The sequence below is a fragment of the Oncorhynchus clarkii genome, chromosome 2 (genome assembly GCF_045791955.1).
Source record: "Oncorhynchus clarkii lewisi isolate Uvic-CL-2024 chromosome 2, UVic_Ocla_1.0, whole genome shotgun sequence".
Classification (NCBI taxonomy): Eukaryota; Metazoa; Chordata; class Actinopteri; order Salmoniformes; family Salmonidae; genus Oncorhynchus; species Oncorhynchus clarkii.
In genome coordinates, this window is record NC_092148.1 from 61,677,001 (window position 1) to 61,933,312 (window position 256,312).

At 42.8% G+C, this 256,312-nt stretch overlaps 5 protein-coding genes across 9 annotated transcripts; 2 read left to right on the forward strand and 3 right to left on the reverse strand.

The window, feature by feature from the left end:
• Nucleotides 1-58,989: 58,989 nt before the first annotated feature.
• LOC139371164 (NEDD4-binding protein 1-like) lies at nucleotides 58,990-90,262 on the forward strand. The gene is made up of 7 exons (XM_071111296.1): nucleotides 58,990-59,526; nucleotides 61,224-62,749; nucleotides 84,641-84,771; nucleotides 87,752-87,848; nucleotides 88,867-88,974; nucleotides 89,102-89,203; nucleotides 89,329-90,262. The coding sequence occupies exons 1-7, from the start codon at nucleotides 59,209-59,211 to the stop codon at nucleotides 89,708-89,710; spliced, it is 2,664 nt and encodes an 887-aa protein (XP_070967397.1). The 5' UTR covers nucleotides 58,990-59,208; the 3' UTR covers nucleotides 89,711-90,262.
• Nucleotides 90,263-108,049: 17,787 nt separating this feature from the next.
• Nucleotides 108,050-158,662, forward strand: LOC139371138 (E3 ubiquitin-protein ligase Siah1). Of its 3 annotated transcripts, none has more exons than XM_071111242.1 (3): nucleotides 108,050-108,215; nucleotides 123,097-123,153; nucleotides 135,193-137,050. In XM_071111242.1, the coding sequence occupies exons 2-3, from the start codon at nucleotides 123,144-123,146 to the stop codon at nucleotides 136,041-136,043; spliced, it is 861 nt and encodes a 286-aa protein (XP_070967343.1). In that variant the 5' UTR covers nucleotides 108,050-108,215; nucleotides 123,097-123,143; the 3' UTR covers nucleotides 136,044-137,050. The 3 variants fall into 3 exon arrangements, 2 of the variants coding, with proteins under 2 accessions (XP_070967343.1, XP_070967333.1); XR_011627210.1 differs by lacking the exons at nucleotides 123,097-123,153; nucleotides 135,193-137,050 and adding exons at nucleotides 155,444-155,575; nucleotides 158,450-158,662 and having other exon boundaries at nucleotides 108,085-108,215; XM_071111232.1 differs by lacking the exon at nucleotides 108,050-108,215 and adding an exon at nucleotides 116,999-117,582.
• LOC139371126 (lon peptidase 2, peroxisomal) lies at nucleotides 140,947-164,964 on the reverse strand. 2 transcript variants are annotated; one of them, XM_071111220.1, is made up of 15 exons: nucleotides 164,610-164,964; nucleotides 162,010-162,262; nucleotides 161,403-161,534; nucleotides 161,102-161,224; nucleotides 160,258-160,421; nucleotides 159,246-159,340; nucleotides 158,455-158,713; nucleotides 155,815-155,956; nucleotides 153,784-153,934; nucleotides 153,390-153,516; nucleotides 149,461-149,609; nucleotides 147,858-147,991; nucleotides 146,477-146,684; nucleotides 146,167-146,357; nucleotides 140,947-142,633 (listed from the first exon to the last, which is right to left on the reverse strand). In XM_071111220.1, exons 1-15 carry the CDS (start codon nucleotides 164,840-164,842, stop codon nucleotides 142,403-142,405), a joined length of 2,592 nt encoding a protein of 863 aa, XP_070967321.1. In that variant the 5' UTR covers nucleotides 164,843-164,964; the 3' UTR covers nucleotides 140,947-142,402. The 2 variants fall into 2 exon arrangements, with proteins under 2 accessions (XP_070967321.1, XP_070967313.1); XM_071111212.1 differs by having other exon boundaries at nucleotides 141,527-142,633; nucleotides 149,356-149,609.
• A 2,755-nt stretch (nucleotides 164,965-167,719) lies between these two features.
• On the reverse strand, nucleotides 167,720-190,471 carry LOC139371148 (interleukin-34-like). 2 transcript variants are annotated; one of them, XM_071111260.1, is made up of 7 exons: nucleotides 190,100-190,471; nucleotides 181,368-181,503; nucleotides 179,648-179,751; nucleotides 179,384-179,461; nucleotides 173,402-173,584; nucleotides 173,144-173,306; nucleotides 167,720-169,118 (listed from the first exon to the last, which is right to left on the reverse strand). In XM_071111260.1, exons 2-7 carry the CDS (start codon nucleotides 181,405-181,407, stop codon nucleotides 169,072-169,074), a joined length of 615 nt encoding a protein of 204 aa, XP_070967361.1. In that variant the 5' UTR covers nucleotides 181,408-181,503; nucleotides 190,100-190,471; the 3' UTR covers nucleotides 167,720-169,071. The 2 variants fall into 2 exon arrangements, with proteins under 2 accessions (XP_070967361.1, XP_070967369.1); XM_071111268.1 differs by having other exon boundaries at nucleotides 167,726-169,118; nucleotides 190,220-190,458.
• Nucleotides 190,472-196,381: 5,910 nt separating this feature from the next.
• On the reverse strand, nucleotides 196,382-236,369 carry LOC139371157 (splicing factor 3B subunit 3). The gene is made up of 27 exons (XM_071111282.1): nucleotides 236,237-236,369; nucleotides 235,545-235,671; nucleotides 235,287-235,442; nucleotides 232,069-232,239; nucleotides 231,725-231,897; nucleotides 231,259-231,400; nucleotides 226,368-226,480; nucleotides 226,067-226,204; nucleotides 225,714-225,817; nucleotides 225,454-225,619; nucleotides 224,385-224,480; nucleotides 223,913-223,985; nucleotides 220,753-220,904; nucleotides 220,313-220,468; nucleotides 219,979-220,134; nucleotides 219,535-219,678; nucleotides 217,946-218,068; nucleotides 217,685-217,839; nucleotides 216,536-216,710; nucleotides 215,887-216,092; nucleotides 212,598-212,754; nucleotides 205,350-205,475; nucleotides 202,934-203,146; nucleotides 202,649-202,747; nucleotides 202,122-202,265; nucleotides 198,040-198,144; nucleotides 196,382-197,216 (listed from the first exon to the last, which is right to left on the reverse strand). Exons 2-27 carry the CDS (start codon nucleotides 235,612-235,614, stop codon nucleotides 197,076-197,078), a joined length of 3,654 nt encoding a protein of 1,217 aa, XP_070967383.1. The 5' UTR covers nucleotides 235,615-235,671; nucleotides 236,237-236,369; the 3' UTR covers nucleotides 196,382-197,075.
• Nucleotides 236,370-256,312: the final 19,943 nt, after the last annotated feature.

The window sequence follows — 256,312 nt, forward strand, 5'->3', positions numbered from 1 at the left end:
GAGCAGGGACCCTGGGTATCTTTCTTTTGGTGTATTTCAGAGTCAGTAGAAAGCAGTGGCGTGCCGTGGGCCGTGGGCCTGGGCCTGGGCCTTCAGTGAGGTCCTACACAGTCCCATCCAAATGAATCCACCTCTTATTACCATCATTATGATGCCATGGCTCTAGACACTATACATTTAGAAAGAAACGCAGTATAACCAGGTGTTGTGTCACCTTGAAATTGACATTTTTATTCAGAGAATTGCAGGGGAAGAGTACAATACAGTACAGTTCAACTAATAGGCAAGAACATAGTCGAGTGCAACAGAGTTATATTAATATTCTTCTTCTATCTATTTCTGGTCCACAAACGTTGAGCTTTAAGTCCAAAAACAAGTGTCAGCACTTTCATCGTGTCCCCTAAATGAAAGTTCCTGTTTACCCAAAAACATGGCACAATCAATGAGTCTTTTCAATATTTATTTATATATTTTTCTTCACCTTTTCATTGTGCAGCTCCATTGCCATGAGCGCTTGTTCGTTGAGCTGTAGATCCACTCGGGTGTCCCCAAAAGTTTTCAAAAGCACCATTGCTTGTAAGTGCCCAGACGTACGTACTTTGGTGTCTCGTTGCCGCCTTGGTTAGACAACTCGAGTTTGCAAAGCCAGTGTGGCTCCAAACACCAAATCAATCACTTGCAAATAATAGGCATTCCCAGCAGTACAGTTTGCAGTGCTTCTCGTAGCCTGTGAGCCATTGATAGCGCTCGTAGTTGGAATTTTGAAAGTGGCGAACAAACCCCTTTCCCGCCTGTGACAGGCTTTGTAGCGTCGGCGTCGGGCGACCTCTCCTTACAATGTCTAACTTTTCTTGAAAAGTTTGTCTTGAGAATGGCGTTATAATTATATCCTCTACCAAATCGATATCTTCTCCTCCTTCCGCCATTGTGGGTTGAAAAAACAGCTTAGTAGTACGCAAATTAATTTGTTTATCACATTCAGTTTCCTAGTTCTGAGGTTCTGCATAGACCTGCCCATAGGACCTGCCTCTCAATATTGGTAATCCAATCAAAAGACGTGCACGCACTACGCCTGCTAGCTGGCCCCTGTGTAACACTGGAGCCAGCCAGCAAGCGTACAATAGCCAACTCTAAAGCTGATTGGTTGATACTAAATTTTTATTTCCATTCACTTTAAGCTACAAGCGCCCGCACTGTTGATTCTGAAGGCCTGAGGGCAGATTTTAGACCCCTGGCAACACATGATGGCTGAATATGATTGGATTAAAGATCTAACATAAAGACCAGCCCTCCAAATCTCAACCTGGGGCTAGAAGCAGTGCAATGAAGAGTATAACTCTTACTCTGGGGAATAATTGAATACATATTTGTGGGAAAATATATATTTTTTAAAATTATATTCTGATGATGTTTAGGCCAGCAGAGAAGGCCTTGCTGGCCCTGACGGCCCACCACTGGTAGAAATGCCACTTTGGTGTCCTAAGTTTTCATAACTGTGACCTTAATTGCCTACCGTCTGTAAGCTGTTAGTGTCTTAACGACCGTTCCACAGATGCATGTTCATTAATTGTTTATGGTTCATTGAACAAGCATGGGAAACAGTGTTTAAACCCTTTGCAATGAAGATCTGTGAAGTTATTTGGATTTTTATGAATTTTATTTTTTTTAATGATTTTTATCTTTGAAAGACAGAGTCCTGAAAAAGGGATGTTTATTTTTTTGCTGAGTTTATATGGAACCTGAAAGGGTTCTCCTATGGGGACGGCCCTTTTTTCTAAGAGTTATGTTTGTGTGTATTTGGATGTATTTATTGCTATATTGTCTTTGCCTTATTTCTTTAGTTATTTTTTCAGTTTATACGTTTTTTTAAACTCTGTTTATAGGTGCTCTTTCTCTTAATGTTTTTCTTTATGTATTTGTTTGCTTTATTACGAACTTCATTCTTCTTCACCTTGTTGTCCTTACGTACTCCGAAAAAATACATTATTTTTTAAAGTGAAAGGTACAAATCCTTTGAAATGGCAACATTCAGAAGCTGAAATCATGCTCTGCTCATCTATGGAAGGTGAAACCCTCTGAACTGAGATCCAGGAGCATATCCTGACCAGGGTCAGGTACCACACACACACTGACACACACGCACACACACAGGCACACACACACACACTGACACAAGCGCACTCACATACATGCACACTCACAGACAAAAAAAACACACACACACACACACACACACACACACACGCACGCGCACGCACGCACGCACACACACACACAAAAACACACACACTGCGCTCTTGGTTGCTGTCTGGAGTGTGACCCTGGCTGACCCCTGGCTGTCCCTCCCCAGAGAGAGCAAATTTAATTTAAGTGAAATCGAATTACAGCCCAAATTAGCCCTGCATATTCAGCATCCCTCCCTGTCCTGCACCCTGGTGACTAGGGCTCTGAGGGAGAGGGGAGGATGCACGCACACATGCTCACACACACACACACACACACACACACACACACACACACACACACACACACACACACACACACACACACACACACACACACACACACACACACGTACAGACACTCATGCATATTGTAGATGTATATTGCTGTGTGTCCTACATACAGTAGAGTGTATCCTCTTAGACATGGAAACACATGCACACTATCCCTGTTTAATTTACATACTCATCTACATGTTTTTTCTCACATCCATGGACAAGCATAAAGTTTGTTAGACCCATAGATGCACTGTGTACTCACACAAACAGAAACGCTTCATAGAAATACACCAGTACAAACACGTTCACGGTGTTGGCAGGAACCCGATCGTATTCTAAACCGCCTCTCATATTTTTGATAAAACAACTAATCTAGGGTGGTGCACAGCTCCATAAATCACTGATTTCCACAGACAACCTCAGTGCTGTGTCTCAGGCAGCGTGGCTGTGCTGAGTGTAGGCTGTCTGAGTGTAGGCTGTCTGAGTGAGACTGCAGTGCTGGAATACCTCACTGTGCGGTGTTCTTATGAAAGGTTTATTGGATTTCACAGTCCCTCGAGGGGAAACGCTTTAAATGTCTCCGCAATTATACCTCTAATAATGGCGAGGCGCTCTCGGGCAAAACCTTGTCCTGACAGAGATGAGGAACTGGAAGTTACTCAGTCAATACAGGGGCTATTAATCTCTGTCACCTGGCTGTCAGGGTGGCCCGCGCACAACAACGCTGTCTCTTGACCTACGTAAGTCACCAGCCAGCAACGGGGACTTTTTTTAGTCAGCACGTCAACATTCATCAGTGTAAATCTTGTAACTGTGCGATGCGGCTGACAGGGAGAATTGTGCGGTTGGCGTTGGTGGCAGGTCCCAGAGGGAAGTTAGAGTGAAGAACACAATAATTGAGGTGATCACACTGTTCTGTTCCCTCATCTTCTGGATCAACAGGTAACTGCCAAAATAAAGGAAACATCAATATAAAGCGCCTTAATAGGCCATTGGGGCACCACGAGCTGCCAGAACAGCTTCAATGCGATAGATTCTACAAGTATCTGGACTCTATTGGAGGGATGCTACACCATTCTTCAACAGTACAGTCCATAATCTGGTGTTTTGTTGATGGTGGTGGAAACCGCTGTCTCAGGCTCCACTCCAGAGTATCCCATAAGTGTTTAATTGGATTGAGATCTGGTGACCGAGACACACACACACTTTAAACCCCTTATGCTCTATCTCCTCTTTCAAAGTCATGGAGATCTCTTCTTCTAGCCATGGTAGCCAAAATAATGGGCACCTGGGAATTTTTATACATGGCCTTAAGCATGATGGGGTGTTAATTGCTTAACTAACTCAGAAACCACATCTGTGTGAAAACACCTGCTTTCAATATACTTTGTATCCGTCAGTTACTCAAGTGTTTCCTTTATTCTGGCAGTTACCTCTATCTCTATTTTCTTCACCACTCTCATTCTCAGCCTCTGACTCACTCACTCTTCTCCTCATCTTCTAGCCACTTCATAGAATTTCTGTGTGTGTGTGTAAGCTTACAACAATCCTTCTTTATATTATTATCAAAATCTCTCAACGTCTCGTTCCCTCGCAAATTCCTTTTCACACAGATGCAGAGCCGCCTTACAGTCACCATCTATCTCTTCTCTCGTCTCTCTTCTTCTTCTTGTATCTATATATATTTATTCTCTCTCTTCCTCTCTCTCTCTCTCCCTCTCTGGTGCTTGGATCCCTGATAGGTTCATCCTGTCTTTTTGTTATTTTTCTTTCTGGATCAAGTAATCATCCTGCCCTATCCATCTTTCTCTTTTCCTGACCTTCTGCCTCACCCTCCCTCCCTCCCTCTCTGTTTGATGAGGGGAATCTGATTTGAAATTGCCACACGCTGGGATGGCTCTTTCAAATGTCTGGGTCACACTGGGAACCATCTCTAAAGGCAGTGAAGAGCTGGCTGGAGCTGCAGAGGAGAGAACAGTGAAGAGCAGCGGTGATTGTGTCTTTCTTAAAACCCCACCTCCCTTTTCCTGTCCAGCTGTTCCATGGAGGTGCTACACTAGGTTCCCCCCATGCTGTGGACGTGCTGCTGGATTCCTACAGTGATTTGTATGAATAGAGTCTCATCACCTTGAAATTGTTCACTGTGTCTGTGGTAGTTTAGAGAGGATGGCGAGTAATGGCATTACAGGATTGAGTGTGTTTTCATAATTATATAACAAGTTGTTTATTTGACCACAAATGAGGCCATGAAGAATATGAGGGCAATGTGCACAACAACATTATAAACACTCACAATGTCACGATTTCCACAGAAGGTGGCTCCCCTGCCTGTCCTGGCGGCGCTTGGCGGTCGTCGCCGCCGGTCTACTAGCTGCCACCGATCCCCTTTTCCTTTTCTGTTTGTTATGTCTTATTGGTTGTACCTGTTGTTTGTTTGAGTTTTGGTTCAGGACTATTTAAGCCTGTTAGGCCCGCCTGCTTTTGTGCGGCTTGTTTTCTGTTTTGTGTCTTTATCAGACAGAACTGTTTCGTTTTGTTCTACTTTGTTATTTTTGTTTCAGTGTTTGGGTTTAATAAATTATCATGAACACGTACCACGCTGCGCTTTGGTCCACTCCTTCCTCATCAGACGAGCGTTACACACTCATTCACAAACACACACACACGTGCGCATGCAAGAAGCTCACCTCAGCAAGTTCACCTATATTTAAATGAAAATATTGCTGCAAGGCAGGGGCACAAACTATACTGTGTCATAAATATCTTTGTTACATTCCAACAAGGCATTTGCACAGCTTGGCACTAGGCTGAGTTTCAATGTGCAGTATGTACATTTTCTTGCAGGCTGAGATCGAGAAGACCAGACATACACAGAGGCCCTGGTGAATAGATTACATGGTGTTGGTGGTGCTGACAGAGGCCCTGGTGCATAGATTACATGGTGTTGGTGGGGCTGACAGAGGCCCTGGTGAATAGATTACATGGCGTTGGTAGTGCTGACAGAGGCCCTGGTGAATAGATTACATGGTGTTAGTGGTGCTGGCAGAGGCCCTGGTGAATAGATTACATGGTGTTAGTGGTGCTGACAGAGGCCCTGGTGAATAGATTACATGGTGTTGGTGCTGACAGAGGCCCTGGTGAATAGATTACATGGTGTTGGTGGTGCTGACAGAGGCCCTGGTGAATACATTACATGGTGTTGGTGGTGCTGACAGAGGCCCTGGTGAATACATTACATGGTGTTGGTGGTGCTGACAGAGGCCCTGGTGAATACATTACATGGTGTTGGTGGTGCTGACAGAGGCCCTGGTGAATACATTACATGGTGTTGGTGCTGACAGAGGCCCTGGTGAATACATTACATGGTGTTGGTGCTGACAGACGCCCTGGTGAATAGATGACATGGTGTTGGTGCTGACAGAGGCCCTGGTGAATAGATTACATGGTGTTGGTGCTGACAGACGCCCTGGTGAATAGATGACATGGTGTTGGTGCTGACAGAGGCCCTGGTGAATAGATTACATGGTGTTGGTGCTGACAGAGGCCCTGGTGAATAGATTACATGTTGTTAGTGGTGCTGACAGAGGCCCTGGTGAATACATTACATGGTGTTGGTGCTGACAGAGGCCCTGGTGAATAGATTACATGGTGTTGGTGCTGACAGAGGCCCTGGTGAATAGATTACATGGTGGTGGTGCTGACAGAGGCCCTGGTGAATAGATTACATGGTGTTGGTGGTGTTGACAGAGGCCCTGGTGAATACAGTACATGGTGCTGGTGCTGACAGAGGCCCTGGTGAATACATTACATGGTGTTGGTGCTGACAGAGGCCCTGGTGAATAGATTACATGGTGTTGGTGCTGACAGAGACCCTGGTGAATAGATTACATGGTGTTAGTGGTGCTGACAGAGGCCCTGGTGAATACATTACATGGTGCTGGTGGTGCTGACAGTTTTGTGGCTCAGCGTAGCCGGGCCGACTCTCATTACATAATTTCAGTCTTAGAAGTTAAGGACCAAAGACTGTTTCCTCATCAACTCTAAACACCTGGGTTTGACTGGTGCTGTAAACCCACAGCATAAAGAGACTGTCTCACTTATTCCAGCACTTTCTGATCCATCACTCCAGCATCGCACCACCTTCCCCGACTCGGTAATCTGTTGCCCTTCCCTCAGCTCTGATGCCTATTATGCTATCTCCACACCTCCTTCATTATATTCTCAATATTTATTATATTTTTATGTATTGGAACCTCTACAGCCTTTTCCTCTCTGCTCTGTATTCCCATGCGGGTTTTCCTTTACTATATTCACCTCACCTCCTCTCTATTTCTCCATATTTTTTGCTCTTTACCTTCCACCACTTGACTCTCTCTCCGTTTCTCTCCCCCCTCTTCCTCCTCCTCACTGTACTTTGCAATGGGGGCACTTTATCATTTTTGGCATTGCATACTTAAAAATATGAGAATTTATGCAAATATATGGCTGAAAAATGAGCATTCACCTCCTTGCAAGGTACAGAGAAAAGTAGCAACTCATTACAATATCTTCCCTTTGTTTTGAATCTGCAGAATAATAATTAAGAATTGTTTGTGATCTGAACAAAACTGTGCATTTTTTCCAGCAGTTAAGAAAAGCATTAAGCTTCACCTAGACCCCAATTGCTATGCCACAGATGATTACGTTACGATAGTACCTCATTCATATCACATTCATAATCGGTTCTAGTGCTAATTGTTTCTACCAGTTTGGCACTTCTACAGCATTTTCCATGCGCATCGCTAGATGGATGGACGGATGGGTAGTTGGATGGAAGAGAGGGATAGATAGCTGGGTGAGTGGAGGGGTGAGAGGCCACAGGGTCATGTTTGACAGTGGACCAGCTGTCCCTTCTCCTCCCTCGTCCCCCTCAGGAGCCCTCCTCATCCTGCGGACCTGACAGTGATGACTGACACAGCACACCACCACTCTCTAGGGTCAGAGGTCACCGTAGAGCAGTCAGTCAAGGCCCTGTCTCCTGACACACACGGTGATAAACACACACACCCACACACATCCATGTGTCACCCCAGGAACTCTGGGATTGCAGCAGAATGACTGACATTGCTTACAGCTTGGGATCGACAGGTTCTACTGTAGTAGGCAAATAGTTACTACAGTCACCTACACTCTTAAACAAAGTCCACTCACTGCACTCTCATACAAGACCACAAGTTGAGCAAGCAACCTACCATCAATTATTATTCCTCAATGCTATACTTATAGCTTCATGCAGTTATCTGCTGTTGTTTGCATATTTCCTGTGGATAGTAGTGGGGGTTAGCCACACAGCAGTCTCATCTTTCCATACAGGGGTCATACTAGTTTTCAGGCCAAACCGTTCGGACACTACAGACGTTTTCGTGAAAAGACCGATTTTCGGGATGTCTCCTGGTCTGACATACAGCGGTGTAGCTCTGCCACTTTCCACCACAGATGGGAGAAGATGCGCTGGATTAAGACCCAGCCCATGATAAAAAAAGATATATCTCTAGCTTAAACTTTGATGGGGATTGTTTAATTATGTTCATTAGATTGACGCACGGGGGCGTCAATAGACTCTTAAGGTTTGAAACACGGAGACTCTAAATGTGTTCAAGCATCCTCAGAGTTAATGAGCGTCCACACAAAGAGCCACACGCCCATCATCATCTCAGTCTCTGCCTGCCATAATTAATACACAGACAGAGGGGGGACAGGGAGAAATTGAGAAATAATAGGCAATTTAGCCCAGCATTGTGATGAAAGGAAGGATGAGGAGGAGGGCAAGGTCAGTTTCCGCCTCATTTTTAAGGTAACCTTCCCCGTCATCCCGCTGCGCTGGAGAGGATAATGAGGAGACGGAGGGAGTGTAAGAAAAGGAAAAAAGAGAAATGGCATAAATAACATTAATGCAGAAGAGGATGTGAGAAGAGAGAAGGCTACCTGTCCTATCTCTTCCTGTATCCTTCTCCTTTTCCTGGCTTTACCTGTAACCCTTTTCCTTTTCTCCTTTCCTACACTGCTTCTTTCATCCAGGGTCACTGTGTCCTTGTCGTTCCCTTCTAACTTCCTCTCTCTATCCAACAGAGGATACATAACACACACAGTGGTGCTTATAACACACACACAGAGAGAGAGTAATGTAGACATAGGCCTATTATGAAAGTATTTCTAAAAGCTTCAGCCGGATTATACTATTAAAAAATAAATCAAAATAAATCAAAATTATTTTGGACCATTATGACGCTCAAAAAGAGGCAGCCCCTTATTCAAAGCTTCATTCTTTTGTGTGGAGATTGGTTGCAAGATGATAATGTTTGCTGTGCTATCCCAACTCCAACAGACAGGGTTGTGTTTGTTCTGTTCCTCAGGTGGGGTCACAGCTCTAACCTCATCTGATCAAAACCTCATCTAATCATGATGCCATGTATACAGGCTTCCATTTCTATATACTTTACTATGGTTATTGGAAAGGAAAATATGTTTGAAACATAGGAAGTGTGTGCGTGCGTGTGCGTGTGTGTGTGTGTGTGTGCGTGTGTGTGTGTGTGTGTGTGTGTGTGTGTGTGTGTGTGTGTGTGTGCGCGTGTGTGTGTGTGTCCATGCATGCGTGTGTCCATTTGTTCTTTCACTATGTGACACAGGTGAGCGAAGGCGAGGAGGATCACCAAATGTTATTTCCAGCACAGTGATTGGGCTGTCTCTTCTCTGGGTAGCAGAGGAAAAGGAAAGGGGGAAACAGTGCAATTATTTTGCCGTGTTTGGGAGCCAGCTGTGGATCCCTTCAACAGCACAGGCTAATTTATGGCTGCTCGGCGCTTTCCGGGACTGAGTCAAACCCCCATTCTCCCCTCCAGAGCCCTTTCTCTACTACCACTGCGAGTCCTGCAGCATTCTCATCTACCGCTGACACTTCTGCTGCTCTCTCCCTTCTCTATTACTGCATCCCGTCTTATTCCACAGATATTCTGTTCACTCTTTAGTCTTCTCTTCTCTGCAGTTCCAGTCACAACAGACACAGTCCACCTGATTTGCTCAAATTATTTTTGTCTATTGTTTATAAGCTCTAAAAGATATCTATTACTGATTGATTCAACAGTGAGTAACACAGAACCCTGTGTAAGTAATTGGTTTGTTCCCTACATAGTCCCATTGATTGTCTATTATGGTAGAAACACACCAGGAAATCTGACTGCCGATAGGTACTTAGCACCGTAGGAGGCCTTTGCTTATTTTGCTAGAACAAAAGACGCCCCTGCTGTGTACCGACCTGATACCAACGAACCTGACGTTTCTACTTGTAGAATCACAGTGCTTGTCAGTGGCCGAGAACTTGACTTTGAGCCAATCAGAAAGCACGAACCTCCACATGGGGGAGAAGACAGAAGTGACAAGAAAAAGGAAAAAATGCACACAACACTAAATGCTTTACCAAGCTAGCTATCTAGCAAGCTGAATAAATAATGTAACTAGCATAGCTAGTTGTAGCCATCTGGTTAGTATCAACAAGGGCTTACAACAAATTCTAGCAAGCTAGCAACAACATTAGCGCAGCTTGCTAGTTAGCATACATGAGCTACAACAGGCACAAGCCAAACAAGCTACTGCCGCCTTGTGGCCTGGAGTATTTCAACAAAGCAAATATTAGACGTAAAATTGTGTCAACTGCCGACACTCTTGGCAGAGGTGCTAAGTACCTATCGGCCGTCACATTTCTCAGTGTGTCGTACAGTATTTACAGGAGTTATTATCTACTTCACGTTCCTCATTGTTTTCTCCGTGGTTGTTAATGATACACAGTGTTTTTCTGTGCAGAACTGCTGCCTCCTGTCAGCGTTCGATATCAGGGTGACTTGCGAGATAAGAGATGAACTCACAGTTGTGCTATTCTTTTCCCCTGGTTGTACAGTCATCTCAAATAAAACTGTGAAGGACCTCGGCGTTACTCTGGACCCTGATCTCTCTTTTAAAGAACATATCAAGACCATTTCAAGGACAGCTTTTTTACATCTACGTAACATTGCAAAAATCAGAAACTTTCTGTCCAAAAATGATGCAGAAAAATGTATCCATGCTTTTGTCACTTCTAGGTTAGACTACTGCAATGCTCTACTTTCCGGCTACCCGGATAAAGCACAAAATAAAATTCAGTTAGTGTTAAATACGGCTGCTAGAATCCTAACTAGAACCAAAAAATGTGATCATATTACTCCAGTGCTAGCCTCCCTACACTGGCTTCCTGTCAAGGCAAGGGCTGATTTCAAGGTTTTATTGCTAACCTACAAAGCATTACATGGGCTTGCTCCTACCTATCTTTCTGATTTGGTCCTGCCGTACATACCTACACGTACGCTACGGTCACAAGACGCAGGCCTCCTAATTGTCCCTAGAATTTCTAAGCAAACAGCTGGAGGCAGGGCTTTCTCCTATAGAGCTCAATTTTTATGGAATGGTCTGCCTACCCATGTAAGAGACGCAAACTCGGTCTCAACCTTTAAGTCTTTACTGAAGACTCATCTCTTCAGTGGGTCATATGATTGAGTGTAGTCTGGCCCAGGAGTGGGAAGGTGAATGGAAAGGCTCTGGAGCAACAAACCGCCCTTGCTGTCTCTGCCTGGCCGGTTCCCCTCTTTCCACTGGGATTCTCTGCCTCTAACCCTATTACAGGGGCTGAGTCACTGGCTTACTGGGGATCTTTCATACCGTCCCTAGGAGGGGTGCGTCACTTGAGTGGGTTGAGTCACTGATGTGATCTTCCTGTCTGGGTTGGCGCCCCCCTTTGGGTTGTGCCGTGGCGGAGATCTTTGTGGGCTATACTCGGCCTTGTCTCAGGATGGTAAGTTGGTGGTTGAAGATATCCCTCTAGTGGCGTGGGGGCTGTGCTTTGGCAAAGTGGGTGGGGTTATATCCTTCCTGTTTGGCCCTGTCCGGGGGTGTCCTCGGATGGGGCCACAGTGTCTCCTGACCCCTCCTGTCTCAGCCTCCAGTATTTATGCTGCAGTAGTTTATGTGTCGGGGGGCTAGGGTCAGTTTGTTATATCTGGAGTACTTCTCCTGTCCTATTCGGTGTCCTGTGTGAATTTAAGTGTGCTCTCTCTAATTCTCTCTTTCTTTCTCTCTCTCGGAGGACCTGAGCCCTAGGACCATGCCTCAGGACTACCTGGCATGATGACTCCTTGCTGTCCCCAGTCCACCTGGCCGTGCTGCTGCTCCAGTTTCAACTGTTCTACCTTATTATTATTTCACCATGCTGGTCATTTATGAACATTTGATGATCTTGGCCATGTTCTGTTATAATCTCCACCCGGCACAGCCAGAAGAAGACTGGCCACCCCACATAGCCTGGTTCCTCTCTAGGTTTCTTCCTAGGTTTTGGCCTTTCTAGGGAGTTTTTCCTAGCCACCGTGCTTCTACAGCTGCATTGCTTGCTGTTTGGAGTTTTAGGCTGGGTTTCTGTACAGCACTTTGAGATATCAGCTGATGTACGAAGGGCTATATAAATACATTTGATTTGATTTGATTTGATTTGAGTTACTAATGCCATCACAGTACATCACGTTTCTACATAGAAAATTGTTCTCACACACACACACACATAAATACAAACTTACACACACACACACACAAACACGCAGGCTCACACACACACATGTTATACTACTGTAATGAATACCACTATTCTACTTATACTATTGTACAATAATACAATTGAAGTTGCATTCCATTCATGTACAACAAAGTTGTCTAAAACTTTACCTTATCTTATCGTCCTCCTCCCCTCTTACTTACTTTCTTTGTAGCATCTCTGTTGCTGTCTGCCTCCCCCCATCTGCTCTGGCCACTGCTAAATTGGTTGACATCAGACATTTACACCATGGATGGAAATATCACACCCAATAATAGCTTGACCCTCAAAGGCCCTGCTAGCCATAGAAGCCATTTTCCTTTTGTTCACTGAGACAGAGGACAATATGGAGACAGAGATTAGACGGAGGAAGGAGGGATAGAATCAGACATGGGAAAGATCATGTGTGATTTCTCTGACCACAATTGTAGTCTTCCCTCCCTGGAGCCCAGAGTGCCATTAAAAGCTCATTTTTACCTATTCATGATAGAAACCAATCCTCCGAGTGACTAATGGTCTCATCCACACACCGGTCATTAACGATCTGATCATCAAACATTAGGATAATTACTGTACGTGCCATTCTACAACTACCCTAAGCATTAATGACTTCCCTACTTTACAAGAACCAAGACAGTGTCAATCCAGTAATGTATTACATTTTAGGATGACATCGGTTGACACAAACACATTTCTGTGGTTTTGGTCACATTAACACTAAGAAACCAGTGATGTGTTAATGTGTTGAAAATCCCTAATTCTTTGCATAGTCAACTTACACACAGCTCTGACACACACACTTACCCCACCACACATGCCACCAGGGGTCTTTTCACAGTCCCCAAATCCAGAACAAAGTCAAGAAAGTGTACAATATTATATAGAGCCTTGGTGCATGGAACTCCGTTCCATCTCAAATTGCTCAAATAAACAGCAAACCTGGTTTCAAAAAACAGATAAAGCAACAACGCCTCTCCCCTATTTGACCTAGATAGTTTGTGTATGTATTGGTATTGAAATGTCGGCTACGTGTGCCTTTTATTTATTTTTGATGTAGTTCTGTCCTTGAGCTGTTGTCTATTAATGTTCTGTATTGTGTCATGTTTCATGTTTTATGTGGACCCCAGGAAGAGTAGCTGCTGTGTTTGCAACAGCTAATGGGGATCCTAATAAAATACCAAAAAATACTACTTTGGCCTATCATATTACAGAATATCCCTTGGTGAACAGGGTGCTGTGAATGACGTTGTCACATTTTGTTTTTAGTCTCACTGTTGTGATTGATTATATTGGTTTATATTGTGTCTCCCCAACAGGTGTGTATACTACCCAGCCTGTTATTAATAGTGTTCAGAGAGTATTTGTCTCCTTCCATTCAGTAGCTCAGAGGCTGATGCTGTGTCTGATGTGCACATCAGTTCCATGAGAGGAGCAGGCATCAGACTCTGTACTAGACTGTACTAGACCACAGGCAGGTCAATAACGAGGCTGATCACCGGAGAAAACCGCTTAACCACAACTCAACAAAAACTGCTCCTGTCTGCATCTCTCTCTCTCTCTCTCTCTCTCTCTCTCTCTCTCTCTCATCCTCGATCTCTCTCGTATAATGTATCTGTGGTGATTGGCTATTTGTGCCACAGAGACTGGTGAACACCCTTTTAATTCCTTGCTTGCCATCCTAAGGCAGAACACATGTTTAAGAAAGCACAGTAATATTTGGAAAGCAAGTGGAACCATAAAGAGATGTAAATTAGAACAACCATAGTTAAGGGGGAATGGAGAGAGGTCATAGTCCTTAGGCTAACAATACTGTCCACTCTACTAATTTGGTTTTATTTTATCCTGCAGTTTCAAGAGAGAAATTGAAATTTACCACACTCCAAATCCATTTTTCCCTAGAGAGAGTAAACACAACCACCACTGTGTAAACATTAAACACAAACATATAATGAATAGACTACGGACATACCCCTCAAGGCCCTCTAGTTTGAAGGACGCGAGACCCTTTGTTCTCTTACCAATCTTGTATTGTGAAACTGAGTGACATGCTCTCACAACAAAACACTTGAACACAAGTCTGTGGAAAATCAGTGAGGGTTGCGAGAGAGTGAGCAATACACATCTGAAGGATGGGGCAAAGTTCATAGGTGACAGTGTCCAGCTGTCAGCTTGTTCATGTAACCAGAAGCTGCACAGAAAACCCTTCCTCGCTCATCTCCCTCAACTGCACAATTACAGGTTATCTTCCTCGACACCTGGGCACCATAGCCAGGAGAAAGGTAGAGGGAGGGAGATGGAGGGAGAGGGAGGAAAGAGGGACAGATCAATCACATTTGTATTGTATGTTTTCTTTGTCTCTGTTTTGATGTAGATGCCAATGTGTGAAATGATTTGGCACTGCAGATCTCCTATTTGCTCTGCCAGTGATGTTATTTGACTTTGAAATTTGGATTTGGGAGAAAAGGGAAAGGCTTGAATGATGGGTGTGGGTGAAAGAGAGACGGAACACAAGAGAGGCGAGAAAGCGAGAGAGTGGAGAAAATCTGTAAAACAAACACAGAAAGTAATAACAGAGACAGAGCAAGTGAATGGAGGAGGAGGAGGAGGAGGAGGAGGAGGATGAGGTGAGAAGGATATGAAAAGAACAGTAGAGTGGGAGCGGATCAAAGCAAGCTAGGGATGAAAAATGAAATTATGAGATGAAAAGAGACGCTCTGAGGGGTTAACAAAGTCATCGGTTGGGGGAGGAGGGGCGGGTCCCTCTCTGTAGGAGTGGGTGGGGCAGCCCCACCTGTTTTACATGTTATTTTGGCATTAATTCATGTCACATATTAGTTTGCAAGCAATGTAAAAAAATAAAATAAAGCCACATACAAACATGGTCTCTTTGAAGCTGCCTTACTCAAGAAAGTGAAAGTGTTTAAGCCTAGCTCAGTAATTTGTTTTGGTGGAGGGACAGCCAGCAAAAATACAGAGCATAGGCGTTGGTAATCTTCTCTAGTTGCGCCATGATTGGCTCAGTGTTCTGTCACTCATGGGGACACTTTGTCAACATCAAATCTACAGGGAGAGCTAGGCAGTTCAAGCCCCCTTGGGTGTTGCCAGAAATATACATTAGAAGTGCCCGTCCAAGAAGGCTCAAGGTTGTTCGCCACAGATAAGATAACGTCAAATTAGGTTATTTCTACTGTAGCTTTGATTGGACTGACATCATACTTTCACAATCATAGCTAGCAAGCTAGACAAATTATGAAATACCTTGACAATCTACTGGTGAATCCTTTTCAATTCTTGTCATATGAAGAAAAATGATAGATAAAACGTACCGGTGCTCATTGACCATTGGTCATAAACATTACACAACAAGTTGGAAATCGCAAATTCAACAACGAGTGGTTTGGAAGGAATCAACGGCTAACTGCAAGTATCGCAAAGCAATCACTATTTTGCTTCCCCTGCCTGCTATTTGGTGGAGAGGGTGTGTGGTCCAATTCTGAGTTTAAGGATTTAAAACATCTGTCTGAAAGGGTCTATTTTCCAAGCTTAAAAGGATAAACATTCACACGTAACACCATGGGACAGAAAAGTTTGAATACATTGGCCATGCTGTCAATCCAGCATGACTCTGCTACGTTCAAAACAACTGGAAACTCGGAACTGGGAAATCTCAGACTTCAGTGCGTTCAAGATAACTGAGAACTCTCAAAAAAATTGCTTCGACTGGCAAAATACGTCTGAATTCTTTCAAGAGCTCCGACCTGAAAATCATTGATGTCATGGATCGACCTTGTTTTTTTCTGCGTTCCCAGTTGTTTTGAAAGCAGCATTAATCCAGAGAATGACAGACTTTGATGACAAAGTTCGCCCAAAAAGAGGACTGCTGCAAGTTCAAAAATATGTCTTGAATAGAGCTGCATAAATGATGTAATATGCCAGGGAGATATGTATACTGTAACTAAGAAAATAATACTATGTGTATAATGTGTAGTAAGCTGTTGGTAGCACATGTGTCTCACCATAAGAATTTGTTCCCTCTCCCCCTCAGAACTTAGCCAACTGTTCTGACTTGGTGGTGAACATGTAGCCTATAGCCTGTTTTGGAGAAATGTCATCATTGAATATTGTAATAGCTTTCGTTATATGCCCCCGTCATTTATCCTACGGTTCTGACTTGGTATGCAGGGAGAATACTGTAAGAACGACACATGTTCTGAATTCTGTCGCCGTATATCTCAAAAGTGCTGAACAAATAGTTATATCGACAACTCGCTCATTAATGTCTTAATTGAAATTACAGCTTGCCACTTATTTGTTCATCATTCCCTTATGCCATAGTTTGTACATCTCAATTGTTATATTGCTTGTACAGTGCCTTGCGAAAGTATTCGGCCCCCTTGAACTTTGCGACCTTTTGCCACATTTCAGGCTTCAAACATAAAGATATAAAACTGTATTTTTTTGTGAAGAATCAACAACTAGTGGGACACAATCATGAAGTGGAACGACATTTATTGGATATTTCAAACTTTTTTAACAAATCAAAAACTGAAAAATTGGGCGTGCAAAATTAATCAGCCCCCTTAAGTTAATACTTTGTAGTGCCACCTTTTGCTGCGATTACAGCTGTAAGTCGCTTGGGGTATGTCTCTATCAGTTTTGCACATCGAGAGACTGACATTTTTTCCCATTCCTCCTTGCAAAACAGCTCGAGCTCAGTGAGGTTGGATGGAGAGCATTTGTGAACAGCAGTTTTCAGTTCTTTCCACAGATTCTCGATTGGATTCAGGTCTGGACTTTGACTTGGCCATTCTAACACCTGGATATGTATATTTTTGTACCATTCCATTGTAGATTTTGCTTTATGTTTTGGATCATTGTCTTGTTGGAAGACAAATCTCTGTCCCAGTCTCAGGTCTTTTGCAGACTCCATCAGGTTTTCTTCCAGAATGGTCCTGTATTTGGCTCCATCCATCTTCCCATCAATTTTAACCATCTTCCCTGTCCCTGCTGAAGAAAAGCAGGCCCAAACCATGATGCTGCCACCACCATGTTTGACAGTGGGGATGGTGTGTTCAGCTGTGTTGCTTTTACGCCAAACATAACGTTTTGCATTGTTGCCAAAAAGTTCCATTTTGGTTTCATCTGACCAGAGCACCTTCTTCCACATGTTTGGTGTGTCTCCCAGGTGGCTTGTGGCAAACTTTAAACGACACTTTTTATGGATATCTTTAAGAAATGGCTTTCTTCTTGCCACTCTTCCATAAAGGCCAGATTTGTGCAATATACGACTGATTGTTGTCCTATGGACAGAGTCTCCCACCTCAGCTGTAGATCTCTGCAGTTCATCCAGAGTGATCATGGGCCTCTTGGCTGCATCTCTGATCAGTCTTCTTCTTGTATGAGCTGAAAGTTTAGAGGGACGGCCAGGTCTTGGTAGATTTGCAGTGGTCTGATACTCCTTCCATTTCAATATTATCGCTTGCACAGTGCTCCTTGGGATGTTTAAAGCTTGGGAAATCTTTTTGTATCCAAATCCGGCTTTAAACTTCTTCACAACAGTATCTCGGACCTGCCTGGTGTGTTCCTTGTTCTTCATGATGCTCTCTGCGCTTTTAACGGACCTCTGAGACTATCACAGTGCAGGTGCATTTATACGGAGACTTGATTACACACAGGTGGATTGTATTTATCATCATTAGTCATTTAGGTCAACATTGGATCATGCAGAGATCCTCACTGAACTTCTGGAGAGAGTTTGCTGCACTGAAAGTAAAGGGGCTGAATAATTTTGCACACCCAATTTTTCAGTTTTTGATTTGTTAAAAAAGTTTGAAATATCCAATAAATGTCGTTCCACTTCATGACTGCGTCCCACTTGTTGTTGATTCTTCACAAAAAATACAGTTTTATATCTTTATGTTTGAAGCCTGAACTGTGGCAAAAGGTCGCAAAGTTCAAGGGGGCCGAATACTTTCGCAAGGCACTGTATATTGTATGTCTATCTCATTAGTATCTTATCAATTTAGGCAATGTTGGAATTATTTAATTGTTTTGCATACTTTGTGTATTATAATTAGGTAATGTGCTTTTCTTCATGAGGAGGGGATTCTTTATAATGTTGTTGTGTCTGTAACCTTGTTTGCCAGTGACAGTCTCTTCCCATTCAAATATTTTTTTCTACAAAAAGTTCAATAATACACCCATGAAATTCCAGTTAATATTGCGAGGGTTGATTTGGTTTTTGTCTGTTCGTCGGTATATTGTCTATAAAAGTGGATCTCGTGATTGTATTTTCCTTCGTTTTTAGACCACATAGGCCTAATAAAATTTTACAATATTGTGTAGTGGTTTTGCTGGCATGCATCTAAAAAATGTTTTGGAGTTTGCCCCAAGATTTACATGCTAAAGATTTACATGCTAAAATCGCCACTGAGGAGGTCAGAGGTTGGCTCGGACTCCTGCATCTGGAGTCACTTCGCCCTGCGTTCACACTACACACACTACACACATGCATCACATACTACACACTACACACCATATCAGCCATCACACAAAAGACAACACTGTTGCTGATGCCCACCTATTTTCAGGACCTTAAGACGTATTTGCTTGGCAGATACACACACCCACCAAGTTGTGCTGTGTCCATGCTGTCCACTACTCCCAACATCCCCTAGTGGTGAGTGAATGAGTAGAACTGGCAACTTCCCTCTCTCTCTCTCTCTCTTTCTTTGTGCTATTTAGTTTCTCAATTCTGCAGTCGGTCCCAGACAGTGCTGAACTCAGCCAGACTCATTGTACAGATGTAGGAACTTCATTTCCTCTTGTAGATGAGAAGTTTCCTGCATAGCTGAAAATTTAGTGTATTCTCAAGGTTTAAAAAGGCTTCAAACATTTGTAATATCCATTAATTATAATCCACATAATAATTCACATTTCCTGTTGCTGCAGAATTATTTTCCTGCTGTAGCAAACTGGCTCAAATCAAGATCCTACATCTGTTGTCTTCCCTCTCTGCTTCCTGCTCTCAGGTTTCAGGTGTAATTGTTGTTAAAGGCTAACTTTAAAAGGGAGGGAGCACTCCACTTAGAAAAGTTATTAATGGGTCCTTTTGATCGTCCCAATATTTCAACTGCTGGGGGGGTGAGATCTGCATGTTGCCATGGTAACAGTGTCTGCCCCCCCCCCCCCCCAGATGCAAGTAAATGAGTCTGCACAGGTAAATGTGGCAGACCATCTCTATCAGGTTATTGGTTCGCCTGCTACCCCCAGGCACACACATAGACACACACACATGGACACACACATGGACACAAACACACATAGACACATACACGCAGACACACACAGACACAAACACACACAACTCTTTCATTTTTATGAGGGGTTAACACACATTGTGTGTGCATGTGTAACTTTAGTGTGAAAGCTGTGCTAATGCAATTGAGTGTGTCTTGACAAATCAGAGTGTCAGTCTGTGCATTCTGTGAGAATATGGTGACACAATAGGCTTTTTGTAGATTATCTCATACCCTTATTGCCATCTCCTTTTAGGTAAATAAACACCTTTCTTTTAGCGCAAGGCTAAACACAAAGTTTTGCAAGGAGCTACATATACAGGCACACATAATGTTTATTTCCCTCTCACTGTGCCCTGAAAGAAAAGTCGATTTGGAAAAAATATATATTTTCCCTCAGCCAATCGTGGGCCTCCACGCTTGCTAAATTGAGGAGTTGAATGTCATGAATTCTTAATGCTTAATGAGCCCATCAGCCCTTGAGTAAAGGCGCTGTGTAGTGCTTCAGCTAATTGGCTTCAGTGGCTGTGCTCTCCAGCTGTGGTGGACTGGAAGCGTAGGAGAAAGGGATGGGGGGGAGAGAGAGAGAGAGAGAGAGAGAGAGAGGTGCAGGCAGAGAGTTAGAGGTTGAGGGAGAGGAGCAGGTTTGTTTGGGGAGGTAAGGTGAGCAGCCAACAGGTCCAGTGATCCTGGTCCATAGCATTTGTTCCATTAGAGGTTTTCCTCCACTTTGGTTGTTTTATTGGACTTTTGTTTTCATATCAGTGATGTTTCATAGCAGAGCTTAGACAGAGACGGACAAACACATACTGTACACACACACACACACACACACACACACACACACACACACACACACACACACACACACACACAACAAGCCTCATTTTCCAAGCTGTTTTGGAGCCTAAAGGTAAACTATTCAATCATGTGATTTGTCCACAACATTGGCCAATGAATAGTTGCAATAATATGTTCATTCATCTTTGTGTGTATAGTTACATGGAAGTTAGTAATGTGTACAGATTACACACAGAAGAATGAACATTTTAAGCTTTATTGACAGATACACCATTCAATCCACTGCCTCCCCCTCTGTGGTCACTGACATATGTGGGTTACTACACTTACTCCTGCTTTCCTTGCTTTCTCTACATAACCACTGCAATTGGTGAAAGATGCACACAGGCACACACCAGTAGCCCCTCCTTACCCCCTCATCTCCCTCTCTAGTGTCCCCCCTCCTGTGCTCTCTGTGCCTGTCCCGACACTTGCACCAATTACTGGGAAAGCGCAGAACCATGCCTAAATCTGTGGTGGAGGTGGAGAGGCATGTCTGTCCATGCTGTCCTGTGGAGAGGAAACAGACTCACCACCAGTCTGCCGAGGCTGCAGGAGGCCTGGACAGGATCAGGCCCATGTGGCAGGGTTTCCTAAACTCAGTCCTGGGCCCCCCTGTGTCAGCGTTTAGATTTTTTTGCCCTAGCACTACACAGCTGATTCAAATAACCAACTCATCATTAAGCCTCGATTATTTGAATCAGCTGTGTAGTGCCAGGAAGGAATTTTATTTTTTATATATCATGAATTCAGTGGGTAGAGTCGTGATGATGAGGGAGAATAAGAGAGCTTTTGTGTTTTCTATCTCTTGTCCTTCTGTAAGGACTGTCGCATTTCTCTCTCAATGGTGAGATGCACTCCAGATCATCACGGTCACTGAGGAAGTAGTCTTGTTGGTATGTTGAATAGTAATAATAATAGATGTATTTTATATAGTGCTTTTCGTTACATGTTGAATCTCAAAGTCGCTTTGAAAACAAAACTAACAGAAAACAATTTAACAAAACAAATGTAGGAAGATCTGGCTGTTCTTGGGTGATGGTCTTCCACAACTTTAGATGTCAGGCAGATCAGAAAGTTAGTATCTTGAGCGTAGGGAGCGTTGATGGAACAGCCAGGAAGGGAGGTAGACACATCTGACAGACAGGCCACGGAGCTCTTCATTGGGCACCTCGTCGTCTCCGATGTTCACTATTCTTCCTCTGTAGGTAGGCTGGATTGTCCACTACTGAAATTAAGCACCCAGAGGGGGTACCACAGGTTCAAATGTGGTGTGGAAAAATTTGTATGTGGCTTTTCTGGGGCCTGGAGTTTTCCCTACTGTCATGACTTGGTCAGGTCATTGTTGTAGATAGCTTCCCTTTTCGTCTGTGCTATGGCTATAGGGCTGGGTTTTTCTTGTCGGGTCATGTGAATTGGAAACACTCCTGGCCTAAGGTGGATCAAACTTTTTCAAACCACAAATCTCATTAATATTCATTCTGAATCTGATATCAAAAGAGCCACCACATTTTTTTATGTGTAAGTCATAAAACCACTAACCTTGTGTTGTTGTCCTGGTCTCCATCTGGCCCACCAAAGGTTGGTTCCTGACGCTCACTGTAGGAACTGAATGCCTGTAAAATCCATATATTCAATCATTAAAACAACTACTTTCAACATTTTAATAAAAAAGAATATCCCCCTTTTCCTAAAGTCGATTTTATTGAATGTCACTCATTCAATAGGCTGATGAGACAGCCTACAGTGAGTAGGTGAGGGTCCTGGGAAAATGGTGCAATGAAAATAACCTCTCACTCAACATGACCGCAATGGAGAAGGTGGAAAGTTTTTAAGTTCCTCGATGTACACATCACTGATGATCTGAAATGGTCCACCCGCACAGACAGTATGGTGAAGAAAGCGCAACAGCGCCTACAATTTGTCTTGGCCCCGAAAACACTCACAAACTTTTACAGATGCACAATTGAGAGCATCCTGCCGGCCTGTATCACCGCCTGGTACGGCAACTGCACTGCTTGCAACCGCAAGGCTCTCCAGAGGGTGGGGCTGTTTGCCCACCGCATCACCGGGGTCAAAATACCTGCCCTCCAGGACACCTACAGCACCCAATGTCACAGGAATGATAATCAAGAACATCAACCACCCGAGCCACGGCTTGTTCACCCCGCTATCATCGAGAAGGCAAGGTCAGTACAGGTGCATCAAAGCTGGGACCGAGAGACTGAAAAACTGCTTCCATTTCGAGGCCATCAGACTGTTAAATAGCCATCACTAGCCGGCTTCCACCCGGTTATGCAACCCTGCACCTTAAAGGCTGCTGCCCTATATACATAGACTTGGAATCACTGGCCACTGTAATAATGGAACACTAGTCACTTTAAAAATGTTTACATACTGCTTTACTCATCTCATATGTACTGTATATACTATATTTTATTCTACCGTATTTTAGTCAATGCCACTTTGACATTGCTCAATCTAATATTTATATATTCTCAATTCCATTATTCTACATCCGTGTGTATTGTTGTGAATTGTTAGATACTGCTGCACTGTTGGAGCTAGGAATACAAGCATTTTGCTATGTACAGGGTCAGTGTGTTCATATTGTGTTCATATTGTCTGTGTAGACTGGTCTGTGGCGAAATTTCTACTTTTGAGACAGTTAAATGTGAGCCACAAACATTTTGTGACCAGCTGTGGAAATAAAATTATACGTCAACATTACTGGACAAACAAACTGGCTGACTAACCTTTTCAGGAACTTCGGTATCCCTTGGCCTTGGGAAACAACAGCAGACCGTATCATCTTCTATATCCTGTATCAAACACATTTATTCAGTGAGTTTAAATTATTAGCTTTAGCTGCTGTCTGCATGATTGCATCAACCTAGCTAGCTAATGTTAGCTAGCTAGCTGTCTAGCTAAGCAACTAAAGCTAACGTTAGTAGTTTCGTTAGCTAGCTAGCTATAGATTGGATCTATCAGGAATCAAGGTAAGACGCAAGTGCAGACTGTGTGAAGTAACAATGTTTATTGTAACAACAGGGGCAGGCAAGTGACAGGTCAAGGCAGGCAGGGGTCAGTAAACCATCGGTGCGGTAACAGTACCGTGCGGCAGGCAGCCTCGGGGTCAGGGTAAGGCAGAGGTTGGTAATCCAGAGGGGGGCAAAGGTACAGGTCGGCAGGCAGGCTCAGGGTCAGGGGCAAGCAGAGTGGTCAGGCAGGCGGGCTCGGAGTCAGGACAGGCAAGGGTCAAAACAAGGAGGGTGAGAAAAGATAAACTGGAAAAAGCAGGAGCTGAGACACAAAACACTGGTTGGCTTGAACAAACAAGACAAACTGGCCCAGACAGACAAAAAACACAGGAAAATACCCAGGGGATAAATGGGGAAGCTGGGGGACACCTGGAGGGGGTGGAAACAAGTACAAGAACAGGTGAAACAGATAAGGGCGTGACACTCACTCTAGGGACACCACCTGCCGTTCCACCTGGGCGGATACCTGGTTGACCGGGGTGCCGGCGATAAAAGTCGGCGATGATGGCCGGATCCAGGATGTCTTTAGCGGGAACCCAGCACCTCTCCTCTGGGCCATAACCCTCCCAGTCAACCTGTTACTGGAGACCTCTGCCCCGTGGTCGAACCCTCAGGAGGCGTCTCACCGTGAACGCTGGCTGGCCATCGATGGGATGGGCCTAGAAGACTCCCTAAATTTTATCAGCATATTGATTGCGCAACCAGGGGTGGAAAGACCTTGGATCATTGTTACTCTAACTTCCGCGACGCATATAAGGCCCTGCCCCGCCCCCCTTTCGGAAAAGCTGACCACGACTCCATTTTGTTGATCCCTGCCTACAGACAGAAACTAAAACAAGAGGCTCCCACGCTGAGGTCTGACTCCACACTCCAAGACTGCTTCCATCACGTGGACTGGGAGATGTTTCGTATTGCGTCAGATAACAACATTGACGAATACGCTGATTCGGTGTGCGAGTTCATTAGAACGTGCGTTGAAGATGTCGTTCCCATAGCAACGATTAAAACATTCCCTAACCAGAAACCGTGGATTGATGGCAGCATTCGTGTGAAACTGAAAGCGCGAACCACTGCTTTTAATCAGGGCAAGGTGTCTGGTAACATGACCGAATACAAACAGTGCAGCTATTCCCTCCGCAAGGCTATCAAACAAGCTAAGCGCCAGTACAGAGACAAAGTAGAATCTCAATTCAACGGCTCAGACACAAGAGGCATGTGGCAGGGTCTACAGTCAATCACGGACTACAGGAAGAAATCCAGCCCAGTCACGGACCAGAATGTCTTGCTCCCAGGCAGACTAAATAACTTTTTTGCCCGCTTTGAGGACAATACAGTGCCACTGACACGGCCTGCAACGAAAACATGCGGTCTCTCCTTCACTGCAGCCGAGGTGAGTAAGACATTTAAACGTGTTAACCCTCGCAAGGCTGCAGGCCCAGACGGCATCCCCAGCCGCGCCCTCAGAGCATGCGCAGACCAGCTGGCCGGTGTGTTTACGGACATATTCAATCAATCCCTATACCAGTCTGCTGTTCCCACATGCTTCAAGAGGGCCACCATTGTTCCTGTTCCCAAGAAAGCTAAGGTAACTGAGCTAAACGACTACCGCCCCGTAGCACTCACATCCGTCATCATGAAGTGCGAGAGACTAGTCAAGGACCATATCACCTCCACCCTACCTGACACCCTAGAACCACTCCAATTTGCTTACCGCCCAAATAGGTCCACAGACGATGCAATCTCAACCACACTGCACACTGCCCTAACCCATCTGGACAAGAGGAATACCTATGTGAGAATGCTGTTCATCGACTACAGCTCGGCATTCAACACCAAGGTACCCTCCAAGCTCGTCATCAAGCTCGAGACCCTGGGTCTCAACCCCGCCCTGTGCAACTGGGTACTGGACTTCCTGACGGGCCGCCCCCAGGTGGTGAGGGTAGGCAACAACATCTCCTCCCCGCTGATCCTCAACACTGGGGCCCCACAAGGGTGCGTTCTGAGCCCTCTCCTGTACTCCCTATTCACCCACGACTGCGTGGCCACGCACGCCTCCAACTCAATCATCAAGTTTGCGGACGACACAACAGTGGTAGGCTTTATTACCAACAACGACGAGACGGCCTACAGGGAGGAGGTGAGGGCCCTCGGAGTGTGGTGTCAGGAAAATAACCTCACACTCAACGTCAACAAAACTAAGGAGATGATTGTGGACTTCAGGAAACAGCAGAGAGAACACCCCCCTATCCACATCGATGGAACAGTAGTGGAGAGGGTAGCAAGTTTTAAGTTCCTCGGCATACACATCACAGACAAACTGAATTGGTGCAGAGACTCAGCCAACCTCAGGAGGCTGAAGAAATTCGGCTTGTCACCAAAAGCACTCACAAACTTCTACAGATGCACAATCGAGAGCATCCTGGCGGGCTGTATCACCGCCTGGTATGGCAACTGCACCTCCCTCAACCGTAAGGCTCTCCAGAGGGTAGTGAGGTCTGCACAACGTATCACCGGGGGCAAACTACCTGCCCTCCAGGACACCTACACCACCCGATGTCACAGGAAGGCCATAAAGATCATCAAGGACATCAACCACCCGAGCCACTGCCTGTTCACCCCGCTATCATCCAGAAGGCGAGGTCAGTACAGGTGCATCAAAGCTGGGACCGAGAGACTGAAAAATAGCTTCTATCTCAAGGCCATCAGACTGTTAAACAGCCACCACTAACATTGAGTGGCTGCTGCCAACACACTGACACTGACTCAACTCCAGCCACTTTAATAATGGGAATTGATGGGAAATGATGTAAATATATCACTAGCCACTTTAAACAATGCTACCTTATATAATGTTACTTACCCTACATTATTCATCTCATATGCATACGTATATACTGTACTCTATATCATCGACTGTATCCTTATGTAATACATGTATCACTAGCCACTTTAAACTATGCCACTTTGTTTACATACTCATCTCATTTGTACATACTGTACTCGATACCATCTACTGTATCTTGCCTATGCTGCTCTGTACCATCACTCATTCATATATCCTTATGTACATATTCTTTATCCCCTTACACTGTGTACAAGACAGTAGTTTTGGAATTGTTAGTTAGATTACTTGTTATTACTGCATTGTCGGAACTAGAAGCACAAGCATTTCGCTACACTCGCATTAACATCTGCTAACCATGTGTATGTGACAAATAAAATTTGATTTGATTTGATTTGATTTGAGAAACAGAAGACAAGGGGCAGTCAGAAATGGTTTTGACTCTAGACACAGAAAAAGTAGGAAAAATACGGAGGGTACAGAGCAACAGAGGACAAACAGCGGGACTAATGATCTTGGAGCGGGGGGAAAGGTCTAGGCTTCCGGGAGTGTAGCTGCGGCACTATTGCGGAGTGCCAGCACTTCAGGCCTGAGCTTCTTGTATACCGATCAGTGCTGCAGAAGCGAAGTGGCCCGGGTCTTCCTGAACCCCTCCCGGAGGTCCTGGTGCACTGCAGAGTTGGAGGAGAGGTACGGGGAAATTTCCAGGCCCCCAGGAAGACATCCAGGCAAAGCTGACTTCAGGCAATGAGTGTAGCAGGACGGGCTACAGCCCACAATGGCACAAGTAGCCCAGTCAATGGAGCGATTGTGTCGCTGGAGCCAAGATAATCCCAACACCAAAGGAACCTGCAGAGACTCAGCCAGCAGGAATTGGATTGTCTCGCTGTGGTTCCCCGACACTCGTAGGTTGATGGGGGTGGTCTGGTGGGTGACTAGGCCTATAGAGCGCCTGTCCAGCACTCTAACACCCATGGGAATGGAGAGGGGTTGAGTGGGGATGCCAGGGTAATGACCATGAGACTCATATCGACCACCGAGTTGATGAGTATCTGGAGAGACTTGGACTGGTCGCCCCACAGCAGGGTGGCATGGAGAGGGGGGCGAGTAAGGGGAGAATAACAATTATGTTTGAGACCCACCAGTGTACTCATTCCTACAAATGAGCTAGGTCTCTTGAAGGGACAGGTAGACACAAAATGGCCGGCAGTACCGCAATACAGACAACTCTGGGTCTCAAGTCTGCGTACGCGTTCAGCTGGAGACAGCCTAGCCCTGCCGAGCTGCATCAGCTCGGGAAGAGGTGAATTGGCAGTCTCCGGAGGCTCTTGGAGGGACTCGGGTAAGCTCGGATCCTCTCAGAGATGTAGATGCCGGGGACTTCCGGAGTTCATCAGATGCAGGGTGAGTGAGTGATTGGGACCCCAATCGGACCTCTTCTCCCTCCTACGTTCCCGTTGCCGACCATCGATCCGGATGGTTAAAGTGATGAGTGAGGTGAGATCCGTTGGTAGTTCTCGGGCTGCCAGCTCATCCTTTAACTCTGATAATCCGTTAATCCATGCAGGAATGTGTCAAACAGCGCTTCCGGGTTTCAGCTACCCTCCACTGCTAGCATGTAGAACTCCACCACATAGTCTGCTACACTGAGGGTGTCCTGCCGAAGCTGGAGTAACTTCCGGGCAGCCTCTCTACGGGACATCGGAGCCTCTAAAACTTTTCTCACCTTAGCCACAAATACCAGACTGAGGCAGATGGTGGATTGTTGCTCCCACACCACCGTGGTCCAGGCGAGTGCCCTCCCGGACAGTTTGAGTGCCCTCCCGGACAGTGTGATAATGTACACTATCTTTGAGCGGTCCGAGGGGAACGAAGAAGTCTGCGGCTCGAAAACAAGGGAGCACTGGCAGAGAAAGGCCCGTGAGGTTCTGGAATGTCCATCGTAGTGCTCCTGGGGAGGGTAAGCGGGGTTCCCGGGAAACCGGGGTGATGGCGCTGCTACCAGCTGGGTTACTGAGGACCTGGGAGGTTACCGTCAAGGTAGGCCGCCTAGTAGGTAACCCATGGAATTGCTTCCGCAATGCGTCCAAGGTAGATATGCGTCCATTGCGTCCGTTGTTGGCCCTTCCCAACAATGCAGAGAGAAAATATAAAAAATAATAGACAAGGAATAAATACCCAATGAGTAATGACAACTTGGCTATATACACTGGGTACCAAGTTGATGGTACGAGGTAATTGAGGTAGATATGTATAGTATGTAGGGGTAAAGTGACTAGGAAACAGGATAGATAATAAGCAGTAGCAGCAGTGTATATGATGAGTCAAAAAAGTTGGTGCAAAAGGGTTCAATGCAGATAGTCCAGAAAGCAATTTGGTTAACTATTTAGCAGTCTTTTGGCTTGGGGGTAGGCGTTGTTCAGGGTCCTGTTGGTTTCAGACACTTGCCGTGTGGTAGCAGGGAGAACAGTCTATGACTTGGGTGGCTGGATGCCTTCCTCTGACACCGTCTGGTCTAGAGGTCCTGGATGGCAGGCGGCTCAGCCCCATTGATGTACTGGGCTGTATACACAACTCTCTGCAGCGCTTTTTGATCTGATGCCAAGCAGTTGCCATGCCAAGCGGTGATGCAGCTGTATAACTTTTTGAAGATCTGAGGGCCCATGCAAAATCTTTTCAGACTCCTTTAATTCAGTCACGTAATCAATCAAACGTTAGGTAATCGATTTGATAAAATAGCTTGTCATCACATTAAAGAAGTCAGAGACACGACAGAGTGCTACGGGGCGATATCCATTTAGACAGGTTACTTTGGCGTTCTTGGGCAGAGGGACTAGGGTGGTCTGCTTGAAACCTATAGGCATTACAGACTGGGTCAGGGAAAGGTTTAAAATGTCAGTGAAGACACTTGCCAGCTGGTCAGCTTATGTTCTGAATACACGTCCTGGTAATCCGTCTGGCCCTGCGGCGTTGTGCATGTTAGACAGGTTACTTTGGCATTCTTGGGCAGAGGGACTAGGGTGGTCTGCTTGAAACCTATAGGCATTACAGACTGGGTCAGGGAAAGGTTTCAAATGTCAGTGAAGACACTTGCCAGCTGGTCAGCTTATGTTCTGAATACACGTCCTGGTAATCCATCTGGCCCTGCGGCGTTGTGAATGTTAACCTGTTTAAAGGGGGATCATCATGTCGGAGGCATTTCCAGGACAGTGAGATGTGTTGCCCAGGAGGAAGGCAGGTATGGCTTTTAAGGGTGGTCTAAAAATAAATGAAGTCCTGCTTTGCTTCGTTTGGCAAAGGCTCTATGTTATACTGATCACACTATACATTTTTGTGCATGTAGATATTGATGTCCTTGTTCGATAGAGCCATTGGACGTCTTTCAGCGATGTTCCTATCAGCAGATTCATTGCTAAATATAAAAGCGTGAAAAACATGTCCAGTCACTGAAAGACTACAACTTGTGTTGGGCAGTGTTTCGTGCTCTGACCCCCGTCCCTCCCCCAAGGCAGGCTTTTTAAAAATTGAGGTGGACACTAACAACACAATCCTTTGGGCAAAACTGAAAGAACTGATCAGATGCAATGGCTTCAAGTGATTCCTCTCATCAACAGGAATTCAACCATGGACATTTTTTTATGTTCTATTAGCTACATGGTGACATTCAACCATACATGTTTCAACCGGAATATAGCTAAGAGGATTCAAAACATAGAGTTGGATTTAACTAACATTAGAAGCTAAGCTACAGCCGATGCCAGCACCAAGAGGACAGATGCTTGTCACGTCTACTCCCGCTCCCCCTCTCCGGAGTTCAACGTTGCCGGTCTACCAACCATCGGTCCTGGCAACCCATCATTACACACACCTGCGCCACATCATGAGGCACAACTGGACTCCATCACTATCCTGATTACTCCCCCTTTATCTAGCATTCCCTAGCATCACTCTTCAGGCAGTATTGGTTCAGTTTCCAGGTCCAGACGCTTCTCTTGTTTTGTAACTCTCCATGTTTGTTATTATTAAACTCACCATCTGCACCTGCTTCCTGACTCCCTGCGTCTACGTTGCAGAATACTTACTCAGAAATTAGGAAGCATGATTACACCATCTTCCTGATGGTTGAGGAACAGGGTCATCTACTCCACCAGCTGGCTCTATTGGCTACGACTTTGAAGAAGGTCCTCCACGTTCTAAACTGACTCGACATCACCAGCGAGGTTCTCCATACCTCTGACGGAGGGCCTCCTACCACAGGTCATCACAGTGAGCCAGTCCCCCAGCCTACCCATCCGTCCACCCAGGTCAGCGATGCCTGACTTTCCCTTCCGGAGAAGTATGACGGTACTCCATCGAAATGCCATGGCTTCCTACTCCAGTGCTACTCTATTTTGCCTATCAGACTGGAGCCCCCACCACCGAGAGGTCCAAGGTTGCCACAGTCATTTCCCTGCTGGATGAGTTGGGTGTCTATGAGAGGTTCATGGGTCTGTTCAGGGCAGACTTTGACCATCCTCCAGAGGGCAGAGAGGGAGGTGAGCAACTTTTCAACTCCAGCAGGGTGCCTAGACTGCTGCGGAGTACGCCCTCACCTTTCGGACTGTGGCAGACTCCAGTGGGCGGAATGAGCTGGTGCTCCCCACTCTATTCCGCAGTGGACTGCGCAAGGAGGTCCAGACGGAGTTGGCATGTCGAGATGACAACCTATCCTTGGACGCTCTCATCTTGATGGCCCATCCGTCTGAATAACCTTCTTCAGGAGCGTCGGTGTCCACCTCGCCACTGGCCTCACTCCTAAGGCTGTCCTGAGGCAGAGCCTGAACCCATGGTGATGGGGGCACTGCGTTACTGGAGACACCTGGGGCTCTGTCCTGATTGTGGCCAGGAGGGACACCAGCTACAGTGGTGCCTGGTGTGTCAGTGATACACACCAGGCACCACTGTTTGCATGCCACGCCACATCCGATGAGCATCAGAGCCGGCATAGTAGGATTCAATCTTAGTCCTGTATTGACGCTTTGTGGGATTTTGCGGGATTTTTTTACAAGAGTCCGGATTAGTGTCCCGCTTCTTGAAAGCGGCAGCTCTAGCCTTTAACTCAGTGTGGATGTTGCCTCTAATCCATGGCTTCTGATTGGTATATGTACGTACGGTTAACGCACTTATTAATGAAGCCATTGACTGATGTGTTAAACTCCTCAATGTTATGGTAAGAATCCCGGAACATATTCCAGTCTGTGCTAGCAAAACAGTCCTGTAGCTTAGCATCCGCTTTATCGGACCACTTCTGTGAGCGTGTCAGTGGTACTTCCAGTTTGAGTTTTTGCTTTTAAGCAGGAATCAGGAGGATAACGTTTTGGTCAGATTTACGAAAGTGTGGGCGAGGGAGAGCCTTGTATGCATTTCTGTGTGTCAAGTAAAAGTGATCAAGAGTTTTGTCGCCTCTAGTTGCACAGGTGACATGCTGTTAAAAATTAGGTTAAACGGATTTCAGTTCAAGTGCAGTTTCCCTGCATTGAAATCACCGGCCACAAGAAGAGCTGACTCTGGATGTGTATTTTATTGTTTGCATATGGCACTATGCAGCTCATTGAGTGTGCTCTTAGTGCCAGCATCGGTATGTCGTGGTAAATATACAAATTTGAAAAATATAGATGAAAATCATCTTGGTAAATTGTATGGTCTGCAGTTTATTGTGCGGTATCTTAACTCAGGTGAGGAAAACATTTAAACCGTTACAGCAGGCATGGGGGTTACCGTATGAAATCCCAGCGACAGGGTGGTTTTCACTAGACAAAACAGAGGCAAACGGGCTGAAATTGGGTGAGGTACTATGTCAACTTGTCCAATAGGGAAAATAATAGTGGCGGCTGGTAGCCTAGTGGTTAGAGTGTTGGGCCAGTAACCAAAAGGATGCTAGATTGAATCCCGAGCTGACAAGGTAAACATATGTTGTTCTGCCCCTGAACAAGGCAGTTAACCCACTGTTCCTAGGCCGTCATTGCAAATAAACATTCGTTCTTAAATGAATTGCCTAGTTCAATTAAGAAAAGTATGCTTTATTTTCCATTGCAACATGTTTTTATGCATATTTCTATGATGGAAATGTAGGAATATGTCTGGTAAACGCATTCGATGCTGCTGCTTTGAAAGCCCCAGATTGAAAAGTATTGGGGCTTTAAATGCTGTCTCGCCACATGTTTTCCGGCAGCTCTGCACCTGGGTGAGGATGTAAAAGTGTTTAGTTGGAAAGTGAAATTATAGCAAAAAGTATACACAGCAAAAAAAGAAACGTCCTTTCACTGTCAACTGCGTTTATGTTCAGCAGACTTAACATGTGTAAATATTTGTAGTATGACCATAACAAGATTCAAAAACTTAGACATAAACTGAACAGACATCTGACTAACAGAAATTGAATAATGTGTCCCTGAACAAAGGGGGGGGGGGGTTAAAATCAAAAGTAACAGTCAGTATATGGTGTGGCCACCAGCTGCATTAAGTACTGCAGTGCATTTCCTCCTCATGGATTGCACCAGATTTGCCAGATCTTGCTGTGAGATGTTACCCCACTCTTCCACCAAGGCACCTGCAAGTTCCCAGACATTTCTGGGGGGAATGGCCCTAGCCCTCACCCTCCGATCCAACAGGTCCCAGACGTGCTCAATGGGATTGAGATCCGGGCTCTTCGCTGGCCATGGCAGAACACTGACATTCCTGTCTTGCAGGAAATCATGCACAGAATGAGCAGTATGGCTGGTGGCATTGTTATGCTGGAGGGTCATGTCAGGATGAGCCTGCAGGAAGGGTACCACATGAGGGAGGAGGATGTCTTCCCTGTAACACACAGCGTTGAGATTGCCTGCAATGGGCCTCCCGGGTGGCGCAGTGGTTAAGGGCGGTTAACCCACTGTTCCTAGGCCGTCACCCTGGGCATCTTTCTTTTGGTGTTTTTCAGAGTCAGTAGAAAGGCCTCTTTAGTGTCCTAACTTTTCATAACTGTGACCTTAATTGTCTACTGTCTGTAAGCTGTTAGTGTCTTAACAACCGTTCCACAGGTGCATGGTCATTCATTGTTTATGGTTCATTGAACAAGCATGGAAACAGTGTTTAAACCCTTTACAATGAAGATCTGTGAACTTATTTAGATTTTTACGAATTATCTTTGAAAGACAGGGTCCTGAAAAAGGGAAGTTTATTTTTTTGCTGAGTTTAGATCTTACATATCATAATACAACCACAATGTCCCCAATGTTCCGGGAATTTGTGACTCACTGACCCTTTAATGGCATGATCTGACATATCACCCCTACAAACCCAGTGACACCTGGGCTCTGACGCACGCTCACCACATAAACATTCAAACTGTGTGTGTGTGTGTGTGTGTGTGTGTGTTCGAGTGTGTGTGTGTTCAAGTGTGTGTGTGTGTGTGTGTGTTCAAGTGTGTGTGTTCAAGTGTGTGTGTGCATACGTGCATGCTTAACTTTGTAAATGTTCTCATGTGGTCCGAGGCAAAGCCACGGCAGGTCCAGGCCGGGCAGAGGCCCTGCCAAATTGAACACCGGCCCACCCAATCAAGATGGCTTAAAATATATATTTTAATTAAATAAATACATTTGATTTGTTGTTTGTACTGCCTCCTGACTAATCCGAAATGTTTAAAAATGCTGTAGGAGGTATCTAATTGGTTATATCACAATCATATAGAACCACTACCCCCCTCCACCTCCCCAACACACGTACCTACTAGCTAGCTAACTGTGGGCAAATTGTTTTGACCCTCTGCAATTCTTTGCTAATGAGAACTAGCGCTAGCTAGTCACAAGTTATGGCAAAACAAAGTTCACTCATGTGCTTTAAAAAAACACAGATGAAGGATGAAGACACAACACCTGCCCCATTACGTCTATCGGCAGAACCTAATCTGTCAGAATCAGCATCAGCCCATGAGGAGGCTAGCATGTCAGCCTATAAGGAGGTTAGCATGGCTACTGCTTCGACTTCCACAGCCCAGCTAGCTCCCCATCGCCTAGTACCATTTCTTCACGAGTCCACCTGCAGATTTGTCTGCAGTTGCGAACCACCCACACAACCAAATATGTGAGTGTTCCCCACTACAGTGACCAATGTAAAATGTAGGTGTTTCTCATGGAAAAGGTATCGACCATTTTTATCGGCTGGAATACAGTTTGACAAAGGACGCTGTTTTCTGTAAAATGTGTAGATGTTTCCCTGAGGCCACTATGGTAGGCTCATTTGTTAATTAAAGACAGATATAAGGACTGGAAGCACCTTCGCAAGGCATTCTTCAAGCACCAGGCTATCAAACCCCGCTCTTTTTGCACTGGATCAATGTGAAGGCTACAGTGTAAGCCATCACAATCAAAGCTGTGGTAGTGTTTTAAATCAACTTAAAGTCCAGGTAGCAGATAATGGACCATATCAGATATGTATGTATGTAGTTTATGTTGTATATTACTTAAAATACATGGGTCGTAACTTAATTGTACAATTTATGCTCCCCACAAACCATGACGACTGCCAGAAAGCCCAGAAAGCAAAATCGTAATTTTCTATGACTCACACGGTGGAGGAAAATAATGCCTGTAGTCCACTGTACATGGTAAGCTGGCGCACACTAAGTGGCACTTCACCTTTTAGTATGGTAAACGTCTGTGAGGATTTTTCTACAATACCATTACAATCTTTATAGAATACAAATACAATTTAATCAATTACATGTGGAAAAACATATTTGAGTGAACATTAGCAAGCCAGCAGCAGGTGAAATAGAAAGTGAATCTTCTCCTCCCTCTCTCCCCGGTTTTAGCTTGCGGCTATCACTGTCTAACTGGCTAGGTTTAGGATATTTACTAGCCCATACCAGTGACAGACTGGTATGTTATCGACATATGACAGGACACAAACAAAAATCTAACTCTCTTATTTTGCCAACTAGAAAGAAATGGCCAAAAATGAATTCATAAATGGAGGACTTAATTAGCTAGCAAGTTAACATTAGCCTCTTCAACAAGAAGCAACTGTGACCAGTAGCATGTATTCATGGATGCCAAGGAAAGCCAGGCTTCCCCACAAAAATGTACAATATTATTATTTTATTTTTTTCCTCTCTCTGTGTTTCATAATTTTCCTTCAATTCACAAGAATTGTACCTCACTGGAGAAAGCATCCAAGCGAGCAAAACAGGACCCCTCTGTCTCTGTATGTGTAGCCCATCTATCTGATGCTGTCCGGTCAAAAATAGTATGATATTGTTGACACAGGTAGCATTGAATGCAAGGGAAGCCAGTGGGCATTTAACCGCCCTTGATATATAATCTTTTATAAAATAATAGCCAATCAGCGTTGAGCAAAACTGAGTGAGCTCAACTGTGAATGGTTCTGGTGCACCCAAAAAAAGTGTCAAGGGAAGCCAGTTTGGATTTGACTTCACACCAATTATATCACATCAAAAGCCAAGTCATTGACAGAAAAAGTTGCATTCATTGTGTTGTTGTCATCTGGTGACTAGCTAGCTAGCTAAAATTGTCCTTCTCCTAAATTAGCCATGGATGTATAGAGATTTGGACTTGTGATTTTACTTAACTATCCGTACTGGCCAATGATTATAATGGCGATTCTGATCCAACCATAAATTCATACATTGTGCCCCTGGCCTGAGAGGGTGGAAGTTCAATATGTACCTAGATGAAGTAGGCTAACGTTAACTGAGCAAAAATTGAGAAAAACTAAACTTCTGGAGGACCTATCATCCTTTCACTCCCTCCTCTCTACCTTCTCTTCTACTGTATCAGCTGCTAAAAGCCCCTTCTACCTGCGACTGGTGAGGTCTGCCCGCCAGACAACCTGCTCGCTCCCTCGATCCTATCCCCTCCTCTCTTGTTTTTACCATCTCTGGAGACCTTCTCCCATTCCTCACTTCCCTCATCAACTCATCCCTGATCATTGGTTTAATTTCCAAACCACTAGAGCGTGCTCTCTCTGATCAACTTTCTCGTTATCTCTCTAAGAACAATCTTCTTGACCCTAACCAGTCAGGCTTCAAGACGGGTCACTCAACCAAGACTGCTCTTCTCTGTGTCACAGACACTCCACACTGCCAAAGCTGACTCTCTCTCCTCTGTTCTCATCCTCCTAGATCTTTGCGCTGCCTTTGACACCATGAACCATCAGATCCTCCTCTCCACCCACTCAGGGCTGGGCGTCTCAGGCTCTGGACACTCTTGGATTGCATCCTACCTGGCAGGCCTCTCCTACCAGGTGACGTGGAGAGGATCTGTGTCTGCACCACATACTCTCATTACTGATGTCCCCCAGTGCTCTGTTCTAGATTCTCTCCTCTTATCTCTATACACCAAGTCACTCGGCTCCATCATATCCTCACATGGTCTCTCCTATCATTGCTATGTGGATGACACTCAACTACTTTTCTCCTTCCCCCCTTCTTACACACAGATGGCCACACACATCTCTGCGTGCCTGGCAGATATGTCAACTTGGATGTCGACCCACCATCTCAAGCTCAACCTCGACAAGACAGAACTGCTCTTCCTCCCGGGGAAGGCCTGCCCGCTCAAAGACCTCTCCATCACTTTTGGCAACTTCATAATGTTACCCTCTCAGAGTTCAAAGAACCTTGGCATGACCCTGGACAACATCCTGTCGTTCTTTGTAAACATCAAAGCAGTGCCCTGCTCCTGCAGGTTCATACTCTACAACATCTGTAGAGTACCACCCTACCTCACACAGGAAGCGGCGCAGGTCCTACTCCAGGCACTTGTCCACTCCCGTCTGGACTACTGCAACTCTCTGTTGGCTGGGCTCCCGTCCACTCCCTACCTCCCGTCCCCTCCCTAAGGGAGGGCAGCTCCCGCTCAGCCAAGTTCAAGCTCCTCTCTGTCCTGGCACCCCAATGGTGGAGTCAGCTTCCCCCTGAAGCTAAGAGTCCCTGCCCATCTTCCGAAAATATCTGAAACCCTACATCTTCAAACAGTATATTAAATAATCCTCCTCCTCACCTAGACTCCCATCCCCTTCACGCTCTGATTCTACTGATAGCTACGTTATTGAGGAAAAATGTACTTTCTATGCTTGTGATGTGGTTGTTCCACCTAGCTATCTGGAGATGAATGATGTGGTTGTTCCACCTAGCTATCTGGAGATGAATTATGTGGTTGTTCCTCCTAGCTATCTGGAGATGAATGATGTGGTTGTCCCTCCTAGCTATCTGGAGATGAATTATGTGGTTGTTCCTCCTAGCTATCTGGAGATGAATGCACTAACTCTAAGTCTCTCTGGATAAGAGCGTCTGCTAAATGACTCAAATGTAAATGTAACTAGCTGGCTCATTGTTGCCCATGAAAGTAAGTTAGACGAGCGAGCAAGCATTTTAGCCAGGTAGCCTAGGATAACAAAACATCAAAGCATGTACTGTATGAAAGAGTCATAGACCATTTTGTCAAAATAAATGAGAAGAGGATGGCATTGGCGTTTCTCTACATGTAGGGTGAGTCAACATGTTTTTTAAATTGATTTGCAAGCACGCACACACACATTGAATTCAGTACCGTGGACAGCCACATCCTATTTAGCTTATAATGATTGGAATAAATTGGGTTTTGGTATATTTTAGTTGTCACTGTATTAGACTAAGCAAAGGTGATTTGATGATGTTAAAATTTTAAAGTTGAAATGGTGCTAGAATAGTGGGGACTGTCACGCCCTGGCAATAGAGAGGCTATTATTCTCTATTTTCGCTAGACCAGGGTGTGACTAGGGTGGGCATTCTAGTTTCTTTATTTCTGTTTTCTGTTTCTATGTTTTGGCCGTGTATGGTTCTCAATCATACTTAGGCAGCCTTTTTTCCTTTGTATTTTGTGGGTAGTTATCTTTGTTAGTGGCACTATAGCCCTATTAAGCTTCACGGTCGTATCCTTTGTTTCGTTTGCGACATTTACATAAATAAAGGAAAATGTACACTCACTACGCTGCACATTGGTCCGGTCATTTCCACAACGACGTCCGTGACAGGGAAAGCTCCTGCTTTCCTAACCCATCGAGGTTCTAAATCAGTGGTTGTTAAGTAGTCTGAAAATGTCGGAAACATGAACTTGCTTGAAGTCCATGTTTTGTGGACTTCACCATACAGATGTTGCTCTCCGGTTTTGTGATAAAACAAAGGTGTTTTTGAATTTATTCTGCCACTGTCTTCTTATTGTCTCGGCCTTAGGCCTATATACAGTGAGGGAAAAAAGTATTTGATTTTGTACGTTTGCCCACTAACAAAAAAATGATCCGTCTATAATTTTAATGTTAGGTTTATTTGAACAGTGAGAGACAGAATAACAACAAAAAACAGAAAAATGCATGTCAAAAATGTTATAAATTGATTTGCATTTTAATGAGGGAAATAAGTATTTGACCCCCTCTCAATCAGAAAGATTTCTGGCTCCCAGCTGTCTTTTATACAGGTAACGAGCTGAGATTAGGAGCACACTCTTAAAGGGAGTGCTCCTAATCTCAGTTTGTTACCTGTATAAAAGACACCTGTCCACAGACGCAATCAATCAGATTCCAAACTCTCCACCATGGCCAAGACCAAAGAGCTCTCCAAGGATGTCAGGGACAAGATTGTAGACCTACACAAGGCTGGAATGGGCTACAAGACCATCGCCAAGCAGCTTGGTGAGAAGGTGACAACAGTTGGTGCGATTATTCGCAAATGGAAGAAACACAAAAGAACTGTCAATCTCCCTCGGCCTGGGGCTCCATGCAAGATCTCACCTCGCGGAGTTGCAATGATCATGAGAACAGGGAGGAATCAGCCCAGAACTACACGGGAGGATCTTGTCAATGATCTCAAGGCAGCTGGGACCATAGTCACCAAGAAAACAATTGGTAACACACTACGCCGTGAAGGACTGAAATCCTGCAGCGCCCGCAATGTCCCCCTGCTCAAGAAAGCACATATTCATGCCCGTCTGAAGTTTGCCAATGAACATCTGAATGATTCAGAGGACAACTGGGTGAAAGTGTTGTGGTCAGATGAGACCAAAATGGAGCTCTTTGGCATCAACTCAACTCGCCGTGTTTGGAGGAGGAGGAATGCTGCCTATTACCCCAAGAACACCATCCCCACCGTCAAACATGTAGGTGGAAACATTATGCTTTGGGGATGTTTTTCTGCTAAGGGGACACGACAACTTCACCGCATCAAAGGGACGATAGACGAGGCCATGTACTGTCAAATCTTGGGTGAGAACCTCCTTCCCTCAGCCAGGAGTGGCTCAAGAAGAAGCACATTAAGGTCCTGGAGTGACCTAGACAGTCTCCAGACCTTAATCCCATTGAACATCTGTGGAGGGAGCTGAAGGTTCGAGTTGCCAAACGTCAGCCTCGAATCCTTAATGACGTGGAGAAGATCTGCAAAGTGGAGTATGACAAAATCCCTCCTGAGATGTGTGCAAACCTGGTGGCCAACTACAAGAAACGGCTGACATCTGTGATTGCCAACAAGGGTTTTGCCACCAAGTACTAAGTCATGTTTTGCAGAGGGGTCAAATACTTATTTCCCACATTAAAATGCAAGGAAATTTATAACATTTTTGACATGCGTTTTTCTGGATTTTTGTTGTTGTTTTCTGTCTCTCGCTGTTCAAATAAAACCACCATTAAAAATTATAGATGGATCATTTCTTTGTCAGTGGGCAAACATACAAAATCAGCAGGGGATCAAATACTTTTTCCCTCACTGTATCACCGTGGCAAGGCATATTACTAACAGGTTATAGAGCAAACACCGCAATTATCACAACACATAGGTTGTAATATGGCTATTTTTACTTGGCTTGGCTTCCCCAGTGAGTTTACCAACACACCGCTACTGACTGTAACCACATTGATCCTAAGATCAAAAAATAAACTTTCCCATGGACCAAAGTCCACAATCTACGCCTCCAAAGAAAGCATACCTCAGGGGCTTCTCCAAATACCCCCTGATCTGTAATCAGCATTTGAGTTTAGCCCGCACCCTGCAGTCCTATGTGGTACGTATAGAAAAAAGAGCTATAGAATGACCGAATTACCGCCCTCCTTCCGAAGCCCTCCTTCCATTGTTGATAGCTTTGGAAGTGCTCAGGGATTAAATGTCCCCCGCAGATTGATGAATATTTTTCACAAATGTATCCCACTTTTTTAGAAGTATTCCTACCCACCCTGATATTAGGCTATGTATGATGATTTCATGTTTTCATGCCTGCCTCGATAGGCCAGGTTTACGTTTGCTGATTCAAGTGAAATATTGTATTCATACCCACCGTGGTATTATGTATAATGATTTCCTGTTTTCATGCCTGAATGCCTATACAGTAGAGTTTGCTTATTCAAAGTGAGCTATTCATAACCTGCTGTACAGTTCAAGATATAGGCCTAAAGTGTTTGTATTGTATTGTGTGTGGCTCTTTTGATATAGTAAAAAGTGTGCAATTCTGGGCTTAATGAAAACACTTTCAGGGATGTGTCCAGCCGATGCGCTGACCATGGTCCTGAATGCATATTTTGTGTTTGTACTGTAGATCGCTCCTTTGAGCGGGAGTAGTCGATATTTAGGTGATATACTGTACATGTTGTGTATTTCATGTTTGTTTATTGTCAGCGGGGTTGTTGTGTGACATATTTGGCAATATGGGTTTGAAGAGTGTGAAACCATAGCATAGGCCTACATTATTCAGCACCACCGGCAGGTATTGCGGCTTGGCTGGAGCCAGCCAATGTCAGATCAAAGATCTCAGCAGCGGACAGCTCCGCACTCCGCTCTATTCTCTGACTCCTAATGTTTGCATTCACAACAATAATTGCACATTTATTCACGTCTCGTGAGTTCTACAGTTAGCCTATCCCCTTTATTTTGCTTCTCGACAAAATAGCTTTAGGCCAGGGCCCTGACTCGATCAGGTAGCGATCACCATTTCCCCGATAGACCAAATAGCCTAGGCCTACAGAATTCATGTGGCAAAGACTATAGCCTAGAAAAGGTATTCAATGATAGTAATATTAGGGTGGAAAGCATGGTGTATGGATTTTTTTGTAACCCATAAATCTCCTCTAGTAAAACGCACAATACACAGATTAGTCAGCAGTGACTAGCATCCAAGCCTTAAATTGCAGTGAAGTGTAGGAACTCATCGAGTATCCCGTTCTCATGTAATGTGCCACCACAGAAATATGTTCCCTTTCTTAACTCTGCGCTTATCTGGTCCCTTAGCCCAACATATAAGGCATAAAGGCTAGGCCTATTATTTCATTCTGGATATAATGGTGGATGTATTTTGCATTGCCATGATTTTAGGTCATTCAGAGTAGCCTACATCTGTTTCTCAGAGTTTTTCACACAGGGCGGCCTTTCATTCGCCAGGCAGGCCATTTTGAAAGAAATTGAGTATGCACCACGACAACACCACGGAGTTCTGAGTAGTTTTGCTGAATTTTTTGGGCCCAGTCCCTTTTACTCATGTCCAGCCACATAGCAATTTCTGCCTACGTCACTGCATGTAGTATCTGCCAGTGTGCTTGAAACTTTGATAGATCCTTCAATAACCCACTGTAATAATCTAAGTGCTGAATCCTGAGAGACTGATCGTTGTCTGATGTGCTGTGGCCACCGGAAAAGCCCAATTTGTCTCCTCTCCCTGATCTTACACAAAATAACATTTGCATTCAGCCAGCTGCCTGTAATAAAGCCTGGCAGTTATGGGGTCTGCTCAGACGCTTCACCATTAATCACAATTAAAGAGAGCTCAGCGCTTGTCACATGAATATTTACAGCGTGGTCGGGCCATCACACACTGTAAATTCATAAATCATCAGGCCAGATTATGGAATTTATGACCGTTTTATTATTCATGATCTGCCTTTTATCTGGTTTTATATTTATTTCCAGCACCAAATGACCTGCTATAGGGAGGGGGTGGGGCTGTCTCTTACCCAAGCTGTCCAGTTACATATGTAAACATGTGTGTATGTGACACTCACACGTGTTAACAGAGAAGTAAGCAAGGCCTCCCATCTGCACCTCAAGCCAAGGACTCCTCCCACATCTCACTTGTCTCCTCTCTGCTCCTGCACTCAGCCAGGATATGATATGTCACCCATCCGTTATGTGATGTGTCATTCTTTTTTTAGCACTCAATTATGGTATTAGATTTCATGTGACAGATACATTCTGCATATCCTCCCTCCTCTTAAGGAAACCAACCAATCCAGCATCATGTTCCACAGTACCCAAACTTGTCAGAATTGTTCCTGACTGCTGTAGTGATGGATGCTCAGAGAGACTCATAATAATAATTCATAATTGATTGGATTTATATCAAACTTTTAGAGGGCCTGGTTGTATAAAACAAATGGTCAATGCGCTTAAATAGAAACTCAACTCATCCACCACCAGTGATTGGCAACTACTTGGGTTGTGCCAGAACACTCACCACACATCAGCTTACATGGTAGAGTGGTGAGGACTCAAAGTTAATATATGCAAATTACTGAGTGGTGTGGAGATTCTCACAAACACCTTTTCACTTAACTACTATCAAGCTTGGTTTTCTTTACACCATTTCAATTTAGTAGAGACAAGCCGATGGCTTAAATTAGTATTTGTGTATACAAGTGTGAGTGTGAGGAATATGTGTGTACAGTACGTGCATGCTCTGATGTCTCCCAGTTCTCCACATCATCATGCTACAATGGCTCCTGGTGTCCAGTCATCCCAGCTGTGGCTGAACAGTGAACAACCAAATGGAACTAAAGTGGAGCATGTGTCACAGGTCAGTGCTGCTCTCCACCTCACAGCTGTCCACTGCCCATTGAAACAGGCCCAATGGCTGGCCGTAGACACAGCATTACACTTCCGGACTACAGAGCAGGGCAGAGCAGGCTCACTGACAGCTCCATTTATTAAGACCACTTAACCCAAGGAGTCTTCAGTGATCCAAAACAAGAGTTTGATTATATTGAATGTTTATATTGTTGTAGAAATTGGCTCTCATTCTGTTGTGCTCCTTCCTATCACTTCACACACGTGTCCCTACAACTCAGACAACATCAGCTTAGAGTGGAAATATTGAGTGATATGTACAGCTATATTTCTCCAGACATTTAGAATGTGTGATTTCATGTGCATCGCTATGGTTCAACCGTGTCATATAAATTAAAAGGGGTAGCATTTCCTCTTCATTGTCAAATGAGGAGAATATAGAGTAATCACTGATTGACATATTGATTAACTATTCCCAATGGACTGTGGTGTGTGTATGTGTGTGTGAGAGAAAGAGAGAGAGAGAGAGAGTTGAGTGGATGAGATGGGGAGACTAGTTGATTGGCAGGCAGTAGTAATCACAAAATGAGGAGAAAATGAGCTGATCAAGGTGTGGCTGTGTTGTGGTTGTAGTCCAACAACAGTGGGTGTCAGTTTGTGACTGTAGGCTTGATGCACTATGAGGCTGCCAGAGACAAAGGCGCAGGCAGGATGCCTCTGCTGATATTACTGTCATCTGGACGCTGATGGTTCACGGCACGTTCTCCTCCCTTGTTTAACACTTCTCCTCAATGAACTTTAATAAAGACTATATTCCCCTGCTCTGTGCGTCTGAACTTCAAATAATGAAAAATATTGATCTGAGACATTTTTTTGGTCAATATTACTCTCTGCCATGGGGAGGGGAGAGAGTCTGGTTTAGAGGTTGTTTGGTGTCTAGAAGATGAGAGCACCATCTAGTGGACAGAGGATAAATAAAAGTTGTCAGTCATCTGTTGCCTTCACACCACACCCTCCACAATACAATACAATTTCACTGGTACATATATGAATAATATTCTAAATTACTTTTATCACCAGCACAATTGCTAGCTTCATAATGCTATGGTGATCACATTAACCTTCTAGTAACAGGCATGTAGCAATTATTCTATCATCTGTGAACTGACTGCATGGGGCTGTCTTATGTCTGAGAATGTGAGCGTGAGAGCATGCATGTGTGCTTGTGACAGTGCTTCTGTCTATCTCACTATGTGTATCTTTATGAGTATCTATTGAAGGCCCAATCAATGTTCCTGATGGACAGAGAGAATACTTTGCCATTGCCATCAGTGTGGGTGATGCGTTGTATTTATGTTGCTGCCACTGTGCTTTGTGTTTCCCTCCATCTCAAGGCCTCGGCGCCTGACAACAGCCTTGCCTTTTGTTCCCACCTCTCTCTCCATTCCCTCTGATCATCTAGTGCCCACACAACTCCCTTTGTCTTTCACTTCATGCTTCACTCCATGAAAAGCACAAGCATGAAAATAACACATCTCTTTCACATACAGAAACAAATAATAAAACAAGTCACATCACTTCATCAAATGCTAAGTGTCCCAGTCTGTATAGCTTGAATGTGCAAGGAGAATTTGGATTGCATGCAAAAAATGTGTATGCAAACCTGACCTAATGAAAATACCTTGCATAGTAAACAATTGCACTTATTTTTCCTATTAGCACTGACTTTGCTGATAAGTGATAACTACTTTGACGAAAAATGTACTTACTATGACTGTGAAATGTGGTTGTCCCACCTAGCTATCTTAAGATGAATGCACTAACTGTAAGTCACTCTGGATAAGAGCATCTGCTTAATGACTGAAATGTAAATATATTGGTCTCTTGAAATTAAACTGACACAAATGTTAGTTCCTTGCACGTTAGCAGATACACTCTAGTTAGAGGAGTGAAAGTAGTATTGAAAAATTATGCTCAGCTTTACCGAAACTTATTAGGCAAATGCATTACACTCAGAGCCATGTATTTAGATATGTGGTTCTGATTACACTGTACCAACTACAATAGTCAAATTACCTTTCAGCACAGTTATGTAGCTAGGCAAAACACATCTATCAAGTTTATGTTATGTAGCTTCATCACTAGTAGGTGGTGCAACTTTAGATTAGCTATGAGTCGATGAATCAGCTGCCATAATATGGTTTCCGGTGTTTCACAAATATGCTTTGAATAATCTACACTGATCAGAAATATAAACCCAAAAGTGCTGGTCCCATGTTTCATGAGCTGGAATAAAATATTTTTTTATTTTAATTCCAGGCACAAAAAAATGTTTTCTCTTAAATGTTGTGCACAAATTAGTTTACATCCCTGTTAGTGAGGATTTCTCCTTTGCCAAGATAATCCATCAACCTGACAGGTGTGGCATATGAAGAAGCTGATTAAACAGCATGATCATGACACAGGTGCACCTTGTGCTGTAGACAATAAAAGGCCACTCTAAAATGTGCAGTTTCGTCACACAACACAAGGACACAGATGTCTCAAGTTTTGAGGGAGCGTGCAATTGGCATGCTGACTGCAGGAATGTCTACCCGAGCTGTTGCCAGATAATTTAATGTTAATTTCTCTACCATAAGCCGCCTCCAATGTCCTATTAATAATTTGGCAGTACGTCCAACCGGCTTCACAACTGCAGGCCACGTATATGGCGTTACGTGGGCGAGCGGTTTGCTGATGTCGATGTTGTGAACAGCGGCAGTGGGGTTATTGTATGGGCAGGCATAAGCTACAGGCAACGAACACTATTGCATTTTATCAATGGCAATTTGAATGCACAGAAATACCGTGACGAGATCCTGAAGCCCATTATCGTGCCACTCATTCACTGCCATTACCTCATGTTTCAGCATGATAATGCACAGCCCCATGTCACAAGGATCTGTTCACAATTCCTGGAAGCTAAAAATGTCCCAGTTCCCATTGAGCATGTTTGGTATGCTCTGGATTGACGTGTACGACAGTGTTGAAAAATAGGGGTAGGGTTGTAGAAAATCAAAGGACCATGAATATAATAAGAAACCTTAGGTACTGGCTTAAGGCCAGTAGCAACCACTACAAAATGTCCAGTCAGAACAAGGATGAGGCGGATGTCCAGTTTAAGGGGAGTTTAATTGAACAAGATCTCCAAATTCACACATCTGACCACTCATGGTTCAGATAACTGAGAATCATGTTCAGTGATAACTGACATTAACTATGTGGTTGTTTAGATGCACTCACAATTAAAACATCAGACATACTGGGATTCAGTCCACAGGAGGAAAAGTTCAGCAGGAGAAGTGGAAGTGCTCATCAGGATGGGGAAAGCACGTTTCTGACCACACAGCGTGCTGGGGTCATAGACCAGCTGAAACTGAAGTCCTGGGAATCAAGGCTGCTGATAGGCTGAACGAGATGTGGGGATAAGTATTTGGCTTGACCTTGACCATTAAGACACTAAAGAAAGTGGGGGTCCTCTGAACAGGAGACTAAGCTGCCGACTAGAACTAACCATAAAATATGGCTAGAATCAGCTGACTGAAGCTGGACGTTTTAACAAGTGTGTTCCAATTCCCGTCAATATCCAGCAACTTTGCACAGCCATTGAAGAGGAGTGGGACAACTTTCCACAGGCCACAATCAACAGCCTGATCAACTCTATGCGAAGGAGATGTGTCGCGCTGCTTAATGCAAATGGTGGTCACACCAGATAACGACAGGTTTTCTGATCCACGCCACTACCTTTTTTAAAGATATCTGTGACTAACAGATCCATATCTGTATTCCCAGTCATGTGACATCCATAGATTAGGACCAAATGAACTTATTTAAATTGATTGTTTTCCTTATATGAACTGTAACTAAGTAAATCATTTGAAATTGTTGCATGTTGCGTTTATATTTTTGTTCAGTATTTTATAAAATTATTTGTTTATAATTTTATTTATTTAACTAGGCAAGTCAGTTAAGAACAAAATATAATTTTCAATGACAGCCTAGGAACAGTGCCTGTTCAGGGGCAGATTTGTACCTTGTCAGCTCAGGGGTTTGAACTTGCAACCTTCCAGTTACTAGTCCAATGCTCTAACCACTAGGCTACCCTGCCTAATCCATATTTAACATTTAGATGATAGGCATATGTCTCACTAACTTCCCTTGTGACCATATACAGTGGGGCAAAAAAGTATTTAGTCAGCCACCAATTGTGCAAGTTCTCCCACTTAAAAAGATGAGAAAGGCCTGTCATTTTCATCATAGGTACACTTCAACTATGACAGACAAAATGAGGAAAGAAATTCCAGAAAATCACATTGTAGGATATTTTATGAATTTATTTGCAAATTATGGTGGAAAATAAATATTTGGTCACCTACAAACAAGCAAGATTTCTGGCTCTCACAGACCTGTAACTTCTTCTTTAATAAGAGGCTCCTCTGTCCTCCACTCGTTACCTGTATTAATGGCACCTGTTTGAGCTTGTTATCAGTATAAAAGACACCTGTCCACAACCTCAAACAGTCACACTCCAAACTCCACTATGGCCAAGACCAAAGAGCTGTCAAAGGACACCAGAAACAAAATTGTAGACCTGCACCAGACTGGGAAGACTGAATCTGCAATAGGTAAGCAGCTTGGTTTGAAGAAATCAACTGTGGGAGCAATTATTAGGAAATGGAAGAAACACAAAATAACTATCAATCTCCCTCAGCCTGGGGCTCCATGCAAGATCTCACCTCGTGGAGTTGCAATGATCATGAGAACTGTGAGGAATCAGCCCAGAACTACACGGGAGGATCTTGTCAATGATCTGGGACCATAGTCAGCTTGGACCATAGTCACCAAGAAAACAATTGGTAACACAATACGCCGTGAAGGACTGAAATCCTGCAGTGCCCGCAAGGTCCCCCTGCTCAAGAGAGCACATAGACATGCCTGTCTGACATTTGCCAATGAACATCTGAATGATTCAGAGGACAACTGGGTGAAAGTGTTGTGGTCAGATGAGACCAAAATGGAGCTCTTTGGCATCAACTCAACTCGCTGTGTTTGGAGGAGGGGGAATGCTGCCTATTACCCCAAGAACACCATCCCCACCTTCAATCATGGAGGTGGAAACATTATGCTTCGGTGGTGTTTTTCTGCTAAGGGGACAGGACAACTTCACCGCATCAAAGCGACAATGGACGGGGCCATGTACCGTCAAATCTTGGTTGAGAACCTCCTTCCCTCAGCCAGGAGTGGCTCAAGAAGAAGCACATTAAGGTCCTGGAGTGGCCTAGCCAGTCTCCAGTCCTTAATCCCATAGAAAATCTGTGAAGGGAGCTGAAGGTTAGAGTTGCCAAACATCAGCCTCAAAGCCTTAATGACTTGGAGAAGATCTGCAAAGAGGAGTGGGACAAAATCCCTCCTGAGATGTGTGCAAACCTGGTGGTCAACTACAAGAAACGTCTGACCTCTGTGATTGCCAACAAGGGTTTTGCCACCAAGTACTAAGTCATGTTTTGCAGAGAGGTCAAATACTTATTTCCCTCATTAAAATGCAAGTAAATTTATAACATTTTTGACATGCGTTTTTCTGTTTTTTTTTTTGTTATTCTGTTCAAATAAACCTACCATTAACATTATAGACGGATCATTTCTATGTCAGTGGGCAAACGTACAAAATCAGCAGGGGATCAAAAACCTTTTTCCCTCGCTGTAGATATCAATAATAAGGGATATCCGTATCGCCCTAGAACACACCACTGCTGTCATGCTTACACGGAACCCAAACCGGCTGCGCGAGTGCACCTTCGTGCATAAATGTATTTTGTTCCCCCACACCAAACACGATCACGACATGCAGGTTAAAATATCAAAACAAACTCTGAACCAATTACATTAATTTGGGGACAGATCGAAAAGCATTAAACATGTATGGCAATTTAGCTAGCTAGCTTGCTAGCTCATTTGTCCTATTTAGCTAGCTTGCTGTTGCTAGCTAATTTGTCTTGGGATATAAACATTGAGTTGTTCTTTTACCTGAAATGCACAAGGTCCTCTACTCTGACAATTAATCCACACATAAAACGGTCAACTGAATCTTTTCTAGTCATCTCTCCTCCTTCCAGGCTTTTTCATCCCTGAACTTATATGGTGATTGGGATCTAAACTTTCATAGTATTACCACGACGACTGGCAAAACAGTCTTTCAATCACCCACGTGGGTAAAACCAATGAGGAGATGGCACTTGGGTACCTGCTTCTATAAACCAATGAGGAGATGGGAAAGGCAGGACTTGCAGCGCGATCTGCGTCAGAAATAGGAATGACTTCTATTTTAGCCTTTGGCAACGCAAACACTCGTTGGCGCGTTCGAGCAGGGTGGGTGCAATAATTGAATAACATGGATTTCTAAATTTATTTTGCAACGCTCGCGCATGCGACGTGTCCGGTCTGGTCAGCATGTTACGTTTATTCAAGTTGGGTAATCTTTGGATACCGACAGCAGTCGCACCATTGGAAGACATACCTTGCACTGTAGCCTACAAAAGCCTATTCCTGCGCTTTTCCCGCGATCCATCAAACACATTTGGTTTGTCATCATAGTGGTCTCTGACTTGTGGTCAGACTCGCACCAGTGGAACAAATTTAAACTTGTGCCTTTTTTTTATTCTGATTTGAAAGTCATTAAGAAATCAGAGAAGTATCAAATATTTTTTTTTGCAAACATCCTTTCTGAATTTAAAAGTAAACCTCTAGTCATCGTTTTTCAAAAGTATCTGTAATCTGATTACAATATTTTTGATGGTAATGTAACGAATTAGTTACAGTATTTTTTGTAATCCATTACTCCCCAACCCTGTCAACATCATATACAATACAACAATAAAATACATGTTAAAAAAAACATCCCACTCCTTCGGTCATAGTCCAAATCACAATCCTACAAAGGCTCAGGGGCTTGTGAGGACAGAACATTCGTTGACAGGATTCCTTGTAATGGCTCTGCTGTAAAATCCTTGAGTCCCAAAAAACATTCAGCCCATAACGAATCCTATTTTCTCAGATTTCCTATGTTTATACTGTGCTGTTCCTAACCAATGCAATAAACTATACAAAGTCCACCTTTTTAAGATGCAACATGACACATTCCAATATGATATATTTTTCAATTGCAAAGCACACTCCTTAGCCCAAGATATTCTACCAAATCTCTATCAACATGTTAAATGTGCAACCAGAGGGAAAATAATTCTAGATCACCTGTACTCCACACACAGAGACGCGTACAAAGCTCTCCCTCGCCCTCCATTTGGTAAATCCGACCACAACTCTATTCTGCTGATTCCTGCTTACAAGCAAAAATTAAAGCAGGAAGCACCAGTGACTCGGTCTATAAAGAAAAAGGTCAGATGAAGCAGATGCTAAACTACAGGACTGCTTTGCTATCACAGACTGGAACATGTTCCGGGATTCTTCCGAAGACATTGAGGAATACACCACATCAGTCACTGGCTTTATCAATAAGTGCATTGAGGACGTCGTCCCCACATTGACTGTATGTACATACCCCGACCAGAAGCCATGAATTACAGGCAACATTCGCACTGAGCTAAAGGGTAGAGCTGCCGCTTTCAAGGTGCGGGACTCTAACCCGGAAGCTTACAAGAAATCCCGCTGTGCCCTGCGACGAACCATCAAACAAGCAAAGTGTCAATACAGGGCTAAGATTGAATCATACTACACTGGCTCCGACGCTCGTCGCATGTGGCAGGGCTTGCAAACTATTACAGACTACAAAGGGAAGCACAGCCACGAGCTGCCCAGTGACACAAGCCTACCAGACGAGCTAAACCACTTCTATGCTCGCTTCGAGGCAAGCAACACTGAGGCATGCATGAAAGCATCAGCTATTCCGGCCGACTGTGTGATCAGGCTCTCCGTAACCGACGTGAGTAAGAACCTTAAAACAGGTCAACATACACAAGGCTGCGGGGCCAGACGGATTACCAGGATTTGTGCTCCGGGCATGTGCTGACCAACTGGCAGGTGTCTTCACTGACATTTTCAACATGTCCCTGATTGAGTCTGTAATACCAACATGCTTCAAGCAGACCACCATAGTCCATGTGCCCAAGAACACAAAGGCAACCTTCCTAAATGACTACAGACCCGTAGCACTCACGTCCGTAGCCATGAAGTGCTTTGAAAGGCTGGTAATGGCTCACATCAACATCATTATCCCAGAAACCTTAGACCCACTCCAATTTGCATACCGCCCAAACAGATCCACAGATGAAGCAATCTCTATTGCACTCCACACTGCCCTTTCCCAAGGAACACCTATGTGAGAATGCTGTTCATTGACTACAGCTCAGCGTTCAACACCATAGTACCCTCAAAGCTCATCACTAAGCTAAGGATCCTGGGACTAAACACCTCCCTCTACAACTGGATCCTGGACTTCCTGACAGGCCGCCCCCAGGTGGTGAGGGTAGGTAGCAACACATCTGCCACGCTGATCCTCAACACTGGAGCTCCTCAGGGGTGCGTGCTCAGTCCCCTCCTGTACTCCCTGTTCACCCACGACCGCATGGCCAGGCACGACCCCAACGCCATCATTAAGTTAGCTGACGACACAACAGTGGTAGTAGGCCTGATCACCGACAACGACGAGACAGCCTATAGGGAGGAGGTCAAAGACCTGGCCGGGTGGTGCCAGAATAACAACCTATCCCTCAATGTAACCAAGACTAATGAGATGATTGTGGACTACAGGAAAGGAGCACCGAGCACGTCCCCATTCTCATCGACGGGGCTGTAGTGGAGCAGGTTGAGAGCTTCAAATTCCTTGGTGTCCACATCAACAACAAACTACATTGGTCCAAACACACCAAGGTCGTGAAGAGGGCACGACAAAGCCTATTCCCCCTCAGGAAACTAAAAAGATTTGGCATGGGTCCTGAGATCCTCAAAAGGTTCTACAGCTGCAACATTGAGAGCATTGGTTGCATCACTGCCTGGTACAGCAATTGCTCGGCCTCCGTCCGCAAGGCACTTCAGAGGGTAGTGCGTACGGCCCAGTACATCACTGGGGCAAAGCTGCCTGCCATCCAGGACCTCTACAGAGGAAGTGTTACGGCTGATTTCCTCCTCTTCCTCTGAAGAGGTGAAACAAGGATCGGACCAATATGCGGCGTAGTAAGTGTCCATGGTATTTAATATGAAAACTCAACATGAACACAAATACAAAACAACAAAGTGAACTGGCAACGAAACAGTCCTGTGTGTCACAAAGACTGACACAGGAAACAATCTCCCACAAAATACCCAAAGAACATGGCTGCCTAAATATGGTTCCCAATCAGAGACAACGATAAACACCTGCCTCTAATTGAGAACCAATCTAGGCAACCATAGACTTACACCTAGACTAGAAAACACCCCATAAACATACAAAACCCCTGGACCAGACAAAACACATAAATCCCCCATGTCACACCCTGACCTAACCAAAATAATAATGAAAACAAAGATAACTAAGGCCATGGCGTGACAGGAAGGCCCTAAAAATTGTCAAAGACCCCAGCCACCCCAGTCATAGACTGTTCTCTCTACAACCGCATGGCAAGCGGTACCGGAGTGCCAAGTCTAGGACAAAAAGGATTCTCAACAGTTTTTACCCCCAAGCCATAAGACTCCTCAACAGGTTGGTTACCCGGACTATTTGCATTGTGTCACACCACCCGCCAATCCCTCTTTTTACGCTTCTGCTACTCTCTGTTCATCATATATGCACAGTCACTTTAATGATACCTACATGTACATACTACCTCAATAAGCCTGACTAACAGGTGTCTCTATATAGCCTTGCTACTCTTTTTTCAAATGTCTTTCTGCTGTTATTTCTTTAATTACCTACACACACACACACACACACACACACACATACCTTTTTTTGGCACCATTGGTTAGAGCCTGTAAGTAAGCATTTCACTGTAAGGTTTACACCTGTTGTATTCGGCGCACGTGACAAATAAACTTTGATTTGATTTGATTCTCTGAAGGGGCCTACCATTACTCCTTAAGGTCTAAGGACCTTATCTGTTATTTTCAGAGGTAGACTGGCAGCCAAAACAGTCAAATACTCCATCTAAACAAGAATCAACTCTCACTTACGATACAGTTCTATAAACATAAAGCCCTTTACTTTAATGTCACATAAAAAATAAGTTCACAAATGCAAAATACACAATGTTTACTGTTATAACCAGCTTTATTACAGTAGCAGCCAACAGTATTTTTCAGTGACACGTTTCTGGCGGCCTCCTTTATTCGTTTTTTCTATTTTCTACATTGTAGAAACCATGAAATAACACATGGAATCATGTAGTACCCAAAAAAAGTGTTAAACAAATCACAAAATATTTTATCTTTGAGATTCTTCAAAGTAGCCACCCTTTGCCTTGACGACAGCTTTGCACAATTTGGGGATTTTTTTTGTTCCATAACCTTTTTGGCAGGATCCGGTACCTCAAATTAAGCCATGAAAACTACACTGTACACACCTTTTCCATTCATACAGTGCATTCGGAAAGTATTCAGACCCCTTGACTTTTTCCACATTGTGTTAAGTTACAGCCTTATTCTAAAATGGATTAAATAGTTTTTTGATATATCACACACCATGAGAAACAAGATTCTTTGGTCTGATGAAACCAAGATTGAACTCTTTGGCCTGAATGCCAAGCATCACGTCTAGAGGAAACATGGTAGCATCCCTACTGTGAATCATGGTGGTAGCAGTATCGTGCTGTGGGAATGTTTTTCAGCGGCAGGGACTGGGAAACTAGTCAGGATCGAGGGAAAGATGAACGGCGCAAAGTACAGAGAGATCCTTGACAAAAACCTGCTCCAGAGTGCTTAGAACCTCAGACTGGGGCGAGGGTTCACATTCCAACAGGACAATGACCCTAAGCACACAGCCAAGACAACGCAGGAGTGGCTTCAGGACAAGTCTCTGAATGTCCTTGAGTGGCCCAGCCAGAGCCTGGACTGGAACCCGATCGAACATCTCTGGAGAGACTTGAAAATAGCTGTGCAGTGACGCTCCCCATCCTACCTGACAGATTTTGAAAGGATCTGCAGAGAAGAATGGGAGAAACTCCCTAAATACAGGTGTACCAAGCTTGTAGTGTCATACCCAAGACTCAAGACTGTAATCGCTGCCAAAGGTGCTTCAACAAAGTACTGATTAAATGGTCTAAATACTTATGTAAATGTGATATTTCAGTTTTATTTTTATACATATACCAACATTTCTAAAAACGTGTTTTTGCTTTGTCATTATGGGGTATTGTGTGTAGATTGATGAGGGTAAAAAACGATTTCATTCATTATAAATAAGGCTGTAACGTAACAAAATGTGGAAAAAGTCAAGGGGTCTGAATACTTTCCGAATGCACTGTATACACTATATATACAAAAGTATGTGAATACCCATTCAAATTAGTGGATTCTGCTATTTCAGCCACACCCGATGCTGACAGATGTGTAAAATTGAGCACACAGACATGTGATCTCCATAGACAAACATTAGCAGTAGAATGGCCGTACTGAAAAGCTCAGTAACTTTCAACGTGGCACCGTCATAGGATGCCACCTTTCCAACAAGTATATTTGTCAAATGCCCCAATGCATAGTGCACACTGTAACGTTTGGTGGAGGAGGAATAATGGTCTGGGGCTGTTTTTCATAGTTCAGGCTCCATAGTTCTAGTGAAGGGAAATCTTAACTCGACAACAAACAATGACATTCTAGATGATTCTGTGCTTCCAACTTTGTGGTAACAGTTAGGGGAAGGCCCTTTCCTTTTTTTCTCTCTTTTTTTTTATTAACAACAAATCAATACAGGGAGTACATGTGGGAACACAAGTATATATGAATAATATACAATGGACAATTGGGCTAGGGGGTACAATATCACATTACACAAGGGCCTTAAGGGAAATACATACACTTATAATTCTAACAGCTTTTTTGTTAGTAGAGTATTTAATTGTCTTAAAATATAGTTCAATATAGTTCAATTATTTTTGTAAGGTAAGAAAATGTGTTTTTTGTTTGTAAATGTACATTTGGTACATTTGTGAATATGAAATTTGGCCAAAAGAATAATGAAATGAATTACATAAAAATGTTTCAGCTTATTTCTATCATAGGTAAAGAATCCAAGCAGTACATCTCTCCACAATAGTATAAGATCTTCATAAATGTGTTCAATTATAAATCTACTGATGTCTTGCCACATTTTTCTTACATTAATACAATTCCAAAAAAGGTGCAACACTGTTTCTGGGTGGTCATTACAAAAGGAGCCATTTGAGTTGATGTTTTCCTTAAACTTATTCATATAGTGGTTGGCAGGATAATATTTATGAATAATTTTAAAGGAAACTTCCTTCATTTTGTTAACAAGTAGGTATGTGTGTGGCAACATCCAAACTTTTTTCCAACAGATATTATCAATACATTCATTCCAATAAGGCATGACATAAGGTGACATAACCCTCTGCATTTACCCGTTGGCTCACCAATAGGATATTATTTCAGACCCAATATTCTAAAAACAAAGAAGTATTTTTACACAATATATCCCGATAATTCCATATATAATATCTTTGTGGATAAAAATTATGCTTATAAATTAAGGACCATGACAAGAAAACCTGCTGATGAAAAGCAGAAAGTTTCACTGGAACTTTTCCAATATTATAATTGCAAACCAACATGAAGTTAAGGCCACCAAAAGTAGAGAAGTCATGATGAGGAATAAAATTCCACATAGAAGTGGGTCTTCTTAGAAATTGATTTATCCAATTGATCTTAAAAGTATTATTTAAGGTAGTAAAGTCCAGAAAATTCAGCCCACCATTCTCATAAGTTTTCATTACAACAGTTTTTCTAATACAGTATAATGGGTACGGTTTCTCCACAGAAAGTTGAAAAGCATCTGGTCTATCTCCTTGCTTATTTTACTGTCAAGATATAAAGATAGAGCTCCATATGTTAGTCTAGAGAAACCTTCAGCCTTGGTTATTAGGACTCTTCCTTTTAAAGATAAGTCCCTCTGTAGCCATTGATTTAACTTCTTCTGTTTTTTTTTTAAATAAGAGGGTTAAAATGTAGTAAGCGTCTACACTTGCCATATTTCAATTTGATAGAGCTGTTACCATTTGTATAGAGAGTCTTAATAGCCTTACAGAAAAAAATCCCCAAAGCCAAGTCTCTCAAGGGAGCGGAAGAGGAACTGATGCTCTACTGTGTCAAATGCTTTATAAAAATCAAAAAAATAATATGAAGCTATCCTCGGTTATTAGGTCTGAGTAGTCAAGTACGTCTAATACTAGTCTGACATTGTTAGAAATATGTCTGTTCCTCATAAAGCCAAACTGTCAATGATTGCATCCAGGACTTCTTTAATTATTTTTGCAAGTAGTAAGGCAAGTAGTAATATCTTATAGACATTATTAAGAAGACAAATTGGACGCCAGTTATCGATGAGCAGCACTTTTTTTTAGGCTTTAGGTATCAGTGTTATTTACCCCTGACTCATTGTAGGAGGGAGAACAGTGTTTTATTACTCTCTAAAAAATACTTCAAATAGGAAGTATGTTCAGAAAATAATTTGTAAAATTCTATTGTAATTCCATCAACACCTGCCGATTTATTGTTCTTTAGATGTTTGATAGACTCTATAATCTCTTAAATTTTGATAGGTTCATCACACTGTTTAGATTCTATATCACTGATAGAGTGAACATTATTCAGTGAGTTAAAAAACATATATGTGGATTCCTGACAGTACGTAGATGTCACGTTCTGTCTGACCTTAGTTCCTTTGTTATGTCTTTGTTTTAGTATGGTCAGGGCGTGAATTGGGTGGGTTGTCTATGTTCGTTTTTCTATAATTTGGGATTTCTGTGTTCGGCCTAGTATGGTTCTCAATCAGAGGCAGCTGTCAATCGTTGTCCCTGATTGAGAATCATACTTAGGTAGCCTGGTTTCACTTTTGAGTTGTGGGTGTTTATCTTCCGTATCAGTGTTTGTTGCCACACGGGACTGTTTTGTTCCTTCACGTTTATTGGTTTGTTCCAGTGTTCTGTTGTGTTTGATTTAACATTATGGACACTTACGACGCTACGCATTGGTCCTCCGATCCTTCTCACTACTCCTCCTCAGAAGAGGACGAGATCCGTTACAGAAGAGCTATACAATTTTCTGAATAAATTGCTACAGTATTTAGCGATTCATTTTTGGTCATCTGTAATAACACCATCAATGTTTAATTTATGGATAGTGTTATTTTTAGAGTGAGATTTCTCAAGTCTAAAGAAATAGGATGAAATCTGTTCTCCCTCAATCAATTTTTTCCTATATCTAATAAAGGCTTCTTCTGCTTTTAATCTATATATATTATCCAGTTTATTTTGTAACTCAATTAGTGCCATCTTCTCCTCCCCCGAGAGGCCGGCTGGGGACCTCTGAGAAAGGGACGTTATCTTAATGATCACCTTTTCCTCTTCAGCTCTTCTGGTCTTAGCAAGATTACTATCATATTTTCTAAAGTATTTGGACACCTCAAATTTAAAGAGCTCCCGGTTCTTGCAATAAGATATTTCTTCACAAGCCCTTTCCAAAAAGTGTGAAAGCAGATCTTTAACCTCAAACTTAACTATATCATTATTTAATAATGAGCTATTTAGCTTCCAGTAGGATGCTCTACCAAGGTTAGTATCAGGGCTAAATATTTTGATATCAATGTAAATGGCTTCCTATGGTCTGTGAGGGGAGTAGTACAAATATTTGTAGTAACACACTCACTATTAATACATTTGGATATAAGACAAAAATCTATTCTGGATTTTCTGGAACCTGTTTTGTTACTCCAGGTGAATGATCTGTCGGCTGGAAACCTCTCTCTCCATATATCAGTAAGATCAAACTTTTCCATAAAAAGTATTAAACCCAAATTCTGATTGATTAATGCATTTGTGGCTGAATGGAAGCAAATCCCTGCAACAATATTCCAACATCTAGTGGAAAGTCTTCCCAGAAGAGTGGAGGCTGTTATAGCAAAGTGGGGGACCTACTCCATATTAATGCCCATGATTATGGCATGAGATGTTCGACAAGCAGATGTCCACATACCTTTGGTCATGTAGTGTATATTTATATTTCATATTCTGACATTGTTCATTCTAATATTTCTTAATTCATTTATTTTTATTTGGAGGATTTGCATGTATTGTCTTGTATTGCTCTGTTGGAGTTAGGAACATAAGCATTTCAGCTCCGCCCATAATAACATCTGCAAAATTATTGTACCAACCAATGAAATGTGATTTGTCTTCAGCCGGTCTTCTGCAAAAAGTGCTGTAACCTGGAGATATGGCGTGTTGGAACATTACCATAAAAAAGATGTGTTTCAATTCAACATTTTGGAATTATTATTTCTCGCTGATATGACAGAAAAGCAGCTCCTCGTGCTTCCTAAACCGTACCGTAAGCGATGCATGTTTGTTCAGACTGAGCGTCCGGGGCTCTTAGCAAAACTCCCCAGTACAGAATTTGCCTTAATTGCAATTAATGTTATGTGTAATGGAACTGAGTCATGATCAAGGGCTAGCTCCTTCTGCTCCTCGGATACAAAAAAACTAAATAAGTCCACTTCTTGTTATCCTCACTGACGCAACCTTATCCAGATAACGCCACCCTCGCTCCAACTAAAAAAAGAGTCAGAGCAAGGCTTGGCTTTACATATTCCAAAACCACTTCTCTTATTTCCCCTTTTGTTCGCCACTGCAGTCCATTCCTTTTCACTCTTAACAGTCTACTCCACTCGACGCGCCATCAGTTTCAAACAAAACATCCGCCTCCGCCATCTTCATTTCCGTACGTTCCGTTACACATTGTCTTCTTTTGATGACATCATCACTGGGACTTTCCGGATGCGTTGGGATTGTCGTGTAAAAAGTTGTTTTAAAATAGGATTACTCTAGGTAATATAGCACCGCAGGGAAGAGGAATATAGATCACAGGAAACCATGAATGAGGGTAAAGATCGACATGACACCGAATGGTTAAAATATTAAAACTCCCCGTTGTCAATAGGGACAGATATTCATGAACAGAATGTCAACAACGCGGCCCCTCCTTGCTATGAAGCGAGTCACCGAGGTAACCTGTTCGGAACCGCCCGAAAACAGGCTATCGCCAGTAGCGAGCAAACAACAGCAAGAGGTCCTGACAGTGGACGAATTTGCGGTCCTTGAAAACAAGCAAGAAGAACTGAATTGCGCTAAACGCAAAGTAGAACAGGTTTTCCAGGTAGCTTTCACAATTATCGGCCTTTTGGACCACACTGGAGCCCACTGTAGTACAGCATCAAGGCAGATATGGCTTAAACTCAAGGGAAAGAGAGACGACGTGTCGAAGGCAAAGGTAAACATTGACTGTGATTAATGAAATTACTGTGATTAATGAAAGGCCCATTCTTCAAGTGTTTATTTATTTTTGTCAGTTATGCAGTTCAATAGCAAAGACCTTTCGTTGGTAGAGCAAAGGTCCATCCTTAAATGTTATGTGGTGGTAATAAAATAAGAGGTACCTGATTGGAATAGGCATGATTTGACCAATGTAAAAATGCTGATATGAAAAGTTGTTTGAGTTTCATATAATATAAGGCTTTGTGTAATCTTCTTTCTAGCTAACTGTACAGATTATATTAGTAAATATTATAAAACTAGTCCATCTGGGTGCCAGGTTTACAGCATCATTACATAAGATCCCGACTGCAGGAAGGGTGTCAATGACACTTTTGTGTTCAAGTTCGGTACTGATTTCCCGTTTATTCTACAACTCTAAAAACAGCAGTCATAACATATTTTACACTTCAGTATCTTGAGTTTCCCTTTGCCAACATTGTGCAGTGGGCAGATTAAGTTCAATGTACAGGTCACCGGATTGGGTAATATTGTATTACTATTGGTGCCAGTAAACTTGGAATCCCCTTCAACCCGATTGAGAACACAGAAAACGGAAGCCCCAACATATTTATACCTTGCCACGTCATTTTTCTCCCTGGTGTACATAGTCATCAGGAAACCATGTGCACTCTATGGAGAGGAGACACACTGTATGTATTGTGACAGCCAGGGCATCTCAAACTTGAGGCTGATTCATCAAATATTTCAGGAAACTGTTGAGATGTTGAGATTTCCTAATTGGGTTTCAGTTGATTTCTTACAACTTCCCATCTTCCACTTTTCAATCTTACCAATTTACAGTCAATGTGATGATGACCGAGTTGTCATTGAAGATGATGAGTGATGTTTTCTTGGGCAGGCGGACAGGGGGTATCCCTGAGCATCCTATTATCAGTTTCAAAAAGCTTTAATCATGGACCTTCTCATGTGAAATTATTTAATCAAATCAAATTTATTTATATAGCCTTTCGTACATCAGCTGATATTTCAAAGTGCTGTACAGAAACCCAGCCTAAAGCCCCAAACAGCAAGCAATGCAGGTGTAAAAGCACGGTGGCTAGGAAAAACTCCCTAGAAAGGCCAAAACCTAGGAAGAAACCTAGAGAGGAACCAGGCTATGTGGGGTGGCCAGTCCTCTTCTGGCTGTGCCGGGTGGAGATTATAACAGAACATGGCCAAGATGTTCAAATGTTCATAAATGGCCAGCATGGTCAAATAATAATAATCACAGGCAGAACAGTTGAAACTGGAGCAGCAGCACAGCCAGGTGGACTGGGGACAGCAAGGAGTCATCATGTCAGGTAGTCCTGAGGCATGGTCCTAGGGCTCAGGTCCTCCGAGAGAGAGAAAGAAAGAGAGAATAAGAGAGAGCATACTTAAATTCACACAGGACACCGGATTGGACAGGAGAAGTACTCCAGATATAACAAACTGACCCTAGCCCCCCTGACACAAACTACTGCAGCATAAATACTGGAGGCTGAGACAGGAGGGGTCAGGAGACACTGACACTGATGTAGTCTAGATCCCCATCCATGGTACTTTATGAACTAGGTGTGTTGCCTACACCTGTGTAAGTTGATGTTGGACAAATAATTTTATGTTGTTGGCATGTCTACTTCTCTAACTGGTGTTGACTCTGTGTTGTTGCAGGAGTACCTGAAAGGTCTCTGTGACCCAGAGCTGCAGCAGGTGGAGCGCTACCCTGTGGACATCCACTGCATCTTTGCCGGTGCCCGGGGTTTGTTCCTGGATCGGCTGCTGCGGGACACCAGCGCTGAGGTTGTGGTGCTGGAGCCGGGACGATTGCGCCTGCTGGGCTGCGTTGAGTCTGTCGTCATGGCACAGAGCCGCGTGCAGCAGTTTGTTGCTCTCTTCCAAGAGAAGCGCAGCCTGCCCGGAGACAGGGAGCAGACCGTCAAACGCACCTTCAAGGCGTTTGTGGAGGAGCGAGACGATAAGTACGCCATGGAGCTGCTCTTGCTACCCAGTGCCCTTAAGGAGGAGCTGCTAGGTCTTGCCCAGAGCCCCACTCAGCCTGGTGGGGTTATAGACGTGGACCAGGATCGCTCCCAAAGCAGCACCCCTGTCACTGACCTTTCCAACCGCATCGTGGACACCAGCTTTGAGGAGAAGGCGGCTGGGGCTCCAGCCGGGGCCGAAGCGGGGTTGCTGAATGGCATCCGACCCTCCCACAAGCGGCGGTCGTCAGAGAGCGAGCTGAGGGACACCAAGAGGCAGTTCTCCCTAGAGAGGAGGGGTCAGTCGATTGAGAAAGAGCGCCACACTGTAACCAGTGACAGCCGAGCTAAGACTCCCTCCAAGGCCAACATGGGGCTTATGGTGCTGGACTCCACTGATAGTGCGGATGACCGGGAAGCTGTGGCCCCTGAGACCAACCTGCGGTGCCTGGTGAACTTCTTCAGGACCATGGGCTACCAGCAGGAGGTGGTGGAGAGGGTGGTGAGGGAGACGGGCCAGACAGAGGACACCTTCCTGCTGCTGGAGCGCATTGTGGAGGAGAGCCAGAGAACAGAGGGGCAGCGAGGTGGGGCGTCCTCAACCCACAACCCTGAGTCTTCATCTTCCTCCTCCACTACTTTCTCCAGGGATAAGGACAGAGGGCCAGATAGAATACCAAACAGAGCCCTGGATGTAAAGTCCAAGGAGAACATTAAGCCACTCAGCAGCAATGCTGTGGGACAGAGGGGACAGTGTAGCAGCATGCTGCAGACAGTGATGCTAAAGAGGAGCAGCACTGGTCAGGGGGGTGCTTACAATATCATCACCATTGATGATGACGAGGACAGTTCCGACACTATGACTGGCGTTAAGGCCAGGACGGCAGAGCAGCTGGATCCTCCATCGGGGTCCAGGATGGACTACTTTTCCCGGGGAGGGGCTCAGACCATGGGGCCGGTACATGTGGAGAGTGTGACGGCACTGCGGAGCACACCACAGTGTCCGACCCAGCCAGCAGGTACAAGGCCAGGCTGCTCCTACCAGACCCTGTCAGCCAGGGTCCCTCCACCCCGCACAGAGCCCCCTCCACCACCCCTGACTGCCACAACCCGCTTCAATGAGTCCCTAAGAACCCCCTACACCCTGACCCTACAGAACAAGCCTGGACACCCTGACCTCCGCCACATCATCATCGACGGCAGCAACGTGGCCATGGCGTGAGTAATCCCCCCTCTTACTGTACCCACACACATTTTGTCATCATCAGATAAGACTTTGTCTGACCCACCTGTGTGTAGGCCTATGTGAGCTCTGGTGTGTGAGTGAAAGCAAGAGTGTAACCCTCAGTCAGGACTTTCTCATGGGTAACATTATAAATGCTCATAGCTGAGAGCTCTTCCAGTAACCCACTGTAAATGTATGTGTGTGTATATATATATATATATATATATATATATATATATATATATATATATATATATATATATATATATGAGTAGATAGGCCTAGCACATGGCTGCAGTGGGGGGCGTCTAAGTGGCTTTCCAGATGGGAAAATCTTTCTCTGACTATGAAATAAGTAATAGTAATGGGCAATTCCACGGTAACGGAATTGCGCTGAGACTCAAATGTTTCACTTAAAATATATGCAAAAACCATTGGTTTCAAAGTTTAACCAACCATACAACTCTCTGCACAATGACTACTTTGAACAATTTACACTGAACATTTTACAAAAACACATTTATTTAATGAGCTCTGCCCCTAAATAAGACCAAATTTGGTTGGTCCAGACCAAATCTGAACAAATCAAAACATCTATGTTTCACAACTTTGGACATCAAAGTACAGCTCAGTAGAGTACCGTACAGAACAGTACAGTGGAGTATATACAATAATGTAGATTACAGTACAATACAGTAATTACAGTGTACGCAACTCTAGTGTGCTTTACTGTGTACTGAACTATACTCTACTTTTCTTTACTGACTGATCTCTACAGTACTGTACTGAACAATACGCTGATATTATTTTACTGTGCTGTACTGTACTTAAGCAATAATACATGAGGCCATGTGCTATGACATTTTTATCATGGCTGTGACGTGGCCATATCCTAGAGGTCGACCGATTATGATTTTTCAATACAAATTATTGGAGGACCAAAAAAAAAAACGTTGACGATTAATCGGGCGATTTAAAAAAAATAAAAATATTTTTTTTTCATGTATTTGTAATAGTGACAATTACAACAATACTGAATGAACACTTATTTTAACTTAATATAATACATCAATAAAAATCAATTTAGCCTCAAATAAATAATGAAACATGTCAATTTGGTTTAAATAATGCAAAAAAAAAGTTTTGGAGAAGTAAAAGTGAAATATGTGCCATGTAAAAAAGCTAACGTTTGAGTTCCTTGCTCAGAACATGAGAACATATGAAAGTTGATTGTTCCTTTTAACATGAGACTTCAATATTCCAAGGTAAGAGGTTAGATTGTAGTTAATATAGTATTATAGGACTATTTCTCTCTATACCATTTGTATTTCATATACCTTTGACTATTGGATGTTCTTATACAGTGCCTTGCGAAAGTATTCGGCCCCCTTGAACTTTGCGACCTTTTGCCACATTTCAGGCTTCAAACATAAAGATATAAAACTGTATTTTTTTGTGAAGAATCAACAACAAGTGGGACACAATCATGAAGTGGAACGACATTTATTGGATATTTCAAACTTTTTGAACAAATCAAAAACTGAAAATTGGGCGTGCAAAATTATTCAGCCCCCTTAAGTTAATACTTTGTAGCGCCACCTTTTGCTGTGATTACAGCTGTAAGTCGCTTGGGGTATGTCTCTATCAGTTTTGCACATCGAGAGACTGAAATCTTTTCCCATTCCTCCTTGCAAAACAGCTCGAGCTCAGTGAGGTTGGATGGAGAGCATTTGTGAACAGCATTTTTCAGTTCTTTCCACAGATTCTCGATTGGATTCAGGTCTGGACTTTGACTTGGCCATTCTAACACCTGGATATGTTTATTTTTGAACCATTCCATTGTAGATTTTGTTTTATGTTTTGGATCATTGTCTTGTTGGAAGACAAATCTCTGTCCCAGTCTCAGGTCTTTTGCAGACTCCATCAGGTTTTCTTCCAGAATGGTCCTGTATTTGGCTCCATCCATCTTCCCATCAATTTTAACCATCTTCCCTGTCCCTGCTGAAGAAAAGCAGGCCCAAACCATGATGCTGCCACCACCATGTTTGACAGTGGGGATGGTGTGTTCAGGGTGATGAGCTGTGTTGCTTTTACGCCAAACATAACGTTTTGCATTGTTGCCAAAAAGTTCCATTTTGGTTTCATCTGACCAGAGCACCTTCTTCCACATGTTTGGTGTGTCTCCCAGGTGGCTTGTGGCAAACTTTAAACAACACTTTTTATGGATATCTTTAAGAAATGGCTTTCTTCTTGCCACTCTTTCATAAAGACCAGATTTGTGCAATATACGACTGATTGTTGTCCTATGGACAGAGTCTCCCACCTCAGCTGTAGATCTCTGCAGTTCATCCAGAGTGATCATGGGCCTCTTGGCTGCATCTCTGATCAGTCTTCTCCTTGTATGAGCTGAAAGTTTAGAGGGATGGCCAGGTCTTGGTAGATTTGCAGTGGTCTGATACTCCTTCCATTTCAATATTATTGCTTGCACAGTGCTCCTTGGGATGTTTAAAGCTTGGGAAATCGTTTTGTATCCAAATCCGGCTTTAAACTTCTTCACAACAGTATCTCGGACCTGCCTGGTGTGTTTCTTGTTCTTCATGATGCTCTGTGCGCTTTTAACGGACCTCTGAGACTATCACAGTGCAGGTGCATTTATACGGAGACTTGATTACACACAGGTGGATTGTATTTATCATCATTAGTCATTTAGGTCAACATTGGATCATTCAGAGATCCTCACTGAACTTCTGGAGAGAGTTTGCTGCACTGAAAGTAATAAGTAATAATTTTGCACGCCCAATTTTTCAGTTTTTGATTTGTTAAAAAAGTTTGAAATATCCAATAAATGTCGTTCCACTTCATGATTGTGTCCCACTTGTTGTTGATTCTTCACAAAAAAATACAGTTTTATATCTTTATGTTTGAAGCCTGAAATGTGGCAAAAGGTCGCAAAGTTCAAGGGGGCCGAATACTTTCGCAAGGCACTGTATAGTATTGCCAGTGTAACAGTATAGCTTCCATCCCTCTCCTTGCCCCTACCTGGGCTCGAATCAGGAACACATCGACAACAGCCACACTCGAAGCAGCGTTACCCATCGCTCCACAAAAGCCGCAGCCTTTGCAGAGCAAGGGGAAAAACTACTCCAAGTCTCAGAGCGAGTGACGTTTGAAAAGCTATTAGCGCGTACCCAGCTAACTAGCTAGCCATTTCACATCGGTTACACCAGCCATTAGGCTGATAGGCTTGAAGTCATAAACAGCGCTGTGCTTGCGAAGAGCCTCTGGCAAAATGCACAAAGTGCTGTTTGAATGAATGCTTACGAGCCTGCTGCTGCCTACCATCGCTCAGTCAGACTGCTCTATCAAATCATAGACTTAATTATAACATAATAACACACAGAAATACGAGCCTTTGGTCATTAATATGGTAGATTCCGGAAACGATCATTTCGAAAACAAAACGTTTATTATTCCAGTGAAATACAGAACCGTTCTGTATTTTATCTAACGGGTAGCATCCCTAAGTATAAATATTCTTGTTACATTGCACAACCTTCAATGTATGTCATAATTACGTAAAATTCTGGCAAATTAGTTCGCAATGAGCCAGGAAGCCCAAACTTGCATATACCCTGACTCTGCGTGCAATGAACGCAAGAGAAATGACACAATTTCACCTGGTTAATATTGCCTGCTAACCTGGATTTATTTTTAGCTAAATATGCAGATTTAAAAATATATACTTCTGTGTATTGATTTTAAGAAAGGCATTAGTGTTTATGGTTAGGTACAGTCGTCCAACAATTGCTTTTTTCGCAATTTCGATTATATGCAACGAAGGATACGCTAGATAAACTAGTAATATCATCAACCATGTGTTATAACTAGTGATTATGATTGATTGATTGTTTTTTATAAGATAAGTTTAATGCAAGCTAGCAACTTACCTTGGCTTCTACTGCATTAGCGTAACAAGCAGGCTCCTCGTGGAGTGCAATGAGAGGCAGGTGGTTATAGCGTTGGATTAGTTAACTGTAAGGTTGCAAGATTGGATCCCCCGAGCTGACAAGGGGAAAATCTGTCGTTCTGCCCCTGAACAAGGCAGTTAACCCACCGTTCCTAGGCAGCATTGAAAATAAGAATGTGTTCCTAACTGACTTGCCTAGTTAAATAAAGGTATAAAAAATAAATCGGCGCCCAAAAATAACGATTACCGATTGTTATGAAAACTTGAAATCGGCCCTAATTAATCGGCCATTCCGATTAATCGGTCGACCTCTAATCCTAACCCTGGTTGTCAAGTGCAATTTTAGACGTTCTCTAGTCGTTATTTCTATTCGTATTGACTGCCATGTAAAGCAAAACTACCCAAGCACTGGTTGCAGGTTCCTATGGCAAAAAAAAGTTGCTATGGAGGCCCCCCCTACCCCTTGCCTAGGAACATACAGAGAACTCAAATGTGTATTTTTATTTATTTATTTTACCTTTATTTTACTAGGCAAGTCAGTTAAGAACAAATTCTTATTTTCAATGACGGCCTAGGAACAGTGGGTTAACTGCCTGTTCAGGGGCAGAACGACAGATGTGTACCTTGTCAGCTCGGGGATTTAGGGCTGGATTGGGAAGGTGTGAAACGTATCACAGAGAGAAAGAAGCCAATCAATCTTATCGTACAAGTTCTCAACATTTTATGAGCTATCACTCAGAGAAAATTACACCAGCATTAAACTGATTCATTGATTGATTGAAACTATATCAATGCATTTGAATCATGAAGGTCATATGATGGAAAAGACAAAACAATTCCGATTCAGATTCACGTTTGTTCTACAAGAGGAAATCTTAGCACTTCTCACACATCACATAGGCCTCAACAAAACATAGAAAACCTAGCAGATACCCTCCCATCTGACCCCACCCCATACCTGCCCATATGGGGAGTTGTTCATAATAGAACCCCACAGTGGACATGTCATAATACCCATAAAACCTTGCGGTCAAACAGGGAAATATTTCCAACCGTTTTTTCCACCATTCCTTTTTCCCATAGGGGATTTTAAAAACACTTAAAATAAGGGCTGTGTTTTGTGTAGGCTTACCCTGGCGTGATGTTTTGATAACTGTGTAAATCTCGGACAAGGTGACTTTTAATTGGGCTCTATTTATTCTCAGATTTGAAAATGCTAATTAGAAATTAAAGTAGATGATCAGCTAATTAGCATTTTATTTTGGGGGGTAAGTACAGGCAAATATATTGATAAAAGTCACCTTGTCAAGGCCTCCTGAGTGGCGCAGTGGTCTAAGGCACAGCATCGCAGTGCTTGAGGCGTCACTTCAATTGGCCCAGTGTTGTCCGGGTATACGGTCTGATATACCACCTCTGTCAGCCAATCAGCATTCAGGGCTCAAACCACCCAGTTTATAATGAACTATACTCTACTTATTTACTGTACTGTAGTTGTGAAACCAACTGTGGTTTGTGACTACTTTGATTTCCCATTGTAGCCAATTGAATTGCTGAAAATCTGTTAAGGATTTGGTAACAGAATTCTGAGTTCTAATCACTTGCATAAACAAAATTATACCCGTAAAACAACAAACTAATTGATAGGCCTACCTTGTTACTTATGTGAACTTTTATTATCCTGTCTCGTCATGAGGGAGAGAAATGTGAAAATATCTTAAAGATATGTGGGGTTTTGGTAATGGAATTTCAAATCGCAAGGCAATGTTTCTTAAATTTACAGAAGGCAGACATTTTTCTCAAACTAAGTATGTGTTGATATTAGTTGGCAGGGGTCTTTACATCAACATGATTGTGTTTTGATATATTTCTAATCATTTTTAAGACTTTTTCTGGTAGACCCCTTTCCCATCTGTTTGACCAGAAATCAAAGCCTTAGCTTATTCCTAATTTTTAGGATGCAAGATGGTTGAAAAATGTATCTATGCTGAAATTTCTCAGAAATATAGACTCTTAGCTTTTATTTGACACCCAATTGGATATGCTCCTATGAACGTCACATTGGTGCTCATGGGTCCTTTTACATGGAAATGACCAAATATAAACTCTCTCTTTTCACTTCAGTCAGTTTTCCTGTTTCTTCCTTCTTGCCCTAAGCAATTTTATTCTGTCTACTGAGGTCATTACTGGAAGTATGAACAAGTATGGGGGTTTTATTTAAGAAAACTACAAGGGGGAATTTTTGTTTTGTTTTTTTGTTCATATTTCAAGGTGATTTTACTATCCACGTCAATGGTACTGGGGTTAGTTGCACATCCTGTTTGAACTCACTTTCTCTTTAAGAGGGAACTTCCCAGTGACTGCAATGTGCCATTGCCTCACAAAAATTGAGATTTGTGTGTTTTGAGCTTTTGTGTGTATGTGTTCGTCATGCTTTCTGGTTACTACTTAAAACGATCTCTGGCCATATTGTTCAGCACTCTCACTATTTTTACTTGGACTCCAAGTAATATAAACTAACCCTATGTCAATCTTATTTTTAGATAAACATTGCATTCAGAAGGTATTCAAACCCCTTGACCTTTTCCACATTTTGTTACTTTACAGCCTTTTCTAAAATTGATTTAACTTGTTTTTCCCCCCTATCAATCTACACACAATACCCCAAAATGCAAAAGCAAAAACTGATTTTTGCACAAAACTGAAATATCACATTAAAACCGGCATGGTGGCTTGTTAGACAAAAGGGGAAGTGGGGGTCAACTACAGTGCCTTGCGAAAGTATTCGGCCCCCTTGAACTTTGCGACCTTTTGCCACATTTCAGGCTTCAAACATAAAGATATAAAACTGTATTTTTTTGTGAAGAATCAACAACAAGTGGGACACAATCATGAAGTGGAACGACATTTATTGGATATTTCAAACTTTTTTAACAAATCAAAAACTGAAAAATTGGCCGTGCAAAATTATTCAGCCCCTTTACTTTCAGTGCAGCAAACTCTCTCCAGAAGTTCAGTGAGGATCTCTGAATGATCCAATGTTGACCTAAATGACTAATGATGATAAATACAATCCACCTGTGTGTAATCAAGTCTCCGTATAAATGCACCTGCACTGTGATAGTCTCAGAGGTCCGTTAAAAGCGCACAGAGCATCATGAAGAACAAGGAACACACCAGGCAGGTCCGAGATATTGTTGTGAAGAAGTTTAAAGCCAGATTTGGATACAAAAAGATTTCCCAAGCTTTAAACATCCCAAGGAGCACTGTGCAAGCGATAATATTGAAATGGAAGGAGTATCAGACCACTGCAAATCTACCAAGACCTGGCCGTCCCTCTAAACTTTCAGCTCATACAAGGAGAAGACTGATCAGAGATGCAGCCAAGAGGCCCATGTACACTCTGGATGAACTGCAGAGATCTACAGCTGAGGTGGGAGACTCTGTCCATAGGACAACAATCAGTCGTATATTGCACAAATCTGGCCTTTATGGAAGAGTGGCAAGAAGAAAGCCATTTCTTAAAGATATCCATAAAAAGTGTTGTTTAAAGTTTGCCACAAGCCACCTGGGAGACACACCAAACATGTGGAAGAAGGTGCTCTGGTCAGATGAAACCAAAATTGAACTTTTTGGCAACAATGCAAAACGTTATGTTTGGCGTAAAAGCAACACAGCTGAACACACCATCCCCACTGTCAAACATGGTGGTGGCAGCATCATGGCTTGGGCCTGCTTTTCTTCAGCAGGGACAGGGAAGATAGTTAAAATTGATGGGAAGATGGATGGAGCCAAATACAGGACTATTCTGGAAGAAAACCTGATGGAGTCTGCAAAAGACCTGAGACTGGGACGGAGATTTGTCTTCCAACAAGACAATGATCCAAAACATAAAGCAAAATCTACAATGGAATGGTTAAAAAATAAACATATCCAGGTGTTAGAATGGCCAAGTCAAAGTCCAGACCTGAATCCAATTGAGAATCTGTGGAAAGAACTGAAAACTGCTGTTCACAAATGCTCTCCATCCAACCTCACTGAGCTCGAGCTGTTTTGCAAGGAGGAATAGGAAAACATTTCAGTCTCTCGATGTGCAAAACTGATAGAGACATACCCCAAGCGACTTACAGCTGTAATCGCAGCAAAAGGTGGCGCTACAAAGTATTAACTTAAGGGGGCTGAATAATTTTGCACGCCCAATTTTTCAGTTTTTGATTTGTTAAAAAAGTTTGAAATATCCAATAAATGTCGTTCCACTTCATGATTGTGTCCCACTTGTTGTTGATTCTTCACAAAAAAATACAGTTTTGTATCTTTATGTTTGAAGCCTGAAATGTGGTAAAAGGTCGCAAAGTTCAAGGGGGCCGAATACTTTCGCAAGGCACTGTAAGAAGTCACTACAGAGTGATAATTATAACAATTGAAATGCTAATCCTTTGCACATGAACACTCACTCATTCGGAAACAATTGCAATCAATATATATATTTACGCTCAGTGTGTCGTCTTGATCGCTGGTGAAAAGTTTGTTTCTGTTGGAGAGTTTCGTCCTCGCTCTCTCTCTCTCTCTCTCTCTCTCTCTCTGTCTTGGTTAGAAGGGATAGTTCAGAGTGACATTCATTCAGTTGTTATAGAATGGATGTTTTGGCGGTTGTCGTTCTTCGCGTTCAATGATACCAAATTCCTAGCTGCAGACTAGTAATTGATATCAAAGACTTGTTTTTATTCTGTCGGTATCGATGGTCTAAGAGTTTAACCACGTGGTATGGTTAAAAGATTCAGCAATTGTCTACAACCTTTCTCCCCTCCTAATGGAGAAAAACATGGTCTGGTGATAATTTCTCAATGTTGGTGATAATTTCTCAAAGTTGGGTCTTATTCGGAATTGCAGAAAGGGGCTGTCCCAGGACGCCTGACCCTAACTGGGCGTCAGGGGCGGTCCTCTGATTTAGTTAACTCCAATTTCCTTTTTGAGTTTTCCTTCATTAAACAGTCCAAAATCACATTGTAAAATTGTGTAAACAGTATTATACTCACTCATTCATCTTATACCACAATTAGATGTAAACCTCATATCTGAGGCTATTATATAAACAGCGTCATGGTAATGTGGCCACACCGTCTCCCATGATCTTCCCCAAGTTGTAACAAACGGACCAGTTTGTAGCTGGATTCTTCACCGATCTTTTATACTTTCTCTGGAACATGAAATTTGTTCGTACCTCAAGTTCTGTGAGGTGGAAGGAATTCCTTTGTTCTCTATGAAAATGTACTCTCTCTATACTGTGTGTCCATGAGGAGATCCTCAGGAATTTACGACATCTCTCAAAAACCATCAAGTGCTATGATGAAACTGCCAAAGGAAAGGAAGACCCAGAGTTACCTCTGCTGTAGAGGATAAGTTCATTAAAGTTACCAGCCTCAGAAATCACAGCCCAAATAAATGCTTCAGAGTTCAAGTAACAGACACGTCTGAACAGTTGATGTTGAGAGGAGACTGAGTGAATCAGGCCTTCATGGTCGAATGGACATTAGACCGGTGGAAATCTATCCTTTGGTCTGATGAGTCCAAATTTGAGATTTTTGGTTCCAACCACTGTGTCTTTGTGAGACGCAGATTAGGTGAACAGATGATCTCCGCATGTGTGGTTCCCACCGTAAAGCATAGAGGAGGTGTGATGGTGTGCTTTGTTGGTGACACTGTCTGTGATTTATTTAGTATTCAAGGCACACTTAACCAGCATTCTGCAGCGATGCGCCATCCCATCTGGTTTGCGCTTAGTGGGACTATCACTTGTTTTTCAACAGGACAATGACCCAACACACCTCCATGATTACATAATGTACCTTCGTTATATAGGTATGCATGTCAGCTGTGACATCGGTTTTGCACAACGGGCGTTAAACTAGACATTGGCCAATACCGATGTTGGCATTTTTAGCTAATATCGTCCGATTCCGATATGTTCACTGATTATATCGCACATCCCTAGTAATTAGATTAATGTATTGTGAAGGATCAACAACTCGGGGTAGAATTTGATGTATAATTGTACAACTTTCAGAAAGTGACATTTCGGACCTGAATGCCAAAACATTCAAGAGATACGGGTGCTCAATGTTGACCATTTTGCATACCCCACCATACCATGAGACAGCCACATCTTCATCACTGGAAAAGAAAACCAGTTGAGATTGATTTTATTTAAAAGCTGACAAACAGGGTTGTCATTTAAAAAAAAAAAAATCTGGAAAAAGTTTTGCATAATTTTTTTTTTTTTTTTTTTACCATTTAATGTCAATGATCTAGCTTTTTTCATATTCACATATGTTGTAGCTTAGACTCTATTTTACATAATCTAAGGCAGGAATTGGCAACTGGCGACCCCCTTTTGTAGGCCCCGCGGCCAGCTATCTAAACTTGTAGTAAGCATGGTCGAATTACCCACCGGGGAGGGGCCCATTGATCATCCGTTAACTGCAAACATTTGCCTCCACCCTCTGGCAAATGTCTAGAATTGCATGAAATTAGTTTTAAAGTTGCCCATCCCTGATATAAGGTTTTTGTGTTATGCCCGCCATCGGTTCAGACAGAGCATGCTCTTGAATACAGGGTGGATGTCATGCTTTGGTTGATAAATGTACTAAAATGGGAATACAATTTTCAACATTCAAATGGTACCACAAAGATGGTTGGAGGTCCACTTATTCTGAAATAGTTTCTGTAGTTAGTAACATATACAACTAGCTTTCCTGAAAATATTTTGTTAAAATATCATTTGATCTCTGAGAAATTAAGCTAATTGATTGCACCTAAATTGGCAATTTCTTATTTATAGGATTCACAAAATATTCAATAAATATAGTACCCAACATCCGATTTGGACCAAACTTGTTTTCCGACCAATGAGTAAGACATGAGGAATCCCGGGAGAAAAACAACAGCCATTCACAAACCCCCCACATCCCATGCCAATCCCTCCCCAACAACCAGTATACAGTATCAATTCTCTATGTTTGACAAGTAGTATGAAGCTGTTTCTTGGAGTATTGCTTTTCCATACTATGTAATGTATTCCCTGTGAATCTGTTGATGGGTTTCTTCCCCTGTTAAAAAAATAGACAGCAGATTTAACTACAGAAAAAATTTCAGAACAGACTGAAATGGTGGGTGTCATGGCTTTCTGAAATGTCATGGAATGATTCAGTTGACTTGAATAGGAATATCTGTTGTTTTATATCATACTGTCAGTCCTCCATAGGAAACATATTGATAGGTTGTAGCTAGAAATATACATAATAGAATAGACATTACCATTTAAGTGGACATTCGATCGTGGGTGGGTTTGTGTTAGTAATTATACTGAACATTAAATATAAATGCAACATATAAAGTGTTGTTCCCATGTTTCATGAGCTGAAATAAAAGATCCCAGAAAGGTTCCATGCACACAAAAAGCGTATTTCTCTGAAATATGCTGCAAAAATTTGTTTACATGCCTGTTGGTGAGAATTTCTCCATTGCCAAGATAATCCATCCACCTGACAGGTGTGGCATATAAAGAAGCCGATTAAACAGCATGATAATTACACAGGTGCACCTTGTGCTGAGGACAATAAATGGCCACTCTAAAATGTGCACTTTTGTCACACAACACAATGCCACAGATGTCTCAAGTTTTGAGGGAGCATGCAATTGGCATGCTGACTACAGAAATGAACAACAGAGCTGTTGTCAGAGAATTGAATGTTAACTTCTCTACCATAAGCTGCCTCCAATGTCGTTTTAGAGAATTTGGCAGTACGTCCAACCGGCCTCTCAACCGCAGACCACATGAAACCGCGCCAACCCAGGACCTCCACATCCGGTTTCTTCACCTGTGGGGTCATCTGAGACCAGCCACCTGGACAGTCCTCAACTGGCAGCTGCCAGTTGAGGACTTGTGAGTCGTCTGTTTCTCAAACTAGACACTCTAATGTACTTGTCCTCTTGCTCAGTTGTGCACCGGGGCCTCACACTCCTCTTTCTATTCTGGTTAGAGCCAATTTGCACTGTCCTGTGAAGGGAGTGGTACAATTTCTAACATGGAATAGCCTTCATTTCTCAGAACAAGAATAGACTGACGAGTTTCAGAAGAAAGTAATTTTTTTTATGGCCATTTTTAGCCTGTAATCGGCATCCACAAATGCTGATGCTCCAGATACTCAACTAGTCTGAAGAAGGCCAGTTTTATTGCTTCTTTAATCAGCATAAACATTTTCATCTGTGCTAAAATAATTGCAAAAGGGTTTTCTAATGATCAATTAGCCTTTTACAATGATAAACTTGGATTAGCTAACATAACATGCCAAATTCTGTTTCTATATAGAAATGCTAGAAAAACAATGTGTTGAAACTTGTTACAAATGATGGAATCACGCATGATTCACGAATGATATTTTGAAAGAGGAAGTAAAGTACTTTAAGGATGTTTTCGTTTCAGTCTCTTCCATCTCCACTAACTGAAACTAATTGCATGGATTTTTTCCATTAACATCTGTACAGAAAGACTCATGTGAAGGCCAAATTACAGAGGAGGAACTTCTTGATGCAATTAAAGCCTTTAAGGCTGGGAAAACTCCAGGGCTGGGTGGCATACCAGTGGAAGTATACAAAACCTTATTTGATATACTCAGAGGACCATTATTAGCATGTTTTAACCAGTCCTATATAAATGGTAGATTATCAGACACACAACAAGAAGGTCTGATATCATTATTACTGGAACAGGACCCAAGTGGTAAATATAAAGATCCAGTCCATTTAAAACATGTGAGACCTCTTACACTTCAGTGTTGTGATGCAAAATGCCTCGTGCATTGAATTTAAAAAGTATTGTCAGATAATATTCATCCTAATCACACAGGTTTTTTACATGGACGATACATTGGAGATAATATAAGACAAGTACTGGAAACAATAGAATACTATGAAATATTGGAGACACCAGGCCTTGTTTTCATAGCTGTTTTTGAAAAGGCTTTTGATAAAGTATGACTGGAGTTTATAAATAAATGCCTAGAATATTTCAATTTTGGGAAATCTCTTATAAAATGGATTAAAGTTATGTCTAGTAACCCTAGGTGTAAAATAATAAATAATGGCTACATCTCAGAAAGTTTTAAACTATCTAGAGTAAAACAAGGTTGTCCACTATCGGCATATTATTGCCTTCGAAATGTTAGCTGTTAAAATTAGATCAAACAATGGTATTAAGGGGTTAGAAATCCGTAGCTTAAAAACGAAGGTGCTATTGTACGCTGATGATTCATGTTTTCTTTTAAAACCACAATTAGAATCTCTCCACGGACTCAGAGGATCTAGATACTTTTTCTATCCTCTCTGCATGAAAAATGCTAATTTTACATTACTGTGTAGTTTACCAATTAAATAGTCTGACGGAGATGTGGACATACTCGTTATACAAATCCCAAAAGAAAGAAATGATCTCATTCCAATACATTTTTATGGAAAGTTAGCAAAAATAGATAAGCTCTTGCTACCATTGAAAGGTAAATACCTGTCTATTTGTGGAAAAATCACCCTGATTAACTCTTCAGTTGACCTATTTTCTTATGGTTTTGCCTACACCTAGTGACCTGCTTTTTAAATTATATGAACAAAAAATATTCAATTTTATTTGGAATAACAAGCCGATATATATCGGCTATAACGAATATGAATTTGGAGGGCAGAAATGATTAAATTGTACTAAGTTATTCTTAAATCCAAACTGGTTCTCTAGTAAATTGGTAGGAATGTCTCATCCTATGTTCAAGAATGACCTTTTATTCAGATTACACCTGCTCACTTTTGGTTGTTTGAAAGGAAATAATCTCCACGATATCGTTTTTTTTTTTTAAACAAGCCCTAGGAAGTTGGTTGCAATTTCAGTTTAATCCACCTGAAAAGCCAGAACAAATAATACAACAAATAGTGGTTAAACTCAAATATACTAATTTATATATATGTTTTAATGTATTTTTCGAAGAAATGTTTAAAAAATGTATTTTTTTGTGAATGATATCATAAATAAGACTGGTGGAGTTATGTCACACATGCAGCTAACACAGACATATGGAAATGTCTGCTCTACCCAAAATTACAACCAACTAATTGCAGCATTACCACAAAAATGGAAGAGGCAAGTAGAAGGGGAAAAAAGTAAGAACTTGTATGTCAGCCCTGTATTAAAGAAGATAAATGATTAAAGAAAAGTGTAATAAATAAATAAAATATACCAATTTCATTTAAGGACCAAAAAACTGACAGCTGTGCCATATAAATGGCAAAATAATTGGGAAGAGCTTTTCCATGTACCCATTCCATGACACATGGTCTATGAATTGATACGCAAAACAACGCTGGATTCAAAACTTCTAATTTTTCAATTTAAATTACTAAACAAAATTCTTGCAACCAATAGAATGTTATACAGTGCCTTGTGAAAGTATTCGGCCCCCTTGAACTTTGCGACCTTTTGCCACATTTCAGGCTTCAAACATAAAGATATAAAACTGTATTTTTTTGTGAAGAATCAACAACAAGTGGGACACAATCATGAAGTGGAACGACATTTATTGGATATTTCAAACTTTTTGAACAAATCAAAAACTGAAAAATTGGGCGTGCAAAATTATTCAGCCCCCTTAAGTTAATATTTTGTAGCGCCACCTTTTGCTGCGATTACAGCTGTAAGTCGCTTGGGGTATGTCTCTATCAGTTTTGCACATTGAGAGACTGACATTTTTTCCCATTCCTCCTTGCAAAACAGCTCGAGCTCAGTGAGGTTGGATGGAGAGCATTTGTGAACAGCAGTTTTCAGTTCTTTCCACAGATTCTCGATTGGATTCAGGTCTGGACTTTGACTTGGCCATTCTAACACCTGGATATGTTTATTATTGAACCATTCCATTGTAGATTTTGCTTTATGTTTTGGATCATTGTCTTGTTGGAAGACAAATCTCCGTCCCAGTCTCAGGTCTTTTGCAGACTCCATCAGGTTTTCTTCCAGAATGGTCCTGTATTTGGCTCCATCCATCTTAACATCAATTTTAACCATCTTCCCTGTCCCTGCTGAAGAAAAGCAGGCCCAAACCATGATGCTGCGACCACCATGTTTGACAGTGGAGATGGTGTGTTCAGGGTGATGAGCTGTGTTGCTTTTACGCCAAACATAACGTTTTGCATTGTTGCCAAAAAGTTCAATTTTGGTTTCATCTGACCAGAGCACCTTCTTCCACATGTTTGGTGTGTCTCCCAGGTGGCTTGTGGCAAACTTTAAACAACACTTTTTATGGATATCTTTAAGAAATGGCTTTCTTCTTGCCACTCTTCCATAAAGGCCAGATTTGTGCAATATACGACTGATTGTTGTCCTATGGACAGAGTCTCCCACCTCAGCTGTAGATCTCTGCAGTTCATCCAGAGTGATCATGGGCCTCTTGGCTGCATCTCTGATCAGTCTTCTCCTTGTATGAGCTGAAAGTTTAGAGGGACGGCCAGGTCTTGGTAGATTTGCAGTGGTCTGATACTCCTTCCATTTCAATATTATCGCTTGCACAGTGCTCCTTGGGATGTTTAAAGCTTGGGAAATCTTTTTGTATCCAAATCTGGCTTTAAACTTCTTCACAACAATATCTCGGACCTGCCTGGTGTGTTCCTTGTTCTTCATGATGCTCTGTGCGCTTTTAACGGACCTCTGAGACTATCACAGTGCAGGTGCATTTATACGGAGACTTGATTACACACAGGTGGATTGTATTTATCATCATTAGTCATTTAGGTCAACATTGGATCATTCAGAGATCCTCACTGAACTTCTGGAGAGAGTTTGCTGCACTGAAAGTAAAGGGGCTGAATAATTTTGCACTGCCAATTTTTCAGTTTTTGATTTGTTAAAAAAGTTTGAAATATCCAATAAATGTCGTTCCACTTCATGATTGTGTCCCACTTGTTGTTGATTCTTCACAAAAAAATACAGTTTTATATCTTTATGTTTGAAGCCTGAAATGTGGCAAAAGGTCGCAAAGTTCAAGGGGGCCGAATACTTTCGCAAGGTACTGTATATATATACGGGGGGGATACAATCTTCCCAGCTCTGCAGATTTTGCTGTGAGGAGGCAGAGTCATTAGATCATTTATTTTGGTATTGTCCATATGTAGCTCGTTTTTGGTCACAGGTCCAGGAATGGCTGAAGAATTGCAACATTTGCCTAGAACTAACGCTGCAGACAGCAATACTGGGTGATTTGAAAAGCCATAGTCAATCAATCTATAATAGAATAATTATTTTAGAAAAAAATATTTTTAATTTACAATCCGTAAAAGCTATGAGAATAGAAAGGTTCAGTACTTTTGTCAAGCATCACAGCACAGTTGAAAAATATATGGCAAATGGAAATCCAAAATGGATGGTGTTGAGAGTTAGATGGGAGGGGTTGAATGGAGCTGAAGGGTGGGACTAATAACAAGATAACCAATGTAAAACATACAGGGTCTGTAAAATGTATATAGGTTCAGAAATTTTCTGAAATAGCACAGTTACAAATAGAAATCAAACTGGATGGATATCAGAAATAGAGGAAGGACTAAAAACAAACAAAATATAATTATTGTATAATAGATTGTGACTGTAAAATGTGTATAAGATGTATATACTGAAGGTAGAAGCCTAAGTCTTATTGTTTATTAGTTTACTCCAATTGGGGGAAGGGTGGTAGGGTTTGTGGGAATAATAAAGGTATATTAAAAAAAAAAGATCTATGTCTATATAGGTATATGTATGTATATAGGGTGGGGAGAACAAGTATTTGATAACCTGCAAAATCGGCAGTGTTTCCTACTTACAAAGCATGTAGAGGTCTGTAATTTTTATCATAGGTACACTTCTACTGTGAGAGACAGAATCTAAAACAAAAATACAGAAAATCACATTGTATGATTTTTAAGTAATTCATTTACATTTTATTGCATGAGATAAGTATTTGATACATCAGAAAAGCAGAACTTAATATTTGGTACAGAAACCTTTGTTTGCAATTACAGAGATCATACGTTTCCTGTAGTTCTTGACCAGGTTTGCACACACTGCAGCACGGATTTTGGCCCACTCCTCCATGCAGACCTTCTCCAGATCCTTCAGGTTTCGGGGCTGTCGCTGGGCAATACAGACTTTCAGCTCCCTCCAAAGATTTTCTATTGGGTTCAGGTCTGGAGACTGGCTAGGACACCCCAGGATCTTGAGATGCTTCTTATGGAGCCACTCCTTAGTTGCCCTGGCTGTGTGTTTCGGGTCGTTGTCATGCTGGAAGACCCAGCCACGACCCATCTTCAATGCTCTTACTGAGGGAAGGAGGTTGTTGGCCAAGATCTCACGATACATGGCCCCATCCATCATCCCCTCAATACGGTGCAGTCGTCCTGTCCCCTTTGCAGAAAAGCATCCCCAGAGAATGATGTTTCCACCTCCATGCTTCACGGTTGGGATGGTGTTCTTGGGGTTGCACTCATCCTTCTTCCTCCAAACACAGCGAGTGGAGTTTAGACCAAAAAGGTCTCATCAGACCATATGACCTTCTCCCATTCCTTCTCTGGATCATCCAGATTGTCGTTGGCAAACTTCAGACGGGCCTGGACATTCGCTGGCTTGAGCAGGGGGGACCTTGCATGCGCTGCAGGATTTTAATCCATGACGGCGTAGTGTGTTACTAATGGTTTTCTTTGAGACTGTGGTCCCAGCTCTCTTCAGGTCATTGACCAGGTCCTGCCGTGTAGTTCTGGGCTGATCCCTCACCTTCCTCATGATCATTGATGCCCCACGAGGTGAGATCTTGCATGGAGCCCCAGACCGAGGGTGATTGCCCGTCATCTTGAACTTCTTCCATTTTCTAATAATTGCGCCAACAGTTGTTGTCTTCTCACCAGGCTGCTTGCCTATTGTCCTGTAGCCCATCCCAGCCTTGTGCAGGTCTACAATTTTATCCCTGATGTCCTTACACAGCTATGTAGATATTCCTTTAAAAATCAGCCGTTTCCAGCTACAATAGTAATTTACAACGTTAACCGTGTCTACACTGTATTTCTGATCAATTTGACGTTATTTTAATGGACATAACATGTGCTTTAATTTCAAAAACAAGGACATTTCTAAGTGACCCCAAACCTTTAAACCAGGGGTGTCAAAGTCAAATGGACGGAGGGCCAAATAAAAAAATCAGCTACAAGACGAGGGCCGGACTGTTCGAATGTTCATTGAAAAATTTTTAAATGACGCATATAGTCTAGTGAACCTAATTGAACCTACTGAAAACCTAACAAATATATTACAATATGATCAGATAAATAAAGCAATATTTTCTTATGGCTCTGTCAGTAATCTTTAATTTTCAACAGACACAAAAGACAAATTTCCTTTATATAAATATCCCCATAACATGAACATTAAATGAAAGAAACCGGTATTCAAGGCACCATCAGTAGACTATATTTTCTATTTTAGCAAAAGTGGGCTAAATTTACTTCAAAGAAAAAACAATAATAGCAATTTTCTATCATCCACTCAACTGAAATATTTTTAAAATATAATTGGATTGAAATACAAAAAAATAAAGTGCAAAAATCTATTAATCAAAAACAACACTTTGTTTAAGGAGAAGTAACATGCAGTGAAAACAAATATTAAATTTTAACTTTTAAACTTGAACTGAGTAAAAACTCTAAATATGTGATTGCACAGTAATGTTCACTTGTTTGAGGTTGAGGGTGATACTTGGTGGTGTCCCATCTTTTCCACAAGTTCATCAATGTTCGGGGTAAGGCTCTGAGCTGAAGAAATCCTCAGAATTGAGTGGAGGTGTTCAGCAGTAAGTCGACTTCTGTGTGATGTTTTGTTCAGGTTCATCAAAGAAAACAGTTGTTCACACAGGTATGTGCTGCCAAACATAGACAACGTTTGAGCAGCCTGGATGCGCAGCTGGGGCATTGTGCCGGGGAGGAAACGGGCGAACTCCGCAGCACCCACTGCCGCATATTTTGCCCTCAGTGCATCATTGCATTGGAGGTCAATCAACTCCATTTGGAGGTTTGGTGGTGAGCTTTCCACGTCAACAGCAAATGGGTTACCGAGCAGTTCCAACCTGCTTTTTTGTGCTTCAAAGTCAGCAAATCGGCGTCGAAAGTCAGCGGCAAGCATACCTATTTTATCAGCCAACTGTGTGCTCGGGAACGCACTGGTAGAGAGCTTCTCTTTCATGGTCTGGCAGCTGGGAAAGTGGCTCAAATTTTCTTTCCGCATCTGCGTCTCCCACAGAGTCAGTTTGGTTTTAAATGCCTTCACTGTACTGTACATATCAGAGATGACACGATCCCGACCCTGCAGCTGCAAGTTTATTGCATTCAGATGACTCGTAATGTCACACAGAAAAGCCATTTCACACAGAAACATTTCGTCTCGGAGTTGTGTTGTGTCTTTCCCTTTGCTGTCCAAGAACAGACAAATCTCCTCACGAAGCTCGAAACATCTTTGAAGCACCTTTCCCTGGCTTAGCCATCGCACCTCTGTGTGATAAGGCAAATCACCATGCTCCGTTTCTAACTCCGTCAGAAATGCCTTGAACTGGCGGTGATTCAAACCTTTGGCTCTGATAAAGTTAACTGTGCGCGTGATGATGCTCATTACATGCTCCATTTTCAAGGCTTTACCGCACAACGCTTCCTGGTGTATGATACAATGATAAGCTGTCAGCTCACCTGTCGCGTTTTCCTCTTGCATCTTTTCCCGTATCTTCGCCACCAGTCCGCTCCTGTGTCCACACATCGCAGGTGCTCCGTCGGTTGTCAAACCCACGAGTTTTTCCCAAGGCAGCTCCATCTCATTTACACATCTTGACACCTCTTCATACAAATCATGCCCCGTAGTTGTGCCATGCATAGGACGTAAAGCCAAAAACTCCTCTGTCACGCTTAGGTTGGAGTCCACTCCGCGGATGAAAATTGACAACTGGGCAATGTCAGAAATGTCGGTGCTCTCATCCACAGCCAAGGAATATGCAATAAAATCTTTTCCCTTTTTCACAAGCTGCTCTTTTAGATTGATGGACAACTGGTCTACTCTCTCGGCAATGGTGTTTCTGCTCAGACTCACATTTAAAAAGAGTTGCCTTTTTTCTGGGCAAACTTCGTCACAAACTTTAATCATGCAGTTTTTGATGAAATCCCCCTCCGTAAATGGCCGGGCTGATTTAGCGATCTCTTCTGCCAAAATAAAACTGGCCTTGACAGTTGCGTCCGCGTGTGTGTCCGCGTGTTTCGTTTCATAATGTCGTCTCAGATTATACTCTTTCAGTACCGCCACACTTTCTCCACACAGAAGACACACAGGTTTTCCAGCTACCTTCGTGAACATATACTCCGACTCCCACCTTGTTTGAAACCCCCGGTTCTCAGTATCCACCTTCCGTTTTGCCATTTTTGATGGGTATCTGAAAGTTAATTTTACTGTGATGCTGACGACTGCTGTGCCAATAAATATTGAAATGAAGCAGCCTACTGCTCGGTGCGTCACCTTTGCATTGTGGGAAATGTAGTATTGGTGCGTGTAAAAGATCTGCGGGCTGCCGGCTTGCTGCGGGCCGGTTCTAATAATAAATCAAGATCATCCCAGGGGCCGTAAAAAACCTTCTTGCGGGCCGGATGTGGCCCGCGGGCCTTGACTCTGACATATGTGCTTTAAACGGTAGTGTACGCAAAAAAGAAGAAAATCTGAGTTTACGCATTTTTAGATCATTGATGTTAATGGTTTAAAAATGACAATTTATGTGTTTTCTTCTCAAGAAATAAACAAGTAATTTGACAACACTGTTTGTACGCTTTTAAATGATACACTCAACCGTTTATCTTTCCTAGTGATGAAGACATGCATGTCTCATGGTATGGTGGGGTATGACAAATGGGTCAACTTTGAGCAGCTTTATCTCCTGAATGTTTTGGCATTCAGGTCCAAAATGTCACTTTCTGACCAATTGTTCCATGGGCAAACGTGTATTGAAAGTTTGTTTAAATTAAAAGGGATGCTGTCAAAAAGTGATTCAAATGGATTTACCTCATACACTACATGCTTGTCTCAAATCTCATTCCAAAATCATGGGCATTAATATGGTGTTGATCCCCCCTTTCCTACTATAACAGCCTCCACTCTTCTGGGAAGGTTTTCCACCAGATGCTAGAACATTGCTGCAGGGACTTGCTTCCATTCAGCCACTAGAGCATTAGTGAGGTCGGCACTGATGTTGGAGTGAATAGGCCTGGCTCGCAGTCGGCGTTCCAATTCCAATTCCAAAGGTGTTTGATGGGATGACGTCAGGGCTCTGTGCAGGCCAGTCAAGTTCTTCCACACCGATCTCGACAAACCATATCTGTATAGACCTTGCTTTGTACACAGGGAAATTGTCTTGCCTTCCCCAAACTCTTGCCACAAAGTTGGAAGCACAGAATCGTCTAGAATGTCATTGTACGCTGTAGTGTTAAGATTTATCTTCATTGGAACTAAGGAGCCTAGCCTGACCCATGAACAGCCCCGGGCCATTATTCCTCCTCCTGGCATCCACCAAACCCAGATTTGTCCGTTGGACTGCCAGATGGTGAAGCGTGATTCATCACTCCAGAGAACTCGTTTCCACTGCTCCAGCCCTGGAGTACAATGGCAGTGAGCTTTACACCACTCCAGCCGACGCTTGGCATTTGTGACATATCGTTTGAAGGCAGTCATCAATTTGGCAATCTGAAATACAACAATCACTTGATGTATTAGTTATAAGGCCGTCCTAAACCTAATCACTGCTAAATAACCCTTCCTCCCTGTCTTCCTCCTGCTCCTCTTTAGGCACGGTCTCCACCGTTTCTTCTCCTGCCGGGGGATAGCCATTGCTGTTGAGGCCTTTTGGAGTCGGGGCCACCGGGAGATCACCGTCTTTGTGCCTCAGTGGAGGCAGAAGAGAGACCGCTATACCACAGGTCAGAACAGACACGCCACAGCACAGGCCACCTCAACCTGTGCTAAATCTCATCCTTCTGGTTTTGGGTGGTAAAAAATGTACATGAAATGTACCCGTAGGAAAGCCATCCAAGGCTTTGGTCAGTTGAAAGACGATTGGAAAATAGTTGGGAGGATTCATGTTTGAATAGTTATAATGTGCTCTGTTAAGGATATGTTTAAATGCAGTGGTGATTTTAGCATGTAAATCTTGGTGGGGTAAACTCCCAAAAATGTTTTTAATGCATGCCAGCAAAGATACAACACTAAACAATACATTAATTTCACCATAACGGTGACAAAAGGTGCCCACAAACTGTTAGGTCCTATATAGAGCTGTCGCAACAGCAGAGCTTTCTTTTCAGCACCATGGAGTGAATCCTTACCACTGCTACACCTGGCTTTCAGCGGAGCCTTGTCTGACAGCGAAAGTTAATTCAGCCTCATTTACAGCCTTTTTTTAAACAGCTGATATGGCTGACTTGCTTGACCAAATGTGGCTTCTACTGACAATTGAGATGTACAAACTATGGCATAAGGGGACAACAAGCAGATAAGAAGCAATCTGTCATTTTGATTTAAGACATTAATGAGTGAGGTAGGACAGACGTACAGTACCAGTCAAAAGTTTGGAGACACCTACTCATTCAAGGGTTTTTATTTATTTTTAATATTTTCTACATAAACTATGAAATAACACATGAATCATGTAGTAACCAAAAAAGTGTTAAACAAATCTAAATATATTTTAGATTCTTCAAATTAGTCTTGATGACAGCTTTGCACACTCTTGGCATTCTCTCAACCATCTTCACCTGGAATGTTTTTCCAGCAGTCTTGAAGAAATTCCCACATATGCTGAGCACTTGTTGGCTGCTTTTCCTTCACTCTGTGGTCCAACTCATCCCAAACCATCTCAATTGGGTTGAGGTCGGTTGTGTGGAGGCCAGGTCATCTGATGCAGCACTCCATCACTGTCCTTCTTGGTCAAATAGCCCTTACACAGCCTGGAGGTGTGTTGGGTCATTGTCCTGTTAAAAAAGAAATGATAGTCCCACTAAGTGCAAACCAGATGGGATGGTGTATCTCTGCAGAATACTGTGATAGCCTTGCTGGTTAAGTGTGCCTTGAATTCCAAATAAATCACAGACGGTGTCACCAGCAAAGCACCATCACACCTCCTACTCCATGCTTCACAGTGGGAACCACACATGCGGAGATCATCCGTTCACCTATTCTGTGTCTCACAAAGACACGGCGGTTGGAACCAAAAATCTTACATTTGAACTCATGAGACCAAAGGACAGATTTCCACTGGTCTAATGTCCATCGCTGTAGATATTCCATAAAAAATTGCCGTTGCCAGCTACAATAGTCATTTACAACATTAACAATGTCTACACTGTATTTCTGATCAATTTGTGTTATTTTAACATCTCTAGGGTATGTGGGACGCTAGCCCACCTGGCCAACATCCAGTGAGATTGCAGAGCGCCAAATCCAAATACCGAAATACTCATTATAAAAATTCAGAATAGATACAACTATTTTACATAGGTTTAAAGATTAACTTCTTGTGAATCCAACCACGGTGTCAGATTTAAAAATGCTTTACGGCAAAAGCATACCGTACAATTATTTGAGAACATAGCCCAGCAGACAAATCATTACAAACCGTAACCAGCCAAGTAGAAGAGTTGCACAAGTCAGAAATAGAGATAAAATTAATCACTTACCTTTGATGATCTTCAAATGTTTGCACTCAGAAGACATTCATTTATTCAATAAAGTCTCTTTATATCCGAAAACCTCCGTTTTGTTTGCGCTTTTTCTTCAGTAATCCACAGGCTCAAACGCAGTCCCAACAGGCAGACAAAAAAATCCAAATTGTATCCGTAAAGTTCATAGAAACATGTCAAACGATGTTTATATTCAATCCTCAGGTTGTTTTTAGCCTAAATAATCAATAAAATTTAAACCGGAGATTAACGTCAGCAGCATACCACCCTGCATACCACTGCTGGCTTGCTTCTGAAGCTAAGCAGAGTTGGTCCTGGCCAGTCCCTGGTTGGGAGACCAGATGCTGCTGGAAGTGGTGTTGGAGGGCCAGTAGGAGGCACTCTTTCCTCTGGTCTAAAAAATATCCCAATGCCCCAGGCCAGTGATTGGGGACACTGCCCTGTGTAGGGTGCCGTCTTTCGGATGGGACGTTAAACGGGTGTCCTGACTCTCTGCGGTCATTAAAGTTCCCATAGCACTTATCGTAAGAGTAGGGGTGTTAACCCCGGTGTCCTGGCTAAATTCCCAATCTGGCCATCAAACCATCACGGCCACCTAACAGTCCCCAGTTTACAATTGGCTCATTCATCCCCCTCCTCTCCTCTGTAACTATTCCCCAGGTCGTTGCTGCAAATGAGAATGTGTTCTCAGTCAACTTACCTGGTAAAATAACGGATAAATAAAAACGTTGTCAATATAAAAGGTAAACAAGAAATGCACACTCTCGGTCGTGCGCATGAAAAAGCTCTGTGACACGGCAGGGTCTACTCATTCAGACTGCTCTTACTCCCACATTTTTCAGAATACAAGCCTGAAACCATTTCTAAAGACTGTTGACATCTAGTGGAAGGCATAGGAACTGCCTAAGTCAATGGAGTCCTAAGTCAATGGATACTGTAATGGCATTGAATAGAAAACTACAAACAAACAAAAAATCCATCTTCTGGGCCTGAGTAGAAGGCAGTTTAATTTGGACATGCTTTTCATCCAAAATTCCAAATGCTGCCCCCTACCCTAGAGAGGTTAATGGACAAAACATGTTTTTCTTTAAAAAACATGGGCATTTCTAAGTGACCCCAAACTTTTGAACGGTAGTGTATATTTTTTTTTTGTGCCCCACCTGCCCTGAATGACGGGTCATCACGGTGTAAATGTGTGTATTTCCTCCACGTGTCTCAACAGAACAACATTACCTGAATCAACTGGAAGACCTGCGTCTGCTCTCCTTCACTCCTTCCAGAGAGGTCTGTGGAAAGTGGATTTCCTCACATGATGACAGGTACTGCTAAGTCACGCATCTCACCTCGTCATACAGCCTGCCCACCCTCTGTATATTCAACCCGGTGTCCTCACCCCCCCCCCCCCCCCCCCCCCCTCCCCCTTAATGTACAAAACATTAAGAATACCTTCTAGGCTCGGGCAGTATCCATATACTGGGGTATTTGGAGAAGAAAAAAAACTATTTTTTGTTAAGTTTAATATTTGTAGCCTGTTTAAGTAAATGCTTGCAGTCAACTTATGCAATATGTTTGGCGATAAAGAACATTGCGTCACATTATTGTCACATTATTATGAAGTTTATTTTAGTCCCCAGTCACATGTCATGTGGACGACAAGGTGTCAAAAGCGTTCCACAGGGATGCTGGCCCATATTGACTCCAATGCTTCCCACAGTTGTGTTAAGTTGGCTGGATGTCCTTTGGGTGTTGGATCATTCTTGATACACACAAGAAACTGTTGAGTGTGAAAACCCCAGCAGTGTTGTAGTTCTTGACACAAACCGGTGCGCCATACCCATACTCAAAGGTACTTAAATCTTTTGTCTTGCCCATTCACCCTCTGAAGCGCTCACATACACAATCCATGTGTCAATTGTCTCGAGGCTTAAAAATCCTTCTTTAACCTGCCTCCTCTCCTTCATCTACACTGATTGAAGTGTAAATGTTTTTTTTGATAACATGATGGTGGTCCTTGCTCACCTTTTATTTAGATTTTTTTATTGAACCTTTTATTTAACTAGGCAAGTCAGAACAAATTCTTATTTACAATGACGACCTACCCTGGCCAAACCCGGACGATGCTGGGCCAATTGTGCGCCGCCCTATGGGACTCCCTATCACGACCGGATGTGATACAGCCTTCATTCGAACCAGGGACTGTAGTGATGCCTCTTGCACTGAGATGCAATGCCTTAGACCGCTCTGCCACTCGGGAGCCTTGCCCACATTCTCTACTACCACCACATCCATACTGACTCACTGTCAGGTGACTCAGTCCTTTCACTCTCTCCCCTGCAGGTTTCTGCTCCATCTGGCAGAGAAGACAGAAGGGGTTATCGTCACCAATGACAACCTGCGGGACTTTGTAAATACATCACAGGCATGGTTGAAGATCATCCAAGAGAGGTGAAGGCCTTTTAACCAATCATCAGACATGCACTAATTTCTCCACAGACATTTATATATATATCATCCATGGACACATTATGTTAAGAAGCCTTCTCCCCTAACACTGATTGTCCCCTTTTTCAAGGCTTTTGCAGTTTACCTTTGTGGAGGACCACTTTATGATCCCAGATGACCCCCTGGGGAAACATGGCCCCCACCTGGATGTTTTCTTACGGAAGGACAACAGGTGTGTGTGAAAGAAAGGAGATGATAGTATTGTTCATACACTATGTCCTGACTTTAATGTGTGCGTACATGCATGCACACGCGGCATGTATGTGTGAATATTGACCAAACATGTGTCTCTCACAGACGGAGCCCAGTTGCACCTCTTCTGAGGCCGGACCCCCAAGCCACCCCGCAGCATGTCCACGCTATGCAGTCTGCTCCCTGCCCCTCAGCTACCCCCCATCCCTCAGCTACCCCCTTGATGAGGCCACCCTCCCAATGGCCGCACTCTGGGCCCCCTGGGTGGCACCGCCCTTGCCCTACACCCTCACCCCCTCTCCAGCGGTCACACCCCCCTCCCCCAACACCGTCCCCCCCTCCACAGCGGTCACCCTCGGAAACCATAGAGCTCAAAAGTAAGATGTACGATATCTTCCCCGGCCAGAATCAGCGCATTGACCGTATCCTGTGTGACAACCCCTACATGAGGGACCTGAACGCACTGTCAGGCCTTCTGCTGGGATGAAACCAAGCTCACATACAGTACTCAGCCACTCACACACAGATACACTTAAAAGTCTGTCTGTCGAATGATGGCGCCAAGAGTAGGCCTATGTACGGAAAACTGAGATGTTTTTTATTAAAGACGATGATCAACTGCACTGCTATTGGGGATGGCTATTTGTTTGGAAGGCATCAGTCTCCATTTTCTCCACATTTTGTTTAAGTTCAACAGTGTCCATGGAACATATCCACTAGCACAAATGCACTTCTATGACATTTCTAAATAGTTTGCTTTCTAGTGAAACCATGGAATGTGGGGAGAAACTGTCCAGCTGGCATATGATGTGCACATATTTGTTCTGAGTACTTAGGTCTTTAAAGTGTGAAACCAAAATTGTGTTGAAATTGCTGTTGCTGTTATAACTGCTGAAGGAAAAGTTATTTTGTTCATGTTGTAATATAATTACAGTTTATTATTTGATTGAGCAAATATGAAAATTGTGACATGTGTAGATATGGTTTTATGTGAACATCTACGAAAAATACAGCAGCCTATAAAGACGTTTTTATTTTATTTTTTACTTCAATCTGCCTAATTGCTCCAGTGAATCACAAAACAGTGCTTTAGTACCAGGTTGGCAGGGTCTGGAGGACCCAGTGCCCTGTCCTAGCACACTCCTGTGCTGAGGTTAATGATATCTTATATTAATATTTTATCTAAAATATGAGTAAATTATATTTCTTACCTACTACACGTCAGTCTGGCTGCCTCTCATCTTCCAGTACTGAATGTCCACTACACTCACTGAGGACATAACCATTGTATCTTCGGGAGAGTCCCAGACTGACTCGGATGCCAGAAGAGACAATTTACCCATGTTACTCAATGATCTGGCACACCCTGGCCATTCTCTTTTGCAAGTCACTACCTTGTAATGGTAACACATAGCAAACCTGGAGTTCATGGTTGGTCAATAGGATAAGACCCCAGTCACCAGCTATGGCCACCAGAGGTCACTGTACACTAAGCTGTCAGGGGCTAGTTGCTACTGAATCACTTCCTCATTACCACAAACAGAAGAGTGTCTATTATGAATAAATTAATTTGCTTCAGTTGTATATAACTTCGGTTTTGTATAACAGTAGTGATGGGGGGGAAATCGATACAGTTACAGATTGGGATATTATATTTCACGATATATTGTATCGGTTTGACAATATCGCAATATTATTTTTGCTCTAGTTGGCTAAAACTGCACCAAAACTCAAGTGTTTTTCCTTAATAGCTTATTTTCCATCTTTTTAAATAGGGAGACAATTTGTTTTCAGCACTTTTATATTACTGATCAAAACTTGTTTTCTCATGCTCTCTCATCTCTCTGCAGCAGCCATATGGTGAGCAATGTTTGAACCATGGAATCGCAATAAAATCACAGTATTGAATTGCAATACACATAGAATTGCAAGACATATTGTATCAGCATCATATCGTGAGGACCCTGGCAATTCCCACCCCTGTATAATAGTAATATTCAACTATTTTTGGATATGTTTGTCAGTGTATTCTACCAGTGAGGTAAAACTTTGGTCTATGTCTCCAAGTCCCCATTTGTTTACTCTCAACAAAATGCAATGGATGTCAGTCACTGATGTTTGGTTTAAAAAGAAAAAAATTAAAAAACATTTTCAGTCAGTCAGTCCGGTACAGACATTTTGTGGGTATCTCACAGTTACTTGAAAGACAGGGTGTGTATATGATCTCCACAGGCTGGTAAGGCTGGTAAAGTTTAAAAGGCTGTTGTTTTTGTCATAAACAATACTTAATTTTCTTATTCTGTATGTTGCCGTCTTTGTTCTTACCATACATTTATGAGCTGTTTTGTTGGGGTGTGTAGACATGGACTGAAAACTAAAAATAGCCATATACATTATAAGAGAAAGAGTGAATGCAGAAGGGTAAAGCTGTGAGGCATTTGCTCAAATAAATGTATTCAGGCTGAGTAACTTACCAAATGTCTGAAGGGAGAGAACTGGCCAGCCTGGTCTCATAGACTAGACATGAGGGTTGAAGGGCGGGAACCCGGTTACCGAGATTTACAGCCAAAAACCACTCCCTTTTCCCGAGATGCTACAGTAATATAAAGACCAAATGCACGTCAAATTTACCCATATCCATCGGATTTTCCGGGGGGTCAATTGCAGTTTTAAAACAGTCTATCACTCAAATATCATTGCTTTAAATCAGTGCATGCGCCAGCACTCTCGCAATCTTTTTCTCTCTCCATCAACTCCATTCAAATTGCATCCAAAATAGATCATCCTGTTCTAGATTGATATACAGTTGAAGTCGGAAGTTTACATACACTTAGGTTGGACTCATTAAAACTCGTTTCACAAATTGCTTGTTAACAAACAATAGTTTTGGCAAGTCGGTTAGAACATCTACCTTTGTGCATGACACAAGTAATTTTTCCAACAATTGTTTATAGACAGATTATTTACCTTATAATTCACTGTATCACAATTCCAGTGGGTCAGAAGTTCACATACACTAAGTTGACTGCCTTTAAACAGCTTGGAAAATTCCAGAAAATGGTGTCATGTCTTTAGTAGCTTCTGATAGGCTAGTTGACATCATTTGAGTCAATTGGAGGTGTGCCTGTGGATGTATTTCAAGGCCTACCTTCAAACTCAGTGCCTATTTGCTTGGCATCATGGGAAAATCAAAAGAAATCAGCCAAGACCCCAGAAACAAAATTGTAGACCTCCACAAGTCTGGTTCATCCTTGGAAGCAATTTCCAAACCCTTGAAGGTACCACATTCATCTGTACAAACAATAGTACACAAGTATAAACAGCATGGAACCATGCAGCCGTCATACCGTTCAGGAAGGAGACGCGTTCTGTCTCCTAGAGATCAATGTACTTTGTTGTGAAAAGTGCAAATCAATCCCACAATTACAGCAAAGGACCTTGTGAAGATGCTGGAGGAAACACGTACAAAAGTATCTTTATCCACAGTAAAATGAGTCCGATATCGACATAACCTGAAAGGCCGCTCAGCAAGGAAGAAGCCACTGCTCCAAAACAGCCATAAAAAAGCTAGACTACGGTTTGCAACTGCACATGGGGACAAAGATTGTACTTTTTGGAGAAATGTCCTCTGGTCTGATGAAGCAAAAATAGAACTGTTTGGCCATAATGACCATCGTTATGTTTGGAGGAAAAGGGGGGTCGCTTGCAAGACGAAGAACACCATTCCAACCGTGAAGCACGGGGGTGGCAACGTCATGTTGTGGGGGTGCTTTGGTGCAGGAGGGACTGGTGCACTTCACAAAATAGATGGCATCATGAGGAAAGACATTTATGTGGATATAGTGAAGCAACATCTCAATACATCAGTCAGGAAGTTAAAGCTTGGTCGCAAATGGGTCTTCCAAATAGACATTGACCCCAAGCATACTTCCAAAGTTGTGGCAAAATGGCTTAAAGACAACAAAGTCAAGGTATGGGAGTGGCCATCACAAAGCCCTGACCTCAATCCTATAGCCCTGACCTATAGCCCTGACCTCAATCCTTTAACTTGTTTGACCCAAGTTAAACAAATTTAAAGGCAATGCTACCAAATAGTAATTGAGTGTACGTAAACTTCTGACCCACTGGGAATGTGATGAAAGAAATAAAAGCTGAAATAAATCAATCATTCTCTCTACTATTATTCTGTTATTTCAAATTCTTAAAATAAAGTGGTGATCCTAACTGACCTAAGACAGAGAATTGTTACTAGGATTAAATGTCAGGACTTGTGAAAAACTGAGTTTAAATGTATTTGGCAAAGGTGTATGTAAACTTCCGACTTCAACTGTATCGCCCTCCCTGTTTAAATAAAGGTTACATTTAAAAATATATATATAGATGTCCTAACCTAGCCTACCTCTTTCAGGTAATAAATTAAATGCAATATTAGCCTTATATTTAGCTAATTAATTTTGGCTTATGCATAATAAGGTTGTAACTTTTAGCTTCTGTCTCTTGCACAATATGCAAGCACCTGTGCTCTGCTGGCGCCTCTCCTTAAAAAACGCTCCATAGCTCTTGGAGTCCCATGCAGAAAAAGCTAAACTAGAATAGCTTTCTGGACATTTTTTTTGTATTTCTTAAACCAACAGACTATTTGAAGAGGGATGCAAGCTCTTGTTTGCTGAATGTTAACTACAGCAGCCAATAGAACTGGTGGTTTGAAAGAATAGCGAACACACGTGATAGCAGTTATTTATTCAGACCCATAACCATTCAATCTTCATGATGAGAAGTGAAATCCTTCTGAATCTAATTATAGTCCTAAATTATTCAGGGATGTTATTAGAATGATGAAGATAAGGACAACTAAACGTATTTCATTTCACTGTTGAAAGCGTGGGAAGGGATGAAGCAACAACAGAGAAAGAGGTAAGCTAATAACATGAGAGGAAATATTATGAAAGGTACATATGTGTCAGCCTACTATTTATAAAAATAGGCCCAAATCCGCTACCATATACTTGTAACGTTGTTGGCCGCATGTGCTGCACCAGAATCGCCTGTTCTCTCCATGCTTTATCATGGTTTGAACAATGTGCATAACAGATTATGGTTAAATCCTTTGCTCAAAGGTAAATCGACAGATTTTTCACCTAGTTGGCTGAGAGATTTGAACCAGCGACTTTTTGGTTACCGGCACAACGTTGCCTGGAGCCTAATTTCATTTATTTACCCAAGAGAGAATATAGCTAGTTTACATCTATTGCATTTGATGTTTTTTCTGTTGTGCATAATGTGCAGTAGCACATAGTGTATTCGGAAAGTATTTAGACCCCTTGACTTTTTCAAGGGTTACAGCCTTATTATGAAATGTATTATCGTTTTTTTCCCTCATCAAATCTACACACAATACCCCATAATGATGAAGCAAAAACGGGTTATCAGAAATGTGTGCTAATAAAATATAATTAACTGAAATATCACATTTACATACAGTACCAGTCAAAAGTTTGGACAAACCTACTCATTCCAGAGTTTCTCTATTTGTATTATTTTCTGCATTGTAGAATAATAGTGAAGACATCAAAACTATTAAATAACACACATGGAATCATCTAGTAACCAAAAAAGTGTTAAAGAAATCAAAATGTATTTTATTTTTAAGATTCTTCAAAGTAGCCACCTGTCACAACTTCCACCGAAGGTGGCTCCCCTGCCTGTTCGGGCGGCGCTCGGCGGTCGTCGTCGCCGGTCTACTAGCTGCCACCGATCCCCTTTTCCTTATCTGTTTGTTATGTCTTATTGGTTGCAACTGTCTCTTATTTTGTTTTGATTCAGGACTATTTAAGCCTGTTAGGCCTGCCTGTTTTTGTGCGGGCTTGTTTTCTGTCAATCGAGGTTGTTGTGTGTAGTGTTCCTGTCTGTTTGTGCCCTGTGTTGGGTTGGACAATTTTTGATTATTCGCCTGTTGTCTTGGGCGTTAATTTTGGAGGCCGAAATAAAGTCCAGTTTCCCCATTCTCCTCTGCTCTCTGCGCTTGACTCCGCACCCACCACTCCAGGCTTTGTGACACCACCCTTTACCTTGATGACAGCTTTGCACACTCTTGGCATTCTCTCAACCAGCTTCATGAGGTAGTCAACTGGAATGCATTTCAATTAACAGGTGTGCCTTGTTAAAAGTATAGTTGTGGAATGTCTTTCCTTAATGCGTTTGAGCCAATCAGTTGTGTTGTGACAAGTTAGGGGTGGTATATATTTGGTAAAAGAGTCTATATTATGGCAAGAACAGCTCAAATAAGCAAAGAGAAACGACAGTCCATCATTACTTTAATGTTATGCACGTGAGTGAGGACCCAAAAGCGGTTTAACAAAAACAGAGTCCTTTAATGTCAAAACACAGGGAAGACATAGATCCTCTTCAGATGTATATAATGGCAAAATAGACAACCCGCAGAGAGGGCGACAAATGAATCATAAAGTCCTTCTGATAATCACAGAAGAGTCCCCCTTCTTAGCAGCAGAGGAGAATAGCTGGGTTAGAGTCCCCTTCTTAGCAGCAGAGGAGAATAGCTGGGTTAGCGGCGACAGACTGCTGGTCTCTCTGGGTAGGCGCGGGTCGTAGAGGACAGAGGTACCTGATCACACGTAGCATCAGATGAACAGGCAGATTCCGACAGGACAGGACAAGGGTGAAGCAAACGAGACGATAGTTTGGTTCTGGCATGAGAAACTCAAACGAGAATCTGACAAAGACAGAAGCAGGAACAGAGAGAGAAATAGAGACCTAATCAGAGGGAAAAAGGGAACAGGTGGGAAAAGGGTGAACGAGGTAGTTAGAGAAGATGAGGAACAGCTGGGGGAAGGAGAGGAAGAGAAGGTAACCTAATACGACCAGCAGAGGGAGACGGAGTGAAGAGAAAGAACAGGAACAAGACATAATATGACAATACATGACAGTACCCCCCCACTCGCCGAGCGCCTCCTGGCGCACTCGAGGAGGAAACCTGGTGGCAACGGAGGAAATCATCGATCAGCGAACGGTCCAGCACGTCCCGAGAGGGAACCCAACTCCTTTCCTCAGGACCGTACCCCTCCCAATCCACTAGGTACTGATGACCACGGCCCCGAGGACGCATGTCCAAAATCTTACGGACCCTGTAGATAGGTGCGCCCTCGACAAGGATGGGGGGGGGGGAAGACGAGCGGGGGCGCGAAGAACGGGCTTAACACAGGAGACATGGAAGACCGGGTGGACGCAACGAAGATATCGCGGAAGAAGAAGTCGCACTGCGACAGGATTAATGATCTGAGAAATACGGAACGGACCAATGAACCGCGGGGTCAACTTGCGAGAAGCTGTCTTAAGGGGAAGGTTCTGAGTGGAGAGCCAAACTCTCTGACCGCGACAATATCTAGGACTCTTAGTTCTACGCTTATTAGCGGCTCTCACAGTCTGCGCCCTATAACGGCAAAGTGCAGACCTGACCCTCTTCCAGGTGCGCTCGCAACGTTGGACAAAAGCCTGAGCGGAGGGGACGCTGGACTCGGCGAACTGAGACGAGAACAGCGGAGGCTGGTACCCGAGGCTACTCTGAAAAGGAGATAGCCCGGTCGCAGACGAAGGAAGCGAGTTGTGGGCGTATTCTGCCCAGGGGAGCTGTTCTGACCAAGACGCAGGGTTACGAAAAGAAAGACTGCGTAAGATGCGACCAATAGTCTGATTGGCCCGTTATGCTTGACCGTTAGACTGGGGGTGAAAGCCGGAAGAGAGACTGACGGAAGCCCCAATCAAACGGCAAAACTCCCTCCAAAATTGAGACGTGAATTGCGGACCCCTGTCCGAAACGACGTCTGACGGAAGGCCATGAATTCTGAAAACATTCTCGATGATGATTTGTGCCGTTTCTTTAGCAGAAGGGAGCTTAGCGAGGGGAATAAAATGAGCCGCCTTAGAGAACCTATTGACAACCGTAAGAATAACAGTCTTCCCCGCTGACGAAGGCAGTCCGGTGATAAAATCTAAGGCGATGTGAGACCACGGTCGAGAGGGAATGGGAAGCGGTCTGAGACTGCCGGCAGGAGGGGAGTTACCGGACTTAGTCTGCACGCAGACCGAACAAGCAGCCACGAAACGACGCGTGTCATGCTCCCGAGTGGGCCACCAAAAACGCTGGCGAATGGAAGCAAGCGTACCCCGAACGCCGGGGTGGCCGGCTAACTTGGCAGAGTGAGCCCACTGAAGAACGGCCAGACGAGTAGGAACGGGAACGAAAAGAAGGTTCCTAGGACAAGCGCGCGGCGACGGAGTGTGAGTGAGTGCTTGCTTTACCTGCCTCTCAATTCCCCAGACAGTCAACCCGACAACACGCTCCTCAGGGAGAATCCCCTCGGGGTCAGTGGAGGCTACTGAAGAACTGAAGAGACGAGATAAAGCATCAGGCTTGGTGTTCTTAGAGCCCGGACGATAAGAAATTATGAACTCGAAACGAGCGAAAAACAGCGCCCAACGAGCCTGACGCGCATTAAGTCGTTTGGCAGAACGGATGTACTCAAGGTTCCTATGGTCAGTCCAAACGACAAAAGGAACGGTCGCCCCCTCCAACCACTGTCGCCATTCGCCTAGGGCTAAGCGGATGGCGAGCAGTTCGCGGTTTCCCACATCCTAGTTACGTTCCGACGGCGACAGGCGATGAGAAAAATACGCGCAAGGGTGGACCTTGTCGTCAGAGAGGGAGCGCTGAGAAAGAATGGCTCCCACGCCCACCTCTGACGCGTCAACCTCAACAACAAACTGTCTAGAGACGTCAGGTGTAACAAGGATAGGTGCGGATGTAAAACGATTCTTGATGAGATCAAAAGCTCCCTGGGCGGAAACGGACCACTTAAAGCACGTCTTGACAGAAGTAAGGGCTGTGAGAGGAGCTGCCACCTGACCGAAATTACGGATGAAACGATGATAGAAATTCGCGAAGCCGAGAAAGCGCTGCAGCTCGACGCGTGACTTAGGAACGGGCCAATCAATGACAGCATGGACCTTAGCGGGATCCATCTTAATGCCTTCAGCGGAAATAACAGAACCGAGAAATGTGACGGAGGAGGCATGAAAGGTGCACTTCTCAGCCTTCACAAAAAGACAATTCTCTAAAAGGCGCTGGAGGACACGTCGAACGTGCTGAACATGAATCTGGAGTGACGGTGAAAAAATCAGGATATCGTCAAGGTAAACGAAAACAAAGATGTTCAGCATGTCTCTCAGGACGTCATTGACTAATGCCTGAAAGACAGCTGGGGCGTTAGCGAGGCCGAAAGGAAGAACCCGGTATTCAAAGTGCCCTAACGGAGTGTTAAACGCCGTTTTCCACTCGTCCCCCTCCCTGATGCGCACGAGATGGTAAGCGTTACGAAGGTCCAACTTAGTGAAAAACCTGGCTCCCTGCAGGATCTCGAAGGCTGAAGACATAAGAGGGAGCGGATAACGATTCTTCACTGTTATGTCATTCAGCCCTCGATAATCTATGCAGGGGCGCAGGGACCCGTCCTTCTTCTTAACAAAAAAAAACCCCGCTCCGGCGGGAGAGGAGGAGGGGACTATGGTACCGGCGTCAAGAGCTACAGACAAATAATCTTCGAGAGCCTTACGTTCGGGAGCCGACAGAGAGTATAGTCTACCCCGGGGGGGAGTGGTTCCCGGAAGGAGATCAATACTACAATCATACGACCGGTGCGGAGGAAGAGAGGTGGCCCTGGACCGACTGAACACAGAGGAAACAGGAGGGATAGCAGACATTAAACATTTCACATGACAAGAGACGTTCCAGGAGAGGATAGAATTACTAGACCAATTAATAGAAGGATTATGACAAACTAGCCAGGGATGGCCCAAAACAACAGGTGTAAAAGGTGAACGAAAAATTTAAAAAGAAAGGGTTTCGCTATGATTACCAGAGACAGTGAGGGTTAAAGGTAGCGTCTCACGCTGAATCCTGGGGAGAGAACTACCATCCAAAGCGAACAAGGCCGTGGGCTCCCTTAACTGTCTGAGAGGAATGTCATGTTCCCGAGCCCAGGTCTCGTCCATAAAACAGCCCTCCGCCCCAGAGTCTATCAAGGCACTGCAGGAAGCTGACGAACCGGTCCAGCGTAGATGGACCGACAAGGTAGTGCAGGATCTTGAAGGAGAGACCAGAGTAGTAGCGCTCACCAGTAGCCCTCCGCTTACTGATGAGCTCTGGCTTTTACTGGACATGAAGTGACAAAATGACCAGCGGAACCGCAATAGAGACAGAGGCGGTTGGTGATTCTCCGTTCCCTCTCCTTAGTCGAGATGCGGATACCCCCCAGCTGCATAGGCTCAGCACCCGAGCCGGCGGAGGAAGATGGTAGTGATGCGGAGAGGGGGGCAACGGAGAACGCGAGCTCCTTTCCACGAGCTCGGTGACGAAGATCAACCCGTCGCTCTATGCGAATAGCGAGTTCAATCAAGGAATCCACGCTGGAAGGAACCTCCCGGGAGAGAATCTCATCCTTTACCTCCGCGCGGAGACCCTCCAGAAAACGAGCGAGCAAAGCCGGCTCGTTCCAGTCACTGGAGGCAGCAAGAGTGCGAAACTCAATAGAGTAATCTGTTATGGATCGATTACCTTGACATAGGGAAGACAGGACCCTGGAAGCTTCCTCCCCAAAAACAGAACGATCAAAAACCCGTATCATCTCCTCCTTAAAGTCCTGATATTGGTTAGTACACTCAGCCCTCGCCTCCCAGATTGCCGTGCCCCACTCACGAGCCCGTCCAGTAAGGAGAGATATGACGTAGGCGATACGAGCTGTGCTCCTGGAGTAAGTGTTGGGCTGGAGAGAAAACACAATATCACACTGGGTGAGGAACGAGCGGCATTCAGTGGGCTCCCCAGAGTAACACGGCGGGTTATTGATTCTGGGCTCCGGCGATTCGAAAGCCCTGGAAGTGGTCGGTGGATCGAGGCGGAGATGGTGAATCTGTTCTGTGAGGTCGGAGACTTGGGCGGCCAGGGTCTCAACGGCATGTCGAGCAGCAGACAATTACTGATCGTGTCTGCCTAGCATCGCTCCCTGGATCTCGACGGCTGAGTGGAGAGGATCCGAAGTCGCTGGGTCCATTCTTGGTCAGATTCTTCTGTTATGCACGTGAGTGAGGACCCAAAAGCGGTTTAACAAAAACAGAGTCCTTTAATGTCAAAACACAGGGAAGACATAGATCCTCTTCAGATGTATATAATGGCAAAATAGACAACCCGCAGAGAGGGCGACAAATGAATCATAAAGTCCTTCTGATAATCACAGAAGAGTCCCCCTTCTTAGCAGCAGAGGAGAATAGCTGGGTTAGAGTCCCCTTCTTAGCAGCAGAGGAGAATAGCTGGGTTAGCGGCGACAGACTGCTGGTCTCTCTGGGTAGGCGCGGGTCGTAGAGGACAGAGGTACCTGATCACACGTAGCATCAGATGAACAGGCAGATTCCGACAGGACAGGACAAGGGTGAAGCAAACAAGACGATAGTTTGGTTCTGGCATGAGAAACTCAAACGAGAATCTGACAAAGACAGAAGCAGGAACAGAGAGAGAAATAGAGACCTAATCAGAGGGAAAAAGGGAACAGGTGGGAAAAGGGTGAACGAGGTAGTTAGAGAAGATGAGGAACAGCTGGGGGAAGGAGAGGAAGAGAAGGTAATCTAATACGACCAGCAGAGGGAGACGGAGTGAAGAGAAAGAACAGGAACAAGACATAATATGACAATACATGACATTTAAGACATGAAGGTCAGTCAATACGGAAAATGGCAAGAACTTTGAACGTTTCTTCAAGTGCAGTAGCAAAAACCATCAAGCGCTATGATGAAATTGGTTCTCATGAGGACCGCCACAGGAAAGGAAGACCCAGAGTTACCTCTTCTGGAGAGGATAAGTTCATTAGACTAAACTGCACCTCAGATTGCAGCACAAATAAATGCTTCACAAAGTTCAAGTAACAGACACATCTCAACATCAACTGTTCAGAGGAGACTGCGTGAATCAGGCCCTCATGGTCGGAATGCTGCAAAGAAACCACTACTAAAGGACACCAAGAAACACGAGCAATGGACATTAGACAGGTGGAAATCTGTCCTTTGGTCTGATGAGTCCAAATGTGAGATTTTTGGTTCCAATCGCTGTCTTTGTGAGACGCAGAGTAGGTGAACGGATGATCTCTGCACATATTGGGGTGGCAGGTAGCCTAGTGGTTAGAGTGTTGGGCCAGTAAACAAAAGGTTGCTGAATCAAATCCCAGAGCTGACAAGGTAAAAATCTGTCGTTCTGCCCTGCCCCTGTGCAAGGCAGTTAAACCACTGTTCCTCGGGCACTGTGGATGTCGATTAAGGAAGCCCCCCACACCTCTCTGAATAAATGCGGAAGACACATTTCAGTTGAGGGCATTCAGTTGTAAAACTGACTAGGTATCCCCATATGGGGTGACACTGTTGGAGATTTATTTAAAATTCAAGGAACACTTAACCAGCATGGCTACCACAGCATTCTGCAGTGATACGCCATCATCTGGTTTGGGATATGGGACTATAATTTGTTTTTCAACAGGACAATGACCCAAAACACACCTCCAGGCTGTGTAAGGGCTATTTGACCAAAGGAGAGTGATGAAGGAAAAGCAGCCAACAAGTGCTCAGCATATGTGGGAACTCCTTCAAGACTGTTGGAAAAACATTCCAGGTGAAGATGGTTGAGAGAATGCCAAGAGTGTGCAAAGCTGTCATCAAGGCTACTTTGAAGAATCTAAAATATATTTTGATTTGTTGAACACTTTTTTGTTTACTACATGATTCCATATGTGTTATTTCAACGTTGTGATGTCTTCACTATTATACAATGTAGAAAATAGTTTTAAAAAATAAAACCCCTTAAATTAGTAGGTGTCCAAACTTTTGACTGGTACTGTAAGTATTCAGACACTTTACTCAGTACTTTGTTGAAGCACCGTTGGCAATGATTACAGCCTCAAGTCTTCTTGGGTATGACGCTACAAGCTTGGCACACCTGTATTTGGGGATTTCTCCCATTCTTCGCTGCAGATCCTCTCAATCTCTGTCAGGTTGGATGGGGAGCATTGTTGCACAGCTTTTTGCAGGTCTCTCCAGAGATGTTCGATCGGGTTCCAGTCCAGGCTCTGGCTAGGCCACTCAAGGACATTCAGAGAATTGTCCCAAAGCCACTCTTGCATGGTCTTGGCTGTGTGCTTAGGGTTGTCGTCCTGTTGGAAGGTGAACCTTCGCCCCAGTCTGAGGTCCTGAGCACTCTGGAGCAGGTTTTCATCAAGGATCTCTCTGTACTTTGCTCTGTTCATCTTTGCCTCGATCCTGAATAGTCTCCCAGTCCGTGCCGCAGAAAAACATCCCACAGCATGATACTGCCACCACCATGCTTCCCAGTAGGGATGGTGCCAGGTTTCCTCCAGACGTGACGCTTGGCATTCAGGCCAAATAGTTCAATCTTGGTTTCGTCAGACCAGAGAGTCTATAGGTGCCTTTTGGCAAACTCCAAGTGGGCTGTCATGTGCCTTTTACTGAGGAGTGAATGTTTTTTTTTAAAAATCTAAAAACCTGTGTTTGCTTTGTCATGTTGAGGTATTGTGTGTAGATTGCTGAGGATTTTTAAATTCATTTTAGAATAAGGCAGCAATGTAACAAAATGTGGAAAAAGTCAAGGGCTCTGAATATTTTCCAAAGAAACTGTATATATGTATTGGATAACAGCACAATCATTTGGGATTTTTTGGGCTTGGGCTCATTAAATGTCTTTAATGTAGTGCTCATAAAATGTATTTAATGTAGGGCTCATCAGGCATCAGTAGCATCAGGCTTGAATGTTCCATCAAACCTCTAATCAAATCCAGATGTAGGCCTATTTATATGATTTATAGTGCTTTTGAATGAGACTTCTGGTTTTGGCAGGAAATACCGGGTTACCTGGGAGAAAAGTGATTTATTCTCGGGATTAATCATTTGTAAAATATCAGAAAAATATTAAACCCTACTAGACGTAACATAGTAAACATAAATCCAGCACACTCAAATGAATATGTTACATTTGGCGTGGTTACATAAGACAGAAAGTTACTTGAGGCAAAAACAAAATAAGGGTGGGTGGGTTGGCTTATAACACGAACATCTAGCAACCCAAAGGTTGTGTGTTCAAATCTCATCAAGAAAACCTTTGGCATTTTAGCTAACTGGCAACTTTGCAACTACTTACTACTTTTTTTTGCTACTTTGCAACACCTTTAGAATGTTAACTAACCTTTCTCCTAACTTTAATCCTTTAACTTAACCCTAACCTTAACCTAGCTAGCGTTAGCCACCTAGCTAACGTTAGCCACAACAAATTGGAATTCATAACATATCATGCAAATTCGTAACATATTGTAAAAACTGCAATTCGTAACATAAGCGAATTGTAATTTGTGATATCATATGAAATTAATGATCGACATCCTCAAATAAATACATACCATACGAAACGTAACATATTATACTAAATGGAGGGAGACAGATTTATATTTCTATCCCTGAGTCCAGAATCCTTTACTGACTGCTGATCAGGGAACAGTCAATGGAGTAAGAAACAATTCATTTCTACCAAACGTATCTTCACGAGAATGCTAATTCAGTCTTGGTGGTTCATCAAGCCTGGTGAATTTGAGCATCAGAGTTTGTCTAAACATCATCAGGTAGGAATTTAGTTGTCATTATAATTGGATGAGAACCATGAATGCACTGTGTTAGTGTGGATAATTGCCTCATTGTTCCCTCATGCAACAGTTTTGCTAAGATTTGGGTTGGCAAGTACTAAATTCAAAATCCCTGTTTTAAATGCCAAGAGTTGTAGTGGTTTCCTCATAGGCTAGTTCTTCAGGGATGCACTTACCCTCAAAGGTCATAGTTATGTAAGAAACATATTTTACTCAACCAATCTTTATTATGCAAACAGCAACTTAATTATGCAAACTTTTGTGGTTTCTGTTTACAAGCCGAGTTAGTGTAACTAGGCCCTACTTACAGACCTGAGGAGGAGTAAAATGTCAACATTAACACTATCAAAAGTCTATAAAAAGTTATTCAAGGTCTTGAATGGAACCACTCAATTGATGCTGCACTTTACCCTCTACTCCCCAATTCCCACCTAGCATGACCAGGGTATGAAATTAGCACCAGGCTGGAGTATGGAAAGAAATAAGACCATTATTTTACTCAATAAAACCCCTCCCCACTCCTTCCTTCCCGTTCTGCCATGACCATGGCAAGAAAAAAAGCATTGTTCTGTCCAGAGAGGAATGTTCAAATACCATCAACATTCCAGGGCCTGGTTTCCCAAATGCATCTTAAATCCAAATTAATCTAAGAACAGTAAAATATTCTAAAAGCCTATTTATGCTTGATTAAAACATTTGGTCAGAGGCTCCGTGTGAAGCAATAGCGGAACCTCGGGAGGCACGCAGAATCCAAACTGAGCTCTGTACGGCCACGCTGTGCGCTTCTCAAATTTTGTAACAATATGGAGGGCTCTGTTTCGCTCCGAATTTATATAATTGGTTGACGGTAGGTGAGGGCGGGAGGTACTGTGTAAACACAAACTCAATTCCTTGACAACTTCTCCGCGCTGCTCGGTAACGCGCAAGAAGTATGAATGCCGTGATTTCTTCATAGATCGTATCCCCGTAAATGCTGCACGACCAATGCAGACGTTAGATTGACCATGTGGTGCGGTTCTGCTATCTCCCCCGTTACCCTCCTGTTGAAGGCCCACTAAACGTTCTTTCTGCACCGTTGTTGAAATAATTTGCTTTATTTCGTATAGTATAAGCTTCTGTCTTACGCATCCTAAATAATGCCATAGATTCCGTTTTTGAAAAATAGTCAACTTGAAGGCAAAAAAGGGAAGCATGATATAAGATGCAAACCTGGTATTTAAACTGATAACAGTCTACTAAGAGACCATTTATGCTTGATCCGAAATTGTTGTTGGGGGCACGATATGGATAAATAGTGTGACGCAATTGCGGAGCATCCAGATGGCACGCAGAGTCCAAACTGAGCTCTGTACCGCATCGCTGTGCGCTTCTCAAATGTTGTAACAATATGGAGGGCTCTGTATTGCACCGCATTGATATAATTGGTTGAGGGTAGGTGGGGGCGGGATGTCCAGTATAAACACAAACTCTCTTCCTCTCTTCCATAACTTCCTTTACAATCGCTCTGATCTGCCCAGCGAAGCGCAAGAAGAATAAAAATGGCCTGACTTCTGCAGAGGCTGTATCACAGTAAATGCTATATGGCCTATGCAGACCTCGGATTGACCATGTCGCGCCTTTTATGGTAAACTGCAGCGATCATTGTTTGGCCAGAGGTTTAGTAGTAGAAATTGGAGGCAGAGGGGAACATCACAGTTCAGATTCTTTTGTTGTTGCAGACAACCAAAAGTATTTGCAGCAGCACTGTGTGCACAGAGTAAACTTGGATCGAATAAGAATATTTAGATTCTCTAAACTTGTTACGGGCCACCGTTGTCCCCAGGTCACCAGATTTGTATCTACAGTAAGCTATTCATTATCTTTGTTGTTGTGTGTCACTTCATTCAGATTAAAAGGGCTATGAACAATACATGTATTATCCTTACTTCACGACCTGGTTTTAAAGCCAAGGGAGGGGTTACAAAGCCTCAGACTATAGTCCCTCCATCTGCTGCAAAGCTGCCAACACTGATGTAATATCCTGTCAGTGGATGAGCAGGCAAATTCTTCAGCTGGAAAGTGCACAGAAATAATGTATAAAATGAGAGTGTGCAATGAATTCCAGATCCAAGAGTTCCAACTTCCATTAACTAACAGGACTTGTATTGCACTTACAGAGGCTAATGTTTTGTTTGAAGTAAACTTGTACATCATTTGCATGTCCTTGAAACCAAGTAAACAAGACAGAGAGAGGGCAATAGAGGGGGGATCAGTCCACCTGTCTTTGTTGAGCTTGGACTCTAATGTCCTTTGTGTTCTGAACATGTTGGCGAAGTCCGGTTGAGATGAGTCATAATAGGCTAACTGACAGGGTTGGGTAGGTTACTTTCTAAATGTAATCCATTAATTACTAGTTACCTGTCCAAAATTGTAATCAGTAATGTAACTTTTGAATTACCCAAACTCAATAATATAATCGGATTACTTTCAGTTACTTTTGGACTACGTTGCTCTGAAGAGGCATTAGAAGAAGACCAAAATGATCCATCAAACATATTTGGTGTGTCAGCATAGTGGTCTCTGACTTGTGGTCAGACGATCAGGTGGAACACAACCTTAACTTGTGCCTTTTTTCAATGCTTAATTGAATGTCATTGAGAAAACAGGAAGGTGTAATTTTTTCTGAATTTAAAAGAAATACAATAAGTAATCATCTAGTTTTTCAAAAGTATCTGTAATCGGATTACAATATTTTAGCTGTAATGTATTACAGATACTTTTGGAAAACTAGATGATTATTTTGGACAGGTAACTATCTCAACCCGGCACAGCCAGAAGAGGACTGGCCACCCCTCAGAGCCTGGTTCCTCTCTAGGTTTCTTCCTACGTTCTTGCCTTTCTAGGGAGTTTTTCCAAGCCAATTCTAGATTTGATTTTGGATTGGAGATGCTTAACGTGAGTCTGGAAGGAGAGAATACAGTGTATCCAGAGACCTAGGTATTTGTAGTTGTCCACATATTCTAGGTCAGAACCGTCCAGAGTAGTGATGCTAGATGGGTGGGCAGGTGCGGGCAACGATCGGTTGAAGAACATGCATTTAGTTTTTCTTGCATTTAAGAGCCACGGAAGGAGAGTTGTATGGCATTGAAGCTTGTCTGGAGGTTAGTTAACACAGAAGGGCCAGACGTATACAGAATGGTGTCATCTGCGTAGAGGTGAATCAGAGAATCACCAGCAGCAAGAGTGACATCATTGATGTATACAGAGAAAAGAGTCAGCCCGAGAATTGAACACTGTGGCACCCCCATAGAGACTGCCAGAGGTCCGGACAACTGGCCCTCCGATTTGACCCACAGAACTCTGTCTGAGAAGTAGTTGGTGAACCAGGCGAGGCAGTCATTTGAGAAACCAAGGCTGTTGAGTCTGCCGATAAGAATGCAGTGATTGACAGAGGCGAAAGCCTTGGCCAGGTCGATGAACACGGCTGCACAGTATTGTCTTTTATCGATGGAGGTTATGATATCGTTTAGGACCTTGAGCGTGGCTGGGAAACCAGATTGCATAGCGGAGAAGGTACGGTGGGATTCGAAATGATCGGTGATCTGTTTGTTAACTTGGCTTTCGAAGAACTTAGAAAGGCAGGGTAGGATAGATATAGGTCTGTAACAGTTTTTAAGGGGAAAGTAATCGGATTACATTACTGAGTTTGGGTAATCCAAAAGTTACGTTGCTTATTACAATTTTGGACAGGTAACTAGTAACTGTAACGGATTACATTTAGAAAGTAGCCTACCCAACCTTAACACAGCATAGCCATAGGCCTATTTTTTTCTTCTTCCATTTCCACTTTTCAATTTAAATTACTGTGGTTCCATTACAGGAGAATGAGTGGTTTAGTAGCCCAAGTAAATTCAGAGTGTGGTAGATTAAGCTCACAAATAAAGCAGAATACCATGTTAGCTGCTACTGTTTGGATACTGTAAAGATTTTTTCATGACGCGTACTACAACCATTAGTGAGTGCATGTAGTTAAAGCGCGTGCTCCTTTGCGCCGCTCTGGTGAGAAACTATTTCAACAACCGTGCGCGGTCACGAGACCGGTGAGTACTTGGACGACAGTCGTCTCGTCTCCAGTACAACGCGAATGTGGAAACACTGTAGGTAAAGAGTGAAGGACTGTAGAATTGGAGTGGAATCCCTTGTGGATTACGTCGCAGTAGCTAGCTACAATATAAAAAGGACATTTCATCCAAGGTAAGTAGTGCGGATGTTTTACCGGGATGTACTCGAAAAACAACACCGATGCTAACGTTGTTACATAGCCATCTTCATAATAGCATGTTCAGCTAACTGTGTTAACGTTAGATAGCTACCGTTAGCTACTTCACGTCGTAAACTAGAAATGCTGGCTAACGTTAAATTATCTGGTAAACTATCTAACTAGATATGTGGATGGTTAAGTGATAATTCCGGTCACCACATCGGAGGCTTTGTTGTACCTAGTTAGCTACTGTACTGTAGCTAGGTCAGAATACCTAACTGATGTTGGCTAGCTACATGATTCGAGTAGGCCGCGCTCTCTACTACTAAACAACTAGCTAACGTTACAGTAACTGGCTAGTAAGATTGCTGGCTCCCATGTCGTGCCAAAATTGGCTCAACTCATGCAATTTTCCGAATTTGTCAGCTAACGTTAACTTTACCTAGTTTACACAGCAAGTGAACATTTTGCGGTTTTGTGAAGCAATGTTGGATAACTAGCTGCTAGCGGACATTGATTTGTTTATGTTGTAACGTTAGCTACGCTAACCGTTAGCGCATACGTTTGCTATGGTGACGACATCGTCTCAGCAGATTTGTTCGCAGAGTCTGGGCCTCCGCAGCTAGCTAGTTGAATATACATACCTTGCAACTCTGCACTTGTTTGCTAAAGGGCTGTCTTTGAATGTCAAACATGTCTGAAGTTAGCGATGTCAGTGCTACGCTGACATGAATGGGCCTGATTTGATTGTAGACTAGTTGTGCCAATCATATGTGGCAGGTTCTGCATCACCTCTGTCAACCTTTACTTTATATTCCTAATCCCATGTTTCTCCATAAATCTTAAACTGAGAATATAGCCTGTTTTCCTTTAAAAATATAGAGGGTCGTTGTCAATAACACTAAACAATACGGTGCAGAGCAACCATTGACAACTAACTGCGTGCCGTTCAAGGGACTGTGAAATAAATGTTAACTTTGGTTTTGTATATCATCATCTCTTGAAGAGCGTAGTCAGAACTACACATTTCTGATAATCCCATGCAAAACAGTAGCGCAGATTTAGCATGATTTCAATAAGTAAATATTATGTCATTTCAGATACAGTAGGTTAGTGGAGCCTCACGATATCTCTCATGCCACCATTAATTTGATATTTGAGTGATATAAAAATCAACTATACCTGGAAAGTACGAGTGTTTTTAGGTTAATTTCCCATCCTGTCAACATTGTTTTAAAGTGTTGAATCGGTGCTGACAGACATGATAGGACACATTGATTGATGGACCACATCAGATTGGATAGCTAGCTGATAACAGATCACGTCAATATGGCTAGTTAACAAGCTCACTTTCAGGGGATAAATTAGATGGCTATATCCAAATATTGTTTGATTTGCTTGCTATTTATAGTGGTGATGGCAGTAGTCCAACTGACAACTTTGCCCAGAAGGAAGACTTGCTGAGGTCAAGTCCTTTCCAAAAGCCTAATCTCTGATGAAGAAAGCTAAATGACACCTTGTTTGCTTAGCTAGATAGGTTTCTGAAGTTACATGATCAGTTGATGTTTACTGATTGTGAAAAACATGCAGTTGCTTGCTGTATAACTCTGAGATGGTTAAATGTGGAATAATGGTTCATGTGTAGTTCTTCTTACTATGCTCTTCGAGAGGTGACGTTAAAACCAAATAGTTATAACCTTCATTTAACAATCCCTTGAATGGCACATAGTTGTCAATGGGTTTTTAGCAGTGATCGGGGGGCAAGGAGAACCCCAGCTCTGCAAAAACCATTGACAACTACAAACCAAATCTAACTCTGTATTGATAATGGCTGAGTAAAATGGATGCGATAGAGGTCGACCAAAACAATGGAAATGCGTGGGGGAAAGATCCTGAATCTCCTCATGCTCCCCCAGCACAATTAACCAACATGTAGGCTGTAGTTGAGGTTAAAATATAGTATAATGCTTGTATGACAGTCAACCCCAATACATGTTCATGTTGTCACCAATCAAGTTCATTACATTTAAAAATGACTGACTACCACCACCTGATTTCTGTATGCTAGTTATGCTACCAACTTATACTAATGGGAGTTAGCATTTATCAAGCATTTCTTCTAAATCAGAAAAGGGACAACTTCTAAATGTTATGCAGCAAAAGCAGCCAAATATCCAAATCAGACATTAGTAACCACATTTTGGGCCTGTTACAATACATCAATCATGACAGATTTGACGAATATCCACTTTGCTAGATCAGATTTGCTGAATGTGCCAATGCGGTGTCCTTCTGACGGTCTGCGTCTTACCTGGCTGCTGATTTTATTTTAAAATTAAGAATGTAACTCGGGCTACTTTATCGAGTCATACATGTCAACTAGCTACAGATTGTTACACCCGATAATGTGATATAACCAAAGATTTTTGGTATCCAATACTGGGCAATAAAGGATAGGTACTGTTTGGTTTAGCACAGAAAATGTACTACCAACCTTAACTTGGTGATACTGTCTTCGTTCTCGATTCGGCCAAACATGTACACTACATGTTTGGCCACCTGCTTGTCGAACATCCCATTCCAAAATCATGGGCATTTAAAATGGAGTTGGTCCCCCCTTTGTTATACAGGCCCCTTCCCCTTCTGGGAAGACTGCACTACATGTTGGAACATTTCTGCAAGGACAAGCATTAGTGAGGTCAGCACTACTGTTGGGCGATTAGGCCTGGTTCGCAGTCGTCCCAATTCATCCCAAAGGTGTTCGATGGGGTTGCGATCAGGGTTCTGTGCAGACCAGTCAAGTTCTTCCACACCATTCTTGACACACCATTTCTGTATGGACCTCGCTTTGTGCACTGCCAGATGAAGAGTGATTCATCACTCCAGAGAACACGTTTCTGCTTCTCCAGAGACCAATGGCGGCGAACTTTACACCACTCCAGCCAACGCTTGGCATTGCACACAGTGATCTTAGGCTTGTGTGTGGCTGTTCTGCCATGGAAACCCATTTCATGACGCTCCAGACGAACAGTTCTTGTGCTGACATTGCTTCAAGAGTCCGTTTGGAACTCTGTAGTGAGTGTTGCATCCAAGGGAAGGCATATTTGATTTTTTTTATTTAAAAAAATGCAATTCAGCACTTCGCAGTCCGGTTCTGTGAGCTTGTGTGGCCTACCACGTCGTGGCTGAGCAGTTGTTGCTCCTTGACATTTCCACAATAACAGTACTGACTGGGGCCGCTCTAGCAGGGCAGAAATGTGATGAACTGACTTGTTGGAAAGGTGGCATTCTATGATGGTGCCATGTTGAAAGTCACTGAACTCTTCAGTACAGGCTATTCTGCTGTCAATGTTTGTCTATGGAGATTGCATGGCTGTGTGCTCAATTTTATACACCTGTCAGCAACGGGGGTGGCCGAAGTAGCCAAATCCACAAATTTGAATGGGTTTACACATACACTACATGGCCAAAAGTATCTTCTAAAATCTTCATGTCCAGTTGAAGGTGGATCGTTTGTATAAAAAAAAGCCACTTTATTGAATTCTATTTTTTGCTTTGATGTAATCCCAAAGTATGCATGTCGCCATCTTGTATTTTCACGTCTTCTCTCATTGATTGAGACAGGTGGATCCACCCCAAAGTGTTGCATGTCTTGACACTGACCTATGTCGATCAGTGATAGAAGATTTTAAATCGACAAGATGGCCACGCCATGGAGAAACCTATTTTATTTTAGTAATGGCGCATTTTCTAAGTGAAAACAAACTACATGCAACGGGACACTGACATTTTAAGATACATGTTTAGCTGAATCGAACGAATATGGTATCTCCAATACCGAGGTTTTGTATAGGCCAACCTGTAACGCCCAGTTAAGGGATACCAAAATCTTTGGTTATCACATTATCAGGTGTACATTCTGTAGCTACATGTCTATGTATTTCAAGGAAACTGGTTGTTCAAAGGAGCTGTTTGCAAATTGAGCTAGTGTAGTTAGGTATGTTGTGATTTGTTGATAAACTACTTGCAGAATTGTTTCTGATTTCCTTAGGTCCTTGATTGGATGTAATTGTGCACTGCATCCATCTCATGTCCAATGTATCAACTACGACAGAGAACCGTTTCCTTCTGTAATGTTTGTGTGATTTAGTTAGCCAAAGCATAACCTTATTTTTAGGACTACTGTTTCAGGCATCTGTTGGTTGGAAACAATGCACCAAAGACTGCCAGTATTGATAGTGTCTTATGACTGGCCTGGGTTTAATAAATGAAATGGCTAACTGCCTGGTTCATGACTGTAGTAGCCTGTCCTGTTGCTCCCTGACTTGCTGGCAGCTGCACATGTATAGTGAATTGAACATAGTGACAGGCGGACAGCTGTCTCTAGCAGCAGGAGGTCCAGTTTGGTAACTCACTCACTGGCTCTCAAACAGTGAGGGAATTCTATATACTTTGAAAGTGCTCTGTCTGCCTCCTCTTTTAATTTTCTCTAAATCAGAATCCCTCTCCTGCATCATAGGTTGGCTTAATGAACATGCTACTGGATGTGTGTGTTTTGCAGAAGCGCGGGCTGGATGTTTGAAGGTGGGTGTTTCTGCCTTCAGATTCCAACCCTCAATGTAACTTTTCCATGGCAACACATGCTTCTGCTTATAATGCTCTTCTGCCCAGGGTGAGTTGGCTGCTTTGCCCAGGCTGCTCTTGTATACCAGGAAGTTGAGTGAATAAATACTCTGTTTCTGGGGTTGAGCAAACTTCTGTATATAGCAAACTATTATTACATTTTTGCGAAGGGGGTGTCACAAAGCAGGCTACTTTTTTTGCAGTCAAAATGTTAGCTTAGCGCTATCTAAAACTGTTTGTGGGCGGCATAGTTTCCTGCCCTGTCAGTAAAACAATTAGTTAATTTGTGTTCTTGCTTCTAGATGAGTTATTTTTCCCTCTTGTGAGGAGAGTTGTGTGTTGGTTTACTCTGCCATGGAAGGAGGTTTGCCTGTGCTTTCTTTGAGTAGGTGGAGTGGGTTGTCACTGCAGCTGTTTACATGGAAGGTGTGTTTCTATGGATGCATTCAAGATTGAAAATAGGCTAGTCCACTCTGTCTGATCAGACTACTGCAATGCCTTTGTCAGTGTCTTTCACTTATTGTCAAGGTGTGTTCTTTGTGGTAGACCCATGGTACATTTCCACTGGGCTACCTGTTTTGCATCCTGCTGGCTGAGAGTTCTATGCATCCTGTCCTTTTTCCGGTGTCTACAGCTTGGATGTAGCCTAAATATTATGACACATTTAAGATGGAAATGCATGTGCCACTTCCCTCCCTTTCAGTAATAAGCTTGACAAGGTTTTTAAAATTAATATTCTTTTAAACTAAGAGGTAGGCTATATCCAAATGACTGTAAATGTGGCTTTAATAGTCATTATACTGTAAGAACAACTGTAAGAGCTACCCTTTTGCCTGCTGTTTTATGTGCTCTGCCTGGCACCTGACTCTTTGAGTAACCTTTTGTTCACCAGCCTGTTAAAGGATGCCAAAGAATATGCTCCTGCTTTTAGTAGTTAGAATACCTCTGTCTGGCCTCCTGAGTGGCGCAGTGGTCTAAGGCACTGTATCGCTGTGACACTAGAGATCCTGGTTCGAGTCCAGGCTCGACCGGGAGACCCACGGGGCGGTGCGCAATTGGCCCAGCGTTGTCTGGGTTTGGCTGGCAGGGATGTTCTTGTCCCATCACACACTAGCGACTCCTGTGGCGGGCTGGGCACAATGCATGCTGACACGGTCGCCAGGTGTAGAGTGTTTCCTCTGACACATTGGTGCGGCTGGCTTCCAGGTTAAGCGGGTGTTGTGTCAAGAAGCAGTGTGGCTTGGCTGGGCCCTGTTTCGGGGGATGCCCGGCTCTCGACCTTCGCCTCTCCTGAGTCCGTACGGGAGTCGCAGCGATGGGACAAGACTGGTAGTTACAATTAGATACCACAAAATAGGGGAGAAAGGGGGGGAAATAAAAAAAGGATGTCTGTCTGTACATTTTAGCAAGCACTCTTATCCAGAGCGACTTACATTCATCTTACATGCATTCATCTTACATTGTCTCACCTAGTAATCTTATCACAATCTAGCAAGTACATTACTTTCAAATGTTACTCAGGGCAGTGAATGTGCTTTCTGCCTAGTCTATTGACAGTTTATTAGTACTGTTAGGTTGTTAATGAGGTCAGTATAGAATACATGGTAAAGTATTGTTGCTGTTCTAGAACTTAATGACATTTTACGATATACCTGTTGCTGAAACCTATTTCGACACATTTGGTCCAAGTTTGTCTGAATGATTGAGACCAATGGCCTCTATAATACCTGTACTTTAACTTCTAAGGATTGCTCTCAAAGACCGGGCATGTCTCTGAATAATTTCATTGGAAGTCTATTTGGATTAGAAAAGATACAGTAGCTATAACGGTTACATTGCCACAATCCATGACTAGGGCTGGCACAATTCCTGTAGAACTGTACCTGACAGTTATGGGTGCAGACCATCATGAGAATAAAATAACCGGCAGAACCATTTTTTGTGTGTGTGTGTTTGGAACAAACTGAAGACTGGATGCCCGGGCATTTGTGTGGTTTGAGTCTGTTTCGGCTGTAACAGACTCTATAACGTGATCAAACTTTGTTGCTCCTTGCCTGAAACAAGCAAGGTGTTGTAGCAAATTAGTCTATAGTTGCCTGGGCAACATCCCCCCTCCCTGCAGCAGTAGCACATGCATTCAGGAACAGAGGAGAAAATGGTTGGAACGGTGACTGCGGAAATGACCGATAAGTCATCCAAAATTCCATGACTGTCACTACCCTGTCCATGCTCAGAGAGAGAGAGTGTGTGTGAGGTTATGAAGTATTTTTGGTATCAACTCTGAATATTGTGCTGTGCATTTGTAATGTATACTCTGACTTGTGTTTGTGATTAGGGTGTCTACTCCACTGTGAGGCTGTGTATACTCTGACTTGTGTTTGTGATTAGGGTGTCTACTCCACTGTGAGGCTGTGTATACTCTGACTTGTGTTTGTGATTAGGGTGTCTACTCCACTGTGAGGCTGTGTATACTCTGACCTGTGTTTGTGATTAGGGTGTCTACTCCACTGAGGCTGTGTATACTCTGACCTGTGTTTGTGATTAGGGTGTCTACTCCACTGTGAGGCTGTGTATACTCTGACCTGTGTTTGTGATTAGGGTGTCTACTCCACTGTGAGGCTGTGTATACTCTGACCTGTGTTTGTGATTAGGGTGTCTACTCCACTGTGAGGCTGTGTATACTCTGACCTGTGTTTGTGATTAGGGTGTCTACTCCACTGTGAGGCTGTGTATACTCTGACCTGTGTTTGTGATTAGGGTGTCTACTCCACTGTGAGGCTGTGTATACTCTGACCTGTGTTTGTGATTAGGGTGTCTACTCCACTGTGAGGCTGTGTATACTCTGACCTGTGTTTGTGATTAGGGTGTCTACTCAACTGTGAGGCTGTGTATACTCTGACCTGTGTTTGTGATTAGGGTGTCTACTCCACTGTGAGGCTGTGTATACTCTGACCTGTGTTTGTGATTAGGGTGTCTACTCCACTGTGAGGCTGTGTATACTCTGACTTGTGTTTGTGATTAGGGTGTCTACTCCACTGTGAGGCTGTGTATACTCTGACTTGTGTTTGTGATTAGGGTGTCTACTCCACTGTGAGGCTGTGTATACTCTGACCTGTGTTTGTGATTAGGGTGTCTACTCCACTGAGGCTGTGTATACTCTGACCTGTGTTTGTGATTAGGGTGTCTACTCCACTGTGAGGCTGTGTATACTCTGACCTGTGTTTGTGATTAGGGTGTCTACTCCACTGTGAGGCTGTGTATACTCTGACCTGTGTTTGTGATTAGGGTGTCTACTCCACTGTGAGGCTGTGTATACTCTGACCTGTGTTTGTGATTAGGGTGTCTACTCCACTGTGAGGCTGTGTATACTCTGACCTGTGTTTGTGATTAGGGTGTCTACTCCACTGTGAGGCTGTGTATACTCTGACCTGTGTTTGTGATTAGGGTGTCTACTCCACTGTGAGGCTGTGTATACTCTGACCTGTGTTTGTGATTAGGGTGTCTACTCAACTGTGAGGCTGTGTATACTCTGACCTGTGTTTGTGATTAGGGTGTCTACTCCACTGTGAGGCTGTGTATACTCTGACCTGTGTTTGTGATTAGGGTGTCTACTCCACTGTGAGGCTGTGTATACTCTGACCTGTGTTTGTGATTAGGGTGTCTACTCCACTGTGAGGCTGTGTATACTCTGACCTGTGTTTGTGATTAGGGTGGCTACTCCACTGTGAGGCTGTTTTTGGGACTGAGTGTAAGTAAGGGTACTTGTGTGTTCTCCAGCTCTCAACTCTCTCCAGTTTCTTTGTCTAGTCTGCATGGTCAGAGGAAGGGAGGGAAGCAGGCAGGACGGTGTTAGCCCAGCTGGAGGTGGAGCTGCCAGAGCTGTAATCTGAGAAGGGCCCCACTCCCCAGAAAGAGGGTGGGGGAGAGCGTGAGCATGCGCTCTCCAGTCTGACATTGGACTCCTTAGCCTACAGGGAGCAGTGCAGGCATCAGGCAAGGGGGACTGCTCTATGGTGCTCAGCCAGGACTGTCTGTTTCACCCTAATACCTGCCTCTCGCTGCCTTCTCCACTGACTGACTGGATCACTCAGAAGATAGTGACCGAGCAGGGAGTGGTTACCTAGACTAGGGCTTTCAGGAGAAGAACACTGCCAGTGTTTCCTTAGCTTCCTCTTCAACGTGCTCCATTTCTCTCCCTGGCTGGGCTGCCTGCTTGCCGCGGAGCTGGATATACTTGTGTAACATTCCTGGATTACAGCTACGTGTTATTTAAAAATATATATATATATTTTTTAAATTCTCTATTTGGGCCCCTCCTACCCGTGGCTCCTCCACCCTTCCTTGTGGCCTTTTCCTGGGCTGCACTTTAAAGAGGATTAAGACTACAGCCTCCTGCCCTCTGCCGTGCTGGTGAAAGAAGTGCCTGAATCGGAGTCTCTGGCTCTGTTTGAGGCGTCCAGCCCGCCAAGGTGTCTGGCCCTGGACCCCCAGGCGCTGACTGCAGTAGTACATCTGTTTTCTGATGGGAGTTTAAGTAGAGACCTAGGGAGAGTGACGGGAAAGGATCTGCCCTCTGTTATGGGCTGTTTTTGTTCTTATGGAAAAACCGCGATGAAGAGTTCCCTCACACTCTCCCTATGTCGGGCAGAGCTAATGTTCAGCCCATGAACTCATGGAAGGGGGTGCTCAAGCTCTTCACATGCATAGCTTCTAGAACAACTGCCAACAAACCTAAAGGTAAAATGTCCTATTTGCACACTCTGGCTCATAAATACGGCTCTGCTCATTTTCTGTGAGGATGTCTGTTGGAATGTTTGCCCCCTTTCCCCCTGCGCCTCCTATACCCGAGGTGCAACTGTGGTGTCATAAATACCTACTGGTGTTCACTTCTGTCCAGTAATGGCTTTGTTTTCTGCAAGGCACTGCAGATCCTAAGAATGGCAGGGCATTTTTTGTATACTTTGTATATGCAGGGGTGTGAGAGAGACTGGACATGAGTGGAGAACAAAGACTGGCATGTTTTGTTAAGTAGAAATGCTTTTGTTTTTCTGACCCTCTGTACAAACATACCGAACAATTGTCATGGTTGCCAACTCTGTCGTTGTCTCCCTCTGTTGTGTTTTGGATGTTATGCTGCTTTGAAGTGGTGTGTGTTCCTCTCCTCTGCAGCAGTGTGGAGGGCACATGCAGACGGCGTGTTTGATAGTAAACAGCAGCCGGAGTTTACAGAAAGGGGGCAGGCAGAGACTCGCCGCCTCTACTAGGCCACGCTTACTCAAAGCCAGGCACCTACATGGAGGCAGCTGCTGATACACATGATAGTGTTTGTTTTGGGTTTAGCCCACATCTGCTAGATTCTGGTGCTCCTTACCGGCCGTCATCGTAGAGAAGTCATATTTTAACGAGGTAGTGACGTGAATTCATAGATTTACCCTACACAAAGACTACATGATTCAACAAATGTGCTAGACCGGAAGACGTTTTAAATGATAAAACAACCAATCTGACATGAGTTCTGTGCAGAGATTTGGATCCATATTAAGACTATATGCCATTTAGCAGAAGCTTTTATCCAATGTGGCTTACAGACTTGTGCATACATTATTCGTGCTTCTGTGCATTGAACCCACTAGAGGTCGACTAATTATGATTTTTATACCGATTTATTGGAGGACCAAAAAAAAGCCGATACTGATTTTGATCGAACGATTTAAAAAATATATATATATTATTTTTTGTAATAATGACCATTACAACAATACTGAATGAATACTTATTTTAACTTGATATAATACATCAATAAAATCAATTTAGCCTCAAATAAATAATGAAACCTGTTCAATTTGGTTTAAATAATGCAAAAACAAAGTGTTGGAGAAGAAAGTAAAAGTGCAATATGTGCCATGTAAAAAAGCTAACGTTTAAGTTCCTTGCTCAGAACCTGAGAACATAGGAAAGCTGGTGGTTCCTTTTAACATGAGTCTTCAATATTCCAAGGTAAGAGGTTAGGTTGTAGTTAATATAGTATTTATAGGACTATTTCTCTCTACGATTTGTATTTCATATACCTTTTGACTATTGGATGTTCTTATAGGCACTTTAGTATTGCCAGTGTAACAGTATAGCTTCCATCCCTCGCCTCGTCGCTACCTGGGCTCGAACCAGGAACACATTGACAACAGACACCATCGAAGTTACCCATGCAGAGCAAGGGGAACAACTACTCCAAGTCTCAGAGCGAGTGAGGTTTGAAAAGCTATTAGCGCGCACACCATTAACTAGCTAGCCATTTCACATCGGTTACACCAGCCTAATCTCGGGAGTTGATAGGCTTGAAGTCATAAACAGCGCAATGCTTGAAGCACAATGAAGAGTTGCTGGCAAAACGCACAAAAGTGCTGTTTGAATGAATGCTTACTAGCCTGCTGGTGCCTACCATCGCTCAGTCGGACTGCTCTATCAAATCATAGACTTAATTATAACACACAGAAATACGAGCCTTTGGTCATTAATATGGTCGAATCCGGAAACAAAACATTTATTCTTTCAGTGAAATATGGAACAGTTCTGTATTTTATCTAACGGGTAGCATCCATCAGTCTAAATATTCCAGTTACATTGCACAACATTCAATGTTATGTCATAATTACATAAAATTCTGGCAAATTAGTTCGCAATGAGCCAGGCTGCCCAAACTGTTGCATATACCCTGACTCTGCGTGCAATGAACGCAAGAGAAGTGACACAATTTCACCCGGTTAATATTGCCTGCTAAATATGCAGGTTTAAAAATATATACTTCTGTGTATTGATTTTAAGAAAAGCATTGATGTTTATGGCTAGGTACACGTTGGAGCAATGACAAGCCTTTTTCACGAATGCGCATCGCATCGATTATATGCAACGCAGAACACGCTAGATAAACTAGTAATACCATCAACCATGTGTAGTTATCACTAGCGATTATGATTGATTTGTTTTTTTATAAGATGAGTTTAATGCTAGCTAGCAACTTACCTTGGCTTCTTACTGTATTCACGTAATGAGTTTGAGTTTACATTGGCGCGTTACATTCACTAGTTCCAAAAACCAGTGATTTTTGCATAGCCACATCATTCAATAGAAATACTCATCATAAATGTAGATGATAATACAAGTTATACACATGGAATTATAGATATACCTCTCCTTAATGCAACCGCTGTGTCTGATTTCAAAAGAACTTTACGGAATAAGCCAGCCATGCAATAATCTGAGACGGCGCTCAGAACATAAACAAGAACATAAACAAATTACATGATAAAAATTCCCTTTGATCTACATCAGAAAGCACTCCAGGAATCCCGGGTCCACAATAAATGTTTGTTTTATTCAAAAATGTCCGTTATTTACAGTGCCTTGCGAAAGTATTCGGCCCCCTTGAACTTTGCGACCTTTTGCCACATTTCAGGCTTCAAACATAAAGATATAAAACTGTATTTTTTTTAATGAAGAATCAACAACAAGTGGGACACAATCATGAAGTGGAACGACATTTATTAGATATTTCAAACTTTTTTAACAAATCAAAAACTGAAAAATTGGGCGTGCAAAATTATTCAGCCCCTTTACTTTCAGTGCAGCAAACTCTCTCCAGAAGTTCATTGAGGATCTCTGAATGATCCAATGTTGACCTAAATGACTAATGATGATAAATACAATCCACCTGTGTGTAATCAAGTCTCCGTATAAATGCACCTGCACTGTAATAGTCTCAGAGGTCCGTTAAAAGCGCAGAGAGCATCATGAAGCACAAGGAACACACCAGGCAGGTCCGAGATACTGTTGTGAAGAAGTTTAAAGCCGGATTTGGATACAAAAAGATTTCCCAAGCTTTAAACATCCCAAGGAGCACTGTGCAAGCGATAATATTGAAATGGAAGGAGTATCAGACCACTGCAAATCTACCAAGACCTGGCTGTCCCTCTAAACTTTCAACCCATACAAGGAGAAGACTGATCAGAGATGCAGCCAAGAGGCCCATGATCACTCTGGATGAACTGCAGAGATCTACAGCTGAGGTGGGAGACTCTGTCCATAGGACAACAATCAGTCGTATATTGCACAAATCTGGCCTTTATGGAAGAGTGGCAAGAAGAAAGCCATTTCTTAAAGATATCCATAAAAAGTGTTGTTTAAAGTTTGCCACAAGCCACCTGGGAGACACACCAAACATGTGGAAGAAGGTGCTCTGGTCAGATGAAACCAAAATTGAACTTTTTGGCAACAATGCAAAACGTTATGTTTGGCGTAAAAGCAACACAGCTGAACACACCATCCCCACTGTCAAACATGGTGGTGGCAGCATCATGGTTTGGGCCTGCTTTTCTTCAGCAGGGACAGGGAAGATGGTTAAAATTGATGGGAAGATGGATGGAGCCAAATACAGGACCATTCTGGAAAACCTGATGGAGTCTGCAAAATACCTGAGACTGGGACGGAGATTTGTCTTCCAACAAGACAATGATCCAAAACATAAAGCAAAATCTACAATGGAATGGTTAAAAAATAAACATATCCAGGTGTTAGAATGGCCAAGTCAAAGTCCAGACCTGAATCCAATCGAGAATCTGTGGAAAGAACTGAAAACTGCTGTTCACAAATGCTCTCCGTCCAACCTCACTGAGCTCGAGCTGTTTTGCAAGGAGGAATGGGAAAAAATGTCAGTCTCTCGATGTGCAAAACTGATAGAGACATACCCCAAGCGACTTACAGCTGTAATCGCAGCAAAAGGTGGCGCTACAAAGTATTAACTTAAGGGGGCTGAATAATTTTGCACGCCCAATTTTTCAGTTTTTGATTTGTTAAAAAAGTTTGAAATATCCAATAAATGTCGTTCCACTTCATGATTGTGTCCCACTTGTTGATTCTTCACAAAAAAATACAGTTTTATATCTTTATGTTTGAAGCCTGAAATGTGGCAAAAGGTCGCAAAGTTCAAGGGGGCCGAATACTTTCGCAAGGCACTGTATGTCCAAATAGAGGTCAGCGTTATATCGGAGAAAAACTTCAAAAAGTTATATTACCGGTCGAATAAACATTTCAAACTAAGTACAGAATTGATCATTAGGATGTTTTTAACATATAGCTTCAATAAAGTTCCAATCGGAGTACTCCTTATCTTCGTGAGCAATGGAACGCAAGTGACTGTCATGAGGAATAAGCATGATCAGAAAATGACTGACTGCCAGACACCTGACTGATTCTGCTATCATTCACTCCCACAACACCATAAAGTCAACCATCAATAGAAATTATGAGACATCTAGTGGAACCCCTAGGCAGTGCAACATCATTAATATCTCAAGGGGATTTCTTTGGGGACTCTGGTGAATACATACAAAGCTCAGATTTGACTTCCTGTTTTGATTTCAACTCAGGATTTTGCCTGCCATATGAGTTATGTTATACTCAGACATCATTCAAACAGTTTTAGAAACTTCAGAGTGTTTTCTATCCAATACTAATAATAATATGCATATATTAGCAACTGAGACTGAGGAGCAGACCGTTTACTTTAGGCACCTTATTCATCCAAGCTACTCAATACTGCCCCCCCAGCCATAAGAAGTTAATCAGTCGACCTCTAGAACCCACTGTCCTGGCATTGCAAGCGCCACACTCTACCAACTGAGCGACAGAGGACCACAATCAACTTCAATCAGTGGACTGATTTCGTCAAATATTTCCATGTTAGTGTCAGTCAGGATGTAGCCAGTTGTTGTAATGTGATAGTAGGCCTAAAGGTTGTGCTGAGAACAGACTGAAGAGGGAAATCGATGCTCCATGTAATGTACTTTGCATTAGTAGTGTTAACCCATTGCATGATGGAAGCAGTATGTTTCCAGTGGAATGTGTGAGGCCAAGAGCGCTCAGTAGTGGCACTCTAGCTAATATGGCTCTAGCCATTACATTTTTGTTTCCACAACTCACTGATTTAACACTTAATTTGTATCTGTGCTGTTTGGGGAGGTCTGAGTCAGTCCCCAACACATGTCCACCTTCATACTATAGCTAGAACTGTTGACTATGACCAGCCCTGAATGGTCACCCTGCAGAGAACAGAAGGTGGGCATATGGGCCTTTACAGAACTCTGAGACTGCAGTGGTGTTGATTGATGTGTTTCTATGGCTACCTCAGCTCCATTTGACTTAATTTTTAAGAATTGTTTTTACTCCACTAGTTAACCTCTCTTCTCTCTCCCCTTTCAGAGTTACCCATTTTTCAAGAGAAGAAGAAAGCCTTATTTGGGAATCTTATGGACGAAGGCAAGCAACATTTTCTTTCTTGTGTGTTTGTCTGTGTCCATGTTTGGGTTAACCCAGGGGAAGCAGCTTGTTTGATAAAGCAGGGGAGGTGTTTGGAGGATTGTAGAGGTCATCTAATGAAGGTTCAGTGAGTGTGATTGGTAGATGGAGGAGAGGTCATCACCCTGAGCTGGTTTAGTAATCAACTCCTCTCCATCTGGAGGGACATATTGAGCATCTCGTCCTCGTGTGCCATTCACCCCAGCTTCCCAACACACGGGTCGGGAGGAGAGAGTCCTAACACAACCTAATCCCAACCTACTGTCTGTACCTCCCTCTTGTTTGATTGTCGCACAATTTCTCACATGTGCCTGACCAGAACCTGCCCCCCCCACCCCCCCCACCCCACCCCTAAACATAGTTCCTACTACGTATGAACATAAATTAGAAATTCAAATATGGTGGAATGCTAGACCCATCTCTTGAAGTGATTCAGGTACAATCGCTTGTGTTTCCTGTGTAAAGACATGACCTCTAGAGTTTCCACTAGCACCACAAGTCAGCCCATCCTACAACAAAGAACACGGTGGACACAGACAGTTCTGACTGCGCATCTAGTCCTACCAGAGGTCTAGTAGCTAAGTCATTCTGCCCTCTTAACCATTAGCATGAGAAAAGCATGATTACGATGTCAAATGGTTCTTTAGACGTTATGTTTAATGAGGCACAAGACCTGGTTGTTTTAAGTGTTCATTGAGCCCTAAAGTCTTGGGATAATTTCCACTATTTATGGTGAACGTGCTTTGTTCTGATCTCTGCAGTGGCCTCCGCTCAGCTGCTCTTACTCTGGCCTGTACGCCCTAGTTCTAAATCATGAATGTCTATCCTCTTCCTCAGTAGGAGAAATACTCATGTAGCCGGTTCCTCCAATGGGAATCACTGCAGGCACACCAATGTGTGCACTCTCAGAGCAGTGTTGTTTATGCTCATTATGGCACCGGTCCCATGGGTGTCTGCATTAGTGTTGCACGGTATACCAAAATTAGGTTATTTTTCCGATACTAGAACATGAAATATGGTTCGCTACTAGAATTAGTTTATTTTGGTACTTCTGTCAAATGTGTCTCACGGGTCAAGCCTGTGTATCAGCGCAGCCAAATTATTGCCAACCTGCACTGGGAGTCTGGGTTAACACTTGAATAATGAATGCAACATGGCATGTAGACATTTTGAAACTGCTTTCTTATACTGTTCGCAAAACAATGTCCATACACGCTAAAACACTTTACAACGCAAGAAGATACCGGTAGCTTCCAGCTTTGTAGGCAAACTTCCTTTGCTGGCTGACGGCTAAAGCTAACCTCAGTTCATTGCCCTAGTACTTTGTGACAATGTGCAAACCATAATGTGAAATATGCTGTTTGCCACTAAAAACATTTAATTCACTTATTCGGTCTCTCTCACGTCTCTCCCGAAGGCTGCTGCATCAACCTAGTTTATGGTTGGCCACCCTTGATAGCCTGTAAAATATTGCAACATTACAATTACAGCCAAATACTTTATACACAATGATTCCCTCTAGAGATCTAAGTTAAGGTCGTCCCTAGAACAATAAAAACAATATATACGTTCAGAACAGAGACAAAATTCATACAACCACTGCACATTAAAAAAAAAGCAATGAGGCTGATGCAACTGAGCAGACCCTTTAGCTTAATGTTGATTGTTGAGATTTATAATATGAAGAAATAAAACTATGTGCTGCACATGTTCCAAAATGCAATTATTGAGAACATCAGTCTCAAAAGTCCACTGCATGCATAAGCGTTTTCATTTGACCGAGATAAAAATATCCCTTAGAAATTAAGAGAGCGGGGAGATCAAAAGATGGATCACCTAGCATGGGTTACTAATGACTGACATAATACTAGTCTTTGGCAGCTGGGCAATAAAATAACTTTTGATTTAGAAAATAAATAGATAATGAAAAAATTACTGGTTACAATGGGATAATAATTGCTTGCCAAATAATTACCTCAACAGTTCTATGGTTGTATTTTGGCTAGGCTACTTTGAAACAAGGGAAGACATGCGTCATAAAATTACAAACGTCCAAGTTTTAAACAATTAAGTATAGATAAATAAATAGCTCCAATGCTGACCGCCTCTGCTCAGATTCAAGGTGATTGATGTGTGGTGCGCAACAGGCACTGTCTTTAACTCTCCGTCTTGTGACTATTTAATCTGAATGTACCGTGCCTCGAGTAGGCTATGTTGACCGAATCCAACCTTTTTAGATGTCAATGTTAATTATCCTTCATTGTATTTGACTGGCGTAAAATAAAAAGTAATTTATATATTTTTTTTAATGATACTGAACTCAAGATGCCCAATGATTGAACAGAGTATTTTATGGGCTGGATCAAGTACCATTCTGTGACTGGCTAATATGGCTTTTTTTTGTGATACTAAACCTGGGACCAGTATCGAAGTCAAAATTCTGGTATTGTGACAACACTAGTCTGCATCCAGCCAGACACTGTGGCAGGCAGTACAGACTCTGGGATGAGGGAGTAAAATAGAGGCTGCTGATGCCAAAGCCTCCAGCCTCCTGGAGACAGACTAAAGAGCTGTCTGCATCTCCCTTTTCCCTGTTGCTCTGGAGCACATCACTGCCTTCATGCAGGCTGCAGCAACCCACACACAGGCAGATGCTGTTATCGTCACTGCAGACTATTCCTACTAAAGTGCTCACTCACTCACGCCCACACACATACTAAACCTCACACACTTATAGCCCAGACAGCAGCCACCAAGTGCAACTGTTCCATCTCAACAAGCTGCTTTCTCAGCACCCACACATAGCTCTTGTTTTAGCCCTGCTAGTCTTGGCTTTGCCCTGTTGTGTTCTGTGCTAATTTGGTCCACAGATGTTGCTTGTGTGTCCAGAGCAGCTTGCTAAGAGGCCCATCAATAGGTGGAGCTTTATCCAAGCAGATGTGGTCACAGGCAGCCTTAATGACACCTACAGTTGAAGTCTGAAGTTTACATACACCTTAGCCAAATGCATTTAAACTCAGTTTTTCACAATTCCGGACATTCAATCCTAGTAAAAAAAAATCCCTGTTTTAGGTCAGTTAGGATCACCACTTTATTTTAAGAATGTGAAATGTCAGAATAATAGTAGAGAATTATTTAGTTATTTCATCATGTTCCCAGTGGGTCAGAAGTTTACATACACTCAATGAGTATTTGGTAGCGTTGCCTTTTAATCCCACCACAGTGTCTGATTTCAAAAAGGCTTTACAGCAAAAGCAAACCAAACGATTATGTTAGGTCAGAGCCAAGTCACAGAAAAACAGCAATTTTTCCAGCCAAAGAGAGTAGTCACAAAAAGAGAGAAATTAATCCCTAACCTTTGATCTTCATCAGATGATACTCATAGGACTTCATGTTATACATGTATGTTTTGTTCGATAAAGTTCATATTTATATCAAAAGATCTGTTTACATTGGCGCGTTACGTTCAGTAGTTCCAAAACATCTGGTGATTTTGCAGAGAGCCACGTCAATTTACAGTAATACTCATTGATAAGATTGATAAAAGATGCAACTATTATGCACGGAATAATAAATAGATACATTTCTCCTTAATGCAACCACTGTTTCAGTTTTTTTTTTTTACTTTACGGAAAAAGCACACCATGCTATAATCTGAATACAGCGCTCGGAGACCAAAACAACCCAAACAGATATCCGCCATGTGTAGTCAACAGAAGTCAGAAATAGCATTATATATATTCACTTACCTTTGATCTTCATCAGAATGCACTCCCAGGAATCCCAGTTCCACAATAAATGTTTGTTTTGTTCGATAATGTCCATTTATGTCCAAATACCTCCTTTTTGTTCGCGCGTTTAGCCCAGTATTCCAAATTCATGACGCGCGATCAAGTCGAAAAGTTCCATTACAGTCCGTAGAAACATGTCAAACGATGTATAGAATCAATCTTTAGGATGTTTTTAACAAATCTTCAATAATGTTCCAACCGGAGAATTCCTTTTGTCTTCAGAAATGCAATGGAACTCAAGCTAACTCTCACGTGAACGTGCGTCACCAGCTCATGGCTCTCTGGCAGACCTCTTGACTCATTCCCTTCTCATTTGCCCCCACTTGACAATAGAAGCATCAAACAAGGTTCTAAAGACTGACATCTAGTGGAAGCCTTAAGAAGTGCAATTTGACCCCATAGACACTGTATTCGATAGGCCAAGAGTTGAAAAACTACAAACCTCAGATTTCCCACTCCCAGAAGGGATTCTTTTTCAGGTTTTTGCCTGCCATGTGAGTTCTGTTACACTCAGACATCATTCAAACAGTTTTAGAAACTTCAGTGCGTTTTCTATCCAATACTAATAATAATATGCATATATTAGCAACTGGGCCTGAGTAGCAAACGGTTTACTCTCGGCACCTTATTCATCCAAGCTACTCATTACTGCCCCCAGCCCAAAGAACTTAAATTGTTTAACTTGGGTCAAACATTTTGGGTAGCCTTCCACAAGCTTTCCACAATAAGTTGGATGAATTTTGGCCCATTCCTCCTGACAGAGCTGGTGTAACTGAGTCAGGTTTGTAGGCCTCCTTGCTCGCACATGCTTTTTTAGTTCTGCACACACATTTTCTATAGGATTGAGGTCAGGGCTTTGTGATGGCCTTGACTTTGTTGTCCTTAAGCCATTTGCCAGAACTTTGGAAGTATGCTTGGGGTCAATGTCCATTTGGAAGACCCATTTGCGACCAAACTTTAACTTCTTGACTGATCAGTCTTGATGATGCTTCAATATAGCCACATAATTTTCTTTGCTCGTGATGCCATCTATTTTGTGAAGTGCGCCAGACCCTCCTGCAGCAAAGTGCCCCCACAACATGCTGCCACCCCCGTGCTTCACGGTTTGGATGGTGTTCTCCGGCTTGCAAACTTCCCCCTTTTTTCCTCCAAACATAACGATGGTCATTATGGACAAACAGTTCTATTTTTGTTTCATCAGACCAGAGGACATTTCTCCAAAAAGTACGATCTTTGTTCCCAAGTGCAGTTGCAAACCATAGTCTGGCTTTTTTATGGCAGTTTTGGAGCAGTGGCTTCTTCCTTGCTGAACAGCCTTTCAGGTTATGTCGATATAGGACTTGTTTCACTGTGGATATAGATACTTTTGTACCCGTTTCCTCCAGCATCTTCACAAGGTCCTTTGCTGTTGTTCTGGGATTGATTTTCACTTTTCACACCAAAGTATGTTAATCTCTAGGAGACAGAACGCGTCTCATTCCTGAGCGGTATGGTGGCTGCGTCGTCCCATGGTGTTTATACTTGCGTGCTATTGTTTGTACAGATGAACATGGTACCTTCAGGGGTTTGGAAATTGCTTCCAAGGCTGAATCAGACTTGTGGAGGTCTACAATTTTGTTTCTGGGGTCTTGTCTGATTTCTTTAGATTTTCCCACGATGTCAAGCAAAGAGGCACTGAGTTTGAAGGTAGGCCTTGAAATGCATCCACAGGTACACCTACCATTGACTCAAATGATGTCAATTAGCCTAACAGAAGCTTCTAAAGCCATAACATAATTTTCTGGAATTTTCCAAGCTGTTTAAAGGCAGTCAACTTAGTGTATGTAAACTTCTGACCCACTGGAATTGTGATACAGTGAAATAATCTGTCTGTAAACAATTGTTGGGAAAAATGAATTGTAATGCACAAAGTAGATGTCCTAACCAACTTGCCAAAACTAGTTTTAACAAGAAATTTGTGGAGTGGTTGAAAAACGCGTTTTAATGACTCAAACGTAAGTGTATGTAAACTTCCGACTTCAACTTTACCTGAACAGCTCTGCTGCCCAGTCTACCCCCTCTCTCTGCTTCCCAGCAGTCATTTCCCTCCATTTCACATTTATTTTTTTGTCTGGAGCACAGTGCCTCATGGCTGTCTTCCTGCCTGTCTCTGAGCTGTGCTGTGGGTTATATAAAGCAGCAGGGCCAGGGGTGGGTCACACCCAGCTCCTGCCAGGCCCAGGGAAAATCCAGCCCTCCCTCCACTCGGCGGGCCGTCCCATCCACAAAGGCCTCAACCGCAGCCTGTTACCATGGGAACAGCTGACAGGAAGCAAACTAGTGCTCTGCTCTCGCATCCATCCTAGTCCACATTGCCGTATGGAGTCTTTTTTTAAATATTTTTTTTATGCAACCATGAATCTGTGTTGCTCTCCTGGGCCAAAAATAGCCTCCAAGCTCTGTGCTTGCCCTTCGCTGGTCAGGCTTTATAGACAGATGGGCATATCACAGAACCTCTAGGCTGACCTCGGGAGGAAGGGAAGGGCCAATCAGTGTATAGGGCTGCCTTCCTGGACGTCCCAGTCAGCCCACTGTACTGGGGCTGTGCTAAGAGAGGAACATGCCATTCTCTCTCTGGTTGTCAACAGAGAACATCTTCCTAGAGGCCGAAAGGCCCCTTGACTCTCTCCACATTTTGAGTTACGTTACAGCCTTATTCTAAAATTGATTAGAGTATGTTTTTTTTAGAAAACAGGTTTTTATAGATGTTTGCAAATGTATAAAAATAGAAATACCTTATTTACATAAGTATTCAGACCCTTTGCTATGAGACTTGAAATTGAGCCCAGGTGGATCCTGTTTCCATTGAGCATCCTTGATGTTTCTACAACTTAATTGGAGTCCACCCGTGGTAAATTAAATTGATTGGACATGATTTGGAAAGGCACACACCTGTCTATATTAGAGGTCGACCGATTGTGATTTTTCAACGCCGATACCGATTATTGGAGAACCAAAAAAGCTGATGCCGATAAATCGGCTGATTTATTTTTTTATTTGATAATTTAATATTGTAATTTTCATTAACACTTATTTTAACTTAATATAAAACATCAATAAAATCAATTTAGCCTCAAATGAATAATGAAACTTGTTCAATTTGGTTTAAATAATGCAAAAACAAAGTGTTGGAGAAGAAAGTAATGTGTGCCATGTAAAAAAGCTAACGTTTGAGTTCCTTGCTCAGAACATGAGAACATATGAAAGTTGGTGGTTCATTTTAACATGAGACTTCAATATTCCAAGCTAAGAGGTTTTAGGTTGTCGTTAATATAGTATTTATAGGACTTTCTCTCTATACCATTTGTATTTCATATACCTTTAACTATTGGATGTTCTTATAGGCACTATAGTATTGCCAGTGTAACAGTATAGCTTCCGTCTCCCCCTCGCCCCTACCTGGGCTCGAACCAGGAACACATCGACAACAGCCACACTGTAACGAAGCATCGTTACCCATCGCTCCACAAAAGCCACGGCGCTTGCAGCGCAAGGAGAATAACTACTCCAAATCTAAAAGCGAGTGACGTTTGATACAGTATTAGCGCACACCCAGCTAACTAGCTAGCCATTTCACATTGGTAACACCAGCCATTAGGCTGATAGGCTTGAAGTCATAAACAGCGCTGTGCTTGCGAAGAGCTGCTGGCAAAACCTACAAAAGTGCTGTTTGAATGAATGATTACGGGCCTGCTGCTGCTCAGTCAGACTGCTCTACCAAATCAGACTTAATTATAACACAGAACTACGAGCCTTTGGTCATTAATATGATCGAATCCGGAAACTATCATTTCGAAAACAAAACGTTTATTATTTCAGTGAAATACGGAAATATGGAACAGTTCTGTATTTTATCTAACGGGTGGCATCCCTAAGTCTAAATATTCTTGTTACATTGCACAACCTTCAATGCATGTCATAATTACGTAAAATTCTGGCAAATTAGTTCGCAATGAGCCAGGCAGCCCAAACTGTTGCATATACCCTGACTCTGCATGCAATGAACGCAGGAGAAATGACACAATTTCACCTGGTTAATATTGCCTGCTAAACTGGATCAAATCAAATCAAATTTTATTTGTCACATACACATGGTTAGCAGATGTTAATGCGAGTGTAGCGAAATGCTTGTGCTTCTAGTTCCGACAATGCAGTAATAACCGAGTAATCTAGCTAACAATTCCAAAACTACTACCTTATACACACAAGTGTAAAGGGATAAAGAATATGTACATAAAGATATATGAATGAGTGATGGTACAGAGTGGCATAGGCAAGATGCAGTAGATGGTATCGAGTACAGTATATACATATGCGATGAGTATGTAAACGAAGTGGCATAGTTTAAAGTGGCTAGTGATACATGTATTACATAAAGATGCAGTAGATGATATAGAGTACAGTATATACGTATACATATGAGATAAATAATGTAGGGTATGTAAACATTATATTAAGTAGCATTGTTTAAAGTGGCTAGTGATATATTTTACATCAATTCCCATTATTAAAGTGGCTGGAGTGGAGTCGGTGTGTTGGCAGCAGCCACTCAATGTTAGTGGTGGCTGTTTAACAGTCTGATGGCCTTGAGATAGAAGCTGTTTTTCAGTCTCTCTGTCCCAGCTTTGATGCACCTGTACTGACCTCGCCTTCTGGATGATAGTGGGGTGAATAGGCAGTGGCTCGGGTGGTTGTTGTCCTTGATGATCTTTATGGCCTTCCTGTGACATCGGGTGGTGTAGGTGTCCTGGAGGTCAGGTAGTTTGCCCCCTGTGATGCGTTGTGCAGACCTCACTACCCTCTGGAGAGCCTTACGGTTGTGGGAGGAGCAGTTGCCGTACCAGGCGGTGATACAGCCCGACAGGATGCTCTCGATTGTGCATCTGTAGAAGTTTGTGTGCTTTTGGTGACAAGCCGGATTTCTTCAGCCTCCTGAGGTTGAAGAGGCGCTGCTGCGTCTTCTTCACGATGCTGTCTGTGTGGGTGGACCAATTCAGTTTGTTTGATGTGTACGCCGAGGAACTTAACTTGCTACCCTCTCCACTACTGTTCCATCGATGTGGATAGGGGGGTGTTCCCTCTGCTGTTTCCTGAAGTCCACAATCATCTCCTTAGTTTTGTTGACGTTGAGTGTGAGGTTATTTTCCTGACACTACACTCCGAGGGCCCTCACCTCCTCCCTGTATGCCGTCTCGTCATTGTTGGTAATCAAGCCTACCACTGTTGTGTCGTCCGCAAACTTGATGATTGAGTTGGAGGTGTGCGTGGCCACGCAGTCATGGGTGAACAGGGAGTACAGTAGAGGGCTCAGAACGCACCCTTGTGGGGCCCCAGTGTTGAGGATCAGCGGGGTGTTGATGTTGTTACCTACCCTCACCACCTGAGGGCGGCCCGTCAGGAAGTCCAGTACCCAGTTGCACAGGGCGGGGTCGAGACCCAGGGTCTTGAGCTTGATGACGAGTTTGGAGGGTACTATGGTGTTAAATGCTGAGCTGTAGTCGATGAACAGCATTCTCACATAGGTATTCCTCTTGTCCAGATGGGTTAGGGCAGTGTGGTTGAGATTGCATCATCTGTGGACCTATTTGGGCGGTAAGCAAATTGGAGTGGGTCTAGGGTGTCAGGTAGGGTGGAGGTGATATGGTCCTTGACTAGTCTCTTAAAGCACTTCATGATGACGGAAGTGAGTGCTACGGGGCAGTAGTCGTTTAGCTCAGTTACCTTAGCTTTCTTGGGAACAGGAACAATGGTGGCCCTCTTGAAGCATGTGGGAACAGCAGACTGGGATAAGGATTGATTGAATATGTCCGTAAACACACCAGCCAGCTGGTCTGCGCATGCTCTGAGGGCGTGGCTGGGGATGCCGTCTGGGCCTGCAGCCTTGCGATGGTTAACACGTTTAAATGTTTTACTCACCTCGGCTGCAGTGAAGGAGAGTCCGCATGTTTTGGTTGCGGGCCGTGTCAGTGGCACTGTATTGTCCTCAAAGCGGGCAAAAAAGTTATTTAGTCTGCCTGGGAGCAAGGCATCCTGGTGCGTGACTGGGCAGGTTTTCTTTTTGTAATCCACAATTGACTGTAGACCCTGCCACATACCTGTCTGAGCCGTTGAATTGCGATTCTACTTTGTCTCTATACTGACGCTTAGCTTGTTTGATTGCCTTGCGGAGGGAATAGTTACACTTTGTATTCGGTCATGTTTCCGGTCACCTTGCCCTGATTAAAAGCAGTGGTTCACGCTTTCAGTTTCACACGAATGCTGCCATCAATCCACGGTTTCTGGTTTGGGAATGTTTTAATCGTTGCTATGGGAATGACATCTTCAACGCACGTTCTAATGAGCTCGCTCACCGAATCAGCGTATTCGTCAATGTTGTTGTTTGACGCAATACGAAACATATCCCAGTCCACGTGATGGAAGCAGTCTTGGAATCAGATTGGTCGGACCAGCGTTGAACAGACCTCAGCGTGGGAGCTTCTTGTTTTAGCTTCTGTCTGTAGGCAGGGAGCAACAAAATGGAGTCGTGGTCAGCTTTTCCGAAAGGAGGGCGGGGGAGGGCCTTATATGCATCGCGGAAGTTAGAATAGCAATGATCCAAGGTTTTACCAGCCCTGGTTGCGCAATCGATATGCCGATACAATTTAGGGAGTCTTGTTTTCAGATTGGCCTTGTTAAAATCCCCAGCTACAATGAATGCAGCCTCAGGATGTGTGGATTCCAGTTTGCAAAGAGTCAAATAAAGTTCGTTCAGAGCCATCGATGTGTCTGCTTTTTTTAAAGATAAGTTTAATGCTAGCTAGCAATTTACCTTGGCTTCTACTGAATTTGAGTAACAGGCAGGCTACTCGTGGAGTGCAATGATTAGAGCGATGATTAGAACTGTGCGGTTGCAAGATTGGATCTCCTGAGCTGACAAGGTGAAAAGCCGTCGTTCTGCACCTGAACAAGGCAGATAACCCACAGTTCCTAGGCAGTCATTGAAAATAAGAATGTGTTCTTAACTGAATTTGCCTAGTTAAATGAAAGGTGTAAAAATACATGTTTTTTAAAAAAAAATTAATAATCGGGAAACGGCACCCAAAAATACCGATTTCCGATTTATGAAAACTTGAAATCGGCGCTAATTAATCGGCCATTCCGATTAATCGGTCGACCTCTAGTCTATAATGGTCCCTACAGTTGACAGTGCATGCCAGAGTAAAAACCGCCCGGCTAAACTGAGCAATCGAGGAGAGAGGCCATGGTCAGGGAGGTGACCAAGGGCTGATGAGTTCCTCTGTGGAGATGGGAGAACCTGTTTTTCAGTACCAGAGACTGGGAGACTAGTCAGGATAAAGGGATAAATAAACTGAGCTAAGTACAGAGATCCTTGATGAAAACCTGTAATACTTTCTGAAGGTGCTTCAACAAAGTACTGAGTAAAGGGTCTGAATACTTATGTCAAATGTTTTTATTTATACATTGGCAAACATTTCTAAATCTATTTTTGCTTTGTCATTATGGGGTGTTGTGGGTAGATTGAGGGGGGGAAACGATTTACTCCATTTTAGAATAAGGCTGTAACATAACAAAATGTGGGAAAGACGAGGTCTGAATACTTTGTCTGCTGCATGTACATTATGTACTCTTCTGTTTAGACTCCTTTGCACTGAGTGTAACTATTTTTACCGTACCCGCTCTTCCTGTCCTACATGAACAGTAAACATTTTTTTTTTTTAAAAAGCATTCTTTTAGTCTTTCCAAGATACTAGACCCCTCAAATTCAAATCTGGACCTTGAAGCCAGTTCCACTGCTTAAAACCAGGGACTGATTTTTAGACCTGGCACACCAGGTGGGTGCAATTTAATTATCAGGTAGAACAGAAAAGCAGCAGTAGTCTGGACCTCGTAGGGTCAGAGTTCCTGTACTAGATCGTTGTTTTACACACAATTCCATTCCGTTTGAAATTGTTACATGATATTCTTCAGAACATTTGTAGTTTAACATATGACCTTTGTGCATGTGAATGAACCATGACTATTGTTTTAAGAATCTGTGATTGGTCAAGCCTCATGGAAACCATTACGTTTGTCCTCACTACATTCACCTATTCTCCTGTCTCCACACCAAATGTATAGTTAATTTATTATCCCGTTGTGTCTAACCCGTGTTCTCCCTGTTTCTCTACAGAAATGAGTCGCCAGACCGCCACAGCGCTGCCCACAGGAACCTCCAAGTGCGCCCCCTCCCAGCGCGTCCCCACCTTGTCGGGCACTACGGCCTCTAACAGCGACCTGGCCAGCCTGTTTGAGTGCCCTGTCTGCTTCGACTATGTGCTGCCCCCCATCCTGCAGTGCCAGAGCGGCCACCTGGTCTGCAGCAACTGCCGGCCCAAGCTCACTTGCTGCCCCACCTGCCGGGGCCCGCTGGGCTCCATCAGGAACCTGGCCATGGAGAAGGTGGCCAACTCTGTGCTGTTCCCCTGCAAGTATGCGTCGTCGGGCTGTGAGGTGACGCTGCCCCACACAGACAAGGCAGAGCACGAGGAGCTGTGTGAGTTCCGGCCATACTCCTGCCCCTGCCCAGGGGCCTCCTGTAAGTGGCAGGGCTCGTTGGACGCGGTCATGCCCCACCTCATGCACCAGCACAAATCCATCACCACGCTGCAGGGCGAGGACATCGTGTTCCTTGCCACGGACATTAACCTGCCTGGGGCAGTGGACTGGGTCATGATGCAATCCTGCTTCGGATTCCACTTCATGCTGGTCCTGGAGAAGCAGGAGAAGTACGACGGTCACCAGCAGTTCTTTGCCATTGTGCAGCTGATTGGCACGCGGAAGCAGGCAGAAAACTTTGCCTACCGCCTGGAGCTCAACGGGCACCGGCGACGGCTCACCTGGGAGGCCACGCCCCGCTCCATCCATGAGGGCATCGCCACTGCCATTATGAACAGCGACTGCCTAGTGTTTGACACTTCCATCGCGCAGCTGTTTGCTGAGAACGGAAACCTGGGCATCAACGTCACCATATCCATGTGCTGAGGACTGTCAAATGGAGACACACACACACACACACACACACACACACTTTCTCTCTCACACTCTCTCTCACACACATACTTGGACACATTTCAGACACTACAGGACACCTGAAGTTGTACCTGGGGGGTTTGGAGGGGGGCAAGATCTTTCCCAGGGAACCTGTTGTCTTCGAACAATGTGATTTAGAACATTCAGATCGGTTAGATTGATGAAAACAATGGAACTCTATCCCTGGGATTCAATTTTAAGCTTCATTACAATATTAGTTCTAAAGTAAAGGTATCCTTTTTTTACCTTAATGTTATGAGAATAATCCAGCATTGCCCCTTGAACCCAGAGCACACACTTCAACAGATGGGCTCAATTTGCAGTGGGAAGCTGGCAGAAGGGGCTCAGGGGATAGACACGGTGGGAGGAGTCAATTTGAGGGAGGATGGGGAATATAATAAAACTTATTTTTTGAAGATGTTGCGTTTTTCAGCTTAGTCAAAGTGAAACTAACTTCTTTCGGTTCATTATTGTTTTGGTTTTTAGTTCTGTTCCCCCCCCCCCCCCTCATTGGATGAGAAGAGAAGGTCCTGATATTGTGTGCACAGACATTGGCTGAGACAAAGCTAGTTTGGTCTCTCTCTGGAGCCTAACAGTTTTAGCCTAAACCACTGAATATCTGACCAGGAATGGGGACAATTTCTACAGTTATATTATTATTATTATTCAATGGAGATTTATCATTATCATTTTTTTGTAAGGACTTTTAATGAATGAAAAAGGCTGTAACCTTGTGGCTAATCTTCAGTGTTTGTAGATAAATTGTGTCGTTCTTTCGAAGACTTCAATGTATTTTATTTTGTAAGTTAGATTTTTCTCTTCGTTTTGTCAGTCTTTGTCTACATTCTGTTTGAGGAGTGGGTGACGCAAAGCCAAACATCTCTGGATACGTAAAACTATTGCTGGTCCCATCATTATTTTGTTTTATTTTGTCATTAAATAAATCTATCTTTCTCATACCTTGTGCAATTTCCCCTTTCCCTGTGATTTTTCTCTTGGCCAGGGTTTAACTATGGGTAGGGACCCAAAGTGGTCCCTGGGCATGTGGGAGGTGGGCCGTGAGTTAGGAGAAGACATCTATAGTCGCAAACTTTCCTCTTAATTTGGTTAATGGGAGGACAGTACATTTCTCATTTTAGCTCTCAAGCTGAAAAAGTTGAACACCTGCTATAGGCAACAACATCATTTCTTGGCAGGGGTTTACTCCAACCACACACTTATCCTCCCATCTTACCACGTTATCCTTGTCCAATGGCTTTACCCGTGTAAAAAAAAAGAAAATGGAGGGGGAATGGTAAGTTCAGTGTGAACTTTGACGAATACCAAATAAAGTATGTATGAAAGATAATGGATATTTTTTTCAAATAAGATCATCTTTGAGAACTAAAAACCACAAATAAAAGCTAGACAGTCATGTAGAACCTAAAAATGATGCATATTTGTCATAGCGTGGGGCCCCATTGATGGTTTTTGCTACTCACTCAGCAAAAGAACACGGCATAACCCATAGCATAAATTTGGCTTTAATACTGCACATTTTCTTTCCACCCATGACCAAATGTGTGTAATTGCAAGAAATTACCTTTTTCAAATTCTGTAGCCAAGAGTGCTTCCAAAATCGTAGGTCGGTATCTGCACAAATGGCCACGCCCACCACGATCCAGAAAAAAACTGACTACATGGCTGATCAAAGGCTTAAGGACAACTCTCACTACTAGACTGACCGTTTCTTTGTTCGTTCGCTTGTTGTCGGCGCTGTGTGTTATAGGGACCACTCGTCGTTTCTACATGTAGAATCGGTTTGCAACAGTGGAGGCTCCTTAGAGGGGAGGACCATCATCAGGGAATTTAATAAAAACAGTAACATTAAGTTATCCTTTCTAGATAAAACTTTACCAAATATATTCATATCACCAAACAATTGACAAAAACACTTATGAAATGGTCTACTATAGCCTCAACAGCACTCTGTAGGGTAGCACCATGGTGTAGCCAGAGGACAGCTAGCTTCCGTCCTCTGGGTACATTGACTTTAATACAAAACCTAGGAGGCTCATGGTTCTCACCCCCTTCCATAGACTTCCACAGTAATTATGAAAGGTTGGAGGACGTCCTCCCAAAGTTATCAGAGCTCTTGCAGCACGAACTGACATGTCCACCCAATCAAAGGATCAGATAATGAATCTAGTACTGAAAGTATAAGCTACAGCTAGCTAGCAGTGCAGTGCATAAAATGTGGTGAGTAGTTGACTCAAAGCGAGAGAAACAGTTAAACATTTTGAACAAATTTCTTCCAAATGGAGTAGCAAGAGGGAGCGAGAGCTAGCTCTCTATATATCTATATATCTCTATATATATATATATATATATATATATATACATTTTTTTTCTTTTTTTCCTCACTTAGCTAGCAAATGCAGCTAGCTAGTTTAGCCAACTCAAATAACCGGCTCAAACATGGGGATGCTATTTTAGCTAGCTACGACTATCCAACACTGGAATTCTTAGAAGGCAAAGTAAGCCTTTGGTTTTACTAATTTAATGCCGCCGGTGTAACTGCTTACTGACTGTACTGCATGATTGTAGTGGGTTCACTAATGCGTTAGCTAATAGAACTATGTTGACTAGGATGTTACTTCAGCTAATATGGTGACAACGATAAAGGCTGTGTATAGCGGTTATGATATGAAGGTTTGGCTTGGAATAGTTGTTTCGCCTAGTCAGACAGCTGTGTTGTGCATTGAAGTCCACAAGCGAAGGGCAAAGGTGAGAGAGCTCGTAGATGTGAGAAGGAATACAAGCTGTGTGTATGTGGCTATGAAAGGGAACTGTTTGCGTGTGATCAGGGGTGTATTAATTCTGTTAAAATGTTTCTTAAATGGGGATAAACATACCTGAATTTGTCCAATAGAAACTTGTTTGCAACTGTTGGACTAATGATTACACCCTAAATCAGCTTGATGCAGGCAAGAGTGTGCAAGGTGGTATTGAATGTGTCACCTTAAATCTTTCTTTCGAACCTGTGTGCACTTATGTTGTAAACTTTCATTTATTGGCTAAGTTGTAGCAACGTCATGTGTATAGGGAAAATTTGAGTATCATGTAGTAGCCTAAACCTATCAATGTTACAATGAACTGGGTGAATGGAATATGAATGACAGTCATCCAATATGTTGTAATATAAATAAGGCCATGCTCATAAAAAAATTATCGTCCTCCCTCATCTTAAACGGCACCGACCACCACTGGTTTGCAAATTACAGCCGGCACTGTTCAGAAGTGCTAAGTACTCTCGGCCAGCAATCCTACTGGTCTGTCATTGTCTTTAGGGTTGTGTGTGTGTGCTGCGAGGTGCATTTTTAAGTATGGTACGTCGTGTGTGCGCTTCCCAGTCCAATGCCGCCCCAGCTGAAGCCCTGTACTGTTTGGAGGCTCTGGGGCGTCAGTGTTCTGGCTGGTGAATGAAGGGTTAGCTCTGTAGGATCATAATTACCAGAGGCCCCCAGGAACTTTGGCACCCTGCCAGCCCACTCCACTGGGAAACACAGACCACTCCTTCTCTGACCCTGCTGCTGCTTTGTCTTCACACCACTTCCCTCAAGCATTATCTCCCTTCAGCAATGGCCCTAACAGGAACAGCTATATTCAGTCAAACTCAGCAAAAAATAAACGTCCTCTCACTGTCAACTGCGTTTATTTTCAGAAAACTTAACGTGTATATTTATATGAACATAAGATTCAACAACTGAGACAAACTGAACAAGTTCCACAGACATGGAATGTGTCCCTGAACAAAGGGGGGGTCAAAATCAACAGTCAGTATCTGGTGTGGCCACCAGCTGCATTAAGTACTGCAGTGCATCTCCTCCTCATGGACTGCACCAGATTAGCCAGTTCTTGCTGTGAGATGTTACCCCACTCTTCCACCAAGGCACCTGCAAGTTCCTGGACATTTCTGGGGGGAATGGCCCTAGCCCTCACCCTCCGATCCAACAGGTCCCAGACGTGCTCAATGGGATTGAGATCCGGGCTCTTCGCTGGCCATAGCAGAACACTGACATTCCTGTCTTGCAGGAAATCACTCACAGAATGAGCAGTATGGCTGGTGGCATTGTCATGCTGGAGGGTCATGTCAGGATGAGCCTGCAGGAAGGGTACCACATGAGAGAGGGGGATGTCTTCTCTGTAATGCTCAGTCCGATGATGCTGTGACTCACCGTCCCAGACCATGACGGAACCTCCACCTCCAAATCCCGCTCCAGAGTACAGGCCTCGGTGTAACGCTCATTCCTTCGACGATAAACGAGAATCCGACCATCACCCCTGGTGAGACTAAACCGCGACTCGTCAGTGAAGAGCACTTTTTGCCAGTCCTGTCTGGTCCAGCGACGGTGGGTTTGTGCCCATAGGCGAGGTTGTTGCCGTTGATGTCTGGTGAGGACCTGCCTTACAATAGGCCTACAAGCCCTCAGTCCAGCCTCTCGTCGACAGTCTGAGCACTGATAGAGGGATTGTGCGTTCCTGGTGTAACTTGGTCAGTTGTTGTTGCCATCCTGTACCAATCCTGTGCAGGTGTTACACGTGGTCTGCCACTGCAAGGACGTTCAGCTGTCCGTCCCGTCTCCCTGTAGCGCTGTCTTATGCGTCTCACAGTACGGGCATTGCAATTTATTGCCCTGGCCACATCTGCAGCCCTCATGCCTCCTTGCAGCTTGCCTAAGGCACATTCACACAAATGTTAATTGTTCATTGAACAAGCATGGGAAACAGTGTTTAAACCCTTTACAATGAAGAGCTGTGAAGTTATTTGGATTTTTACGAATTATCTTTGAAAGACGGTCCTGAAAAAGGGACGTTTCTTTTTTTTGCTGCTCATTCTGTTTAGGTGAATGTGCTTGTTTCCTTCCCAGTCCTCATTCAATCAAAGCAGCAATTCGATTTAGTGTACAGTGACTGTATAGTAGAGTGAACATGGTGTCCATAAGCGGTGGAACCGTCGTGGGATTTCAATGTGTTGCTGTGTGTGGTGCAAAGTGAAGTGGTTCCAGTCATGATTGACAGCACAGGGTAGTTTCCTCTCGTGATGGCGTCATAGATGAGGCCTTATTTTCCCTTCCCTGAAACGTACAATACTGTTAATATTTACAGGATGCTAGTATTGTCTGTAGTTGGTTTCTAGTCATATTTTAGTAGCTTTCTCCCGTTGGGCCCAAAGGAAGGCATATAGCCTAGATGCTGGAAGCAGCAGGCATGCTGTGGTGGAGCTTGTCTTGGCTCATCATCGTTGTAGAGCTAAGTGGGTGGTGATCAGAATGATGATCCACACCCTGCTGTTGCTAAGACGGCTGCATCGCGCTCTGCTGATTCTCAACCACATTCAACAGAGCACTTTCATTCATTTCATTTCATTCATGTCACACACGCAAATTATGCAATTTAATATTTGGATTGAAATTCTTTATTTTCATTATGCAACTGTTACAGGGCTATTTAGTGAGACTGTATCCCTTAGGGGTATGACATAGTATAGCTACTGTGCAATCACGCTCATCCTGTATCTACACATAAAATCATGTGTAAAGCCATACCAGCAGAATTATCTGGATATTGAGCAGACCTCTGATGCTGATGCCAATTATGAAGCCTCTGTAAACCTCATTCATTCAGTCATGTTAAATCTGAGGGACATGAACAGCATGGTCAAGGTCACCGGTCTTGTTATTTTTTAAATGTTCGTAGCCAGAGCTTTTACAGCAGAGCAACTGGAACAACTATCACTGACTAGTACTGTTACAATCCACATAAGCCCCACACTGTGGATTCTTCAGCCAGTTCCCAGAACAACCCAGTATGCAGCAGAGACAGTAGAACTAAGTGATTGATGGTCCTAACTCAGTCTGAACTCCACCAGGATCAGACCAGTCAGGTCATAAATGTTGAAAGTCAGATCCAAATCCGCAACACCATGAAGGAAACGCAACAGGTGTTACAAGGGAGGGCACTAAATTTCAACCTGTCCTCTGTGTGAACTTAAGGAAAGTGTTGAAGTAGATAAAGAACATGTTTGCATCACAGAAGCATCCTTACTAACAGATCAGTAACACCCACACCCTCTTTGATAACTGCCTGTTTATGCACCCACCACAAAGATAATGTGGTCAGTGTGTTTCTGCCTCATACAAATTAATATATGGAAGCGACAATGTGCTATGAGCTTTCCATATCCACCAGGAAGATGAATGGGAGTTCCTGTATGTTAGTCAGAGTGTGACATAGACCGTCTCTGAGTGGTAATATTACAGGGACCCATCTCACAGTTTGCTGACAATGTGTGGTAGAGTGAGAGGGTTGGACATTCCGGGGAACCCCCCATCGAAGGCTGCGTTCAGGACCTCGTCCAGATTGCTGGCTGTTACAAAGTCCAGCTCCTTCCGGACGTTAGCTGGGATCTCCTCCAGGTCCTTCTCATTGCGCTTTGGGATGATGACACGCTTCACCCCGGCCCTGTGAGCTGCCAGGACCTTGTCCTTGATCCCTCCCACCTGCAGACAGAATTAGGGCTGGCACAATTAGCGTATAACTGACGGTTAAGGATGAAGACAGTTATGAAAATAAAATAACCTTGGGGGTTTTTGGGGACAAACTACTGGCCGGGCATTCGTGCGGTTGAGTCAGTTTCTGAGATAACTTGGACTCTTAACGCGATGAAACTTTGTTGCCCCTTGCTGAAACAAGTAAGGTGTTGTAGCAAACAATTAATAGAATGGGCTTGGAACCTCTAACCCTGGCAATTTGACTGGTAAACTCGCAATGTCTTCCTGGTATTGTGATGCAATCATTTCCATGGTAAAGTAGAATGCTCATTCAAATGATAACTATAGGGGTGAACGACTCCAGGATTTTGAGTCGTCTTTGGCTACGCACCACATTATTGCAGAGTCCTACTAGGAACAGAAATGTTGTATTCTAAAGAGGACTGGCATGAGCATGCTGCTGCCCATTTGCTTATCAACTTATAAAAGGCCTATTTTGTTTGAATATAGAAGATGTGTAGGAAGTAGATTATTTCAGAGATAATTCAGCTGTGTGCAGCCTTGACAGATTCCCATGGGATGATATGGCGCACTCTCCACGCCGATAAGCCTATTCTTTGATGTGTTGTGTACCCCTATTCGGACGGGACTAGTATTGATAGAGACGTTAGTCATGTAATTATTATGAAAGCATGCATGTGTGTTATTCCAGAGGACAATTCACACAGGATTCATTATTTAAACATTTGTTAAAAAATATATATTCAATTGACTTATGACTGAAGCGGAGGTTTGTATTCTAGCAGTGAAGAAATGTCAACGTCATGTCTAAACGATAATAGGCTACACTGATAAGTCATGCATGGCTGCCAAATGTATAGGTCTCCCCATCATATTTACATTGAAGTGTGATCATAATCCTTATTTTAGCAATCCATGGTAGACTTCCCTCCTAATAAATATGCCCCAGATTCTGCTGATTTGAGCTACTGGACAGTATTTGCATGAGAAAGTGAACTTGCCATTTCCAAAAAGTTTAGCTCAGTGGGGAATCGGGGATGCTCTGCTTTGCGATCTATTGACTAACTAGGACATCAACAGCCAGGGTTTCATTAAAAAAGCCGTAGGCACAATACCTTTCATCGCCCATTTAGGTCTAATTAAACTGACGTTTTGGCGATGTTCAACTTCAATTCACTGGCACAATTTAGAATAGCTTCGCCCTAGGCCAACTCATTGATGTACAGTCGTGGCCAAAAGTTTTGAGAATGACACAAATATTCATTTTCACTGCTGCCTCAGTGTCTTTAGATATTTTTGTCAGATGTTACTATGGAACACTGAAGTATAATTTAAAAAAATATTTTATGGACAATTACATGAAGTTGATGCAAAGAGTCAATATTTGCAGTGTTGACCCTTCTTTTTCAAGACCTCTGCAATCCGCCCTGGCATGCTGTCAATTAACTTCTGGGCCACATCCTGACTGATGGCAGCCCATTCTTGCATAATCAATGATTGAAGTTTGTCAGAATATGTGGGTTTTTGTTTGTCCACCCACCTCTTGAGGATTGACCACAAGTTCTCAATGGGATTAAGGTCTGGGGAGTTTCCTGGCCATGGACCTAAAATATTGATGTTTTGTTCCCCGAGCCACTTAGTTGCCTTATGGCAAGGTGCTCCATCATGATGGAAAAGGCATTGTTCGTCACCAAACTGTTCCTGGATGGTTGGGAGAAGTTTCTCTTGGAGGATGTGTTGGTACCATTCGTTATTCATGGCTGTGTTCTTAGGAAAAATTGTGAGTGAGCCCACTCCCTTGGCTGAGAAGCAACACCACCCATGAATGGTCTCAGGATGCTTTACTGTTGGCATGACACAGGACTGAGGGTAGCGCTCACCTTGTCTTCTCCGGACAAGCTTTTTCCGGATGCCCCAAACAATCGGAAAGGGAATTTTACCCCAGTCCTCAGCAGTCCAATCCCTGTACCTTTTGCAGAATATCAGTCTGTCCCTGATGTTTTTCCTGGAGAGAAGTGGCTTCTTTGCTGCCCTTCTTGACACCAGGACATCCTCCAAAAGTCTTTGCCTCACTGTGCGTGCAGATGCACTCACACCTGCCTGCTGCCATTCCTGAGCAAGCTCTGTACTAGTGGTGCCCCGATCCCGCAGCTGAATCAACTTTAGGAGACGGTCCTGGAGCTTGCTGGACTTTCTTGGGCGCCCTGAAGCCTTCTTCACAACAATTGAACCGCTCTCCTTGAAGTTCTTGATGATCCGATAAATGGTTGATTTAGGTGCAATCTTACTGGCAGCAATATCCTTGCCTGTGAAGCCCTTTTTGTGCAAAGCAATGATGGCGGCATGTGTTTCCTTGCAGGCAACCATGGTTGACAGAGAAAGAACAATCATTCCAAGCACCACCCTCCTTTTGAAGCTTCCAGTCTGTTATTCGAACTCAAATCAGCATGACAGTGTGATCTGCAGCCTTGTCCTCGTCAACACGCACACCCGTGTTAACGAGAGAATCACTGACATGATGTCAGCTGGTCCTTTAGTGGCAGGGCTGAAATGCAGTGGAAATGTTTTTTTAGGATTCAGTTCATTTGCATGGCAAAGAGGGACTATGCAATTAATTGCAACTCATCTGACCACTCTTCATAACATTCTGGAGTATATGCAAATTGCCATCATACAAACTTGGGCAGCAGACTTTGAAAATGTATATTTATGTCATTCTCAAAACTTTTGGCCACGACTGTAAACTATACTTGAATATACTTTTGGTGAATTTACGAGGTATTTCAAGACAAAACATTGCGAGATACAGATTATCAAGACATAGCCTATACGCACGGTTCCGACTGTTTGCCTGCCCCTCTTGCTGGCTCGCCTGCTCTTTCTCTTCACTATGAAAGATGCCAGTGTGTGTGTTCAGTCTTCGGTCTGTTGCATGTTTGTAGCTTAGCCTACTCATTGATAGCCCCTACTTTAGTAAATATGCAAGAAATTGTGAGATACAGTTTTAGATTACCGATGCATAGCTCTGACTGCCTGGTGGCCGACCTGCCTACCTATGTCTGGCTGTGCCCTTCCCCTCGCTCTCCTTCACTAGCTCGCCCTTTCTTTGCTGTGAAAGATGCGAGTTTATGTTCTCTGAAGTAGCCTACGACAACTAGCCTAGTCAGTCTCCTCCGTTACAAAAATACTGAATCTTAGGGGTCGATTCCACTACGCATGACACCCAGAAATTGGGGTTGACGGGCAAGCAATCTATTATTTTGTAGTAGACACCCCACCACTAGTTAACTGCTCATGCAATGGAATGTATTTTGTAATGTCAGTTGAGTTGAATCAACAAATCACAGCACATATTGATGGGTACACTTCCTGCTTTGTTCATATGGGTACACTCGCAATGGCTGCCAGTTCACCCATTATGCCGTCATTGACTTGAATGGGGACGCCCATTCTTTTCATTCTATTTCTACTGCAGCACATGCAGTCCGGAGTGGAGGAAAGGATGTGTAGTTGTGTCTCACCGGCAGCACCAGGCCTCTCAGAGTGATCTCTCCAGTCATGGCCACATCGGACCGTACCAGGCGCCCACTGAACAGCGAGGCCAGGACCGTTACCATGGTGACTCCAGCCGATGGGCCGTCCTTTGTGACTGCTCCTGCTGGGAAGTGCAGATGGATGTCTGTCCCCTCAAGAGGATCTGAACCACCGACCACTACATCAGACAGACAGACACACACAGTCCTTCAGCCGTCATTGTGTATTGCTTTGATATGGACGTAAATGAGTAGCAAAGCTAAGGCAAAATGCATTTTGTTGTGTGTCTTCACTCACGGTTGGTCAGCTGGTAGGTCTTGGCATTGCTGCGCAGCCAGCTCATGGCCAGGTGGGCAGATTCCTTCATAACGTCACCCAGTTGTCCAGTCAGGGTCAGCTGGCCCTCACCCTCCATGCGGCTGGCCTCCACAAACATGATCTCCCCTCCCAGGGGGGTCCAGGCCAGGCCGACGGCCACGCCCGGCAGTGTCAGACGCTCCGACACCTGGACACGACCAGGGAGAGGAACACAGTCATCTACACTGAGTGTACAAAACAGGAACACCTGCTCTTTCCATGACCTAGACTGACCAGGTGAATCCAGGTAAAAACTATGATCCCTTATTGAGTTCACCTGTTAAATCCACTTCAAATCAGTGAAATGATGAAAGGAAGGAGACAGATTAAAGAAGTTTTTTTTTTTTTTGAGTGTGTCAAGAACTGCAATGCTGCTGAATTTTTCACACAACAGTTTCCCATGTGTATCAAGAATGGTCCACCACCCAAAGGACATCCAGACAACTTGATACAACTGTGGGAAGCATTGGAGTCAACATGGGCCAGCATCCCTGTGGAACGCTTTCGACACCTTGTAGAATCCATGCCGCAACGCATTTAGGTTGTTCTAAGGGCAAAGGGGGTGCAACTCAATATTAGGAAGGTGTTGTTAATGTTTTGTACACTCAGTATATACAGACACCTAGGTACTGGATCTGTAGTCATCTACACACCACTGCTATATTAGCCAATAACACTGAGGTGAGAGTAAGAGTATGGGGTTTACTATGTTTTAAAACTAGTTGTAGTCCTCAGTATCCTATGCTCAGTGAGGACTAGAAGAATGCTGTGGTCTGCCTTCCCTCCAAATAACCCTCCTTCTGCTCTCCCTGCTGTACACACAACACAGGCACATTCCAGTCCCCCTGTGAGAGCTCGAGAGCCCCTCACCCCAACCCACTCCACCCCCAAATCCCATGGGTATGAATGGAATGCTAAGCTACATTAGTAACATAAGTGTGTACTTTCTCCAGCACAGCTACACTGCTTTAAGCCTGCAGCAACAGCAACCTAATCACAAGTTGGCACATTTAGGTGCATCTATAGTACACTAGAGTACTGTTTTAAAGTTGCACCCTTCAAGTCTGCCAACTAGTACGGTTAGAAGTGCATGTTTATAGTTGTCTCTCACTCGCTCAAGAGGACCAATGTTATGGGTACATAAGAACACTTTGGCTTTAATTCTGCATGACAAGGCTTTTCTATACATGTGCTTCCCACAGTAGAGAATCATCCTGCTGTATTTGCTGCAATCTGCAATGTCATCATTCTCTCTCCAGTGCATCAGTCTTCTCAGTGCAGTGTGTTGGGCCAGACAGTGCCAACCCCTACCCTCTCTCACCTCCATCTCAAAGACGTGCGGCCCCAGGATGTCTTTCAACGCGATGTGGTCGATGACGATGGGCATATCTGGGGGCGCTGCCATGTCTGCCGACACCCCGTCAGGCTCCTCTGCCCTCCGCCCTCGCTTCCCCTCTGACACACACACACACACAAGGTCAGAGAGAATGAGAACATAGAAAGCAGGTGAGCAAATTATAGAGATTAATAGAAATATTAGCAACAGCAAAAGTTAATTTGAGAGGTTGGAGGAGGATGTAAAACAACAAGGTGTGTGTGTGCACATAGTGCATGTCTGAGTGGTTGTTCTTGTACACAACACAGCCTCCCCAGACCTCTTATTATGCACATGCTGATCACTGGTCATGTGACCTGACTACCAATGCAAAGTGGATGAGGAGCATGGTGTTCCCCTCAACAGAGCTAGTCCATTCAGTGGCAACAATACACTGTAGCACAACACTATTTTACAAACACTTAATGGATAGTTAAAGAGGGGGGATAACTGAGGGCAGTCTTTATGGACTGACATATCTATGTAGTGAGTGAATGTGTAATATAAATCAGCTCTGACAGTCCCTCTTTGAGCTGTCTAGTGCCATGAAAGACAAAACAAAGCGAGGGATGAAACGAAGGATACAACCAGGGGAGAGAGGTGGGCAAAGGAACAACAGCCGTGCTCCTAACTGGTCATGTGACAGCTGTCATGAGCCGCCAGTCATGGAGCAGCTGGTAGAGAAAAGAAAGACACAGACCCCCCCCCACAGCACGCACACACTCCTCCTCACAACTCTTTGTTCGGTCTGCCAATAATGTCACCGTTACCTGGCAACAGACAGCCATTTACACAAAGAGCAGAGGAAGAGTGTCATTCTCTCTTTTCATCTGCTGCTGTTTTGCAGTGGGAGTGGTTACACAGAAGCGAGGGGGCTGGGGGGGGGGGGGGGGGGCAGTCCAAATCTGTTTCAATAGGGCAACAGAGCCATAAAACCCCTCTGTTCTGCCCCCACTCCCCCCCCCCCTCTCTCGGCTCAGGCCGTGTTAACTGCCAGTGTGATTTCTCCTGTTACACAAGAGCTGCTGCACAGAGACACTGGGGGAGGGAAGGCAGGGGGCATGTGGTCGTGAGGCCGTCTGTTAGCAGGATTACCCCCCCCCATACCCTTCAGAAGGGGGATGACGTGTGTGTGTACTGTGTGTGAGCATGCGTGCCTTTATGTTTGAGAGGGCATTGTGCATTGGTCAGCAGATTTGTAGTCAGGGACTGCACAACCAACCAGCGGTGTGAAAGTGTGTGAGGTGACGGTGCTCACTGGAGGGAAGGAGGGAGCACCTGGTAGTGTACATAGTATGATATAGCCATGTCTGTTCCTAACAACTCAATTAGCTCCAGCCTCCAGGGGCAGATATTGTGATTTCACAGCTTGTCTGTGGGGAGTGCTAGTCTGTATTTATGCAGAATACAGCAGGCCACTGAGGCACTGCTGAGACTAGCTCACCACTGCAGTATGTTTGAGGGCAGGGCCTGATACTGTAGCTGTGCCAGTCAGTCAGTCCTCCCTCCTGCCCCACAGAGAGTGGCTTTCCCCTGCTGGTTTTTCTACCTCCGTGCTCAGCTCCCTGATGGGCGCTCTCAGCAGGTGCGGCCTCTGATTTGGTAACATTGTGACCCTCTGCGACCTTCACTGCCACTGCTCGACATATCGCGCCGATCTTCCTCTCCAGGGACCGGACACCGGCCTCACGAGTGTACCTGCGTGCGCACACACACACACACACACACACAGTTCCGCTATCATCAACCATGATGGTTAAAATGACAGTGTGACTGTTTGAGACATCACAATCTCCCCCCTGGCCATGCTGATAGGTGCTGGCCCCATCTGCAGCATGCTCTGATGTCCACAACACTAAGGATCTATCATGGTCCAAACACACCAACACAGTCGTAAGGAGGGCACGACAATGCCTCTTCCCCTCAGGAGACTGAAAATATTTGGCATGGGCCCTCAGATCCTCAAAAAGTTCCACAGCTGCACCATTGAGAGCATCTTGACTGGCTGCATCAAGATACACTACAGAGGGTAATGCATACGGCCCAGTACATCACTGGAGTCGAACTCCCTGCCATCCAGGACCTCAATACCAGGCGGTGTCAGAGAAACGCCCTAAAAATTGTCACACTCCAGCCACCCGAGTCATAGACTGTTCTCTGCCACCGCACAGCAAAACGGTACTGTAGCGCTAAGACTAGGACCAAAAAGTTCCTGAACAGCTTCTACCCCCAAACCATAAGACTGCTAAATACAATTAACAAAAATATAAAAACGCAACATGTAAAGTGTTGGTCCCATGTTTCATGAGCTGAAATAAAATAACCCAGAAATGTTTCATAAAAAGCTTATTTCTCTCAGATTTTGTGCACAAATTTGTTTACATCCCTGTTAGGGAGAATTTCTCAAGGCATATCAAGAAGCTGATTAAACAGCATGATCATTACACAGGTGCACCTTGTTCTGGGGACAATAAAATGCCACTACAATGTGCAGGTTTGTCACACAACACAATGCCACAGATGTCTCAGGTTGAGGGAGCATGGGATTGACATGCTGACTGCAGGAATGCCCATCAGAGCTGTTGCCAGATAATTTGTTCATTTCTCTACCATAAGCCACCTTCAACATCTTTTTAAAGAATTTGGCAGTACGTCCAACTGGCCTCACAACCGCAGACCACGTGTATCCACGCCAGCCCAGGACCTCCACATCCAGCTTCTTCACCTGCAGGATCGTCTGAGACCAGCCACCTGGGCAGCTGATGAAACCAAATAATTTCTGCACAAACTGTCAGAAACCATCTCAGGGAAGCTCATCTGTTTGCTCATCATCCTCACCAGGGTCATGACCTGACTGCAGTTAGGCGACATACTGTGGGCAAAGGCTAACCTTTGATGGCCACTGGCACGCTGGAGAAGTGTGCTCTTCCCTGGTTTGAATCCCGGTTTCAACTTTACCGGGCAGAAGGCAGGACCGTGTGTATGGCGTCGTGTGGGCGAGCAGTTTGCTGATGTCAACCTGGTGATCAGAGTGCCCCATGGTGGCAGTGGAGTTATGGTATGGCTACAAGCTATGGACAATGAACACAATTGCATTTAAATCGATGGCAATTTGAATGCACAGATACTGTGATGAGATCCTGAGGCCCATTGTTGTACCATTCATCCGCCGCCGTCATCTCATGTTTCAGTATGATGAGGCACGGCCCCATGTCGCAAGGATCTGTACACAATTCCTAGAAGCTGAAAAGGTCGCAGTTCTTCCACGGCTTGCATGTCACCCATTGAGCATGTTAGGGATGCTCTGGATCGACGTGTACAATATACTGCATTTCAGTTCCTGCCAGTACCCAACAACTTCACACAGCCATTGAAGAGTGGGACAACATTCCACAATCAACAGCCTGATTAACTCTATGTGAAGGAGATGTGTTGTGCTGCATGAGGCAAATGGTGGTTACACCAGATTCTGACTGGTTTTCTGATCCACGCCCCTACCTTTCTTTTTATAAGGTATCTGTGACCAACAGATGCATATCTGTATTCCTAGTCATGTGAAATCCACAGATAAGGGCCTAATACATTAATTTCCATTGATCGATTTCCTTATATAAACTGTAATTGGTGCATGTTGCGTTTATATTTTTGTTCAGTACAGTTAACCAAATAGCTACTCGGACTCTCCTTTTGACCACACGCACACGCTGCTGCTGCTACTGTCTATTATCTGCCTTGTTGGCTTGTCACTTTACCCCTACCTATATGAATATACACTATATATACACAAAAGTATGGACACGTCTTCAAATGAGTGGATTCAGCTATTTCAACCACACCCATTGCTGACAGGTGTATACAATTGAGCACACAGCCATGCAATCTCCATAGACAAACATTAGCAGTAGAATGGCCTTACTGAAGAGCTCAGTGACTTTGAACGTGGCACCGTCATAGGATGTCCTCTTGCAACACTCACTACAGAGTTCCAAACTGCTTCTGGAAGCAACGTCAGCACAATAACTGTTCGTCGGGAGCTTCATGAAATGTGTTTCCATGGCCGAGCAGCCGCACATAAGCCTAAGATCAACATGCGCAATGCCAAGCGTCAGCTGGAGTGGTGTAAAGCTTGCCGCCATTGGCTCTGGATCAGTGGAAACGTGTTCTCTTGAGTGGTGATCATGCTTCACCATCTGGCAGTCCGATGGACGAATCCGGGTTTGGCGGATGCCAGGAGAACGCTACCTGCCCCAATGCTGTGCCAACTGTAAAGTTTGGTGGAGGAAAAATAATGGTCTGGGATGTTTTTATTTTATTTTTATTTTTTAAATTTGACCCCTTTTTTCTCCCCACTTTCGTGGTATCCAATTGTTGTAGTAGCTACTATCTTGTCTCATTGCTACAACTCCTGTACGGGCTCGGGAGAGACGAAAGCTGAAAGTCATGCGTCCTCCGATACACAACCCAACCAGCCGTACTGCTTCTTAACACAGCGCGCATCCAACCCGGAAGCCAGCCGCACCAATGTGTCGGAGGCTACACCGTGCACCTGGCAACCTTGGCTAGCGCGCACTGCGCCCGGCCCGCCACAGGAGTCGCTGGTGCGCGATGAGACAAGGAGATCCCTACCGACCAATCCCTCCCTAACCCGGACGACGCTAGGCCAATTGTGCGTCGCCCCACGGACCTCCCGGTCGCGGCCGGTTACGGCAGAGCCTGGGCGCGAACCCAGGGACTCTGATGGGATGTTTTTCATGGTTCGGGCTAGGCCCCTTAGTTCCAGCGAAGGGAAATCTTAATGCTACAACATACAATGACATTCTACACGATTCTGTGCTTCCAACTTTGTGGCAAGTTTGGGGAAGGCCCTTTCCTGTTTCACCATGACAGAACCCTGACCTCAACCCCATTGGAACGCTCAACATCAGTGCCCACCCTCACTAATGCTTGTGGCTGAATGGAAGCAAGTCCCTGCAGCAATGTTCCAACATCTAGTGGAAAGCCTTCCCAGAAGAGTGGAGGCTGTTATCGAAGCAAAGGAGGGACCGACTTAATGACCATGATTTTGGAATGAGACATTCGACGAGCAGGTGTCTATATACTTTTAGTCATGTCGTGTATCTACCTCAATTTCCTCGTACACCTGCACATCGACCCGGTACTGGTACCCCATGTAATACAGCAAAGTTACCATTGCTCATTTGTAATTTTCTATACAAAAAAAATATTTATATTGCATTGTTTGCAAGGGCCTGTAAGTAAGCATTTCACTGTTTATCTACACCTGTTGTTTACAAAGCATGTGACAATAAAAATGTACCCGTGGGTGCCCTCTGCGACCCGTCTTAACCTGTCTGGCTCTGGTAATCTCCCCCTTCTGTCCTGCTAGAACGATAGTCACTCCCCTCCTCTCTCTGACCTGCCACACTCCTAGCGTGTGTCAAGCACCCCAGGTGTATGTGTGAGTGTTTGTGTTCGTACTTGCTAATGATGTCCTGGGTGGTGTCCTGAGGTATCTGGAGCTGTTGGGGGGTGAGTCCATGCTGTTCTAGCTGATGGGGAATCAGGTGACGATGAGCTATCTCCACCTTCTCCTCCTGAGTGTACCCTGAGAGGACATCAGATACAGATCCAGAGAATGTAATAAACACCTCTTCCTGACAGGCCATTACCATATTTGTCCAGGCTAACACCACATCAATCTCGGAGGGGAACTGCCCACTGTGTCTTGGGGCTACACCATGATGTGTGCTATTAATGTGTTAATAACCAGTTACATTGATTCTACATAAATCAATGGCCAAGACAGGTACTCAATGCCCCTTCAGCTGACCCCTCTGCCCAACAAGATGACCCTTGACCTCTGGCCTCTGACCTTGCACCTGGAGGACCTCCATCCTGTCCAACAGGGCCGGAGGGATGGTGGCCGTGGAGTTGGCTGTAGCGATGAACAGGACCTGGGAGAGGTCGAAGGCCACGTTGAGGTAGTGGTCTGTGAAGCTGTGATTCTGCTCTGGGTCCAGGACCTGGTGGGAGTCAGGCGGACACAGAAGAGACTCAGTATTAAGAGCACAGCTAACACACAGGAATGCATATTTCATTATACTCAACTGGTTAGCGACCATTACTAATGAGCTGCATGTCTACCAGCTGCAGATGTAGAAACATTTACACTGTGTGTGTCTGTGAATTGTTGGTTCAGACTTCACACTGCCAGAGGCAATAAACAAATCATTCTGCTTTGCTTCCTCCCCCACATCCCTTCTCCTCCTCCCTGCTCTGCCTCTCTCTATCCCTCTGGGCACCCAAGCAGAGAGAGAGGAAGAAAAATAGAGAGAGTGAGAGGGAAAGTGGGAGTAAGAAGGTGGAATGTTGAACAGTGGACCTGATGGGTAATTCTGTGACTGAGCCTGAAGTTTTGGTTTGGCTGTGATGTGTTCTGCAAACACTGGCTCACACAAAGCAGGACTACATTGCCGCGCAGGACTACATTACCGCGCATGTCTACCTTACAGCGCGGGACTACATTACCGCGCATGTCTACATTACCTTGCATGTCTACATTACCGTGCAGAACTACCTTACCGCTCAGGAATACCTTACCTCGCAGGACTACATTACCGCGCAGGACTACCTTACCACACAGGACTACATTACCACACAGCACTACATTACCACACAGGACTACATTACCACACAGGACTACATTGCCACACAGGACTACATTACCACACAGGACTATATTACCACACAGGACTACATTACCACACAGGACTACATTACCACGCCAGTAGATAAAAGGATTCAAGCAAACAAAGGGACAGAGGGAGCATGTGGAAGCATGTAAGACGGCTTTTGAACTAGGAGTGTGTGAAAGTGTGTGTAACAGAGAGAGACAGTGTGTGTGGCATGTCTGAGTAGTGCGCACCATTCCTACTTGGGGGTCAAGCTTGGACTTGAGGCTAGTGGGGCTCTTATCGGAGCTAGCTGTAATGCATTCCCAGAGATGAATCTTCTCCTGGTATCAGCAAGGCTATCACACTGCTGCAGATAGGTAGGTATCCCGCTCACCTAAACATAGCGACTCGCGTCTTCAGGCCATTACACTAATTGAATTTAAGACTCCTCACATACATTCAGTGGTGAGTGAGTAGGAATGGTGCGCACTACTCAGACATGCCACACTCACTGTCTCTCTGTTACACACACTTTCACACACTCCTAGTTCAAAAGCTGTCTTACATGCTTCCACATGCTCCCTCTGTCCCTTTGCTTGCTTGAATCCTTTTATCTACTGGCGTGGTAATGTAGTCCTGTGTGGTAATGTAGTCCTGTGTGGTAATGTAGTCCTGTGTGGTAATGGAGTCCTGTGTGGTAATGGAGTCCTGTGTGGTAATGGAGTCCTGTGTGGTAATGGAGTCCTGTGTGGTAATGGAGTGAGTGAGTGAGTGAGTGTGGACACTACAGTGCTCATTTGTCTCTGTCCATCACTGTGATGGGGATTCTTAATCCCTCCTCTCCCATTGTGTTTCCAGGAGGTGAAGTGGGACGGTGATGCACCATAGGAGCTGATAACTCCAGCAGGAAGTGGAGCAGGGCCAGGTGAACCAGCCGAGGTCATAGACCTACCTCCAGGGGACTACTGGGTCTTTCTAGAGATCAGACAGGTGTTGACTTCATACATGCAGACTTATTTGATACGACTTGTTTCCTCCATCCTCCTCTATATATAATCTACGTAGAATCTTATCCCTCTCTCTGCCTGGCTGTCTGGATGAGTCTCTGTCCATCTCCCTGTATCACTCAATCCCTCACTCCTTTCCTACCTCTTCCCCTTTGTACTCCATATTGTTTGTATCAGAGACCATGAAGCTGCCCCCTGGTCTGGAGTTCCCAGGTTTCTCACCTCCAACAGGGCAGAGGCAGGGTCTCCCTGCAGACTCTTGCCTAGCTTGTCCACCTCGTCCAGCAGGAAGACAGGGTTGTTGACTCCCACCGTCTTCAGCCCGTTGATGATGCGGCCAGGCATGCTGCCCACGTAGGTCCTCCTGGAGACAGGGAGCGAAAGGGCATCATGTCAGACAGAGAGACCAGTACATAGAGGACAGAAAATGGGGTGCAGAAAGGAAATTAAAGCAAAACAAGACAGGTGTGCAGTGAGATAATGATAGGACGGAGAGAGAATCAATGGAAGGAGAAAGACTAAAAACAAGGAAGCCAAAACAGGATGCTTAAACAACGTGCTGGACCATGTATATATATACAAACATCCTTGATCACATCTCTCTGTTCCTACTCCCAGCCTACAAGCAGCAACTCAAGAGGGAGCCACCAGCACAGATAGTGAGGCACTGGACCGAGGGGGCTGCCTCAACACTGCAGGACTGTTTTGAAAATACTAATTGGAATATTTTCAAAGATTCATCCACCCAGGACTCATCCATCAACATTGTGGAATATACACTACATGGCCAAGAGTACATGACCGCTCGTCGAATATTTCATTCCAAAATCACAGGCATTAATATGGAGTTGCTCCCCCATTTGTTGCTATAACAGCCTCCACTCTTATAGGAAGGCTTTCCACTAGGTGTTGGAACTTTGCTGTGGGGGACTTGCTTCCATTCAGCCACAAGAACATTGGTGAGGTCAGACACTGACATAGGGTGATTAGGCCTGGCTCATAGTCAGCGTTCCAATTCATCCCAAAGGTGTTCGATGGGGTTGAGGTCAGGCCTCTGTGCAGGCCAGTCAAGTTCTTCTACACCGATCTTGTCAAACCATTTCTGTACGAACCTCGCTTTGTGCACAGGGGAAATGTCACGCTGAAACAGGAAAGGGCCTTCCCCAAACTGTTGCCACAAAGTTTGAAGCACAGAATCGTCTAGAATGTCATTGCATGCTGTAGCGTTCGGATTTCCCTTCACTGGAACTAAGGGGCCAAGTCCGAACCATGAAAAACAGCCCCAGAACACTATTCTTCCGCCACCAAACTTCACAGTTGGGACAGGTAGCGTTCTCCTGGCATCCGCCAAACCCAGATTCGTCCGTGGGACTGCCAGATGTTGAAGCGTCACAGAGGAAGGCATTTCCACCGCTCCAGAGTCCAATGGCGGCGAGCTTTACACCACTCCAGCCGACGCTTGGCATTGCGCATGTCGATCTTAGGCTTGTATGCGGCTGATTGGCCATGGATACCCATTTCATGAAGCTACCGACTAACAGTTATTGTGCTGAAGTTGCTTCCAGAGGCAGTTTGGAGCTCAGTAGTGAGTGTTGCAACCAAGGACAGACGATTTTTACACATCGACTCTGCACCGGTACTCCTTGAGATTGTTATTAATTGTGTTACTATTTTTATTTGCACATTCTTACTTTAACTCTGCATTGTTGGGAAAGGGCTCGTAAGTAAGGATTTCACAGTCTACACCTCTTGTATTCTCCGTATTTGATTTTAAATTTACACAAACACTACACTACAGCACAGCACACAAACACCATGAACCTAACTCACATCCCGGCGCTTTTAACGGACCTCTGAGACTATCACAGTGCAGGTGCATTTATACGGAGACTTGATTACACACAGGTGGATTGTATTTATCATCATTAGTCATTTAGGTCAACATTGGATCATTCAGAGATCCTCACTGAACTTCTGGAGAGAGTTTGCTGCACTAAAAGTAAAGGGGCTGAATAATTTTGCACGCCCAATTTTTCAGTTTTTGATTTGTTAAAAAAGTTTGAAATATCCAATAAATGTTGTTCCACTTCATGATTGTGTCCCACTTGTTGTTGATTCTTCACAAAAAAATACAGTTTTATATCTTTATGTTTGAAGCCTGAAATGTGGCAAAAGGTCGCAAAGTTCAAGGGGGCCGAATACTTTCGCAATGCACTGTATACACAAATGCGCTATGCAACCTGAAACCACATCAAAACACACAACAGGCAGCTGCCTAAACTGCAGTGGTGGGTGGTTTGGTGTGGTGTCACAATTGATGCATGAGACTAGAGACTGGGGGCTATGGATGAACTGAGAGACTGGGTGAGAGACACAGGAAGGACCTGCTGGCTGAGATGTCATCATCCCGCCGAGTCTCCATAGTGACAGGCGAACCATTTGAACATGAAAGATTACATCATGCTTCCACTCCTAGTTTTCCCTCTCAGGATTACTCACATTGTAGAGGGTTGTATACAAAACATTAGGAACACCTGCTCCTTCCAGGACAGACTGACCAGGTGAATCCTTGTTAAAAATCTATATTTTCACCCCTTTTTCACCACAATTCTGTGGTATTCAATTGGTAGTTACAGTCTTGTTACATCGCTGCAATTCCCGTACGGACTCGGGAGAGGCGAAGGTTGAGAGCCGCGCATCCTCCAAAACACAACCCAACCAAACGGCACTGCTTCCAAACGGCACTGGACTTACCCTCCCCACTCGCTTAAGTCAGAATATAATATCTATAGGGGTTTCATTTCCTGTGCAGAATACAATTTCAATAATCCCCACCTCCGTTCTCTGCCCTCTCCAGTGTACCTGTGCCCGCGGATGTCAGACTGGTCACACACCCCTCCCAGGGCAATGCGGTGGAACTCCCTGCCCAGGGTACGGGCGATGGAGCGCCCCACACTGGTCTTTCCCACCCCAGGCGGCCCCACGAAGCACAGGATGGGCCCCTTGAGGGTGCTCTTCAGCTGCCTCACAGCCAGGTACTCCAGCACTCTCCTCTTCAGCTTCTCCATGGCATAGTGGTCACTGTCCAACAGCACCCGCGCAGCACGGATATCAAGACAGTCTGCAGAGACAATGCAGATCAGGGTTTAATTCCAACACCGTGAATATTGTCAAAGACCTTATCTAATGTCAACCAAGTGATTACGATAACCATTCATCTAGATTGTAATAACAAGTATTGTTTTATGTCGCTACATGACTAAGCAGACATATGGTATGGACTCCCCTGTGTGGTAATGCTGAATCATCTAAGTAAATGTCCCCAATACTCTCAGTGTCTAATGACTGGCTATTGAGGACAAAGCAACCAGTGACAAAATATGATATTGAGCTCCCTCCAGTGGTAGAAGCCTTTAATTCCATTTTGAACAGAGAGTTCAAAAAAGAGAGGACTTCCTCGGGGTACACTTTGGTTTCTACCCCTTGTCCCAAAAAAATGCCCTATCCCATTAGAGATTTTCAAGGTATAACGTGCATATGATGTGCTCTGTATGTATGGATATGTACATTTCTAAGTTCAAAGAATAAAGTGTAAAAGAATAAAGAAATGAATCTGAGATTGTAGTGGTGTCATAGTGGTGTACTGTGCATACCTGTGGTACTTTTGCTCCAGGGCAATTCCACCATAAGATCCAGGTAGTTTCGGGTGAGAGCGTACTCTGGCATGGACTGGGGCATCTTCTTCAATCTGTGTAGATTATCATACAGTGCCTTCAGAAGTATTCCCACACCATTACTGTTTCCAAATGTTGTTGTGTTACAGCCGGAATATAACATGTATTACATTTAGATGTTGTGTCACTGGACTACACACCATACCCCATAATGTCAAAGTGGAATTATGTTTTAAGAAATGTTTACAATGAATAACAAATGAAAAGCTGATATGTTTTGAGTCAATAAGTATTCAAACCCTTTTGTTATGACGAGTCTAAATACATTCAGGAGTAAAAATGTGCTTAACAAGTCAAATAATGAGTTGATTGCATGGACTCAATGTGTGCATTGATAGTGTGTAAGATGACTTTTGAATGGCTATACCTCATCTCTGTACCCCACACATACAGATAATGGCAAGGTCCCTCAGTCGAGCAGTACATTCCGAAAACAGATTCAACCACAAATACCAGAAGGGCACCTATTGGTAGGTAGACATACTTATGCAAATGAGATATTTCTGCATTTCATTTTCAAAAAATGTGCAAACAATTCTAAAAACATGGTTTCACTTTGCCATTATGGTGTATAGTGCAAAGATTCAGGCCTTAACACAACAAAATGTAGACTAAGTCAAGGGGTATGAATACTTTCTGAAGGCACTGTATGTAATCAAGATGTTTTAGTGTTGTATTTTTCATTAATTATTTTACAAATGTTAGAATTTTTCTTCCACTTTGACAGAGTATTTGTGTAGATCGTTGACAACAAAAAAATGAGAAGTACATTTTTATCCCATGGGTTGTGAATTCTTTCTGAAGGCATTGTTTGTGTCAATGCCACTACTATGGAAATATACACACATAATGTACACACACACTGCCAGTGTCCCCAAATAACCAGGAAGTCTGAATCCATTGGAATGTAAAGTAAATAAACTGTGGGTACCTTTTGAGCTCTTTGAGGCAGACACGCAGGGCAGGCTCTGGCATATTCGCTCCTTTAACCTTCCTCTCCAGGACAGCTGTGTCATTACCATCCTCATCATCACCCTCTTCATCCAAGGAGAACTGACGACCAGGAAGCACACCGCCTTTACGTACAGCCAGCACCTGAGAGATAGGGGATAGAAGAGTGCCAAGCATGAGGCATACTGTATAATCGCTGCATTTCAATTCTAAGCAGGCACTGCCTCTGATCTTTTAGCATGCCCACAAGTGTGACACTTTTTCCTAGAAGAAATGCTAACAGTTGAGTAGTCGTGTCATTCAAGCTTCAGTTCGGCTGGCGGCTAGCCGAATAGCCAAACTGAGCGAGTGTGCTTGCATACTCCCTTAAAAGACCTTCGCTTGAAAAACAAGAAAAAAATTGACAATAGTACTGTTTGTCCCCTTTGAGAAGCCATAGCCAGTATACACTGCCTCAAACTAGTCATAATTAATCTAAGACAACATAAAAATTAAAGAGATTTCTTGAGTTTTTGCTGAGATCTTGGTCACACAATTTTACATCTAACTAAGATGTTAGGTGCAGTTTTCTCAATAAAAAAAATGTGCATGAAAACAAGTCATCTCTCGTTGAATGACAACAAAGACTGTTGAAGAATCCCTACAGTTGACCAATCACGGACGAAGACTTTGGCACCCGAACTTCGGCTGGCCTCGAAGTTGTGTGTCCCAGAACAGCCAAAAAAAAAAACTTACTGGAGTCCAGAACGAACAAAAACGTTGTCATAATATATGCACAAACTCTTCCGAACTGTTTTGGCTGGGAAGCATGCGAACGCCTTTACCCTTTTGTCATCATCTAGTCTTGGTTTTCTGGTCTTCTGCAGCAGTTTGAGACCCTCAATCTGTCTGGTCAGCAGGGGAAGAGTCTTCTTAAAACGTTCCTCCAGACTCACTGCATCCAGAACCTGCATGTCCACATACATATCACTGTAAGTGTATAACAGAAAGCAGGAAGAGACGCATATAGCTGATACATTCATGCCCTTACACAGGGATGTGAATAAAAAAATATTTGACATTCCTAAAAACAACACGGTACGTGAATGAACAAGCACCCACAGACACAGAAACACATTGCTCTACCTGGAGCTTCTCTTTGTTGGAGGTATGAATCATAGAAGCCAGGACATCAGGCAGGGTCTCCCTGGGGAGGCTGTCCAAGAGCCTTCTCAACTTGGCCACCACAGGAACAGACATGTCCAACATGCCTACCAACTAACACAGACACACAGAGAGGAAGGACAACATAGTGAAGAGAAACAGTGGACAGATATGAAACACGGACAGTGGTGGAGATCAGAAATCAAGGTCTGTGTGGACAACAGGCAGTACATCGGTCTACGTAAACACATACCATGACATACATTACATAGGTGGATAATATTCTGTACATTTACAGAAGTGTAGCCTAGCCTATTACCCACATTGGAGGAATCCTCATTGGCTTTGCTAAAAGAACATAAAGTCATAGCTTCTGGTCCTGTGTGGCTCAGTGAGTGTGGTGCTAACACGAGAGCTGTGGGTTCGAGTCCCGAATACTAAAAATACATACATTCACGGTTACTGTAATATTAGTGGCTTTGGATAAAAACATCTGCTATATGGTATATTATTTTTATAGGACACACATACTGTAGATTATATTACTGAACGTCAGGGATGCTGCTCCTGCACTGTCTGTCACACCCACCTGCACAGCGGCCTGGTAGAACCTCTGGGACAGCTCCCCCAGCTCTCCATCTGGCCCGGCCGCCTCAGACATCTCGTCTGGGCTGGTGTACTGCTCCAGCTTATCCAGTTGCTCCACCTCAGCCAAGGGGAAGGGCCCCTCCTTCAGCAGTTGGGCCACGCGGAAGCGACACAGCCCTGTGATGAGCAGTGTGTAGTGGGGCTTGGGCCAGTTACTGCCCACTACCTGCACCGCCAGCCCCGCCGTGCCAATACTAATAAGGGAGCGGTAATTACAGAATAGTATGAGGCGAGGAAAAACATAATCGTCCTTCCCAAATGACACCCTACTCCCTATACAGTGCATTACGGAAAAGGGTGCCACTTGAGTTGCGGTCTCTGACCATAACATCTACAACACAGCTAGTGTACAGACAGTCAAATCCAAAAGAGTAAGATACAGTGGGGCAAAAAAGTATTTAGTCAGCCACCAATTGTGCAAGTTCTCCCACTTAAAAAGATGAGGCCTGTAATTTTCATCATAGGTACACTTCAACTATGACAGACAAAATGAGAAGAAAAAATCCAGAAAATCACATTGTAGGATTTTTTATGAATTTATTTGCAAATTGTGGTGGAAAATAAGTATTTGGTCAATAACAAAAGTTTCTCAATACTTTTATATACCCTTTGTTGGCAATGACAGAGGTCAAACATTTTCTGTAAGTCTTCACAAGGTTTTCACACACTGTTGCTGGTATTTTGGCCCATTCCTCCATGCAGATCTCCTCTAGAGCAGTGATGTTTTGGGGCTGTTGCTGGGCAAGACAGACTTTCAACTCCCTCCAAAGATTTTCTATGGGGTTGAGATCTGGAGACTGGCTAGGCCACTCCAGGACCTTGAAATGCTTCTTACGAAGCCACTCCTTCGTTGCCCGGGCGGTGTGTTTGGGATCATTGTCATGCTGAAAGAGCCAGCCACGTTTCATCTTCAAGGCCCTTGATGATGGAAGGAGGTTTTCACTCAAAATCTCACAATACATGGCCCCATTCATTATTTCCTTTACACGGATCAGTCGTCCTGGTCCATTGGCAGAAAAACAGCCCCAAAGCATGATGTTTCCACCCTCATGCTTCACAGTAGGTATGGTGTTCTTTGGATGCAACTCAGCATTCTTTGTCCTCCAAACACGACGAGTTGAGTTTTTACCAAAAAGTTATATTTTGGTTTCATCTTCTTGTGGATCATCCAAATGCTCTCTAGCAAACTTCAGACGGGCCTGGACATGTACTGGCTTAAGCAGGGGGACATGTCTGGCACTGCAGGATTTGAGTCTCTGGCGGCGTAGTGTGTTACTGATGGTAGGCTTTGTTACTTTGGTCCCAGCTCTCTGCAGGTCATTCACTAGGTCCCCCCGTGTGGTTCTGGGATTTTTGCTCACCGTTCTTGTGATCATTTTGACCCCACCGGGTGAGATCTTGCGTGGAGCCCCAGATCGAGGGAGATTATCAGCGGTCTTGTATGTCTTCCATTTCCTAACAATTGCTCTCACAGTTGATTTCTTCAAACCAAGCTGCTTACCTATTGCAGATTCAGTCTTCCCAGTCTGGTGCAGGTCTACAATTTTGTTTCTGGTGTCCTTTGACAGCTCTTTGGTCTTCGCCATAGTGGAGTTTGGAGTGTGACTGTTTGAGGTTGTGGACAGGTGTATTTTATACTGATAACAAGTTCAAACAGGTGCCATTAATACAGGTAACGAGTGGAGGACAGAGGAGCCTCTTAAAGAAGAAGTTACAGGTCTGTGAGAGCCAGAAATCTTGCTTGTTTGTAGGTGACCAAATACTTATTTTCCACCATAATTTGCAAATAAATTCATTTAAAATCCTACAATGTGATTTTCTGGATTTTTTTTTTCTCATTTTGTCTGTCATAGGTTGAAGTATACCTATGATGAAAATTACATTGGTGGCTGACTAAATGCTTTTTTGCCCCACTGTATGTTATTAATGTTGTGCCAGAGAAAATTGTGAATTATCAATATGATTTAACATTGGCATCCTACTTCAGTTGTTGCAGTTATTAAAGCATAGGAGGGACACATATTGCTACTTAGTAACCAGTGAACTAACATGGTTGTATCCTGATAAATGCAAGGTTAAAGTCCATCTGAAGTTCAAACGACCATTCTAGAACAATTTACAGGAGAAAGCATAGGGAAAAAGTTTAAATTCCACTTTCAAAAATGTAAAGCATAATTTAGCTATCAAGTTAGTCCTATTTTCAAGAATCAATTAAAGGAATTCTTAGTAAGAAATCATATAACATCGCTTACTGATAGCACCACCATCGTAAAGATTTCGGAACATTCAAACAACATCCAGTGATACAATAGACAGGACATGGCATAGTTTCCATTGAGTGAAGTTCAAGTACACTAGCTAGCTTTTCTCAATGTGACATTTAACTGACAGTGGTTGTTGTACAGCTTGCTAACTTAGTTACATCATAGCTCTACTACCGCTTGACTACAACAGGTAGCTGTTAGGCCTGCACTTGGCAGGCACAAAGACATGTTGAGATGTCATGTAAAGTAGCAGAATTAGCTAACTACTGTTACCTACCTATGCAAGGTGGGGAGATCTTCAGTATCGTATTCAGGATCTCGGGTGTTAGGGATCACGCCGATGATGGTGCTCTTCAGCGAGGTCCCCTTCAGCAGTCTGTTCTTCACCAGATGCATGTTCCTCGCCGTTTCAACACTGATCCGCATCGTCGAGCCTGGCAAAAGCACCCCTTCATGGGTCAACAGCAGAGGCAGTCGACTTGGGATTTGGATACCGCTGTTGGATGACATTATTTGATGTTTTCCCAGCTACCGATCTTCAGGTCAATATGGACAAAATGTATAGTACTTCTTTCTACATCGGGTGACAGACTAGGGCGAATGTCACCACATTGCAAACTACGGCGTGCAGTAGGGGACAAACGCCCTCTGCTGGTCAAATGCATGGACATGTAAGCGCAACGCTCAATTAATTGCCAGTGGAGTTTTCCGATGAGAATGTTTCCAAATTGACACAGTACAATGTTGTTTCTTAAAACCTCTTAAGGATCCGCCCCTTTTTTTCAATTTTCGCCTAAAATGACATACCCAAATCTAACTGCCTGTAGCTCAGGACCTGAAGCAAGGATACCATTTGAAATGAAACACTTTGAAGTTTGTGGAAATGTGAAAGGAATGTAGGAGAATATAACACACCAGATCTGGTAAAAGATAATACAAAGAAAAAAACTGTTATTTTGTATTTTTTTTGTACCATCATCTTTGAAATGCAAGAGAAAGGCCAAACGTGTATTATTCCAGACTAGGTGCGGTTTAGATTTTAGCCACTAGATGGCAGCAGTGTATAAGTTGTCGACTGATCCAATGAACCATTGCATTTCTGTTCAAAATGTTCTATCAAGACTGCCCAAATGTGCCTAATTTGTTTATTAATAACTTTTCATGTTAAAAATGATGCACTCTCCTCAAACAATAGCATGGTATTATTTCACTGTAATAGCTCCTGTAAATTGGACAGTGCAGTTAGATTAACCCTATAAAGGTGTGGATCAATTTAACTTTGCTTCCAAAACCAAACCACAGCCGATGCATGTTAATCTTCAGACCGAGCGTCAAGGATCTTAACAAAACTCCCCCTTCAGAAGACGCCTTTGTCCAATGACTCTCATGTGCATTGTAATAGAACTGAAAGTCGTGATCAAGGGCTAGCCATCAGGTAGCCTGATTTCAGATGTGTCCATGTAAACAGGATTATTAGGGATGGATCGATATTTACAGAATAGTTCTCTGGAGGAAACTGCTTGAGGGTCATGCCTTTTCAATTTCAGTCAAGAGCATGGGTTAGTATTTTTTTAAATCTAGTCCAGGGGACGGTCATGTAATTTGTAACTGATGAAATATCTATATTTTAGAATTAGTTTCTCATCTCTGATTCTCCGCTGGGCCCGCAATATCAAGTGCACCGATAGGCTATTTAGTGTGTTCTCAATCAAATGATCCATAGCCTATAGGCTACAAAGTAAAGTTATATTTCTAAGATATCTGCTGGATGGTGTAAATAAAACTAGGCTGCATTACACACTGCAATGGATATTCCAATCCTGATCTACTACTATAATAGATTTATCAGAGTTAATGATTCAAGTAATTTACAGTATTTTTTTGTTTGTTTTTGTATTTATTATGGATCCCCATTAGCTGCTGCCATGGCAGCAGCTACTCTTCCTGGGGTCCAGCAAAATTAAGACAATACAATACATTCACAGATTTCACAACACACTGTGTGCCCTCAGCCCCTACTCCGCCACTACCACATATCTACAGTACTAAATCCATGTGTAAGTGTGTGTATAGTGCGTATGGTATCTTGTGTGTGTACAGTATGCATGTGTCTGTGCCTATGTTGGTGTTGCTTCACAGTCCCTGCTGTTCCATAAGGTGTTTTTTTCATCTGCTTTTTTCAATCTAATTTTACTGCTTGCATCAGTTACTTGATGTGGAATAGAGTTCCATGTAGTCAAGGCTCTATGTAGTACTGTGCGCCTCACATAGTCTGTTCTGGACTTGGGGACTGTGAAGAGACCTCTTGTGGCATGTCTTGTGGAGTATGCATGGGTGTCTGAGCTGTGTGCCAGTAGCTTAGACAGACAGCTCGGGACATTCAACATGTCAATACCGCTCATAAATATAAGTATTGATGAAGTCAATCTCTCCTCCAGTTTGAGCCAGGAGAGATTGACATGCATATTATTAATATTAACTTTCTGTGTACATCCAAGGGCCAGCTGTGCTGCCCTGTTCTGAGCCAATTGCAATTTTCCTAAGTCCCTCTTTGTGGCACCTGACCACAAGACTGAACAGTAGTCCAGGTGGACAAAACTAGAGCCTGTAGGACCTGCCTTGTTGATAGTGCTGTTAAAAGGTAGAGCAACGTTTTATTATGGACAGACTTCTCCCCATTTTAGCTACTGTTGTATCAATATGTCTTGATCATGACAGTTTACAATCCAGGGTTACTCCAAGCAGTTTAGTCACCTCAACTTGCTCAATTCATGTGTAGTGATTACATTTTTTCACTTTAATGTTATTTTATGTTTCTTCAGATAGGACATAACTCCACGTATATTTATTTATTTTTATTGTATTGTAATTTGAAATGTAATAAAACATTTATTATAATAAAAATTGAAAAATAAATTACTACAGCGTCGAGTGTGCGCTTTGAATGCTCCAAGAGCGAAACGTTCTGAATTTACGAACACCCAGAGCGCACTCAAGTGTGAATTTACGGACACAGTTTGTCTTCAGGGTCTGTCCCTACATGGCCATATATCCACGTTCCAGCACTTGTTTACGGAAGACAGACGGACCACTTGTGCTAATTAGCTATCTAGCATGTTCCAATCACCTGTGTATAACGGAATAAAGCTGCCAGAAACGTGTTGTCACTGAAAAATGCTGTCGGCTGCTACTGTGATAAAGCTGGTTAAAGTGTACAGTAAGTGTGTATTTTGCATTTGTGAAATTATTTTGACGTGACAATAAAAGGGCTTTAATGATTCTTGAACCATATCGAAATTAAGAATCAATTCCCGTTTAGATGGAGTATTTGGCTGTTTTGGCTGCCAGAGTCAGTCGACCTCTGAAAATATCAAGATCCTTGGACCGTTAAGAATAAAATATATAGTTTACTTTTATTTAACTAGGCAAGTCAGTTAAGAACACATTTTTATTTACAATGACGGCCTACCAAAAGGGGGCTCGGATTAAAAATAAAACATTGAATAAAAATATCAAAACACACATCACGACAAGAGAGACACCACAACACTACATAGAGACCTAAGACAACATAACAGCAACACATGAAAACACAGCATGGTAGCAGCACAAATCATGGTACAAAGACAACAGCACAATGGGCAAGATAGAGACAATATACCACGTGAAGCAGCCACAACTGTCAGTAAACTGTCCATGATTTGAATCTTTGAATGAAGAGATAGAGATGAAAAGGTCCAGTTAGTGTTTTTTTGCAGCTTGTTCCAGTCGCTAGCTGCAGTGAACTAAGGATTCTAAACGGTAGACACCTTAAAGGAGTAGTTCGCTATTTTACAACTTGATGTTAGATATTTCCTCACCCGGAAAGTAGTCTATGGGTCAGGAAAAACGAATCCATGCTTCAGTTTTATTTAAACAGCCATTAGAAAACTACAGCTAACTTTAGCCATCGCTAAAGGAGGCTCGCTCGGCTGGTGCTAGCACATGCGCGGATCAAATACACTACTGGAACACCGATTAAGGTGTTTACATGTCCTAATAATTTGAAAGATTGCTCAGAAAACCAGCCGTTTTAAGTTTTTCCATTTTGACCTCAAACCGATTAAGATAAACAGAGTAAGGTGTGACATGATTATTGCGTAATCTGTCTACTGCCGTAATCAGTTTAATATCCAATTATTAGTGTGCAATCTCGTTTACATAAACATCTGATGTAATCTGACCACAAGCAATCATACTGCAGAAAATTAACTCGTTGAACCTGGAATAGATTTTCACAAATAATATCTTTATTTCAGCATTGATGTGCATAATGCCAAACAAATGAGTGGCTGGAATTCACTGACTATGCCTGCAAGTCAGCAAAACACCTTAAAGCAATTTATAAAAAACAGAACAGAGAAAAAACATTTTTAAACAAACACATTTACTATAATATTCATAATATTCATAAAGACAAACAGTCAGAGATGAGAGTAGCTGGCTATGTTTGTGTTCTTACTTTTATGGGCAACGGTTGCTAATACCTATGTCAGCCATAAGTGTTCCCTGATTGCAAAAAAATATAAAATAATTAAAATAGAAATGCTATATCGCGCTCTGCTTGAGCATAGTCACCTGCCCTATACCATACAACTGTCTAAACACATCTAGAACCCACAATCAAAACACAGAACATAAACATCAGTAGACAATATATTATAAATATACATATGAAAACAATAGCGCCCTTCTCAGGTTTACTGTAGTCTCTTTCTGCCCTTCCGCCAGTGAGGTAAGCCACAATCTGAGGGAAGAAAATAGTGTAAGTGACAGATGAATCATTATAAAATCATATCTAAATATTTCTGATAAAATCATACTAATAATAGTTTCTAATAATCAATGACACTATATGAAACTTTTTGGGGTCTGCTTTGAACCTCCTAGCCATGAAGTAAGCCCTTAACCTATTCACTATATTTTTGTGTTGCTATGTTATATGTTTTTTCTTCGTGGTTTTTATATTCATTATTCATGTTCCTCACATGAGTGCTTTATACTCCTTCCTGCCTTATATTTTCACATGGAAACTCTTCAACTGAATTGTTCACAGATATGCTATAGCCGCAAAACATCCACTGATCTCTCTGTAAAATAGGGAAAATATCAACCTTAAGAGGTGCTGATGCAATTAACCTGTGAAATTAATAGTGCATGATACAGACATGATAACAGGCCCTAACATAACATGTCTACGGCTCTATGTTGTGTCAGTATGATGCACATAAAGACAAAAAAACAGTAAGAGGACTGGCAAGATGTGTGGAAGGCAGCCAACACCGCATCTCTTCCCCTTTAAGATCGTGTTGAAATCAGTCAGTATGTTCTCTTTCCCACGGTCTGACATGACTTAGCTTTCTTTACATTAACTCAAAGTACCATCTGGGTTAAACTTTGTTTGACCAATCTAACCAGGCAACACATAGCTATGTTTTACCTATATAGGATGTGTAAATAAATAATAAATAGGCTAACAGGAGATATTGACAGGCATGTCCAAGTCCTTTTTATAGTACAGACCTAAATGGGTATGACCTGGGCATGCACAGCCATCTCTTTTCAAACAGTGTTGAATAAGAACATAGTGTCTACAGACACTGAAGAGACGCAATGAACACAACAAGCCCTTATACAGTATGCCAAACCAGTTGAGTAGGTTTGTGTTGATGGGGAAAACGCCAACTTTTGGTATTTAGCAGTCAGACAACTACGCCTTATTTACTTTGAAGAACTACTAAAATAGTGATTTTGTCAGACTGCATAGGCAGAGGCTCTATAGAGACGAGATGATGACTTGGAATGAAATAATAAAGTCATCAAATAAAACAAATATACACAACAACTTAAATATTTGATTAAAGTAATGTGAATAAATGATGGTTTATAAGTTACAGTGCCTTGCGAAAGTATTCGGCCCCCTTAAACTTTGCGACCTTTTGCCACATTTCAGGCTTCAAACATAAAGATATAAAACTGTATTTTTTTGTGAAGAATAAACAACAAGTGGGACACAATCATGAAGTGGAACGACATTTATTGGATATTTGAAACTTTTTTAACAAATCAAAAAGTGAAAAATTGGGCGTGCAAAATTATTCAGCCCCCTTAAGTTAATACTTTGTAGCGCCACCTTTTGCTGCGATTACAGCTGTAAGTCGCTTGGGGTATGTCTCTATCAGTTTTGCACATCGAGAGACTGACATTTTTTCCCATTCCTCCTTGCAAAACAGCTCGAGCTCAGTGAGGTTGGATGGAGAGCATTTGTGAACAGCAGTTTTCAGTTCTTTCCACAGATTCTCGATTGGATTCAGGTCTGGACTTTGACTTGGCCATTCTAACACCTGGATATGTTTATTTTTGAACCATTCCATTGTAGATTTTGCTTTATGTTTTGGATCATTGTCTTGTTGGAAGACAAATCTCCGTCCCAGTCTCAGGTCTTTTGCAGACTCCATCAGGTTTTCTTCCAGAATGGTCCTGTATTTGGCTCCATCCATCTTCCCATCAATTTTAACCATCTTCCCTGTCCCTGCTGAAGAAAAGCAGGACCAAACCATGATGCTGCCACCACCATGTTTGACAGTGGGGATGGTGTGTTCAGGGTGATGAGCTGTGTTGCTTTTACGCCAAACATAACATTTTGCATTGTTGCCAAAAAGTTCAATTTTGGTTTCATCTGACCAGAGCACCTTCTTCCACATGTTTGGTGTGTCTCCCAGGTGGCTTGTGGCAAACTTTAAACAACACTTTTTATGGATATCTTTAAGAAATGGCTTTCTTCTTACCACTCTTCCATAAAGGCCAGATTTGTGCAATATACGACTGATTGTTGTCCTATGGACAGAGTCTCCCACCTCAGCTGTAGATCTCTGCAGTTCATCCAGAGTGATCATGGGCCTCTTGGCTGCATCTCTGATCAGTCTTCTCCTTGTATGAGCTGAAAGTTTAGAGGGACGGCCAGGTCTTGGTAGATTTGCAGTGGTCTGATACTCCTTCCATTTCAATAGTATCGCTTGCACAGTGCTCCTTGGGATGTTTAAAGCTTGGGAAATCTTTTTGTATCCAAATCCGGCTTTAAACTTCTTCACAACAGTATCTCGGACCTGCCTGGTGTGTTCCTTGTTCTTCATGATGCTCTCTGCGCTTTTAACGGACCTCTGAGACTATCACAGTGCAGGTGCATTTATACGGAGACTTGATTACACACAGGTGGATTGTATTTATCATCATTAGTCATTTAGGTCAACATTGGATCATTCAGAGATCCTCACTGAACTTCTGGAGAGAATTTGCTGCACTGAAAGTAAAGGGGCTGAATAATTTTGCACGCCCAATTTTTCAGTTTTTGATTTGTTAAAAAAGTTTGAAATATCCAATAAATGTCGTTCCACTTCATGATTGTGTCCCACTTGCTGTTGATTCTTCACAAAAAAATAAAATTTTATATATTTATGTTTGAAGCCTGAAATGTGGCAAAAGGTCGCAAAGTTCAAGGGGGCCGAATAATTTCGCAAGGCACTGTATATGCTAATGGAAATCACTACCAATTTGGGACTTTGATTAATTGTTTTATTCTGTCCAAAAGTATGTGGTCACCTGCTCATCAAACATCTTATTCCAAAATAATGAGCATTAATATGGTGTTAGATGAGGTTGAGGTCAGGGCTCTGTGCAGGCCAGTCAAGTTTATCCACACCGATCTCAACAAACCATTTTTGTATGGACCTCCGTTTGTGCACGGGGGTATTGTCATGCTGAAACAGGAAAGGGCCTTGCCCAAACTGTTGCCACAAAGTTGGAAGCACAGAATCGTCTAGAATATCGTCTGCTGTAGCATGAAGATTTCCCTTCACTGGAACTAAGGGGCCTAGCTTGAACCATGAAAAATAGCCCCACACCCTTATTCCTCCACCAAACTTTATAGTTCGCACTATGCATTTGGGAAGGTAGCTTTCTCCTGGCATCCACCAAACCCAGATTTGTCTGTCGCACTGCCAGATGGTGAAGCATCACTCCAGAGAACGCGTTTCCACTGCGCCAGAGTCCAATGGCGGCGAGCTTTACACCACCCCAGCTGATGCTTGGCATTGCGCATGGTGATCCCAGGCTTGTGTGGATGCACGGCCATGGAAACCCATTTCATGAAGCTCCCGACAAACAGTTATTGTGCTGACGTTGCATCAAGAGGCAGTTTGAAACTCAGTAGTGAGTGTTGCAACCGAGAACAGACGATTTTTACGAACGACGCGCTTCAGCACTCTGCAGTCCCTTTCTGTGAGCTTGTGTGGCTTACCAGTTCACGGCTGAGCCGTTGTTGCTCCTAGACGTTTCCACTTCAGAATAACAGCACTTACAGTTGACCGGGCAGCTCTAGCAGGACAGACATTTGACTAACTAACTGGAAAGGTGGCATCCTATGACAGTGCCACGTTGCTCTTCAGTAAGGCCATTCTACTGCCAATGTTTGTCTACGGAGATTTCATGGCTGTGTGCTCAATTTTATACACCTGTCAGCAACAGCTAAACTGAAAAAGCCAAATCCACAAATTTGAAGGGGTGTCCACATACTTTTGTATATATAGTGTATCATCTGACTTCTGTCACACTTTAAAAAGTAGTTAAGACTCATGTTACAAGAGGAGGAATGAATGAAAACTGCATGTCTGGAAAAGTACTATCTTGATGGACAGTGGGTAATTTAATTAGAGAGGGCAGAGTTCAGAGGTAATGGAAGAGAGGAAGTACAGTAAGGGAATGAAGTGCACTCACAGTCTTGCTCTCTGTCTTCACTGGAAAAGCAGTCTTTGAAGAGACAGTGCATTGTCCGATAGCAGTTATCCAACAGAGATTTGGGGGTCACGAACCTCCAGCCTTTTGAGTCAATCTCCTTAACCCTTTTGTAGATCTCCTCTATTCGCTCTGGTGGCTCTCTCTGAGAGATAAATATACATGGCCATTATGAGATACGTTTGTTCAAACAGAGATGGGTAGAACAGTGATTGTGACACTATGGCCGGTCTTACACACCTCATCAGTCTGTGGTGGGAACACCTGCTGGACCTTCCTGAAGAGATCCTCCAGGTCGGTGGTGTACTTGTAGGAGGGGTGTCTCACTGGCAAGACCCTCAGAATCCTCTTCAACACCTCCTGGTTGACCAACAGCCACACATCCTGCAGGTCCCCGTCTTCCAGATCCTCCACCCTCGCCCTCTGGAGGGACAAAGAGAAGAGAAATAAGTGTGGTAGATAGGAAGAGATAGTGATGTTTTATTTAACCTTTATCAGGGAGCCATACTGATCCCAAGGTCTATTTTACAGATGAGCCCTGAATTAAATAAATTCCAGAAAATACACACTTCAAAATATAAATACAAACTGCAAGCAGAAAGAAAAACAGGATCAAACAAACAAACACATTCATCATTAATAAGGTCCTCAATCAGCTTTCTGAACTTCCCTAGAGGCACCAAAACATCCAATTTAAGAATTTGTAAAGATTGTTCCACAAATAAGTTTTAAGAAAACTAAAAGCTGATTTACCTAACTCAGTAAAAACCAAAGGAAATTCCAGAGTTAACTATACTTGAGACCGGGTGTGGTAAGTCATATGTCTAAAGTTTAGTAAAGATATTAGGAACAGCCGGACTTTTTGTAATATGGCTTTATAAATGAAAACATAGCAATGTATCAACCTACGCGACATCAAAGAAGGCCAACCAACTTTCTGGTAGAGAATGCTGTGGTGAGTACTGACATTGTCACCTGTAATAAAGCTCAGTGTGCTATGAGAAACTGCATCTAACGGCTTTAATGAAGTGGCAGGTCCGTTCATTTAGATGATGTCGCCATAGTCTAGGACCAATAAGATCGTTGTCTGAACAGTCGGCTTTCTACTATTTAGCGAGAGGCAGGACCTATTTCTATAGAAGAAGCCCATTTGTATTCTCAGCTTCTTAACTCATCAATATGTTTTTTAAAAGACATTGTCATTTATCCAGATGCCCAGATATTTGTAAGCAGGGACACGATAAATATGGACACCATCCAAAGTACATATGCTTAAACAAGACGTATTTTTATGAGCTCTAGAGGACAACATATACTTAGTTTAAACTGCATTCATTAATAATTTCAGGTCAATAAAGTTTTTCTGTAATACAATGAAGGCAGACTTGTAGTTCAAACAGAGCCTGATCAACCGTGGGGGCAATAGCATACGCAACAGTATTATTGGCATACAAGTGCAGGTAAATTTTTTATTTTATTTTTTTACAGCAAGTCGATATTGTATGTAACAGTAAAAAGTACAGGATCCAAAATCAATCGCTGTAGGACACCTTTTGTAATATCCAGGAGACATGATTTAACACCATCAGTAGATACACATTGAGTTCTATCTGTCAAGTCATTTTTAAACCAGTTCTAGGCCAATTGAGGAAAGCCTCTGAATTAGCAGTGAGTGATCAACAGTATCAAAAGCCTTTGACAGGTCAATGAAGATGGCAGCACAATGGTGCCTTTTATCCATACAGTTAAGCACATCATTTATAACTACGGATGCAGCAGACATAGTGCAATGACCTGGTCTAAAACCTGACTGATGTTCATTTAGAATACGTTTTCAAAAATAAGATCTTAGCTGAGAATTAATCAAGGATTGAAATATTTTAGCTAGACAAGAACATTTAGAAATAGGTCGGTAATAAGGGTCACCACCTTTGTGAAGGGTTAGTACATGGGCCGCCTTCCAAACCAGTACCAGATATAATTGTTAGATAAATCATATGGGTTAATGATTCAGCAATCAGGGGGGCAGAGAGCTGCAGAGAAAATGGATCAAGCATATCAGCCCCAGTGGATTTTTTGTTTGTTACATCAATCTTAAGCAAGGCATCTAGAACATCGCTGATAATAAATTGTTGTAATTAAAACAAAGATTCACTAGAAGTTGACGGGATAACTGTAGAGTCAGCTAGAGTCTGGCAGAGGGAAGAGCAGTTGATTGTCTGACCAGGGTCAATTAAACCACCATTTGTCTCAAATAAAAAGCCTGCCGAGATAAAATGATGATTAAAAGCATCACATAAGAATTAAATCAATCAATGAGGAGTTAACAGGGTTTTTCACATTTAGCCGTGTGGTTTTGAGATCAATTGTGTCAGATTAAAATCAATGCACATACTCTTAAATTGATCTGAGGCCGGGGATAGCCAATTCAGACTCAAATCCCCTAAAATGACCAACTCCGAGGACATAAAAGGTGTTAAACACTCAGATATAAAACCAATAGCATCCGCCATGGCAGCGGTGGGGGGGAAGGACACATCTACAACCAGGAGCAAAAATGTCTTGGAAACAGAAATATTTAAAGATTGGGACGCCATTAAATGTAATTTTACATATATGGCAACCCACCCACCCCTTTTTTGTAACCTGTCACATCTAAATACATTATAATAATTTACTTCAATGTCTTTATCAGAGACAGAACCCTTTAACCATGTTTCCAAGAGAACCAGAACATCAGGACACGAGTACTGTACCCAAATTTAAATTGTGTCCATTTTATCATTATTATTTTTATTTTACCCCCCTTTTTCTCCACAAGTTCTATCTTGTCTCATCGCTGCAACTCCCCAACGGGCTCGGATGATGCACCTGTAGATCATTTCACTAATTGTGTGTAAAGTTGTCATCAAGGAAACGTGTGGCTACTTTGAAGAATCTAAAATCTAATATATATTTTGATTTGTTTAACACTTTTTGGTTACTACATGATTCCATGTGTTATTTCATAATGTTGATGTCTTTACTATTACTATACAATGTGGAAAATAGTAAAAATAAAGACAAACCCTTGAATAAGTAGGTGTGTCCAAACTTTTGACTTGTACTGTATAACAAAATAATGTAACAAAAATATATATTTAAGGAGGAGCTCTTAAGTGCTACTGCTCATAGTCCCAGTTGGTACTGTATTAGATAGAACCAATGATTTACAGTGCCTTGCGAAAGTATTCGGCCCCCTTGATGTTTGCGACCTTTTGCCACATTTCAGGCTTCAAACATAAAGATATAAAACTGTATTTTTTGTGAAGAATCAACAACAAGTGGGACACAATCATGAAGTGGAATGACATTTATTGGATATTTCAAACTTTTTTAACAAATCAAAAACTGAAAAATTGGGCGTGCAAAATTATTCAGCACCCTTAAGTTAATACTTTGTAGCGCCACCTTTTGCTGCGATTACAGCTGTAAGTCGCTTGGGGTATGTCTCTATCAGTTTTGCACATCGAGAGACTGACATTTTTTCCCATTCCTCCTTGCAAAACAGCTCGAGCGCAGTGAGGTTGGATGGAGAGCATTTGTGAACAGCAGTTTTCAGTTCTTTCCACAGATTCTCGATTGGATTCAGGTCTGGACTTTGACTTGGCCATTCTAACACCTGGATATGTTTATTTTTGAACCATTCCATTGTAGATTTTGCTTTATGTTTTGGATCATTGTCTTGTTGGAAGACAAATCTCCGTCCCAGTCTCAGGTATTTTGCAGACTCCATCAGGTTTTCTTCCAGAATGGTCCTGTATTTGGCTCCATCCATCTTCCCATCAATTTTAACCATCTTCCCTGTCCCTGCTGAAGAAAAGCAGGCCCAAACCATGATGCTGCCACCACCATGTTTGACAGTGGGGATGGTGTGTTCAGCTGTGTTGCTTTTACGCCAAACATAACGTTTTGCATTGTTGCCAAAAAGTTCAATTTTGGTTTCATCTGACCAGAGCACCTTCTTCCACATGTTTGGTGTGTCTCCCAGGTGGCTTGTGGCAAACTTTAAACGACACTTTTTATGGATATCTTTAAGAAATGGCTTTCTTCTTGCCACTCTTCCATAAAGGCCAGATTTGTGCAATATACGACTGATTGTTGTCCTATGGACAGAGTCTCCCACCTCAGCTGTAGATCTCTGCAGTTCATCCAGGGTGATCATGGGCCTCTTGGCTGCATCTCTGATCAGTCTTCTCCTTGTATGAGCTGAAAGTTTAGAGGGACGGCCAGGTCTTGGTAGATTTGCAGTGGTCTGATACTCATTCCATTTCAATATTATCGCTTGCACAATGCTCCTTGGGATGTTTAAAGCTTGGGAAATATTTTTGTATCCAAATCCGGCTTTAAACTTCTTCACAACAGTATCTCGGACCTGCCTGGTGTGTTCCTTGTTCTTCATGATGCTCTCTGCGCTTTTAACGGACCTCTGAGACTATCACAGTGCAGGTGCATTTATACGGAGACTTGATTACACACAGGTGGATTGTATTTATCATCATTAGTCATTTAGGTCAACATTGGATCATTCAGAGATCCTCACTGAACTTCTGGAGAGAGTTTGCTGCACTGAAAGTAAAGGGGCTGAATAATTTTGCACGCCCAATTTTTCAGTTTTTGATTTGTTAAAAAAGTTTGAAATATCCAATAAATGTTGTTCCACTTCATGATTGTGTCCCACTTGTTGTTGATTCTTCACAAAAAAATACAGTTTTGTATCTTTATGTTTGAAGCCTGAAATGTGGCAAAAGGTCGCAAAGTTCAAGGGGGCCGAATACTTTCGCAAGGCACTGTATATATACACTAGATGACTGATAGGGGGTGCTGTGTTGAAGACACCGTGCCTCCATCTTGACACTCCCTCACCGTTGTACAAAATATTTTAGAAGCTATAGAAATGCATTTATTAATGTGTACATTAGTTTTTGCACACTTTTAAATTATATTATGTGAGCTAAACATAAAATATTTTCCTTCAAGTTAAATGTTTTTAGATGACTAATGTCACTGTCCCCACTACAACAAAAACATTGTTAAATACATGTAATTTTGTCCTTGATTCAAATACTGTAGAATTCCTTTCATTCCCATGGAGGACTGCTCCTACTGGGGAGTGCTAATATCAATGGCCAATACATAGCATCAGCAATCCAGGGTGTATACAAAGACAGTACTGGATGATGATATGCTGAAACTGCTTCTCCAATAGATATCCCTGATCACACTTGTAGGCAATGTCATGGCTAGCTAAAAGGCGCTGCATGGTCAATCTGACATCTGCATTGGCTGTGTAGTATTTACAGTGATATGGCCTCTGCAGAAGTCAGGGCATTCATATTTCTTGCACTTGGTGGAGCAGCACAGAACTGAATTTGTCAAGGAAGTGAGTTTGTGTTTATACAGAATCTCCCACGGCCAACTACTGTCAACCAATAATTTCAATGCGGAGCTATACAGAGGCATCAGCATTGTTACAACATTTGGGGGGTGCACGGCAATGCGGTAGAGAGTTCAATTTGGCCTCTGCATGCCTCCGGAGGCTTCGAAATTGCGTCACACCCTCCATAAGGAGCCTCCCACCAAATGTACAGATCAAGCATAAATTGGCTTTTAGCTAGCTAATCTCATGTGTAGAAACAGGTCATCGGGTCTAACGGTGGTCTCACATGTTCAACTACTTAAGACATAGGCTCAAATCTAGGTTGTGTCTTTACATTGAGAAAATCAACAACTTAGGGGACTTCTCAAACCCCGGCCTGGTCTGTTTCACAAGTGTTCCCGGGAATTCTCACGAAACTCTGTGGTTTATGTACATCATAGGATAGAGCGCCTGCCCGTGGGGAAAACAAGGTGTGGTTACCTAGATTAGCCCTTTTCTGTATGACAAGAAAATCAAGGACAAAGTTGGCTCTTTTACAAGGGGTGTGAAAGGGAAAATGTTTTTGTTTTCCCCAATTTGTGTGCGTGGTCGAGGAGAATTCCCTATTATTACGTGAATATCGACTTGGACTATGGAATTGGTTGCTAGGTGACTGATGTAGTGATAAGAGTAAAGATAAAGGAGGGAGAATAAGGAAGGAATGTAGACGAAGGGTGAGTGAGTGGGTGGTGTGACAAGTAGATTTTTTCCATTTTTTAAGTTAGATCAGTGGTAATGATAAGAAAACAAAGGGAGGGACTCACCAGCTTGCTGATATTGCTGAGTTTGAAGACCTCCTCATAGTGAACTCTGATGGTGTAATTAATGGGTAAATTGTGTTTCTGTTAAAAAGACAGGAAAAATGTTGGTGTCAGATTGTGTTTGTAGAAAAATACCACCTTTAATGTAATCTCCACATATATCAACTGTCAAGACTACTGTGTGTGATCCACACACTAGTCTTGCCTAATTTCATTAATATTCCAAATATGTTGTAACTGTCTCGATATATCCTGTCCCCTTCTTACCATGTTACGTCTTCTGCCTATGAGTTTGTTTTCCAATGTCTTCAAAGACGTGCACTGGGCAGTTCTGGGCGTCATCAAAACAAGAGGTAGTACACATATCAAACCTACAGGGGGCACAACATACATATGATATCATATAACATGTCACTCACTGACGCGGTTAAATATTCTAAAACAGTGTCGTAGCAGTATTGAAGTGGTATAATTGTGGTGAGAACTGAGCAAAGATGTTGAGACTGTCACAGTGCAAAGCATGACCATAGCTCCTAGCTAGACCTTTGTGGTTGCTTTGCTAAAATGAATTATGCTGAACCATGACCTCTTCTTTCCATCAGACTCATCATCTCACTGAGAATCCACCAATCTAAGAGAAAGCCCCAGCTGAGCCAGATTACAATACTGATTAAACACAACAATAATCTCCTCTAAAACGCTTTCACCTTAATCTGCATGTGGTCAAGTGCAGGAGACATCCAATACATTCATGGTCAGTGGTACATTTTTGCTATTATGTTTGAAAACAGCATTTTGGTCCTGTGGTCCAAATGCAGACTGAGACAGTAGTACCTATTTTGACAAAATTGTATTTTTTCTCAGGAGTAACTGACTCTGACTAGCACAGTTTCATAGCAGTGGTGGCATGCAGTCCAAAGCCAGTCTGTTGTGGTTAGATCCTGTGGCCGAGGGCTTAGATGTAGATGATTGTATAGTGACTCCGAGTCAGCAAAATCCCCAAGACCTCACAGCACTCTTCACAAAGACCTAGGAATGTACCTCACTGCACTCAGTCTACAGTCAGGGGCTCAAATATCAGATATCTCACTTACCCTACCCCCCTCTCTTGCCTTCAATACACGTTCTTCCTCTCATTTTTTTGTCAAGTGTGTGTATTTCTTTCTCTCTGTTACAGGACGTGGTTAGATACATCGGTTTAACAGCTTTTTTGGAACAGAAACCAGACCTACGCAATACTTTTTTTTTATCTCTCTTTCAATCTGAGATAGGAACTGATCAGACCTATGATGTCTTCTACTGTCAATCCCCTATACACTTTCTAGCTTGAGCTCTCTGAAATATACATTGTTTGTCTATGATGAGTCATGGTTACAGTTCTTCAGTTTAAGGGGGGGGGGCATTGATCTCTTTTACAAAAACACTTAAGGGGTTTCTCCATAGCAGAACAAACTTTGTGTAAACTGTGATGAAGGTCTATTGTCTGAAACATCTGTGGTCCATTAAACCCTTTGTAGAATATACAAGAATGTCAGAGTGATTAATTTTATTTTACTAACATATGGTATGCAAACCAGGGTGCCCAATGGGAAAAGGTATGCATCATTCGATTTATTACCACTCTCCAAAGACAACTGGGGCTCAGTTGCTGGTACTATAAACTCCCAACGGTCTCTACTGACAGATGTATTTCCTCACACTATTAAGGGTCCTCTTAGCGCTCAGTAGGTGTATAAGTGGCTGAAGTGATGGGGCCTCACCCAGCCCATTGCAACACAAACAAAAATTATTCAAGAAACCAGGAATAACATCCATAATCTACCGGTACACATAATCTCAGTTCTGATCCCACACCACTACATCCCCACAATTTGTCAAATATCTAGCATTTGGCCTGACACGTAGTTCCCAGGGCACTTGCTGTAGGTTAGAGTGACGTCTGCAAGCCCTCCAATTCTTCACACAAGCACCACAGGACTTCTCTTACCCAATAGAGCTCCCAGGAGCCAGGCTGTTGACCGGACCATACTCCAATTTATGCCCGTTTAAACACGCTGGAGGCCTCCGACTCAGATCACACACTTTTCCAGAGCACCACAAGGTCCTTCTCGCTCCTTGTTAGCCTGTAACAGCAACACAGACAGGCATTTTTAACAGTTCAACATTGACTGTCTTCACTGGTTTCAATCAGATTTGTTCTGAATAGCTATAAACACCACAAAACCCTTGTCAGGTTGAAAGAACAGGAAATAATCAATGTACAGTATACGTTGACATTTGATGACAGACGTATGTGTACATCGACGGCCACCAACCACTTAATGTCAAAAGGAGAAGTTTGAATTTTGAAACGCAGTATTGATAAAACCGGTGCATAGACAAAGCTGCGGGAAGATGTTTGGGGGTGGGGGCAAAACAGCGCTACAGACGGCTGGCTATATTGTGGACACCCCTTCAAATTAGTGGATTAGGCTATTTCAGCCACACCCATTGCTGAAAGGTGTATAAAATTGAGCGCACAGCCACACAATCTCCATAGACAAACATTGGCAGTAGAATGGCCTTACTGAAGACCTCAGTGACCTTCAACGTGGCACCATGCTGCCACCTTTCCATCAAGTCAGTTCATCAAATTTCTGCCCTGCTAGAGCTGCCCCGGTCAACTGTAAGTGCTGTTATTGTGAAGTAGAAATGTCTAGAAGCAACAACGGCTCAGTCGGTGCCGCACAAGCTCACAGAACGAGACCGCCGAGTGCTGAAGAGCGTAAATATCGTCTGTCCTCAGGTGCAACACTCACTACCAAGTTCCAAACTGCTTTTGGAAGCAACGTCAGCACAAGAACTGTTCGTCGGGAGCTTCATGAAATGGCTTTCCATGGCTGATCAGCCGCACACAAGCCTAAAATCACCAAGCGCCGGCGGGAGTGGTGTGAAGCTTGCCTCCACTGGACTAGAGCAATGGAAACATGTTCACTGGAGTGATGAATCACACTTCATCATCTAGCAGTCCGACGGTGAATCTGGGTTTGGCGGATGTCAGTAGAAAGCTACCTGCTCGACTGCATAGTGCCAACTGTGAAGTTTGGTGGAGGAGGAATAATGTTCTGGGGCTGTATTTCATGGTTCGGTTTAGGCCCCTTTAGTTCCAGTGAAGGGAAATCTTCATGCTACAGCAGACAATGACATCCTTGACGATTCTGTGTATCCAACTTTGTGGTAACAGTTTGGAGTAGGCCCTTTCCTGTTTCAGTGTGACAATGCCCCGTGCACAAAGTGAGGTCCATACAGAAATGGTTTGTCGAGATCGGTGTGGAAGAATGGGACTGGGCTGCACAGAGCCCTGACCTCAACCCCATCGAACACCTTTGGGATGAATTGGAAAGCAGACTGTGAGCCAGGCCTAATCTCCCAACATCAGTGACTGACCTCACCAATGTTCTTGTGGCTGAATGGAAGCAAGTCCCCACAGCAATGTTCCAACACATAGTGGAAAGTCTTCCCAGAAGAGTGGATGCTATTATAGCAGCAAAGGGGGGAAGGGGGGGGGGGGACAACTCCATTTTAATGCCCATGATTTTGGAATTAAATGTTTGACGAGCAGGTGTCCACATACATTTGGTCATGTAGTGTATATACAGTCGTGGCCAAAAGTTTTGAAAATGACACAAATATCAATTTTCACAAAGTTTGCTGTTTCAGTGTCTTTAGATATTTTTGTCAGATGTTACTGTGGAATACTGAAGTATAATTACAAGCATTTCATAAGTGTCAAAGGCTTTTATTGACAATTACATGAAGTTGATGCAAAGAGTTAATATTTGCAGTGTTGACCCTTCTTTTTCAAGACTTCTGCAATCCACCCTGGCATGCTGTCAATTAACTTCTGGGCCACATCCTGACTGATGGCAGCCCATTCTTGCATAATCAATGCTTGGAGTTTGTCAGAATTTGTGCGTTTTTGTTTGTCCACCCGCCTCTTGAGGATTGACCACAAGTTCTCAATGGGATTAAGGTCTGGGGAGTTTCCTGGCCATGGACCCAAAATATTTATGTTTTGTTCCCTGAGCCACTTAGTTATCACTTTTGCCTTATGGCAAGGTGCTCCATCATGCTGGAAAAGGCATTGTTCATCACCAAACTGTTCCTGGATGGTTGGGAGAAGTTGCTCTCGGAGGATGTGTTGGAACCATTCTTTATTCATGGCTGTGTTCTTAGAAAAAATTGTGAGTGAACCCACTCCCTTGGCTGAGAAGCAACCCCACACATGAATGGTCTCAGGATGCTTTAATGTTGGCATGACACAGGACTGATGGTAGCGCTCACCTTGTCTTCTCCAGACAAGCTTTTTTCCTGATGCCCCAAACAATCGAAAAGGCAATTCATCAGAGAAAATGACTTTACCCAGTCCTCAGCAGTCCAATCCCTGTACCTTTTGCAGAATATCAGTCTGTCCCTGATGTTTTTCCTGGAGATAAGTGGCTTCTTTGCTTCCCTTCTTGACACCAGGCCATCCTCCAAAAGTCTTTGCCTCACTGTGCATGCAGATGCACTCACACCTGCCTGCTGCCATTCCTGAGCAAGCTCTGTACTAATGGTGCCCCGATCCCGCAGCTGAATCAACTTTAGGAGACGGTCCTGGAGCTTGCTGGACTTTCTTGAAGCCTTCTTCACAACAATTGAACCGCTCTCCTTGAAGTTCCTGAGGATCCGTTAAATGATTGATTTAGGTGCAATCTTACTGGCAGCAATATCCTTGCCTGTGAAGCCCTTTTTGTGCAAATAAATGATGATGGCACGTGTTTCCTTGCAGGCAACCATGGTTGACAGAGGAAGAACAATTATTTCAAGCCTTTTGAAGCTTCCAATCAGCATGACATAGTGATTTCCAGCCTTGTCCTCGTCAACACTCACACCTGTGTTAATGAGAGAATCACTGACATGATGTCAGTTGGTCCTTTTGTGGCAGGGCTGAAATGCAGTGGAAATGTTTTTGGGGGATTCAGTTCATTTGCATGGCAAAGAGGGGCTTTGCAATTAATTGCAATTCATCTGATCACTCTTCATAACATTCTAGAGTATATGCAAATTGCCGTCATACAAACTGAGGCAGCAGACTTTGTGAAAATTTATATTTGTGTCATTCTCAAAACTTTTGGCCACGACTGTAAATACAGTATATATAAATACAGTATATATATATATATATATATATATACAGTGCCTTGCGAAAGTATTCGGCCCCCTTGAACTTTGCGACCTTTTGCCACATTTCAGGCTTCAAACATAAAGATATAAAACTGTATTTTTTTGTGAAGAATCAACAACAAGTGGGACACAATCATGAAGTGGAACGACATTTATTGGATATTTCAAACTTTTTTAACAAATCAAAAACTGAAAAATTGGGCGTGCAAAATTATTCAGCCCCCTTAAGTTAATACTTTGTAGCGCCACCTTTTGCTGCGATTACAGCTGTAAGTCGCTTGGGGTATGTCTCTATCAGTTTTGCACATCGAGAGACTGACATTTTTTCCCATTCCTCCTTGCAAAACAGCTCGAGCTCAGTGAGGTTGGATGGAGAGCATTTGTGAACAGCAGTTTTCAGTTCTTTCCACAGATTCTCGATTGGATTCAGGTCTGGACTTTGACTTGGCCATTCTAACACCTGGATATGTTTATTTTTGAACCATTCCATTGTAGATTTTGCTTTATGTTTTGGATCATTGTCTTGTTGGAAGACAAATCTCCGTCCCAGTCTCAGGTCTTTTGCAGACTCCATCAGGTTTTCTTCCAGAATGGTCCTGTATTTGGCTCCATCCATCTTCCCATCAATTTTAACCATCTTCCCTGTCCCTGCTGAAGAAAAGCAGGCCCAAACCATGATGCTGCCACCACCATGTTTGACAGTGGGGATGGTGTGTTCAGGGTGATGAGCTGTGTTGCTTTTACGCCAAACATAACGTTTTGCATTGTTGCCAAAAAGTTAAATTTTGGTTTCATCTGACCAGAGCACCTTCTTCCACATGTTTGGTGTGTCTCCCAGGTGGCTTGTGGCAAACTTTAAACGACACTTTTTATGGACATCTTTAAGAAATGGCTTTCTTCTTGCCACTCTTCCATAAAGGCCAGATTTGTGCAATATACGACTGATTGTTGTCCTATGGACAGAGTCTCCCACCTCAGCTGTAGATCTCTGCAGTTCATCCAGAGTTATCATGGGCCTCTTGGCTGCATCTCTGATCAGTCTTCTCCTTGTATGAGCTGAAAGTTTAGAGGGACGGCCAGGTCTTGGTAGATTTGCAGTGGTCTGATACTCCTTCCATTTCAATATTATCGCTTGCACAGTGCTCCTTGGGATGTTTAAAGCTTGGGAAATCTTTTTGTATCCAAATCCGGCTTTAAACTTCTTCACAACAGTATCTCGGACCTGCCTGGTGTGTTCCTTGTTCTTCATGATGCTCTCTGCGCTTTTAACGGACCTCTGAGACTATCACAGTGCAGGTGCATTTATACGGAGACTTGATTACACACAGGTGGATTGTATTTATCATCATTTAGGTCAACATTGGATCATTCAGAGATCCTCACTGAACTTCTGGAGAGAGTTTGCTGCACTGAAAGTAAAGGGGCTGAATAATTTTGCACGCCCAATTTTTCAGTTTTTGATTTGTTAAAAAACTTTGAAATATCCAATAAATGTCGTTCCACTTCATGATTGTGTCCCACTTGTTGTTGATTCTTCACAAAAAAATACAGTTTTATATCTTTATGTTTGAAGCCTGAAATGTGGCAAAAGGTTGCAAAGTTCAAGGGGGCCGAATACTTTCGCAAGGCACTGTATATATATATACACATATACGCACTGAACAAAAATATAAATGCAACATGTAATGTGTTGGTCCCATGTTTCATGAGCTGAAATAAAAGATGCCATGCACACAAAAATAGTATTTCTCTCAAATCTTGGCACAAACTTGTTTACATCCCTGTTAAATGAGCAGTTCTCATTTGCCAACATAATCCATCCACCTGACAGGTGTGGCATTTCAAGAAGTTGATTAAATGACATGATCATTACACAGGTGCACCTTGTGCTGGGGACAATACAAGGCCACTCTAAAATGTGCAATTTTGTCACACAACACAATGCCACAGATGTCTCAAGTTTTAAGGGAGTGTGCAATTGGCATACTGACTGCGGGAATGTCCACCAGTGCTGTTGGCAGAGAAATTAATGTTAATTTCTCTACCATAAGCTGCCCCAAAAGTTGTTTTACAGAATTTGGCAGTAAGTCCAACCATGTAACCATGCCAGCCCAGGACCTCCACATCCGGCTTCGTCATCTGCGGGATCATCTGAGACCAGCCACCCAGACAGCTGATGAAACTGAGGAGTATTTCTGTCTGTAACAAATCCCTTATGTGGGAAAAAACTAATTCTGATTGGCTGGGCCTGGCTCCCCAGTGGGTGGGCCTTTGCCCTACCAGGCCCATCCATGGCTTCGCCCCTGCCCAGTCATGTGAAATCCATAGATTAGGGCCTAATTAATGTATTTCAATTGACTGATTTCCTTATATTAACTAACTCAGTAAAATCATTGACATTTTTATTAAATGTTTTTATAGTACCAGTCAAATGTTTGGACACACCTACTCATTCAAGGGTTTTTCTTTATTTTTAACATTTTCTACATTGTAGAATAATAGTAAAGACATCAAAACTATGAAATGACATATATGGAATTATGTAGTAACCAAAAAACTGTCAAACAAATCAAAATATATTTAACATTTTAGATTCTTCACAGCCACCCTTTGCCTTGATGACAGCTTTGCACACTCTTGGCATTGTCTCAAACATCTTCATGAGGTAGTCATCTGGAAAGCGTTTCAATTTTAACAGGCGTGCTTTGTTAAAAGTTAATTTGTGGAATTTCTGTCCTTCTTAATGCATTGAGCCAATCAGTTGTGTTGTAGAGGTGGTATACAGAAGAGCTCTATTTGGTAAAAGACCAAGTCCATATTATAGCAAGAACAGCTCAAATAAGCAAAGAGAAACAACAGTCCATTATGACTGACATGAAAGTCAGTCAATACGGAAGATTTCAAGAACTTTGAAAGTTTCTTCAAGTGCAGTCGCAAAAACCATCAAGCACTATGATGAAACTGGCTCTCATGAGGACTGCCACAGGAAAGGAAGACCCAGAGTTACCTCTGCTGCAGAGGATAAGTTCATTATAGTTAGCAGCCTCAGAAATTGCAGCCCAAATAAATTCTTCAGAGTTCAAGTTGGACCGCAGAGTGAAGGAAATGCAGCCAACAAGTGCTAAGCATATGTGGGAACTCCGTCAAGACTGCTGGAAAAGCATTCCAGGTGAAACTGGATGAGAGAATGCCAAGAGTGTACAAAGCTGTCATCAAAACAAAGGGTGGCTATTTGAAGAATCTCAAATATAAAATATATTTTGATTTGTTTAACACTTTTTGGGTTACTACATGATTCCATATGTGTTATTTTGTCATTTTATGTGTTCATTATTCTAGAATGTAGAAAATAGTAAAAATAAAGAAAAATCCTTGAATGAGAAGGTGTCCAAACTTTTGACTGATACTGTATATATACAGTTGAAGTCGGAAGTTTACATACACCTTTGCCAAATACATTTAAACTCAGTTTTTCACAATTCCTGACATTTAATACTAGTAAAAATTCCCTGTCTTAGGTCAGTTAGGATCACTCATTTATTTTAAGAATGTGAAATGTCAAAATAATAGTAGAGAGAATAATTTATTTCAGCTTGTATTTCTTTCATCACATTCCCAGTGGATCAGAAGTTTACATACACTCAATTAGTATTTGGTAGCATTTGCCTATAAATTGTTTAACTTGGGTCAAATGTTTCAGATAGCCTTCCACAAGCTTCCCACAATAAGTTGGGTGAATTTTGGCCCATTCCTCCTGACAGAGCTGGTGTAACTGAGTCAGGTTTGTAGGCCTCCTTGCTCGAACACGCTTATTCAGTTCTGCTCACACATTTTCTATAGGATTGAGGTCAGGGCTTAGTGATGGCCACTCCAATATCTTGACTTTGTTGTCCTTAAGCCATTTTGCCACAACTTTGGTAGTATGCTTGGGGTGAATGTTCATTTGGAAGACCCATTTGCGACCAAGATTTAACTGATGTCTTGAGATGTTGCTTCAATATATCCACATATTTTTCCTCCCTCATGATGCCATCTATTTTGTGATCATGATGCCATCTATTTTGTGAAGTGCACCAGTCCCTCGTGCAGCAAAGCACCCCTACAACATGATGTTGCCACCCCTGTGCTTCACGGTTGGGATGGTATTCTTCGGCTTGCGAGCACCCCCCTTTTTCCTCCAAACATAACGATGGTCATTATGGCCAAACAGTTCTATTTTTGTTTCATCAGACCAGAGGACATTTCTCCAAAAAAGTACAATCCCCATGTGCAGTTGCAAACTGTAGTCTGGCTTTTTATGGTGGTTTCAGAGCAGTGGCTTCTTCCTTGCTGAGAGGCCTTTCAGGTTATGTCAATATAAGACTTGTTTTACTGTGGATATAGATACTTTTGTACCCGTGTCCTCCAGCATCCTCACAAGGTCCTTTGCTGTTGTTCTGAGATTGATTTGCACTTTTTGCACAAAAGTACATTCATCTCTAGGAGACTGAATGCATCTTCTTCCTGAGTGGTATGATGGCTGCGTGGTCCCATGGTGTTTATACTTGCGTACAATTGTTTGTACAGATGAAAGTGGTCCAAGGATGAACCAGACTTCTTGGCTGATTTCTTTTGATTTTCCCATCATGTCAAGCAAAGAGGCACTGAGTTTGAAGGTAGGCCTTGAAATACATCCACAGGTACACTTCCAATTGACTCAAATGATGTCAATTAGCCTATAGGAAGCTATCTAAAGCCATGACATCATTTTCTGGAATTTTCCAAGCTGTCTAAAGGCACAGTCAACTTAGTGTATGTAAACTTCTGACCCACTGGAATTGTGTTACAGTGAATTATAAGTGAAATAATCTGTTTGTAAACAATTGTTGGATAAATTACTTGTATCAAGCACAAAGCAGATGTCCTAACCAACTTGCCAAAACTACAGTTTGTTAACAGTAAATTTGAGTGGTTGAAAGTGGTTGAAAAACGAGTTTTAATGACTCCACTTCACATGTGAATCCAAAATACCTTTGAATTCAGGAATTCTCACATTTGGAGGCATGACAAATGTGAATGGGGTGTGAATGATGTGATCCTTCATTCACGTGAATTTCCATGATCAGTTCCAAAAAAAATACAGAAACTTATGACAAAATTGACAAGAACATTAAATCACACATCACAGCTGTAACTTGGAGAAAAGTAGAGGACAGTGCCCCAAACATAACTTACATATATCACATGTATGGACATATGTTATATGACAATTATATGACAATAAAATGCATAGCAAATAGAGTAGGCATAGCCAACACTGGCAAATAGCATGTATATATATCCTATGGATCCCAAGGGTCTTCATTATTTAACCATATAGCCTACAATATCAAAACAGCACCTTCGGCACCAGCGTTCATATTAAATAATAGCATGTCTTATAAGGCCATATAAAACTGAAGTTGGCTAAGCGCAGCAATACATAACACATCCAATATTTGCTCAAGACGTTACAAATATTACTTCCATATTCACCTGCACAATCCCAGCAGTAACTCCACAGAAACTCACAACTTCAACACTCTGTTATCTTCAGAATGACCATCAGCAGCAGCGACCAAAAGCACACATGGTTCACACAAACGACTTACTTACAAGGCTGGGAAACCACGCGTGCGTGACTGGTCAGTGATATTGAAACAATGTCATCTTTAATAGATGACCTGCGCGCAGCAACACCCAGAGTAAAACCCCCGTTTTAGGCGAACGCGAATTTGGGAAAATCCCTGAAGCCTCACTTTCTTTGGCCCAGAACTCCAAAACGAGAGAATATTGATCAATTGCGCAATGTCCATATGGTCGTCTCCAGCTCCACCTTGCAGGCGCAAATTGTCAGGTTTTACTTTCACTTTCCATGCACTGCGCCATAACTCTCCCAAATAATAATCTCATCCCCGACTACACTGCCCTAAATATTTCATTCTAATTCAGTATCCTAATACAAATTCAAAATTATAGAATTCAAATACAATTTGTTGGCACAGATATCGCACCATACTCCACATTCAGCTCCTTAGGCTTAAAACTTACTCCATGTGCTCAACAGCCACGCGGCCATGTAAGGCCATTTATTCACAATCACACAATTTCATGACATTAACATCACCTATCTTCTAGGGCACAGAGTTCATTGTGAACAAATAGACTGACTGCTCGAGTGACCAACATATGCCTACTCAGGACAGCTAGGGTACCAAACTGTCCCACCACAAACGCCCACGTGGATCATCATGGATTTATTTGGGCTTTATCCTGCGGTACTGAGGTGCAGCATGAATGAGACTGGAAAATAATACTGCAATGGCTACAGGATTTGTTAATGGTTTTGGTAAAATTTCTGAAGATGAAATGGGGCTGCTCGAGTTTGAGAAAATTACAATATTATGGAGGACATTCATTTGCCAGCTGACCCAAGTGGTTAACTTATCATCATCCATTAGTCAGCTGTAAAATCAAAGACTATGTCTGATTAGAATTGCCTAAACCTAATTACACTAGAAGGGGTAGGTAGCCAACAGTCAAAGTGTAATCCTCTCCCCTGTTTCCTTCCCTTCAGATGCTGTACATGAAAAAAGTTTACTGGTGAAAGCAAACACCTCTGATACAATATTGTTTATTTCTATGTTTCAAAATCAGGATCATTGCAGAGGAAGCTCCTTTACACCTGGGATTCTCAAACGTTTTTGGGGCCGGGGACCCCTTTTGTGATTGTAAATTCATTAGGGACCCCCTCAATCAGGAAAAACTCCAGTGAGATTTATTTAAAAAATAGCATACAAGAAGTTCTACTATGACTTTGACAGTGCATGGCCGAACTAAACACATCTCAGGCCCTGGGAAGGCCCATCTCTTGGCATCTGAGAGAACATTTAGCAGTTTTCCTGCAATTCTACACATTTTGTCATGGGGCAGAGATGTTTTGTTGTTGTCGCTTTAAATACTGCCTTGCCTGCATCTAACTGATCTAGGGTGTAATCATAAGTCCAACACTTGCAAACGAGAGCTTCTATTGGACAAATCCAGGTATGTTTATCCCCATTTTGTTCCATTTGCTTCTGTTTAATAATATTGTATTACACCTTCTAAACGTATTCCATTGATCCCTCGGCCAAAATGTGTTTAATCAGTTAGTAATATTCATTAAAAATATATATGTTTTAGATCTGGCTCCGGACTAGCTGCTGTACCTCATCCACAGACCCCACTTTAAGAACCCCAGCTGTGGGCCATCGAGATGAACTGTCATTTCAGATTTCAGGCTGGCCTAGAGCCAGATAGACACTGGAGACATTTTGAGAAGGGGCATTCCATGTGCAGTGCAGACCCCAAAATCTCAAACCAAACCTCAATCATAACAACACCATCTGCTAGTCCAGACAGAGTGACATCAGGGGGGAAATCCCAGAAGATGGAGACCAATGACTCTCCAATGAAGGGAATATACATCCTCAGCATTCTTACTCAAACAAGGGGCGGGGTGAACGACCCCGGTGCTCAATATTTTAGTCTGCTAACATGTTAATTCCTGCTTGCAGTTACAACACCAAGACGTTTGCATAAAACAGATGCAGTAAAGAGGTCAATGGAATTTACTGAAGTTACTTTAGAAAACTATTTCATTTAAGTAAATACATGTCAGACAGATTACTAAGTAGACATTTATATGTAAATATGCATGCAATTTGAAAATAGGTCTTTAATTGAGACATCTATCTCTGGCCAGCAGAAAGGATGTGTCACCATCATTTTGAGAAGCTACATTAACATGGCAATTGGTTAAGTCTTGAGTCAAACTGTGGTGAATGACAAACACATTCCAAAGAATAAGCACCTCTTCAAGCCATAATAACAAACATACACTGGGGTGCAACACTGATCACACAAATATGCACAAACAACCTCACTGAAAGATACCACACTTAGTTTACAAACATCTCTCTGCACTATGCCTAACTACCTATATTCCCAGCAATCTCACCAACCTCAAGAATGGCACAACACCAACCTCGAGAATGGCACAATGGTATTATGTTCTGCTGTTGAATGACACATTGAAAATTAAAAGTAGAGGAAGAGGCAGTGACTCAAAATAACCCTCTGCTAAATCCATTTCAATATCAGGTGTCTTAACTTGAATGATCAAGATACAGGGTAAATGTCCAAATATCGTCACCACATTGACTAATTTGCCTTACTACCGATTAGTAATGCAAATTGCTTATCAATGAAAACTAAAATTGAAACACAGTGTAGACATTGTTAATGTTGTAAAAGACTATTGTAGCTGGAAATGTCTGATTTTTAATGTAATATCTACATAGGTGTGCAGGCCCATTATCAGCAACCATCACTCCTGTGTTCCAATGGCACGTTGTGTTAGCTAATCCAAGTTTATCATTTTAAAAGGCTAATTGATGGTTAAAAAACCCTTTTGCAATTATGTTAGCACAGCTGAAAACTGTTATACTGATTAAAGAAGCAATAAAACTGGCCTTCTTTAGATTAGCATCAGCATTTGTGGGTTCGTTTACAGGCTCAAAATGGCTATTAACAAAGATCTTTCTTCTGAAACTCAGTCTATTCTTGTTCTGAGAAATGAAGGCTATTCCATGCGAGAAATTACCAAGACAATGTTGTGTACAACGCTGTGTACACCACCCTTCACAGGCCCCGGTGCACAACTGAGCAAGAGGACAAGTACATTAGAGTGTTTAGTTTGAGAAACAGATGCCTCACAAGTCCTCAACTGGCAGATTCATTAAATTCATTAAATTAAATAGTACCCGCAAAACATCAGTCTCAACGTCAACAGTGAAGAGGCGACTCCGGGATGCTGGCCTTCTAGGCAGAGTTGCAAAGAAAAAGCCATATCTCAGACTGGCCAATAAAAATAAAAGACTAAGATGGGCAAAAGAACACTGGAAAATGGAAAGAGGAAGATTGAAAAAAAGTGTTATGGACAGACAAATCGAAGTTTGAGGTTTTCGGATCACAAAGAAGAACATACGTGAGACGCAGAAAAAATGAAAAGATGCTGGAGGAGTGCTTTACGCCATCTGTCAAGCATGGTGGAGGCAATGTGATGGTCTGGGGGTGCTTTGGTGTTGGTAAAGTGGGAGATTTGTACAGGGTAAAAGGGATCTTGAAGAACGAAGGCTATCACTTCATTTTGCAACTCATTAACATACCCTGTGGATGGCGCTTAATTGGAGCCAATTTCCTCCTACAACAGGACAATGACCCAAAGCACAACTCCAAACTATGCAAGAACTGTTTAGAGAAGAAGCAGTCAGCTGGTATTCTGTCTATAATGGAGTGGCCAGCACAGTCACCGGATCTCAACCCTATTGAGCTGTTGTGGGAGCAGCTTGACTGTATCGTACGTAAGTGCCCATCAAGCCAATCCAATTTGTGGGAGGTGCTTCAGGAAGAATGGGGTGAAATCTCTTCAGATTACCTCAACAAATTGACAACTAGAATGCCAAAGGTTTGCAAGGCTGTAATTGCTGCAAATGGAGGATTATTTGACAAAAGCCATGTCTGAAGGACATAATTATTTCAATTAAAATCCATTATTTATAACCTTGTCAACATCTTGACTATATTTTATATTCATTTTGCAACTCATTTCATGTATGTTTTCATGGAAAACAAGGACATTTCTAAGTGACCCCAAACTTTTGAACTGTACCTTTTTTTAGTGCGGTTTTAGTGCCAGCATCGGTCTATGGTGGTATGTAGACAGCTACGAAAAATACAGATGAACTCACTAGGTAGATAGTGTGGTCTACAGCTTAACATTAGATACTCTACCTCAAGCGAGCAAAACCTCTAGACTTCCTTAGATATCGTGCACCAGCTGTTTACAAAAATACATAGGCCCCCGCCCCGTGTCTTACCAGAGACTACTGTTCTATCCTGCCGATAGTGTATAACCCGCCGATAGTGTATAACCCGCCGGCTGTATGTTATTAATGTCGTCGTTCAGCCACGACTCGGTGAAACATAAGATATTACAGTTATTAATGTCCCGTTGGTAGGATATACATGCTTTCAGTTTGTTACATTTATTTTCCAGCAATTTAACGCTAGCTAACAGTACGGATGGCAAAGGCAGATTAGCCACTCGTCGCTTGATCCTCACAAGGCACCCAAATCTCTTTCCACAAAATCTGTTTCTTTCTCCAGCTAATGACGGGGATGAGGGCCTGTTTGGAGTATATTCTTCCCATCCGACTCATTAAATAAAAATAAAAAAATCCCATTCGAGGTGAGTAATTGCTGTTCTGATGTCCAGAAGCTCTTTTCGGTTATAAGAGACGGTAGCAGAAACATTACGTACAGAATAAGTTCCAAACAATGCAAAAACAAACTCTAGCACAGTTGGTTAAGAACCAATAGAACAGATTGACTCACAGAACCAGTTTCCTTCTGTTTTCTTTGGCATTCAATCTCCCAGAGTGCAAATAATCTCAAAGGAAGGGACATAGATATGGTTCATTCATACATAACAGATTTATCTTACAATCAACATCTGCATATATGATTGGCTAAGCCTCATCCTCTACAGGATGGGTGTCCCTAAACGGGACGGTTGTTGCTGACGTATGCCAATGTGACTAGAATGTTGTTGCATACAGCCGCCAACTTTCCGGGACAAACATGTATTTTATAGGCAGAAAGCTTAAATTCTTGTTAATCTAACTGCAGTGTCCAATTAACAGTAGCTATTAGTTAAAATACCATGCTATTGTTTGACGAGAGTGCACAACAATAAAAACTTTTATCACAGAAACTGGTTTGATACATTCACCTCTGAAGGTAAATAATGTACTTACATTCAGTAATCTTCCTCTGAATTGTCATCCTGAAGGTCCCAGAGATAAAATGTAGCATAGTTTTGGTTGATAAAATATTTATGTTCAAATATAGGAACTGGGGTCTACAGTTTGACCCCATTGCTGTCTCTGGCTCCACACCCACCAGGCCCAGACATCTAGATGTGTGAAAGTTAGTGTATAAGCAAATTATCCATTATGAGTGACATTCCTGGGAGTGTGTAAACTTTAATGTTTTATTACCAAAGCATTTTTGTATGTTCTCTATAGTTATGCAGTTGCAAATGTATCAATTGACCAATTCCACACATTTTGGCAAACTCCGTGCAGACTTGATACAAAATATTGTGTAATGTAATTCTTCACTGGATCAGTCTGAAACTTTGTACACACACGGCTGCCATCTGGTGGCCATAATCTAAATGACACCTAGACTCCTATCTGAAAGTATGTCCTTTCTATTTTATTTCAAAGATGAAGAAAAAAAATAAAGGTTTTGTTTGTATCATCTTTTACCATATCTAATGTGTTATATTCGCCTACATTAATTTCACATTTCCACAAACCTCAAAGTGTTTCCTTTCACATGGCATTAAGAACATGCATAACATTGCTTCAGGTCCTGAGCAACAGGCTGTTAGATTTGGGTTTGTCATTTTAGGCAAAAAAAAGTTTAAAAAAAAGGCTATGATCCTTGAGGATATTATAGCAGTTTCACCATTTCAGTGAAAAATTCAAAATTCCATCCATGAGAGCAGACTGAAAAACAAGACACAGAAGACCTATTGTAAAATGAAAGCCAAAATCAGAGCTGGCTTTGTAATCCAATTAAACAGTAAACTATGCTGATATTGTTAAAACTCACTGCTCCTTTGCCTCTCCCACATAATTATAACAGACAATGTGACAAGGCATTACAAGAGATTTAAAAAAACACTTTATTTACAAATTTGCCTGCCTGTTTTCTCATGACTAATACGGAATGGTATCACTCTCCTACAGTGCGAGTATTCCTTCGCTATTTTTACACAATCCTGTCATCCTGTGTAATAGATATGGACAATTTGTCCAAAGGAATATACTTTTTAAGCACTAAATAAACAGCTGCTGGACACTGACTTTTAGGATTCAAATCGATACAGAAAACAAAATCCATTTGTAGCACACAGTTACAGAAAAATACTTAAAATGGATCGTTTAAACAAATCACACAATGCAAAAACAGTTGAGCTAATTCTATCAAAGGGTTTACTAGGCCATGCTTCTCACGGTTGAAAACCCAGCGACTGCTCCTGTATGAGAATAAAGCACTGATGCTACACACATGATACATTCCACAGAATCCGTCTAGGTTTAAATTACATCCTGTGAGTGAAAACCTTGGGGTAAATATTCAAAGACTGTTACCACCATTCACCACAATTCGTGACATTTTATAGGCCTAATAAAGAAAACAGGGCCTAAAGATCGATTCAGAGTGTTCATAGATTGTGAAGAGGCAAGGAAACTATGTTTTGTCGACATCTCGGCAGGAAACCAAGAAAGCTCTCAACTCCTCATGTTAACATAGTGAGTGTATTTATGTATGTGTGTATGTACAGTACAGGAGGGTTCTAGAAGGCATAGCGTGTGCGGATGTCCTCCAGTTTCTTTGAGACCTCAGGGGGAGTACGGTCCAGCTCCTCAGCAACACTCTTCTGCTTGTGGGGGTCCATGGAGTTGAACTGCTCACACAGATCTCCATCTATCACATTCTGCACAAACAGACAGGAGAGAGGGTCAGACACAGTAGGTAAGAGACTGTCTGGATGCCAAAGAACAAGGCTTCCGATTTCCGCAATCATGTTCAGAGACCACATGCAATCTGTTAATAATTCACAGCATGTCTACAGTCCCCAAGTCCAGAACAGACTATGGGAGGCGCACAGTAGTACATAGAGCCATGACTACATGGCATCAAGTAACTCATGCAAGCAGTACAATTTGATTTATTTTTAAATACACCTCATGGAACAGCGGGGACTGTGAAGCAACACAAACAAAGACACATGCATACAAACACACGATAACACACGCACTATACACACACGTTACAGATATGTGGTAGTAGAGTAGGGGCCTGAGGGCACACACTTAATCTGTTATGAATGTATTGTCATGTTTTTAAAATGTATAACTGCCTTAATTTTGCTGGACCCCAGGAAAAGAAGCTGCCGCCTTGGCAGGAACTAATGGGGATCTATAATAAACCCCAGGAAGAGTAGCTGCCAACTTGGCATGAACTAATAGGGATCTATAATAAATCCCAGGAAGAATAGCTGCTTCCTTGGCAGGAACTAATGGGGATCCATAATAAATACACTAATGATACTGATCCAGCCAAATGTATGTCAGGAACCACATGCAGTTGGTTCCTGGCATAACTTTTCACCCAAAATATTTGGTATCAGATTCCATTTGTTAACATTGGTGTCCTCTGGACATATTCCCTCTACATCGCTGGGAGTATAAATTGTGGCTTTCTTTGCCCCACCATCCTAGGGGAATAGTAATGCAACCTAATCAGGTAGTACCCACCTTTACAGGGAAGTAGTAGGAGCGGAAGCTGAGGTGGTCTCTGCCACACAGAGGGGGGAACTCTGAGCGCATATGCATCTCTAAGTGCTGGAAGAAGTCATGATCCTGAAGACAGAGAGGCACACCATAGATTAATTATCGACATCAATTAATGCTGTCCAGACCCCCAAAAATATTTTGACCAATCGATTGGTTGAAATTGTAAAAACATGTATTTGTCCCTTGCATTCAGAAAGTTTGACACCTTGACCGTTTCCACATTTTGTTATGTTACAGCCGCATTCTAAAATTGAGTAAATTGTTTTTTTCATCAATCTACACATAATACACCATAATGAAGCATTAACAGGTTTTTAGAAATGTTAGCGCATTTAATAAAAATAAAAAACTGAAATATCACATTTACATACTTTCTGTACGCCAGTCAGTGTGAACCGGAATGACTTGACAACGCTGGCCAAACAAAACAAACAGAGTTAAAATGGTCCCAGTCTGCCGTGAAGCATTCATCCATGTATACTGGTAAGAGTCTAGCTACATTTTCAGGTATTACACGTTTCTAATTTTGGCAGAAAGTTGTTTTCATATCAAGTTAAAAGCGTGCTGTTAACTAGCTAGTGAACGCTAGCTTGCTCGCTCGCTATCTAATGTTAAATGTATAATCTTTGTTGTAATATAATTCAAATCAGAAATCCATTTGCATTCTTTGTTATAGCCTAAAGTTAGCTATCTAACATTGAACCTGGTTGGTTAGCTTTAGCTACCTGCAGATTAATGCTACAGCTATGACTATGTATTGGTTGATAGTAGTAAGATTGGGGATAATGCCGGTTCCTTGTTTAGCTAGCTAGCTAGCTACATGTCTAAACAAAATATTAATACAATATTTTTATCTGGATACTTTATTTTTGAATTGCTACTATGCTATAAAAAAGTATTATTTAACCTTTATTTAACTAGGCAAGTCAGTTATTACAAATTCGTATTTACAAGAAACCATTTCACTGTACTGTTTAAACATGTATTCTGTGCATGTGACATATCAACTTTTTATTTATATAGTGTGGGTTTACTAGAGACAGTAATGTGAAGAACAATATGACATGCATCAAAGTCAGATTAGCAAATAGGCCAATGACTAGATAGTGTATTTTTACCTGGAGTTTTTCTTTGTTGTAGGCTACTACTTTTACCAATTTTAGTCTTGAAATCTTCGGTTGTTAACTAAACTAATATTTCGGTTTAGCAAATGGCCTCACATGAATCCTTAAAGAAATGGGTGGTGCTATGGCTAAAAAGGATGTGAAAAAGGCTGAATGGGTGTAGACAAAGAAGAGCTCTCCAGTAGGTGTACTAAAACGTTCAACGACCATTTTCTCAAAAGTGGGGTTACAAGTTAATCAACTTTCAACGCAGAATTACTTAACCATTGTTCTTCAACTGCAGTGTTTAATATACAATTTTCTAGCTCTGAATCTCTACTTTTATCCAATGTAAAAAACTGCATTTCAAATTTAGCTACATAAGCCCAATTCGAGGCAGTCGGTCACATAGACAGTTGTATGCCTTTCCAATCATGTCCAATCAATTGAATTTACCACAGGTGGACTCCAATCAAGTTGTAGAAACATCTCAAGGATGATCAATGGAATCAGGATGCACCTGAGCTCAATTGAGTCTCATAGCAAAGGCTCTGAATACTTATGTACATTTATTTTTATACATTTGCAAACATTTCTAAAAACCTGTTTTTGCTTTGTCATTATGGGGTATTGTGTGTAGATTGATGAGGAAAATAATTAATGTAATCTATTTTAGAATAAGGGTGTAGTGTAAAAAAAGGTGAGAAAAGTTGAGGGGTCTGAATACTTTCCGAATGCACTGTAGACACACCTTTGTTTTAATCATATCAACTATATATGCATTGAGCTTGTCTGATGCTTTAAGTGCACTGTTTAATGAAAGACACAAATTACTAGAGATACATCTTCCAGATAACCAGAAGGGAAAAAAAGTAATTGACCATCCTCGTCCCGCTCCTACTGACTTTACTCTCCTGAATTTGCAGATAATATGCTACACGCGGAGTCTGCAAACTTTCTTGTGTGGATTTCCAATTTGAACAGCAATCTTGAAGTTGATCCACAGATTTTCAATGGGATTCAAGTCTGGGCTTTGGCTGGGGCCACACAACGACTTTCACATTCTTGTTCTGAAGCCATTCCAGCATTGCTTTGGCTGTATGCTTGGGGCCATTCTCCTGCTGGAATGGAAATCTTCACACCAGTCTACAGTAGTTTGCACTATGAAGCAGGTTCACATCAAGCATTTGTATTTGGCTCCATTTATTGTTTCTTACCAGTCTCCCAGTCCCTGACGCTGAAAAGCATCCCCATAGCATGATGCTGCCACCACCATGCCCTACAGTAGAGATGGTGTTAAACAAGTGATGATCTGCCAGACAAAGCGCTTTGCATTCAGGCCAAAGAGCTACATTTTTGTCTCATTAGACCACAGCATCTTTTGCCACTCAAGAACATTCAGAGACTTGTCCCGAAGTCACTCCTGCATTGTTTTGGCTCTGCACATTGTCCTGTTGGAAGGTGTACCTTCGCCCCAGTCCGAGGTCCTGAGCACTCAAGGTTTTCATCAAGGATCTCTGTACTTTGCGCCATTCATCTTTCCCTTGATCCTGACTAGTCTCCCAATCCCTGCGGCTGAAAAACATCCCCACAGCATGATGCTGCCATCACCATGCGTCACCGTGGGGATGGTGCCAGGTTTCTTCCAGACGTGACGTTTGGCACCATGTTACACATGGTCTGAGTGTCTTTAGGTGCCTTTTGGCAAACTCTAAGCGGGCTGTCATGTGCTTTTTACTGAGGAGTAGCTTCCGCCTGACCACTATCATAAAGGCCTGATTGGTGGAGTGCTGCAGAGATGATGGTTGACCTTCTGGAAGGTTCTCACATCTCAACAGAGGAACTCTGCCAGAGTGACCATCAGGTTCTTGGTCACCTCCCTGACCAAGGCCCTTCTCCCCCGATTGCTCAGTTTGGCTGGACGACCAGCTATAGGAAGAGTCTTGCTGGTTCCAAACTTCTTCCATTTAAGAGTGATGGAAGCCACGGTGATCTTGGGGACCTTCAATGCTGTAGACATTTTTTGGTACCCTTTCCCAGATCTGTGCCTAGACACCAACCTGTCGCCTCTGAGCTCTACGGACAATTCCTTCAACCTCATGGCTTGGTTTTTGCTTTGACATGCACGGTCAACTGTGAGACCTTGTATAGACAGGTGTGTGCCTTTCCAAACAATGTCCAATCAATTGAATTTACCACAGGTGGACCAGTCAAGTTATAGAAACATCTCAAGGATGTACAATGAAAACAGGATACACCTGAGACCAATTTCAAGACTCATAGCAAAGGGTCTGAATAAGTATGCAAGTAAAGCATTTGTTATTTATTTCTAATACATTAGCAAACATTTCAAAAAACCTGTTTTCGCTTTGTCATTATGGGGTATTGTGTGTAGATTGATGAGGGAAATTAATTTAATACATTTTAGAATAAAGCTAAAACGTAACAAAATTTGGGAAAAGTCAAAGGGTCTGAATACTTTCCGAATGCACTGTATGACTCATCACAATTCTATCTAGGAGATGTACGGACAGTTCCCTAAACCTAATAGTTTCTGCTCTGACATGCACTGTCAACTATGGAACCTTCTATAGACAGGTCTGTTTCTTTCGAAATCATGTCCAAACAATTGAATTGGCCACAGGTGGAATCCAAACAAGTTGTAATGATGGAAATTGGACGCACACACGCTGAATTTGGAAGGGTGCAAATAACTTATGTAAATTCGATTTCGGTATTTCATTATCAATACATTTGCAAAACTTTCTCAAAACATATTTTCACTTAAACATTATGGGGTGTTGTGTGTAGATTGGTGAGATGTAAAAAAAAATATTGTATCAATTTTGAATTCAGGCTGTAACAACAAAATGTGGAATAAGTCAAGCGGTATGAATACTTTCTGAAAACACTATGTGTGTATGTGTGTGTGTGAGGTACCTCGTGGGAAGTGAAGGGCACCAGGATGCCGATGCCTCCAGAAAGAGTTGTGTAGACCAGAGATTCCGAGCCTCCAGGGATCAGTGTGGTCTTCTGCAGTGACAGCACCGTCTCCCCAATGTGGTAGTTCATGATCACTTCAGCCTGACACGGGGAACAGACATGGTACAGGGTCAGGCACAGACAGGGCATTACAGAACAACTCTCACCCATGACACACACCCAGAAAACATTGCTTATATGTACCCTTTTTACCAATTGCCCACAATAAATCCAAGCGGAGGGAATTTCCCACTGACTACCTAAACATCTTCTAGCTCTTAAAAGTTTCCAATAAACAGCTAAAAGGAAAACAGTATATTTAACAGCAAATTGGCCTGGAGAGCTGCCAAGATTTGGAGAGCAGGTCTGGCCTCGGATGAGGCAAACCACAACATCACCAAGACAAACAGTGATCCAGAGCGAGAGACCGACAACAAGTCTCTATAGAGCTGTGATGCTGTGACAGAAGAGCAGAAAGCCTGTACCTTCTGAGAAGCTCCGTTCAGCAGACCTCTATCCCACAATGCTTTGTTCCCAGTTGGGTCCTCATCCACATCGTCACTGGTGTTAGGGGGAAGGCGCACCTGAGGGGGTACAAAATGTAAGTGTAAAAGCCTTCAAGGTGTTTGTGGCATCATTGAAATATCATAAATTGGATAAAACTGTTAGTATGACGCGTCTGGCAAACACTCCCTTTTAGAGAAAAGGTAGTATCCAATATAATACCCAACACCTTTGACAGAAAGGAACAATAAAGAGCGACCACATACAATGCTGATGTTGCCAAACTTGTCGGCTGAAGCCATGGTGTCGTAGTCCAGCAGGCAGGCAGTGGTGACCCAGCGAGGGTGGGTGTCGTCAGCGAAGATGATCAGCTGATTCTCGTTGCGCTTGTAGCGCACCCAGAACAGACTCTCCTGTACATCAGTCACTATGACCCGCTGACCGATGGTGTGGATACCAGTCACCAGGTTGGGCACATGCTGCAAACGAGATAGATGACATCAACTGAACAACTCTGTCCTCAATGGACTGCCATATGGATTTAATTTGGAAGGTCTGGAACCTAAACAAGAGGTGGACAGTGGTAAATTGTCCTGTGGTACAATGGATGGATGATGCTGTGGCCTTTTATCTTTGATTTTGGAAGGTGATTCTTACAAATCAATCTTCTCCCGAACATGATTACTGCACTTAGATCGCAAACAATTCTACAGTGGTTAACTTGATTCCTTTGAGACCTGAACCTGAAGTATTTTAGTTCAGTCTTAAACTAGGCTGGGTGGCAAATTGTATTTTACTATATACCGGTATCTATCCAAACAATGCTGTGGATAGATGATTTGTTAATTTGTTCCATTAAATAATTCAGTAATGATTCAAAGAATATATAGAAATCATAAATTTTAAAATCAGCAGTAAGAAACTGCTCTTCAGCTGAGAACGACTAGGAAACTTGCAAGAACAAGTCAACAACTTCGGGAGTAGAGACCCCTGGAAAACGGCATACTGCCGTCACGTTGCGAAAGTAAAAACTGAAATTTAATAGAGGTCAAATAGAATGATTAATCTCGTAAAGAAATAAATAAGGCATACTAAGACAAAATAAATGTGACAGTATACATGACAAACTACTGCAGGAAATGAATTGATTACATTTCTTGAAGTTCATGTTGGAATGAATTAACTATGCAAATGGTAACCACTGGTCGAGTACCAGTGTTTGTCGTTACAAAGGAGGATTTATATTCAATGTTCTACAAATAAGACTACGTCAACCTAAAATAATAGGATAAAAACTGACAGTGAAGTTCAGTTGAAAAGTATAAAGCAATCAGAATGAAGAAAGCCCATTAAAACAACTTACAATTAATTTGCACTACTCAAAGCATGTTTAGAACTATTAATATTCAGAAACATCAAATACCATCATAAATGGACATAAATAAATTCACTAAATGTCAAAGTCATAAATCATTTTAAAAACATTAATAAAAACATTCTCTCTTTCTTCCTCTCTCTCGGAGGACCTGAGCCCTAGGACCATGCCCCAGGACTACCTGACATGATGACTCCTTGCTGTCCCCAGTCCACCTGACCGTGCTGCTGCTCCAGTTTCAACTGTTCTGCCTTATTATTATTCGACCATGCTGGTCATTTATGAACATTTGAACATCTTGGCCATGTTCTGTTATAATCTCCACCCGGCACAGCCAGAAGAGGACTGGCCACCCCACATAGCCTGGTTCCTCTCTAGGTTTCTTCCTAGGTTTTGGCTTTTCTAGGGAGTTTTTCCTAGCAACCGTGCTTCTACACCTGCATTGCTTGCTGTTTGGGGTTTTAGACTGGGTTTCTGTACAGCACTTTGATATATCAGCTGATGTACGAAGGGCTATATAAAATAAATACATTTGATTTGAATTTGAATATGGCAGTTGTTACCGATGTCTAAAAACACTAATATTTTAAGATATAAACTATACACGACTTGATTGCAAATGTAAAACAAGTGCCGTGCTAAGCACTTTCAACTCTCTGCGACAGCCCTTTTTTATTTCGGCTACATCAATGAATTTTTAAATCAGAGAAAAAAATAAAAATAACATAGCAGATTACAAAGTAGAGCTTCATAGCCATGTTTTAATGTATGGGTTGACAGGGATTGGTCCAAATTTACATCCAGCCATCCCCATTTCCATGACGAGTGCTAGCTTGCTAGCTGTGTGGGAGTGATTGACGCAGTTTGTTGAAGCAGCTGTGACGAGAGGCGGCATGTGCGCCATTGGCTGTATTTTGCCAGCTGAAAAGGTTGTGATTGATGGTTGAAAACTACGAGAATTCTGTGGCTACAGCCCTACAATCGATAAAAACATTGATAAATACCAGTGAATTGAGAGCACTTTGACAGAGTATTTTGTCTAGATCGTTGACAAAAACATTACAATTATGTCGATTTGAATCCCACTTTGTAACAGAGAAAGTAAAGTGGTGCAATTACAAAAGACAGTCGCAGGAGCATCAATCTGACACCGACACTTCCTGGTCTGAGAGCTTGTTAGCCTTCCTAACCAGCCACTTACCACACTGCCGTCTGGTCTTGTGTTTACACAGTAGTCAATAGTTTATTATACATCCTTGTGTGTTTGTATTTTTGTGTGTGTTTGTAACGTCAAGCTCCCGTCTCACCTTGTTCTCACACTTCCGGAGCAGCTTCTTCTTGCCCAGGTCATAGATGCGCAGCAGTTTGCCAACGCCCACCAGCACACGGCCCTGGAACGGGGCGATTGCCAGAGGAACGTCCTCCACTGGAGTCTGTCAAAACAACATTCCTTTACCATGTCAACAACTGATCGTAAAGGTCAGTAACATACTACCCTGAAAGGACATTCTGTAGAGCATGTCAAAGCATACACATTTCTTTGAGTTTGGATGGATGAGAAGTTGAGCTTCACCACCCATCTAGAGAACTTTGACAGGGAACTCAAGATGCATATTGGGTTTTATTACCGGCACAAAGCTGTTTTTTCCTTCCAGACAGAAAATAGGTGATTTGTTGTACTTTTCTCTCTGTGTTGCTCTACACTGAAGGCTCTTAACTCTGTATCATGCAGCCTTTCGTTTTGTCAACAATCAGAAATGTCCAACTCACCATTGTGATCAACAGTGTTGTCAGGTGGATATCACTAGCAAAACACAGTCACAAACATTCTTATGCATAAGGCCATTTTAAGTATCCTCTCTTTAGCACAACATTTTGCCTCTTGCCAGGCCAACACCGTAAATAAGAATTCCTTAATAGACTCTAGAATACTGATAAGACCCACAGACTGGAAAAGGGCAGCCGGCTCCAACAGAGTCACCATTGTCCCTCAGGGAGTTGGGTAAAGGGGGGGGGGTAAGAATGATGGTACTCTGACTCTCAAAGGGCAATTATGACCATCCCGAAAATAATGTCTGTGGTAAACACAGGCTCAAGAGATCTAATACATATTTTGTTCCATGAGATAATCTTTACCAACTAATTTGTGAATTTTGAAGCATTTATTTAATCAAAACAAGCACATAACTCAGGGGTGTCAAACTCAACCAGTGCGAGGGCCATACTGAAAAGACCACGAATTCGTAGTTTTAATAGAAATAATATGGCCCTTGATGTACATAGCATTAAACATAAAAACAAAATAGATCAATAATATTGGTCCAGCCTTTGCTGCTATGCTTGCAAATGTGCATAATATGCTGCAAAAAAAAGTATTTAACTACAAATAACAAAAACGTAGCTAGGTTGTTGTAACATTAATATTTGTTTTGCACTGCATGAATCACCGGTGCGGTTGAAATCAGCATTGCTGTATGGTGCACTTCAAATGTCTTATAGTTGAGTAGCCAGCCTGTCTTATAGTTGAGTAGCCAGCCTGTCTTATAGTTGAGTAGCCAGCCTGTCTTATAGTTGAGTAGCCAGCCTATGCTACTGCTCAAATGTTGCTGTAATAAGCATGCTTGTTTCTCCTCTGCGTGGTGTTTTGTTGCAGGTTTTGTTTTTTTGAAATTCGTTGTCAAGCTTTAAAAATAGAAGCCAGGCAGCAAACTTTTAATAGCCTAGCGAGGACTGTGGTATGGGTCTGTACAATTTCCCTCCGCTGCATGCGGTAAACGGGACACACAATAGCAGCGCATCCAGCTGTAGTTTCATAAAATAGATGACTCAGCTGTCAATTTATACCTGCTTGTAAATCCTTTATCTAGTAACTAGATTACATTTAATGTAGGCTACAGTTGAGCAGATTATTATTTCGGATTTCCACACATGGGTAACATAATTTAGCAGGACCTGACAAATTTCAGCCCTTTAAAAACTGATTTTACGTAATTCTACGTCCTTTCCATGACAGAAGACATTAGCTTTATCTTTTTTTTTATACCACACAAATGACCAAACGACTGGCTACTCCGACTGACAAACTACGATCTTGAATTCAAACAGCCCAGACAGACCAATAAAGCGACACACAGCTGGTACGATATTACGAAGAAATATATATATATATACAGTGGGGCAAAAAAGTATTTAGTCAGCCACCAATTGTGCAAGTTCTCCCACTTAAAAAGATGAGAGGCCTGTCATTTTCATCATAGGTACACTTCAACTATGACAGACAAAATAAGAAAAAAAGATTTTTAATTAATTAATTTGCAAATGATGGTGGAAAATAAGTATTTGGTCAAGAACAAAAAAGTTTCTCAATACTTTGTTATATACCCTTTGTTGACAATGACAGAGGTCAAACATTTTCTGTCAGTCTTCACAAGGTTTTCACACACTGTTGCTGGTATTTTGGCCCATTCCTCCATGCAGATCTCCTCTAGAGCAGTGATGTTTTGGGGCTGTTGCTGGGCAACACAGACTTTCAACTCCCTCCAAAGACTTTCTATGGGGTTAAGATCTGGAGACTGGCTAGGCCACTCCAGGACCTTGAAATGCTTCTTACGAAGCCACTCCTTCGTTGCCCGGGCGGTGTGTTTGGGATCATTGTCATGCTGAAAGACCCAGCCACGTTTCATCTTCAATGCCCTTGCTGATGGAAGGAGGTTTTCACTCAAAATCTCACGATACATGGCCCCATTCATTCTTTCCTACACGGATCAGTCGTCCTGGTCCCTTTGCAGAAAAACAGCCACAAAGCATGATGTTTCCACCCCCATGATTCACAGTAGGTATGGTGTTCTTTGGCTGCAACTCAGCATTCTTTGTCCTCCAAACACGACGAGTTGAGTTTTTACCAAAATTTTCTATTTTGGTTTCATCTGACCATATGACATTCTCCCAATCTTCTTCTGGATCATCCAAATGCTCTCTAGCAAACTTCAGACGGGCCTGGACATGTACTGGCTTAAGCAGGGGGACACGTCTGGCACTGCAGGATTTGAGTCCCTGGCGGCGTAGTGTGTTACTGATGGTAGGCTTTGTTACTTTGGTCCCAGCTCTCTGCAGGTCATTCACTAGGCCCCCCCGTGTGGTTCTGGGATTTTTGCTCACCGTTCTTGTGATCATTTTGACCCCACGGGGTGAGATCTTGCGTGGAGCCCCAGATCGAGGGAGATTATCAGCAGTCTTGTATGTCTTCCATTTCCTAACAATTGCTCTCACAGTTGATTTCTTCAAACCAAGCTGCTTACCTATTGCAGATTCAGTCTTCCCAGCCTGGTGCAGGTCTACAATTTTGTTTCTGGTGTACTTTGACAGCTCTTTGGTCTTGGCCATAGTGGAGTTAGGAGTGTGACTGTTTGAGGTTGTGGACAGGTGTCTTTTATACTGATAACAAGTTCAAACAGGTGCCATTAATACAGGTAACGAGTGGAGGACAGAGGATCCACTTAAATAAGAATTTACAGGTCTGTGAAAGCCAGAAATCTTGCTTGTTTGTAGGTGACCAAATACTTACTTTCTTTGTGGCATTGCACACACTCACCATAATTTGCTAATAAATTCATTAAAAATCCTACAATGTGATTTTCTGGATTTTTTTTCCTTATTTTGTCTGTCATAGTTGAAGTGTACCTATGATGAAAATTACAGGCCTCTCATCTTTTTAAGTGGGAGAACTTGCACAATTGGTGGCTGACTAAATACTTTTTTGCCCCACTGTGTGTGTGTGTGTGTGTGTGTGTGTGTGTGTGTGTGTATGTATGTATGTATGTGTATATATATATATATATATATATATATATATATATATATATATATCATAGGCTACAGTAGGCTACTAAATACAATTTAGAGTGGCACACACTCACCTAATGATGACGCCATAGGCTACTCACGGTGATGGCCGAAGCGCTAGTCGTGGCAACAGCCTATCTCAAGATGACGTACTTTGAAAAACGGTGCTGCGGTTAGCTAAAAATTATTTTCATTGGTTCTACAGACGGATAAGTCTTCTATTTTCAGCAGTAGGAATTTGCTTTCAACTGTACGTTTTTCCCAAGATTGTATTTTTTAAATTTGCACAAGGATAAACCGACAGCCGCAACCAACATTAGAAATATAATCCTTAGATAGATAGCAGTAGGGTTGCACATTTTGGGGAATACTCAAGAGGTGGAAACTTTCCGTCTGAATTAATGGGAATATATGGTAATTCAAGGAAATATATGCAAATTAATATTAATACAATTTAAATGTTTTTTGCATTGGATATATTTACCATATCATATGGGGACAGAAACAAACATTTTACCTTATCATAAGTAGACATAATTACAAATGATTAAATCCTTCCAATAGAAATTTAAAAAAATATTTAGTTACGACTTGAACTTGAATTAAATGAGTTGACTCTTCACATGGGATGATTTCACCGAACAACAAAAGGGAATATTGAATGATCCATCGCATCTCCTAAAAACATTTTCAACATACATCTGTAAAATGAGTCTAGAAACTAAAGCTTTGGTTGTCTTCCATGTCTTCTCCCTGGACCTCAATGTCCTCCGCTTGAACATCAGACTGAGGCCTCATCTTCACTGTCACTTTCCAACCTAGTTGAGAATGGCTTGTTGTTGAGCCTCAAAAAGTCTCACATTTGCACAGATGGTCACCAATTTGTCAACCCTTGTATTGGTCAGCCTGTTGCGTGCTTTGGTGTATGTGTTCCCAAACAAGGACCAGTTGCGCTCTGAGGAGGCTGATGTTGGTGGGAATTGGAGGATGATGGAGGCAACAGGGGAAAGAGTCTCAGATCCACAAAGTGGCTGATGAGATATGTTGGCATGACTGCAATATTGCATCTCCATCCCAAAGCCCTTGCTTGGAAGTGTACTTTGCCAGACTGCCAAGAACCTTTCCCTTATCCAGGCCAAGGTGGTGAGACATGGTAATGATGACAAAATACATAATCCAGGAGATCCTCTTGATGGCTGTGCATATCGGCAGACTGTGATATGGCCATTTCTTTGAGAGACTCCTTTCCCTTCATGAGACTGTCAAACATGATGACAACACCACCCCAAAGGGTGTTGCTGGGCAGCTTCAATGTGGTGCTCTTATTCTTCTCACTTTTCTTGGTGAGGTAGATTGCTGCTATAACTTCACATACCTAACCATTTCCTTGGCTTGCTTGTAGTGCCATGATGTCCTTGAGTAGCAGATTCAATGCATGAGCAGCACAGCCAATGGGTGTGACATGAGGATAGGACTCCTCCACTTTAGACCAAGCAGCCTTCATGTTCATAGCATTGTCTGTCACCAGTGCAAATACCTTCTGTGGACCAAGGTCATTGATGACTGCCTTCAGCTCTTCTGTAATGTAGAGACCGATGTGTCGGTTGTCCCGTGTCTATACTCTTGTAGAATACTGGTTGAGGCGTGGAGATGATGTAGTTCATTATTCCTTGCCCACGAACATTCTACCACCCATCAGAGATGATTGCAATACAGTCTGCTTTCTTTATGATTTTCTTTAACTCTGTTGTACTCCGCATCCAGCAAATGAGTAGATAAAGCATGTCTGGTTGGAGGGGTGTATGCTGGGCGAAGAACATTCAGAAATCTTCTCCAATAGACATTGCCTGTGAGAATCAGAGTTGAACCAGATGCATACACAGCTCGAGCAAGACATGAATCATTTCCCTCACTAAATTCCTTTATAGAGTCAAAAAAATTCCAGGAGTACCATGAGCTGTTGTTATCGACAAGGTGTCTGATTTATCATTTTCACCTCGAATAGAAGTAGAGGGACTTTTGTCAGAGGTTGCTTGTTGTGAGCGCTGAGGGACATGTATGTACTTGGCCATTTGATTCTGCATCTTTGCTGCATTCTTCACATATTATTTTAGCACAGTATAAATATACACAGCTTTTCCTTCTACATTAGCTGCAGTGAAATGTCTTCACACATCAGATAGTGCCCGTGGCATTTTCCTGTAAAGATTAGAAAAATTGGAAAACCCCAAAAACAATTCCATGTACAGACAAATAGTTAAGCAGTTAGATTGAACAACTCCTTTGTAAGATACATTTTTAAAATGAAACATGGAACCAGGTGAATTAACACTCCTCAGTTAGCAGACTCAAGCAAGCTAAAACCCATATGGTTGCAAAAACTAACCAGCAAAAATTGTTAACAAGTTAGAAATGATTTAAACACTTTGCTGTAGGCTACTATTTAGTAGTTAACAAAAAAGCATGTAAGTTATAAAATATATTCACCCCACCCAGTATTGCAATCAAAACTTACCAGAAAGCATGTAGTCCTTGGCTCACAGTGTAGTAGTGTGGGCTCAATAGTATCTCATTAGTGTGCAAGATCTTGAGATTCAGCTGTACATGTGATGGGAGAATGCACTGTGCATGCAGAGGGTTGCAATTCCATTGCATTGGGGATAGTTTAACCAAAATATGCCACAAGACCTTGCCTTATGTGTATCCCACAAAAAAAGGTTCACTGTTATAAGCTAACTTTTTGATGAATTTAAGCACAATACCCCAAATTCCAGGGCTTAACATCCCATTGAAAATTTCAGACCATTTGCAACCCTAGATGTCAGTTCCTATTCAAGTTAGGACTGGCATCCATTGCTATTGCTTCCATCAATTTAACAATCAAATTTCCAGTGTAAGAGGTTACAAAACCCTTTTGGATTATGTGTCTATGGCCACAACCTGTATATTTGACACGCATGCTGCCCAAACTGCGGCCTACCCGAATGTGGACATACCGGCAACTGCCAAAACAAAGGAAACACTTCAGTAAACGAGGGATACAAAGTATATGTTAAGGTGTGGGGTGCTTTTTCCTGGCATGATTTAGGTCCACTTGTAGAATCTATGCCAAGGCGCATTGAAGCTGTTCTGGCAGGCCATGGAAGCGGGCCAAAATTAATTGACAACCCAAATCATTACGAAGGCAGGATAGAAATGTATCACAGGCCTAGTGCTTGGCACGTGACAAAGGCTTCATAATTCAAAAAGGTAATGTTAAGTTACATATTATAGGGCCTTTTAAAATGTTTTATTTTTTGCCCGATTCCGTTTCCCCCCCCCAAATTCAGTTCTCGGTTTTGTTTTTCCAGGTTTCCCCTTCCCTCCATTTTTTTCAGGGGTTTGCTCTCAAAATCACACCTTTTTGAACAAGAATTTGTTCCTTGTTGACTTGCCTGGTTAAATGGTTAAACAAAAAATGTAAAGCATAAAATACTGATAAGACCCGCTGAGACTGGAAAAGGGACAGAAAGTCAGAATGCGTCAACAAAGTCACCATTGTCCCTCAGGGAGTTGGGTAAAGGGGAGGGGTGGAAACAAGAAAGAGTACTCTGACTCTCAAATGGCAATTATGACCATTCAGAAATAACAGCCGGGGAATTCCTGTGCACATAGCTGTGGTCAACAAGACCAGGAAACCACTGAATTAGTCATATCCTCTGTCACTCACTCACCTTGTGCATAAACTCCAGTTTGTCCCCTCCCCCTCCCAGCCGATAGGTGTAGATAAAACCGCCTCCCACAGAGCGGGGGTTAAGGATCATGTCCCGGGCCACCCCCACCAGCACATACCAGTCATCACCTCCGCTGGCAAACCGACAAACAGTCACACTGCAGGGACAGAACACAAAGGCAAAGTAGGAGAGCGGGAAGGGATAAGTATTATTCCCTGTTTCAATCTCTACCTTTTGCATGTGAACTGTGTTAAATGCTAAGATTAGGTGTTTAAAGCACCCTCCATTATTACTAAATCAAGAAGAGACATGAAGATTCATCACTTCAATAGCACAACTTCACTCTCCTCAAACCCTGCCTTAAATGACAGTTAAGATTTTCTCTGTGTAATTTCATAAGAGCTGGTAATTTGAACAGGAAAACCAGCAGAGCCAATAACAACATCTTCCTAGTGACCCTACAGAGAGCAATAACGTCTTTACGTTGGCACTAACGCAGGCTAACTCCGCTATGGCTTGATGGCCAAAGCCTATGGAGAACTTCATTTTTTGGGGGACAAACACCAAAAATAAGGTTTGTGTTAAACACAGGCTTAGGCGATGTTATACATTTTGTTCTATAAGATCTTCATCAGCAAACGTCACTTGTACATTTTGAAACATTTATGTAAATCAAAACAAGCACATAAAGCACAATGGCTTCATAATTCATAAAGGTCATGTAATCTGACTGATATTATAGGGCATTATAAAATCCGTTATATTTTTTTGCCTGATCCCGTTTGTTGTTTTTTCCCCGATTTGGCTTTTCCGGGTTTCTTTTTGTCCCCGGTTTTTTCTCTCAAAAATCACACCAGTTTAATAGAAAAACAACTCAATTGGATGTTAAGTCCACAACAATGCTTTAACCACATCAGGAGTCCACTTTGGTGGTCTGGGTAAATCTAAGAAATTTAGAAATGTGGGTGCAGTTATCCTTTAATGCAAGTGTACACTAGCCAGAAACCTTGTTTGGTTAGCAGCGTTTCTGTAGCGCTCATGTGAATGCAGAGTTTTCTAAATAAATTGCCACTTGTTTGATGCAAATACACATTCTGTCAGGTAGGCATACATAAATACATGGATGTTATTTTGTAGTTAACATTAAATTGATAAGATTTTGGGGAAATTATTAACATCTACCAGCAGCACACAGAGACAGGCATTCCTGTGCTGCTTCAGGAAGTTCCAGGAAAATATGAATCAGTAGCTAGGTTTCCATCCAATTGGTGATTTTCATGCAAATATTATAGAATCTCCATTTCCGCCAAATGGACTTCTTGTGGATACAAATCAGTGTGTGATGACGTAGTGCCCACAAAACACAATTTCTCTTAAGTTTTCATGTACCGAATAAAAATCTAATGTTCAATGCTTATTCATCGCATTTTTGTCAGTTAAATAGAAAATGTGCCACTCTGGTCTTGGCACCTACGCTCAAGCCAACAGCTGGCAGACACAGTGCAGGTAGGTTGTGCGGGTTGTCTAGTCTACATGACGAGGTTATTCATATCTTGATTATTGTCCAGTCGTGTGGTCGAGTGCTGGAAGGAAAGATCTAGTTAAAACCCTTTTATTTATTTTTTTATTTAAAATTTCCCCTAAAATGACATACCCAAATCTAACTGCCTGTAGTTCAGGCCCATAAGCAAGGACATGCATATTATTGGTACCATTTGAAAGGAAACACATTAAAGTTTGTGGAAATTTGAAAGGAATGTAGGAGAATAACACACAGATCTGGTAAAAGATAATATATGTATGTCCTGGGATATGTCCTGGGAGGTTTTCGTGTTACTTACAACCACATGCTAATCGCATTAGCCTACATTAGCTCAACAGTCCCGTGGAAGGGAGACCGAACCCGAAGAAGTTTAAGCTACAGCTGGCCCAGAACAGAGCGGCACGTCTTGCTCTTCATAATCTGAAGGCGGATATAAATTCTATGCATGCCAGTCTCTCTTGGCTAAGAGATGAGGAAAGACTGACTGCATCTTCTTTTTATAAGTAACGATGTGTTAAATCCCAAATTGTTTACATAGACAACTTATACACAGCTCTGACACATACACTTCCCCACCAGACATGCCACCAGGGGTCTTTTCACCATCACCAAATCCAGAACAAATTCAAGAAAGCGTACAGTATTAGAGCCATTATTGTATGGAACTCCGTTCCATCTCATATTGCTCAATTGAACAGCAAACCTGGTTTCAGAAAACAGATAAAGCAACACCTCACGGCACAAAGCCTCTCCCCTATTTGACCTAGATAGTTTGTGTATGTATTGGTATTGATATGTCGGCTACGTGTGCCTTTTATTTATTTTTTATGTAGTTCTGTCCTTGAGCTGTTGTCTATTAATGTTCTGTATTGTGTCATGTTTCATGTTTTGTGTGGACCCCAGGAAGAGTAGCTGCTGCTTTTGCAACAGCTAATGGGGATCCTAATAAAATACCAAATACCAAAAGTAGATTACCGGGGATAGAAGCAAGAACATTTTTTTTGTGTCAAACTGCAGCCAAGCATTGATCATCATGTCACCAGAATAAGACCCTCTATATTTTTTGGAAAGAAGCATCAAGCTTGACACTGTGCACTTTCACCACCCTGTGAAGTTCATCATAACTTAATTCATTTGTAGCCTAATAAACTGCATGGTTTCCCAAGTGGTAGTGGGAGGACCACACAACATATCATCGCATGACTCCAAATGTACTTTGATATGGTTATTACATCATTAACATTGCACATAAAGGCGTTTCCACTGCCATTTCCCACATAATGATTTTTTTAAACACAAAAGATGTCAAACAAACAAATTATTTGACTGCATCCATCACAGATGTTGTAAAAACATTTTTTTAAATACAATATGACTTTACTCGTATATATTTCATGATGCATTTTCCTCATGTCTTATGTTTAACTCGGGCTAATTAATTAATTTTCTCATAAGTTGATTTCCTATTAACTTCAATAAAAAAAATTATGTTGTTGAATTCTGTTTAATTGTCAGGATTCTGTGATTCCGTCTGGGTTTTTTTGCAGCGCGGTTTTATAGGGCCATAACATTATCTCATAGAACTAAACATAAGATCTGACCTTATTTTGGCGTTTATCCCAAAACCCCATTTTCACCCCATTAATTTCCCCCATAGGAATGGCTGAACGAACCAGAATTCATTCATTTCATTTTTTAGGACGACAAGCCAGGGAGCTCTTTTTCATTCATCCATCCTGTCCTCACCTGAAGGCAGCCTCATTCTGCTCCAGTTGGACAAGGTCCAGAGTGGTTCCCTGGATGGGGTTGACAAGACGCACCAGAGAGGCCCACTGGCCAGACCCGGCCTTGGGCGCCCCAAAGATGGCCTCTGGCAGGTTCTCATTGAGGAAGGCAGCAGCCATCTCTGCTGCAAGCTCCCTCTCATCCTCACCAGCTGCCTCAACCATCTCCTATAGAAGGGAACAACACAGAAGTGGTGTCAGCGTCAGTTACAAACAGAGAGAAAGAAATGTCGGGAGGAGGGGGTGAGAGATATCTACATAAGTGTAAGCAAAGTATTAGTCTAATTCCCCATGTCAATCTACACTGTGTGTGTAATCTCTGTATATATGCTGAGATCAGAGATGTTTTAATGCTCTCTCCATTATTCTGTCAGAGAAGAGACATGAGAAACTCATCACATCAACAGCATAACACCCCTCGCCTCAAACCCTGCCTTCAATTAATCCTCTTTGGGTTTTTAGAAAAGTCCTATAAAAAAAACAATTGTAAATTATTTATATTGAAGTTGCCCATCTTATATCTACACTTTCATAATATCAGCCCACACAATCTACACGGCCTGGGTGTACAACACGTAGCCTCAGCCCTCTCAGTCAGAACAGAACCATACCTCTGCCATCTGCTGCTTTCGCTGGGCCTTGGTGGCCTCTGTGTAGGCATTGTGATCAGTCTCTATGAGTATCAGGTTGTTTGTCTCTGGGTGAATGACAAACTTGCGAGGTGTGTACTGCAGGGGGAAGGCCACCTGGTTGAACACGGCACCCAGCTTCTCCAAAGCCAGAATCCTAAGAGGGAGACAAAGGCAGTGTCAGAAGATGTGTACCACGTAACAGGTGTGCCATGCCACAACTCAGCCATAATGGGAACAGAAATAACATTTGAAAAAGTAAATGGAACATAACCTTCATAAGTTAAATATCAGTGTTATAATTGAAAATGAGGATGAATGAGAGAAAATGAGATGTGATCTGTGTATATGCTGAGATCAGAGATGTTTACACTCTCTCCATTGGTTTGTCAGAGAAGAGACATGAAGACTCATCACTTCAACAGCATAACTGCTCTACCTTCAAGCCTTGTCAAAGACATTTCCTCAATCGACACTGAGTGTACACAAAATATTAAGGATACCTTCCTAATATTGAGTTGCCCTAATTTGGCCCTCAGAACAGCCTCAATTCGTCAGAGATGTTTAATGCTCTCTCCATTATTCTGTCAGAGACATGAGAAACTCAACAGCACGTCAACAGCAAAACACCCCTCGCCTCAAACCCTGCCTTCAATTAATCCTCTTCATGTTTTAGAAAAGTGCTATAAAAAAAACAATTGTAAATTGTTACAAGGTGGCAAAAGCGTTCCACAGGGATGCTGGTTGATTCCAATGCTTTCCACAGTTGTGTCAAGTTGGCTGGATGTCCTTTGGGAGGTAAACCATTTGACACAAACCAGTGCACCTGGCACCTACTACCATAACCCATAAATATTTTGTCTTGCCCATTCACCCTCTGAATGACACACACACACAATCCATGTCTCAATTGTCTCAAGGCTTAAATATCCTTCTTTGAACTGTCTCCTCCCCCTCATCTACACTGATTGAAGTGGATTTAACAAGTGACATCAATAAGGGATCATAGCTTTCACCTGGATTCACCTGGTCAGTTTATGTAATGGAAAGAGCAGGTGTTCCTAATGTTTTGTACACGCAGTGCAGATGTGTTTACTTTAGTTCTCTCTGTGTTTGTGTGTGTGTGTACACCTCAGGGTGTTGGTAGAGATTGCCACAATGCCCTCTGGACACTGTTCAGAGGCGAAGCCAGAGGCATATTCCAGCGTCTCATAGGACAGGGGCGTCAGATGGAATCGGGACTGGTAGGAATAACTCAGCCAGGAGCGACTCGACATGGCCAACACCTGAAGGAGATGGAGAGGTCAGAGGATACAAATACACACAGCCTCAATGTTATGTTTCAGCTCCATAAAGCTGCAAAAACACACCAACTAATAGGATTTCACTTACAGCTTCCTGTCCCTGCATCCTGACGCGGAAGAGCTTCACAGGTCGCGACCCCAAGTACCGAGTACGAGTATCAGACAGGTCTCCAGTCACTGGGTCCAGCACGGTCCTGAGCAACACACCATTCTGAGGAAAGACAGACATGTTAACGTCACAAATAAAAGCTCTAGTATGTATTCCAACAGAGCACAAAATATCAAGTAATACAGTGGCAGAAGTAAACAGGCAGTAACAGATAGTGTAGGTGTGTATATATTCTGTATGCTGAGATCAGAGGTGTTTTAAACTCTCTCCATTATTTGTCAGAAAAGAGACATGAGAAAACTCATCACTTCAACAGCACCACAATATCCCTCTACTCAAACGCTTCCTTAACACAGAGGACATATACACGATATACAGACAAAGGTATGTGGACACCCCTTCAAATGAGTGGATTCGGCTTGGCCTGTTGCTGACAGGTGTATAAAATCGAGCACACAGCAATGCAATATTCATAGACAAACATTGGCAGTAGAATGGCGTTAGTGAAAAGCTCAGTGACTTTCAACGTGGCAACGTTATAGGATGCCACCTTTCCAGTCAGTTTGTGATATTTCTGCCCTGCTAGAGCTGCCCTGGAACAACTGTACTGTTATTGTGAAGTGGAAACGTCTAGGACAAACCGCTCAGCCGCTGACTTGTAGGCCACACAGGCTCACAGAACAGGACGGTTGCAAGTTTGGGGAAGGCCTGTGGTGGTTAATTTCTTTACTATCAAATGAGGAGAGACAAACTTATCACGAGGTCAGAGTTATACTTCAACTAAATCTTTACTCACTTGTTAATAAGGGAGCAGGTCAATACAACACACACATATAAAGTGAATCGATTGAGTGCCCTACGTTAATAATGGCTGGTCAACGAATCAATTCAGAGCCCCGAGTCAAAAACACAAAGGTCTTTTATTGCCAAGATTCACCCCTCTCAGGCTACATGACAAACAGATTTATGGAATGGTCATTAGGTTAAGATTAGTATGAAAGACACTGTCTGCTGTGAATTATAAGTATCTCATTGTGTAGAGACCAGGGTCTGGCACTGGAGTCATCTCCCCCTGGTACCCCAGTACAGAAACATTAACTCATGCTCTGGAATGCAGTATCACCCAAAGGCATTGTAAATCTCCCAGAGGGCCATCCTCAGTAGAACACACACAGATGAGCATTCTAACAACCCCTTATTCTGTTCCATAAAACACCCATTTGATGCAATAACAGCATTATAACATACTCTTGTAATTTATATTCTGACAAGCCCTTTACTGTTTCAGCCTGACTATGCACCCATGCATTGTCCATACAGAAATGGTTTGTCAAGATTGGTGTGGGAGAACGGGACTGGCCTGCACAGACCCCTGACCTCAACCCCATCGGACATCTTTGGGATGAATTGGAAGCAAGTCCACACAGCAATGTTCCAACATCTAGTGGAAAGCCTTTTCAGAAGAGTGGAGGCTGTCACAGCAGCAAAGGGGGACCAAGTCCATATTAATGACGACTATTATTTTGGAATGAGATGTTCGTCAAGCTTTTGGTCATAGTGTATTTTACCTGCAGTCCGATGTTGAGGTAGAGAAAGCCGACAGTGCCCTTCACTCCTAGCTCATCTTCCTTCTCCACTCCTCCCATCTCCACTATACACAGAGACTCAGGCTGGGCAGGCAGGGCCTGCATACTGAGGGGCTGGAGACAGTCCTACACCACAAACACAGAGGGGTGAGTGGCTACAAACACAGCTTTGAGAGATAAACGCATGTTAAAAAGGCAAATATCCACACTGGCAGTGTTATTTGGATTTGAACTTAGTTGTTTTCACCCTGGCTGTAATTGCAAAAAAAAAAAACTTGAGCAGAGTATACGAGCTCTAGAAGAGTTTCCTTGCAATTGTCCAAGAACATCTGGTGCTTGTTACCAACTCGCAGAGCAGTCAGATTCATTCTAAACAGATGGACAAACAGATCGCACAGGCTGCACAAAGTACGGTGAGAGTCGTACCGAGGGGTCCAGTGAGATGATGCGGACGGTGTTGTCCACCAGCCCCACCGCCAGGAAACGGGAGCGCTGCTCGCCAGGGGGGACATTGGCCAAGCTCATACACACCACGTCAGCTGACATCTCCTTCCTCTCTGTGTACTCATTCAGCTGGCCAGACTGGGGTGAGAGACAGAGGGGAAGGTTATCATAAACATTTACTGTCAGAAGAAAAATAACCTTTAAACTGAGCAGGAGAGACTTCTGGATATTTGCAAAAAGCAGATGAAACTGGGTCAAACTCAAAGACCGAACTTGGCTGAGAAAATAGACACCCAGGGGTTGAAAGTATACTCACAGGGTCCATCTCAAAGTAGACTAGCTCTCCTCCGGTCAGAGCGATAACCACCTGCCTCTGGTTGACTGCACAGCGCACAATGGTCTTCTTCCCTGGAGTCTTCCACTCATTCACACGCTTATCAGCACGGATGTGACGGATCCCATCAGGATACACCTGTACAACAATAGTTATTCAGTTTACACAGGGCTGGGGAAGGGGCCTGGCCAGGGTGTCTAATGTTTGTGAATAGTGCTGAGATCAGAGTTGTTCAAGCTCTCTCCATTGTAATGTCAGAACAGACATGAAGACTCATCACTTCAACAGCAATATTAAATCTGTCATACACTTCATCTCGCTTCATCTTCATTTCACTTTCACCATCAGCCTTGTATTCCCTCCAGAACAGAAGGTGCATGTTCAGCCCTCTGTGAGAGGCGTGTGTAGTGTGGGTGACTGACCTGCACCAGAGCATCCTCCCCGAGCAGAGAGCAGGAGAGGGTGGGGGTGGTCCCCAGGAAGCCAGAGTCTGTCACTTCCTCTACGGTCTCACCGATAGACAGAACCAGGGTGGCGTTGACGAAGGAAACGATGATGTACGCGTCAAACTCATCTGGAGGAGGAGAGGTGTTTCAATGAGTAGGAATTTCACACAGAGGGGATTTCTGGACCCTTCCTTATATTCAATAAACCTATGGTTAGTGTTAATCTGATACATGAAGCAATTCATCAATATCATCAACTACATTTAAACTCAACAAAAAAAGAAACGTCCTCTCACTGTCAACTGTGTTTATTTTCGGCAAACCCAGCATGTGTAAATATTTGTATGAACATCACAAGAATCAACAACAGACATATACTAAACAAGTTCCACAGATATGTGACCAACGTAAATGAAATGATGTGTCCCTGAACAAAGGGGTGGGGGGATCAAAAGTAACAGTCAGTATCTGGTGTGGCCACCAGCTACATTAAGTACTGCAGTGCATCTCCTCCTCATGGACTGCACCAGATTTGCCAGTTCTTGCACCAAGGCAACTGCAAGTTCCCGGACCCTCACCTCTGATCCAACAGGTCTCAGACGTGCTCAATGGGATTGAGATCCGGGCTCTTCGCTGGCCATGGCAGAACACTGACATTCCTGTCTTGCAGGAAATCACGCACAGAACAAGCAGTATGGCTGGTGGCATTGTCATGCTGGAGGGTCATGTCAGGATGAGCCTGCAGGAAGGGTACCACATGAGGGAGGAGGATGTCTTCCCTGTAACGCACAGCGTTGAGATTGCCTGCAATGACAAGCTCAGTCCGATGATGCTGTGACACACTGCCCCAGACCATGACGGACCCTACACCTCGATCCCGCTCCAGAGTACAGGCCTCGGTGTAACGCTTATTCCTTCAATGATAAACGCGAAACCGACTATCACCCCTGGTGAGACAAGACCGCGACTCGTCAGTGAAGAGCACTTTTTGCCAGTCCTGTCTGGTCCAGCGACGGTGGGTTTGTGCCCATAGGCAACATTGTTGCCGGTGATGTCTAGTGAGGACCTGCCTTACAACAGGCCTACATGCCCTTAGTCCAGCCTTTCTCAGCCGATTGCGGACAGTCTCAGCACTGATGGAGGGTTTGTGCGTTCCTGTTGTAACTCAGGAAGTTGTTGTTGCCATTCTGTACCTGTCCCACAGGTGTGATGCTCGGGTGTACCGATCCTGTGCAGGTGTTGTTACACGTGGTCCGTCCTGTCTACCTGTAGCTCTGTCTTAGGCGTCTCTCAGTACGGACATATTGCCCTGGCCACATCTGCAGTCCTCATACCTCCTTGCAGCATGCCTAAGGCACATTCACGCAGACGAGCAGGGACCCTGGGAATCTTTATTTTGGTGTTTTCCAGAGTCAATAGAAAGACCTCTTTAGTGTCCTAAGTTTTCATAACTGTGACCTTAATTGCCTACCGTCTGTAAGCTGTTAGTGTCTTAATAACTTCTTAGGATAAATAGCGTTCCCAATTTCAACTTCCTGCTACTCATGCCAAGAATATAAGATATGCATATTATTAGTAGATTTGGATAGAACACTCTGAAGTTTCTAAAACTGTTTGAATCATGTCTGTGAGTATAACAGAACTTATGTAGCAGGCAAAACCCTGAGGACTAACCGTTCAGATTTTTTTTTAATAGGTCTGTCCGTTCAGTGAGTTCTCATTGGAAAACGATATTTCTTAGGAACTTGTTTTCAGTTCCTACCGCTTCCACTGGATGTCACCAGTCTTTGGAATTTGGTTGAGGTTATTCATTTGTGCAATGAAGAAGTACAGTCATCTAGGAACTGCGTAACACTTGAGAGTTGCGCAAGACTTGAAAAGTAGCTTGGTTGTCTTCCTGTATTGAACACAGATAGACCAGTCTTCAATTTGATCGATTATTAACGTTTAAAAACACCTAAAGTTGTATTACAAAAGTAGTTTGAAATGTTTTGGCAAAGTTTACAGGCAACTTTTGAAATATTTTGTAGTGACGTTGCTCAATTTGGAAGCTGTTTTTTCCTGGATCAAACGCACCAAATAAATGGACATTTCGGATATATATGGACAGAATTAATCGAACAAATGGACCAATTGTGATGTTTATGGGACATATTGGAGTGCCAACAAAAGAAGCTCGTCAAAGGTAAGGCATGCTTTATATTTTATTTCTGCGTTTTGTGTAGCGCCTGCAGGGTTGAAATATGCTACCCTCTTGGGACGCAAGCGTCCCCTATACCATAAGAAGTTAACGACCATTCCACAGGTGCATGTTCATTAATTGTTTATGGTTCATTGAACAAGCATGGGAAACAGTGTTTAAACCCTTTACAATGAAGATCTGTGAAGTTATTTTGATTTTTACAAATTATCTTTGAAAGACAGGGACCTGAAAAAGGAACATTTCTGTTTTTTCTGAGTTTATTTATTCACAAAGTATGTATAATGCTGAGATCAGAGGTGTTTTAAACTCTCTCCATTGATATTTCTGTCAGAGAAGAGACATGACAAACTCATCACTTCAACAGCACAACAAACCCTGCCATGAGACTTCAGAGGAATGTGCCCTAATCTGGTACATGAAGATCAATCAATCTCATACCCTTATTTTGGTTTTTCACTAACCTAGAGCATGGCATCACAATCTTGAAATCTAAATCTGTAACCCAGTGTGTAGAAGTTACAATGTCTGACTTGTGCAGGCTAACCAGTTGGATGAGCCAAGTGTTGTGTGTAATGGATGAATGCCAGAGTGAAAGTGAAGCCACGCCTGAACAGGTCTCTATCTACCAGGCAGCTGCAGTGGAACTAGGCCACTAGTGCATACTACCATGACAGGAAAAATCTCTGAAATCACATGACTTCTGGGAATAGTCTGGCTGAGTGACTTTTCCTCAGAATGCACTCTGATGCCAGACTACAACATGAGACTTGACAGTATTAAGATTAAAACAATGCCACTTTACAACCATGTCATACACAATAATTGCAACCAAATACTGCAGAAGTGGACTGTAATGAGGTAGAAGGGAAAATAACTTGCAACTAGTTAAAAACATTGATGTATTTATAAAAATAAAATAAAAAGAACAAGCACCTTCAATGTGTCGGCGCACAGTCCACACAGCATTGGGGTTACCGGGCAGCTCAGACACAGCCATCTCTGATACCTGGAGGGAACGATCAATGATCAGACTTTCATTGTAATCTAACCTAAGCATTTACCAGTCTGTTACCTCTGCATTAACATGTTGAGATTTGCTGAGATCAGAGGTATACACACTCTCTCCGGTGCTTTGTCAGAGACATGATTTCATCTCATCCAGCTTCTTAAACACGTCAAACATGAGCTGGTGTGTGAGAAAAGCAACAGCACCAGAAACTTAATACCCAAACTCTGTCCCAACTCTGGTTTCCAGTGTGCATGTGAGTGAGTATCCGCATGACTTTGTTAAAATGTCATCATTGTTCAAATAATACTGTGGCATGTGCCACACTGAGAGAATGTGTGTGTGAGCACTTTCTGGGATGTGAATGTGCAATGGGAAGTGGAATAGCAGTACACATACCTCCAGTCCATGTCTGAGGACACGGAGGGTGGATTTGGGTCCCCTGCCACAGGCCACATACAGCTGAGGAGTGTCCTCATTAGCCAAGTCAGCAATCTACACAGGGAGAGAGAAACAGATGAGGTGAGTGGAACAAGGAGCCAGTGGTGAGTAAGAGATCCGTATGTATTCTCAGAGGACAGAATTTAACAAGTAGTACAGCTCCAGAAGTAAACAAGGCAGTCTCACATGTGGTGTCTGTGTCACGTTCTAACGCTGAGATCAGAGGTGTTTAAACGCTCTCCATTGATAGGTTTGGATTTGTGAGCTTTAACTATTATGAATCATAAGTTCTAATAGAGACATGAGGGGTGCCGTAGCCCAGGATTTACATCAGGAGTTGTCTGTAGGAGGAAGGGTTATGGTGGGTGCAATTAAGCTTGGGAGGGGCTGAGAGCAGGGAAAACAGTCACGTGGCAGTACTGATAAGGGGAGAGGCGTGGATAAGGGGGTCGAGGACAGGTCTCTAAGGGAAAAGGAACCGTTTATTAACCCTATCACTTAGTTTCCTGCCTAGCAAAAAAAGATGCAATGTTTAGCAAGGAGGAGACTCCACCCACAGTGGGATACATATACCATCACTATTGTAATCATGTCTTTGTCAGTTCAACTGGTCGATCCTTTGGGAAGAATAAACTTGGTCTAAGCTTTCATAGTGTCTGTTGAGTTCTTACTCTGATAATTAGAACCTAACAATATTTAGCCAGAAGAGACATGAGAAACTCATCACTTCAACAGGACAACATCCTTCTCCTCAATCCTACTTATAAAAATGGGGAAAAAATTCAAAAAGACAAGAATCTTTGTACTCCAAATAACTTGCATTCAAGTAAAGTCAAAATCAGGTTCATTGTGCTATAAATAGTGGGAAAACACATCTACCCCAGCTAAAGCTGTTACAATTCAGTTCAGTGGAACAGAGGGAAAGGTGTTCTCACTAAGTTCATCCACTGCACAATCCATGGGAATCAAAAGATAAAACCGCTGCATGCACACCAAACATACAACAAAGAGATTCTCACACACACACCTGGCAGGACATGATAGGGGAGAGGTTCTCCTGCTCGTCCACCAGCACCAGGTTCTTGAGGGGGCGTGGCTGGAAGAAGAAGGTATCTCCCTCCTCCAGGGGCATGGCAGAGGAGAACTCTGGCTCTTCATCGTCATCTCCCAGATGGGCTATCTGGTACAGGTAACTAGCAGAGAGAGAGAAGGCAATGAACACAAGAGAGCAAGAGGCATGGACATAGATGGGATGTGTGAGGTATTACAGTGTAATGAATGACTTACTGGTTACCAAACTCTGAGGACACAAATAAGAAGCCGGTCTTCAGCACACACATGGATGTGGCTACAGGTATGGTGTCGAAGTACTTCATCCTGATCTCTGTAACCTGGGGGATACAAACGTTAATTTGAAATAGAAGGAATCACAGAATATCCCATCATGTGAACACTGACATAAGTTAGTGTGTATGCATGCTGAGATCAGAGGTGTTTATGCTCTCTCCATGTTTTTGTCAGAGAAGAGACATGAAGACTCATCACCTCGACAGCACGGTTATATTTCCCACACATCAGATGAACACCTCTGCCCCCCCCTCCCCCAGTTCCTGTTTCAGACTGCACCCTGCTGGCCTCACCATCTCCTCATCGGTCTCCAGGGTGACCTTGAAAATGTCACCCTGCTCCGTCTGGGCCAGGAAGAAGAACATGGACTTGGTCTTGTGGGTGGCTGAGCAGACGAAGATCATGCCTCGCTCAGGGTCATCCAGGTCATTCTGTGTTCAGGCAAAAGAAAAAAAGAATTGAGGGCACAGTGTAGATGGTATCAAATCAATTGTGATCCACACAAACATTCAAACTGTTAACATATGACCATGTCTTGTTAGCCAAGTTATTTGAAATCCGTTTTCGCGTTTATAAAATATAACAGAAACTCACCCTCCTGCGTGGGATGGGACAGCGAATGTCAGGCTGGTCTCCAAAGTTTTTGTAGGTGATGTAATTCTCTGAACAGATGAGTACTCCACTGGGCCCATCAGAGCCCCCAGGAACTGGAGAAGAGAGGGGGAAAGGTAATGATCAAACAATAGGTTTACACCTAAAAAAATAAATAATCCAGCCTGCAAACAACTCATAACCTGGCTTTGACTGCCCTCTACTGGAAATAATGTACACTGAACAAAAATATAAATGCAACATCTAAAGTGTTGGTCCCAGGTTTCATGAGCAGAAATAAAACATACCAGAAATTGTGCACAAATGAGTTTTCCATCCCTGTTAGTGAGCATTTCTCCTTTGCCAACACCTGACAGGTGTGGCATATCAAGAAGCTGATTAAACAGCATGATCATTACACAGGTGCACCTTATGCTGGGAACAATTGAAGGCCACTCTAAAATGTGCAGTTTTGTCACAACGCCACAGATGTTTCAAGTTGCGGGAGCGTGCAATTGGCATGCTGACTGCATGAATGTCCACCAGAGCGGTTGCCAGATCATTTCTCAATCATAAGTTCATTTCTCTACCATAAGTCACCTCTAAAGTTGTTTTACAGAATATGTCCAATAACCGCAGACCACGTGTAACTATGCCAGCCCAGGACCACCACATCCAGCTTCTTCATCTGCGGGATCATCTGAGACCAGCCACCTTGACAGCTGATAGAAACTGTTAGAAACCTTCTCAGGGAAGCTCATCTGCGTGCTCATTGTCATCACCAGGGTCTTTTGGAGTCGTAATCCACTGCAGTGGGCTAATGCTCACCTTTAATGGCCACTGGCACGCTGAAGAAGTGTGCTCTTCACGGATGAATCCCGGGTTTCAACTGTATCAGGCACAAGGCAGGACAGTATGTATGGCATCATGCGGGCGAGTGGTTTGCTGATGTCAAAGTTGTGAACAGAGTGCCCCATGGGGGCGGTGGGGTTATGGTATGGGCAGGCATAAGCTACGGACAACAAACACAATTGCATTTTATCGATGGCAATTTGAATGCACAGATATACCGTGACAAGATCCTCAGGCTCAATGTCGTGCCATTCAGCCGCTGCCATCACAGCATGATAATGCACGGCCCCATGTTGCAAGGTTCTGTACACAATTCCTGGTTGCTGAAAATAACCCAGTGTTTCCATGGCCTGCATACTCAAGACATGTCACCCATTGAGCGTGTTTGGATGCTCTGGATTTACGTGTATGACAGCGTGTTAGTTTCCACCAATATCCAGCAACTTCGCACAGCCAATTAAAATTTTTCAATTGACTGATTTCCTTATACATGTGACTTGTTTCAGGAAACTAGGTGTATGTCGCGCAACAGTACTTCACAGGAAAACAAACTTTTTTTTATTTATCAAAATGCGTTTTTTGGCAGAAATGCCTACTGGAACATGTGAATTTTCATGTGCCTTAATAACAAACTTGTATGCCACCAGTAAATACGAATAATTTTTTAAAATTATGAGCCTAGTTGGTGTAGCCATGGAAGAGCAGCAACCTTCCCGCTAACCATGATTGGCTGAGATAATGAATGAACTGGACATGCCGAGAGATGATTTCGGATTGGTCTGCCATGTAGCACGCTTCCGTCTATAACATGAGCTGGTCAGTATGTGTAGGTAATCCTTTCTAACAAGGATTTTTTGAAAGATATCACGTAGTAGAACTGCGTAAGTGTTGCTCTCCACTTTCTATTGGACCGAGTATTGAAAATCAGTGGAATTAGAGTGTGATAGCTAAGGAGATGGGAGAAAATCCTGGTATTTGATTGCAAAGTCGAAACGAGAACACCCAGAATTCGGATGTATAAAACACCTTTCTCCTGATTACATTTTCAAACTAAGGGCAACCATGGCATCCGTGACACAGAGGGAGAAGTGTCCATCCAAGTAAGATAGTCTAACTAGCTACATTTTCAGATATACATTTCTAATTTAGTCAGAAAGTTGTTTTCATGTCAAGTTAGTGTACTGTTAGCTAGCTAGTGTTAGCTGGCCGGCTTGCTAACTTTACATGTATGATCTCAGAGCCTTTTGCATTGCTAGTTCTAGCCTAATGTTAGCTATCTAACATTGAACCTGGTTGGTTAGCTCCCTGCAGATTCTTGCAGGGTAGTAACGTTATGAGTTGGGACCATGGTTCATTGTTTAGCTAGCTAGCTACATGTCTAAACACTATGCAAGTATGCATTTCAATAGAATGTTCATGTCACTGCGACAACTGTTGATAGACGTAGCTGGTAAATTCGCTCTGGCTATCTAATACGATTTCAGAGCACTCACCTCGGAGTGTGCCAAAGTGCAGAATAACTGACCTATTGCTGAGGGCACGACAAAGCCTATTTCCCCCCAGGAGACTGAAAATATTTGGCATGGGTCCTCAGATCCTCAATAAGTTCTACAGCTGCATCACTGCCTGGTACAGCAACTGCTAGTAGGCACTACAGAAGGTAGTACGTAGGGCCCAGTACATCAATGGGGCCAAGCTTCCTGCCACCCAGGACATCTATACCAGGCGGTGTCAGAGGAAGGCCCCAAAAATTGTCAAAGACACCAGCCTCCCTAGTCATAGACTGTTCTCTCTGCTACCACACGGCAAGCTGTACCGGAGCACCAAGTCTAGGTCCAAAGGCTTCTTAACAGCTTCTACCCCCAAGACATAATACTCCTGAACAGCTAATCAAATGGCTACCCAGACTATTTGCATTGTTCCCTCCCCCTCTTTCACGCTGCTGCTTCTCTGTTCATTATCTATGCATAGTCACTAACATTTTATTTAACTAGGCAAGTCAGTTAAGAACAAATTCTTATTTACAATGACAGCCAAACCCAGACGAGGCTGGGCCAATTGTGCGCCGCCCTAAGGGACTCCCAATCTCGGTCAGTTGTGATACAGCCTGCAATCGAACCAGGGTGTCTGTAGTGTTACCTCTAGTACTGAGATGCAGTGCCTTAGACCACTTGGGAGCCCTACATGTACATATTACCTCAATTACCTCAACTAACCCGTGCCTCCGCACATTGACTCTGTACCGGTACCCCCTGTATATAGTCTCGCTATTGTTATTTTACTGTTGCTCTTTAATTGTTATATACAGTCGGCCAAAAATAATGAACCCTTGCACTTTTTTCAAATAATGCCCAATTTCTTCCAGAAGACTGTTGAAATTAAAACATATTTTGGTATCCACATATGTATATCCTCGGTATGCAGTTGTACAAAACAAACTAATCTGAATCATTTACTAAATCTTAGCTAATTCCAGAAAGAAATCCTAAAATGGCCTTGACAATATTATTGGCACTGTCTAGAAGTATTTCGATTTCAAGCAGGTGATTATCATTTACTTTGGAATTGAACTCCCCTGTTGTGAGTTGGAGGTGCATGCAGTATAAAAATCACATATTCAACCAGATTGAATAGAGAAAAGGACTCATTCTCCTGTTTTGTGTCACTGTGTGTACCGCAATGAGCATGGACAAAATAACGAAAACCAGAGAATTATCTGAGGTCAGACAAGACGAACCGCCCTTTCTGTCTCTGCCTGGCCGGTTCCCCTCTCTCCACTGGGATTCTCTGCTTCTGACCCTATTATGGGGGGCTGAGTCACTGGCTTACTAGTGCTCTTCCATGCTGTCCCTAGGAGGGGTGCGTCACTTGAGTGGGTTGAGTCACTGACGTGATCTTCCTGTCCGGGTTGGCACCCCACTCGGGTTCATGCAGTGGGGGAGATCTTCGTGGGGTATACTCGGCCTTGTCTCAGGGTAGTAAGTTGGTCGTTGAAGATATCCCTCTAGTGGTGTGGGGGCTGTTCTTTGGCAAAGTAGGTAGGGTTATATCCTGCCTGGTTGGCCCTGTCCGGGGTTATGGTCGGACGGGGCCACAGTGTCTCCCGACGCCTCCTGTAATTATGCTGCAATTGTTTGTGTCGAGGGGGGGCTAGGGTCAATCTGTTATATCTGGAGTATTTCTCCTGTCTTATCCGGTGTCCTGTGTGAATTTAAGCTCTCTCTCAGCCCTAGGACCATTCCCCAGGACTATTATTTGACCCTGCTGGTCATCTATGAACATTTGAACATATTGGCCATGTACTGTTATAATCTCCTCCCGGCACAGCCAGAAGAAGACTGGCCACCCCTCAGAGCCTGGTTCCTCTCTAGGTTTCTTCCTAGGTTCCTGCCTTTCTAGAGAGTTGTGTCTGGAAGTAGCTAGCAAACTTGCCAATATTAGCCAGTTAGCTTGGGTTCTTGACTGGTCAGAATGCTTGGATCAACCCTACTCCTCGGCCAGAGCGTCCAGTGTGCGCTCTGAACACTCAGAGCGAAACGCTATGAATTTATGAACGGATAAACTGACAACGCTCTGAGTTTCCGAACACCCAGAGCACACTCTGACACTCCAGATTAAATTTACAAACACACCTGTAGTATAAACCAGCCTTTAGTTTTGACATTTTTGGTTGTTTAGTACATAGCCTCATATGTGAATCCTTACAGAGATGGGTGAGGCTAAAGCTTTAGAGGGTGTGAACAATACTGAATGGGCTTAGACAAAGAGCCCTCCAGTAGGTGTACCAAAACATTCAAGGGTCATTTTATCAAAAGTGAGGTTACAAGTTAATCAACTTTCAAACCAGAATTACTTTCCCTTGTTCCTCAACTGTAATGTGTGATATACTATTTTTGAGTGCTGAGTCTCTCATATGCAATGTAATTCCCCCCCCCCGCTATATTGGACCAAATCGAGCTGGTCGGTCACATATGAACTGTAACGTCGGTAAAAAAAAATGCTGCATGTTGCGTTTACATTATTGTTCAGTGTAGCTAGCTACCTGTAATGAGGAAGTTGCCGTGCTCCTCCAGGGCCTCGCTGTACTTGCGCACAACGTGGTTCAGACCCAGGTCCAGCTCATAGAAGGTCAGGGTTTGCTGGGTGTTGGCTGCAGCCTCGCCAGTGGGGTCATTGTCAGCTTCCTGGAAGGAGGGAGAGGTCATAGGCCACACACAGTGAGTCAGTGGAAATTAAGAGAACAGGATGAGGATTTACAGGACATCTTTAGTAGCAAAGCAGCTACAACAGTGGGATTGTGTTGGAATCAGGCGTTTAAGCTCCCTACAGTGGTTTGTCAGAGAAGAGACATGAAGACTCATCAATTCAATAGCACTTGGGTGTATAGAGAATAAAACAGAAGCACATCTGAGCCTGTGTGTAAACATAGATTAGGTCCATTTATTTAGTACGTAACAAGAGTGCATGAGCAAATTCACAAATCATAGCAGTCAGTGCTAGGCTCTCACCTCATAGTCCATCTCCAGACAGGCAAACATGGGGTTTTCAAAGCCCACATCAACTCCTACCACATGGTAGACCAGCGTGTTGGCCTTGTGAGCCTCCAGGGGAGAGGAGATGGTGAGACGCGCTGCTGCATCTCTGTTCAGGATGTACACCAGCTTCTGCTTCTCAATGGCACCTGGAAACACAGAGGTAATTAGCAAACTACAACAGACAAAAAACATGTCCATTGCAACAGGGCATTCTGTCATCGAGCCAAGGATTTGTCAACTTGAAATTTTGTTTAATTTTCAAACCATTACCAACTCTCTCCACAACATAATATCTCTCAGTTCTCTGAGCTCTTTACCTATCATGACTGCTCTGCCCTTAGGGTCGACGGCGAGGAACTGTCCAGGGACGATGCGACGACATCCACTCTTGCCAAAGGTCTCCTGGTGGATCTTCTCAAACATGTTCTTGGAGGGGTGGTACTCAAGGATCACGATGCGGCCTGAGTCACTGCCCACCACAATATAGTCTGTGGATCAAAAGCACAAATGTCTCAAATTTAAAATAAGAGCTTTTCAACCACACACATAAAACTTGCATCTACTTCACACTAGGATTGGGCGATGTCAACATTGGTCCTATCGTGATTAAGTATCGATAAAACACTGCGATATACGATGTTATCGCCTACTATTGGCCCCTCAAAAAATATATTATAATTATTTTAAACCGGCTAAAACGACCATTGAGCTATAGCGGGAAAATGTATTGCTACAACTGGATGAATCATGACGAAAGACAATGTTGTTGAACAGACTCAACTTTTCAAATATCCTTTCTGGTGGAAGAGCTTCAGCATGGAGCAGGTTTGTATCTGTGTGAACTGGGACAATTTTCGCTTCCAGGAACTGTGTACAGATCCGTGCGACATAGGACTGTGCATTATCATGCCGAAACATGAGTTATCATGTTTGTCCCCAGCGCCGGGGTAATGATCTTTTAACCAGGTGAATGGATTATCTTGGCAAAGGAGAAATGCTCACTAACAGGGATGTAAACAAATTTGTGCACAACATTGAGAAATAAATGTTGTGCATATGGAACATTTATTTTATTTCAGCCCATTTTACATGTTGCGTTTATATTTTTGTTCAGCATAGTTAATAGACCAATAAGAAAGAGTTCCATACCTCTCTGCCAATAACAGTTTTCCCCTCCCCACTCAGACAACTCCCACAGACAGTCCTGGCAAAAGTCTTGCTTGAGGAATTGCTCAATAACACTTTACTTAACCTCACTAGGGTAGGTGGCACTATTTTCACCTCCGGATGAAACGCGTGCCCAAAGTAAACTGCCTGCTACTCAGGCCCAGAAGCTAGGACATGCATATAACTAGTAGATTTGGATAGAAAACACTCCAAAGTTTCTAAAACTGTTAAAATAATGTCTGAGTATAACATAACTGAAATGGCAGGCGAAAACCCGAAGAAAATCCATCCAGGAAGTGCCATTATTTTGAAATGGCTGTTTTTCCAATGAAAGCCTATCCACCATTTATAGGGATAGGATCCAGTTTCCATTCCCTATGGCTTCCACTAGTTGTGAACAGTCTTTAGACATTGTTTCAGGCTTTTATTCTGAAAAATGAGGGAGAATGACACATTTGAATGAGTGGATAGTGGGATGTCCCCAGAGCCGTTTCCTTTGCGCGACCGAGATCGCGCCTTTCTTGTTTTTCTTTTATATTGACGACGCCATTGTCCGGTTGAAATATTATCGATTATCTAGGCTAAAAACAACCTGAGGATTGATTATAAACATCGGTTGACATGTTTCTACAAAATTTAAGGATACTATTTGGAATTTGTGTCTGCCCGTTGTGACTGCATTTGAGTCATTGGATTACTGAACAAAACGCACCAACAAAATGTAGGTTTTTGGATATAAAGAGGGACTTTATCGAACAAATAGAACATTATTGTGTAACTGGTTATCTTGTGAGTGCAACCAATTGAAGATCAAAGGTAAGTGATTAATTTTATTGCTATTTCTGACTTTCGTGACTAATATACTTGACTGGTAACTTGTATGTAATGTTGTGTGCTGAGCGCTGTCCTCAGATAATCGCATGGTTTGCTTTCACCGTACAGCCTTTTTGAAATCTGACACAGAGGCTGGATTAACAACAAGTTAAGCTTTATTTTGATGTATTACACTTGTGATTTCATGAAAGTTAAATATGTACAATAATTTAATTTGTATTTGGCGCTCTGCAATTTCACCGGATGTTGGCCAGGTGGGACGCTATCATCCCACACCTCCTAGAGAGGTTAACACCAGTGTCATGTTATAATAACCTGCTATAATATGACCATAACACTGTCATGACACACAGTATATTTACACCTGTTGTGACATATATTGCTTGATTTTATGGCTGGTTATGACACCTACATAAGAGTGTCAAAACCTACCACACATTGTTTTATTTATTGAGCATGTTAAATGCTCATTGTAATTGCGCACACATTGATGTCAGACATGCCCCGTTGCTGATGACAGGGATGAATGCAGGAGCAGATTGCAGTACAAGACACCCTCTTTTTGACTGATATAAGGGATTGTACATAATAGGCCTATCTTCCGTATGATTATGGTGGTCATAGCGCGTCTTGAGTGTCATAAAGTATATTTTCTTAGTCCAAGTAAAGTGACACAGAATGATCATAATGCTTCATGACAGTGTTAAAGCGTATTTTCTACAAGTTATAAAAAACAGACTGAAAAAAAAACATGACTAAAAGGATTCATTACAACAAAAACAAAGGACTCAAGAGAAACTTAACGAAAGGAAACTTCTTGGCAGGTGAAAATATATTGGTCATGACAGTGTTATGACCATATTATGAACTGCTTATGAACCGTGTAATTAACATGTTGACGACACTGATTACCAATTGCTAAGAAGCTAAATATATATATGGTCTAATGCCGCAGTTATAGCAATATCAAGTCATTTCTGGTTAATAAGGAAGTACCTTACTGTGATAGTATTTTTATTTGGTACCCTTTCCCAGATCTGTGCCGACACAAACCTGTCTCGGAGCTCTACGACAATTCCTGCGACCTCTGACATGCACGGTCAACTGTGGGACCTTATATAGACAGGTGTGTGCCTTTCCAAATAATGTCCAATCAATTGAATTTACCACAGGTGGACCAGTCAAGTTATAGAAACATCTCAAGGGAGATCAATGAAAACAAGATGCACCGGAGCTCAATTTCAAGTCTCATGGCATAGGGTCTGAATAAGTATGCAAGTAAGGCATTTGTTTTTTATTTCTAATACATTAGCAAACATGTCTAAAAACCTGTTTTCGCTTTGTCATTATGGGGTATTGTGTGTAGATTGATTAAATTGTTTTCCTCATCATTTTAGAAAAATGCTGTAACGTAACAAAATGTGGGAAAAGTCAAGGGGTCTGAATACTTTCTAAATGCACTGTATATACAGCAAAAAGCAATCCCCAGTGTACATGCTGACACACACACATACATCTCATAACACACACACACCTTTAGTTCCTCCTGTCAGCCTGAAGGCCATGAGGGAGCGAATGATGCCAAACACCTCCATGGTAAGCAGGGTGTGAACCTTCCCTGTGTTGGCATCTGGACGCAGCAGCTCAATTATCTTCCCCCTGGAAACAACTATCTCCTGCATCTTGGTTCCTGCAAGGCAAGACAACAATGATAACCATACCAGATCACAGGTTACATTATCCATGTTATATAGACTCAGGGATGAGACCCCAAGAGAATAATGTTATGTACCTGAGAAGTTTCCATGGATGGCGTGGGTGATGCCAGTGGCACGCTGCAGGGTCAGGTTATACAGAAACATAGTGTCTGTTTCTCTACCTTCAGGTGCAGGTCAAAGAGGCCACAGCAACACCAGGTTCTGAGGAAGAAAGGAGTACATTTTTTGCATTGCCGCAAACATCCGTGTTATAACATAGCTAACTTAGTGCGGTAGCTAGCTAACTATTGCACAGTGATGTTATTGTGGATACTGCACACATTATATACCCGCAAGCAAAAACATTGTCAACTCAGTTGATGATAGCTAGCTACACAACATAGACTACAAAGGCGCTTTCAAAGACACGGGTGCCGCTGCTAGTTAGCTACTACGTAGAGCCCAGCCTAGCCAACTGTGTAAAGTTGATTCTACACAAACCCATCGGTCGTTGTTGCAACCAGCCAGGTCCAACATAACCGCAATAACAACAGTAACGTTGGCCCACCATTACAAAATATTTTAACGAAATAGACCATGTAACTTTGCAAAACAAGGCTTGCTTGCTCGAGTTAGCTACCCTAGCACTCGCAGTTGTTTCATTCAATCACTCCGTATACCCACAAGCGCCCATCTTCAAAATTGAGGAAGACGTAAAAAAAAACATATTGATATATATTTTGTTTTCTATGTTGTATTGTGCGGATATTGTATGAAAATGATTTACCGATGTATCAGTTAGGATGAAACTGATATCAACTAGATTATGAATTTCAGTCACACCGTCAACTTGTTGATACTTCTGCAGACAAACGCTTTCCTGTCGATCGTGGGTCCTCTTCACGATCTGCGACGTCATCAAAAATTGGTCCACAATGTGCCTGAGACCAAGCTACACAATTATATGGGAATAGCACGAAACTCAAAGCGATTACGCCATATAAGTTATGTTTGATTTATCTAAAATAGAAAATGTAAATTTTACTTGTCTTGAAATTATCAGAAAAATATAATGAAAAGGCGCAATGAATTACAGTTGACGAGCTATTCCAATAGGTGGCGACAATGCCTATGCTTTGCTTAGGTTGGACAAAAGGTGCAGGTGCAGCCGTGCAGGGAATAAGTCAGTGTGGACTGCAGATTCAGAGAGAGATCATTTCTGATTGTACATTTTTTATTGTATATTTCACTTGCTTTGGCAATGTAAACATGTTTCCCATGCCAATAAAGCCTTATGGATTTAATTTAATTGAGACATTTCCTCCTAAAATCATCCATAACGTGTTAGAATAAAGTCACCATAGCTCACAGAAACGACATGATGTAAAGATTCTGAACTGAAATATGTCTAGCAGCATATATATTTTTGGGATAAGTTCATGTGCATAATAAAGAGTCCCCTACAGCAGTGGTTCCCAAACTTTTCATAGTCCCATACCCATTCGAACATTCAACCTCCAGCTGCGTACCACCTCTATCACCAAGGTCAGCGCACTCTCCAATGTTGTTTATTGCCATTATTGTAAGCCTGCCACACACTATACGATACATTTATTAAACATATGAATGAGTGTGAGTTTTTGTCACAACCCGGCTCGTGGGAACTGACAAAGAGCTCTAATAGGTCCAGGGCACAAGTAATAATATAATAATAATCAATCATTTTGCTCTTTATTTAAACATCTTACATATAAAACCTTATTTGTTCAATGAAAATGGCTCACCATATGTTAATGAGAAGGGTGTGCTTGAAAGGATGCACATAACTCTGCAATGGTTGGGTTTTATTGGAGAGTCTCAGTCTTAAATAATTTTCCACACACAGTCTGTGCCTGTATTTAGTTTGCATGCTAGTGAGGGCCGAGAATCCACTCTCACATAGGTATGTGGTTGGAAAGGGCAACAGTGTCTTAAAAGCTAGATTTGCCAAGGCAAGATACTCTCAGCCCAATCCAGAAATCTGGCAGTGACTTTTGATTCAATTCAATTTTCACAGAACCGCTTGTTGCAATTTCGATGAGGCTCTCTTGTTCAGATATCGGTAAGTGGACTGGAGGCAGGGCATGAAAGGGATAACAAATCCAGTTGTTTGTGTCATCCGTCTCAGGAAAGTACCTGCGTAATTGCGCATGCAACTCACTCAGGTTCTTCACTATATCACATTTGACATTGTCCGTGAGCTTGAGTTCATTTGCACACAAAAAAATCCTACAATAATGGAAAGACCTGTGTGTTGTCCTTAATAAAGCAGACAGCGAAGAGCTCCAACTTCTTAATCATAGCCTCAATTTTGTCCTTCACATTGAATATAGTTGCAGAGAGTCCCTGTAATCCTAGATTTAGATCATTCAGGCGAGAAAAAACATCACCCATATAGGCCAGTCGTGTGAGAAACTCATCATCATGCAAGCGGTCAGACAAGTGAAAATTATGGTCAGAAAATAAAACTTTACTGAAAAGCTTGTCTCTCAATTTTAAAAAAACATGTCAATACTTTGCCTCTTAATAACAAGCGCACTCTGTATGTTGTAAAAGTGTTACATAGTCACTGCCCATATCATTGCATAATGCAGAAAATACACGTGTGTTCAGGGGCCTTGCTTTAACAAAGTTAACCATTTTCACAGAAGTGTCCAAAACGTTTTTTAAGCTGTCAGGCATTCCCTTGGCAGCAAGAGCCTCTCGGTGGATGCTGCAGCATACCCAAGTGGTGTCGGGAGCAACTGCTTGCATGCGCGTTACCACTCCACTATCTCTCCCTGTAATGGCTTTTGCGCCATCAGTAAAGATACTAACACATCTTGACCACCAAAGTCCATTTGATGTCACAAAGCTGTCCAGTACTTAAAAAATATCCTCTCCTGTTGTCCTGGTTTCCAGTGGTATGCAGAAGTGGATGTCTTCCATAATTGACCCCCCATAAACGTAACGGACATATACCAGGAGCTGTGCCAAGCCAGCCACGTCTGTTGACTCATTCAGCTGTAACATATAATTCACTGGCTTGTATCTAAAGCAGTAATTGTTTCAAAACATCTCCTGCCATGTCACTGATGCGTCATGGAACAGTGTTGTTTGATGGAGACGTTGTCTGTATAGTTTGTGTTGGCCTTTTCCCCCAGCATTGTCACAGCCATATCTGCAGCAGCAGGAAGAATTAAGTCCTCCACAATAGTATGGGGATTGCCTGTCCAAGCCATTCGGTAGCTCACCATATAAGACGCTTCTAGCCCCTTCTTATTAATGGTATCTGCTTTGATACATGTCTTACTACTCGGAAATCGTCTTAATTCTCGCTCAAAATACTCCCGTGGCTTATTTTTCAAATTGGCATGTTTTGTTTCTAAATGTCTGCGCAAGAGTGAAAGTTTAATCGAGTTGTGAGATAGTACTTTTGCACATATAACACGCTGAGTAAAGGTACTACTCTCAATATAAGTGAACCCCAAATCAATGTAGTTCTCATCATATCTGCGCCTCTTCGATGGTCTAACGTTCCTGTCTGTTGTTCGGTGCTTTCCTGGGTAAGGGGACAGTAGCTCTTCCAATGCATCAGATTAACAACTATCTATGCTATCTGGGCTAACAACAAATTTAGAATTACTGATGCTAGCATTGGATGTGCTCGTGGAAGCAGAACAACTTGTGTTGTCGACAGGTGCAGGTGATAGTACTGCTGATAGTAGCAGTACTACCAGTAGAACTACCAGTAGAACTGGTATGTGTCTCTATGGACGCGGGCCTAATTTCTTAAACCATTTATACATTATCGAGCAAACGGAATGAGCAGCAGCTACGTTTGGCTACACAATTCTCTAGCGGAATTCCAACTAACTGTCCGTATGTAGCCTACATTCCCGCTAGAGTAACGATTAATGTGATTGGATGTTATTATTTGACTAAGCTACCTGTATTTGACATTGTGTTGTTATTTCACTGAACACTAGATGGTTTAATTTTGTTTTTGGCAGTGAAACGAGGCTACTCAGGCAAGATAAAAAACTCACCCAAATATATAGCCCCGTTGGAAAATATATGAACTGTTTGAAAATGTTTAGAGAAAAATAAAAAATCATATATATCTATATAGGGAGTTCTGAGGTAGCGGGACGCATGAGAAAAGAAAAAGCACCTTTATAATAAAGCATTACATGCATATCATTGTATTTGCGTAGTGGCACAGAGCAGTAGAGTAGAGGCACTTATTGAAGTTGCACACATAGGGAACATTTTTAGTAGCCTGGGGTCCGGGAAAATGTTGGCCTTTATAAACACATTTCATACAATTCTTCGTAATCTTACATGACCGGAGACTTTGGCAGAATCCCTTTTAATACCACACAAATTATCGAAATGGCAGGCTACTTTGACACAGACAAATTGATAATCTGAGATCAATAAAAACGACCTTGTCTTGAATCCATCAATAGCCTAGGCCTAGGTGTGTGGAGACATATCGTACACTATATGAGGAGGGTATTATAGTCATAAAAATGCTTTTCAGTTTCACTGACTCATCCAATGATGCTCAGCTGGTGATGGCTGATGTACTCGTGCCAAAAGCCTCTCTCTCTCTTTTTGTAAAACAATATTTGGAAGTTTATCAAATATTTTGGCAGCCTACATGTAACAGTTTAGCTTTCGTCCCTCTCCTCACCTTGAACCAGGGACCCTCTACACATCAACAACAGCCACCCACAAAGCATCGTTACCCATCGCTCCACAAAAACCACCTGACTTGCAGAGCAAGGGGAACAACTACTTCAAGGTCTCAGAGCAAGTGACGTCAACGATTAAAATGCTATTAGTAACCATTTCACATCGGTTACACTCACCCCCCTTTTCTGCAGCAACCAGTGATCCGGGTCACGGCACCAATGTAACAGTATAGCTTCCGTCCCTCTCCTCGCCCCTACCTGGACTCGAACCAGTCTCCCTCAAAGCATCATTACCCATCTCGCCACAAAAGCCACGGCCCTTGTAGAGCAGGGGGAACAACTACTTCAAGGTCTCCGAGCGAGTGACGTCACCAATTGAAACGCTATAAGTGCGCACCCTGCTAACTAGCTAGCCATTTCACATCGGTTACAAACAGCAGTCTTCTCTTTTCAGCAGGAGCCATTTTCTTTCCAACCGGTGTTTTCCCTCGATTGTATTTGAAATATTGCGAAAGGCCTGTTTTGTCTGGGTGCTGTTTTTTCACTGACAGATTTGCATCGCGTTCCTGACTGTAGGCTATTCCTTGTTATAAACTGAGGGGTTCGAGCCCTGAATGCTGATTGGCTGACAGCCGTATACCACCGGTATGACAAAACCTGTATTTTTATTGCTCTAATTACGTTGGCAACCAGTTTATAATAGCAATAAAGCACCTCGGGGTTTGTAGTATATGGCCAATATACCACGGCTAAGGGCTGTATCCAAGCACTCCGCTTTGCGTTGTGCTAAAGAACAGCCATTAGCCATGGTATATTGGCCACATACCACATCCCCTCGAGCCTTATTGCTATTATAAACTGGTTGCTAACGTAATTAGAGCAATAAAAACACGTTTTGTCATACCGGTGGTATACAGCTGTCAGCAGTGACGACAAGCGGATAAGAGGCTATCTGTAATTTTGATTAAAACATTAATGAGCGAGAGATGACGGAGGTAGTCAATATAACTATTTGTTCAGCACTTTTGAAATGTATAGCGATAGAATTCAGAACATGGGCCGTTCTTACATATAAACAGACAATGAAAACTCGAGTTCCCAGTTGTCTTGAACTCACAGTTAGCCACTGATACCTTCCCAAACCACTCATTGTTGAATTTGGCCGATGAGCACCAAGACGTCTTATCTCTAATTTCTTTTCATATGACAAGGATTGAAAAGAAGTAGATTGTCGACCTGATTAATGGTGACGACTGCTCGCTTGCTAGCTAAGATTTTGAAAGTATGATGTTGACATGATCAGTCCAATCAAAGCTACTGTAGATATGTGATTTCATGTCATTCTATCTGTGGCCAATGACCTTGAGCCTTCTTGGATGGGACACTTCTAATATAACTCTATGGCAGAACCACAAGGGGCAAACATTTTCAAGCTCTAACCTTAGTACGTCATCCCCAATTCTGTCCCATGAGTGACAGAAAACTGAGCCAATCAGGCGCAACGCTCTCTATTTTCTGCTGGCTAGCCCCACCACCACAGAAAGCTGCATTTTGGAGCTGCCTTAATCAAGAAAACAAGAGACCATGTTTGTATGCGGCTTTATTAATAACTAAATGACATTTTCTTAACATTGTTTGCAAACTGTTATGTGACACGTATTAATGCCAAAATAACAAGCAAGCCACCCCCCCTAAAAAAGTATATATATATATTTTTTTTACTTAAAAGTCTGAGGCTTAGCCCCACTTGCCTTAAATGACGGGTCGCCACTCTATGAGAGACATAATGATGCGCTTCTCACACAGCCAGCGCCAAGCGATGGTCTCATACATAGGTTACAATATTTTGCCAACCATAAACCACCCATAAACCAGACCCAACCCAAATCAACTCTTATAATATTAGGCCCTGGCTTAAAAATCTACTTTTTTACATACGTCATTTTGTGGGGCAACTCGAATGAACTAATAGGCAACTCGAATGAACATTGATCGCTTCTATTCAAATTTTTACATTGCAAAAAGTTACAATTATTTTTCATGCCACAAGAGGTACAGGATTCGGCCAAACAGGTTCCGAAACAAAACAGTTCAAAAAGGAGAGCTGCCACAGGATCCGGCTCTAATTAAGCACTGATGTGCTACAGATAAGCATGTGCAGGGTAGTATAGATCTTGCACAAGCGTTTAATCATATTCAGTCATCTGGCATATGTGCACATGCCTGTATTTTCGACACGGTGGTCGTGCCTTATTATGACAATAGGACAGTTCCCTTGAAGCACACCACTATGGTTTTGCTGAATTCACCCAGCTGAGGCTATTGTGTTGAAATGGATTTATGACCAGAAGGACTACAAATCCCAAAGCCATTTTAGAGGTTTTGAGAAATGTGGATTACCATTCTCCTAGCAGCAGGGTATATTATATTTTATATTTCAAAATAAAAGACCCCCTGCAAAGACCTGCTAAACTGGGAATATAATTGTTTTTCCACCTTTGTAAAAAATATGATAATTTCACCTACTTGTATTTTTTTTTTGTTAACCCCTTTTTCTCCAATTTCGTGGTATCCAATTGATATTTACAGTCTTGTCTCGTCGCTGCAACTCTAGTACGGACTCGGGAGAGGTGAAGGTAGAGAGCCGTGCATCCTCCGAAACACAACCCAAACCAACCAAGCTGCACTGCTTCTTGACACAATGCCTGCTTAACCCAGAAGCCAGCCACACCAATGTGTCAGAGGAAACACCATACACCTGGCAACCATGTCAGCATGCATGCGCCCCGCCCGCCATAAGAGTCGCTAGAGCGCGATGGGACAAGGACATCCCTGCCGGCCAAACCCTCCCCTAACCTGGACGCTCGGCCAATTGTGCTCCACCCCATGGTTCTCCCGGTCACGGCCAGCTGCAACAGACTGCACTGGAACCAGGATTTCTAGTGGCATAGCTAGTACTGCGGAGTACCTTAGACCACTACACCACTCCATACATTTATTTTATTATTTATACCAGCATTTCTTTAGAAAGTTTTAGTTTACACCAATACTGGTATGTTGACTTGGGACTACTGTCACACCCTGAATTTCACCTGTCCTTGTGCTTGTCTCCACCCTCTCCAGGTGTCACCCATTTTCCCCTGGGTATTTATACCTGTGTTTTCTGTCTGTCTGTGCCAGTTCGTCTTGTTTTGTCCAGTCAACTAGCGTGTTACTCCGTGCTCCTGTTTTTTCCTAGTCCTCCTGGTTCTGACCCTCGCCTGTCTTTACCTCAAGCCTGCCTGCCACTCTGTACCTCCTGGACTCTGACCTTGTTATGATCTTTTGCCTGTCCACGACCATTCTCTTGCCTGCCCCTTGGATACTAATAAATATCAGAGACTCAAACCATATTCCTCCCATGTCTGCATCTGGGTCTCGCCCTGTGCCCTCATAACTACATGTCGACTGCATGACTTTACTACAATCATGTGATAGCTTTTGATTGCAGGCGACTGGAAATGTCTGCAGTTCCTCCTCACTAACTGCAACTTGAAGTTGGAACCAAAGCATTGTGGAAGACAACCTCCTGTTTTATTGGAAGAAAAAAAGCACTGCATGCTGATAAATGGTTGATTTCGCCATCTATCAATAGGCAGGTTTCCATTTACCCAGGTTTATTCAACAAAATCAATGTCAGCAACAACAAAAATGGAAACGGCAGATATGATACATTTTCTAAAGATCGACATTGTTATCCATTTGACAGGCGTTGATTTTTTTTGTCTAACTTTATTGCGACAAACAATGATGGATCTGGGTTTTCCAAATGAATGAGGATTGCCGAATAATTTTGAAGGTACACGGGGCACATGATGTCAACACTTACCCCTAGCTATGAAGCGCCACTCATTTCATTCTAAATGCCTACTGCCTGATAAATCAATTTTTCTCAACAATAAAAATGTTCCTTGCAGGATTCTTATGACTTTCACAAATGGCTGAATTGTTTCGACTTGCTTTTCTAGTTGGCTGGATGCAAGTTCCACCATCCAATTATGTCAAATCTACAGGAGTGCAAGTTCCACCATCCAATTATGTCAAATCTACAGGAGTGCAAGTTTCACCGTGTCACGGACTGTGGCAATACGTGAGAATTATTAGAATATGGCAAAATATTAGTAAATTGCATTCTATCGATGCTGACTTTTGCGGGCATAGAAAATTGCCTAGCACCATAAATGAGCAATTCTAAAACGGCTAATCGCTAACAGTCATGCTAAAATGCTCATGCATTCCAATGCAAAATGCTATGTGTAGTACTAACGCTAGCTAGCAAGCAAGCTCAAAACACGGTAATTGTATACAATAAGCCACAAAACTTAGCTCCACATAATGAAACAGATCTCACGGCACTTACATTTAGATGTACGCACAATTAAAACATCAGACATACATCAATTCAGTCCACAAGAGGAAAAGTTCAGCAGGAGGGAAAACTGTGGAAGTTCTCATCAGGATGGGGAAAGCACGTTTCTGACCACACAGGGTGCTGGGGTCATAGACTAACTGAAACTGAAGTCCCGGGAATCAAGGCCACTGATAGGCTGAACGTGATGCGGTAATAACTATATGGAGTGACCTAGACCAATAAGGCACTAACAAAAGTGGGGGTCCTCTGAATTGGAGACTAAGCTGCCCTACTATAACTAACCATAAAAGATGGCTAGAATCAGCTGACTGAAGTTGGACGTTTTAACAGCGGCCACCAAATGTGTTGTACAGATTTGAAATCAACAACAAAGGGGCAGAGCTCGACAAGGATCTCAGGACTGGATAGTTAGGCTGCTGGAGCCACGAAGCAGCAATGGGCGGTGGCGGCAACAGTAGAGCTTGATGTCATACTTTCCAGGTCTATACCCAAACAGTTCGAACTTCTAATTTAAAAAATACATCTCTTCAGAAATAAGTCTCTCACTGTTACAGCCTGCTATCGATCCCCCTCTGCTCCCAGTTGTGCCTTGGACACCATATGTGAATTTATCGACCCCCATCTAGCTTCAGAGTTCGTTCTGTTAGGTGACCTAAACTGGGATATGCTTAAAAGAGATGCCCTCAATCTCACACAAATCATCAAGGAACCCACCAAGTACAACCCTAAATCCGTAAACATGGGCACCCTCATAGACATTATCCTGACCAACTTGCCCTCCAAATACACCTCTGCTAATTTCAATCAGGATCTCAGCGATCATTGCCTGTATCCGCTATGGGTCCACGGTCAAACGACCACCCCTCATCACTGTCAAACGCTCCCTAAAACACTTCTGCGAGCAGGCTTTTCTAATCGACCTGGCCCGGGTATCCTGGAAGGATATTAACCTCATCCTGTCAGTCGAGGAAGCCTGGTCGTTCTTTAAAAGTCATTTCCTCACCATCTTAGATAAGCATAACCCTTTCAACAAATGCAGGACTAAGAACAGATATAGCCCTTGGTTCACTCCAGACCTGACTGCCATTGATCAGCACAAAAACATCCTGTGGAGTAATGCAATAGCATCGAATAGTCCCCGCGATATGCAACTGCTCAGGAAAGTCAGGAACAAATACACGCAGTCAGTCAGGAATGCAAAGGAAAGCAAAAATTTGCATCCTGTAGCTCTAACTCCAAAAAGTTTTGGGACACTGTAAAGTCCATGGAGAACAAGAGCACCTCCTCCCAGCTGCCCACAGCACTGAGGCTAGGTAACACGCCCACCACCAATAAATCCATGATAATTGAACATTTCAATAAGCATTTCTCTACGGCTGGCCCTGCTTTCCTCCTGGCTACTCCAACCCCGGCCAACAGCTCTGCCCCCCCCCCCCCCCCCCCCCCCCTAAATTGTAATTATTTGCTACTATGGCTTATTTATTGCCAACCTCCTCATGCCTTTTACACACACTGTATATAGACTTTATTTTTTTCTACTGTGTCATTGAATTGTTTATTGTGTTAATGGCTTGTTTATTGTTTATTCCAAGTTATTCCATGTGTAATTCTGTGTTGTTGTCTGTGTCACACTGCTTTGCTTTATCTTGGCCAGGTCGCAGTTGTAAATGAGAACTTGTTCTCAACTGGCCTACCTGGTTAAATAAAGGTGAAATATATATATTTTTTAAATGATGGTCTCAGTACAGCAGATGGCAGAGGTTTGGCCGCAGGTCTCGATGAAGCTCTCGGGACTAGAGATTGCGAGGCCGCCCCTTCAGCGACAGGAGAGGTCCCAGGGACAGGAGTTGGGATCTGCTGGATCTCCACAGCAGCGACGAGTGGAGATCTCAGGACAGTAGACGGGCGGACCACCACGTCAGTGAAAGGAGAGAGCTCTGGGACCGGAGCTGAGATCAGCTGGATTCCCAAAGAAGCAACAGGCGAAGATCTCAGGACAGGAGACAGCTGCACACCTGAAAGGGAGAAAAAAGGGAGAAAAAGAGTGCCCAGAGCTGTTGACTTGGGGCAGCAAACATGGACCGAGCCATGAAGCAGAGCCTGGAGGGGGCTCCCAGGGAGGAGCAGGTCTTTGGACAGCAGTAGGCTGGACGTCCAAGGTAGGACTGGGCAGATCCCACCAGACAGGGACCGGAGAGGTCTGAGTGGCAGGGCCAGATTTGGTACCTTCAGCAGCTACAGACAGGGCTCCCGCATTATGGACCAACTGACATTCGGAGGTCTCAGCTGGAGTAGGGTTCTCCCTCAGGGTGAACTCTGGTATCTCCTCCATCCCTGGAGAAGTCTGTAGGTCTTCCTGCTCGCGAACAGACAGCCGAGACTCTGCGACAGGAGCTGGTTGAAGCATAGCTGTGGGAGTGGCGAGCTGAAGCGCCATGGCAAGAGCCAGTGTAGTAGGCCTCACTACTAACTTGAACTTCATTGTCAGAACAGGCTGGATCTGCACTGCTGTGGTCGGCTGGAGCACAGTGGTAGGGTGCTCTGCCAGGGTGAGCTCTGGTAGCTCCTCTGGCCCTGGAGAAAGCTGTAGCACGGCTGTGAGGGACCCCACAATAGGGATCAGATCCGAGACTGGGACTAATAATGAAGCGGATGTAAAACGGCGCTGCGTCTCGAGCAGCTTCTGACGTGAGCTGGTTGGCCATCTTATTGGACTTCTACATATGAAACTCATGCAAATGTGCTCAAGTAAACATTACAGTAATGTTGAAATATACATAATATAATTACAACGAGCATGAGTGATATACAGTAGCAGTCAAAATCGTCATAGACTAACTGAAACTGAAGTTCCGGGAATCAAGGACACTGATAGGCGCAAGGACATGTGGCGATAATCATTTTGCGTGACCTTGACCAATAAGACACAAACAAATGTGGGTGGAGGTCCTCTGAATTGGAGACCTAAACTGCCAAATAGAAGTAACCATAAAGGATAAATTCCGCTGACTGAAGCAGGTCATTTTAACACAATACATGTTTACTGTTTTGGGTGGATATTTAGAGCTTAAATACATCTGTCACGTTCGTCGTAAGGATCGGACCAAGGCACAGCGTGAGTAGAGTTCAACATCATTTTAATAAATCAAAACTCACTGAACAAAACAACAAAACAAACCGTGACGCTACTGAGGTGCACTAAGGCAACTATACATAGACAAGATCCCACAACACAAATGAGGAAAATGGCTACCTAAATATGATCCCCAATCAGAGACAACGATAAACAGCTGTCTCTGATTGGGAACCATATCAGGCCAACATAGACATACAAAAACCCCTAGACATACAAAAACCCTAGACATACAAAAACTAGAGAACCCACCCTATCACACCCTGACCTAACCAAAATATATAGAAAAACAGAGATATCTAAGGTCAGGGCATGACAACGTCTTTATCTAATTATAGTTAATCGTCTACTTGTTCCACATTTTGTTATGTTATGTTTAAATGGATTCAATTGATATTGTTTTGTCACTGGCCTACACAAAATACCCAACAATGTCCAAGTGGAATTATTATTTGTTATTATTTTTTAACAAACAAATTAAAAATGAAAAGCTGAAATGTCTTGAGTCAAGAAGTACTCAACCCCTTTGTTATGGAAAGCCTAAATAAGTTCAGGAGTAAAAATTTGCTTAACAAGTCACATAATAAATTGCATGGACACACTGTGTTCAATAATTGTATTTCAAATTATTTTTGAATGACTATACCTCATCTCTGTACCCCACACATACAATTATCTGTAAGGTCCCTCAGCCAAGCAATTAATTTCAAACAGATTCAACCAAAAAGACCAGGGAGGTTTTCCATTGGCTCGCAAAGAAGGACACTTTTTGGTAGATGGGTAAAAATATCCCTTTGAGCATGGTGTTGGCATGGTATTAATTACACTTTGGATGGTGTATCAATACACCCAGTCACTACAAAGAGACAGGCTTCCTTACTACCTCAGTTGCCAGAGAGGAATTTCACCATGAGGCCAATGGTGACTATAAAACAGTTACAGAGTTTAATGGCTGTGATGGATGAAAACTGAGGATGGATCGACAACATTGTAGTTACTAATTGACAGAGTGAAAAGAAGGAAGCCTGTACAGAATTTAAAAAACATTTCAAAACATGCATCCTGTTTGTTACAAAGCACTTAAGTAATACTGCAAAAAATGTGACAAAGCAACTAGCCAAGAAGACAGTGAATGTTGCTTTTTATTTTATTAACCCTTATTTCACCAGGTAGGTTGACTGAGAACACATCATTAACAGCAACAACCTGGGGATTAGTTACAGGGGAGAGGAGGGGGCCAATTGGAAGCTGGGGATGATTAGGTGTCCCATGATGGTATGAGGGCCAGATTGGGAATTTAGCCAGGATGCCAGGGTTAACACCCCTGCTCTTACGATAGGTGCCATGGGATCTTTAGTGACCACAAGGAGTCAGGACACCCGTTTAACATCCTATCCAAAAGACTGACCCTTCAACCCCATTTCCAGCAGCATCTGGTCTCCCATCCAGGGACCGACCAGGAACAACCCTGCTTAGCTTCATAGTGAGTGGCCGAATTACGGTTTTGACTTAAATATTGAAAATCTATGACAAGACCTGAAAATGGTTGTCGAGCAATCCAGGTGTGGAAAGCTCCTAGAGACTTACCCCAAAAGACTCACAGCTGTAATCACTGCCTAAGGTAGTTCTACAAAGTATTCACTCAGGGATGTGAATACTTAAAGTATGTAAATGAGATATTTCTAGATTTCATTTTCAATGAATTTGCTAACATTTCTAAAAACATATCTTCATTTTGTAATTATGGGGTATTGTGTGAAGATGGGTGAGAAAAAAAATATACATGTAATCAGTTTTGAATTCAGGCTGTAACACAACAAAATGTAAGTCAATGGGTATGAATACTTTCTGAAGGTACATAGGCCTACATGTGATCCAAATTTCTCAAAAGTTTTGAGAATGACACAAATATTAATTTTCACAAAGTTTGCTGCTTCAGTGTCTTTAGATATTTTTGTCAGATGTTACTATAGAATACTGAAGTATAATTACAAACATGGCAAAGGCTTTCATTGACAATTACATGAAGTTGATGCAAAGAGTCAATATTTGCAGTGTTGACCCTTCTTTTTCAAGACCTCTGCAATCCGCCCTGGCATTCTGTCAATTAACTTCTGGGCCACATCCTGACTGATGACAGCCCATTCTTGCATAATCAATGCTTGAAGTTTGTCAGAATTTGTGGGGTTTTGGCATTGTTCGTCACCAAACTGTTCCTGGATGGTTGGGAGAAGTTGCTCTCGGAGGATGTGTTGGTACCATTCTTTATTCATGGCTGTGTTCTTAGGCAAAATTGTGAGTGAGCTAACTCCCTTGGCTGAGAAGCAACCCCACACATGAATGGTCTCAGGATGCTTTACTGTTGGCATGACACAGGACTGATGGTAGCGCTCACCTTGTCTTCTCCAGACAAGCTTTTTTCCGGATGCCTCAAACAATCGGAAAGGGGATTCATCAGAGAAAATGACTTTACCCCAGTCCTCAGCAGTCCAATCCCTGTACCTTTTGCAGAATATCAGTCTGTCCCTGATGTTTTTCCTGGAGAGAAGTGGCTTCTTTGCTGCCCTTCTTGACACCAGGACATCCTCCAAAAGTCTTCACACACCTGCCTGCTGCCATTCCTGAGCAAGCTACTAGTGGTGCCCCGATCCCACAGCTGAATCAACTTTAGGAGACGGTCCTGGCGCTTGCTGGACTTTCTTGGGTGCCCTGAAGCCTTCTTCACAACAATCAAACCGCTCTCCTTGAAGTTCTTGATGATCCGATAAATGGTTGATTTCGGTGCAATCTTACTGGCAGCAATATCCTTGCCTGTGAAGCCCTTTTTGTTTAAAGCAATGATGACGGCACGTGTTTCCTTGCAGGCAACCATGGTTGACAGAGAAAGAACAACGATTCCAAGCACCACCCTCCTTTTGAAGCTTCCAGTCTGTTATTCAAACTCAATCAGCATGACAGAGTGATCTCCAGCCCTGGTCTCGTCAACTATTACACCTGTGTTAACGAGAGAATCACTGACATGATGTCAGTTGGTCCTTTTGTAGCAGGGCTGAAATGCAGTGGAAATATTTTTAGGGGATTCAGTTCATTTGCATGGCAAAGAGGCAATTCATTGCAATTCATCTGGTCACTCTTCATAACATTCTGAGTATATGCAAATTGCAATCATACAAACTGAGGCAGCAGACTTTGTGAAAATTCATATTTGTGTCATTCTCACAACTTTTGGCCACAAGTGTACACATTGTAGGCTACACATGGGTTATTGTAGGGGATTTCTACACTGGCAATTTTAGAGGCTTAATCTGTGTCCGGGAATTTGGCCCTTAGTGAGCATGTACCCCAGACACCAGTTGTGGGGTCAATACCAAGTGCATTTGACTGCTTGGCATGTTGCTTGTCATAGTGTTTACCCAGGAATTTATGTGAACTGATGTGCATGTATAATCTAATCCTTTTCATAGTGTTTACCCAGTAATTTATGTGAACTGATGTATATGTATAATCTAATTGTCAGATGTGTGCGTACTGGTAGCGAAGTCAGGTGCAGGAAAGCAGAGATTTGGGAACAGGCACACACTTTATTTAGGCAAAAGTGTAAAACGCGCAAAACAGTCACAAGAATTATGTTAAACAATAAACATCTTTGTGAAAAATAACACAGAAAAAAACAAGCCAATCTGGCGCGTCAACAATACACACGTAACACAAACAATCTTACACAAAGACATGATGGGGAACAGAGGAATAAATACATGTAGATTGATTGGGGAATGAAAACCAGGTGTGCAGGGAACAAGACAAAACAAATGGATACATGAAAAATGGAGTGACGTCGACCGCTGAACGCCGCCGGAACAAGGAGAGGAGCCGACTTCGGAAGAAGTCGTGACACTAATCCTTTTCATAGTGTTTACCCAGTAATTTATGTGAACTGATGTACATGCATAATCTAATACTTTTCATAGTGTTTACCCAGTAATTTATGTGAACTGATGTACATGCATAATCTAATACTTTTCATAGTGTTTACCCAGTAATTTATGAGAACTAATGTACATGTATAATCTAATCATTTTCTGTACAGTGAGTATTTTGTCCTTCATGTGATTGAATCAAATTCTGTTCTTTACATCCTTACTGACAAAAGCAAAATAAATAAATAAAATAAATACACTACAGGCTGTAGAGATGTTGACATACAATCATTTACCATACAGTAAGAATCTTTGTGGACTCCATTTAATCACATCTGTTACAATTCCATGTTGTACAATCACAAATGATAATGAGGAAGGTACACAAGGGCATGAAGTAATGGCAAACAACAGAGCATATCCCATATGCTGCCAAAACACCTCCCATGTTCTCATTCTAGTAGCCTATGCACTCACTCACAAGGGGGTGACCACTACTTCAAGGTCTCAGAGCAAGTGACATCACCGATTGAATCGCTATTTAGCGCGCACCACGGCTAACTAGCTAGCTATTTCACATCCGTTACATGGGCAAAAACAGGTAGAATCTACATCGTTTCCACATCGTTTAAGCAAAACAATTCAACGTCATCAACGTAAGGGAATTTTGTCATTTTCCCACCCAATGTTTAGCCTAAATCCAATGACATGGTGAAATTTGTTGTTTATTTCAAATTGAATGCATGTTAGTTGACAACTGAGACAAAATTAAATCAAAACTAGACGTTGAACTGACGCCTGTGCCCAGTAGGTTTTAAAAAAAATGCAAATATATGTAATTGGAATTACTCAGTAGAGTCTGCAAAACTTTAAATGGTATCATGTGCTGACCAATGGGTTTAATACAGAGTGCTGTTGACTCCTTGATCCACCCACTCCATTTATTGCAATGCACTATTTCATTTTATTTATTTAACTAGGCAAGTCAGATAAGAAGAAATTCTTATTTACAATGACGGCCTACCCCGGCCAAACCCTAACCACACTGGGCCAATTGTGCACCACCCTATGGGACTCCCAATCACGGCCAGTTGTGATACAGCCTGGAATCGAACCATGGTCTGTGGTGACGCCTCTTAGACAGCTGAATCCACTCGGGAGCCCACTGCGCTGTATGAACTACATATTGGCTTACAGAGAATCTTTTTTAATATTAGCTGAGGTAAAAGTGGGGTTAGGATTACTCAATAGGGTCTGTAGAATCTATATATGGTGCTATATCTAGTATTCCCAACTCCACTTTAACCTCGACACATAGAATATTTTTTTCCTCTACAGCCCAATATTGGGAACATACCAGTCTGAACATTGTATTTTTCGATAGTGGTCCTAACATAATTTTTTTTTAAGCATATTTGTAATCACTTCCATAAATTCCTTGTTGCATTTGCTTATAAGCACAACACAAATGGACATCGAATGTAAACATGTTTTTTTTGTGAGTTATTCACATTGCAATGTTTTAAAATGTGGGCTTTTATTTTTAATGATTCGTCATTATCATGCAAAGTGACGTTTTCGTTTGTGCTGCTGGCAGAATACTAGTGGAATGCGGATCTCTATTTTTCGGGAGCTGCCACAGCCATCGGGGTTTGAGCTGAGAAACTGGATCCTTCCTCGCTGAAACACTGCCCTACCTGTCGAATTTAAGGCAGGGATGTGTTTTTACCAGGAAAAGAAACTGCCTCAAAATATTTTGTATTTTACCTAGACAACATTTCACAATATAGGCTCACATCTGGATTCGTCACTGCATTGGCTGAATACGACATATCATGATGAAATTTGCCTAATGCTCGTCAGACGGTTTCCTCTCTCACTTTGATACATTCATTGTAGCTTAGAGTGGAAACTAATTTACATTCCGACAACGTGAGTACATAGAGGCAAACACATAGCCTATCGTTAGATGCATACGACAAATTCAATTAGAATATATTTTTTGGGGGGGAGACAGCACAGATTGGTGATGGCTTTCGAGGTTTAGAAGCTGGCGAAATCAGATTTACAAGGTAAGGCTTTCAAGAATACTGCTTGAATTACATTTTAATTAGACTATTCATTAGGATGTGTTGGGGTTGAATGAAAAGCCTATATTTGTGAAAGAATTACGAGATGTTGGGGATATAGTCTATTTACGTTTAATGCATCGGTTTGGTGGTCCCCAATGTAGGATATCTCGTTTCTTTGTATCTTGTTGTCAGCTCTCAGTTTTAAACAGGGTGTTGTTCAATTTCTGAACTGCCCCATCGATCTGCCAGTGTTGCTAAGATACAGCAGTGCCATGTAGGATGGAGGACAAGTGCTCGGGTGAGGGGTTGTAGGGACACTGCAATTAACAGTAATAACCTATGATGCGTGCATCTCAACTGGTTCCTGACTGGTAAGCAACAATGTTTTAGGTCAAGCGTGGAGGCTCAGGCTTGGTTACTTTGTTGCACCAGGAATTGGAAAAGTTTATGGGCACGCGACATATTAGGCCTACACGTTTGCATTGTCCATTTCAAATTCACTTCTTCATTTAGAATCATGCATGTGAGCTTCAAGTTTCAATTTTTTATGTCATGTGCACAAGTACAGTGAAATGCATTTTTGCAAGCTCTAAACCCAACAATGCAGTAATCAATATCAAGTTTGCACTAAAAATAACATAAGGCAGAACAAATAATAGCATATTTGCAATGTGCAGGAATACTGGAGTGATTTACACATGTAAGATGACTAGGCATCAGGATGTATGATTAACAGAGTAGTAGAAGCATAAATTAAGATTGTATGTGAGTGTGTGTGTGCATGTGTGTTGAGTCAGTATACATGTGTGTGCATGTTATGTGTGTGTTGGAGTGTGGTGAGGCCTGTCAGTGTGCATGATTTTAAAAATCAAATACAGTTAGTTTAGTCATTTTGTTAGTTATTTAGCAGTCTTGCTGCTTGGGGATATAGATGTCCTGGATGGCAGGGAGCTCGGCCATAGTGATGTCCTGGATGGCACGGAGCTCGGCCTCAGTGATGTCCCGGATGGCACAGAGCTCGGCCCCAGTGATATCCTGGATGGCACGGAGCTCGGCCCCAGTGATATCCTGGATGGCACGGAGCTCGGCCTCAGTGATGTCCTGGATGGCACGGAGCTCGGCCCCAGTGATATCCTGGATGGCAGGGAGCTCGGCCGCAGTGATGTCCTGGATGGCACGGAACTCGGCCTCAGTGATGTCCTGGATGGCAGGGAGCTCGGTCCCAGTGATGTCCTGGATGGCATGGAGCTCAGCCCCAGTGATGTCCTGGATGGCACGGAGCTCGGCCCCAGTGATGTCCTGGATGGCAGGGAGCTCGGCCCCAGTGATGTCCTGGATGGCACGGAGCTCGGCCCCAGTGATGTCCTGGATGATAGGGAGCTCGGCCCCAGTGATGTCCTGGATGGCAGGGAGCTCAGCCCCAGTAATGTCCTGGATGGCAGGGAGCTCGGCCCCAGTGATGTCCTGGATGGCAAGGAGCTCGGCCACAGTGATGTCCTGGATGGCAGGGAGCTCGGCCCCAGTGATGTCCTGGATGGCACGGAGCTCGGCCCCAGTGATGTCCTGGATGGCAGGGAGCTCGGCCCCAGTGATGTCCTGGATGGCACGGAGCTCGGCCCCAGTGATGTCCTGGATGGCAGGGAGCTCAGCCCCAGTGATGTCCTGGATGGCAGGGAGCTCAGCCCCAGTGATGTCCTGGATGGCAGGGAGCTCGGCCCCAGTGATGTCCTGGGCTGTCCAAACCATGATCTGTTGCGCTATGCAATCGAGGGCGGTGCTGTTGCCATACCAAGCAATGATGCAACCAGTCAAGAAGCTCTCAATGGTGAAGCTGTAGAACCTTTTGAGGATTTGAGGTCCATTGCCAAACTTGTTCAACCTCTTGAGGGGTAAGAGACGCTGTCACGCCTTTTTCACGACTGTGCGCATGTATGGACCATTTTAAGTCCTTAGTGATTTTGACCCAGAGGAACTTGAAGCTCTCGACCTGCTCCACTTTATCCCCGTCGATGTGGATGGGGGCGTTCTGTATTTAATGTTCTGCTATTTAATGTTTCAATGTGGTTGTGGTATCCATACCAGTTATTATTATAGGTCAATAATATGTTTTGTTATGAAGTTATTGACAGTTATGTGTAAGTTCCTATTTGTGGCCAATTTCAAAGTTTCAAAAGAATGTTGGTGTGGAGGCGACTCTCAAATTGTACCTTTAAGATAAGTGATCATAATGTAGAACTAATAGATTCATGTGTTGATATATGCACATGATAGCATACTATATGGGTATTCATCACTATTTCTTGCCAATTGAAAATATGGGTTTTTCATGCTAGCAGTCGTACCACATGTCACAGTCAATACAGTGGCAGCATAACTTGTTTTTAGAAATGTTAGCAAATTTATTGAAAATGAAATACAGAAATATCTCCTTTACACACCCCTGAGTCAATACTTTGTAGAAGCAGCTTTGGCAGCAATTACAGCTTTGAGTCTTTCTGGGTAAGTCTCTAAGAGCTCCCACACCTGGATTGTGCATCATTTGCCCAATTATTATTTTCAAAATTCTTCAAGCTCAGTCAAATTGTTTGTTGGTCATTGCTAGACAACTATTT

Excerpts from the sequence above, each read along its gene's own strand:
- LOC139371157 (XM_071111282.1), bottom strand. The coding sequence starts at position 235,614 with ATGTTTCTGTATAACCTGACCCTGCAGCGTGCCACTGGCATCACCCAC. Across the intron at positions 226,481-231,258 it reads CGGCAACTTCCTCATTACAG|TTCCTGGGGGCTCTGATGGG; the intron begins GTAGCTAGCTAC and ends TCTCTTCTCCAG. Across the intron at positions 217,840-217,945 it reads GGATGCAGGGACAGGAAGCT|GTGTTGGCCATGTCGAGTCG; the intron begins GTAAGTGAAATC and ends CATCTCCTTCAG.
- LOC139371164 (XM_071111296.1), top strand. The coding sequence starts at position 59,209 with ATGAACAGAATGTCAACAACGCGGCCCCTCCTTGCTATGAAGCGAGTC. Across the intron at positions 84,772-87,751 it reads GAGAGACCGCTATACCACAG|AACAACATTACCTGAATCAA; the intron begins GTCAGAACAGAC and ends GTGTCTCAACAG. Across the intron at positions 88,975-89,101 it reads TTGAAGATCATCCAAGAGAG|GCTTTTGCAGTTTACCTTTG; the intron begins GTGAAGGCCTTT and ends CCCTTTTTCAAG.
- LOC139371138 (XM_071111232.1), top strand. The coding sequence starts at position 117,483 with ATGTCGGGCAGAGCTAATGTTCAGCCCATGAACTCATGGAAGGGGGTG. Across the intron at positions 117,583-123,096 it reads AACTGCCAACAAACCTAAAG|AGTTACCCATTTTTCAAGAG; the intron begins GTAAAATGTCCT and ends CTCCCCTTTCAG. Across the intron at positions 123,154-135,192 it reads TGGGAATCTTATGGACGAAG|AAATGAGTCGCCAGACCGCC; the intron begins GCAAGCAACATT and ends GTTTCTCTACAG.
- LOC139371126 (XM_071111212.1), bottom strand. The coding sequence starts at position 164,842 with ATGTCATCCAACAGCGGTATCCAAATCCCAAGTCGACTGCCTCTGCTG. Across the intron at positions 153,517-153,783 it reads GGAGGTCCTCCAGGTGCAAG|GGTACACTCAGGAGGAGAAG; the intron begins GTCAGAGGCCAG and ends ATGTCCTCTCAG. Across the intron at positions 146,358-146,476 it reads GACCTACCAGCTGACCAACC|TGGTCGGTGGTTCAGATCCT; the intron begins GTGAGTGAAGAC and ends TGTCTGATGTAG.
- LOC139371148 (XM_071111260.1), bottom strand. The coding sequence starts at position 181,407 with ATGGTCCGGTCAACAGCCTGGCTCCTGGGAGCTCTATTGG. Across the intron at positions 179,462-179,647 it reads TAGGCAGAAGACGTAACATG|AAACACAATTTACCCATTAA; the intron begins GTAAGAAGGGGA and ends TCTTTTTAACAG. Across the intron at positions 169,119-173,143 it reads TGAAGACAGAGAGCAAGACT|ATTGTGGCTTACCTCACTGG; the intron begins GTGAGTGCACTT and ends TTCTTCCCTCAG.